This window comes from Trachurus trachurus, assembly GCF_905171665.1.
Source record: "Trachurus trachurus genome assembly, chromosome: 19".
NCBI classification, from domain to species: Eukaryota; Metazoa; Chordata; class Actinopteri; order Carangiformes; family Carangidae; genus Trachurus; species Trachurus trachurus.
In genome coordinates, this window is record NC_139913.1 from 12,771,376 (window position 1) to 13,059,733 (window position 288,358).

The 288,358-nt window shown below is 42.0% G+C and overlaps 10 protein-coding genes across 11 annotated transcripts; 8 read left to right on the forward strand and 2 right to left on the reverse strand.

Annotated features, from left to right (window-relative positions):
- Positions 1-25,707: 25,707 nt before the first annotated feature.
- LOC311003192 (radial spoke head 1 homolog) lies at positions 25,708-30,908 on the forward strand (the record flags this gene model as incomplete). The annotated part of the gene is made up of 8 exons (XM_083994877.1): positions 25,708-25,821; positions 25,963-26,076; positions 26,499-26,604; positions 26,734-26,824; positions 27,559-27,694; positions 28,272-28,343; positions 29,322-29,430; positions 30,541-30,908. The coding sequence occupies exons 1-8, from the start codon at positions 25,771-25,773 to the stop codon at positions 30,906-30,908; spliced, it is 1,047 nt and encodes a 348-aa protein (XP_083851003.1). The 5' UTR covers positions 25,708-25,770.
- Positions 30,909-33,982: 3,074 nt separating this feature from the next.
- On the forward strand, positions 33,983-49,161 carry LOC311002385 (ras-related protein Rab-37-like; the record flags this gene model as incomplete). Its single annotated transcript, XM_083993737.1, has 9 exons — positions 33,983-34,138; positions 44,096-44,206; positions 45,688-45,729; positions 45,907-45,973; positions 46,070-46,122; positions 46,326-46,391; positions 47,132-47,188; positions 47,482-47,558; positions 49,056-49,161. The coding sequence occupies 9 exons, from the start codon at positions 33,983-33,985 to the stop codon at positions 49,159-49,161; spliced, it is 735 nt and encodes a 244-aa protein (XP_083849863.1).
- Positions 49,162-53,442: 4,281 nt separating this feature from the next.
- LOC311003030 (Na(+)/H(+) exchange regulatory cofactor NHE-RF1-like) lies at positions 53,443-81,777 on the forward strand. Its single transcript, XM_083994694.1, has 6 exons — positions 53,443-54,165; positions 73,627-73,797; positions 76,986-77,139; positions 77,315-77,361; positions 80,038-80,139; positions 80,943-81,777. Exons 1-6 carry the CDS (start codon positions 53,671-53,673, stop codon positions 81,081-81,083), a joined length of 1,110 nt encoding a protein of 369 aa, XP_083850820.1. The 5' UTR covers positions 53,443-53,670; the 3' UTR covers positions 81,084-81,777.
- A 3,174-nt stretch (positions 81,778-84,951) lies between these two features.
- Positions 84,952-141,415, reverse strand: LOC311003029 (caskin-2-like). Its single transcript, XM_083994693.1, has 21 exons — positions 141,366-141,415; positions 137,532-138,030; positions 115,974-116,025; positions 110,786-110,883; positions 109,187-109,332; positions 108,590-108,685; positions 106,260-106,393; positions 103,144-103,252; positions 102,480-102,588; positions 102,200-102,294; positions 99,002-99,119; positions 96,050-96,178; positions 94,459-94,586; positions 94,142-94,223; positions 91,706-91,779; positions 91,509-91,619; positions 90,674-90,775; positions 90,437-90,575; positions 87,708-89,981; positions 86,456-86,663; positions 84,952-85,291 (listed from the first exon to the last, which is right to left on the reverse strand). The coding sequence occupies exons 2-21, from the start codon at positions 137,623-137,625 to the stop codon at positions 85,195-85,197; spliced, it is 4,395 nt and encodes a 1,464-aa protein (XP_083850819.1). The 5' UTR covers positions 137,626-138,030; positions 141,366-141,415; the 3' UTR covers positions 84,952-85,194.
- A 4,903-nt stretch (positions 141,416-146,318) lies between these two features.
- mettl9 (methyltransferase 9, His-X-His N1-histidine) lies at positions 146,319-150,936 on the forward strand (the record flags this gene model as incomplete). 2 transcript variants are annotated; one of them, XM_083993698.1, is made up of 6 exons in its annotated part: positions 146,319-146,466; positions 146,675-146,836; positions 147,981-148,171; positions 148,258-148,467; positions 148,998-149,182; positions 149,287-150,936. In XM_083993698.1, the coding sequence occupies 5 exons, from the start codon at positions 146,741-146,743 to the stop codon at positions 149,514-149,516; spliced, it is 912 nt and encodes a 303-aa protein (XP_083849824.1). In that variant the 3' UTR covers positions 149,517-150,936. The 2 variants fall into 2 exon arrangements, with proteins under 2 accessions (XP_083849824.1, XP_083849823.1); XM_083993697.1 differs by lacking the exon at positions 146,319-146,466 and having other exon boundaries at positions 146,660-146,836.
- A 655-nt stretch (positions 150,937-151,591) lies between these two features.
- On the forward strand, positions 151,592-159,032 carry kdelr2b (KDEL endoplasmic reticulum protein retention receptor 2b). The gene is made up of 5 exons (XM_083994695.1): positions 151,592-151,860; positions 153,943-154,043; positions 154,305-154,463; positions 156,682-156,934; positions 157,743-159,032. Exons 1-5 carry the CDS (start codon positions 151,770-151,772, stop codon positions 157,775-157,777), a joined length of 639 nt encoding a protein of 212 aa, XP_083850821.1. The 5' UTR covers positions 151,592-151,769; the 3' UTR covers positions 157,778-159,032.
- Positions 159,033-159,660: 628 nt separating this feature from the next.
- On the forward strand, positions 159,661-164,744 carry LOC311003193 (uncharacterized protein; the record flags this gene model as incomplete). Its single annotated transcript, XM_083994878.1, has 7 exons — positions 159,661-159,793; positions 160,489-160,691; positions 160,783-160,884; positions 160,975-161,070; positions 161,209-161,319; positions 161,405-161,531; positions 162,841-164,744. Exons 1-7 carry the CDS (start codon positions 159,769-159,771, stop codon positions 164,742-164,744), a joined length of 2,568 nt encoding a protein of 855 aa, XP_083851004.1. The 5' UTR covers positions 159,661-159,768.
- A 1,824-nt stretch (positions 164,745-166,568) lies between these two features.
- On the forward strand, positions 166,569-172,678 carry LOC311003068 (uncharacterized protein). Its single transcript, XM_083994751.1, has 7 exons — positions 166,569-166,757; positions 167,605-167,807; positions 168,598-168,699; positions 168,860-168,961; positions 169,091-169,201; positions 169,498-169,621; positions 170,135-172,678. Exons 1-7 carry the CDS (start codon positions 166,730-166,732, stop codon positions 172,189-172,191), a joined length of 2,727 nt encoding a protein of 908 aa, XP_083850877.1. The 5' UTR covers positions 166,569-166,729; the 3' UTR covers positions 172,192-172,678.
- Positions 172,679-173,951: 1,273 nt separating this feature from the next.
- On the forward strand, positions 173,952-183,064 carry wdr45b (WD repeat domain 45B). The gene is made up of 10 exons (XM_083994626.1): positions 173,952-174,159; positions 175,338-175,412; positions 176,364-176,465; positions 177,141-177,228; positions 177,582-177,676; positions 177,785-177,975; positions 178,082-178,167; positions 179,619-179,720; positions 179,834-179,955; positions 180,902-183,064. The coding sequence occupies exons 1-10, from the start codon at positions 174,093-174,095 to the stop codon at positions 181,006-181,008; spliced, it is 1,035 nt and encodes a 344-aa protein (XP_083850752.1). The 5' UTR covers positions 173,952-174,092; the 3' UTR covers positions 181,009-183,064.
- A 2,444-nt stretch (positions 183,065-185,508) lies between these two features.
- foxk2a (forkhead box K2a) lies at positions 185,509-197,582 on the reverse strand. The gene is made up of 9 exons (XM_083994252.1): positions 196,599-197,582; positions 194,592-194,786; positions 194,352-194,493; positions 193,899-194,045; positions 191,526-191,719; positions 190,032-190,234; positions 188,265-188,522; positions 187,985-188,179; positions 185,509-187,132 (listed from the first exon to the last, which is right to left on the reverse strand). Exons 1-9 carry the CDS (start codon positions 196,892-196,894, stop codon positions 186,909-186,911), a joined length of 1,854 nt encoding a protein of 617 aa, XP_083850378.1. The 5' UTR covers positions 196,895-197,582; the 3' UTR covers positions 185,509-186,908.
- Positions 197,583-288,358: the final 90,776 nt, after the last annotated feature.

Genomic DNA, 288,358 nt, shown 5'->3' on the forward strand with positions numbered 1-288,358 from the left:
ACAGCAAACACCTATATTTAGGTCAAAGCCTCTAACGAATGTGGGAGGAGAGAAGTAATTAGCCTGGCATGTGATGTGACCACAGAGATGCTGCTGAGCTTTTGTTATAAATCCGCAGCGGAGAGCAACTGCAGCTCAAGACAAGAATGAAAGCAAAGGGGTGAGGGTGACCTCTGCCAGACACACACACACACAGCACTCACATGAATGTTCCAACGCTCCAGGCACACGGAGAACAACGGCATGCTTATTTAGCATCTTGACCACAAAGTATATCAGAACAGACTGGGTCTAAAATGTCCAAGACTTTGTGATTCATGTAATTCAAAGAACTCGTTTTCTCTCTGAAAATGAGATGGGAGGTGTGCTGTGCAGTGTTGGGCATGTTACTTTCAAAAAGTAATTAGTCATAGTTACCTGTTACTTTCCCCCAAAACAAACTGATTTAGTAACTGAGTTATTATATTAGAAAATTAACCAATTACAAGGAAAAGTATACCATTGCGTTGCGCCTTCTTGTATAAAATGCTCAAATATGTCAAATGACTTGGACTCGCCCCACTCACCCCCCTTTATCTGGAGCTGACTGACCAACTCACTCAGTAAGTTGGTTAGTTCCAGATAAACGTCTTTTTTTGTAGTGCCGTTAGTGACGGCGTTTAAAATAAACGTTATTCCCATCACTGTAGGTGTGAGATCCAGCTCATGACTGGGCGCTATCAGCAGAGCAGCTGGGGTCAGGTTGTGTTAACTTATGGAGGCAAAGAGAAACAATTCTAAAAATATTCCTGTAATGACCTTGTTTTAACAAGTAATTCCCCCTTGAATGACTGTTTTCCTATGGATTAAACTAATGGAGGACAATGTCTTAATTATTTTTGATAAATTTAGAGCTTTAGAGCAGAAGTCGATTGTTTTTTCACACTCGATGAGGTTAGCTTACAGACTTTATGCTAAGCTAAGCTATAGGCTATCCACATCCATTCCCTCACTTAACATGAGAGTCGTGCTAATCTCTTCACCTACTTCTCAGAAACAATGCAACTAGATGCACAGTGCATGTTATAGACATGATTCTATGTGTATTTCATGGTGATTAAGTATACTGACTATTGAAGTATACTGTATAGTTGGATATTGGTTTATCCTTCCACTAAACATGTAGGTCTATTTAGATTGTTTCTAACGTCGTCTAATGTCTGTGCTGCTTCTTTTTTTTTTTCTTTTTTTTTAACTCAGACTGCTATATAAATAAAGTTACTATTAGTGTTATTATTACAAATCACTTTGAGAAACACTAGTCTTCAGAAACTGCTGTTAATGTGTTGCAGCAATGTTATTGATGTCATAAAATCTTATAAAGGTGGTTAAATTAAACTCACCTCATCTATTATTTTCATATGTGGTGCTTAAATGCATTCATTTCAATAGTGAAGTAAAGCATGCAAAGATATGAGGCTGACTAAATGTTTTGAAACATTCTACACAACACACACAACTGCTTCGACAGGCTTATGAAATAAAAAACACACACAGCTGATGAATCCCTCCACAGGAATTCCCTCTGAGATTACAGAGAGCTGACAGTTGTGTCAGAGACTCGGGGCTCTCTCTTACCAGGGGCCAGTGGTGGTGTGGTCTAATTTGTTGTAGTGTGGGTACACCCGGTTTATACCTGCATCACATAGCCTATAGATTTGGTTTTGTCGTTGTGGTATATCCTGAAATATAATGCATTTACAGTGGGTATACCTGAGTAACTCACCCACTGGAAAGGCATATTTCAGTATACCCACACCTCAGGTTGAGTATCACATAGACTACAACACTACAATATAATGAAGATGAATGTCTGGAAGAATGCAAAAATAGATAAGGAGACACTATGAAATTAGATGGCATTAATTGAAAGACATAGGTAATTCAAGGCTCTAGGAAACACTTCTGTGCTTCCCAAGAGCTGTGAAGACCAATATTAATCTCATGTATGTGCATTGAGTATAGAGCTGGGCCAGGAGGTGGTTAGCCTAGCTTAGCATAAAGTATGGAGTATTAAAAAAAAAACATAAAATACAAAAAATCTGATCAACTAATTGTAAAAATCCATTTGGGGGAAATTAAAAGAATAATACACAGCAGGTCATCAGTCTGTGAGTTGTCAGAACAGGGGGTGCATTCACAAACACAGACTTTAACTACTGTATGGCTTAGACATAACTAGACTATGAAGTCTGAATAAAATCTACATGAATCTGCTGCACAAAGCAGTTCAGTTCTTGACTATCTTATACTGGTACAATAAATCCTGGGTAAAATAATTCATTTCCTGGTAATAAAAAAGACAGCTTCCTTTTAGCCAGGTAGAAAATACTTGTCTTTGGTTCAGTTAGGATGTTTTACTTCACTGTACTGTATACTTACTGTATTAAATACAAAGTAAAAATGCTAATGCTACATGACTCCCACTGATATCTCCCATTAGATTCTCTCTAACTTGATCTATGATGCCTTTCTCTTGAGTTAGAGTTCTGCTTGGGCAATATCTAAGTTTTAACATCCAGATGTTAGATCTACAAGGATACAACATAATTAATAATTTTATGAAAGAGGTATATGATCAACTATTGGCTCTGGCCGACTTTGAGTGTCCAGTGGCATTGTCAGAACTGTCTGCTGGCCTGATGTTTCAAGCCATAAAGTGTAAATAAGGTGACAGGACGTTAAAACGAGTCAATATCTCCTCCAGCTTTGAGAGGACTGAGGTCGTCAAACTGTCAGTCATGTTTAAATCTTCCGTCAGTGTCATGAGAGGAAGATTAGACGGCCGTAAACTGACAAGAGGGGTGCTAAATCATGAACAAGCAACCAATGAACCTGTGACTGACACTGACTCCACCTCAGACATGAGCTGCTCTGGGGAGTTAATCAGGAGTGAGATATTCTTAGAGACTGTCCTCAAAAGGACAATGAGAGTCAGTTCGTGGATAGTGATGCAATGCAGATTATCACCGCGGCCTTTCACTTGCCTTTTTTTTATACCAGCCATGTGTTTGTATATTGATTGAATAACTGCTTCAGACATTTTGACAATCACCTCCTCATGAGTCTCAGAAAGCCCGAGTGAATGCAGCGGATTGCAGCTACAGTTGGCTCTAATCTTTAATGCAACAGATGGTAAAATCTCAGGGCTTATGAGTTAATGTCAAGTCAAGTTCAAGTTGTCTAAATTAAGGGCTGCTAAGTAGAGGTCACTCAGTCTATTATCTGTCATGGATGCACTCTGATATCATTTGATGGACAGCTGTTAACAATTGTTGCTGCCTGAGCTCATAATCGCCCTTAATAATATATTCAAGCATTATATTTTTGATGAACTGAATATATTTCATATCTAAACATATTGTTTAAAAAGGCTGTTTTAGTTTTTTTTAAATTGTCATTTCAAGTTGGATACTGGACTTCAGTGGTTTATCTTAAACAACTTAAAGGAGAAAAACGGAGCTTCAATTTTACAAAGACATACAACAACACACTGCAAAGAGGCTGTGATAATCCTAAATTAGTTTTATAAAAACTTAATGTTTCCTGGCCAATGAAACGCTGACCACAGCACCCTCAAGTGTCCCTGCTGAGACACAACAAGGCTCATGTGGAAACTTAGAACATTAATCAAACAGTTAAATCAGTCTTTCATCTTATTTGCTTCTATTCATTTATAACAATACATTCCTGTAAGGGAATTCCCCCACTCTCATTCATCCCACTCATCTCCACTTCTTCTGTATTTAGTTTTACACATTGCTGTAAATACATTTTAAATTCACTTAGACTTACTCTGAGATTAAATAAATAGCAATCATAGCTAAATCTTGTTTGTCAGCTGGACCTGGCGGCCGACAACACAAGATTTATGAAACTCAGACACAGCATCTCAGTTCTTGTGTTCACACCAGCTACCTAGGTACAACATGCTGTGTTCATGTTAAACAACGGAAACAGCAAATATGAGCTCTCTGCTAAAAGACTAACATTTGTATTATTTTAACCATGAATGGTATTTCATTTTGCTTTGGGTTGGTACATACTTCTTGAAAATGTAGGTTTATGATTCAATGTTCAACCTCAAACTGAAACGAGTTTAAGTGATCTCAGATTAACAAAACAGTCCTTTACACAGTGACCACGTCTTCCATCCATCGTCCCCAACCTTTTTTCCTTGAAGCCCCCCCCCTGCTTTTGTCGAAGACAGGCCAGGCCCCCCCTTCATCCACAACCCCTGCCTGCACAGACGCATCAAAAGAATAATGTGATGCAAACTTTTATTTACTAAGATCAACAGAGTTGATAAAAAAGTGGAGCCCTGCCATGGGTATGTTCTTACAATGAGGAGTGCCATATACATTTTGAATCCATTCTTCTGATCCTTTTTATTCTATTTTGTTTTATTTTATTTCGTTTCATTTTTATTTTATCTTTCTGTCCATTTTCCTTTGTTGTTATAATTTCCCTATAAGCAGGTAGGATGTAGGTTTTTGGTCTGTGTTTATACATGATTTTGATTATCCAGCTGGGTGTGTTATTGGGATTTTAACATTTCAATATGCACAAATAGCCTATAATTTTGATAACCTCACAACCTCAGAACAGACAAAGCTCTGTGGACCCCCTGAAATCTCTGACGGACCCCAGGTTGGGAACCAATGGTCTATAGCCTACTACTTATCCATGCAGGGTCAACAGTCATTGTTGCCCAGCAGAGAGCGGTGTTGATCAGCTAATGGTCAATGTAAAGCACCTGCGTTCAATTCACAGAGAAGAAGCTTGTTTCAATAGATTGTGATAATTCCAATGCTAAAAATTTAGAACAAACAACTTTCCAGTCATCGTTTTGAGGTAGGAACCTGTGGAGCTGATCAGTTAGTAACTAACAGAGATGGACATATAACGTTCTGTCATTAGATCTTCTTGGTCAAATATGATTCCAGTGGAAGTGACAGTAACGTTGTTCAAAGTTTTAACTTGAGTCAAAATACTGTAGCCTACTCCATTTCAAAGGTCATCTTTCAATGTGTTAAGGTGTAACAACCTCAATTAGACAGCTAGCCAAACTCCAATTCACTGAAGAGTCAGGATGCTAATTTCCAAGCTCCATTATTGTATGCAAGCATGGAGTGAAACTAGACAAAGACAAAATATGTATAAATCTGCATAAGTAACATAAATCGTTCAAAATTATACATGAACTGCACAAAAACAATTTTACTTACGGACAATGCTCAGGCACAACCTACAGTCTATGGGCACAACAGGATAGCATTAGCTTAGTGTCCTAGCTTGGCTAAACCATGTGCTTTGTTTATTAGAAAAAACTATGCAATTACACTGCTACCCAGTAGAGGGCGCCAGACCAATAACAAAAATACTGTTGAACAAAATATAACTGCCTAGAGGGCAGAATATCGGTGAATTGCTGTCAGGCTTGGGCAGTAACGGACTACATGTAACGGCGTTACGTAATCAGGATACAAAAAAGGGTAACTAGTCCGTTACAAGTACAGGAAAAAAACGTAATCAGATTACCGGTTCATTTGCTAAAAACGGAGATTACTCGGCTGATTACTTCACATTTTAAAAATCAACCACAGGCTATTGATAGCTTTCACTGACGTCACGTCCCAGGGACCTGGCGGTCAAAAAGCAACATTCCAAAGTGGCCCCGCAATGGACTTTCTATGGACAAACAACCGAGTAATGACTTAAATCATCTGTCAGCGGCCGAGAAAGAAAGATATAAAAACAACTTTGAAGTTTTGGGCACTTGTGACCCATATTCAACACCAGCTGCTGTATACGAGCTGTTTAATCCACCGGAGCTCCATCTCCCTGCACCAGCCGCCTGCATCGCCCCCCCCCATCCCACCCCTTCCCCTGCCGTTAGACCGGCCTCCCCTCCCTTCCCATGGACCAGTCTGCCACCCAGTCCTCCCATCGAGCTGACCGGCTCTCCCTGCCCCCCCCCCTCCCCTCACTAGAGACTGCCTTCATCAACCCCTGCTAACATTTCCATATTCCGCACATTCTGTGACAAACTGTAAACTGTTTTCTTGTCTGTAACAACATCTATTGCACGTCTGTCCGTCCTGGGTGAGGGATCCCTCCTCTGTTGCTCACCCTGAGGTTTCTCCTGTTTTTCCCTGTTAAAAGGGTTTCCATGGAGTTTTTCCTCAGTCGATGTGAGGGTCTAAGGACAGAGGATGTTGTTACGATGCCATGTAAAGCCCTTTGAGACAAACTGTTTGTAAAAACGGGCTATACAAATAAAATTGCCTTGCCTTGCCTTGCCCTTTAAAATGACCAGTTCCCTGCCGAAGCTCCAGTTGGGCGATGTTTACATTTACCTGGTGGAGAATCCATCATCCTCCACCGCTTGCAACCAATACCTCCGGTGTTATGGCTCAACTGGTTTCTGATTAAAAGCCCCATTTTGTAGTTTTTTTTAAATCTTAAAATAATGTTTCTGAACTCATTGAAGTGGTAGAAATGTACCTGTAACTTTCCTGTGTGGGAACACCGTCCTGGTACCGCAGCTCCGCTGAGCTCCACAGTCTGAGCTCCAGCCCACTGAGCCCAGGCTCCCTGCTCCTCTCACCCACAAACCAGAGCCCTTAGCTGGGCTGCACGGTGACCAGCTGCCCCCCTCCTTCCCCCCGGAGCTTTGCTACGCACCGCTACCGACGGCAACGATGACGGCGGTCCGATAGCAGCAGGACCGGCGGCGGCGGCGGCGATGGTAACCCGGCGGGACCGCCGCCACCGGACACCGGCAACAGCACCGCCCGCGGCGGCAGCGACACGGTAACGAGGGTCGGGACCGACCGCGGCGCGGCGAGGACGATGACCGGTGTTGTTTAGCGTATTTTCAGAGTGTTTTCCATTAGTTCGTAACTTTAACATGACAGGCTTTGTCATACTGTGCAGTGTTGTGCAGACTAGTGAGAGAAGTGTGGCGCTGATGTCTGTAGATTGGCGGAACAGGTTCACTCACAGAAGCATATTGGCTGCAGTAACATGTGAACTGCGGCTTTATTTGTGAATTTGTGACAAATCTGCGGACGGAAGTGCAGCACAGCTGTTGTTCGGTTCGGTAACCAGTTAAATCAGACACCAGTTGGGCCATAACACCGGTATTTTTGAAGCAGCAGGGAGCAGTGTGTGTTTTTCTGCCTTGTCCTAAGCCGCGGACATCGGGGAAGTGGATTGTTTTGACCGCCAGGGGGGCGTTCCATACGGGCCGTGACGTCACATGAGAGTGAGGAGTTGTCGTCACAGCTCAGAGCCCTAATACATCCATGTCAGAGCCCCGCCCCCCTTCTCCGCCATGATGGAAGGATTCCGGTGGCAAAAGCCATACTAGTCTATGGGCAAAACAAAATTGTCTACTCCGTAATTTACTGTTTTACAATGCCGGAAATCACTGCTGTGTTAAAAACTGCTCCAGTGATTTACTTTCTCCTTATTCTTTCTTGTAATTTGTTCATCTGTTGGCGCAAAAAAGAGCTAGAATTTAGTCCGTCTCTGTGCTGTTCTGATGTGTTGCCCCTGGCAACCGATAGCGTCTCCTTCCATCATGGCCGACTGGCTGCTCAAATCGGCACGTGACTCCTCACTCTCAATAGAGCGGCCGTAGAAGCCACTAGGAGAGGCACAGAGCTGCTCTGCCTCTTCTGCCCATACGGTGTGTGTATGGCTGAGGCCATGCTGCCTCATTGCGTGTGTGAGCGGCACGTACGTTCACGTTGCTTTCGTGAATTGTAAACACAGACGGCACCCTCGGTTTTAGCGTCCAGCAGTTTAGCGGCTAATTCAACAGCAGTGATGGATAACTCTACCGGAGAGGCTCAACAACTTCACGAGCTTCATATGAGGAATAAACGGCAGCTTTTACCTGACGGGAGACCAGCGCCTGAGCTACGGTAGCTAACAGCTAACAGCTAGCAGGTTACAGACTTTCTCTCCCTCTCTTCTTTACACACACACACACACACACACACACACACACACACACACACACACACACACACACACACACACACACACACACATTATTGGATTAATTGTTAACGGTTTGTTGTGTAGCTAATGTGAGCGGTGGTCCAGTATCACGATCCTGTTATGAGTTGGGTTTTAATAACAGCTGTTTGTGTGTTCTGTGTAGGCTAACTTACTGTAAGTTAGATGGCGTGGATTGTGATGAGAAGGTGTTGCAATACACACTTTAAGACTTATCTGTGCAAAGTGTAAACCATTGTTTCCCTGTTTGTTGTGACCCCCCCCCCCCCCCAAACTCGTGGGTTGTGCGGGCGGCGGCGGCTGTCACTAATGTTGATAAAGTGATGATTTACAATCGAGAGTTTATCCATTGTGTTTTATTTTGAAATTTAGCGGATGCTCGGTGCGTTTCATTTCCTGTTTCCTCTGCGTGGATTGATGCGTGATGGCTGCGTGACTGAATTTGCATGTTTGGTATTAAAGTAATCCAAAAGTAACTAAATGTAATCTGTTACATTTCTTGAATTTTGTGGTACTTAGAGTAAGTTACTAATTACATTTTCTAACAGGTAACTTGTAATTGTACTGGAATACATTTTTAAAGTAACCCTCCCAACCCTGATTGCTGTATCATGCTGTAATGTGTTCTCAAGTTTGATGGCTATTATTTTTTGTCATTTATGAATTCTAGTAGCCTACTGTAGTTGTAAACTCAGCAAACATTAAAAACTAAGTGAATCTCTCTTTATTTCTAACTTTTGTCTATCAGAACATAACCTCTACATTATTCAAAGTAAAATGAAACAAATTCCTCACCTTCAAAGTAAGAGCCCTTTGGAAGGGTGTAGTGGAGTAAAAAATTTGTTTGACCTGGAAACTAGTAATTGACATAATCTAATAGCTACTTGTTACATGAGTGGTGAGAGCAGAGGAGATTAAAGCAGGTGAAGGAGGACGATGACAGTGAAGTAGAGCTGCAGCTGCAGCACTACAACACCAGAGAGGTGTGGAGGCGGATGAGCATCACCACTGGCTGTGAAGAGAGCAGCCAGGCAGCACCAAGAACAAGGTCAATAACTTATATCTATCTACAAATGGTTTGACACGGGCACGGCCTCACCTCTGTTCTCTGTCCTCTACAGAGGAGGAGGTGAGAGTCATATAATGTCGAACCAGTTGACAGTTAACCCTAACCCTAACTCATAGAAAGCTTGTAGTCCTAATATTAGGTTCATAAATCAACGCCGTCCCCCGTCCATGTAAGCACCGAGACTGAACATCTACAATCCTCAAAAATAAAAAATATAAATAAATATAAATGCAAGATGAATTGTATTTTTGTGAGCTGTCTGGTTTTAGGGAATGTTCTTTTGGACTACTTTCTGTTGTGTGGTTTGACCGTAGTGTTTACCTTGGTTTGGACCGGGCGGAGTGATAAGGGACCCATCAGGTACTTGAATGATAGGCTGGTAGTTTAAAACGGGACAGTTAAGATTTTTTGTTATTTCCCTTTGTAGAAATGCAGACATCTTCCATACCTTATTGTTCTTTTATCACTGGAGCATTTTATTATTAATGACAGACACAGCAACACACAACCATATACAGTATTTCAAAATTTTCAAAATTCCATAAAATAACCAAATCAAATTATTAGCAGTAGTCGTTATCAGAAAATCCCAGCATATTCTTGTTGCCCAGCTGCTCCTCTTACAACTATACACAACACATTATTTATGGCACTGTAACACTGACAAATGAGATGGACTCACCATGCGTAAATTGCTGTGTTTTGAATTTAACTGCAGCAACGGTTTGGGCCACATTCTTACATACAGCTCCTTTAAACATTAAACCCAAAACTTCAGAAAAAAAATGGTATTCCAATTTAAAATAAATCTGTTTCTTTATTAAAAAAAACAAGTATAATTATACCAGAAAGTGATTTTTTTACATAATTTTCAACAATTTGATAAAAAACAATAACAGTGTTTATTGTGTTGGAATGAGCTGTTATACAGTAGTTCAGCTCAACCAACAACTCTGGAGCCTCACTTACTGCTCTCATTTATTTGTAGCATTAATTTCATGAACAATCCATTTCATACAATTTTAAAATCATGAACTTTAACAAAAATATTTTACATGTGAAATTCATTTTCACAATGTCTTGAGCCTGTTACAGTTCAATAACTGCAGCCTCACATATACTGCTGCTGCCTTCAGTAACAGTCCTGAGTTTACATACACTCCTAAATGGTTTCTTCCTGTGTGTGGAGTCTTAAGTGATTATTAAAACTCACTCGATGTCTAAAATGTTTCCCACAGGTAGCACATTCAAATGGTTTCTCTCCTGTATGGATCCTCATGTGTTTTTTAAGCTTCCCTCTTTGACTAAATTGTTTACCACAGGTAGCACAGTCAAATGGTTTCTCTCCTGTATGGATCCTCATGTGCTTGTTAAGATTCCCTCTTACACTAAATAGTTTACCACAGGTAGCACAGTCAAATGGTTTCTCTCCTGTATGGATCCTCATGTGCACGTTAAGATATCCTCTTTGACTAAATAGTTTACCACAGGTAGCACAGTCAAATGGTTTCTCTCCCGTATGGATCCTCATGTGTTGTTTAAGAGTATGTCTTTCACTAAATTGTTTACCACAGGTAGCACAGTCAAATGGTTTCTCTCCTGTATGGATCCTCATGTGTTGTTTAAGAGTATGTCTTTGACTAAATTGTTTACCACAGGTAGCACAGTCAAATGGTTTATCTCCTGTATGGACTTTCATGTGCTTTGTAAGAATCCCTCTTAGACTAAATTGTTTACCACAGGTAGCACAGTCAAATGGTTTCTCTCCTGTATGGATCCTCATGTGCTTGTTAAGATTCCCTCTTACACTAAATAGTTTACCACAGGTAGCACAGTCAAATGGTTTCTCTCCTGTATGGATCCTCATGTGCACGTTAAGATATCCTCTTTGACTAAATAGTTTACCACAGGTAGCACAGTCAAATGGTTTCTCTCCCGTATGGATCCTCATGTGTTGTTTAAGAGTATGTCTTTCACTAAATTGTTTACCACAGGTAGCACAGTCAAATGGTTTCTCTCCTGTATGGATCCTCATGTGTTGTTTAAGAGTATGTCTTTGACTAAATTGTTTACCACAGGTAGCACAGTCAAATGGTTTATCTCCTGTATGGACTTTCATGTGCTTTGTAAGAATCCCTCTTAGACTAAATTGTTTACCACAGGTAGCACAGTCAAATGGTTTCTCTCCTGTATGGATCCTCATGTGCACGTTAAGATTCCCTCTTTGACTAAATAGTTTACCACAGGTAGGACAGTCAAATGGTTTCTCTCTTGTATGGATCCTCATGTGTTTTTTAAGCTTCCCTCTTTGACTAAATAGTTTACCACAGGTAGGACAGTCAAATGGTTTCTCTCCTGTATGGATCATCATGTGTTGTTTAAGACTCTGTCTGTAACTAAATTCTTTACCACAGGTAGCACAGTCAAATGGTTTCTCTCCTGTATGGATCCTCATGTGTTCTTTAAGATATCCTCTTTGACTAAATTGTTTACCACAGGTAGCACAGTCAAATGGTTTCTCTCCTGTATGGATCCTCATGTGTTCTTTAAGATATCCTCTTTGACTAAATTGTTTACCACAGGTAGCACAGTTAAATGGTTTCTCTCCTGTATGGATCCTCATGTGTTGTTTCAAAGCAGTGGTTGTGCTAAATGTTTTCCCACACTCTGAGCAGGGGCGAGACTCCTTACCAGTGTTACATTCTTCATCACTTACATGAACAGCTTCACTGTTCAAACTGGACTCTGGTGCTCTGGTTTCTCTCCAGTAATCATCATCACTGTCTTCAGTCTCAGCGGAGGACTCTGAGACCTCATCATCTGTATCTGGTTGAAGATCTTCATGTTGATCTGAGTTCCTGGCTGGTTCAGATCCTCCACAGTCGTCTCCATCGGCCTCTCTCTGTTCAGCTGAGCTGCTGGATGGAGGCCCTGCCTCAGTTTGTCTTTGATGAGGTTGTAGGGACTGAGGTTTCTCATCCTCAGTCTGTGCATGAACAGAAGTGAGGGGGAACTCTGGAGTGGTCGATAGTTCCTCCTTTTCTTGTAGACTCTCTGGGTTCTCCTGATCGCGACTAGAGGTGAACTCAGGAGGATCCTCTGCTTCAATCTTCAACAGGTGCTGATCACCTGCAGAAACAATGAAACACATCATCAACAGTATCTTCATACTGTCACTCATAACTGGTGTCTCTAGGAAATTATCGGTTATCGGTATTGGTTGAAATTTTTCATATCGTGCATCATTAATATAATGGTACTTATTTTACTTAGTATTTAGATTTGATTATTCTGATTTATCAATCAATTTTTTTGATTTCATTGTGATTAGATCTCTGTTAGTATTCTGTTTAGTTTATTATTTGTTTAGTATAGGTGTTTATTATTTGTGTTTTTGTTTTGGCACGTTAGGGGCACCTGAGATTATATAGGTAGACTGACGGTGATGGACCAGCCTGCACCTGGGTGGGCAAATGGGTTTTTACCAGAGCATGAGAGGCACAGAGGAATTTCCTTATTTGCTCACTTTTCTGGTCAAATAAACCACGTTTTTGCTGAAATGTGAAATTTGTTTGGACATCATGTTTTCCACGTACACCACAACCCATGGTGCAGCAGTGGCCCTTTAAATTTTATGATCTGAAATTGGATTTGGAACTTTTCTTTGTTTTTTTGACAAATGGCTACTACAATACCATTGTTACTCTTGTGTAGAACTTGTGGAGTGTGTCCAACATGTCTGGTTGTAAGGTTAGCAGTGGTTAAATCCTGAATTGCAATACTCCAATCATAAAATGTACAACTATTCCTAAACTTTAAGGAGACCCCAAGGAGCTTGCTTTTGGTTATAAAAGAGTCTCATATTAATGTGGGTGAATCTACGTTACCCACACTTGTTAGGGTCAATTTTCGACAGGACAGGACTATAAATTCAAATAAAAAAGATAAATTGTTAACTTGCTAGTCAATAATAGCTAAGTCAGAGGCGGTGCGTGGCGCAGTGGTTAAAGCGGCCGCCCCATGTAAAGGCTACAGTCCTCAACGCAGGCGTCCCCGGTTCAGGCCCCTTGCGGGCGGACCTTTCCTGAATGTCATTCCCTCTCTCTGCCTCCCCCTTTCCTGTCTATCTCACTGTGCTATCAAATAAAAGGCAAAAAAATATACTTCAAAAAAAAAAAAATAGCTAAGTCAATTTACAGAGTAAGTCGCTTTAAGTAAAAGACCTTCTTAGATTTTGTGAATTCCTGTAGTACAATTGTTGATAGCCACATAAAAGTTAAAAGATAAATGTGGTACAACATTTCCTCTAACTGCCTTTTCCCAATCAGCATTCTCTTACAAAACTATCGGTGAATAGGGCAGGCTCCCAGAGCATCTTAAAAACATCTCTGATTACCACTGTTTTACTCGTGTGGCTAGAAACTGGATTCTGAGTCAGCAGTCGTGCCAGCACTGAGTCTGGGACCCCTACATTAGTCTACCCTAGTGGGTACCCCCCAGGGATGGGGCTATCCTTGCTCTGTAAGATTCCCTCTTAGACTAAATTGTTTACCACAGGTAGGACAGTCAAATGGTTTCTCTCCTGTATGGATCCTCATGTGTTGTTTAAGAGTATGTCTTTGACTAAATTGTTTACCACAGGTAGCACAGTTAAATGGTTTCTCTCCTGTATGGATCCTCATGTGTAGCTTCAAAGCAGTGGTTGTGCTAAATGTTTCCCCACACTCTGAGCAGGGGCGAGACTTCTTACAGTGAGACTTCTTACCATTGTTACATTCTTCATCACTTACATGAACAGCTTCACTGTTCAAACTGGACTCTGGTGCTCTGGTTTCTCTCCAGTAATCATCACTGTCTTCAGTCTCAGTGGAGGACTCTGAGACCTCATCATCTGTATCTGGTTGAAGATCTTCATGTTGATCTGAGTTCCTGGCTGGTTCAGATCCTCCACAGTCGTCTCCATCGGCCTCTATCTGTTCAGCTGAGCTGCTGGATGGAGGCTCTGCCTCAGTTTGTCTTTGATGAGGTTGTAGGGACTGAGGTTTCTCATCCTCAGTCTGTGCATGAACAGAAGTGAGGGGGAACTCTGGAGTGGTCGATAGTTCCTCCTTTTCTTCTATAACATGTACACTCTCTGGGTTCTCCTGATCGCGACTAGAGGTGAACTCAGGAGGATCCTCTGCTTCAATCTTCAACAGGTGCTGATCACCTGCAGAAACAATGAAACACATCATCAACAGTATCTTCATACTGTCACTCATAACTGGTGTCTCTAGGAAATTATCGGTTATCGGTATTGGTTGAAATTTTTCATATCGTGCATCATTAATATAATGGTACTTATTTTACTTAGTATTTAGATTTGATTATTCTGATTTATCAATCAATTTTTTTGATTTCATTGTGATTAGATCTCTGTTAGTATTCTGTTTAGTTTATTATTTGTTTAGTATAGGTGTTTATTATTTGTGTTTTTGTTTTGGCACGTTAGGGGCACCTGAGATTATATAGGTAGACTGACGGTGACGGACCAGCCTGCACCTGGGTGGGCAAATGGGTTTTTACCAGAGCATGAGAGGCACAGAGGAATTTCCTTATTTGCTCACTTTTCTCACATTTTGCTCAAATAAACCACGTTTTTGCTGAAATGTGAAATTTGTTTGGACATCATGTTTTCCACGTACACCACAACCCATGGTGCAGCAGTGGCCCTTTAAATTTTATGATCTGAAATTGGATTTGGAACTTTTCTTTGTTTTTTTGACAAATGGATACCATTGTTACTCTTGTGTAGAACTTGTGGAGTGTGTCCAACATGTCTGGTTGTAAGGTTAGCAGTGGTTAAATCCTGAATTGCAATACTCCAATCATAAAATGTACAACTATTCCTAAACTTTAAGGAGACCCCAAGGAGCTTGCTTTTGGTTATAAAAGAGTCTCATATTAATGTGGGTGAATCTACGTTACCCACACTTGTTAGGGTCAATTTTCGACAGGACAGGACTATAAATTCAAATAAAAAAGATAAATTGTTAACTTGCTAGTCAATAATAGCTAAGTCAGAGGCGGTGCGTGGCGCAGTGGTTAAAGCGGCCGCCCCATGTAAAGGCTACAGTCCTCAACGCAGGCGTCCCCGGTTCAGGCCCCTTGCGGGCGGACCTTTCCTGAATGTCATTCCCTCTCTCTGCCTCCCCCTTTCCTGTCTATCTCACTGTGCTATCAAATAAAAGGCAAAAAAATATACTTCAAAAAAAAAAAAATAGCTAAGTCAATTTACAGAGTAAGTCGCTTTAAGTAAAAGACCTTCTTAGATTTTGTGAATTCCTGTAGTACAATTGTTGATAGCCACATAAAAGTTAAAAGATAAATGTGGTACAACATTTCCTCTAACTGCCTTTTCCCAATCAGCATTCTCTTACAAAACTATCGGTGAATAGGGCAGGCTCCCAGAGCATCTTAAAAACATCTCTGATTACCACTGTTTTACTCGTGTGGCTAGAAACTGGATTCTGAGTCAGCAGTCGTGCCAGCACTGAGTCTGGGACCCCTACATTAGTCTACCCTAGTGGGTACCCCCCAGGGATGGGGCTATCCTTGCTCTGTAAGATTCCCTCTTAGACTAAATTGTTTACCACAGGTAGGACAGTCAAATGGTTTCTCTCCTGTATGGATCCTCATGTGTTGTTTAAGAGTATGTCTTTGACTAAATTGTTTACCACAGGTAGCACAGTTAAATGGTTTCTCTCCTGTATGGATCCTCATGTGTAGCTTCAAAGCAGTGGTTGTGCTAAATGTTTCCCCACACTCTGAGCAGGGGCGAGACTTCTTACAGTGAGACTTCTTACCATTGTTACATTCTTCATCACTTACATGAACAGCTTCACTGTTCAAACTGGACTCTGGTGCTCTGGTTTCTCTCCAGTAATCATCACTGTCTTCAGTCTCAGTGGAGGACTCTGAGACCTCATCATCTGTATCTGGTTGAAGATCTTCATGTTGATCTGAGTTCCTGGCTGGTTCAGATCCTCCACAGTCGTCTCCATCGGCCTCTATCTGTTCAGCTGAGCTGCTGGATGGAGGCTCTGCCTCAGTTTGTCTTTGATGAGGTTGTAGGGACTGAGGTTTCTCATCCTCAGTCTGTGCATGAACAGAAGTGAGGGGGAACTCTGGAGTGGTCGATAGTTCCTCCTTTTCTTCTATAACATGTACACTCTCTGGGTTCTCCTGATCGCGACTAGAGGTGAACTCAGGAGGATCCTCTGCTTCAATCTTCAACAGGTGCTGATCACCTGCAGAAACAATGAAACACATCATCAACAGTATCTTCATACTGTCACTCATAACTGGTGTCTCTAGGAAATTATCGGTTATCGGTATTGGTTGAAATTTTTCATATCGTGCATCATTAATATAATGGTACTTATTTTACTTAGTATTTAGATTTGATTATTCTGATTTATCAATCAATTTTTTTGATTTCATTGTGATTAGATCTCTGTTAGTATTCTGTTTAGTTTATTATTTGTTTAGTATAGGTGTTTATTATTTGTGTTTTTGTTTTGGCACGTTAGGGGCACCTGAGATTATATAGGTAGACTGACGGTGACGGACCAGCCTGCACCTGGGTGGGCAAATGGGTTTTTACCAGAGCATGAGAGGCACAGAGGAATTTCCTTATTTGCTCACTTTTCTCACATTTTGCTCAAATAAACCACGTTTTTGCTGAAATGTGAAATTTGTTTGGACATCATGTTTTCCACGTACACCACAACCCATGGTGCAGCAGTGGCCCTTTAAATTTTATGATCTGAAATTGGATTTGGAACTTTTCTTTGTTTTTTTGACAAATGGATACCATTGTTACTCTTGTGTAGAACTTGTGGAGTGTGTCCAACATGTCTGGTTGTAAGGTTAGCAGTGGTTAAATCCTGAATTGCAATACTCCAATCATAAAATGTACAACTATTCCTAAACTTTAAGGAGACCCCAAGGAGCTTGCTTTTGGTTATAAAAGAGTCTCATATTAATGTGGGTGAATCTACGTTACCCACACTTGTTAGGGTCAATTTTCGACAGGACAGGACTATAAATTCAAATAAAAAAGATAAATTGTTAACTTGCTAGTCAATAATAGCTAAGTCAGGGGCGGTGCGTGGCGCAGTGGTTAAAGCGGCCGCCCCATGTAGAGGCTACAGTCCTCAACGCAGGCGTCCCCGGTTCAGGCCCCTTGCGGGCGGACCTTTCCTGAATGTCATTCCCTCTCTCTGCCTACCCCTTTCCTGTCTATCTCACTGTGCTATCAAATAAAAGGCAAAAAAAATATACTTAAAAAAAAAAAATAGCTAAGTCAATTTACAGAGTAAGTCGCTTTAAGTAAAAGACCTTCTTAGATTTTGTGAATTCCTGTAGTACAATTGTTGATAGCCACATAAAAGTTAAAAGATAAATGTAGTACAACATGTCCTCTAACTGCCTTTTCCCAATCAGCATTCTCTTACAAAACTATCGGTGAATAGGGCAGGCTCCCAGAGCATCTTAAAAACATCTCTGATTACCACTGTTTTACTCGTGTGGCTAGAAACTGGATTCTGAGTCAGCAGTCGTGCCAGCACTGAGTCTGGGACCCCTACATTAATCTACCCTAGTGGGTACCCCCCAGGGATGGGGCTATCCTTGCTCTGTAAGATTCCCTCTTAGACTAAATTGTTTACCACAGGTAGCACAGTCAAATGGTTTCTCTCCTGTATGGATCCTCATGTGTTGTTTAAGAGTATGTCTTTGACTAAATTGTTTACCACAGGTAGCACAGTTAAATGGTTTCTCTCCTGTATGGATCCTCATGTGTTGTTTCAAAGCAGTGGTTGTGCTAAATGTTTCCCCACACTCTGAGCAGGGGTGAGACTTCTTACAGTGAGACTTCTTACCATTGTTACATTCTTCATCACTTACATGAACAGCTTCACTGTTCAAACTGGACTCTGGTGCTCTGGTTTCTCTCCAGTCATCATCACTGTCTTCAGTCTCAGCGGAGACCTCATCATCTGTATCTGGTTGAAGATCTTCATGTTGATCTGAGTTCCTGGCTGGTTCAGATCCTCCACAGTCGTCTCCATCGGCCTCTATCTGTTCAGCTGAGCTGCTGGATGGAGGCCCTGCCTCAGTTTGTCTTTGATGAGGTTGTAGGGACTGAGGTTTCTCATGCTCACTCTTTACATGAACAGAAGTGAGGGGGAACTCTGGAGTGGTCGATAGTTCCTCCTTTTCTTCTTTAACATGTACACTCTCTGGGTTCTCCTGATCCAGACTAGAGGTGAACTCAGGAGGATCCTCTGCTTCAATCTTCAACAGGTGCTGATCACCTGCAGAAACAATGAAACACATAGGCTAATCAACAGTATCTTCATACTGTCACTCATAACTGGTGTCTCTAGGAAATTATCGGTTATTGGCATTGGTTGAAATTTTTCATATCGCGCATCATTAAAGCAGAAGTAAGCGGAATATTTGTGTTAATATAAGTCTTAAATAGTTATAACTTCCGACGGTAATCACGAGAGTGTTTGGTCTGAAACACGGGTCTGTCAGTCACTCTGCTCTGCTGCAAGCCGAGGAGAAAACGTCTTGTATACTTCCTTGTATCCTACAACCTTTATCCATTGAGGAGAGAGAACGGCATGAAGGGCTGTGTGTGCAGCCAAGGGATGCGCGTGCCGTGAATGTGGTGACGTAAGGACGAGGACCAATAGATCCATGATGAGGGCAGGGGCTGCTAACTAACGAAGTTAGCCAAAACGACCGGATCGCTTACTTCTGCTTTAATATAATGGTACTTGTTTTAGTTAGTATTTAGATTTGATTATTCTCAATCAATTTATTTGCTTTCATTGTGATTAGATCTCTGTTAGTATTCTGTTAGTTTATTATTTGTTTAGTATAGGTGTTTGTTTATTATTTGTGTTTTTGTTTCTTTTTGGCAACTAAACTGTAGCGAAACGTCTTAGACTTAATACATTAAACACTCTGAGTTTTGCCTCGGAAGAAAATGTGAAGGAGAACTCGGATGGCTGACCAGGAAAAGATGCGTGGTGCGTCCTGTTTACATGATCCAATTGAAACTCTGACAAGTAATGCTAAATTTTCGCAGTGGAGACACCAGACAGTTGGAGCGGACTGACGTCTGGCCACGTTATTACAACAAACGGACTGTGGTCACGGAGCAGCAGCAGAGCGACTGTTGTGTTCACACCGACACAAACGCACCGCACTCGGGCGTAAAGATCAACTGTGCCGACCTGAAAACTGCACAGACCAAGGCAAGCCACTATACTAACACCTGTTTTAGTATAATGTTCATCATTACATCTGTCATGTTCAATTTTTGACAGAAACATTTTTTAAATCACAAATAACCTTCTGATAACTTCAAATCTCACTTGTGACTATAAGGGAATATTTAAGCTTGACCAAAATAGTGATTTGGGTAAATCGTGATAGTATATTGATGTCGACTGATATGAAAAACAATATTGTGATAGGATTTTTTCTCATATCGCCCAGTGTAATAGTGAACAAATTTCAAAACATAGCTGCATAGGACTGGACCCTTGTGCAAAAAATTTAATGTATAAATTAATTTAAAGTTGAACATTTCTGGTTTGCTTGAGCCTGTTTTATATTCATTTCACAGATACCAGACAGGAGATATTAAATTAATTTAAGACGTGGATTTAAAATCATAATTGTTTTATTTTATGACCTTGCTGCCCTGGCTTTGGGCCTGTGTGCCCTCAAAAAATTGACAACACCAAAGGCCAAGTGGCCCTGCCCCTAAAAAAAACGAAATTACAGGCCTGTACGTATTTTAAATAGCCTACTCTGAACATTACTGTGCATCTCCTGTAGATTTTCTAAATGTGAGGTTTGTGTATTTAATGTACCTCCACAAGGAAACCGTAGTGCAAACTTGTTAGATTGAATGCATCATACAGTGTGGACCTCCCATTTCTTAGGTAATGGGCACCTGTATTTACCATACTTGAAATTGCACTTTGTAATTGAATCATGATGACTGTCCTTGTTTTTTTGTTTGTTTGTTTTTCCTTCCTTAAAAAAACCCCATAGTTTTATTATCGCTGTTTTTAATGTAGGGTAGACTGGGGACAGTTGCAACAAGCCTTATTTCTCCAATCAGAAACATGCTGACAACACTCACACTGCACATTCACAGTTAGACCCTCTACCCACCAAGAATAGAGAAGGCATATTCAGCATCTGCTCCTGCTTGTACTGAGACAAAGTTGTTTTAATGAAAGTAGCTTTTTTCTTGAGCTGTATTTCTGTCATACTGTCCTGACCTTTTGTATGAATTAATCTAAACCTACCTAGCTTGAATCACTGTTTTGTTGACTATCAAATGACATGGTCAGCATGTGTCAGTGTCTAGCTGGTACATGATCTTTTGTCATGGCTGATGGGGGGGGGGGGGGGGGGGGGGGGGGGGGCTGCCATTTGAACATGGAAACACATATGCAGATGCAAATGTATAAAATGGAACATTTTGTAGCTTAAAATAGGCACAAAATAGGCACGTTTATTCCTCATGATGATCAGAGCAGCCCCGCCCCCTCCACTCACTCGGACAAACAGTCAACATTCGGTGACCGGCGCTATGGCAGCTGTCACAGTAGGAGACATTTCACAGGAGGCAATTGATGGTTTTTGGAGACAGAAAGGTTAAATATCATCTCGAAGTCACCAAAACTTAACTTAACTTTACTGCTATGGCTGCCGTTTGCCGCGAAACGCCGATAGCGACGTCTATGGAGTTTTGCATTATACGTTAGCATTAAGCTAGCGGGCTTTATGCTTAGTTGTGATGCTGGCTAACATCCAAACATCTCTCACAATATGTTGCCTCAAATACGTTGTTGACTTAACTTAGAACAGATGTAGATGTATGTTGTGGTCTAGGCTACTGCATAACTTTATCCAGAGCAGACACTTCTCTCGGTTGAGATGTGGCTTGGGAAAGGGTTAAAAAAAATACACCCCGTCGCCCAGCCTCTCGGGATACCTAGTGTCTGAGCTGCATGTACCCCATGCACACCGTTTGACCATTTTAAACTTAAAATGTCAAGAAAAAACATATAAAAACGAATGAAAACTGACTAACTGCAATGCATTTCAATGGACGTGGAAGCAGAGAATGTCCGAGTGTATGGGCTAGCTATGCGCACTGTGATTGGCTCATCGTGTTTGGGGGCGTGGCTTAGCCATAGGTCATGAGAGACACTTAAGATAAACAAAATAATTACCCAGACAACTTCTGTTAGGGTGAAAACTGTCTTAACACTGAATATTTGCCTTAACTAACTGAGTTTGATATTGTGCCTTACTGATTAACAAATAAAACAGAACACCAATGTCTTACTGACTGATGAGATAAAGCTGAACCTGTGTCTCCACACTGGAGATTGCCAAGCTGCACACAGTTACCTCATCACCAGAACTAACACTGAACATATATTCTCCACTTTGACATTACTGATCAACACTGAATATATCTCACTAATTATTGTTTTAGTAGATTGAGCACTTACACATTTTACCCATTTAAACAAGTTAATCCTGAGTGGTGTGGAACTTTTGTCTTTATGTAAGATGTTCTGAACTGTATTTGAGCTGTTGTGTCCTGTTGAAGAATATGAGGGAGTCAAGCATTAGCCCCGTGGTACGAAGGGTTAACACATGGAGAGATAGGAGCCGGACAGAAAGATTTATGTACCTGTTTATGCTTTCACTTTAAGTAGAAGTAAAGTTTAGTCTCATGTTTTAACTAACCTATTGTGTCTTATATTTTTGACTAACCCACTGAGTTTAAAGACAACTGAAACTTGTAAGCAAACCATATAGATTTGTGTTGAGCTTAATTCATAATGCAAGGAATACCAGTAACCTGTTTGTTCATTCAGAGGCAAGTTGAGAGCACACAGAGCCACAGTGAAAGCAAAACATCTCCAAGGCCGAGGGGAGGAGAGGATGAGAGGCCTGTGAGCCCCACTGAATGAAGCATTGTGAGGAAGAGCTTTCATGATCTGTATTACGGCCTTGGACCCTCAGACAGCTGGGACAGAAAAGTTATGCCAGTGTAGGGAGGTTTTTGTTGTGTTTCAGGTCCAGATGTTCGTGTGCTGAAGATGGGACCAACCTGTGCCAGCCAGAGGGCACCAACGAAGCGAGGGCTAAGTTTAAACCACAGCCACTCCCCACCTGTTTTTGACCAATAAGAGTTAATTACACACACATAAAATAATTAAAAATGAATGTAACGCTTTTGTCTTGAGCAGATGACAGAGAATTCTCGCTCTCTTGGGATGGTGATTGCAGCTACAGTAACTGCTTGCAGACTGCGATTTCCTGAACAGTTGAGTTTTTTGTATCTGATTCCTTTGATGATCCAGTTTAATAGTTAACCGGAACGTCGTTGTTTGTCCTCTCTTGGAATAAACGAACACGCATGTCAGTTTTCCTGTTTTTTCACTTCCTAAAATTAAATATTTATTTATTTTATTTATTTATTCATTTCGGACATGTTAGTTAAAACAGACCTCATCATCTCAGTTTAAGTAATACAGCAACATGGCTGAAAGGGAAAGCGGGAGAAGCAGAAGCCTATCTAGTCCAGCCCCTGGTACCCTCATCAACATGTTCTCTTTTGACATGATACAACAGCAGACGTAGTACAGAGCTGCAGTCCAGTTCCAGACAGTCAAAACACATCACTCACAATACTATCTGTTTTTGCTACACATTTGTTGACCAGGTGTCTTATCTCTGTGTCCTTCACTGGTGTGAGAAACATTGAGTTTGGGTTGCTGTCTCCACCCTTATCAAAGTGGTCCCAGTGTAGGGATGAGTCAGGAATTTGTATCAATAGCCTAGTTGTATCCTGTTCTATGAGACAAAAGTAGCCACATATATTTTCCTATGAAAATTGGAGAAAAGTTAATTTATTTGATCATACAGTGAATAAATCATCCAAAAGTAGAGTACATGTTTATATTAGTTCCATTCTTCTTGACTCACACTGAGCTATTGAGTTTTATTACCACTGTTAACCTCTGCACATTGACTCAAGGCATATGTTCTACGCAAAACAAAACTCCAACTGTTCTCTGATAAATATTACTAAACAACTAAATAATACCATATAGTAGCCCATTATTATAAGACAATGCATATTTTTATGAATACTTTGCTAATTGAGACAAAAATCAAAAGTTAATTAGTGAAATTTAATGTATGTTTAATATGTTGCAACTGTCCCCACGTTACAGTCTATGGTTTAGGGTCAGTCTGGATTCTTCCATTCAAATGAATATTGTGATTGTGTTATATCTGACTCATATGTAACCCAAAAAAAGTGTTGTTGTAGTCTATTTAGACCTGGCTTTATGTCAAGTAGCTACTACAGATGGAAATGAGCGTTTTCACTAAATCTGATGCAGCCATCTTTTTATTTCTTTGAATAATGTCCTGCTATAAACTAAATAATGTAAACTAAAACCAAACTCTACAAACCACAACTTGATGTCCGTGGATTTAAAAGTGAATCACCAACCGGTTTTGTTGAGAACGACTCGAGGCTGCAGGAGAACATCCAGCAGGTTCCTCAGCCGCTCGATCTCTTGTCTGAAGCCCGAAGCCTCCGCCTCGTACCCGGCTACGACTCTGTCCACGGCCGCTAAGATTTCCTGGGAGGCGGCGGTGAGTCTCTCGGTAACGAATCCTCTCAGATACTCGACCTCAGACATTTTACTCCAACTCTTGTCGCTACTAATAGATCCATGTAGGAGACCCGAACCGTTTCTGCTTCTAAAAAATAAAACAAACAAAAGAAGCCCATAGGTTTTTTGCTGAAAATAGTGCAATAAAAGAACAATGTATTTAGACTTAGAAGTACTGACTTGAAACTGACCACAACATAACACTTCAGATAATGAAACTTAATATAATTTGCTGTAAAGCAGTCTCTAAGAGACTGTTCCACAAAGCAGATTAGAAAGTTAGCCAGATAAGTGTAAACATTTTGCATAATCACATCTAAAGTCCTGACCTAACCCCTGAGACAGTCAAAACATGTCAGCATGAAACATTCGAACAGTTGTATGTGTATGTTCAGAAAAAGGACACAAATAACTCAGCGAGAATAATTCAGACTTTCAACCCTGTAAGGGGGAGAGAAAGAGGGTGTGATTGAGAGGGAGAATTAAAGCAATGAAACAAGCTGGTGTCTTTATGTGTGTGTGTGATGGGATTGAATAATCTCACCATTTTAAATTAAGTCCCACTGAAAATCCATCTTCTTAGTCTTCTTAGCAGAGTGGATACATGCGGGTTGAATTCTTGCTTGTGGCTTTGCCAGTTTTTTTTTTTTTTTTAAAGACTTTGCCCCGTGCAGCTTTGGTGCCTCGCTCAGCGTTTATACAAATGAATCGCCTGTAAAATAATAGTGAAAGTGTAAAAATCAAGTTGTGTAACTCACTTACATTAACAACAAAATAAAAAGCAGCAAATGTTTAGTTCACATAGCATGCCATTGAAAAGATAAGAAAGCCTAACCTTTGGATGAATTCAAGAGTGACGCCTCTTCTTGGTATTGGAGATTGAAGATGTAGAAGATGGAAAATAAGGCAGCAAGCCCTGTCAAGAAGGTGGGTTGGATTCCCTCACATGTGACATGGCCCTCGAGGCTGACCACCCAGCGCTGAATAGGCTACAGCTTCCTGCTGTTTCACCTGACAAAGAATTCTCCTGTTACATTTTTTACAGATTTTCAGTCCATGTTTGAAATGATTTGTGTTTAGTTGCAAAATAGAATTTTATGTGTGGATGAAAATCATTTTAATCTTCTTTTCATAATTGACTTTACAGTTACTGCCTCTCATTTAAATTGCCCCCAATATCAATAGTAGCACAATTTTTATTGTTACAAAACAGTAATTGTGATATAAATGTGTGCATTTTGTCAAAAGGATAAGCTTTGTTTTTTATGCTCCTATCAGGCTCCTATTTACGTTACAGTCAGAGGTGCTTTTGATATCTCCAATTGTGCTAATTATTCTAAAGATGTCTCTAAATGCTTTTTTTTTTTTTTTTTTTTTAGCAAATGTGAAAATGTATTGACTATTACTCCAACCAAGAGAAAGTGTAATGTTTTTTTTTTTTTTTTGCTTGCCTATTCAGTGATATAAACATACCAAGCAGTATCAGACAAGTTGGCCACGTCGGTGCCCCCTGTTTTTCTGCGTGGAAGAGTTCAGCAGTTCACCGGAGCTCGCCTCGGTCTCCACGCTCCACCAAACAGCCTCTCGCAGACGACAGACAGACAGACAGGCAGACAGACAGACAGACAGACAGTCCCTCCTCCTCCTCCTCCTCCTCCTCCTCCTCCTCCTCCTTCTTCTGGCTCCATGGCGTTTCCGTTTCAACGCCTGCTCTTCGTCACGTGTGGTTTGCTGTTGTCATGGTTACCACAAACCACTAAACGTTCATAGAGCATCTTTCTAGTTTTCTTTCACCACTTGGAGATAAACTGTTGAATTTATCACAGTCCGGTTTGACTGAGAACAATGTCGGATGCCGGGTCTGAAGAGTTTGATGAAGAGCGCAGTAAAGTCGGGGTGAGAGGAAACAATGAGCCAGTGTAGCAACAGTTAACTTACATACTGTCTGTTTCAGAGAGTTAGCGGGCTGAAGCTAACGTTAGCCCGAGCTAGGCAGCAACAGGTAACGTTAGGGTTAACTGTGTGTGTGTCTCACAGGAATATGAAGGAGAAAGAAATGAAGCGGGGGAGAGACATGGATTCGGTAAAACAGTTTTGCCCAACGGAGACAAATACCACGGACAGTATGAGAACGGCAGAAGACACGGACAGGTGAGACACAAGAGCCGAGAGTGTCTTTGGCTCAAGTCTAACGTTAGTCTGGATTTAGAAAAAAAAACACATGGCATTATGTAATAGAAATAAATGTAACCTATTAGAAATGGTAACAGTTTTCTGTATACTAAACACATTATTCACATAATGTGTTGAAGTTACATGATAAGTAGATATATACCCATACCAAAGACCATCAACATGTTAGTATTATAATGTAAATATGTAGGCTATATAATACATGAAAGAGTAGCATCATGAAAACAAAAAAACATGTAAGTATTTATGAACAAAGTGTTAAAATATAATTCCAGCATGTAATGCCATATAAATAACTAAATAGAGCTCAATGTTATTATTGAATTATTGTAGCTTTAACTCATGTATCGTTTTCGTGTTTTCTTCTTTTGTCTAATAAGGGGACATATTACTTCAAGAATGGGGCAAGATATGTGGGAGACTATGATCAGAACATGAAACATGGGCAAGGCACCTTCTACTATCCAGATGGCTCTAAATACGAAGGTATAGCAAAGGCACCTTACATGTGTTGATGCATTTTGGGGGTTGATCAACATTTGGAGGCGAGTTCCTGACACAGAGCTGTAGAGACCACAGACCAGACTCTTCTTGTTGCCTCTCCTTCTCTGTCAGGGTCGTGGGTCGAGAACCTGAGAGAGGGTCACGGTGTCTACACTTACCCCAATGGAGACACCTATGATGGACAGTGGCTGCAGCATATGAGGTCCATCTGAACTTGTCTTCAGAAACCACTTTTTCCTCTGCTTTCTTAGTTTGAATCCTACTCAGTGTCATTAATCTGTACCAGTATGTAGGTGAACTGAATGTTTTTTGAAAAAAACAGTATTGCTCTAGGTTGACTTTTTTTGACTGCATCTCCTTCACGTTTTTATTTGTCTAAGGTACAACAGCATAAATGACTCAGGCACAGTCAGTGAAATGTTTTTAAATATCTGTAGCTTAGCTACTTGAAAACATTTAATCTTTCAATCCTGTTCCAACATACAGCAGATGTACTGTATGGGTCAGTGACAAATAAAAAGTGTTTTAAATTAATGAAAAAAAATAAAAATGAAAGCATGTATCAGATTCTTTAAAATGAACATTTATTCATGTTGGTTTCACGTCATTTGAAATGACATTTGAACCTTTTTTTTTTCTTTTTACAAAAGTAAGACTGATTGCCCTGAAAATGTCAAATGGTGCAACCACAAAAGAATTATATAAATATTTTATTCACTTACACTGGATTTACGTGTAGCTACTTATTCTTTTGATAACATTAAATTAAAATAGATTTTTTTCGTTCTGTTTTTTATGAATTTTAATGCATTTTGGGCATTGTGGTGCTTCAGGCACAATATGAATTTATGGAACATCATTCTACCCCACCAGGCTAACATTGAAACCTTTAAAACTACTGTTTAAGTTGTTCTTGTTGTTGATGATGATTTACAGGCACGGCCAGGGCATCTACCACTACAAAGACACTGGCTCAAAGTACAAGGGCTCGTGGGTGGATGGCAACATGGAGTCAGCTGGAGAGTACATCCACTCCAACCACAGATACCAGGGTAACTTTGCTAACAATAATGTAAGTTCTCTCATTCCACAGTTATTAGAGTATTTCAGTTGAACCATGGAGCCCATTCATTCACTGATCAGTACTGTTTTATTAATGAACGTGTCATGTGAGAGGACTTCCCCTCATATCTTTTAACATACGCAGCCACATATTTGTACTGATCATCTCAGTGTGCTAACTGTTCCACACCAGATTAAGACAGACACGGGGAAGTGCTAGTTGGAGGCAGCAGAACACAACATGTATCATGTAGTAGTTGATAGTAAATGTGGCAGCAACAGTTCCCTTTACTGACCTGGAGATGGCAGCAGACACAACACAGTTGAGGAAACAGCATCCACACTTTGACAGAGCTCTGTTTTTTGGTTTATTTAAAAACTTTTACTCTATATATTTGCATTTTATACAGGCAACCTTTTCTAATTGTACCAAAATGAACAGACTCCCTCACAATTCAATTCTTCCAATTTCTAACAGATTTCATATAGAATTCTTACTTGTATGTTTTTATATGTATATCCAGTTACTGCGTCATAGGCTATAATACCAAGAACTTTGATAATACTTGTTGGTTGCCTTTTTGCAGCCCTGCGGTCCAGGGAAGTATGTGTTTGACATCGGCTGTGAGCAGCATGGTGAATACCAGCAAACAGAGCAGGTACGTCAACATCAACACACTCCTGTTGTTTTAGTTCAGTATGTCAGCTGATTTAATTGCCAACATATTATATTATACTTCTCCAATACTAAACCCAGAAATGCATCATACCTAAGTTGTGGTGAAACACAGACACAAGCCACTACGACACAACGTAACCGTGACACTTCTCTTGACCAAACCTCCAGCCGGCCGACACTGAAGAGGATGATAAAAACATAAAAGCTCAGAAGCTGCCCTACCCGGGCTCCAGCGACGGCTACGTCACCTTAGGGTCCTCAGGAGGAGCAGAGAGGGTGCTGCCTCTTTAAGCAACACTGCTGATGTTCTGTCTCACTTACACAGATAACGCCAGCACAGAAAGTCTTGCATGACGACTTTGTGGTATTTTTACATCTGAGAATGTCTTTACTTTTTGTTTGTCTGTTTGTGTCAGACATGAATGTTGTCAGATGCATTCATGCCGCCTCTAAGAGTGGGGCCTATGTTTAACCTGAAATGCATGCTATGATCCTTAACTTGAGTGAAACTTCAGGATGCATGTAAATAACCTACTAGCATGATTGAGATGGAAGTTGCAGTGTTACTGTGGGGTTTGCAGTTGTTTTCATGTATGCCTTGGTTCTGCCTCGTAACGTTCCGTTATTATCTCATAGCGTGGTGAATGTGCAGGTCACAACTTGTCCACCAGAGCGTTTTGGAGTTGTTGGATTGTGTATTTGATTAGTTTGATGAGGGAAACCAAGAAATCCCATTAGCCTCCGTAGCATAGCTCTGAGCAGCTCGCGGCTCTGCTCCGCCGTTCTAAAAATAGCTTGCACCAACAATTAAAGGTAACGAACCTACTCCTAAAACTATAGGGATTATGGCAATAGGCCAATTTGCCAAAATGTTGAACTATCCCTTTAAGAAAAGTTTCACAGTGACACGTTGTAGCTGAGCATTTCTCTAAATCAACTTTTAAATCAACTTGTACAGGACCAAGCTGATGGTGAGTGGGGGGCACTGGCCTCCAACACACTGCTCAAGTGGATTCCCAGGTGCATCACCGGCCTGACGGAGTGGACTCCAGCTAAAAAGACTTCAGGTAACATTTGCCAACCTGAAACAGTCGGTCAAGGACAAGGCAGCAGAATCCCAATGACTCAACAAGACATTTGTCTAGCTTTAGATTCATAATTTACAAGGAACACATTTTGTTCATTCATGTAAGTGTTAAATGATATTCTCTAAATGTATCATACTGTCCTCATGGTCTACTCCCTTAAGGTTTAAATATTGTGTCAAAGCCTTGAGATCATTCCCATGTGTATATAATGAATATATACATATGTTAGTGTGGTTCTGTCTATTTCCTGCAAATGAACCACTAAAGCTGTAGAGCCCAAACATGTAGCTGACATGTTTCAGAAACAAAACTTTATGTTCTTTGTTTGGAAACGGTGACTAAAACAAAAACTAGTGTGCTCCACAGCTTCACTTAATGAACAACACATGCAACACATTATATAAGAAAAGTGCAGTAGTCATAAGTGTTACTGAGCGTGTCATATGCTTTATATGCTTCAGACAATGGTGTAAGTGCTGTGTCTGTTTGTATCTATTTTCCAGTGGGAGAAAAGGAAACAGCTTCAGCAGAAGAAGGTGGCGAGAAGTAATCTGTGTGATCAACCCACCAACCTGCATGATACTTTGTTTACAACACTGGAAAAAAAAACATAAATAAATAAATGTTTAATATGTAACACAAATGTGTCTCTCATTGTAAGAACTTCCCTGTTTAAATGAGTGTACTCGACGTAAACAGTGTATGCTTTTTCTGTGACAGAATAACACAGTAGTTCCTCAGTAACATTTCGGTAACACTTTATAATAAGTACACACTATTAAGCATTAGAAGAGAGTGAATGGTGTTCCCAAGATGAATAGTTTGACAGCTGCTGGTGTAAATGAGTGTTGTCTAGGAAACAGGCCTGTTCCTTGATCCAGTCCATTGATGCTGGTCTGTGATTGGTGCTCTCCTCCAGGTGGAGGCGCTGTAGCTCCAACAGGTTTGATGTTTGATGAGCAGCGACATTTGGAGTGATGGAGCTGTTGTGGTGGATGTGGACGTGGTGTGTGAGCGTGTGTGTTGTCCCACTGGTTGATGGTGAGTATCCAGAGCGTGTAAAAGACTGGGTCGGGCTGTATTACTCAGGCTGCACTACAGCGTCTATTCACGGGCGCGATCCCACTACTGAGCGGCACGGGGGCTTTGACCTGCTCCGTCTCCGACCTGGGCCGGTGCACCCCTCCTTAGGGGACCTGGTGGCCCCGGGCTCCCCCAGGACCACCATGTCGATACCGCTCTTAGTGCGGACACCCGATCGGCATAGTCCGCTGCAGCCCAGAGCTCCTGAGCTCAAACCATCCTCCAGCCTCAGCCTCCCGGTCACGTGGATTACAGGCGCGCGCCACCGCACCCGGCGGCAGCTCCTTCACTCGGACAGGTGTTGGGCTGTCACACAGATGACGTCATCAGGTGGCACCAAGCGGCGTCTGGTGACGGGAAAACAAAGTGTGTAAGAATGTTTAAGTATAGTGATATTTCCTTTATTTTAGACACAGATTAGATGAACAAAGCAATAAAACATTAAAAACAAATTATTAAATTAAACAATTTTAAAAGCTCCAGGTTTTTATGCCAATGTTTGTTAGGTTTAAATAATGAAAGCAGCTTTGCAGGGCTCGTTAAAGCCTCTATAATCACGTTCTTTACATTAATTTATACATCAGCTGTTAGAACGGCTCCACAGGTGGGAACACTAAGTTCATCATGGGACACCAGCAGAAGTCTCATGTCGTCACTGAAGGCCACAGTGAGCCTCCAGCAGCAGGTCAGCAGTAGGAGTGCAGCAGGCTCTGAACAAAGAGCATTTGACACTGTGAGAGAGCACATACTGATTTATACAGCAACAAGTTTGTTTGGCCATGTAACTCACTGAACACATGTCTCTGCATCATTCATGTCCTCAGACATGAAATGTCCAAAAGATTGTGTTTCTTTACAAACCTTGTGGAAATTGCCTCTCAAGTGCAAAACAGGGAAGATTGATCTCCTGTCCTCATTACTCCTGATGATCATGATATTGTTTGACTTGGCATTAAATGTAATATCAAAATCTGTTCTATACAAGAAACATAATTCTAATATTTCTAATCTAATAATTGCTGCAAACCTGCACTGTACAGGCTAAATATTATCAGGTCATCAACGGAAAGGTGCAGCCTACTCAGCAAGACTCACTCAAACACTTTAGAGAGAATACTTGTCAGGGCAACTGAGCGATAGTGAATGATATTTAACTTTGCAGCCTTGTCCTTTAGGACTGGGACTAATCGGGTATGGACACCAGGTCATCTCAGGTGGCAGGCTGCAGCAGCAGACAACAACAACCACAGCCTCATTTACGAAACCATAACATTATAATTTTCCATCCTGTCTGCTTATCCTGCAGGGTGGGGTCTACACACTGGACACCTACCACAGATATAGTGTAGAGAACAATCAGAATCGCAATCAGCACTTTATTATTCAAGAAGAAAATTGTTGTGCCAGAGATTACTTTATAGATGAAAAATAAGTAATGTGATGTCTATGTGATTAAAACTGTGATTGTTGTTGTGCATTTTTGATAGGCTATATAGGAGGATTCCTCGGGAAAATGCTGAGCAGCAGCCTGTCAATTCAAATCAACCTTTATCACTGGCTCAAACACTGAGGAGCCTTCACGCTGCACACCCCGTCACCAGACGCCGCTTGGTGCCACCTGATGACGTCACCTGTGTGACAGCCCAACACCTGTCCGAGTGAAGGAGCTGCCGCCGGGTGCGGTGGCGCGCGCCTGTAATCCACGTGACCGGGAGGCTGAGGCTGGAGGATGGTTTGAGCTCAGGAGCTCTGGGCTGCAGCGGACTATGCCGATCGGGTGTCCGCACTAAGAGCGGTATCGACATGGTGGTCCTGGGGGAGCCCGGGGCCACCAGGTCCCCTAAGGAGGGGTGCACCGGCCCAGGTCGGAGACGGAGCAGGTCAAAGCCCCTGTGCCGCTCAGTAGTGGGATCGCGCCCGTGAATAGACGCTGTAGTGCAGCCTGAGTAATACAGCCCGACCCAGTCTTTTACACGCTCTGGATACTCACCATCAACACACACGCTCACACACCACGTCCACATCCACCACAACAGCTCCATCACTCCAAATGTCGCTGCTCATCAAACATCAAACCAGTTGGAGCTACAGCGCCTCCACCTGGAGGAGAGCACCAATCACAGACCAGCATCAAGGAACAGGCTTGTTTCCTAGACAACACTCATTTACACCAGCAGCTGTCAATCAAACTATTCAGCTAGGAAACATCATTCACTCTCTTCTATAGGCCTCATTAACACACTGAAACCTCACACTTGTATTACTTTTATTGGAGAAACACATTAAGTGATACTTAGGAGAGAAACTACAAAACTAAGACAACACTATTGTTATCATTATTATATTATGACAATGATGATGATTGTTGTTGTTGCTCTACATTCAGTTACACGTTGTTGAAACATTGAATGAAATGTATACTGTAGACCTAGTTTCACAAACCTTACATCCACTTCTCCATCATATAGTCAAACAGGCCTAATAACCTATTTATCAGATAGCTGTGACTTTAAAGGGATAGTTCAACATTTTTACAAATTGACCCATTGCCATAATTCCTATAGTCTTAGCAGTAGGTTTGTTACCTTCAATTGTCGGTGCAAGCTGTTTTAAGAAGAGCCGCGAGCTGCTCAGAGCTGGGATTTCTTGGTTTCCCTCATCAAACTCATCAAATAGCCTACACAATCCAACAACTCCAAAATGCTCTGGTGGAAAAGTTGTGACCTGCACATTTACCACGCTGTGAGATAATAACGGAACGTTATGAAAGTCGTTTTCGAGGCAAATGCAGAGACTGCTTGCTGAGAAACTGCCCCCAGACGGGAACGTGCATCAGCGTTTTTGCCAGAATTGACCTCGAACAATCAAACCTTCTCCTAAAACTATAGAGATTATGACAATGGTCCAATTTGCCAAAATGTTGAACTATCCCTTTAACAAATAAACGTTTTCTTGGTGTCCTGCAGCCGCCTCCAGTTAAGTAACCTGCCAGTTCTCTCTCCTCACATCGTCTTCATCATCCGCCCATCCTCCACACATTGTATGAATGGACCCACGTTGTATGAATGGACGCTCAGCATCCTCCTCCTCCTGCTCCATCATCATCATCATCATCATCATCATCATCATCATCATCATCATCATCAGCTCCCCCACCGTCAGCCTGTTGTGTGTGTGTGGCGTGACGTGGTCGATCACGACGTGCCTTTTAAATGTTAAGTGAAGTAGGCAGAAGATCGTGATTCAGTCCAAAGGAGGAGCCTATTGAGGAGCGTGGAGCGCGAGGAGGAGGAGGCAGCGGGGAGGAGAGAGAGAGGGAGAGATACAGAGAGGAGGAGGAGAGACACAGAGAGAGAGAGAGAGAGAGAGAGAGAGAGTTGTTTGGTATCCTTGTCCTCCTCGTCAGCATCCTCAGTTGTAAAAGCGCTCAGGGAGAGAGGACTACAGCATGGAGCGTATGGAGTCCATGGAGCCGATCTCGACGTACTACACCACGGATTACCCGGAGATCCAGCCCGACAGCGCCTACGGATCCGGGGAGACCACGGAAAACCCGGCAAAGACCCCCCCGGTTCCGACATATGACGAGGATTTAGTGCACAAGGTAAGAAATACACCTTTCAACTTTGCAAAGCTGTTTTGTGGTCAGCTGTGATCCAAACCAAACCCCTGTCCTCCAGTCCGGGTATACGCCTCCGCGGTGGACCGGCACTGCGCTCTCCGTGGTGCTGATCCAACACTTGGATGCGGTTTTGCTTGGTCCGTTTCCAGCCTTGTTGCGCGTCACACTTGGCCAGAGCACACATTTCCCTCAGCGATAAGCTTCCTGTATCTAACTGAGAGATGAAGCTTCGAGCAAAGCACTGCATTCCGCTGTAGCCTGCCTTAGGCTATCCTACACATGTGCCTGCTATGCTATTGTCACTACGGAAGACCCCCCCCCCCTCTCAATTCAGTGGTGCACATACATCCACTTCCGCTCTTGAATGTGCAATTAGTCTAAGTAAAAGTGTTAAATGTGATAGACACATTGCAATTTGTTTTTCCCAGACAACATGTATCTGAAACTAAACACTGTCCAAAAATACAACATCTGATGACCATGGCAGCTGTTCTCTAGACATTGGTTGTGACAACTTAAATTACCGACATGAGAGAAATGTCATGCACTGGCTCTGGTTTTACTCAGTGAGTTACAGTGACATTTATGATATAATGTCACTGTGACATACTGTATGATTTTGCCTCTCAGGGAGAAGGTTCTGGGTTTGATTCACATGTTCTCCCTGTGGCGGTGTGGATATGGGTTCTCTTTCTCCCTCCCACAGTCCAATCACATTCACAGTTGGTCATCAAATGATACTGCCCACTGACTTCGCTCCAATACCGACCTTTGACCTGGCTATAGAAAGAGGAGAGACAAATGAGAGATTCCCTCCGGGCATCAGAGAAATGTCACATTATATTATGTTTTATTGCAGTAACAGCATCAAATACATAGAGAGGGAGCTCAGATACACACACACACATGGCCCTTATACTTTCCTTTCATATATCAGTCACTATAGGGAATTTGTGCTCACCCTGTTTCTGTTAAATGTTAATGCATTTTCAATTGTTAAAGGTCCAGTGTGTAATAATTGGCAGGGTTTATTGGCAAAATCTGAATAAACTACCCATGAATATATTTGTATCAGTGTATAATCGCTATAAAATAAAGTTAGTTTGGTTTCCGTAGCCTTATAATTATTTTAGGATTTTAGAGAGTGTTGCCATCTTGCGCCACCATGTTTGTACGGCAGCCCAAACGGAAAATAGAGAGCATGTTTCGCGTTCATAAATAAACCAACGAAGATCAGAAAGAGGAAGGAAAGAAGAAGGTAACAGCAGACGTATGGTAAAATGGTTTAGATCTTCACTTCATCGCTCCATGCTCCTGAAATAATACTCCCAGTCGTCCCAGTAAACAAGATTTCTGTCCTCAGAGGCCACCGTCACTTTGCTGATGGGAGGTCTGAGTACAAACAAGTGAGTGAGCGCTGGAGTCTAGAATCTGAACACTGGATATAACGGTTTCCCCCCCATTTTACACACTAGACCTTTACTGTAATATAAAGGCACTTCTTAAAATCTATACACACACACACAGTGATCATGATGCCATAGCATGAATTAGCTCCTGAGGCTGAAGCTGCTGAGTGACTATATGTCATTAGCGTGAGTTTAGTGAGAACTGAGTTCTCCCCAAGGCTAATTGGTCCGTTGAGACATGAACCTAATGTAACCACTACACTCTATTATCAGCTTGCTTTAACAGTCTCAGATGCTTTGTATGTGAGTGAGTGCGTGTGTGTGTGAGCCCTCTGTTGTGAGGGGAGCAGGTGTTTCGCAAAGGGGCAAATTATAACAAGGCAAGCTGTTCTTTTAAAACTCAGGAACAGCGGTTCTTTTCAGGTGAACCGCTCTCAGGTCGGTCCAGTTTCCTCCCTGTCTCACTTTTTTTTCCATATAGTCTTTTCCATTGTCTCTTTTGACTGAGGGGGTCGACTTTCAGTCATTACACAACAAAATGGAGCTCTCTCTTTGAGTGCTTCCTACTTATTCCAGTGGTTGCACATGGAGCTGAAATGACACTGTGGTTTTACAGTACAGCATCCTCCTACATCTCATCACCACAGTGACGTTACACTCCCTTCTATAGTTCTACTGAAATCAGTGCAACATAGATTTAACATCTTCTTAAATTTGGTGATCAAGAGGTTTTTATATAGAATAATATTTATCGTAATGTCAACAAATCCTTTTATAAGACAAAAACCTTCAGAAGTCAGTCCCTGTTTATGGCTGTCAACCCATTAAGAGCCTAAACTCATCAATATTGTTTATATGAGGAAGGACAATGTGTCATGAATAATGTGTGATGTGAAAATTATTATTCGGCCTCGGGCAGCATTGTTTTGCTTTTACAGCCTCTTGTCATTCTAATTTCCAGCAGCAGCTGTTGTCTTGTTCAGACACACTCAGCGTTTACAGGCTGAGTGTTTTCTCAGTCATCTGTCTCTCACGGCTCTGACAGAACAACTCCATCGTTTCATCTGTCTGCAGTCTGCCGCAGGAAGAGGTCAGAGCGCAATCAAAGTATTAGTTTAATTAAGTGAAGTCATGAGACTGTGCTATAGTTAATTTATTTCCTGACATTAGCTTGCTAAGAATCCTATTGGCTTCTTGTTAAGAGAACAAACCTGGAGTATCTACAACCGTGCCGGGCTCCATAGAGCTAAATGATTTTTAAAAATTGGAGTGAATCATTTTGGTTTGACACATGTCATATTGTTTGCAGTGATGCTGGCGATATTTAAAAAGAAAGAAAGAAAACATTGCCAATTTGAAATTGCATAACAGCCCTTTATTAGTCCCACAGTGGCAAAATGTGCAGCAGCAAAGTGGACAGCACTAAAACAAAAATTTACATATGATTAACAGGTGAATTAAAGGTCCAGTGTGTAATAATTGGCAAGGTTCATTGGCAAAATCTGAATATACTACCAATGAATATACGTATTTGTATAAGTGTGTAATCGCTATAAAATAAAATTTGTAGCCTTATAATCATTCTTTTATATATACTGTACATATAGCAAGGGTCTTGCTTTAGAGAGTGTGGCCATCTTGCGCCACCATGTTTGTACGGCAGCCTGAACAGAATATCCAGCCAATCAGAGAGCATGTTTCAAGAGTTTCGCGTTCATAAATAAACCAACGAAGAAGAAGGCAGAAGGAAAGAAGAAGGAGAAGGAAACAGCAGACATATGGTTAAATGGTTTAGATCTTCACCTCATTGCTCCGTGCTCCCAGTCGTCCCAGTCGTGGTAAACAAGTTATTTTGTCCTCGGAGGCCACCGTCACTTTGCCGACTCGAGGGGGGAGGGTGAGCAAGTGAGTGAGTGCTGCAATCTAGAATCTGAAGATATCACAGTTTTCCCCCCATTTTACACACTGGACCTTTAAAGAAAAAAAAAGATGAATAACAAACAATGATAATATAATCAGTGCAAGTCAGATGTATTGCAAAGATAAACTGTAATTGTGCTGTAATTTAATCATTCTGTTTTGGATAATGCACAGACATTTTCAACAAGCAAAATGAGCAGCACACTTAGGCGCACACACACACACACACACACACACACACACACACACACACACACACACACACACACAGTCACTATACTGTAGATCTGTGTCAGCCATCAGCCTGGGAATGTGAAACTACAGTAATCTGCTCCTGCTCTGTGGTTTCAGATCCCAGCTGTGCTGCGTATCCAGCAGCAAATTAGTGGCAATATGAGAAACGTCAAGCTGAGTTAGATCTCTGCCTCGTCACAGGCTTCATGTTCCCCAGGAGAATGAAAGTGACGTTTGTCTCCTCTCAGGCAGCAGAACATCACCACCGTGGAGATGTCACTGTGACATCAGGGACATCTGACGGCACGCACGTCTCTGTGACCACGGTGGTACAGTGCTACACTCCATGTAGCACTGGGCTCAAATAAGCTCAGTGGCACTTAAAAATCTGTTATCAGTTTATTTACACACACACACACATACTGTACACATCCCCAACATCATCCACGTCTAATTCCCAAACATCTGCAATGCTTTTGCTTATCCCCCTCCAGTGGGGTTTTATGAGATGAGACTAACCTGTTACCACGGAAACACCCCTGTCAAGCCACAAATACGGAGGCTAATGGGATTTCTTGGTTTCCCTCATCAAACTCATCGAATACACAATCCAACAACTCCAAAACGCTCCGGTGGACAAGTTGTGACCTGCACATTCACCACGCTATGAGATAATAACAGAACGTTACGAGACGGTTTTCGAGGTAACTTCATGCAAAACCGCTGATGCGCGTTGCCTTCAGGGACAGTTTTTCAGCAAGCAGTCTCTGCATTTACCTGTGAAACAACTGAGGGATGACGGAAATCAAGAAATCCCATTAGCCTCCGTAGCTCTGAGCAGCTCGCAGCTCTGCTCCAGTGTTCTAAAACTAGCTTGCACCGACAATTAAAGGTAACAACCAATATGACTATGGCAATGGGCCAATTTGCCAAAACGTTGAACTATCCCTTTAAGCCTATTACTTTTGTCCTTGCACAAACACACACACAAACGTTTGCAGGCATTGTGTTACTCACTGGCAGTAAACAGGAAACGGATTCCATTAGGATCAGATGGAGAGATGATAATGTAGTTGGTTTGTAATATGTGCAGAAACTGATCATTCATTCCACTTTCTGTTTATTGTTATAGTCACAAAAACAGAAGTGTTAGCATGAATAAAACATTGTGTTTATCTGCAATCTAGCGTTATCATGTCAATCTAACTAAATAAAGTTTAGGTACAAGGTCAATGAGAATCATTGTCACTGCATTATAATAATACTAATATAATAACCTTTCAGTAGAGGCCGGTATGAAACATACAAATGGTTCAATGTAAAATGTAAATAGACATCAGTCAAAGAGAACACAGCAGCTTTGTCTCCATCAACCTGCATAATGCTGACGAAGAGTAGGGATTCACAGCAGTGAGGGAGGGAGGGAACAAAAGCCTAAAAGTGTTTTCTTCAGATCTGTGGCTGAAATAAAACTAATAAAAATATTCTCTGCTCCTTCACTTGTCAACATGGAGCGACCAGGTGGTGGGCGGAGCATAAGGCCTGACCCAGAATTCTCAATCAGGAAGTAAGAGCTGAGCTTCAAGTCCCAGTTTCTATTGTTTTTGGTTTTATGTAGGAAAAACAACATTTTAGTTGTAATTTCAGTTTACCTTTTTTACTGAAAGCACAAGTTTTTTTGTAACATTACCGTAAATTGCGAGTATGTGCAGTGTTGTGTTAAACATTATTATTATTGTATTGTCAATTTGGAACTATTATAGTTTTTTTTTTTCTTAAAGTTCTAATAATTTGGTTTTATTAATGGTCCAAACCGCAGAAAAACCCCTGTGTTCTTCACACTGGTTCCAACACTTTTAGGGCCATCAACATTTTGATGCTTTTCCTTTTTCACCACTAAACAAACATTGTACTGCTTCAATGGCTGCTCCCTCAACAGTGTATTTCAAAAGCAGCCATTGAAGTTACACCTGGGTGAAGCTGATAGGAGAATTCAGAGGACGTCGTGTTGCTGAGGCAGGAACCTCAGTGTGTTTCCTCCACCGCAGAGATGTGAGTCTTTACTGAGTGTTTCTAAAATCCCCTCAGATCAAAGAGAAGCTATAAAACCTGTAGCTGTTGAGAAAAGCTGCTGCGGCATCTCAGCTGTAATCCTCTCCTCTTCATCCCCCTCTCTCCTCACCAGCCTTTAACATCCAGAGAGCAGTAAGACAAAACTGTAGTGCAGTTAGACACCATCTGGAGCACACTGAACAAAGAGCACCTCTGACTTTCTATGGATGTTCAGAAGTGGGTGAAAGTCTGGACAGACTTAAAGGGATATTCCAACATTTTGCCAAATTAACCAATTGCCTATAGTCATAGCAGTAGGTTTGTTACTTTAAATTGTCGGTGCATTTTGTTTTTCAATCAGCGGGACAGAGAAACAAGCTGCTCAGCGAACACTACGGAGGCATATGGTATTTCTGGGTTACCGTGGTGAATGTGCAGGTCACAGCTTGTCCACCAGAGCGTTTTGGAGTTGTTGGATTGTGTTTTTGATGAGTTTGATGAGAGAAACCAAGAAATCCCATGAGCCTCCATAGTTTAGCTCTGAGCAGCTCGCTGCTCTGGTCCGCTGTTCTAAAAAATAGCTTGCAAAATAGCTTGCAATTAAAGGTAACAAACCTACTGCTATATAGCGATTATGGCAATAGGCAAAATTTGCCAAAATGCTGAAATATTCCTTTAAAGGTGTACAGAAATGGCCGTTTGTCCTGTTTGTCGCGCCGAGTTGTCACGAGCTGCAACACAAGTTTACCCGAGTAAGGAAAACGAATTTGATTGGCCGTTATCGAGCGGGCGGGATATTCAAAGCTTGGGGCGAGACCAAGCTCCGTGTGTGTGTGCGTGTCTCAGACGTTTGAATGACGGATTACGGATCCAATATCAGTGGCTGGTGAATCGTGTACAGGCTGACGTATAATCCGTGCGCCTGCATTATCCAATGCGAAAAAAAAAATACACACTTTGATCGCGGATTTACTCAAAAATAGAATTTTGCACAAAGTTTGGCCTACATCGTCTGAAAGATGAGTTATCACATTAATTTTATGATCCAGAGTGGGCTCAAATTCAGTTTTCTTTTCTGTACACCTTTAAGAACCTCCCAATATACACACTACTGGTACAGATGTTCTCTAAACAGTATTGATAATACTCAATCACAAGATCACCTGGAGCCTTGTTGAGAATGAGATCAGGAGGTTGTGTGCATACTAGTAGCATACTAGTGTGCAACTAAAAGTCTTGTCTTCTAATTGTTATTGCTCGGGCTGTAATCAATGTTTGATTTTTTTTTTTTTTATTATTTTTACTTCCAACACAGCTTGTACTAGTGTAATGGCAGATTATTGTATCAGCTGCCTCCTACAAACTCTAAGTGGATCTGATGTGATTGCTGATACTGTTGTGCAGCACAGATCAGGTTAAACCTTTGTAAAACATGAATACATCAAGAAAGGGAGTGGACTCCACACTGGCACCAATATGAGGATCTAATCTGTGTGGCGCAGGGCAATCTCCCCTTGAATTTGAAATGTTGTTTTTTTTCTCCTTTTTCTTAGATTTTCCTGTGTAACATGATGTCAGGTTGCTGACATTTCGCTAACAGCCTTATTGAATTGTTTCCCAGAAATCAATTCTTCACTGCCCTCAAGCAGTAGCCTACACACGGCACGGTCTCTTGAGCAGTGAAGAACTGACTTTCATGAAAACTGTCATTTCATCTGAATGTGAAACTATAAAGTTGAGTTAGACTGTGATCAGACCAGTGCAGACTGATCCAGGACTTAGACTGTTACGATTCCAGTGTTGGTGTTGGAATAACTCTAGTTTACATCTTGCCAAAATGATAATGACATTGACTAGTATGTAGGCTATGTGTCTGTGGTTTTGTGTTACCTGTTGCACTTCCAGTACATTTGTATGTATCTCATGATTCCTAATTCTACCTCTGACTCTGCCCAGACTTAGTTTAACAATTTCTCAACACTAATGTCTGACTCATTCACCATTTCCAAAGTGTTCTTGAGCGATCCTTCAACATCAGCATTTTCATTTCACAGCAAGGTCAGGAATATTTAACTGAATGGAGAACAAAAACTCAACCTGTATTTGCTGCATCAATCTTTTCTTTAAGAAGTCAGTAAACGATTCTATTGTGTCTCACTCACATTTGGAAGGCACTATGTGTGTGTGTTTGTGGAGGTGTTTGGTGCCTCTGTGACTTTTCTAAGTGGGCTGCAAATGAAAGACCGGCCTGTATTAACTGCTGGCCCATGCACGGTGACTAACTCGGTTCTGAGTGTTGCTTTGGATTCATTTTGCTCCTCGAAGGTCGTCTGCTCCAGTTTGTGAGTCACGCTCTAATAATGGTCCTCTGCCTTGTTATTCTCTGTGTTGCTTCAAAAGCAGAGATCTCCGGTGTGACGCAAACGCTGACTCATAACTTGATATTATGAAATGACTGAGAGTTCAGCCAGAGACAGGTGTTCCAAGCCGATACTGAGCCCAATATAGTTTTATTGAAACTGACCTTAACCCATTTACTTGGTGGTATATCTATTGCTACAGTCAGATGCACTTTGTCAGGGTTGATCCATGAGAAGATACTGTACCAAGAGCCAAAAACCTCTCTCTCTAGAGATCAATGAACCAATCAGAAGGAAGGAGACTCTGGTCCTTCTCCTCTGATTGGCTGACTGTTTTGAGAGTTCAGGTTAAACACTCAAACACTAAATCCTGCACCGCTGGATGGTGGGTCCATGTGGGCTGAGAGGGTTCACTGCTTTGTTGTGACATCACAAAGTCACAGAGGTCCCGACGGTTGGTTTCAAGGCTCGGTTTCTGAAGTGAGTCTCGGTCTCAGTTTCTGAAGAGAGTCAGAAAAACATTCTCCGTTCTCCATTGCACCACCTTCACCAGCTTGGACTGTTGCTGCTGCTCACTGGATAATTTGTTTGTTTGTTTCTGACTGTGTGCCTGTCAAAATCTCAGTTTCAGAAACATCTCAATCAGCACTAAAGTTCCTCACCTCCATCTGCAGGATTTTACATACATGGCTGCCATTCACTGATTGGATGATTGCAAGAATAAGCAGATGTGCATGGTTCTGCTACCCTCCCTCAATGACATAGCCACTGTTCGCTACCTCAAAAGAGCCTCCAACATCGCAATAGACTCCACTCAACCTGGCCATAACTTGTTTCAGCTGCTGCCTTCAGGCATTAACATCCAGATTGAGAAACAGTTTCTTCCCCCAGGCCATCACAGCCAGGGCCGGCCCCTGGCATAAACACTCTATGCGGTTGTTTAGGGCCACAGCCGTTAGGTGGGGGGCCACATGATCAGAAAGGTACCGGGGTTCATTCAAGTCATTTAAACATCCTGAGGTCTGCACGCACGCTATGAGCTTTATATGTAATTTGACGTCAATATTCAGCTTCTTTTATCTCACATTTGAGACATTCGGTGAAAATAGAACGGCAGAATGACAACATTTGTGCTCAAAAAGCAGTCTTACAAAATTTCATTTTAGACTTGTTTTCTACACTTATCTATTACTGCATTCATATCCTATTTCAAGCACCAAAACAGTTCATTCTCATGACTGAAGGTATGTTTTCACAAAGGATTTGAATTTTTTTCAAAAAGCAGACCTCAAATTTCCAGCATTTGGCCTAAATTATTTCTTTATACAGTGTTCTAGGACAAACTGGCCTCAGTGTGCTTACAGCGGAGGTTCTAATATTTAGACATGAAACACTTGAGTATTGTTAGGCTACATCTGCAAGTATCTTAAAAAGATCAATTTAAGAAAATATGTAAAAGTTGAGAAAATGGCCTCAAACCTCAGAGGGCATAAACATGTCTGTATTCAGTTTTAACCAGTGATTTGGTGTTTGCGCTTAGAGTGCAGGGCCACAAACAAAAATCTTGTTTAGGGCCACCAAAATGCTAGGGCCGGCCCTGATCACAGCACTAAACTCTCAATAAACACAGTGTACATTGCACTACGAACTCACCAAACTGTGACTGTTCAGTACTGTCATGCACTGTAGTATGGCAGCTGATGCCAAATTGCACTATGGACTATTGCTTTTTATTATTGTATATGCAGTTTGTGTTTATGCACCATTAGGAGTAGCATCTCTGATACATGTCAATAAAGCTTCTATTCTATTCTATTCTATTCTATTCTATTCTATTCTATTCTATTCTATTCTATTCTATTCATCTAGGGTGCTCAGTGACAGTTTGTATAAATATAAAGGTAGATAAAGTTTGGGTCAGTGTTGCTGAGTGTGAATGTGTATGTGTGTGTGTCCTCCTGCAGACGATCCTGGTCGGGGACAGTGGAGTGGGGAAGACGTCTCTGCTGGTGCAGTTTGATCAGGGCAAGTTCATCCCAGGCTCCTTCTCTGCCACAGTGGGCATCGGATTCACGGTACGTGTGTGTGTATGTACTTGTACAGCTACTGTATACATGTGAGGACCAGTTTGAGTTTTGAACCAACAGTGAGAACGTTTTGGGAAAGTGAGGACATTTTGGCCTGTCTTCACTTTCTCAGACCCATTCCCAGGGCTTTTTGAGAGTTAAGTGTTTATAATAACTAGGTTATTATTAGGTATAAGTTACATTAAGAGTGAGAGAGGTTAGGCATTTGTTTTGGATGGTTAAGGTTAGGGTAAGGGGCTAGGGAAAACATTATGTAAATGGGTGTCCTCACAAAGATAGCCCTACAAACGTGTGTGTGTGTGTTCTGGATTTATTGGCCCAGTTTTGGGGATAGGATAAATGTGTGATATGTTAATCACCAATCTCAGTATAGCAGAACAGGATTAAAATGCATGAAAGCTGCTCCACAATACTCTGTAACTCCTCATCGTCACACATGTGGACCAAAGTGATTATGAAGAGAACTTGAGCTGATAAAGTCGAGTGTGGTCTGCAGGTTTGTTCTGTGCTCCAACCTCTTGACACTGAAGTAATAAGATCAAATTCATTTTCTAATGCACACCCACACTTTCCACACATCTGGGAATGTGTATAATAACACAACTTACACACGTAATAATGTCCAAACTGATGAGATAAGAGCAGTAGAAGCTGAGTTAGCGATGTGGCACGTCAAAAAACCCAGGATTACCCACAATGCACGTGCACAAACACCCCAAAAATGTTGCTCTCCTGTCTCCTCTGTTTGACATGAACGAGACCCTCCAATTTAACAGTGTCAACAGCTCCAGATACAACAGCTGGCCGTCATGCAAGCTTCCAAAGACAAAGCCTGCTGCAGCCACAAGAGGGCAGCACATTACATAATGAATGCAAATGGCCATCAGATCATTTATGGGATGTGTTGTGTTGGTTAACTGGGGGAGCATTGCTTCACTTTGGTCTGGACTACACACACACATACAGTACCACTGAGGGATGGTCAATGGAAGTTTGTTAGTCACTAATATTGGAAAATAACTGTATATAAAGAATCATCATCAACAGGTCAACTTCTTACACTGGATAACACACAACGCTCAAACATGTCCTTCCAACTCAACTACACAAACAAAGCATTGTTTGACTGTCACACATGTCACTGTCAAGCACAATAATTCTCTATTATATGTTTTGAATTGTCTGAGCTGCTCACTCTAAAGGGTGAGGGTGACCCTGCCCCATGTCGAACATGATGATGTTCCTGTGAGAGTGGTTGTGTTGTCTGAGGGGAACAGGTCTGATGAACCCAGACTCAATTTAAATAATGTTTTAAGTTACATACACGTTTTTATAGGTATTTTCAGTGTATTTGAACAAGGACATAAATCTCTAACCCTATGTAAATAAACAATCTGCATGGAAAGAAAGAATACTTTTACCTTTTCCTTCTTTGTCATTCCTTTAATATCTGTTTCTGCTCCTTTCAGAACAAAGTGGTGGATGTGGATGACGTAAAGGTCAAACTGCAGGTCAGTGACAGAATCAGTCCCGGTGGAAAAAGATGTGCTTTCATAACAACAGTCTATTTGTAGAACAGACTGGTTTCATTTTGGGCACCAGTGTTGGAACTAAAAATTATAGTTAGCCACATGAAACCAGGCCAAGGCTCCAAGTATAGCTTTTTTTTTATCCTGTTTCTCTTTCAGATTTGGGATACAGCAGGACAGGAAAGATTCAGGAGTGTGACACATGCATATTACAGAGACGCACACGGTGAGTTAAAATCCATGTTACTGAGCCACAGGCTGACTTTTTATATTATATATGTGGAGATTTCTTCATCATCATTTTCTTGTTTTGTTTCCAAAGCCTTGCTCCTCCTGTATGACATCACCAGCAGATCATCCTTTGACAACATCACGGTAAGTCTGGGATGCATCTACAGCCTGGACAGAGGTGGAGATGTGTGTGTGTGTGTGTGTCAGGGAGGGTCTGAAAAACTGTCATGTGCATGTGTGTGTTTATCATAATTAACCTCCGGTCTAAAGTTAATTCAGTCTCATGCAAAACAGACTGTCTCTCTGTTTTCTTTGACTATGCAATTATGTGTCCTTTTTTGTTTCAGGCCTGGTTAACAGAGATCCATGAGTATGCACAGAGCGATGTAGTCATCATGTTGCTGGGCAACAAGGTGAGCGCTAAGAGCTAAGAAGTGAAGGGAAAGAGTGCTGGGAAGACAGAGGAGGAAGTGATCTGTGGTTTCTAATGAGAGGAGATACAGTATGTTCCTGGAAGGCTGTGGTCTAATTCAAGTACAAATGAAGGGAAGTGTGACCAATTAGCAGGTCAAATACTGATCACAAATCAGCTTCTGGGTAACACATATTTGAAGTGTAAAGGTTTAGGTTTTGGTTTATTTATTTAGCACACATTTATATTCAGTGGTGCACGGAGGGAATAAAGCTTGTACATAAGTTCCACCCCTATAACATATTACAACAAGACAAATTTCTATGGCTAACAAATAAACATAGAAAAAAAGGAGATAAAGTGCATACATAATCAACGTTATATGAGCAAAATGAACAAAAATGAGAAAAAATGGAGAGATAAAGAGCAAAGTGATCAGTAACAAATAGAGACAATAGAAATAAGGTACAAAAAATTCATTAATTGAAATCATAAAAAGACAGAGTAAGGATGTGGGATATGGAGAGAGCGGGGAATTTAAGGAGGAGTTAACTGAAAATGAAAGAATAATAAATTAGCATATTTTGTACTGTCCATACAGTATAAACAGCCATGTGATTGTATTGGTTATATCCTGCAGTCAGACAGTAAGTAAACTACATCTGTTTGTACTGTATGTTGTATTTCCCTGTGCCTTCATTTGATTTGAATGCACACTAACACGGTGAATCTCTGTGTCAGGCCGACATGAGCGGAGAGAGAGCGATCAGGAGAGACGAAGGAGAGAGGCTGGCCAGAGTGAGTGCACCGTATAGTTATTACCTATTTGGTTCCTCACAAGCACAATGCACTATACAGTTACTTCTGCTGGCAGCAGTGGAATATTTGCATCTGTCCCACATTTCACATCAATAAATGCAAGCGCAGCTTTCTGTCTGTTAGCTGCCATTGTCTTTCAGTTTGAATTTTAAATATGTAAATATACAGGTTCTGTATTCTGATACCAAGTGGTCAAATGTCATGAGACAACAGACTTTTATAAAGAATAATCTAAGTTGTGTAATGTTGGTTGTTCCTGCCCGTGTCTGCAGGAGTATTCAGTTCCCTTCATGGAGACCAGTGCCAAGACTGGAGTGAACGTGGAGCTGGCCTTCATCGCTGTGGCCAAGTATGACACTATGTTTTTTACATTAACTCTTGTAGCGTCCCTTTATGTAACGCTGCATTATGTAATAATCTGCCACATTTTGCAATAAAATTCTTGAACGCAATATGTAATAAACGTTGCAACATTTTGTAATAAGTTTTTACATATTGCGTTCAAGAAGTTTATTAGAAAATGTTGCAGATTATTACAGAATGCGGTGTTATTACATCATGAGGTGAACATTTATTGCATTACCACATAATGCAGCGTTACAACACTCTACACATGACAACTTGCAAATCTCTATCTGAGCAGCCTGTCATTATAACTTTGACTTTGACTTCCCGGAATATTATCAATGATCAATGATCTTCATATCAATGATTATAATTTTCTATTTGTCTGGTGGTGTTTGAGCATTTTCTTCTGGAGAGAAAACGGTTGATGTCTATATTAAATAATGTAAGGTATTTAGGCTAGTTGTTTATCACAGCTTCAGCTCACTTTGACTGTCTATCCTGCCATGGACAATGATGTCATTAATGTATTTTTCTCAAGATTTGGAGTTTATTAAATGATAGATTAATACAACCAACAGATATAATAATACTATATAATGAATTGTCTTCATGCAGTGGTTTAGTAAGAACTAAAATCTGAAACTGATCATACAGTACAGCTGTCCTGTACAACAAAAATCTTAACCTTAAATTTCACCAGTGCTGCATTTTGCCCCTAAAACTTGAGACACTGCTAGTATATTTTTCATATACTTGCACATGTGCGACCACAAATTTGCAATTTTGCTGATTTAGAGGAGCATGAGGTTCATCATCATTTACCAGAAATACAATGAAAATGAGAGGAAATGTGAATATTTGCTTTGAGTCGAATTACGGTGTGCGCCCTTCATTTTCTGCTGCACTCTGCTCCTAGTGAAAGAATGTTAGTCTGGGCCCCTATAAATAAATAGATACAAGGGAGGGACAAAGCTGAGACAGGAAGCAGTGCAGCAGACACGTAAGGACAGTCATTTCAAAATAAAACAGGAAACAACACAGACTCCAGGAAGTCACACAGGGCCAGACCATGACAGGATATCTTTAAATACAAATTCTTAACTCATTCTATTATTTACTAACATTACTGGAGTTACACTGCTCCCAAAGCATTAGTCACTTCCCTGCTGCATCACTGGGCCGAGGCTGTTCTGCATTCTAGCTTTTTCCATGGCAAATATTTCCTCTGTGCTTGCCACTAAAGTTTTTCCTTACCACAGTGTGAATTCCTCTAAACAACAGTTTTAGGTCAGCGGCCTGCACAGCTGGCTTTACAGTTGGTTGGGCAGATTTGTCCCACACACACACACACCACATGATTGAGTTTAAAAATCCAAACTCTACTGAAAAAACATCAACAAGGGAGGAACCTCCATTCGATCAGAGGTGGATGACACACACTGACTGACGGCGTCACGCCTCGGCACTGTCCCCTAAACTGTCTGGTTGTGTCCCTCAGGGATCTGAAGCACCGGGCCATCGAACACCCGAGTCAACCCAAGTTCCAGATCCACGAATACATCGAAGCACAGAGGGAGAAGACGGGCTGCTGCAGCTACTTCTGAACCTCCTCCTCCTCCTCCTCCTCCTCCCACTGCTCAGGGCCAACAGACTGTCAGAGACACGCCGAGAGCTGTGGAGTGGGAGGAACGTCCCGTTAACTCACCGCTGCTCCCAAAATATGATGCTGCCGTTCATGAAAGCCAAACATAGATCAATGGAAACTGAACTGAGGGGAAGCTCCACAACTCTTCAATCATTGTGAACTATAAAAAGGGAATATAGCCTTATTACAGTATAATGTATATGCTTTTGCTTTCTTTATGAGAGTGAGATGAGAGAGTGTCGAGTACAGAGCTGGAGTCAGGATGTGGTACCAGCTTAGCATACAGAGTGAATACCCCATTATCATGATGTCAGTGGATGGACTCTCATGGAACAATGCACCCACTCCTCTGCTGGCCTCTGTTCCACGTCACGTCCCTCTCTCTGCATTAGTTTCCACCTCCAGATTCAGATGTTCAGAGTTAGAGCCCGTCCAAATGTAAAGTTATTTGAGATTATTTGTGTCCTAACAGCCACAGTGCTTTCATGCATGTTAAACCGGTATAACAGTCACCATGATTACCCTCTTAGTTTACAGTAGCATGGTATGGTTTGCTAACATTTGTTATTTTTCCCATATGCACACAGTAGCTGTTGAGGCTGTTGATGGTTACAGAGAACCATCCAGGATTGGATGACACATCTGTTTCTCGTATGAGGTAGCAGGTGCATCTCAATAAGTTTATTTATGTCAGTAATTCAATTCAAAAAGTGAAATTTATACAGTATATAGATCCATTACACACAGAATGAAACATTTGATGTCTTTAATTTTTTTGTTTCTTTTAATTGTAATGATTATGGCTTACATTTAACAAAGACCTAAAATTCACTATCTCAAAAATTGGAATATTACAAAAGACATTTATTATATGGAAATGTTGGCTTTCTGGAAAGTATGTCCATCTATATCCACTCAGTAGTTGGTTGGGGCTATTTCACTCGAACTACTGGGAATGGATTTTTACATTATATTCTAATTTATTGAGATGCACCTGTATGACAGTGCTAAAGAAGAAACACAACACAACAACAAGCCATAATCTGAAGGGCTCTGAAGCCTGGTTAGCATGTCATAGACACGCTGTAATATAGAATTCAAAGCAATGCCAATTTTATCTTCAGATAAGATTCAGATTGGGTGTTTTTTCTCTCCCAACATACAAATATGAACTGTTATGATCTCATGTAGGACTGAATCTTTTGAATCTTTTGAGGCAAATGTCATTTTACATCCACCCACACACCCCTGCTGCAGATTCCCTGCATAATGTACCCCGCCCCCAAGAATGGCATCATTCTATCTTGAAATGAAAAAAAAAGTGTTGATTTTTGTGCAGATACTAGATGTTGATCTGTGGGTTGTAGAGATATATTTAGTTGGATTTTTAACAGAGTTACCACAGTTGTTTCTCCCTGCTTCCAGTTCTTATGCTAAGCTATGCTAAACTACCTGTTGGCTCTATAAAGTTTGCATACACATATAAAGAGTATTCAATTTCTCACCTAACACTCAGTAAGAAAGCAAATGAGTCCAAAATGTCTAACTGCTCCTTTAACAGAAAATGTTATCATTTATTGATTTATATTTTTAGCCTATAGTATCTGACATTCGATTTAGCCGATGCAAGAACAATAAAGTTCCTCAAACACGTCATTTAGCCAAAGTGGAGGATGTCACCCCACTGACAGTCAACAACAACATTGCTGCAACCTTATGTATCATGCAATCTGCCAACAGATCCAGACAAAGGCCACACACTGTGTCATGGATACGTTTCAAAAAGCCAAGTACATGGACAAAAGCCCCGTCTGTGTGAGACCGAGTCAGACTGGTTCATTCTTGACAGACGGCTCCTGATGAGCGACAGCCGGCTGCTGTTGGACGTTCACTGAGGGATGTGTCTGAGTGACTGCTGAGGACGTCCGCTCCTCTGAACAGTGATGATGCAAAAGTGTTTTGGTCTCTGCTGCATGAGGTCAAACAGATTACGATCTCTGGTTTTGTGCTTCGTTTAGGGAAACACCTTTGTATTTGTGGGTGAGTGACACTCTGTGTTTTGATGTTGGCTGCATTATTTTCATACTGCTTCAACAGCCTGATGATCTTCAGTTTGATTGCATGTTTGCTGGATTGCATGGACTAAATCTACAATATGTGCAGTGCCTCCAGAGCGTATATGAAACTCTCTTTACTGTATATTTGCATCTAGATGAACAGAATTTGAATAACTAATTAGCATTTCTGATGAAATTTGAACTCAATTCTCAGGGTTAAATTTTGTTTTAAATAGTTTATGAGACCTAGTGGGCTTTATCAGTCCACATAGTCATACTAATGCTGCATTACTGGTGAACATGTTGCAAACAGTTGCCAATTTTAACATCCAACAGAAACAGATTCATTGGTATTTATTTAGAATTGAATATCTGTCTGCCACATAAATTTAATACGGATGTTCACTCTCCCTTTACTTCTGTTTCTCAACTCATATCTGGTTCTTTAGCTTCTAAACAGGCTTACTACATGGATAATTTGTTGTTGGGTGAATGATATAATATATTATTGAATCAGACTGTCTGATCCATTGATAAAACAGATATTATTACAGTAAGTGCAGCTTTAAAGCAGGAATGATGTCACAACAGAGGCCTCGTGTTCAGGTTTCAGTCACACAAGCAGGTTTATGAACATTTGTTTGACAACAGTATGCAATGCAAATATTTCGTATTGATCCGTTATTGTAAACTCTGAGTCAGCTCAGGTCTAGTACAGTTTATAATATGAGGTTATTCAGATTGTGGCCATGAGACTTTGTACACACTCAACAGTTGTTCGTGTTCTGACCAAGCTGGTTAAAGTTGTCTTTGGTGTGTCGTATGCTGCATAAAAATAAACTATTTTTAACTGAACGCTCTATCAGAAGTGTCCTCCACTATGGTTGTAGCGTAAAATCTGTGGTGTTTGTGTGTGTGTGTGTGTGTGTGTGTGTGTGTGTGTGTGTGTGTGTGTGTGTGAACCCTTACACATGAATGATGACAGGAGGAAGTCCTCTTAACTCACAGCAGCTGTTGCCATAAATATGACAGGTAGGGCAATGGAGTCTAAGGTAAATAATTAACTAAATCAATTAACTTCTGTGTATGTTCATGTCAAACTCTAATACCGTGAATGGATATGATATAAAATATAGGCTAGCTACATACTGTTTTATTTTTGTCTAATTTTTTCAATATTGAAACATGTCACTTCATTATCCATCACTGTAAAACTAGCGGAAACAAAAGGAAACTAAACGTCCTACTTGAAGGTCCAGCCTTCAAAATAAAGCAAACAACTCGTATTGTTCCATGTCAAGCCTAAAGGATGTGTTGCTTCTTAGTGCTTTTGTGTTACAGTTTATTCCATAGAGGCCATGGTTCTTTGGCCACATTCTGCTACAAGTTTTTACTGATTTCACAAAGAGAGTCTTTACAGCACAGTCTTCATATTTAAGAGGCCTGATATGCATGCATATCCATGACAATAACAATCTAGCAGGAATTATGTTTACCAATGTATTTTTCCTATACCATCACCATGCCCCTGGTTCCCTCTAAAGTAAGACAGTAGAGCGTCACCACACCTGTTTATGTCTCTGTGTTTTTTGGTGTATTGCAATGCCAATTCACGTGAGTCTAAAAGATAGCGTGATGAACTTCTGGGTCTCTGCCTGCAGCCTGGGTCCCTGCCATAGGCCTACAGTAGCCTATACTTTCACATCTAGGCAGATTCCAGGTGTTACCATCTGGTAGGCTATAGGCCGACTAATTTTCTGTGTGTGCCAGATTCAAGCCAAAAGCAAAAAAGCAAAAAAGACCAGAACACAGAGCAGAGTTAGAAGACACTTACAAGCAGATTCAGACAACAGCATACAATCATCATTAAAAGCAGATGCAAAAGATCATGCTTTCAAACTAGCCTAATATAAGGTAACACAAATGTATTGATTTTATCATTAACTTCTAAAATAGCCTACTATAATATCTATCTTTAAAATCTAATTCAGATAACAAACACAAAAGATAAAGAGGGTTATTAACGGTTGTTTTAGGCGTAGGCGGAACTAACTTTTATTTTGAAACTCCACGACACGTGTTGGTCCTGAGTGGGCCAGCAGCTTGACAGTGGTACCTCCGCTGAGAGCGGGACCGGAGGCGGAGAAGCAGATTGCAACAGCAGCTCAGGAGGGAGGGAGGATCTGACTGCCAGCAGCCCGGTAGGCGTGAAAACTTCAACTATTTACAGCGGAAAGTTGACGGCGGCTGAGTCGAGCGGAAGTTGAGCTCTGGGTTGGAAGAGTGCGAGTGCGTGCTGCGCGGCGTACAGGTGTCACTAACTTCTATGGTGTTTGTGTGACTCCTTTTTTTTTTTTTTGCTGAAAGGCTCGAAGTGGTTTAGGATTAAAGTTATAGAAGAGAGTATCAACATGTCCAGCAGCCTGCGACCCAGACTGTGCGCGCTGGAGAAAGGACCCAACGGCTACGGGTTCCACCTGCACGGGGAGAAGGGCAAAGTGGGGCAGTTCATCCGGCTCGTGGAGCCCGACACCCCCGCCTCGGAAGCCGGGCTCCTCGCGGGCGACCGGTTGGTGTTCGTGAACGGCGACAGCGTGGAGGGCGAGAGCCACCAGCAAGTGGTGACCAGGATACGGGCCACCGTCGGGGCTCTGGAGCTTATCGTGGTCGACGACGAGACGGCCGAGCTGCTGAAGAAACACAACCTGCAGTGCCGGAAAGAGTTCGCCACGGACGGGATTCCCCTGCCCGGCGGCGGCGGCAGCGGCGGCGGCGACAGCAGCGACTCGGACCGCGCGGACACGCAGAGCAACGGCACCCCGCGAGAGTCCACCCCGGCCCCGCGAGAGAACGGAGACAGCTCCTCGGAGAGGTCAGGGAGGCTGAGTGTCAGCTCCAGCACCAAGGTACAGTCAAGCACTCACCAAGGGTTATTTCAGGGTTCCTACATAAGTAGGATGGAAAGTATGGAAAAGTATGGAGTTTGATTTTATACATTTCCAGGTCTGGAAAAGTATGGAAAATGGAAATTATTGTATGGAAATATATTTATCTTAATACTTATCTGGTTTGGTCTTATCTGAAGTTATCTGGGTTAATTATTTTTGTATGTGCTATTGTACCTATATAGCTACAATCTCCTGGAAATTATTTGGTTACATAATGGCATACACATTCAATGAAAACAAATGATTAATTGCATGATCTTTTTATATAATGCACAACTATTTACTCAAATATCACAAATTATTTGAATTTTTTTTACCAAGAAGTCTGGAAAAAGTATGGAATTTGGACATTTCAAATGTGTAGGAACCCTGTATTACATTATATTATATTATATTATATTATATTATATGTTTTGCCTTTGATAGATGCCATCAAAGATACACCTTGAGAAGTGTCAGGTCAAAAGGTCAGCTGTAGACCTGTTGCTCTGTCAGTACCAGGGGAATTACCGTAATACACAATACGGCATCACAGTAGAGAGAAAAATCTGAGAAAGTCAGTTGAGAAACTTCTCTGGTCTTTAGATAAGCACTGGTTACAAAACACTCTCAACTCAAGTTCAGCTCACTATTGTGAGGGCTTGGCCACTGGCCAGCATTCAAAAATTGATATTGAATTACAGGTTCAAATACAACAGGCTAATTACACCATTATGTTTGACATCAATTTAATAACATAGTAAAAGTTTAAATTGTCACCTGTCAAGCACATTAAAGCAAAGTATTGTGTTTTACATCATTTGGTTACATCATATAGCCTAAACCAGAGTGTTTCTTAGTTGAGGAAAAGTTTGGTGACAAAATATACAGATGGAAAGTTTTATATACAGCTAATCCAGTACATTAGATACATGGTATTTTTTGACACACGTGCAGAAAACATAGTAAAAATGCCTTATATCCAGATAACAGCAAAATCCAACTCATTTTTGTCACCTTGCTTTTCATATATTGCCCAGCTTCCCCCATAACTATGGTTAGTGATAATTAAAGTAAATAATGATTAAAAAACAACAACAACCACACAGTATATTCCATCTTACTCCACTGTGAGAGGCAGACGCCTCAGCCAAAGCAGCAGAGGCCTCTGGCTTATGGTTCCCTATCTGATCTGAGGCCAGCGTTGCCTGTGAGCTTGTGAAAGGTTACATGTGAATAGATCCTCTACTAAGTAGCATCTTCCACCCGCCAGTGAAAGGTTATAAGCCGAAGGAGAGAGGTGACACAGCAAAGTGAAATGTCCCAGGCCTTTGTCATATCAGTGGTTTTGGTCTCTCTGCTCCCCGTCCTGAATTCCCAGTCAAGTTTGGCTTGTTGGATCAGATGCTTTGTCAGATTGCATGTGAATGAGACCTTCTTTTTCCCCCCACTCTAACCTTATCTAGTTTTAGGGTTTAAGGAGATAGTGAGAGATAGAATTTCACTTTGAACATGTCCACAGTGTTGAGACTGTACGAGAGTCGTCACAACATGTTTGCAATTCGGCTTGAGCTCTGAAGACGGTCGTCACAATAAGAGTTAGATAACAACACTAACAGTCTGACTCTGTCTGAAGCCACGCTCCATCTTCACAACTGAAATACTTTGGTACTTATCCCTTTCTTTGGGTCAGCCATAATCCTGCTTGTGTTGCTGGTTATAAAACAATTTTGTAACATTATTGTTTGGATGTTAAAAAATAGATTTCTGGGGCTATGTAACTGTTTTTAGCTGGAGCAAAGTCTGGGAGCTGATTTAAATGTTGTGTAACAGTGAAACAAAATAGTCTCATTGTGGAAGTGTTCAGCTGTGCCACAAGTAGCTTTTTTTTTATTTAGGTCCTATTATAAAAATACTGGGGTGCTTGGTTATTTTTAGGCATGGTAGGAACTATAGTGATTCTGTTTATTGCATCAATTAATACACTGTAAAATCTTCAATATCATATTATGGGTAGAGGTTATGATTATTGTTTTGATATGTGTTGACATGGCCCTGGTCCCAAATCCATGTCCTTTTAATATTGAGTATGGGCGGGACTCCAGACTAACATTTTTTACAAGGAGCACAGTGGTGCCTAACTTAAACTTTTGGGAGGGCAAGCAGAAAATGTAAGGGCGCACACTGTAAATCGACTAGCAATCAGATGTTTCTATTTGTTGACCATTAACTATAGCACATTTTATTCCTTAGTCTGTTCAGGACCTCTCAACATGTGGCGACCTTTGGCCCCTATTCTGTTATAAATGGGATTTTTCAGTCTCTTTACAGTTTTTTTTTCCAATTGCTAAAACACAATTTTGCAAACTAGGCTGGTTTTTATCAAAATACTTAACAATTCACAAATCCACACACCCAAACTGCAAAATACCTCATATATCCTTGAATCAAACTTTTGCACCAAACAGGACACACTTCATTCATATTACCAGATTTGTGTCTAACCAACTACACACTGTTGGGCTTAATGAAAAACACTCTCATCTTTAGTAGCTTTGCCATACAACTAAAATAGTTCAAATTGTAGAGAATTCTTCACATTGTTCACATGCACAGAAATGTTTGCAGATACACACACATACTGTACTGTTGAAACATTTATTTTAATTGTATACAACACCAAACAAGTCAGTGCAATGTGCACAGCAGATATATTTACATTGGAGTGAACAAATGAACTGAAAAAGAAAACGTGCAGAAAAAAAATGTGGTCACCTGTGGTCTTTTAGTGCTCACTTCCTGATTGAAGTGGTAACAATTAACCATGGAGGTGTTTGGCCAGGTGGCACAGTTTATTGCTCATGTAGTGTCATTATGATGTGCAGTGTTTTGAAAAGGCAAAGGAAAATGTGTTTAAAGTTTTGGAGACTTGAGAAGAGGATTTGCTCTCTGTGTGTTCGTTTAAATATCTGTGCTATGCATGTCACTTCAGTGCATTAGCAATTGGAAAACAGTGTAAATGTGGGTGGCTCGTGCCCGGTCGTACCCACCCTGACCTCCAGAGAGTGAGAAGCCCGGGCCGGGCCAGCTGGGATGCTGCAGCCTGCTGCTCCTCTCCTCCCTAATGTGAGCTCTGACCGAGCAGCGGCCAGCGGTCCGATAGCAGCCCGGGATATCAGCCTCTCTGTGGGATACACTTGAGTGGGCCGGTTAATGATGACATGCAGCATAATCGCACTCTAACAATTGTTTCTTTCATGTGTTTTGCCCCATGGCGACACTCGGTATTACAGCCACCACTAAACTTTCTCACACCGGCTCAACCCAAAAAAAAAAAAAAAAAAGAAAATCCTCACGGTGATTGGCTCCACAAAGAGCTGGATATCTGATTGTGCAGAGTTTGCTTTTTTTTCTGGGCAGATAAAAGCAGGAACTGAGCGAGCATGTCATCGTATTATGGTAACATCCTGGCCTCCAGCGACTCAGTCCTCCACCGCACCGAGGGTTAGGACTGTCTGCTGGTCACCATAGAGACTCCCAACAGCAGAGAGAGAGGAGGCTTTGTCCGCAGTGTTTGCATGAGGAGAAAGACGCCTGGGCCAGGGAGGAAAGGAGAGAGGACTCTCACGCCTCGAGAAGGAAGCCACACTGACCCTGAAATACCCACAGCCTCGCTTGACACACACTGTCAACAGGGCTGGTGGATAGCGAGAATCTGTGTGTGTGTGTGTGTGGGCAAAACGTTCTGGCCGCAACATTAAACAGCAATTAGTTTTGCAGTCGCAGAAGTGAAAATGTCAAACAAATAATGTGATAAGAGGATCCTGAGTGAGAGGGTTTGTAGAGAAGGTCTCAGATGGCTGTGTGGTCTCTCTCCTGGAAAATAGTAATTGCCACTTTTTTTTGTTGTTGTTTTTTTTTGGCTGGATAACAGCAGCAAGGACAGACATTTAAATGTGGATGTCACTGACTGACTGAGTGATGAAGTTACCCCATTGGGCAGCCGGTCAAGTGTTGGAATTTGCTCTTTCAGAATGAGTTACAGGGCAGCGTTGCCAACTTGGCCCCTTTTTCTCTAGATTGACCAACTTTTCAAATCTTTTAGAAACTATTCTTCCAGAAAGAACCACGTAAGTGCGGTGGCCGAGAGAGCTCAACACACTACAGCTAATGAAAAGCAGTCCTTGACTACTTTCAGGAGAAGGGAGTGTGGGTGTGAGAAAGTATCGATTCAAAAGCACTGTATCGATCTTTTATTGACAATTTCCATTCAGGCATTGACTCCTCTGCACCAACTAAACAATGACAATACAGGTCGGTCTCATCACATGCTCAAGTGCTAGCTTACTTAGCACAGTCAAAGAAAAAACATGATGGCTTATAGCATTAACATTAGGGCTGCAACTAATGATTATTTTCATTATTGATTAATCTGTTGTTTCCCAAACCACCAGATGACGTCCTCAAATGTCTTGTTTTGTCCACAAACCAAAGAGACTCAGTTTATTGTCATAAAGGAACAAAGAAACCAGAAATATTCACATTGAAGAAGCTGAAATAAGAGAATTTTGACTTTTCTTCTTAAAAAACTACTCAAATCGATTATTAGATTATCAGAATAGTTGACGATTAATTTAATAATCGATTATTATTCGATTAATCGATGCGGCTCTAATTAAAACATATTGTATTGTTGCCCCTGTATCATAATATGTATCGTATCGCCATATTATTGCCAGTACAGTATTTCTCTTCTTGCCAGTGCTGCCTTGTGTGCACCAGGTAAGGCTCTTGACTGATCATTTTACAGTTATATATCTATAATCACAGCTCTGTCTGGCTTTATGTGACATGTTTGGGGAATTCAGATGTTGTGATCATAAAATCTGGATTTTAGCAGCAACTCGGGATTGACTATTGGTTATATGGGAAAATATGTAGATGAGAACAACTTTATTGGAAGTTCAAATGCATTAAAGCACTATTAGCAGATGATACTTAAGACAACAAAGTCTTATTGTCACATTTGCAGAAAAAGAAGAAGAATTTACATCAGTTATTAATGAACAGCCCATCGGTTACTCATTTGGAGCAAACACTGACATATTACATTTCTCCTATTGTCTCACAACAACACCTTCACCCTGCGTGCACTCCTTCACAGGAGGACTTCAGACTTCGGCCCCCTGTACTCAGGGTGCAGACCTTGAGGCGGCTCTCATCTTTACTGAGGATCATTTCCTTTTTAGTGTTCACAACGTCTCTTATCACTCGGCTCGTATAAAGCCTGGGAAAGAACAATTAATCTGTCACTTTATTGGTTCAGGAGTAGCGAACGTGCTGTAAATCAAGATTACTGTGATGTTACTCAACGTGGCCGCAGTTGCTTAAGTTTATTCCGCTGTCAGGATGTTTCCAGCTGAGGTACGAAAGATCAGAGTCCTGGATCTGTGCAGTTACACCCAACGAGTTAATGAATGAGTTACTGAGCATACAGGCAGCTCATAGTTTTGACAAGTTGATTTATCGATTCTTCAGTGACATAGCTTGACCAATTTTATCTAGACCAATACTAAGTTTATATTATATGATATTTGTTAATCATTTTCTCAAAGTTTCAATTAGTGAAGCTTCTTCACTAATTGAATGTGAGTTATGATGTAATAAAACTAATCATTGTTCTGTGTAGGGAACAGACTGCAAATATTTTGTACTGCAGTTTAGTTATCTTATCTAGATCCTCATACCATCATACAAACATGATGTAATCAGTATTTTCTTTTTTATCATTTCTTCCTGAGAAAATGCTTAAAGGTCCAGTGTTTAATAATTGGCGATGTTTATTGGCAAAATCTGAATATACTACCCATGAGTATATGAGTATAATCGCTATAAAATAAAATAGGTTTGGTTTTCCTAGCCTTATAATTATTCTTTTATTTATAGCAAGGGTCTTGCTTTAGAGAGTGTCGCCATCTTGCGTCGCCATGTTTGTACGGCAGCCCGAATGGAAAATCCAGAGCGCGTGCATTCTTAAATAAACCAACAAAGAATCTAGAATCTGAACACTGGATATCACGGTTTTCACCCCATTTTACTCACTGGAGCTTTAACTCTACTGGGTTATATTTTGTCCATCCCATTTATGTTAATTCGTATTTAGAATATTAACAACACCCAAAGCAGTTCAACAGCAGAATGATGGTGAAATATTAAAATAGTTCAACCTCCTCTCCAACAGCCTCAGTATAAGCTCACCCTCACCATTATTACCCTTATAAAGGTTTATTGCAGGGGTCTTTTTATGGTATACTGTATACCTACTGTATCACTATTACCTCTTATTTCATCACTGGAGAAAAATAGAGCTATGGAAATAATGATAAACTAATATAATGATTAAATTAGTAACAGTTTGGTAATGATTTACAGTCTGTAAATGTAGTTGAAGCCTCTCTCTCACTCATGGATGGCTGTAGGTGACTTGACTCGACCCTCACATGGAGCAATGTGTCTTTTTAGTATCCGATGAACAAAAAGACAGAAAGGTTTGGTTTCCGAGCTCAGATCTCGATGACATCGTCCGGGGGAACCAGCTTTTCATCAGCTGGTTCTTTGTAATGGCCTCCATCCAAAACAAACTTCATGAACAGGCTGTTGGCGTCATCTGACTGAGATCCTCGCTGCCTTACTGTTTTTTTAGTGACATAGTCTAAATAAACCCTCGCCCGGATCCAGAGAGCCTGCTGGTCGCCCCAGCTTTCCTCACAGTCCTCTATTCTTAGCATCAAAAAAACACCGAGAAACTCTATTCATCTCTCAGCATTTGGTATTTGGGGTTAAAGGAGGACATGTTCTTCCTGTGATCAATTCATCCACTTCCAAAGTTGAACCTATGGAGATCTATTAGACCTTATGGGGGTCTTTGGAACCACAGGGACATGATTACATTTGGAGTAAGTAATCAGCTTTAGTGTGTAATCTGAATAAATTGATAGTATACGACATATTGAGCTCTGTCCTCAAGCTTGTGACTCCATGTACGTTCAACTCTGGTCAGTCTGCGGTTGCTAACTTTAGAATCCAGCATCGCCAAACACTGAGATGTTTGAATAGGTAGAGACCAGGAGGAGGCCTCAGTGTGGGAATATACAGTAAAAATGCTTGTGGAGATGCTTTTACTGATGGATAATAATACTCATCCCAGCTCCTCCTTCAGCATCCTGACTGAAGGTTCAGACCAAAAGTGACAGGAACGTCACAGTATTGGAAATCATTTATTTGCTATTTGAGCCGGTGCCTCTTGATGTCGAGCAGCAACGAGCCCGTTGGACTCGGGACGTGTGGGCCTGTGGAAGAGTTCAAGTCCAGGCAGCTTTATGGTAATGAGCTGTGGCTGTTTGGCAGCAGCCAGCAGGATCTTGTCAAGAGCTCCTCTCTAGGGAACACTAACACAACCGAAGCCAACAGTGAAGTACCAAAACCTGCATTTCTTTAAACGGTTGCTTCAGTCTGGTCCGTCCCCATGTTAAAACAGCCTGGTACAAAAACAGTAGATGTGGATGGTCTCTAACAGGACCCCTCCCCACGGCTGCTAGTACAGAGCCAAGGACCTGAACAAACTGTTAAAGGAGGCAAGTCTCCCCATATTTTATTTAGAATTAGAACAAGAGAACATGGAGCAGGAGAAAATACCTGGTTAAAAAGCCTTTATTTAAAGGGACAACGAGGAGTTTCTATTCGGTTATAAAAAAGTCTCACGTTAATGTGGATTAATCTCCGCTACCCACACTTGTTAATGGGCCAATTTTCGATAAATATATCGTTCTGTCTCTATCGTTATTTTGTTATTATTAGTGGTGGCGGAAATGCTGGTTGAGCCGACCAGCGTTTCCTTACTTTTGGTTTTGTGGCGAGTCATGAGAATAACGCAGCTGAATCGCCGTTTATGGTCGGAACTACGACTGTATGTGATCGTCTTTGAACCTCTGACTTTAATTATTGATGAATGAAAACATGAGTCCGTCTTGCGCCGGTCAAAGAACTTTACGGTGCGCGCGGAGGCTCATAAATGTAGTGTGAAAACGCTTTGCTTTTCCAAAACTCCTCGTTGTCCCTTTAACATGAACAAACCCAGTCTTAATGAAATGACCTGCAAGTATTTCACACATATTCTACCTTAAAGGTCCAGTGTGTAATATTTGTCCCGGTTTATTGGCAAAATCTGAATATACTACCCATGAATATATTTGTATAAGTGTATAATCGCTATAAAATAAAATTTCTTTGGTTTTCGTAGCCTTATAATTATTCTTCAAGGGTCTTGCTTTAGAGAGTGTTGCCATCTTGCGCCGCCATGTTTTTATGGCAGCCCGAACGGAAACCCAAAAGACATAAAGTTACAGATGACACATTCCCTTTACATTCTAAACAATATAATTGTGTTTTTTATTTTCATCTTTTACATTTTCATAATGGCAGAAAAGGAAAAGGTCCCACAACAGAGGTTTGGCCACCCTGCATAGCCCCCCCTTTGGAAACTATCAGTGTGTAAATAGTATTGTCTGATACCTTGGTCAAAGTTATCTGAGAGCTCAAGTCTCCTGGGTTTCCCATTCTTTTGCAGGCTGCTTCTTTTGTTTCCCTTTTTCACTCTAAAACTGTAGAAAACTAAAATAATACGCTGATGTTGCTGAAAATATTGCAAAAGAGTGTTTCATTAATAACTTTATGTCTTTTGGAGATCATTTAATCTTCCACTTGATGAACTGTTCACATTAACAGAAGTTTTGAGCAGGGGTGCCCAAACATTTGCATGCCATTCGGACAGCACATAGTCAGCACTACAAAAAGGGCGTGGTCACTATAGTGAGTAATGAGTGATTTTGGACACAGCCACAGTGTTTAATTTCACCTGATGTTGTTTCAGCAAACATCTGCTTGCTCACATTTAAAGTAGCTGTAAAGTAGTTTGCAAACTTAAATGATTTTGAATTGAATGTAACTGAATGTAAAACAAAACTCCCTTTGTTCTAAGCTAAATGGCTAAAACCTGTGAAAGCTGTTGTTGGGACTTGACTCATTTCAGGTGCAGAGTTGGCGAGCAGGGGCCATCTCTACAACCACACACACGCGCTGCAACACACTGGCTTCACACACACACACACACACACTGAGCACGTTCCTCTGTCAGCAGATGAGTTGCTGGCTGCTGGGTGGAACCTGTTGAGAAACCACTTCCTGTCCTCCTCGTAGCTGTCGTGTTGCTATAGCACTGAGGCTAGGTTGTTTGTTTTCGTCTCAGTCAGTTAATGATAACCACGGGCGCTACACGTAAGTGGTGGCAGCTCCGCGGAGTTTGTGTTTGATTATGTAAAAGCTAATAACTTCCTCAGGCCATAAACAGAAAGCTGCCCATTGCTCGTTGTGTTTATCAGTGGAGCACGGTTCGGATACACAGGACGCCGTGCCACCAAAATATTACTGACTCAGTGCGGGAATCATACTGTGTGTGTGTGTGTGTGTGTGTGTGTGTCACTGACAAACCTGTTAGGGTGGTTTGTACCAAAATAGCTCAGTTCAGAGAAGACAGGGAGCTTTTACAGTGCATTTGGGACACTTTAGTCATCCAAGTGTCTCAGTTCAAGGTCCTCCCTCACACTCAGCCTTCGCTCTGCTCACATCTGATGTTTAACTATTGCGAGCTGTAAAATCATTAACCTTGTAAAGGACAAAACTGTCATGTCAAGTGATCTTAAGACTTTTAAAATGAATAAACAGACATTAACAGAGACAGAGTTTGTTTGATCTCCCTCTGATTCAGACCAACACGTCCCAGATGAACTGATACACTGAGCTCTGTCATCACACTGACAGTCACTGCTTCCTAACATGAAGTCTGCACATGTGACGCTTCCTGTCTGCAAAGGGGAAAAAAATCCTTTTCTTAAAAGTCAGGGTTTAAAAATTAATATATCAGTCAAACATTACTTCTACAGCACTTTTCATACAATTAAAACTTTGCAACACAAAGTGCTTTACAGAATAAAACCACCCCATCCAACCCATAACCCTCACCCTGGCTGTTCCACACATGAGGACCATGATAACACAAACTCATCCAAGGCAGGGTTGGATATTATACGTATGTGCTTTCATTTACAGTCAATAAAAATCGTGTGTACTGTATATCTCATAAAGCAATGGCTTTCAGGGGACGATGCAGGCAGGTTTCCTAAAAACAATAATTAAGCGATTGGAGTGAGCAGCAGCAGATGTGACACAGCTCACAAGTTTTTGTTTTCATGAATTTTGCATAGAAATCTCAGATGCTGTAGAATAACCTGAGAATCATCACATATTTATATTCTCTTCAGCAGGGCCGTTACTAAGAATTCTGGGCTCCCTGAAATAATACTAAAGTGGGCCCCTCCCCCCTGACTTTTCATTGGCACTTTTTTCCCCCCCGAAGCCTATACTATTATCTTAGACTATTTTCTGGCATTATCATAATTTTTTATTTACTTTGTCTTGATGGTGATGCAGCATATCTCAGAACGCCCTCTCAGAATAAATAATTTATCCGTATTCTCAGTTATTGTGATATTGTTTGTTCTCATCTTTATGTAACAAAAATATCCTCATCCCTGATTAATTTTAAGTCCAGACTGAAAGCCTATCTGATATATCAAGACTCCTAATAGTTTATTTTCCTAATATAGTTATCAGTAGATCATCATCATCTATACATGCTCACCCACTCATACGCAATCATTTTACACTTATACAGACTCGTTTTGTTATAAATAGGCCCTTTTATTGCTTTCTTTTTGTTGTTGTTGTTGAATTGTTTTTGAATCTTGGCGTATTTTTTGGGGAGGTGTTTTGTATTAGCCCATATAAGGTTTTTAAACTCTACCGCACTTACTATTCTTGTTTCATTTCTGTTTTTGTAATTGTCCTTGATTTTTATGGTGCAAATAAGTAAAACCAAAACTAAACTAAGCATTAGCGTGAGTATTAGTCAGGGTCATTTGCAGTATAATTTAGTCACAGAACAATTAGGCTGCTGGGTTTTTTTGTGGGCCCTACTGGGCTGTGGGCCCCTGGAATCGTCATCACCTTTCTCCCCTATGCTACGGCCCTGCTCTTCAGTATCAACACGCTCTAATAGCTCGTTGTCATACTTTCTTACTACAGTTGTTTGTACACAGATGTTGTGTGTAGGTTTTTCCATCCTGTGTTATTAGGTCATGCACTGGTTTGGCAAGCAGTGACTGAAAGATAATGAAGTACTGGTGTGGAGGCAGCACTGGATCCAAACTGGCACACCAACAGTCAACATGGGCAGGATTCAGGATCAGCAGGGATCACACAGGTCAATGTGCTGAGGGTGTGGAGTGATCAGGGTTGGTAAACATTAGTCATTCTACCAGTGCAGGTTGTTGTAGAGGTTCTGCTGGACTTTACCCACACGTGTCATTGTCACACAGCGAGTGCTGTCACTGACTACACAGCTCAGCTCTGTGTGTGTGTGTGTGTGTGTGTGTCTTTGCTGATACTGTGGTTTTCCTGTGTGCCCTGGAAATCAGAAAGTGTCTCAGTTGTCACATAAACTGTGTTGTGCTCGACACAGCTGCTGTGGCGAACGCTCTTCAACACAAAACAAAAAACTCACATGTAGTTTTTGTCTGTACTTCTCTCAGGACTGAGTTAGTGAAGCCAAAATGTCTGTGTTTACTCAGTTATTAGCTTCAATAAAAAGCACCACAATCTTTTTTTATATAGGTCAAATGCAAAGGAAGCAGAGCCAGAGACACCTGCCGGCCTGGTTACCACAGCAGCTCAGGTCTGGTCGTGACTCCACCTGCTCCTCTCTGGTTGCTCAGACAGGTCAACCGTTTAGATCCTGATCAAAAGGAAACTCAGCCTGGCATCCTTCCTGAGCCTCTGTCGCTCCCCACATTATTCCTCCTCCAGCTCCCTGCTGGGTGCTGTCACTACGCCCAGGCCGGGGCCTCAGGCCTCACTGAGTTAATCCCCTGGGAGAGGAGGAGGTCTGACCAGCAGAATGTTCTCTTAAAGCCTGAGTACTGTAGGGCCCTATGGTTTCTGCAATCACAGAATTGCGGAAATCAAGAGCAGTTCCCAGGTGACTTGTGTCATCTATGTGTCAGTTGAACTGTTGTTTTGCAAATTCTGCCAACATTCTGTTGACTGGAAGCGTAAAAATCCACGCAATGACCACCTATTGTTGAAAAGCCATGTGAAATACAAGAAATTATTTTTTAAACTAATATATTTATTTTACTGGAAACAGTTTAAAGCTCCAGCATTACTATTTTGTTGGTACTTAAAGTGCAGTGTTGTGTTGCATCTTGCACTATTTATTCTTAAGGTATGGAGGAAAAGTGTTGTCAATAACTTTTAAAGTAATTTCTATATAATTTGTGTATATTTTAGTCTTTAATAGGGGTGGGCAAAAATATCGATATGGCAATATATCGCGGTACGATATCGATATTCAATATTTAAATATCGTTTAAAAAAAAAAAAAAAAAAAGAAAAATTAAATTTTTTTTTTTTTTCCAAATAATAAATCATGTTTCAGATGTAAATCCCGTACGACTTCCGCACCTCTGCTCCGCGAGGTGTCACTGTCCTGCTACCTCAGACAGTGTGTTGTACACGCAAATATGTTGTTGTAACTTGCACTTGTATAAAATGGCATGGATAATTTGAATTACATTGTTTTGACTCAGTTTGTCCCATAAATTATCACTATCATCTGATGTACATACAACTCGGATTTTAAGATGCATAATGCCTTTTACATTTTTCAGTGAACTATGTAGAATATCGTAGAATATCACAATATATCGCAAAATTTGGATATCGCAATATCGTATCGTATCGTGACTCAAGTATCGTGATGCGTATCGTATCGTGAGGTCCTTGGCAATACCCACCCCTAGTCTTTAACATTAAAAACACACTCTTTTGGTAGTAAAATAAAACAAAAAATAAAAAATGTAAATGGTAAAAACAGAATTTGGGAAAAAATAAAACAGACTTTATAGGCCCTACCTGAGTGTATCAGGAGGATGATGATGTGGCGAGGGACGCCTTCAGATCATATAAAGATGGAGATGAAGTATGAGTGAAAGACAGAGGAGACGGTCTACTTGTGCCCCGGGCTGACTCTCTGCTCCCTGTGGTGCAGTAAATGGATTAGAAGGTGCTGGTTCACCTGACATGCCGGTTCCTCTCAGCTCCACTGCAGCTTCACTCATCCACACATCCTGTGTTATGAAATGAAATGAAAGCCAGGGAGGAAACCTTTAATCCATCAGTTCATCCTTAAAGCTCTACACAGGCACGCCTTACGATTTTGTTGAAGTCTATCATTTAAAAAGGGAAGGATCGGATGTGCATTTTTCTTTATTGTTGAAAGGCAACATCTGAATCATCTGTCTTTAGACTAAATCATTCTGTTGTAAAGTTATTAAAAGGTGGAGGACACCTGTTCTGGCTCTGATTGAGGGTGAGAAATCCACATCGCCACTACCTGGTCCAGGAGCTCCACCTGGATGACTGAAGGAAGGAACCAGTGTGGGGAAAGTGCTGTCAATCACTACATGGTCCAGTCAAGTCCTGTAGCTTCTCTACACAGAAAACTGAACTTCTCACAAAAAGTGTACCAAATTAATGTTCCTTACAAATGTTTAAAAGGGAAATAAACAGGCTTCCTAACAGGATAAGATTTGTTGCCAAGAAGCATTGTTACAAAGAAATAAAGTCTGCTGGTTGAAGGTTCAGATGAAGATGGTCTGTATCTTGATGAAAGTGGTGAAGAGGTGGAGGTGGGCTGCTGCTGGATAACAGCAGAGAGAGAAAAAACTTTTCAATTTGACAGCTTAAAGCAGAAGTGAGTGGTCCGGTCGTTTTCGCTAATGCTGCGTTCCAGGCAGGCTTTTGAAATCATAAATTACAGCTTCAAGTCACAACTTACGACTTTGTAGCGTTCCAGGCAACCCACTCGTGTTTTTCCGACCTGTTTTACCGGTGAAAGTCACTATAACGGCCACTCGTAACTTCCGACCGGTGAACTCGTACCAGTACGTCTTTTTGTACAGTCTATGTACCAGATCGAACTGGTACGACTTCACAGGTCGGAAAAAACGAGTTTCCTTGAACGCACCATAACAGTCCTCGTCCCTACGTCGCCACATTCACGGCGTTCCTTGGCTGCACTCACAGCCCTGCATGCCGTTCTCTCTCCTCATTGGATAAAAACTGTAGGATACGATAAATGTTTTCTCCTCGACTCAGAGCAGAGCAGAGGGACTGAGAGACCAGTGTTTCAGACCAAACACTCTATGTAAGTGATTGCTGTCGGAAGATATAACTATTTAAGACTTATATTAACACAAAAATATATCACTCACTTCTGCTTTAACAACCGATTGGTGAATGAGAGAAGGTGGCACGTTGTGATTGGATGCAACAGATGATGGAGAGGTGGAGCGTAAAGATAGCGTGAAAACTGATTGGTGACTCAGTGGACATGTTTAAAGGGATAGTTCAACATTTTGGCAAATTGGCCCATTGCCATAATCCCTATAATTTCCTGTCGGGGGCAGTTTTTCAGCAAGCAGTCTCTGCATTTGAAACCAAGAAATCCCATTAGCCTCCGTAGCGTAGCTCTGAGCAGCTCGCGGCTCTGCTCCGCCGTTCTGAAAATAGCTTGCACCGACAATTAAAGGTAACGAACCTACTGCTAAAACTATAGGGATTATGGCAATGGGCCAATTTGCCAAAATGTTGAACTATCCCTTCTAAAGAGAGAGTCTTCCTGACTGAACTTTCACTAAGCTTCGTTGATGTAGTTTAACGTTATCGAATCTCCAAGTTCTGCACTAATTGACCTGCAGGTCAGATGTGTCTTGTTCAAAAAACCATGGTAACAGCCATCCTCCATGATTGTTGCAGGCCTTTCCGTTGAGTTGCATCCAGCAGACAGTGACCAGCCGTAGAATTCATGTAAAGATGTTTCAGGTCACGTAGTAAATGTAAATCTAATATCCACTCTGCTGTTTGGGAGGAAAACATGTGGAAAACATGTGTTTGAGGTGGATGGCAGGGCTGAGAGGAACAAAACTGCAAAGCAACGATGGGAAAGATGCTGAGGGTAACTGCAGAGTCAGCTGATCACTCATCACATTTCATCAACAGGTGGGAGGACTGTTCCATCTCCTTATCACGGAGCCTGAACACACCTGTGCTTGTGCCTGAGGTGACAGTACAGTGCAGCATTCCTGCACTTTGCTCCTCACCTGTTACTTCATCCTTATCATCTTCATTAACAGCCTCTGATCGCCTCGACTTTGCCATAAATGTGCGATTCCATCCAAAGGTTCAAACCTACAATCAGCTCATCTCAGAGTTTCACCTCGCCCAGGATCTTCCAGCAATCATCAACCACTCTGATTTCATATTAACTGCTGCACCAGTGTGTGTGTGTCGGTGTGTGTGTGTGTGTGGGGGGCAGAGAGTCGGTGTGAATGCTGAGGATGCAGTTGTGGGTGTTAAATGGACACTAGGCAGAGAATGATTGACAGGTGAGCTCCTGATAGCTGAGGATGGTGCACAGATAGCTGAGGGTTTATCAGCTGATGGGTGGAGGTCTGTCACTGCCTCATGCACTGGAGCTGTAAAACAGGTAGGAGGCTGCTGTCTCACATGGATGTGAAGGAGAGTTAGTGCAGGAATAAAAGAGAACAACTTCCAATCAGAGAGTTAGTTTGAAATTAGATTTTTTAGGTATATTGAGAATAATAGTGAATAAAAAGAAGGTAAATTGAAACATAACTTTGTCAGCCACATGCAGTGAAGTCAGTAACTGATGTGTTAAAGGGTCATTTGTAAAACACAGCTGTCAAACACATCCAGGGTCACACTCTCCCCTTTCAAATAGTCAACTGAAAAACACTGAAAGAAACTAAACTGGGAACTTGTCTTTTATATTTCATTTTTAATGACACAGAGAAATTCTTTGCTGTGAAAATTGCTGTGATGTTGGATGGTTGTCACTGTGATAAATGCAGAAATAAAGGCAGAAGTTTCTCTTCTGATTAAATATTTTGATATTTGATCCAGTTTTTCAACAGTTTTCCTGAAATTAGATTTTTAAAATGATGTCATAGTATATTAAATTGCAACTGATTTATTGTGACACACGTGGCCAGCAGTCAGAATTATTTTATTGATCCCTGAGGGGAAATTCTTCTGTCGCAGAGCTGCCAATAGGCAAGGCAAGGCAATTTTATTTGTATAACCTGTTTTTACAAACAGTTTGTCTCACATGGCATCATAACAACATCCTCTGCCCTTAGACCCTCACATCCACTGAGGAGAAACTCCATGGAAAACCCTTTTAACAGGGACAAATTGGAGAAACCTCAGGGTGAGGAACAGAGGAGGGATCCCTCACCCAGGATATACATAAGAGTATTGAAAAGATATAGGTCGATAAAAATACTTATAAATTAAATAAAATAATATAATCAAAATAAACATATTTGCATATTTGATATATTAATATTATGGAATTTGGAAGTATACACAGTGCAGGTGCAGGTGCAGAGTTAAAGAGTGTAATGTGATTCAGATGTTTGATACTTTAAAAAGGATTGTTCATTCCTATTTTATCATATGAATAAGAAAGTCGTCCAAAATGGAACTTTCCATTCCATCATTTGCAGTTAAAAATAGATAAATAGGAATAATTAGTAGATGACCTTACACTTTAGTTGTAGTAGTTAAGGGTTTTGTTTTCTTGGTGGAAATAATTTTCCAGTCCTGTGGCGTCACATCCTGAGGCTGCACCGTAGGTAAGGACAGGATTATCAGAGACACTTATTCATCACCACTGTTGATGTTTAACAGACAGCCGGCAGCTGCACCAACCTGGAAAACTGTCGCCAGTGACGGACTGGAAAATGACAACACTTTATAGAGCCGGGCTGATTTGTAATAGGAGCCCGTAATCATTTGTAGGAGTCCTGCAATTAAGACGGAGCTGCTGACGTCAGAGCAGCAGATCTGACCTGCACCTGCCATTATGTTTTTGAGCTCATAATGAATCCGTGTATACAGTATGTAAACAGGGAAGTGAGCTGACGTACAGTACATACCATGTAGCGATTGTATTGATGTGGGATCTCTGATTGACGTAAAGCAGCTGCAGTGGAGAAAGTTAAAGTGCACTGAGTAGTAAATGAGTGACCACGGCTCAGACTGCTGTTTAATCACAGTCACTGAGCTGCTGCTGTTTGTCCTCCTGTGATTCACTTTCAATACAGGAACCATTGAACCACCGGCAGAGAGGGAGAGATCAGCTGTTTGCTCTTTATCAAGCTGTTTTTATTATGAAATGTCCCATTCATTCAGTATTAGACTCATTAATCGGCCGATTATAGCTATTAGAGAATAATCGTAAGGTGGAAAATAGTTGGATGATATGATGATCACTAGTAAAGTTCAGGGAATACACTTTACTGCTGTTTTGCACATAATTTTGTACTTAAAAACTAAATATTAAAGGGGCTTGTGATGTAATGTCAGAATTGTTCATATGCTTCTCCCCCCACACAGTTTGTATGTAAAAATGTTCTGCTTTCAATTTATATCTTTGTACTATACATGTATGTAAAAGGATAAAAAACAGCTTCTTCTTTTTTTTTTTTAATTATGTAGAAAATTTGACAGGCCCATATATCGGTTATCAGAATTTTTTATTCCCTAATATTGATCCATTCTTTTATCTGCCATTGTGTCTTTTATATTATCAATTCGTGAAGCAGGCACAATACCACATTACACTGCGCATGTGTGTACGTATGTGACAAATAAAGCTTATCTTATCTTATCTAAAATAAAGTTATCAAAAGTAAAATAGTATGAGGTAGTTAAGTCCAAGTATTCTTTTTTCATTTTAATTATAATCAACACTTATGATGTGTTGTGTAATAGCTCATCATTTTTAAGTTGGTAATAGATTCAGTTTTTTTTTTGTCTTAAAGGCATAGTTCAGTTTTTTTAAGTGGGGTTGTGCTACACTAGATGCAGTAGAAAGGTCTCTGCTCTCCCCCACTGAGAAACACCAGTGCATGGCGCTGCAAGACACTGACACACTGTTGTCAATGAGGGACCATTAATCAGTGTATTTTCGCCGCCTACTGGAAGTCCTGTCTCAAAATAATACACCAGTTCAACAGTACGATAATTAAAAAGTAAAAATATACAACGCACCAGCTGGTCGGAAAAAAAGTTAGTTCATCTTGAACTAACCAACTCGTTACTGGATCAGTTTGCCCATTTGTACTTCATACAACCCTACTTCAAAAAAGCTGAACTATCCCTTTAAAATATGTCAGAAATGGCTTGAATCAAGTATCCAAATCACAAGAGATAATATTATGTACATTATGTTTTTTTGAGCTCGTTCTCCATAAAAAATGGACTAAGTGGATCATTAAAGCAGAAGTAAGCGATATTTTTGTGTTAATATAAGTCTTAAATAGTTATATCTTCCGACGGCAATCACTTACATAGAGTGTTTGGATTGGACTGAGATCTCTCAGTCACTCTGCTCTGCTCTGAGCCGAGGAGAAAACTTTTCTCGTATCCTACAATTTTTATCCAATGAGGAGAGAGAACGGCATGAAGGGCTGTGTGTGCAGCCAAGGGATGCGCGTGAATGTGGTGACGTAGGGACGAGGACCAATAGATCCATGACGAGGGCGGGGGCTGCCAACTCCATCGGCTGACAAGACGTTATGGTGCGTTCAAGGCACCCCGTAACTCGTGTTTTTTTCGACCTGTGAAGTCGTACCAGTTCGATCTGGTGCGAGTTCACGGCTCGGAAGTTACGAGTGGCCGTTATAATGACTTTCACAGGTAAAACAGGTCGGAAAAACATGAGTGGGTTGCCTGGAACGCTACAAAGTCGTAAGTCGTGACTTGAAGCTGTAATTTACGGTTTCAAAAGCCTGCCTCGAATGCAGCATTAGCCAAAACGACCGGATCGCTTACTTCTGCTTTAAAATTTACAAATTCTAAGGAAACACTGAGAAGGAGGAGATTGTCTTGCACAGCACAGAACAGAACCTCACAATGGTGCCGGTGGTGTCAGGAATAAAGTCCAAAAAAAGGATGGAGTTCCACCGCACACAAAGGGGTCATATAAACACTGATTTATTTTTCTTCAGGCTTCATCAGACAGCCTGCGGTGGAACTCCTTCCTTTTTTCTAAGGAAACACATTGAGGTCAAGCTGAAGCTGTGTTACGACTGCCAGGGAATTAAAACTGTTTACACCTTTTAAATGAGCTGTCACACTGACGTTCTCCTGTCTGTGTGTGTGTGTGTGTGTGTGTAGGATGAGAGCAGCGGGCTGCGGCCTCGTCTCTGCCACCTGAAGAAGGGAGCCAGCGGCTACGGCTTCAACCTGCACAGTGAGAAGACCAAACCGGGCCAGTTCATCAGAGCCGTGGACGAGGACTCTCCAGCACACAGAGCCGGTCTCAGACCACAGGACAAGATCGTCCAGGTACACACACACACACACACACTACACTTACACACACACTACACACTGCTGCTTGTGTGTGTGTTTGTGTGTGTTTTACTCAGTTTGTTGCTGTATCAGCTGTAATCCTATTACACCAGTGAGTAAGCAGGAAGTTTAAATCCCTGCTAGTTTTAGGAGGCGGAGTGAGTGTGTGTCTGTGTCTGTGTGTACAACTGTGACGTATGTGTGAGATTACTACATGTAGATGCAGATGTGTTCATACTAGGGATGTCACCATTATAGATTTTCTGGGTCCGATTATTATAATCGCGATATTACGATTATCACGATTATTTGTGCATTAATTAATTTCACAACACTATGATGAATGTGTAAAATCAAATATAGTCAAAATATAATTACATTACTAAGTATTTAAATTAGGTAAATGGACCAGTATCTGTGCATGTACCTTTATTTTGGCGCACATCTGTTATGGTTCCTATATAATCTTTTTTTGGAAAGTGACGGTATTTGGGAACCTTTACGATTAATTAATTAATACCGCGATTAATTGTGAAAACAAGTAATCACGACATCCCTAGTTCATTCATCGGCCCTTGTTTGTGTGATAGTGTGATATTCTGTGTGTGTGTGTGTTTGTGTGTGTTTTGGGGGGTTGAGGTCAGAGTTAATCTACTTACTGTGTCTGTGGCTGAATTACAGCGGGGGGGGGGGGTTGATAAAGTAATAGCATGAGCTCATGTAGAGTGTGTGCATCAGAACAGGGTGGAGGTGGAGTTCAGAATGCAGAGAATGTGATGGAGTCCTGCAGCACCAGGCCGTACCACCTGTCCACCGTCACCGCTCGTCCTCCCACTGGAATTCCTCACTCGCTTTATCTCAGGAGGCTGGATTAGCTCCAGCTCTGTGTGTGTGTGTGTGTGTGTGTGTGTTACCCAGCGTCTTCATCACCGACACCATCACTCCTCCCGCCATCGCTCTGTCCATTAGTCTGGTCTTATCTTCCACACATCACGAGAGCTCAGTCTCTGTGTCTCTGGATCTTCTCAGGGAGGCACACACAAAGCAGCTGTGCATTTTCAGGACTTAAGTTTCAGACTCAGGTTTTATATCGTTGCCAAAATTAAATTTTTAGTTCTGATAAAGACGATGTACTCGGTGCTTCGGCCGTGGAACATCGTTTTCCTGAGCACCACTTTACCCAAACTGTGTGTAGAATGAATGTACCGTGTCCAGATGTTCAGGTAGATGAAGCTTGTTGACAACATCTGCTGTATGCTCTGTTACATGAGAGGCATTTGTTGGAGCTTTGAGAAATCAAAGAAATAACAAAAATATGTAACAGTGTCATGCAAAAGGTTGGTCACCCCTGGTCAAAACCTCTGTTAATGTGAACAGTTCAGCAAGTGGAAGCTGAAATGATCTCCAAAAGACATAAAGTGACAGATGACACATTACCTTTATATTTTAAATAATATCTTTCTTTTTTTTTCATCTTTTACATTTTCAAACTGACAGAAAAGGAAAAGGGCCTGCAATAAAGGTTTGACCACCCTGCATAGTTAGTAGCTAGTAGCCCCCCCTTTGGAAACCATCACAGTGTAAATAGTAAATATCTTGTCTGATACCTTGGTCAAAGTTATCTGAGCGCTCAAGTCTCCTGGGTTTCATTCTTTTGCAGGCTGCTGCTTTGTTTCCCTTTTTCACTCTAAAACCGTAGAAAACTAAAATAATTCACTGATAATGATTAAAATATTGCAAAAGAGTGTTTCATTAATAACTTTATGTCTTTTGGAGATCATTTCATCTTCCACTTGATGAACTGTTCACATTAACAGAGGTTTTGACCAGGGGTGACCAAACTTTTGTATGCCACTGTATAAACAATAATGACGATGATGAGCTGAATTTGAACTCAACCTGCTGTACTCGATGCAGGTAAATGAAGATCCATCATCACCTGTCACTGTGATGACCTCATTATAGAAACAGAACAACACATCCATTATGTGGAATAACTGCTATCAAGTGTCGTATATAGATCACTATGCTGCCTCACAGCCTGACGTCACCTGTGTTAAGTCTTCACCTGCCGTACAGTCGTTCACACTGAGGGGAAACTGGGTTTGTTTGTTTGATCTCCAGACATGAATCAGTATTCAGGTCAGACTGGAGCTGCTGGCTTGTTGAAGCCCTGGTTCCCAGCAGCAGCGTCGGAGGCTCCGGTTAGACCAGGTCCATGCTGACGTGCTGCTGGGTGTGGTGATCCTGATGTGGGCGTGTTGCGTTGGAGGTATTCCACCTCCAGGCTGCAGCTGCTGCTGCAGCAGCAACTGTGGCCGGCAGCCGGCAGTCGGATGGCCACAGCTGAGTGTGCAGCATGTGTTGAGATGGTGTCTGATAGCGGCCGACGGCTGAGCTCCCTCCACCAAGTCCACAGTCCCCTACAGCAGCAGATCCACTATCAGTCCACCTCTAGTGTGACGCACAGGAGGCTCAGTGTAAATGTCTTTAGGCTTTTTATTTTTTTGCAACACCAAGAGAGTTCCACAGCTGCAGTCTGACTGTAACATGTTATATCAAAATGTCATAAGTAAAAGAATGTTATATCAAAATGTAAAAAAAAAGCAAAAAGAAGAAAATAAAATAAAATAAAAGATTATGATAAAGATTTTTATTCTGTGGGTAATGGGGGCGGGACTAGATAAACTTTTGCTTCTCCCGCTTTCCCTTTCGGCCATGTGTATTGTATTGTTTGAACTAAGATGAAGTGTGATGATGATGATTTAAATTGACATGCCCAAATAAACAAATTGATTGATTGATTGATTGATTGACTGACAGGACAGAGCTCTGAGGTAGAGCTGCACTGATGAAGGTGTCACACTGTGAGAAAACTATGCAGGTGGAGAAGGTTACAGACTTCCTCTCATCCTCTCCTCTCCTCTCCTTTCCTCTTCTCATCTTCTCCTCTTGTCTCCTCTCATCCTCTCGTCTTGTCTCCTCTCATCTCATCCTCTTGTCTCCTATCCTCTCATCATCTCATCTCATCTCATCTCCTCTCCTCCTCTTGTCTCCTATCCTCTCATCATCTCATCTCATCTTCTCCTCTCCTCTCCTCTCCTCTCCTCTCCTCTCCTCTCCTCTCCTCTCCTCTCCTCTCCTCTCCTCCTCCTCCTCTTCCTCCTCCTCCTCCTCCTCAGGTGAATGGAGTGTCAGTGGTTGGGCTGCAGCACTCGGATGTGGTTGCGAACATCAAGTCAGGAGGAGACCAGACCAGCCTGCTGGTGGTGGACGCTGAGACTGACGACTTCTTCAAGAGATGCAACGTTGTGCCCACCGAGGAGCACCTCACTGGTAACACACACACACACACACACACACACACACACACACACACACACACACACACACACACACACACACACACACACACACACACACACACTGACATATTTACACATCTTTAAAAAGTGAACTGAACCATCAGAAACCTGACTGTAACTAAGTGAAGCTTCTCTCCTCTCTGCAGGACCGCTTCCTGAGCCACTGTCACACAAACCAACAGAGGACGAAGAGGTGAGGACCACTACACACACACACACACACACACACACACACACACACACACACACACACACACACACACACACACACACACACACACACACTTACTTACTGATAGTGGCCTGGAAAAGCCCTGCTGATCCTCTCTGGACTTTCCTGGTAGCAGATTAGGATTGTGGACATAGTCTGACTGGTAACATGTTGGAGGCTGAGAGCAGCTGCAGCTGCAGCTTCACTCAAGTCACTTTAACATAAAATATATTAACTATGAAACCCACACATCATCAGAATCTCACTGTTGTTACCTGAGATGAGTTTATTTCACACATGAAGCTGAATCGACATTTTTGACATAATAAAAATAATAAAAAGATTTCAAACATTTCAAACTGTAATGTGTCATTAAAGACACCTAATATCCCCATATACAATATTACTGTTATCATATATTACACTATTACACTGGGCTGGGCTTCAAATACCCAGTTTCCACAGTTTGTAACACACACTCATTATGACATCATCTATATTTTCCAGTTGAGTGGAGGTCACGGTGTGTAAATCGGTGGAATGTCCCTTTAATGAACAGAGTTGCCGCGGCGCTCCACAGCTACAGTCACTTTATCAAATCATAAGTAAACAAGGAGAAGCAACTCCCCCTCTCCACACACACACACACACACTCACACAGGAGGTCAGAGGTGCTCAGAGTGTGTATGTGTGTGTATGTGTGTGTGTGTTACATAATATCAGCTGAATGAGTGATTGTTCCTGCAGCAGCAGAGTGTGTGAACCGCTCGTTAGTTTCTCATTTGCATAATCCCCGACTCGCCCTGAGAGTTAAAGCCACTTCAATCCCATGATCCTCCAGGAGAGAGAGAGGAAAACACACAGTGCTGAGCTCTGGTCGCCATGGTAAAGGGTCAACCACAATGTCACCAGAGGGGCCAATCTCCTTTTCCCATCTTGTCAGTGTGTGTGTGTGTGTGTGTGTGTGTGTGTGTGTGTGTGTGTGTGTGTGTGTAGTGTAGTGTGTAGTGCTGCTGCTGTTTGCCTCAAGTCACATGACCTGGATGTTTCAGTCACATGTGAAGGTGGAGTCTGTCTGAGCCACACACACACACACACATCAAACAGAAATAAAAGCTGCTAGAGGAGGAGTGTGTAGTGTGTGTTAAGTTTAGTTGTCATGCAGTTGCTGTTGTTGTGTTGTTGACGGCCTGTAGAAACGGCCACTGGGCTTTTTGGGGTTAGAGAGTGAGTCTGTGTTTAGAAGTAGCTGCTGGTGAAGTTTATTCACACAGACACACACACATCCTTGTAAATCTATCTTTGTGAGGACATGTCATTGACATAATGTATTCCCTAGCCCCCTACCCTAACCTTAACCACCCAAAACAAATGTCTAAACTTAACCATTATTCTAAACCTAATTTAAACCTAATTATAACCTAACATCTTAACCCAAGTCTTAACCCTCAAACAGCCCTTGGAAAAAGTGAGCACCGGCCAAAATGTCCTCACTTCCCAAAAATGTCCTCACTCTGTTGGTTAAAAACTCGTTCCGGTCCTCACAACGTAGCATGTACAAGAACACACACACACACACAGAGGGAGAACCAGAGAACTGGCTACATGTGTTTTTTTTTACACACACTCACACACACTGCTGAGGCTGAGTGGCAGTGTTAATAACAGAGCAGAGTGTGTGAGGCTCTGCTGCCTCCTGCTGGATCACAGCAACACGTTTCTCTTTGAGTTCAGCTTCTCCACTGTGGAGCTGTGTGAGAAGCTTTAGTGTGTCAGACTGTTCAGGTTCACTAAGCTTCATCTCTATGAGTCACATCTGCCGTGATGATGATGTGTTGTGACACAGTATAATGAATTTAAAAATGAGTAGTAAAGAAAGAAAGTGAATGGGATTTTTGCATTGCGTTTTGGATGATGTCAGAAAATCAGCTCTGTGTCTAACACAAGTGTATGATACTTACAAGTTTAGTTCAGTGAGATAATCTTCACATATGAATACATTTAATACTGTATCTGAAGCTTAACTACGATGGCTAGAAGTAAAAAAGCTAACGTTAGGCTTTAACGGACTACTACACGTCACCACCACTCAGCTTTCCACTGATTTCAGCTGCTTTATTTTAAAAACATTGTCTAATGGGGAAATGGGACTGTTTTTACTTGTTGAAGAGCCATAAATAACATAAAATAACATCCATAAGAACACTCTGGCCTGTTGGGGGTGATGACGTTTCATGTTTGTCGTCGTATTGAGCAACTTGTTAGCAATCGCCTTTTTTACCACACGTAAAAGCTTCAACATTCACAAGTAGGGTATTTACTGACGTGTTTTATGTCCTAGAACAAAACCTGAAATTCTTAAGCTTTTGTTAACCACATACTGTACCTAATTTGAGGTGTTTTACCAAAATCCCATTCAAAAAACATACTGACTTTTAGACGAGAGAACCAAAAATGCTAAAAGCGCTAACAGAGTTCCAGGTGTACTGGCAGACTCTATAACACATTTTTCAAATACTGAGTTATCTTATTACTAAATCAGTTCTTACCGTCTATATCTTACAGCTGCCATGAGGCTTTAAATGACAGTCAGTCAGTCAGTCAGTCAGTCAGTCTTATACTGTGTGTGTGTGTGTGTGTGTGTGTGTGTTTGAACAGACACCTGCAGTGATGAAGAGTAAAGGCTCCGTGAGCTCGTCTGCCTCCAGCGCCTCCGACTCCTCCCTGCCAACAGCCAACACCAGCTCCGGCCCTCCAGAGGTACAGCACACACCCACACACACACACACACACACACTCTAACTCTACCCTTGTTTTTGATTTTTGTTTCTATTTTGTTCCATATTCGGTCTTTAGTTTTTCTTTCTACTATAATATTAATTTCTTCCAAGTTCCACAAAAGCTCTGTTGTCTATAATGGAACAAAGAGCTACTGTGAGGAACATCATCTGTGGTTTCAGTTTTAAATATATTTGAGTAGACTTCAATTTCTTCATACTAATCTTCAACAGTTCAAGTAATTTCCAACCATTTAATACAGCCTCCCTCTTACATGTTTTACTTTTACTCAGATATTGTTTCAACAATTTATTCAGCTCGTTCAGCTTCCAGCTTTCAGCATCCACCCGTATTTCCTTCAGGAAATGCATTCTCTAGTTATAATTGTCTTATTATGTTAGAGATATTGTCGCTAAGATATAACTGATGAAATTATGACTTTAATTTCTAATATTCTGGATTGTTTCTCCAGCCTGCTTTAGTTTTAATGTAGAATATAAGATGGAAGAGTTCAGACATGATTCCCAGGCTGATTGTAGAGTCGTGTTTGTCGACTATGGATTATAAACCTATGAAATAAAAACATGAAGAGCAGTTTGAATGTTGTGGACAGTTTATTATAAGGTTTACTGAAACACTGTTCATGTCTAAATCCTGGAAGTTCCTGAGGTCAGATTTCCACCAGAGAAAATCAGGTGATAGATGTGTACAGACTGGTCCTGGGTCAGTGTCAGAATAACACACTAAACCATCTGTGTATTTTGTGTGTGTGTGTGTGTGTGCAGGCTGACAGGGCTCCAGAGGGGGGCCTGGGTCTGGGGCTGTCTCTGGCTCAGGCCAGAGAAAAAGCCCGTCAGAACCGAGCCGCCAAGAAAGCCCCGCCCATGGACTGGAGCAAGAGGAACGAACTGTTCAGCAACTTGTAAACACCACCACACCACCATCGTCGTCATCATCATCATCACCACTCAGCTCCGTCTGCCCCACCCTCTGGTGGAGAACCCAGAGACATAATCAGTCTCTGGTCTCTGGATTTGGTTTTTGACCATAAAAGACTCACTCTGTTCGTTCAGAACATTTTAAAGTCCCGTCTTCAACAGTATTATTTGATGATTTTATTGTTTTAATTTAGGGTTTTTGCCACTTTTGAAATGTCAGTGTCACACACAGGAATGAATGTTAATATATGAAGAATGTTTGAGAGAGACGGAGACGTGCAGCTCCTCGGGTGGAGAGACCGGGTCAGGGACACCGGGGCTGTAGGGAAAATAAATTATTGGCAGATTTGAGTCAAGATTGTGAATCTACAGTTTAAATGAAGGCCAGACTTCCAGGTCTGCAATCAGAAACTAGAATGAAAGTTTTCTTTACTCACTGTCTGAAGGGACAGAGCTGAACATCTGCTGAAGCCTCGCTGCCACAGTAACCACGACAACCTGCTCCAGCACCGTCGCGGCGTTCAAGTCTTACGATGGCTGAGGCCACTGTGTAGTTGTAGAGTCATGAAACCGTGGAAACAGCCAGCAGGGTTTCTGACATCATATATGATTCAGTGAAATTATTTTTTCATGTTTCTCTTGTTCGATTTGTACATACATGAATAAATGATTTAAGAGGAAATCTGATCTGGACTGATGCTTTGACCTTTCTGAATTCTGAGACTTTGATAAAGACCGAACTGTGAAACTGGAAGAGGGTCAGAGGACCGAAGTCCAGACCAGCAGGTCCACGTTCTCTGTCACTGCAGAACTGTTTCAGGTTGTGGTTTAAAGAAAACAAAGACAAGTTCAACATGTTGACTTGGCCTCTAACGTCCCCAGATCAGAGTCCAGTCCAGCATCTGTGGAATTTGCTGGACCCATGCAGGTCCCACCTGGGGAAAATAAGTATTGAACAATAATTCACACAAATCCAAACATATACAGTATGTCCATAAATGAAGTTCTGTGTAATAAAGTGACATGACACAGGGAATAGGTACTGACCACATGAAGAAAAGGAGGAGAAAGGAATGAAAGACAAGAAAGCAGCTGGAATCTGTCAGTTTAGAAAGTCCTTCTGTCTCCTATCAGAGCTCATTAACATCAGCTGCTTCAGTCCTGATTGATGATATAAAAAGGTTTGTCATCACCAAGGTCTCACACGGGAAGCATCTCATGATGGGACATATCACATACTGTACCGACACTGTTGGTTACATACATGTTTCTGAACCCCTGAATGCACCGTTGGGGCCAGAAGTGAAAAGAAAAGGACATATTTCCACCATGAAACGGCCACGACCGGCTGCTCCTGGTCCAAAGAAACCTCAGAAGAGTTGTCCAAGAGCCAAGTAGCACTCACAGAGAGCTTTAGACTGACCTGGAATCAGCAGGTAAACAATGAGTACTGTAATGCACTCAGCCACCACGGCCTCTGCTCACCATACAGGACTGCTGGCTTCTATATTATTTCCAACACTGTATACAACAGGAATATAATGATTTCTCTGGTTTGAGAGTAAATGGAAACATTATGAATAATATAAGAACTTCTATAGATCACAGGTCTGGTTGTTTTGAGACATGTTTATGCAGAAAAGATGGAAAAAAATGTAACTCGCTCACATTTTCACCTAAATTCTACAGAAAGCAAATGAGACCAAAAACCTTGCACTCACATTTCACCACTGAATGAACGACACTCCCTCAGTACAAATCCTCCTTTTAATGACTTCCAGGATGATACAGAATTCATTGGAAATGTTAATAAAAGTAACAGACATCCATTAAAACTGAACACAGGAACAAACTGTGCTAAAACTTCTTGAACAAAAAACCTTGAAGACACAATAACAACAACTCCTTGATTCAGTTACAGTACAAAAAGAAAAAAAAACAAATCAGGGAGTGCAAAGGAGTCAAGATGGCGCGTGTTGAAGACGGCTTCAGGTGATGGCTTTTCTTTACTGGCTTCACTGAAAGACGACGGCTCACAAACAAGCGTTCAACCACACAGGAAGTGGAGTTAGGAGTTCACAATAAAAGCATCTTGCCATCACTTTGTGTAGTAAATACTCTGGAAGGTGCTTGAAGAAGAGAGGGATACAGTCGATGGAATCTGTTTCAGAGACATCTGGTTTAAATGAAGCAAACTGTGGACGTCCTGAGTGTCTCATCCCACAGAGCCGCTCCTGTTCACTTCACGTTTACTGCCGCTCTGTGAGACAAGCCCCGCCCATTTTTGGAGTGTGTCAGAATTATTTATAAATGAAGCAATATAAAACTCTGAATGACAAAATTACATAACGATAATTACAAATAACAGTAACAAAAGGATAATTACATGTGCCGATTAGACATTAGACATTTCTATTTTCTCTCTATTGTTCCATCTGAAGATGATTTAGTAGTTAACATTTACAGTCACCATTCCACCACTCCTTACATTTAAAACATTTTATATTCAATAGAAACAACTCCAAAGTTTCACACTTTATAAACTACTAAACACATGTTGTGAAGAGTTTAATTGACTCCTCTAATTGGTCAGAACGATGAGGCCTCCTCAGAACTTATAGAAGGAAATAGTCTGCATGTAAAATCCATGTTGCTGAATATTTCAACTAAAAAAATGTTTGTACACTTTAAATGAAGGTAATCATTAAATAGAAACTGTAAATGTTAAAATAAAGTTTAAAAATATATTTTTGTAATTCCATTTTGATATTCAATTATCAAATTTAAAGTAGAACAGAGACATTTAAATATAAATTGAGAAATGAATACTTTTCTTTAATGCAGTTCATACAGTTTCTCTAATCTGCAACCTGCAACAAACACACAACTCTGCTCTACAGAAACACAACGTATCTTACAGCGTTCAGTCACCTGAACAGGTCCCACTGTACAAGCGTCTTTGGAAACAGCAGAGTTACAGTAACTTCACTTCATAGCACCCTGAGGTGAGCTGTGGGGGCCTGAGCTCCACACACTCACTGACCACCAAGGACCTGACAACTCAACACACTGCAGCTACACACTCACACACACAACCTCGGGTAATGGCTTTTTTTTTACTGGTTCAATTTGATAACACACATACACACACTGCAATTACTCACAATAATCACAACATGATGGAAGAGTTTCCAGGGCGACATGTAAACGTGATGGACCAGAAGGCTTTCGCTCATTTCCAACAGGAAGTAAACAAGCTGTCTGAGTGCGTCACTTTTTTGAGTCCCCTGGAAACACTTCCATTGTGTTTCACATATATTAGCAGCGCTTTGTGTATTGTTTTTGTTTGTGAGTATTTGCAGCACATGATGAGTTGTGTTGTGAAATTGAAGACTGAGTTTTCAGAAGTTGTTTGTGTTTTGTGTGTTTGCAGCGCACTGAGTCCTCAGGGCCACCGTAGCGTCGGTCAGAACTGACCAACGTGTTTCCACTGACAGTGACAGTGTTTTAAAAACCAGATGTTTCCTGATGTGGTCCTGACAGAACCCTGCTGGAGAAGAGCATAGACTTTGGTAAAAACATGTTTACATAAATATGGAATATGCTGCTTTTAATACAATAAACAATATTTCCCTGTGTAATAGACAAGAAGCAGCAGTAAGCAACATTTTATATATATATATCTTTTTATATATATGTGGGATGATTTAAAGTGTGGATCAGTCCTTTTGTTATAAAGCAAACATATATAGGTATAAATATACTCAGTACAAATATACTGGCTACACACACACACAATGTCACCATAGACATATCTATACATTTAGCAGTAATGTGAATTTAATGGACCCTCGTTCCCTTTAGTGATAATAAAGTAGTGAACACACACAGGCTTCTGGGAGCTGATCTCACAGCTGCTGTTTGTTTTCCCAGGTGTGTGTCCTAAGGCGAAGTGCTCGCGTTGAAAAAACTGGCCAATATCCTCAAATGTGATCCAGACTCAGATCTCAGAGTCGGTCCTGCTCTGGCTCCGCCCCAGCTCGCTAGACTCTGGCTTTTTCTGTCCGTCGCTCCCCTCGGGGAGGAAGAAGCCGAGGCATCAGTCCAACATGGCGTCCAGCTGGTCGGCGAGGTCATCGAACATGTTGCTGATGTCGTCCAGGATGTTCCCAGCGGCTTTCACTGTGCTGCTGCCGCTGAGGGGGAGGCGGGACAGAGGAGCGTCAGTGGGATGATTGACAGTTAACTGACAAGTGATGATCCTGAACAACAAGCAGCAAATGACTGAGTTTGATGCTGTATCTACAGATAAAACCTCAGTGGAAGTAAGAGCCCCCTGTTAATATCCACACTGTATTTCAAGATTTGATTTGCCTTTATTGTTGGAAACAGGTAACACATGAACATTAATGATCTTATTGTAATGACATCATAATTAGTTTTAATGTTTGGTGCAATTAATTTAGTTTTTGTCTTTTTGAATAACAAGACTGTATTCTTGTGCATATAAATTGCAGCTGCAAACTACTGACTTTATTTCTATAATTTACACTAGAACCTCTGTTTTATGTACAGTACCTCATGTATTTATGTGTAAAGGAACCACAGCTGTACAGATGCTGCATCTTTTGTTCCAGTCTCTGATTAAAGGGATAGTTCAACATTTTTGGCAAATTGGCCCATTGCCATAATCCCTATAGTTTTAGGAGTAGGTTTGTTACCTTTAATTGTCGGTGTAAGTTATTTTTAGAGCGGCAGAGCAGCGAGCTGCTCAGAGCTACGCTACGGAGCTCATGGGATTTCTTGGTTTCCCTCATCAAATAGACAATCCAACAACTCCAAAACGCTCTGGTGGACAAGTTGTGACCTGCACATTCACCACGTTATGAGATAATAACGGAACGTTACGAGACAGAGTTGATTTGGAGGTAAATGCAGAGACTGCTTGCCGAAAAACTTCCCAGACGGGAACGTGCATCAACAGTTTTGCATGAATTTACCTCTAAAACAACTCCGTCTCATAACGTTCTGTTCTAAAAATAGCTTGCACCGACAATTAAAGGTAACGAACCTACTGCTAAAACTATAGGGACTAAGGCAATGGGCCAATTTGCCAAAATGTTGAACTATCCCTTTAATGAACTTATAAATTAAAATAAGGACAGTTTTGGTTCGCTTCAACTCTGATTGTTTCTTAACCCTAATGTGTCTCTTTATCTCCATTCTGCCCCCACAACTGTTGAATTGCACCAGTGTCTCTATACAAACCTACTGTCAGAGTTATCTACTGTAAATTGTGGACGCCCTGGGAGGCTCAGTGTGTGAATGTGTGTGTGTGAGTGAGGACCGGTGGTCTTTACCCGTCCACGCTGCTCCCCTGAGCCAGCTTGTTCTCCACCACTTTGAGAGCAGCCTCCAGTGACGTGCTGGTTTGCTCCAGCCTCTTGTGAGCCAGCACCTCCAGACCCGCTACACCGGCCTGAGGGGCCCCTCCCCTCCCTGCCTGGCCCCCAGAGACAGGAGGCTGCACCGGAGACACGGCGCCTTGAGCCATGGAGAGGTTGGGTCCTGTGGGACAGGAAGAGACGTTTTAGAACAATGAAACCCCATAATACAAAGTACAAACTCTTCATGAAAATGTGTTAGATATACAATTTTCCCGATGAAGATCTTGCACCGAACATACATAACCCCATACAAATAAATAAAATGAACCCTCCGGTGTCAGATTTGTTGTAATGCTGTTGTGGAATTGGCTGGAAGTGAGGAGGTTTTGGGAGGGAGTCTGAGACAGTTTATGTTTGATTGTGGAGGATGGTGTAACAATATGCCCTGCATATTATTATAAATATTGCATTCCTCTCTGTGAAGAGGATTATATTGATGAATTGGAAGGTTTTTGTTTGAACAACTGGCTAAAGGACTTTATAGAATTAACAAAGATGGAACGTGCAGCCTCAGTACTACAGGACCTGTATAGAGACGGTTTATGGACCTTGGATGCTCATTAAAACATACTTATGTGAGAGGAATGCTCTTCAAGAATCATTGTAATGATACAATCAGTATATATGAATATAAATGTTAGTTTGAAGGCAGAAAGTCCACCCCCTTGGGGAAATGTTGACACAGTGACTGCCTAAGTAAATCAATATGTACGGTAATATTATAAAACAGAAAGGTGAAATCCAGCAATCTGTTGCTAACTGTGATATAATGAGCGTATACCACAGCTACGATTCTAAAGCCTTATCACAGCATATCACTCCGCGTCAGGGAAGTATGAATGGAAGTTTGTTGTCATGTATCCACGACAATCAAAGAGAAGAAAGGACTCGCCACACTGTAGGAGCTCCCAGGACAACGTTTCGAGCACTGCTCGAGACGTTGTCCTTTTTATAGTCCTCCAATAAATGTTTGTATATTTGGGAGCTCCTACAGTGTGGCGAGTCCTTTCTTCTCTTTGATATTCGTCTCCCTGGACTCAGCACCTGGCTGCACTTCTGGATGTGCGCGAGCCTTTTCTGTTCAAGTATCCACGACAACAAACAAATAAAACAATGTGAATCTAGAGAAGTGACGAGTCAGGATGTAGTGTTTGGTGAGTGTTACCTGCTGCTGGCGCTGTGGGGGGGCTGAGCTGAGCGAGTCTGGACACACACACAGAACCAGCAGCGGCTCTGTGTGGACTCTCGGGTTTGGCCGTCGGTGTGTGTCTCAGCGCTTTGGGGCTGGGGGAACAGGTGTGTGTGTGGACGCTGCCGCCCAGCGTCTGTGACACCGTGTGGATCTGGACGCTGGTCAGTTTGGGAATGGCGGTCTGTGGACCGGTCTGGACCGGGGGGGGGGCTGCTTTCTGAGGCGTCGGGGGTTGGCTGCTGGGAGGCGGTCTGAGAGGACTGGAGGGTTTGGAGGACACGGGGGGCTTCGGCCCTTTACCCACGGAGCCCACTCTCTGGAAAACGTTTCTCGGAGGTTCCTCTTCGCACGGCGTCCTCGCACCGTTGTGTGTGTTTGTGTTGTAATTCACGGCGTGCGGGTGGCTGTCGTGGCCGTTGGCCGCGGTGGTCTCCTCCGGCGTGGACGCGTCCCTGTCTTTGGGCTTGTGTCGTCTCTTCACCGTGTCCGACTCTTTCAGGTTGAACTCTGGCAGCTCCAGGCTGTTGGGGGTCTGGACCGGATCCTCTGAGGGGGTCCTGACCTCGGCGTCGGCCCGGCTGACCAGCGCCATCCGGGGCCGCTGTTTGATGGTGAGGTTCCCCTCCTCGGCGAAGGGCAGGCGGTCACAGCTGTTCTTGGGATGTCCCGCCCTCGCTGCTCTCTCGCTTTTTCTCGCTCTCTCTCTCTCCTCGGTCGCCCCCTCAGAGCCCCCCCCCCTCTGTCTGTCGGCGTCTCCGTCCGTCCTCTCGACTCCTGACCGTCTCAACCCCCCCAGGCCGAGGGCGGGGACGGGTTTAGAGTGCTGCAGGCCGATGTGAGGGGGAAGCAGGTGTGGGATGGGGGAGGAGGCGGGGCTAAAGACGGGGGAGGGGGGGATGTGTGTGGGTGGGGGGATGTCTATCCTCCTGGACGGGCTGCAGCCGCCGCCGCCCTCCAGCCGGGCGGCGATGCTCCTCACGCTGCCGGCGCTCTCCATCTCCACCCCCGCCTTCGCCTCCGGCTCTTCCGCCTCCCCGTTCCCCTGCTGGCGCACCGGGCTGCCGCTGGCCGAGCTCATCCTCTTGGGCGGCGGCGGGGGCGGGCCTTTGCGGCGGGAGCGCACGGCGAACGAGTGGCTGCGGTTGATGTGGCGCTGGGCCCCCGCGGCGGCGCCCCCGGCGGTGTGGCCGCGGCCCGGCCGGCGGGACAGGGTGGCGTAGGACGGCATGGCAGCGGGCGGAGCGGAGGCGCGGGGCGGCGTCTGGTCGTCGTCTTCGTCCGGCTCGCCGTCGGACAGCGCGTAGCGGGTCAGGCTCTGGGCGCGCTTCTTGTGAGCGGCCCTCTGGGGGGGGTTGTCGAGGGGGGTCTGGCCGGGCCACGGCCCCAGCAGGGCGACGGCGCCGGGCAGAGGCTTGGACAGGACGCGGGGGGCGCCGTTGGCCCCCGTCTGGGCCGTGATGTAGCTGAAGGCCTTCTGGGTGGGGGAGGGCTGCGGGGACGGGGAGGAGGGGGAGGAGGGGGGGTGCTGCGGCTGGTAGAGGCGGGTGGGAGACTGGAAGTGTTTGGCCTTGGGGGGGACGGCTGGGTAGGCGAAGCGGGGCATCTTGCTGGGGGTGAGTGGGGGCGTGAGGGGGGAGAAGGGCAGCTTGTTGGGGGTCAGCGAGCGGCTCTGCTCCCACATGTCGGTGGGTCTCTGTCGGCCTCGGCCCCCTGGACTGCTGCCTCCTCTCTTGGCCTCCTCGCCCCCCGCGCCCCCCGCGCTCTCCTCGGAGCGGCCGGAGGTTCTGGCGCCGGCTTGTTGCTCCTGAGAATATCCTGAATTCGAATGTCCGGAATTCCCGGAGTTCCCAGAACCGCGCGACCGCGTGCTGATGCTCTCCTGACTGAGCGACATGGCGGATACCACCGCCGCAGAGGTCACGCCCCGGATCCCAAACGCCTCCGCGGCCCCTCCCCCCGCCCTGCCCATCATGGCGTTCTGCAGCTCGGAGCTCAGCTCGCTGTCCTGGAAGGAGAGCAGGGCCCTGGGGGTGCGGGGGGAGGGGCAGCAGCTGTCCGCGGGAGCGCCGGAGTGGGCGTGGGAGTGAGCGTGTGCGCTGTGCGACGGCGTGTGTTCGATGGCCACCAGCTCCAGCGCCGCGGGGGGCTTTCGTCTCAGAGTCCCTCCTCCGGCTCTGTCGGCATGGTTACTGGAGCGCTGGAGATCGCAGAGTCTCTTCACTGCTAACATCAACTTCTTCTGATGTCCTGAAACACACACACACACACACACACACATTTAGGGCTGCAACTAACCATTATTTTCATTATGAATTAATATATCCATTATTTAAACAATTAATCGATTCATTGTTTGGTCAATAAAATGTTAAAAAATATTGAAAAATTTCAATCAGTGTTTCCCAAACCACAAGACGTCCTCTAATGTCTTGTTTTGTCCACAAACCAAAGAGAGACTCAGTTTATTGTCATGAAGGAACAAAGTAACCAGAAATATTCACATTTAAGAAGCTGAAATCAGAGAATTTGGACTAAGAAAACTACTCAAACCGATTATTCCATTATCAAAATAGTTGATGAATAATTTAATAATCGATTATTGTGCGATTAATCGTTTAATTGTTGCAGCTCTTAACATATTACAATGTTCCACAGTCTCATTATGGGATCACTTCAAACAGAGACTGTGTGTCTCCTCTCACCGAGCTTGGTGATGCCGATCTCCTGCAGGTCCTCCCACGTGATGTCTTTGACTATAGTGATGGAGTCGTAGCCGTTTTCACTCAATCTCTTCTGGTACTGAGGAAGTCCGATCACACTGAGCCACTCCCCCAGGTCGGCCTGCAGCAACAAACACAAACATGGACTGAGTCATTGTCGTCTCATGGACATTAGTGCTTCTACAGCTGATCCAACAGAAACACGTGTGTTGCTCTCACAGGGATGTAGTCAGGCAGCCACTCAGGGATACTCAGTTTGCCGATCTCCATTGAGATCTTCTTCCTGTGGCCTGGTTTGGTGACTCCGATGGCCGTCAGGTCCTGATCCACAGAACACACAGTCATCACAACGTGTAAACAGCAGAACAAAGGATGAAAGGTACAGTGGGAGAAGTGGTAAGGACTGAGGAGGAAGGTGAGTGACAGAGCTCAAACAGAAACAAGTTGAACAAAACCAACAGCCCATCTAACATCTGTGTTTCTAGGCAACGCCAAAAATTTGTAGCTTTATCAGCATTTGTTGCCAAAGCAGTGAAATCATTCATGTCTTCATGTGTCTGTGTTGTAGTGCTTTGTGTTGTTTGCAACAGTGATGTCACCTGAAGATACCAAATTTAGCAATTTTCATATACCAGTATATACAGTATATTAACAATTCTTAGCAATATTTAGGAATTTTACCACATCATGATCTATATACGTATATGTATACACATCTGATCTGATCTCAGCACTATTACTATATTGAATCATTTTTAACAGTCAGTTGGAAGAACAATATTTTTATTTTTTATGTATATTGGTACATAAGAAGTGACAAATTCAAATTGTAATCTTGTAATATTAAAGTAAAATAACTCTTCAGCCTCCAAAACTCAACATTAACATAGGAAGATTTGTGAGATATTGTGTGAAATACTTATAATAAATAATATAATAATTGGAAGTGATTTTGTGTTTTCCAAATCTGCTGAAAGCTTTGGCCCCGCCATCTTTTTCTGAAACAGTCTGTCACTGTCTGATGATGTGTTAAAGCTGTGACAGTGACACACACCTCGGGGGTCATCCTGCTGATGGTGGGCACGTCGTATCCTGCACTGATGAAGTTGGAGGTGTACTGCTCCAACTGGAACTCACACAGCCACTGGTAGATGGCCTCAGAGTCCTGACGGCAGAGAGGAGGCAGGTTTACAACACACACACACAAGCATGCATCCACACACACACACACACACAGGCTACTGAGCTCACCTTGCCCTCCAGAAGGTGCTCCGGTCTGACGAAGCCTTTCTGAGGAGTGCCGTTGACCTGCCGACGGGAGCCACCTGCAAAACATAACACACACGATTCCTCAAGGTGAGTGACAGCTGAGTCACTGATGAGACAAGATCTAACAGTGACCACCACAGTTTCCTCATACAGCTGCTGAGTGGTGCTTTCTCCATCCCTCCCTGTCTTCAGCACAAGTCAAACATTCTGATTACATTCTCTCTCCAGGCTGAACGCATCAGTCTACTTTTTAATTAGAACAGTTTACAATAACCTTTATCTAGAAAGCAGCTCAAAACACAGAGAGACTTTGCAGCGCTACAGCAGATGTCATGACACTTTTACACCAGTTTGACATGAGGACTGGTAACAGTTAACCCTAACCCTTTCAAGTTTACTATCACACTGTTTGCCGATGTCATATCCTCTCCACTACACCATGAAACCATCAAAAGAATTCCAGACTTGTCAAGTTATGACAGAGAGGAGTGGTAAGACAGGACTCTACTGTGCACCAATGCAGAAGACACATTAGATTAGAAAAGTCATCCTGTGATTGATTGTATTGTATTGTCAGCTCCTAGTTTACTAATTTATAGGATTATGTCTGCACAAGCTAGTCATTTTTCGTAAGTGAAGTAGCTTTTAGTTTTTATGCTCCAAGCCGATGGAACAGTTGAAACTGTTGTTGAGTTCATTTCTAAATATCAACTCAAGACACAGCTCTCCAGCCTGGAGTTCATCCAATATGATTTTTAGACATTAGTCACATTAGTTTATGTTATTATGCACAAATGTGTTGTAAATTGTATTTCTTTCTCTATGTACTTTTATTAGAAGTTTCCTTCTGTTTGTCTTTGTTTGCACCACTTGCTGCAGCTACTTTCTAGAGCTTTGCCAGGTTTAGTCAAACAACATCTAGTGAAGAGGTATTTGTCCTCAGGCTGAGACAAAGCTCCGTCTTCACAAAGAGAGAACTACAGCTTGAGCAGAACTAATTCATTTAAACAGCTGAGTGACAGGTCCTAATGCTCCCTAGAAGTTCAGATCAGTGTCGGTCCATCAGGAGGATCATCTTCACCGTCTTCATGTAAATGTGAATAAATTAAATACAGAAGATGACGTCTTACCCTTCAGGAAGAAGAGGAGCGACAGAGCTCCAGACGTCCGGCCCTTCATCCTTCCCTCTGCCTGTGCTGCATCACACTGATGTTACTTCAACTGTCTGTCTCTCTCTGTCTCTCCATCATTAACACATCTGTTTGGCTCTTCCCTGACTCCTTTGTGTCTCCTCCCTCTAACCCCTCCCTCCCTCCCTCGCTCCCACCCTGAGGTCAGCAGTGACCCTTGGCTTCATCTAGCATGTCCTTCCTTAATATGTAGCAGAGCCCCTTCTCAGCACAAACAGATTTACCTGCTATATGTGAATCCTTCACCTGCTGCTCAGATCCAACACATTTCCCTGCTCTGTGTTATTCCCTTTGAGAGGTGATCAAGTGTTTCTATGTGCTCAGTGACGGAGAGAACTGGTGCTTTTATTGGTTTCAGTGGTGAAGTTAGAAAAGTCCATTGTCTGCCGCTCCATCTCATTTCCTCTCAGACTGACGCCAGCAGCAGCTCAGTCTGCGGAGCCTGAGTCCTGCTGCTGCATTCCTCAGGTAGAGTGAAGTTACACAAACAGCATCACTCATCTTTGATGCTGTTCACCGTGAGGGTGACACTGGACCAAGGTCTTTAAACTGCTCTGAGTTTTATTTCTAACCTGTTTTTTCAAGACGGAACTTGATATTTTAACACTTCAACATTTAAAGTGAAAGGTACAGTGCATTGTTGAGACTACTGTTTGAGTCAAACAAGGATTTGGGGAAAATGTCCAAAAGAAATAAATGTTTCAAGTCAATGAAGTCAAACTATGTATTTTCAAGAGGTTTTGCTTATTTAGAAGAAACTAAAGCAATCACATGATGTAGTGTAGTTCAGGTTTTGAAGCATAGCAGAAAGTGTTGTCTAGAGAACACAAGTCATATAGAGGACAGAGGTTCAACTGTCATGAAGATAAAAGCCCAGGTTTAAGACTACTCTGGAAATACAGCCAAAATCAAAGTATCATTTTTGTGCTAATAAATTGCATTATTGTTTTACTTTGAAAATATTCCTTTTCTTTAATTATAATAATCATTATAATTAAAAGAAACAAAGACTTGAAATATCTCAGCTTGTGTGTAATGAATCTATACTGTATAATACTATATATGAGTTCCACTATGAATTGAACCACTAAAATAAATTATCTTATCCATTAGTTTCTTACAAATTGAGATGTGCCTGTATTTCATTCATTCTATTTAGTTTTCAAGACACACAGTGTTATTCCACAGAGAAAGGAACAGATGGCTGATGTTCTGTTTCCTCACTCACCTGTGGATCCATCAACCTGTTTGCTGCGGTCGGCTCCTCCAGAGTGGAGGTGGTCTCCTGATTCACCAGCAGAGGGAGCCATCTGCACACAGAGAGCACAGAGGGGGATGATGGACAATATCCACCTGAACACAAGTCGGTCCATCAAGTAACAAACGTCTCAATTCTTTCACTTTTAACCAGAGAGGAACCAGTTTCACTCTGACAAGTTTCAACCCATCATTGTTTGTAGAATTTATCCAATGAGCAGATCTGCCTTCCTGTCTCTTCCTCCTTCATAAGTTCCATCAGTGTCTCCTCTGGGAGCAGTGTCTCACCTTGCCAGTGTCGGTGTTGTGACGATTGTGATTCCCGTTCTGTTTGTGGCTGCTCTCAGAGCTCTGGCCGCTGCCGGCGCTACGACTGCTGCCCACACTGCCCGAACTGCCGACACTGTTCCTGTCACCTGAGAGGGAGAGAGAGCGACAAGAAAAAGAGAGATCAGAGGGTAAAATGAGACTTTAGTTGGGAAACGAGACAGAAACTGTAGAGTTTTTATTCACTGATAGAAGTCTGGTGAGAGTGCACTGCAGAAGAAAGCAAAAAACGGTTTAAACAAGTCACTGTCTTCAAGATGAACAGACTGAAAGAACTAGAATCACCACCTCACAGTTGTATCCATCATATGTAACGGCCAGAAACTTCACTGTGCTTTTGACCTTTCTTTGCCCTATCAGATGTTTTAAGTGAAACCGGGTTGTAACATGCGTATGAATTCATGAGTTGAAATGAAACTCGTCTTGTGAGCTCACAGTGACCTCCACCTTTGACCAGGAAAATGTAATCAGTTCATCCTTCAGGCGTGACATTTTGCCAAATTCGAAGAAGTTCCCTCAAGGCTTTACTGAGATATCTCCTTCACATGAATCAGATGGACAGCACTGAGAACACCGGCTCTGACTGCTGCTCTTGGAGAAAAATAATTATGATAATAATATGCCGTCTTTGTTATTTCAGGAGAGATTTGGGATTGGAAGCAGACGTTGCTTTATCTCTTGCTTATTAGAAGCAGAACTAAAAATACAAATTTCAAGACTCCACACACTCCAGGAAATAACTTGTTTCAGTTGTTCTTTCAGCTTTTTGCTGCTCAGGCTCCAGGGTGGAGGTGAGTGAGTCTGAGTCAACTGACAAACTGCAACAAACCTGACACCAGAACACACTGGAACCAAAGCACAGGCTCTGCTGTTGTTATTTACTGTTACAGCACGTCCTCCTGTGGGAAAACAACTGTAGTTATGGTTACTGAAGCGTTGGGGGTGTGAGTTGTGTGTTTGGGGTGCTGGAGGAGGAGGGGGAGGGGAGGGGAGGGGAGGGCTTTTCAGGGTGGCATTGCAAGGTCAAGACTTTGGGATATAAAGGGATAAAGATGAGAATAAGCTTCCTGACAGAGGCCCTGTTTATCAGAGCAGCAGGGACTGGAGCTGGTCTACAGGTTCACACAGGGGCTGGGGGGGTTGGGGTGCAAACAGGGTGCAGGGGGGTGGGGGGCGCAGGCGTTTGGGACCACACACTCTTACCAGTGGGAGACCTCCTGAGGACCCAAATGTCCTGAGTGGGGCTAGCAGGACTAGCTGGGGCTGAGAGCTGACTGCCAGGTGGAGCACCTAACAAATACACACACACACTTTAGATCCACACTCACTGGTAGCCCACACACTGACGAGCTGGGGGGGGGGGGGGTCTACCCAGCCCACCACCGGACTGGTCGAGAGGAGGCTGGGATCAGAGTGGTGTTTGGAGGGGGAGTGTGAAACCTGGAGGGGTCAGGGTGGTGGTGAGGGGGGGCGGGGTGAACGTTTCACAGGTGGAGAAAAGAAACCAAACAGATGGTTAGATGTGTGTGTGTGTGTGTGTGTGTGTGTGTACCTGAAGGATCATAACCGTGGGTGTATGAGTCATCAGTCTGAATGGTGGGGCCGTGGCTGGAGGGAGGAGCTCTGGATGGAAAGTGCTGCCGTTGGCAGGGCATGGAGGCCTGGCGGGAGAGAGTGCCCCCTAGGGTCAGGGAGACAGGGTGCATGCATGACTGAGGGCAGGTGGATGGCGCGCGTGCACGTGCTTGTCAGTTTGAAGTGCATGCACAGCAACGCAAACATGCTGAGGGACCGTGAGGTGACGTCTGGAGATGACATGATGAACCCTGTCACGTTTTCACCTTCAGTTTAGTTTATTTTGGTCTCGACATGGCAAATCATACGCAAATCAAAGTAATCAATAAGTAAATAAAGAAAGTGAACAATAGACATAAGGATGAAAAAGTACTACTAGTTCCTATTTACGGAAGAGGATTAGGGCCACTGGTGAAAAAAGGTGAGTTCTGACTTTTTTTAAAGTCAGAATTATGAGAAAAAAGTCATTAATCTGAGATTAAACTCAGAATTCTGACTTTGATCTCAGAATTCTAACTTTTATTCTCAGAATTCTGACTTTTATTCTCAGAATTCCGAGTTTAAAGTGAGAATTCTGACTTTGATCTGCATGTGTTTTTAAATCATTCTCCAGATTATTCCATAGATTGACAGCTGTTACCGTTTAGTTTATGGAACAACGACTAAAAAAACTAAAAAAAAAAAAAGGAGCAGATTCACAGTAAGTAACTCTTGTGTTGCATAAGACGCTGCTGATCACCAACGACGCAGGGAGGGGCTCACTTCTCCTTTGTCTGCTGCTGGTCCATGGTTGCTGACACCACTGACATTATCACAGAGTTCAGACACACACACACACTGCTGAGTTTGCCTCATAAGCAAAGAGCCCATCACCGACTTTAAGTCAAACTCTCTTTCTCTTGTCTCTTCTCCCTCAAACATGAACAAACACACACATAGACACACACACACCCACACACACACTAGAGCGCATAATATCCCAATGTAGACTGTGAGGGCTTTAGCACTGAGCTGACACTCGGCAATCTGGCCATAGTAATCCTATTAATGTGTGTCTGTGTGTGTGTTTGTGAGTGTGTGTGTGTGTGTGTGTGTATCTGGCTTGTTGAGGACCTAGAAGGGAAGTGTTTTATCTCGTGTGTGTGCATTGCTGTCACTGCTGGACCCCTTGCTCTTGCCTGCCCCACTGTCTGAATGTCAGTAGCTTTTACAGCTGCAAAACAAACACAGGGCTCGTATTGCTTTTATTCACAGGGATTAAATCAGATCATTTACAAGCGTCTGAACTCCCCAGTGACCGCGCATGCCAACATGACGGATCCTGCTTGTGTACAAGTGGCAAGATGTATTCTTAGCCCAGATATAACCATTGCCCCGGGTCAAGTTAGCCCTTTTAACACCACTCAGGCAGCTCAACCCCCCAGTGGAGCGAGTCTAATATGGCCCTGTGACCCTGACTTATCATAGTCAGAGGGTGACATCACAGCCGGCATTTATTCCTCAAGTTCACTTCTTTTTCTTCACATATCAAGTTGGTGTTATCTGGTGTTTCATTACAAATTCTTAATTAGCACATTTGCAGGATGAGCATGTAGAGCAGGGGTCTCCAACACGTCGCTTGTGAGCTACCGGTATAGCTCGCACCCCCTTTCCCAGTAGCTCGCCAGGATTAATGAATCATAGCCTACATAAACTTGAAAACTTGATTCGTCACTCAGGAAACCTGCACCTTATATCCAGGATTTTCCCTGCCTATGGTGCCGCCTTTGTTGCGAGTGCGTGTGTGCGTGCATAGGGCCGTTCAAATGTAACGTGCAGATGCGCGTCGTGTGTGCTCACAACCAAAGCGAAGCCGTAGTGGCGCGCAGAGGAAAAATCTACATTTTTTGGGAGGCAGCAAGCGCACCGCATGTCATGTGATAAGAATCGACCAATCAGCTCCATGGACCTGCTTCTCCTGCAGCAGCATGCTACCCGGTTGGTGTTGAGTCAAATCCCGGTTCCCTGCCCAGCTGTTTCTCCCCTAATGTTTCCCATGGAGCTCTGCCCCGAGATGTAGAATGTGTATTATAGAAGAGAAACACACATTTCAGGACCACTGACTTGTATCATCAGAACAGACATGTGATTTTCAATAATAATTTCAGTTATCAGTATGATAGAGGCTTAAAACATACTATTTTCACAGTTTTGTTTTACAAACGTAAAGAATTAATGTTACAAAACATGAGTAGCTCTCAGTGGAAAAAAGGTGGGAGACCCCTGATGTGGAGGGATGAATGCTTTCCTCAGAGCTGTAGTTTACAGCATGACGTCTAGTATGTGGCTGTGGGTGTGGCTGATCCAGGGCAAGAATCCTGACTAGCACGGTGGCACCTGTCTATATGTTTACATGGTGTTTGCACTCTACTGTACAGCACAGTGGGGCAGCTGGTAGCTTTGATTCCCTGCCACCCTGGGAGTCTGGGGTTAAACAGGGCCAGAGATCAGAGTCAGGGCTGAAATGGCAGGAAGACAAAGCTACTTGTCCGCAGAGGCCGTTAGGAGACCAGCAGTAGGTCTGAGTCCGTTCACCCCGATGGGAGAAGTGAACAAGATTACAGACTCATCCTTTTCCCCAGGAGTCACCAAAATAAATATTGGATCCATTTTTCACAAGCCACAGACCTTGTGTTCAAACAGGCACTAACAATTTCTGTGTTTTTCAGACAGATGAGAAGAAAATGTAATTTGCCTTGTCTCTGTCTCAGCAGCAGAGATAACGCTCCTCTCCGATGCTTTTCCTGACTGTCGCTGCCTCTTAGGAGACAGGAAGTGCATACTATGTCATACCAGTGGCACAGCTTGTGATGCATCATCTCCTCTCAGAGCATCCCTGTCGTCGCTACTGAGTGTGTTTGTAGTATCTGCAGATGTTGTGTTGGTCTACCTGCTCGTCTGCTGAGGACCTCCACCACTGAAGGGGGGAAGAAGCCCACCCGGTCCGTGCCCCGCTGGGTGTCATGGATGTGACCTTTCCACCGGCCATCCGAGTGCTGCTCCAGCACCTGATGCATACAAATCAGGAGGACACGGAGACTAAAGTGTGAGTGTGTGTCACTGCAACCAGCATTGGTCAGATCATAACTCAGAACCAGAACCAAGGAGACTGCTTTTTAGCATTTATAAACTGTTTATAAGTGGGTTATTAACTTGGCTGTTCACACTATAAATCATAACTTAATATATCTGTTTATATCATATAAGTTACAATTAGTTTTCATACATTGTTAAATGAATACAAGTTAATTGACTGATCTTATTAACAAGTTAACAACTTGTTAACAAATACCTCAAAAATAAATAATAGTAATACTACATATACAATAATGTAATAATAATTGAATGATAGTAATAATAGGTAACTCATTAAAGGGATAGTTCAACATTTTGGCAAATTGGCCCATTGCCATACTCCCTGTAGTCATAGCAGTAGGTTTGTTACCTTTAATTGTCGGTGCAAGCTGTTTTTAGAACGGCGGAGCAGAGCCGTGAGCTGCTCAAAGCTACTCTACAGAGGCTAATGGGATTTTTGGGTTTTCCTCATCAAACTCATCAAATACACAATCCAACAACTCCAAAACACTCTTGTGGACAAGTTGTGACCTGCACATTCACCACACTATGAAATAATAATGGAACGTTACAAGACAGAGTTGTAACCCAGTTATAAATAGTAATCATAGCAAAATTGTACAGATGAGTCGATAGTAACTTTGGTGACTTAAAGTAAATAAAATATAATAAATGTTGTCTTTGCAGGGAACAAAACAGCTTTTTAACCTCCCTTGTCAACTGCACGTTAAGTCTTAAATATGCACATCACGTGTGTGACTCCTCCAGGCATGTTTTTAACACCATAATGAGAGAGCCAATGAGCTGGAAATGCTCTGTCTATTCATTGTGAGTGTTAACAAAATGCCTGAAGAGGACAAAAACAAAAGAAGAAGAAAAAAAAACACCTCTGCCCTCCCAGAGACACGACACAACAACACATGAGTTCATACAGGAGGAGTGGGAGATGTCATAGCGACTTGTACAGAGATATCAAAATACACATCAGTGAGCACATGAAAAGGCACGCACGAATTAGTGCAAACATTGTGTGTGAGGGAATGAGCAAACAGGCTGGTAATGAGAGAGTGACAGCAACAAGTTAGCGCCTGTTCCTCTGCTCCTGCTCAGGGTACACTAAATTACCCCGCTGCATCCACCACCAATCCTAACAACACCGCCTCGCTCACTGAAGTCTGCAGCAGAGCATCCTGTGATTTCCCTCCCACTGAGTGAAGCAGCTGCAAGAAGGTGTTGAATGAATTTGTAGCAGCTGCCACAAAACAGAATACGATCAACATAACTACAGTACATATGGCTGGTGTTACACTAACTCCTGTACAGTAACAACTAACCTTCATTAAGGAATGATGCAGCCAGGTCAATGTGACATGTGAACATGAAGAGGAGTCCTAACCAGCAGTGTTCTCACATGAGCAGTTATCACTACGATGGAAGGACGCTGCCCCGAACCACCCATGCTCAATGGCTAAGGGACATTATGTCCTGTCTAGGCCTGGGGAAAATCCAGTAATCCATCCATACTCATACCATTTTTTTTGTATTAATGTGTGAGGACCTTTCCTTGGATACTCAAAATCTCTCCTCACAACGGGGTATCATTCTCTCCCTTCCATTTGCTCTTATATGTCCTATAAATGTCACTCACCTTGACATCTAATTCCAGATAAATTCCTTATTCTCAATTTATCCCCATTTTCAGCTCATCTCTCTCCTTCTCCTAAGTGTAAACATAACCCAGGACTCCCAGCAAATGTGTATTACACATCTCCAGAGTGTTTTCTTTTCCTTTGTGTATATAATATGTATATAATTGTGGCAATACTGTATATCTATATAAGGTCTCAGTGTATGGGGAATAGTGGCTTGAGAGGGTGGAAGGGTTCACAGTTGTGCTTCTAATATAGATACTGTACACATATGAACAGTTTTATTACGTAGATATGTTTAAAAAAAAACAATAAATAGATGAGAAAGGAAAAAGCCGACATGGTTTTTTCCATGTTTTTTGACGACAGTATTCGTCCACAATGACCTTCTGTGTTGTTTTCTCTATTTTCTGTCAAGATGCCAAGATCAGACAACGCTGTATTCTTTCCTTTTGAGATCAAAGAGCCACACACTGCACCCAGATTGGTCTTTCACGACTTGCATGGCATACATAGGTGACTGGAGGAAATGAGCTCCACACTAACACCAATAAAATCCCAGAGTTCACAGCTGAGGTCATAGAAGATACAGACAGATTGTAAAAGTTATCATCAACATAAAAGAACATTCAGAGGAGTTTTTGTCAGGATATCACACTGGTGTTGGCTGTTTGACACTATGACGCCCAACACAGTAAAAAATCATCCGTCATGCCTCACTCTTAGTTTTTTTTCCTTCCACTCAGCATCTGTTGTCTCAGGGCAAAATCAGATTGATAGTCTGACTGTGGCATGAATAAAGTAGAACTCAACACACAGCTGGTAAATCACAAAAACCTCCTACTGTTTTTTTTAAATGTTGCTATGAGTTAAAGTGTCACTGGGCCGCCTGGAGCTGGTTCTGAGGACAGCAACAGCAGCAGCAGAGCTCAGAGTGTGTGTGAACTGTGTGGTGGGTGTTTTGGGTAGCCTGTATAGGCGTGGTGCTAATGTGGGGTCTGGAACACAACGATGAGGCGCTGCTCGCCAGTAAAAATGCTGTGGAATTTGAACATTACTGACTTTGGCAGCAACTCAACAGTTGTAACAGTAAAACTGCACCACACTCCCTCATCCAATGTAGTGAGATAAAGAAGCAGAAAGGAAAAAAACATTCTGTGGCATCTGAGAATACAATGATGCAAAGACAAAACAGGGAAAATAAATACTTTTTGTCACAGCAGAAGACAGGGAGTGATAGTAAACAAGAGCTAGCACCACTCCAAACTCAACACAACAAATCAAAACTGCTACAAACTGTGAAGCTATGACTCCCATTAAACAGACCATATTCTTTCTACAAACACATAGACAAACACAAGTACCATGATGAGTTCTCCAGCTCGGAGGTTGAGAGCGGTGGGGTCGTGGAGATTCCAGTAATCCTTCACCGCTCTGACCTGGAGAGAACTGGATGCCTCTGCGGAGAGACAGACAGATACAGAGTTGACATGAAAAGGCACAGACGGCTGCTCTGCCTCTATCTGACACCTGTGCTGCTTGCTATTCATCAACCTCTATTGCTATTCATCAACCTCTCCTCCCCTCTTTAACCAAAAAATACAAATTGCCTGAAGGCTTTAACGAACAGAAGAGTGAACCGACCTCTGAGCAGCTGTTTGATTTCTCTGCTGGCGGAGGACGTGGTGAACTGGTTGACGATGTCCAGGGCTGTCTGGTTGTAGGTGTTGCGCATGTTCACGTTGATGCCCGCCTAAACACACACACACACACACACACACACACACACACACACACACACACACACACACACACACACACACACACACACACACACACACACACACACACACACACACACACACACACACACACACACACACACACACACACACACACACACACAGGGATTATTTAAACAAACCTCCTCCTGCTTCTCTCCTTTATTAAAGAACAACATACTGTAGGAGTTGCAGTGTGTTTCAACATTATCTTTCAAGCTGCACCTTCAAAACAGTGGAACAGTCTTTCAATCACACATCAGCTGAGGTTAAAGGCATAGTTCAGTTTTTTTTTAAGTGGGGTTGTATGAGCTACAAATGTCCATTAAGTACACTAGATGCAGTAGAAAGGTCACTGCCCCCCCCTCACTGAGAAACATTGGCCCATCGCACTGCACCGAGACACAGGCAGTACACTGTTGTCAATGAGGGACAGCATCTAGTGTACTTACTGTAATGGGCATTTGTAGCTCATACAACCCCACTTCAAAAAAACTTAACTATCCCTTTAAGTTGTGTTGGCTTACATCAAGCAGCAGCCGCACTACTTCGGTTTTGCCGTACAGGGCGGCTTCGTGCAGAGACGTTCCCGCCTTGGTGGCCCTGTTGATGTCGATGCCGGCTTTGAGGAGCAACCTAGGAAATCAAATCAGAAACATGCATGTAGAGCCACAGGCGACACTCAGGAACAGATTCACCCGTTCAACTGTTGCAGACATCTGCAACATCTCATTAAGCCATGTACCCCCCACTCTTCCACCCACACACACATACACACACACTCTCTGGTGCCGTTAGAAGCTCAGATGGAGGAATGCTGATGGCATTGTGTCAGAGAGTGGTGCAGAGGAGGAAGAGGAGGAGAAGGAGGTTCTGGTTTCACCATGTGAGGGTTGAGTCTAGATGGGAGGATGTAAACAACACTGAAGCACTGATATGGGATGTTAACTGGTTCGTTTGTGCAGGGAGTTTTTGAATGTTGACTGCAGGCACAACTGATTGATTATTATAATATTTATAATAATAATGATGTCTGAGAGGAGAGGTGACATGTCTCTCTTGTTTATTTCACCAGAGAATTTACATAATAACAAATTATGAAACATAGAAATTAAATTATGATACTGCAACTTTACTCAAAAGATATTACAACTTTTTCTCTTCAAATTGCAACTGATGATTAAAAATACCATGGTTGATTTTCTTGAAAGCTGTGGGATTACATTACAATGTAAAGTTTTACCTTTGTTAGAAAAAACTCATATTATAAATAAGATAATATTTAAAGGGCTTATATTGGAATAGTCATAAAGTCATAACATCATAAGCATGAAGCTCTGATTTGACAGAATATTAAATATTTTGAGATTAAGTTGTAATTTTGAGCGTATATTTCAAATGTATTCCCTGACCAGTCATACTGTCAGGCAGAATGTCCTGAAGTACTTGTATAATACTTGACTTGACAACATGACTGTAAGTGGGGCACCTCAGAGTGGTTGGACAGACAGGAGGAATATTAAGCCATGATGCAGTATGATGAAAAAAGGAGCCTGAAGCGAAACCTATTGTAACCTGCACCTTCTTCCTTCACTCAGCAGAAAACGTTTTAATCTTCTTGGAATGAAATGTTGAGACGACTGAATGTCTGAACACTGTCAAAGTTTAGACTTCCTCATCTCTGTCCTGCAGATAAGTACCTGGCTCAGTCATAATGTGTACGTACGCTACAGAAACTGTGCTCAATTGTACATGAAGTATAGAAGTACTGTAATACATAGACGACAGTGCACCAACAACAAACCTTTTCCTTGGGACAAAATCCTCTGTGTTCACATGTCTATAACTGCTGTCCCAACCAGACATTGAAAGCTTCTCCTGCTGCACAAAAAGTAAGTACTATAAGACATCTGCTGCATAAGTATGGCAGTCTTTGAAGAGACGTAAATCCCTTAGAGGGAGATCACAGGCAAATTCTCCTGAGTAAACTCTGAATAAACTTGTGTGCTAATGCAGTGAATTTTTTCATTTCTTTTTGTGTTGGAGCTTCAACTTCTCTCCTGCGTGTCTACTCAATATTCCACTTCAGGCAGCGCGGAGGATGGAGCAAGTGTTGCAAAATGAGATCTGATAATTCAGAGGATGGGAATCGTTAGCAGCATGCCTGAGAGGCAGGGTGGAGCTACTTGGCTAAGTACATACATATTTACACCGATATGCTGGTATAAAAAAAAACACACACACACACCGAGCTGCTCTCGGGTATCTGAGAAGAGTGAAGTCAAATACCACTACAGTTTAGCATGTGCTCTTTTTGAAAGTGGAGATTGTTACTGGGTACACTTGTGGCCTGACGCACATATATGGTTTTCAGTGTAGCGTTGGTAATAGTAGTGGTAAAAATAGTTACAAATGTGGTATCAATTAATAGCAGGAGCTTTCAGTAGCAGTGGAGGTGGTTGTAGCAACAGCAGTACTACTACCAGGCAGCAGCACAAGTGGCATTGGCAGTAGTAAAAACTGTTGCAGTCTTATACTGAAACAGTGGTGAGAAGAGTGGCAATATTGTTGTGGTTGCAGAAGCAGCAGTGGTATTGCTGGCAGCAGTGACACAGTGATAGCAATGGTAGCAACAATAGTAGTTAGAGTTATACAGTAGTTGCATCAACTTAGGGATCAAATAGAATATCCAACAGCACAAATCATGTTCAAAGCAAAAACTAATCAATAACCAGGCACCAGTCAGTGCATGTTTAGTCAGAGGGAAGGAAAATATAATTTAAGGGGATTGTTTTACTTCACAAAAGCAAAAGTGAGAGATACAAGGACAAGTTTTTGCGTGTCTGTACTGTATGTGGTGTGAAGCTACGGAACAGTCTAGACAATGACTAAAAGCAATGAAGCAGCACTTTTTTATTTTTAGTTACCTTCTATTTTTTTTCCTAACACAATGTAATGAAGGGCAATTACGGAAGTGGGAAAAGTGATCGATTTATTTATGATTTGTAGAAAAGGGGATAGGATTCGATAAGACCAGACCAATAAGATCCTTTTCAGATATGTACTGTATGATTATGCTTTTGTTTTTTTTTTGTTTCCAATTTTTGTTCTTCAGCTGTTTATGTTATTTACAGACGAAGGAACAAACTGAAATTGTGCCTTATTTTGTTTTACATGTTCAAAATAAATATTCAAAAAATAATAATAGAAGCAGAGGGTGGAGCAGCTACAACAGTTATAGCTGTTACAGTTGGGAAGACTAATGTGGCAGAAGTAGCGATAGATAGATAGATAGATAGATAGATAGATAGATAGATAGATAGATAGATAGATAGATAGATAGATAGATAGATAGATAGATAGATAGATAGATAGATAGATAGATAGATAGATAGATAGATAGATAGATAGATAGATAGATAGATAGATAGATAGATAGATTACAAAAAGGAAATATATGATAGCAGCAGTGGTAGTAGTAGTAGTTATATCTGAAGTGGGAGCTATAATGATAGTGGAAGTAGCAGCAGTGGCAGCAGAAGTGGAAGCAGAAGACAGCTGTGTTGGTGTAACTGTGGTTCAAGTAGAAAGATGAATGGCAGAAACCCAGGTGGTGACCTCCCGCTCCGTGCTGCGCTCTTACTTGATGATGTCTTTGTGTCCGTTCCTGGCTGCCAGGTGGAGCGGGGTGGTGGATGGAGAGTCCAGGCTGTCGTGGCCTCCCTCGCCTTCTAACAGCGCCGCAACCATGTTACTGCTCAGCAGCAGCTGAGCCACCTGAGGAGAAATCAAACGCGCCCAGATAAAGATGAAAAAAAAAAAAAGAGTGGCAGAATTAGGGCAAGAATTACAGCATTAGCAACACATGGATATATATGCAAAGCCACGCTGGCTGACGCTGCATGGTGGAAATGTGTGAACTCAAAAAATATATTGTATATGGCGTCTTTGGGTAAAGATAGCCCAGAGAAGCTTATCCACTGCTCAGCAGCTGTCTTAAGATACTGTAGCCTTAAATGACACAATCACTTCCACACACACACACAAACACAAGGTCTGTGTGTCACGGAAACAGCCCAAAGCTTTTATTCTTTCACAGCTAAAGTGCAAAGTCAGAGCAGACAAGAGAACATTTTAACAGACATATGAAGTGTACGTGTGTCTAATTCAGAATTACAAGGCCAGCTATATATCTCAGAGCCGGGCTTATCCGCTGATGTGACAGGCTAACAGTTAAACGCACTGCAATGGGCCGTGACTTTAATGTTGCAGCTTGCGTGTGTTCAAAAAGAGCCACTGAGGCTTATTTCCCTTTCACTCAAACAAGCTTAATTTATCTGGGTCACTTCATCTAAGCCAAGGCTCATGTTCATCAAAAAAAGGGCAAAATAAGATGTTTTCAGATGCAGATAATTGGATTAGAATAACTACATGAATGAAGAAGATCACTGCATAGGAGTTTGAGTCTCAATGAAAGACCAGCACAAGTTGAGAAATCTCACTGTGTCACTGTGAGGTCCAGTTCAGATCAGATCAGTAGCAGTATGGATCGTACAGCTTCATGAAGACGCTTCACCTCTCACCCAAAAGGCTCCTTCAGTCCAGTTCCAGCATGAGCAGCTTTCTGACTTCAAATGAAAGTCCCTAGTTCAACTGCTGATCTGGGCTTTCCTGTGCTGCTGTGTCATGTGCTTGTTAAGCAGTTGTTTTGTTTTCCTGAAGAACCGGTCAGTGCGTGCTTCCTGAATCTGTCAAACTGAAACAACCAGTAGGAAATCTATGAGGTAACTCCCCAGGAAACGTAACGCTCATCCTGACCAGAACCCAGGTGACATTACCAAGTCACATGAGGGCTGGGTGGGTCAATGACTCCCCTCAGTGAAATTCAAGAAGTTAAAGTCAGTCAGTTAGAACTGAAGAGGCTTTTCAGATGAGAGGTGAGACATGTTCCTCAGGTCCAAGAGACACCATGACTGGATGACTGAGAATCTTCTTACATGTTCATCCACGGCTCTGGACTAAATGGAGGCATTTTGAGACAGTGCAAGTAAGATCATCTACTTGCGCGTGTGCAACCAACCATTTACTGTATTTGGTGAAATGTGGACGGGGCGATTCAAAGAACCTGGTATCTGTCACTGCAGGCCAATCTGTGTGAGGATCATTGTTGAAAAGGAATTGTGAATATTGGCTTTGAAAGTCAATTTACAGTGTGCGCCCCTAAATTTTCTGCATGCATGCACTCCTAAAATTTTAAGTAAGGGGCCACTGTGCTCCAAGTAAAAAAAGGTAGTCTGGAGCCCTGACATCGATCAGTCACTACACAAGAAATTACCAAACAGAGAGGATAACAATACATTTGAAGTCATTTAGAAACAGTTTGTGATCAAACAGTCAAAATGTTAACCAATTGTGAAGCCTTTGAGGATCAGTTTTGGTGGTTTATGACTAAAAAGCTGCAAAATTCATGGCTATTTAGCTAAGATGGTCAAAGTGTACATTAAAATGTATTGTTTGTATGTTAGCATGCTGGTGTTATTTCACCACCATGGCTTTTATTAAAGTCTTATGTTATGTTTCTATATTAGCCCCCAAAAAAATTAGCAATCACACTACTGGCGACGGTGGCCCTGAGAGCCCAATACACTGCAATTCTGGGGGAAAAAAGGCCAATAGACAGAGCATAAAAAACTTTTTTTAAAACATCATTAACTTGACAAATTTGCAAATACAACTCAGGCAAATATCAAATCATGTTGGCAAGTAGCAGAGTTTCCAGGGGACACCAAAAGTGAGGAACTCAGCTGGGATGCATTTTCCCCATGTTTTGTGACTTTTCTGTGCTACTGTACCTGGTACTGACATTTTTGTATTCACGATGCTAACGATGGCAGTGATGATGACAGTGTATGAATCACGAATGACATCATGCTGAAGTTGGGCAACAATGACATCACATAAATGTTCTCTTACCTTCAGTCTCCCAAACTCACAGGTCAGATCTAGAGGGGTCTTCTTAGCCTTGTTTATCAGGCAGGGATTAGACTGGTGCTGCAGCAGCATCTCAGACTGAGGTTTGGAAAGAGGAAAGAAAGTGATGTCACCTCATGTATTATATTATAAACATGCACTCACACGCCCGTCATCCCGCTGCATCCTGTGTGTGTGTTGGTTTTGTCTTTGAGCAGAAGTTGAGGAACATTTGATAGCTTGTGTTTAGTATTGTGTCTTGTGGCCTGCTAAGAGGGTCAGAGCTTGGTATGGCTTATAGCTTATATGACAGGTTCAGGGGTGTGTGTGTTTGTGTGTGTGTTTGTCCGGTATGTGTGTATCTGTCGCTTAAGACATTCCAGAAACCAAACACATGAAGCTGAGGCAAAGGAATATGTGTGTTCTACGGCTTGTGAAAAACCAGTATAATGGCATTCATGGTATTACTGGTATTGTTGGTGGACAATACTGGCTGAGACACAAAGGGGGTAGATTTCAGTGAAATGCGAGGACGGGTAATGCCTTCAAACTTTGCCTTGAGCTCTGAGTGAGTATGTTTATGTGTGTGTGCGTACTCACCACCTCATAATGTCCATACTGAGCAGAGAGATGTAACGGTATCTGTCCATCATGGGAAGGGGAGTTGACTGAAGCTCCGGCTCTCAGCAACAGTAATACGGAGTCGGCTTTACCCTGCCACGCTGCGTAGTGGAGCGGACGCATACCTGCAGACAGCAATCACACAAGTTATTGAGATGGGGAATCAAAAGCATGGCATTAACAGATCTGGGGCCAGATTACAAAAACATCCTGTGGATCCTGTCTTAACTGTTTGGTAAGCATGGTAATTATGCGTAGGAAGAGCGATACCACTTGAAAACTTTCTAAGTCAATGTTTCTATTCTAACTTAAGACAGGAAAGGCGATCCTTAGGATGGTATCAGGTTATAACTGATGTTGGTTTCAGTATTTAGTGCCAACTGCCAACACTTCTTATCCCGAGTAAAGATGTGATTACATAGAATGCCTAGAGTTAGATGTAATTTGCCTTTGCAATACTATTGTAACATTAAACCTAAGACAGGAAGATGGAATGACACAGCTCCTAGAGAATAAACATGAGCTCACTGATTGGTCTGGCTTCCAGGCTAAAGTGAGAAGTAAGTAACTGAAGAAAGACTACTGATTTAACAAGCTCACATTCATTTTATATTAAAAGTTACACTAATTTAATTCAGCAGCTCAGCCAATGAGAATAGCTCACTGGCAACAGCTCCTCTGTGGTTCTGACAACTACATACTGTAAACCATAATGATGTCATGTGTCATTACCAAGGTCAGAGTTCTTACACATTTGACATTTCAAAATTCCATCCTTTTTCCAGAATTCTTGGTTAAAATCATCATATAAATTAATTATGCAATTAATCATTTGTTTTCATTATTTCTGAATTTGTATGCCATTATGTCACCAAATAATTTCCAGGACATTATAGGTAGGTACAATAGTGCATACAAAATATAATTACCCCAATACCTTCAGATAAGACCAAACCCAGATAAGTATTAAGATAAATAGTGCCCCATCCTATGTCATGTGCTTCCCTGAGGCTGATGACCCTGAACACATCTCAGCTTGTGATCAAGTAGTAAATAAAGTTATGGTTGCCTCACTCAAAGTGCCTCAGCTGTCTTTCCCCTGAGGGTCGACGCTACATTTCACAGAAGTAGAATAATTCCCTCTGACAGTGAAGCCGTGAGTCACTGGCTGCAGGAAATTCTACAGTCCAAAAAAATAAAAAAAAGTTGCCAGGAAGTGGTAAAAATGTAAACTCAACCTGTAAAATGTAACTTCAGGAACCTATAGCTGACACACGCACATTCTACGAGCGCTGCACGCCTCCGGTCCCGGCAGCCAGTCAGCTGCCACTCCCACAAATTCTACCAAATCTGTTCCACTTGGTCTCTGGAGATATTTGTCGTGGAGCCATGACAGACAAACTTCAAAGTGAATCATACTTATTCATATGGGTCAAACTTATTTTCAGATGAGTCTCAGAAAGTTGCAGACTCAATTTAACCCCAACTGAGTTTCCCAGCAATGAAAATATATATTTTTTTCTAAGTAATGGGTTTGTGTAGTGACACTAGTTGGAGCTGGTGAAGCTGTTGATATACCGTTGATGTCCTTGATATCCACTGTGGCCTGGGCCTCCAGCAGCAGGGACAGCAGCTCCGTGGTGCCTGTGAGAGCGGCATGGTGCAGCGCTGAGAAGCTGTGGGAGAGCAGAGGAGAGAGGGGGTGGGGGGTCAAGGGAGGGCGATAAGAGAGAGAGAGACGAGATGATGAGTGGGGTCATAAATCAAACTCTAACTTTATAGCAGGTGAGTCCTTTTCAAAACTGCACTGGGATGTGTATGTGTGTTTGTACTAGTGTGTAGGTGTGTTCTCATTAAATTTCACAGGATGTTTGAAGTGAAGATAAAAAATCTCGGTGTTTCTTCCAGATGGAGTGAACCTGTTGGTTTCTGCTCAACATTAAATATCCATCCATCCACCCACTGTCTGTGCGGCTTATCTGTGCAGGGTCTCTGGAGCCAAAGCTGACAAAGGCTGAGGGTGGGGTTTTACCCTGGACAGGTCACCAGGCTGTCACAGGGACACATATTATAGAGATGAACAATGCACACATACTCACATTCACACCTACAGGCAATTTAGAGTCACCAATTAACCTAGTGTGTTATCTGTGTTTGGACTGTGGGAGGAAGCTGGAGAACCTGCAGAGAACCTACATATAGACACAGGGAGAACATGCAAACACCGTCCCAAGATGCTTTATCTATTCCATATTCTGTGTCCATATTTCAAGTTGTGAACTGTTTTCTTGTCTGTTACAACAGCTTTGGTAGTTTTCCCTCAGTGGATGTGAGGGTCTGAGGTCAGAGGATGTTATGATGCTGTGTAAAGTCCTTTGAGACAAACTGTTTGTAAAAATGGGCTATACAAATAAACACGCCTTGTCTTTTGACACTGGCTGTGTTTCCATTGAAAATGCCATCAACAAGCAACTTTGGACTTAATCTAATCCTTATCTTTACCATTAGTTGGTGATCTGTGATGTTTTTCCGTGTACATTGATTGTTGGTAATTGTTGTGTAGGGTCACTCTAAAGTTTATGTCTTGTAATAACTGATTTTGTCATTGTTGATATTGTTTTTGTTGTTATTGGTATGTTATTGTTTGATTTTTTTAAATTATTATTTTTATAATCATTGTTGTTATGGGTACCATGCAGCTTTTCATATTATTTGGAAGTTTAGTTTCATTTCATGTGTGTTTGATTATTTTATGTGGCTTTTTAATGGACCCCAGGAAGAGTAGCAGCTACCAGGTATAGCAGCTAATAGAGATCTTAATAAAATAAAATAAAATAAAATCTCCTAATGTCTCCTGCTTGTTGTGTACTGGTGGCTTTCTGTCAAAATCAAACTCCATCTGCATTGCTGGTCGGGGCAGAATAATTCTATTTAAATCATCCTATGGTGACTGACAGTTGTGATTGACTGGTGATTGAGTCCTGCAGGTGTCCGGGCCGGACCTCAACCCCACCGCTCCACACCACCATCACCACTGAGCAGACTCCATCTTCAAACGTCATCACCTTCATCGTGTCAGCGCCTGCATCTGGAATATTTTAGCTTCATTGTAGTGCAGTGGGAGGAAATGGAGATGTGTCATCTCCCTTTATTTACAGTCACTGAAGTTCATCAAAGCTTCAGAGATGAAATGTGTGTGTTCATGTCTAAGCGTCTGTCAGGTCACAATATATTCTACAGAGAGAAATTAAAGGCATCAATTCTTGGCAGCGACTTTTTCTTTCGCTTTGGGGCGAGACAGACACGGGGAGTGTTCGAGGACAGGTGACCCCTCCGAGGCAAAACATGAGCAGAGCTGGCTCTGCATCCACTCCCCTCATGTGGGGAGTCAAATAAAAACCAGAGTACAGGGGGCTTTCAGGTGATTTCACAGCGCCTCAGGCAGGCACAGCAGGAGCCCTGAGCTTCCGGCACCTGTGGTAATAAACAGTTCGGCTTCAAGTGGGAAGAGAAGTGACTGGAGCTGTGTCAGGAGGAGTCAGGGTTTCACTGTAAAATATAACTGCTCCATTCTAAGTCAAGGTCAACTGTCATGGCTCACGCTGTAACCTGAGGTGTCATCAATCAGTTTGGTCCTCGTGTACATGTTGTCAACATCGTGCGGACAGCATCCATCCATTCTAGTTGTTAAATTCACCATTAGTTAAACAATAAGCAGGACCTATCATGTCCATTTCAGGGGCTTTTAATGTGATATTGGACCCCAGAGGAGCACTATTGAAAGTTTGAATTGATAAAAAAAACTCTGCGCCACCCAGATTTGCTTCCCTCTGTGCAATTTTCCCCAGACATATGTTCCTCTTCCACACGAAAACAGAATTTCAGTCAAATTATGTCAAATTTCGCGATATTCCTCGCTAAAAATAGATTCCGTTTCAATTGGCCAATTCCGCGATTCCATCCGTAATTCCGTTCCCTACACTGGGCACTGGTTGCCATATACTGTAAGGACTTCCGTCGAAGTTGTGATGTTACAAAAAAGACTTTGGATAAATTTTAGAGCTCCTGAAATGCCCCCTGGAGACTACTTCAACACACGTCTACCTTATGATATGGGACTTCCACATCCTCTAGAACAAGTATCCAACACTTTAAACATATTTATAAGTCTGAAAAGCTGGAAAAGCATAATAGGTCCCCTTTAAGGATTCAAGATCAGAAAAAGAAGGAGCCTGGTAGCCCAGCCCACAGGGAGCCACACCAGGATGGATTCACCAGGGCCTTTAGGACATGTCCACATGTCTGAAGGGTTGGAACTCCTCTGCATTAATCATGACTGTGTTTGGGGCCTGACGTGCAATAGACCAATCAGAGTGCTATCTTCCATTCCCATTAAAAGCCAGGCACGCCTGCACCCTGATGGATTATTATAGAGACGTTTATGTCAGGATTCAACCATGCAGGCCCATGTCCAAAATATTAAACTGAGACTGCAGTGCATGCTGGGTGTCCGAAGTAGGTATTTACGTCGAGTGCAAGGTGATAGTTGCACGAACACTGTGGGTGTCTCCATGTGGTTAATATTGAGTTATAACCAACTAGTTTAAAGTGTGTGTAGATGTGTGTGTGATTGTGAGCTCTGGTGTGGGATTCTCGAACAACCACACACTTTGCCCCTAAAATTTGAGACAGTGCAAGTACATTTTTCATCTACCTGCACATGTAACCAGTAAATTTAGCTGTTTGTTTTTTTTTAACACGAGTGAAATGTGGAAGTGGTGACTCAAATAATCCAGTATTACAGTTGGCAGACCAATGTGTGTGAGGATCATGAATGAAAAGGAAATGTGATTATTTGCTTTGCAAGTCGATATACGTCCCTAAATTTTCTGCTTGCGCTCATAAAATTTTAGGTTAGGGGGCCACTGTGCTCCGACGAGTAAAAAATGTTAGTCTGGAGTCCTGAAAGAGCTCAAATTATGACATATAGAATAAGAAATGATGGTGAACATTTTGATAAAAGAGTGGAATACTCCACTACTGAATTCCTTTGGCTCAAAATAGCAACAACATCAGCAATGTTATTTGACAAACACACCTATGAACGGTCAGACGGGTACTGGCTACTTAAAGAAGAACTATGCAAATCCAGTCGCTTTTCCTGTGTTGCTAACCCTCCTCTTGGCCATGTGCATTTGTTTTTAATTAAGCCGGTGAAAAATCAATCCATGGAGCGGTGGAACATTATATAACATATATGATGTTACAACGTGTGTATCTGTGTAGTCGTATCTGTCATAAACAAAAGATTGCGGGTTACGGAGCGCGTTTGTGTCGTGGTGCTGCAGACACGAGAGCTGGGACACCAGGGCGGCGTCCAGGTACTACACTGAGAAGGAAGAGAGGCCAGATGGACGGAAGAGAGCCTCCATTCTCACTCCTAACAAGTCACAAGTCATGCAGTTAACTATCACAATTACTCTGGAGCGTTTTAATTAGGGCAAAAATGTAGCACATCCACGAGAAAAATCCTGCTTAGTTCCTCTTTAAACAAGGTGAGTGCTGCACAGTCTGAAACAAGCAAATACACTTGTGCTGTGTTTGTTTCCACCAGCTGCATTTTGTTTTAGCCAAGTTTACAAATCTGTACAGTGATAAAAAAAAAAAAAATCTAAGCATCTCCAGACAGTGAAGAAACTCATCTTATCAGTCACATTGTTTAGGCCTGGATGCTCCTCAACCACACATACACACTCATCCAGTTAAGTACTCATCCAGCAGAGTATCCTGAGTCACCTGTTACAGCCACTCACTGTCTGAATGGTGTTGACTCAGCAGCTGTTTACTCACCTTCCTCTCTCCTCTTCATCCTCTCTGCACTGATCTCAAATATCACAGGTAACCTCCTCCTCTTCCTCTTTCTCTCTTTGTCACTCTCTCTGACACTATACACACACCATTGGACATGTTTCATTTCAACACCCCTATTGTGTATCACCTCCCACACACTGCCTTGACCCTGCATGTAGACACATGCATCCGGCCTAAGTCAACAAATACTCTAACATATAGAACACAGTGGCAAAGCGGGGAGTCCTCTGCGCATCTGATGGCCTAGTTTGATATAAAAAAAACAACATCTGATTCGATAAGAACAGAGACTAAACACCCTGAATCAAGTTTCTTTGAAACAAGAAAGAACCTATCTCAGTGTGGAAAGACAGTAATGGGAGCAAAAGCAAAAATATATATATAAAAAGCCACCTCAAGAATTTGAGAAGGAGATCTATAATCTCACAGAAACATAAATCTGAGTTTTTCCTCAAAGCTTGTCAGGTTTTGGATTTCTCCACATGCTGCTTGTCTGAACTCTACAGGAGGCTAAAAAGACTTTGGAGGGTGTTGTCTTTCAAAACCAAGAATACAAAGCCAAAGGCATTTTATTGTACAGTTTATACTAGTAGTATATCTTACGACTGACTTCCATCTATAATTTACAAATATAGTATAAAAGAAAAAAGGTATTTAGAAGTTACTTGAGGAGAAATTGTAATCTGTGATTGTGCACAACTGGAACCTCATTGATTATTTCCTGCAGAATGCAGCAGATCTGAACCGTCAGCTGAGCTCAAAACTGTTGCTTCTGACGAGACAAAATCTATTTCCTGTTTTTAGATTGGACAATAATGATTGTGTAGCACAGCACAGTGTGTCAGTGCGTGTGTGTGATGTGATTGCAGCGTGTCCACACATCCCCTCCTCTTACCCCTCTGAGTCCTGGTAGTTGATGTTGAGCCTCTTGGTGGAGCCCAGCAACTCTGGAGAGAGACAGATGAAGAAAGAGAGGGGGGTGACAGCTATTAGTATATGGTGACGCATTTGTGTTTTCATCTGAGTTCTCCAGAAATCTCTCCATCCCCACAGGACCCTGTATGTGTTTCCACAGCCCCCCCCCCTGCACCTCTTCCCATCATCGCTCCGTGCTTCAAACGCGCTGACAGCCTCGACAGGACGGAGCTTTCCTCACCTCCTCCTGCTCCACCCGTCTGACACCCTCACGGCAGACAAAATGATTCATAAACAAATGATTGTGCCTCACAGAAATGTACCACTCCACCTCATTTACACCGCTATCGCTACGGGTCCTTGCCCTCCAGAGTGACAGCCGTAAAGAGCACCAACGTGTCGGAACAAAACGAGTATACGTTTCCTTTTTCCACGGGAGCACCCGGTGCACAAACAGCATGAACGTGTTAACAAGACTCAACAGGTTCTGATTCACTCACCTTGGAGGAGACAGACCGCTGCTTGTCCCATGTCTTACTCATTCATTCTTCATCCAGAAGGTCACAGTCTACTCATCTACCCTCTTTCACATTGCTCCTGCCATAATACTATCTATTATTCTATATTTTTTTAGATTGTCAACAATGTCTCCTGATTAAAAGTGGCAAAATAGGTTGCTCTTTACATAATGGAAATCATTTCTCAATGAACTTCAAGAGACTGCTGCAAAGTATTCCAACGAATGTGTTGGTATTGTTATTTTAATCAAAGGTATCAAAGTCAAAACAGCACTGACTTCCTCTTCTACATGCGTCACCATCTTTTCTCTGAGCATCCGACTCCGGTCCAGCCTAGTAGCCGTCATCCCAAAGCTCTACTCAAACCTTCAATCCTTAATGTGTCCAACAAACTTCCAGACACCACATACAGTACGATGCATCTGCCTCCACCTCACACATTCATGTCCTGCCCCAGACGGGAAGACTGGAAGCTCTCCTCACACGGCTAAATATCCGCGGACGTCCTACAGCCCAGAGCGGCTGTGAAGGCCCCACAGTCCACCCAGACCCACACAGGAGCCAGACTGCCAAGCCCTGCAAATACAGAGCCATTCATTGCAGTCAATCTCCCTCACTGTTTTCTCCCACATAGATGTGGAAAATCACAGAAGTGTGTGTGTGTGTGTGGTGGCGGTATGAATAAATAGACTGTGTAGACTTATTGTTCCGTTAGCTAACAATCTGTCAGGTTTTAACTGACGGTTAGCTCATTAACTCTGGTTTTATACAGAATACGGCCATAAAGCGGAAGAGTGTAAAGAAAACAGGGATTTTTACAACCTGCTGGATAGACTGACTTCTTTTTAACCTCGTCTCTTCTAACCAGGTCTCTCAACAATGTTATTATTATAGGAATGAGAGCTCAAACTAAAAGCAGAGGTTCTACCCCATAATCGCATAAATCTGAACAATCTCTCTGTAGAAAATGAGTGAATTTCTATGAATAAATCGGAGGTGGCAGAAACATGGATTACATCATCAAAAGCAAAAGGTTCAACAGCAGCTGCAGCAAAAGACTCGCTGTTAAAAAGCTGCCAGATACTCAGAGTACATATTTCAGCTCCAAATTAAATAATGAACGATTACGAAGCCATTTGTGAATTCACAGCATACCATCTAGTTCCCATTGGAGCTCCGATTTAAATATTTCTCTCTCTTCTATGTGGTTTTTCTATGTCAAATTTCCAACTCACGAGGTTAAAAACATTCTGATTCCCACTGTTTTGGAGGAAACATCAATCTGCACAACCCGGGCACAGTCATGCTTTTTTTTTTTTTTTTTTTTTCTGTCTTTGCTGTAATAAATTTACAGCAGTCAAGTGAATTTACAGTTTACAGTCGGGGGCGGTGGTGGTGGAGCGGCTTCTGCTGAAGACTGGAGCACAGAAAAACAGGGGGCCTGGGGGCACAGAAAAGGCACATTGATAATGAGACAGATAGAAGGGTTGGGCTGCCTGCCAGGACGGGGTCTTAACTGTCCCAGTGGTATGGAAAGAACAGGGCCTTTCAGGAGTTCTAGTTACAACATGAGCCAACATTCCTCACATAGCACACCCACCACGCTACCCCACTCGCTCGCTGTCTCTCCGAGTGTGAATCTACAGAGCTGTCAGCCACCTTTTCTCTGCTCCCTCCTCCCTCCTTTGTGCAAAAGTAGAAGAGGATGGGGGGGGGGGCAGATTCTGACATCACAATCAATTACACTACCAGCACGCTGACTCCGCTACCCCCCTTCACTCCGAGGAGCTGGTGCAAACAGATGTGTAGTAAATTGTGTTTTCTTGCACAGACAGGGAAATTACAGGGTTCTCTTTTCGCCTGCACAAACTCGATGTCACTGCAAACAAAACTCTGAGCGCTACGAGCCCGGAGAGGTGTCACCGTGGAAGCCCTCCATTGTTTTCTATGGTTACGACAAACAAAGCGCGGAGCCCGTGTGTGACGCTGTGTTTTGATAGCCTCATCAGATACACGAGCAGCATCGCTCCCATCCGCTGCCGCTGAGCTTCTCTCTGCACCTTTCTAATGCGAACCGAGGCATCTGGACAGAAGAAAGGGATGTTGTTGCTTTGATGTGGAGAGAGTGGCTCAGACAGGAGCGAGGGGGAATAAAGAGAGAAGGAGGAGGAGGAGAAGTTAGGGCCTATTCCTCCTTTTAGGTGAGATAGGGGGGAATGTTTTTCACTGGGTGTCAGGTGCACAAACAAGAAAACACGCAGGACTTCTCTGCAACACATCAGCTTCAGAGGAAGAGGAGAGAGGGGAGGAGCAAGAGCTGGAGAATGTAAATAAATAAAAAATAAATAAATAAAAATAAATCAAAGATAACAAAAAATGATGGTTTGCTTTTGTTTGTCTCCACCAAAGCTGCAGCTGGCAGAAGCAATGGTTGCTTTGGTTCGCACGGCTGCAGAACTCATTTTAAAATGTCTTTGATCTGTTGTGTGTGAAAAACTGGAGGGAAAATGCATAAAAACAAGGAGAAACAAATTCAACCCAGCCAGAGCTTAAAGACCATAAAACAGAACACACCATTGATCACTCTGTGTGGGTTCTGTTGCTTTGGGAAACAGCCGCTGTTATTATAAATTCATGGATTAAAGCAACTTTTAGGCTGACATATTGGTGAGCTTCTCCTACACCAACACTTTGCCTCTTAGGCTGATAGAATGAGTGTAAATATCTATATTATACACCACTGACAGGTGAATAACACTGAGTAACACTTCATCATGGCACCTGTTACTGTTTTAGGCAGCAAGTGCAGCAAGTCCTCAAAGTTGATGTGTTAGAAGCAGGAAAAATGTTCAGCGCAAGGATTTGATCCAGTTGGACCAGGACGACTGGGTCTCTCATGTGAAAAGCTGCAGCTCTTTCCTGCAGTGGTCAGGATCTATCAAAGGTGTCCAAGGAAGGAACAGTGGTGAAGAAGTACACGCTCATTCTGATTAAAAGTTGTATTTGGAAGCAAAAGGGACCAACACAATATCAGGCAGGTGGTCAGGATGTTATGTCTGGTCGGTGTATATCATTCCTGTAATTCTGCATATTTATATGTCATGTGTTCTACTGATTACGCACTTCTGGTTAGATGCAATCTGCATTTTGTTGCCTTGCACCCATGACATGTGCAGTGACAATAAAGTTGAATCTAATCTTGTCTGATCTGCTTCAGGGTTTCTGCAAGTTTCACCAACTCAAATTTAAGACTTTTTGAGACCATTATGAATGAAATTTAAGACCTATATCATGACGAACAAAAAAACGTACAAAAGAAATGCATAGTCACAAAATTACTTGCGAAGTAAATTGGCTGCAATATATAAATTGCACGGTGGGCTCGTTTGTAGTTGAAAATACATTCAATAAAGCACAATGAAGTATCGCAGGAGCATTTTATTGAGCATTTGAGGTAGAGATACATGTGGGCATAAGAAAATTAAGACCTGTCTAAAATTATTCAAGACTTTTTGAGGCCTAAAATTTAGATTTTACAAATTTTAGACTTTTTAAGACCCTGTGGAAACCCTGTGTACAGAGGGTAAATCAAGTCTTTTGCTTTGTGACATTTGCCCTTTTCTTCTGCTATCTGAGTCCATCTGAGATGCCTCGTCTGGCCTTTATGAACTCTGCCACATGTCACCCAGGATAAGACAATGTTAGTGTCATGACCAAGCTCTAAAGAAAGACGAGCTCTTCCACACAGACTGAAAATAACACAAGTTGCATGCAGACTTTGTTCTTTGGAGTTTATAAAATGAGAATTGAAGTCCACTTCCCATCTCCATCCATAAAAGCTTTGCATTAACAAAAGCAGAGGACGCATTGATTCAGGAGATGCGGGTTGGGACGAACGCCCCCAAGCCACAAAGAGTGTAACAAAGAGGTAACCGGCAAACAAACAGCGAAGCCACAGCAGCCCAGAGCCAGACAAAAGTACAGGGGGAGAGAGAGAAGGGGGTAATTTAAGGTCATCATCTGTCTCTGTCGAAAAATGGTTTGTGGTCAGGTAAGGACCTCATCAAGGAGAACACTTATCTGAGGAACACATCCATCTAGCTGCGCTGATTACTGAGAGAGTAAACACAGCGCCTGAACCCAAACCACCAAGGCAGAGCGGGGACACTGCTCGACTCCAGCTGTCCCACACAAGTCCTAATAAGGCTCCAACAACATGATCAGGAATGCACATGTTTGTCCCTTGGACACGACCGTTTATCATCACCAGGACAACAGAGGTTTAATATTAACTATAAATTTTACATGAAGCAAAACAGAAACAAACAGGCTCATAACCCTCTGAGTTCCCGGCTGACAGGGTCTCAAGCCGCAGCGGTGCCAGTGTCGGCTGCAGTTTGTTTACATCATATTGAACCACTGCTTCCACAGGTTTCCTGAAGAAAACACAAGAGTCACTACAGCTTTGAAAATAAATCACTGAAGTGGTGACTGAGACTTTCAGAAAAAAGCCTGACATTGAAGTATCTATAGCTTTTCATGCCTAGTTCCAATTCAAAATGGTGAAAATGTGTGTTTTTTTTTTAGCCACAATACTTTAGCTTCAATTGACTTCTCCCTTCAATATTTCAAAAAGGTAAATCATGCCAGAGCATAATTATTATGTGAGAGCAAAGTTGCAGTGGTGCCCTCTGAAACATTCAGGGTGGTATACTGGTCCCATTCAGGGTGGGGGGGGTTGAGGGTTGTGAGTTGTGGGTGGAGGGTGTGTGTAATGCTAGTGAAACCGCTGGTGTATTTAAAACAAATACAGCATGGAGGCTCCACATTCATGGCAGCGTTAAGATCACTGCACAGCAGGACTCTCTACTTCTCTGACCTTGCCTGCTGTGGTGTCTCCCAGCATGCACTGCACCAGAACAGGTGGAGCGCCATGAACAGGTGGAAGTTTCATTGGGAAGAGGTGGGGCCGAGGTTTCTGGTATTTCAGACTAATTATAAAAGTGTTGCAATGATGGGATAAAAATGAATGGTCTATTTATTGTGTATGTCAGCAGGCTATTTCCATCAATCTAAATTGGAATCAAATCTGAAAGTGTCATAGTAGCAAATATGCAAAAGTTAAAGGGATAGTTCAACATTTTGGCAAATTCTCCTATAACTCCTATAACTATAGGGATTATGGCAATGGGCCCATTGCCATAATCCCTATAGTTATAGGAGTAGGTTTGTTACCTTTAATTGTCAGTGCAAGCTGTTTTTAGAGTTGTTTTCGAGCTAAATTCATGCAAAACCGCGTTCCCGTCAGAGGCAGTTTTTCAGCAAGCAATCTCTGTATTTGCCTCTAAAACAACGTTCCGTTATTATCTCATAGTGTGGTGAATGTGCAGATCACAATTTGTCCACCAGAGCGTTTTGGAGTTGTTGGATTGTGTATTTGATGAGTTTGATGAGGGAAACCAAGAAATCCCATTAGCCAATGTAGAGAGTAGCTCTGAGCAGCTCGGGCTCTGCAACAGCTTGCACTGACAATTAAAGGTAACAAACCTACTCCTAAAACTATAGGGATCATGGCAGCGGGCCAATTTGCCAAAATGTTGAACTATCCCTTTAAAGCTCAAAAATATGGAGCTGTTAAAGTTCAGGGGAAAAAAGTCCAGATCTATCTGACCTCTATGGAAAACAATTTAACTAACTAGTCTTGGTTGTAATTCAAAATTCAATGTCAATACAGTCCAACCCAAATAATGCAATCTAAGATTATTGAATATCAACTTGAGCCAACAACTGAACTGACTGAATCAGTTTTTGAACATACAGTATAAAATGCATATAGCTGTGGGCTGCTACCTGCATCACTCTATGAGAAGTAAAGATCTTTTTATCCAGACTTCTTTTGTAAAGTAAACGTTTACACAGCTGTAAAATAGGCTGAAGTTGAATTTGGGCGCTGTCTGTCAGAGATGCTCGGGGAAGGCATCTCACTGTCTAGTGTAATCAGCTGTAATCCTGCTAAGTCATAGACACACAGCCTGATTTGTAATGCATGCTAATGCAGCAGGCTGAATGGAGGTCCGTGCAACTGCCTGCAGACACAAACAAGAGCCTGAAGCAACATCAGCATCAGTCCTTAAATCAGTGGGTGAGCAGCAGCCAGATGAGAGAGTGCTACCTGCTAGACAGCACCTTTAGTTTTAGTTCTGCTAGTAAAACACTGCATGTGTTGTACATATTGCAGACTACAAATGGAAACAAAACTGGATTGCTTGCAATGTATAAGTGTGTGTTTCTGACAATGCGTTGAAGTTAACAGTCATAGATGTGATGCAGGCTGTGGATGCAGCTTTAGCTCACTGGCAGAGTTTCCTAAAACTACAGAGGAGAGGCAGGATAGTATAAACAGAGCACATCACACACCCAGGGGCATACACATACACCAAATTTGCAAAGTGACACACTTTAGCCTCATCAATTCTTCATCACTTGCTTCCCTGCCGCATCGTTTGCAATAAGAATAAACTCTGGAACTAGGTCTTGATAAAAAACCTTGACATCAAAAACAGCTCCGGGATGTATTATCCAATAAATTTGCTCCATTGTTAAAAATGTAGAGAATAATCTCCCGTTGTGCTGCTGGCAACTAGGTCAGAGGCATTCAATATTCGCTGACAATGAGCCAGTGTGGAAATGAAACAGATGATCTAAAGTGATGTGTTGCATACTGTGTATTAGTGTGTGCACGTGAGCCAGTGTCGCTACGTCTGTGTACTTCCTTTGGAACGACAGCAGATTAGAAGAACAAATGTAAACACACCTGCAGGTTTCATGTTACATAACATGCCTCAACCCTGCACCTCAGGGACAAAACACTTTACATACCATTCAAATAATCTGTTTACTCTACTTACCCAGCTCTGCAGAGCCCCTCCTTTATTTCCATACACTCTCTACTAAACCACAGGCTCTGGGTTAGCTCAAAATACTGCCCCTGGAGGTACACACTGCTGGTTATTCACATCTAACACACGCCTGGGGTTGGGAAATATATTGGTTAATAATCTAATATAAAGACATAATTTTCAACATATGGGATTTATATATAATCTTTGCAGATCACAATATTAACTTCCATTAACTGGTGGATGATTTTGCTGTACCACAATCACACAGTAGATGAATAGTTGATTGACATCTCCATTGGTGCTTAAAAAGCTTAATATTTAGAGATTTCAGACTGGATTTGAATCTATATTAAACCTAAAATGCACCAAAAAAAATGATTGTTTTTCATATTTTTATTTATATTTATCATATTTAGGCCTGTCACAGGTGTTACATAATCGCCTGATCACAATCATATGAGCTGAGGCAATCATTTTGACATTGACATTGGCATCATGGATTTAGTTACAAAGCCTAAAGGCAAACAGAAATGTAAATCTATTTATACTGTATGTCTCAATGTTTAATGCCAATAAATAACTACAATTTCATGACAGCCCTAACTGTAGCTGATCAACATCTCCATAGTTGTTGAATATTTCTGTGTTGAGATTTCAGGCTTGATTTGAATCTAAATTTAAAATGCACCAAAAGTGATTGTTTGTGAGGGCAGCCACTGCCAGCACTGAAAAACAACTTTCCTGCTCATATGCAAAGTTCTTTCAAAGAGGCTACACATGTCCTGCAAATGACCTTGACAGCTACACAAATCTGTGCCGACAGAGATTCACACTCAGCATCCTCACTCATTAAGGCAAAACAGGCATGTGATGGATCCTTAAAGGCACGAACTGTTAGTAATGGGTATTTCAATAACATAGTATTCAGTCTTCAAGATACCCAGCATATTTACGCAGTATTCATATTTCTGCTCGATAACTTACACCAAAATTGCTGTGGGCTGATTTTCTGTGCAGCATATCAAAGATTAACAATATACAGAGTAATTGTTTCAGCGCTATTAAAAAAACTATGGAATGACAGTCATCCATGAAGATCTGTCACAGTGTGATAGCAGGTTAAATATTACTGATGACTAATAACTGTTACCACTGGCAGCTGTGTTTCCAGCTTGGCCATATGCTCCATTTAACACAGCAGGCAGCGTTCAGCGGTGGGAGATAAGGCCGTTATTTGTATTTCACTGAGCCCAGATTGCAAAATCTAATTGATGCCAGGCGTCATCTCATGTACTACAGTGGCAGACTGAAACCTCTAGAGGACTCAGGTGGGCATTTTGACAAACCACCGATATACCTTAACAGACACACAAGTGATATAGACTGACAGTGATGCATGCCGTCCGCATTACAGGGAGAGTCACAACTCTACAAGAATCAATAAGTTCAACCAATGACAAACACAAAGAAATAAAACTCTGCCACCATCTGTTTTTCAGACTAATGAGATGTTCCCATCTCTTGTTGTCTGCTGTGAGTCTGGCAGCAAGGCGAGCAGCAAAAGACAGAAACCAATCTCCATCCCCGAACCACAGCATTTACTGAAGAGCACTGGGGTGTAATCAGAGGAAATATGACACAGGTTCATGAGGAGTTCACCTGCATGGAAAACTTTGGTGTATTTGTTGCACAACTCATCTGTTTGCTCATTGATGCTGCAGATCTGACTGTACTGTACAGTAACTATCTACTGAGCTCTGCCACTTCACAAACACCCCTAATACAAACGTTGTTCCCATTTAGAAACAGTGGGCAGCAGCTTAGCCTTGAGGCCATCTCTCATTATTGTGCTGAGGTCAAAAAAAACAAAACAAAACTATCGATTTCACGTGGGCTACGTTTCTCAATGACCCCCTCCAGCTGATTAGTTAACAGTCACGGGATTAATACACCAGCATAAGGTCACACACTCCAACATGGATGGAAAAGTCATTACATTTCTCATTTAGCCTGAGAGGCACGGATCAATACAATCTTGTATCTACATACTCTGATATGTAACTTAAATGTTTGATTAGGTTCCGAGCTGCTACTAGACTACTAGACTTGACAAACCACACCCAACATTTATCACTAATGCCGATTGATAATTATCCCAATTAGAACATATTGATATTGCAAAGGACAGAAATGCAATAAACTACAACTGAAACAGGAAAAAAGGACCATGTTTTGGTGTCAGTCTGCAGTAGGGCTGTCTGAACCAACTTCGCCATTCAAACAGAATTCAAATTATTTAAAAAATGAGAACATTCGAACAATAAGGAGGAGATATTAATGAAACTATGGGGTCCCTACTGTACATGAGGCTTGTACGAGATGGGTGATTAGAGAGGCATGGGGGATGAATTTTTATGTGAATGGGAGCTGTGTCTTAACTGTGACAGAAGTATGATGTGGTGGGGTGGTGACTGTGGGGGTGGGAGGTGATTTTTTTTATTGCCCATTTATTTGGCTGGGGCGGTGTGCCTACGTGTTCCCACACTACATGCACCTTTTTTTTCCCCCATCGATCGATCCGATTGGAGGGGATCACTTATCAGCTGTAATCCGTTGCACCACATCTTATAGCCTAATATTTTGATTTCTCTTCTTGAAGTTTTATAATGAAATTATATACATTTTACAAAACAGATTTGGTTGGAATGCCCTTTAGTGGACGCAGGCAAATAATAAGCTGGTAGGTGTAATGAGCTAAAAAAAATTAAATAAATAAATAAAAAAAGACACATTGGAATCTGAATATAATTTGAATATTTAGCATAAGAAGCATTAGAAATTTGAATCTGTTTTGGAGGGAAGATTGACAGCTTTAGTCTGCAGCCTATATGTTAGTCATCATAACTATATTTACCAATGTTATCACACATTGCAAAATTTCCTCATATAGTGCAGGCATAATTATAACAATGTTACCTAATATAAAAATGTCATGACAATTTTTATTACATCATCTCAACAGGCTTTCTCTAAACAGACTAATGATCTTGTTAAATAGCCCCAAAGCAAATTAAAGTGAAACAAATTAGGGAATTTAATTATTTGTAAAACCGTTAACTGATATTTATATCAAACTAACTAAAAGAGGTTCGGTGATAAAGGTTTGGCAGTTTGACAGTTTGAGAGTTACAGTGTTGCAACAGATATCAATATTACATAATTAAAAACCCACTCACACCCTGCTGGTCTGTGGGGAAACTAGATGATGGCAAACAACTGCAACACGGCTGCACTGGCAATCTGAATCAGTGAGGCGATGTGTGATTCCCGGCATGTGGTGCTGTAGGTTCGTCTCACACACACTGATCTGGTCTGCCAAACTACATGCAGGACTGTGCTATCATACTCATTGCAAAGGACCAGTATCTTATTCTGATGCACAGCGGCTTATCTAACGACTACAAAGCCGGCAGATATAGGCAGCCACCACAGGCCCTGATTCCTATTTCCTATGCACAATAGGTGAATGAAATGAAGGGATAAAAAAAGAAAAAAAGAGTGCGATAACGTAGAAGATCAAAGCCAGAACACAGACCTCTCCTGCTGATTCTCATTACAGCTAACAGATACTGACGCAGCCCAATTCCAAAGACAAAATTCCAGAGACAAACCCCCTCATAGACATATACACAAGTTCACATACGTACACAAACACACACGAGCGAAGCCTCCTTGTCAGACAGTCACATTATCCTTGTCTGTACAAGCACGAGAACAGTTCAACTCTAACTCGGAGCACTCCGCCTACAGATTCCTCTTTTTGTCGTTGTTTTATCACACAAGCCAAATCCAAACACATGAATACAAGTTGCAGGCGTGTAGAGGCAGGACGGAACCTGGCCACACCGGGCCTCAACGCTCTGAATGCTGCATTCAAGCGTCCGCCTGACTGATGGCTTGTTTTTTAGAAACTGGAGGAAAGAATGGAGCAAACTGAAGATGAGCGCCAAGAAAAAGTATGTGAACCCTTTGGAGTTTCCATAGTTTTCTGCATTCATGGCTTTGCTTTCCATTGCAGGCCTGATCGTACACTCCACAACACTTTATTTTTTTTGTACATAAGGTGTAAAAACGGCACTGCATACCAGCATGCAAACACCATACCAAAGCCCAGCCAGCAATGCTACGTGGGGTCCATATGGGTCCCAATGGGCTGCAGTTGTGGGCCCCATATGTGGCTTGCAGCCAGAATCCATATAGGTCCCTACTGTGGTAGCCCAGTGGCCCAGTCAGAGCCCAGACCTGAATACAACAGGGATGCTATGGAATGACCTCCAGAGAGCCATTCACACCAGACATCCTATAATAACATGGCTGAGCTGAAGCAGCTCTGTAAGGACCAATGGTCCAGAATTTGTCCAATCTGATCTGCAGCTACAGGAAACATTTGGTTGAGGTTGTTGCTGCCAAAGGAGCTTCAACCACTTCCAAGGGTTCACTTACTTTTTCCACTTGCACTGTGAATGTTTAATGGATATGTTCAATAAAGACATGAAATATTATAATTGTTAGTGTGGTATTAGGTTAAGCACATTGTGTTTGTTTATTCTTGTGACATAGATGTAGATCGGATCATATTAAATGGCCAATTAATGCAGAAAACTAAGAAATTCCAAATGGTTCACAGACTTTTTCTTGCCACTGTATGTGCAGCTTGTAGCAGGTAATAAAAGGCTATTGCAACCAGACACACACAAACACATGTATGCACACAGACACACACACGCACACACACAACTTAATTCTTTTGGTAACTTCCTCAGCAATCCTAGACAGGCTACCCCATCTGTCACAGGAAGGGGGACAGGATTAATGTGTGTGTGCGTGTGTGTGTGTGTGTGTGTGTGTGTGTGACTCTGTGTGTTCCTGTGATAGTACGTGAACTCAAAAGCCGTTCACACACACTACTTGGCTGCTGCCCAACTGTCTGGCTAATAAAGCAGAAGACTGATTAGCCCAGTTAGCTGGTTAGCTATTGGGCTAAATATAACACTGTGTCGGCTGTAGACGCAGAACGTTACAAGACAAAAAGACGAGAGAAAAAGGTCACAGAGCTGGAGGAGAAACAAACTGTTGTGTGTGTTTGGTCCTGTGCTGCACACACATCCATACACACACACAACACACATTTTCATACACGCACAGTGCAACACTTCTTAGCTACTCTTAAGTCTGACAGACTTCTAATCTGACACTAGGCCAGATGGGTTATCCCTAATTCAAGGTAGAGGAATGAAGGCAGGAGGAAGCTAAGATAAAGGATGGGGGCAGGGTGGATGGAGATCAGAAGGGATCTGTAAAAGGAACAACACAAACTTGATGTCTTCACAGAGCAGCAGCTCTTCATTTTGGGAGATTTTTCAGGGGGTGGGGGTTTAGAGGATCAATAGTCTCACGTCTTGTTGTGAGACGAGCAACAGATACATTGACACAGTAATTCTGTGCAGTATCTCCAAGTGGCTCCAAGCAAGCGAGTCTGCTCTTCTTTTCTACTAACGTCAAGCAGGTTATTAGAACAGAGCAGTGGAGCACAATGGTTTTGGTTTTGGTTTTTGGTTCGCGGAAACTCAGAGCTGCTGTCTGGGCTGCTGTTGTAACTTTACAAATGTTTGTGCCTTCGGTCAACAATCAGAAAGTTTTCCTCTTAGCAAACTGTACTCATTTAGAAACCAACCACATGTCACTGCTCATCGACTTCCACTGTCGACCCATGGCCGCCTAGATGAGACTCAGTCTCTAAAGGTGTAGTCTTCACAGTGCCTTGTTCCACCACCATCCATGCAAATAAGGCCCTATCCACACGAAAATGTTTTTTTGATAAACGCAGCTATTTTCATCCGTTTTCCACAGTGAATATTTTTTTAAATGCTGTATTTATTTTGACGTGTGGACAAGATGAACAGATATTCTATATTTGTCACGTCACGCGCCACAGCTATTTGTTAGGTTTCTAACAAAACCAATTTGCTATTTCCTCTCTCTCATCACTCTTGCTTTGGTCAGCGGGGATATGACACGTTCTACGACAGCATTTATGCGTATGCGTATTCATGTGTGGACATAGAGATTTTAATACCCAAACTTATATGTGGACAGGCCACAGGCCTTATCCACACGTTTTCGTCATTGTTAATTAATGGTAAAGATTCCTCAATACCGTCACTCTCCAAAAAAGGTTATTCCAGAAGCATATAGGCAAATGAGCGCAACTCTCACAAGTTAAACAGCATTCACTTATGTTACATTTCACAGATGCGAAAAACAAACATGTCTCAAACTTTATTGATGGATAGTTTTGCAGTTTGTGTGCAGACATGACAGACACAGCCTGAGGTCCATCACTTTTTTTTAATCGTCAGACAGTTTCAGTGTCAGTGTGTAATGGCCTGAAGATAGACGTAATGTAGTCATAAACTTCTTTTGTCATTTGGTATAGATGACAATTAATGACTTGAACATTTGAAACAGCTCCCCAGGGGGATTACCAATTTGTCATATTAATAGATACTTCAAATATTTTGTGTATAAGGGGAGTTGTTTAACTCAGTGGGTAGAGCAGGCGCCCCATGTGCAGAGGCTGTAGTCCTCGCTGCAGCCGGGCCCCGTATCGAATCCCGACTCGAGCAGCCCTTTGCTGCATGTCATTCCCCCTCTCTCTGCCTCCACATTTCCTGTCTCTCTCTACTACGGTATCAATTAAAGGCAAAAAGCCCCAAAAATATGCCATAGAAATATAAATTTGAATGTAATTATATTTTGACTATAATTGATTTTACACATTCTGTTAAATTATTGAATGCGTATTAATCGCAATACCGTGATTATTTCTCTGACAATTATTGTACCAAGGAAATCCATAATCATGACATCCCTACACTACACCTCAACATATCTAACTAGCTCTTTACATGCACTCCTTTCTCCTTGAACTTACACCATGGTCTTCCCTTCCAAGTTACTAAAAGCATCTGCACACTAATTAAATGTTATGTAAAAGAAAACGAAGGTGTGCAAAACCGTTCTATTTAATAGATTCACTGATTTTGAGTTCTGTTTTTGTCGGCAACAGGACAACCAACCTACAGTTGTTCAGTTTATTGTGTCTTCACTGTGAGCTAACAGGTGAGAAAAGCATCAAAGAAGAAATGAAATCTAAAAGCAGCGTTATTTAGTGATGAAGATCATTCCCAGCAGAGCTTCAAATGAGACTGAACACCACGGGGTTCCATCTGCACAACAAAGAGGTGAATATCGACATGCATTGCTTACAATGAACAGGCCTCAGTTTGTTACAGAACAGCAGAAAGTTTACTTTTTGTAGAAAGGTCATCAATGATTCATCAGTAAGAAACTAACTAATGTGCATTTCTGCTTCTGAGATCATGGGACAAGAATATCAACTGTGATGTAAACCAACAGCTCACTGCAGTGTGTTTCAATGTTGCTGAAGTTGATGTGACCATTGTTCTTTACAACGGAAACATAGTCTCAAAATATGATCATGGTGAATCTCACCAGACTTCCAATGCACGTGACGACTAACATCACATTTTTCTGGGCACAACCACAACAGCTAGTTACGCAGCTAAAAACGTCTGTCAGCTGGTTTACTGCTGAAGTTTTTGAATCGTGAAATAAAACCAGAGATGGCCGGTTGCTGCAGAATTAAATATCTCAGCAATTCTTTAGATTGCTGTGGGCATTTTGTGCAGACCCTCAGGGCCGACAGATGACTACCACCTGCCATAAATCTAGATTTTACTTTTTCCACTACTTTGCTCTTTGCTCAGATACCTGCAAAAACTAACAACACTCTGTCAGACTCCTTCTGACACTTTGATAAAAAATAGTTCTCTCCTCAACTCAGGGCAGGAAATAGGTCAAATTAAAGGGATAGTTCAACATTTTGGCAAATCCGCCTACTGCCATAATTCCTATATAGTCTTAGAGGTAGGTTTATTACCTTTAATTGTCGGTGCAAGCTGTTTTTTGATCAGTGGGGCAGAGACGTGAGCTGCTTAGCTAACGCAATGGAGGCGCACGATGCTTTCGCCTTTCCCTCAAAACTCATCAAATACACAATCCAACAACTCCAAAACACTTACGGACAAGTTATGCACATTTGCCACGCTATGAAATAATAACATATAATTATGTAACATTAGTCGGAACTACTTGCGTTTTTGAAATCACTCCACCCAGCAGCCGTATCTGGAATCTAGTTCCGGCTTTGCATTTGCCTCAAAACCAACTCTGTCTCGTAATGTCACATTATTATTTAGCGTATATAGCGTGGTGAATGTGCAGGTCACAACTTGTCCATCAGAGTGTTTTGCAGTTGTTGAATTGTGTATTTGATGAGTTTGATGAGGGAAAGGTGAAAGTACCGTTCACTTCCATTGCGTTCGCTGAGCAGCTTGCGTCTCTGCCCTGCCGATCTAAAAACTGCTTGCACTGACAATTACAGGTAATGAACCTACTGCTATGACTATAGGGATTACAGTAGGCAAATTTGCCAGAATGATGAACTATCCCTTTAACGTTCAGTACAGGAGGTGGTTCAAGTTTAATGGTGCATTGCTAATAACTGCAAAAGAAAAGTTGAAAAGAAAATTACTTATGTACATTCTGCCTTGGGTTTATGTGAGATTCTGTATCCCCATGGTGATTACAATGGACGGTCAATGCAAGTACAGAGATATTATATGTATATTGTTATATCATAGCAAATCGAATCCGCTCAGACTGCCATACTCTCTTTGAATGGCTAACTGTGGTTAGCTCAAAACATTCTGAAGGTGTGACTCATCAGTATAGTCCATATGGATCAAATGTCTGACACAACAGATGTTCAAATATGATCTTTTGCCTTTGTATGGTGGCTGTTTGTCCATCTGTCAGTGGAGAATTACCCACAGGCCTTCTCTTTTCTGTGACACGGGAGAGGTTGGGCCAAGGGTCGAGATGAAAGAAAGCATGTGCTGCAACAAAAGACATTGTAATAATGACGGCCTTTGAAGAACCTCTGCTCTCTAATGGTCTCCATTCCAGGAGAGGCCGACGACACCCACTTGAGTCAACTCCCAGGACTGTGTGAGAGAGAGAGAGAGAGAGAGAGAGAGAGAGAGAGGAACACTTGGGCCGGCGAGCTGAATGCAGCACAGTGCATCTGGACAGAAGCTGCAGCCCTCGCTGTCTAACCACTGTCCACCTGACTGGTCAGCTTGTAAAAGCTAAGCAAAAAAAGAGACTGTGGTAAGTCCACTTAAATTGACTGAACGCCGAGCCTGATGTCAGCAGATGGCTGATCGGAGAAGAAACCTCCCATCTCAGCTCCCTGTCCATCAGCCGGTCTCGCTGCCACTGCTAATCCCCTTGGGACCACCTCACCAGCTTTACAGTCAGGTTCCTGCACCTATAGAGCCACCTCTCTGACCACACATATAACAACTGAATGGTTGATGCTTTATTAGGCTGATATTTGTATGTTACCCCTTCAAACACCATGTCTCTCCATGGGAAAGTTAACTAAGCCTGTTTGCATTTCCACTCCAACAGTAACAGTTGATGATGATCATGTGTAAAGTGAAAACTGACCTGGTCATAGCGTCAGGGATTCACCAAAGTTGTTATGTATCATTTAGGACAGATGAATACCTCACATTTCATGGAAATCCATCCTGTAGTTGTCAAGGTAATTTTACTCTGAACCGCAAATGTCAACCTCATGATTGCACCAGAGAAAACTTTATGGGATTCATACCCTGGGGTCAAATAAGTCAGACAGACAGACTACAGACTACGAACAGACAAACACTGTCACTTCTGTATCCACATCACAGGTAGTGGTTTTGCATGAGACTACATGGAAGTACTGCATTGTGTGTTGTTATTTTTGTGATTAATCAATTATTCATTTGGTCCATTCAACAGCTACCACTTAAAATGCTAAAGATTACTGTGACAGAAACAACAACCAAAAAAAACATCATGCTAGAGAACCTGAAACCAGACTTTTGATTAGAATATGACTTGAACAAATCAAATGTTGTTGATTTACTATCTGTGCCCTTTGCCAAAACACTTGCTCTCTGTCATTTACTGCTGTGTGCCTATAATGGATGATGGAAAGGAAGATAGTGGTGATGAAACTTTTGATAAGCTGTGTGAAATAAACAAAAGGGAGGAGGAGGAAACACCAGCCCAAACCAGCTAAACACTGTGTGTTGTTGTTGTTTTCACTCAAGTGAATAAATACTCTGTCATCCTAAACCTAGTGTGCCAGGTTTGTACCATGTACCAGTCTAACCCTGGACAACCAATCACATGAGCACACACATCGTCAGTCTGCTCCCGCTAAGTCTCGTACATCCAGCTGAACAGACGCCCCCTCTAACAATACACTGTGTTTTTGTCTCTGCTCCACATGCTTGGTCCTCCCTGACCCCCAGGCCCCCCCTCAACCACCACTATCCTGAGGCCTTAGTTGGGAATGTCCAGCATGTTGGCCTCACACCACCATAGCAGCTTATAAAAGCACCTGACCCCTGCAGAGGATTTACACTTATAGATAAGTTTTGTTTGTTATAAGAAAGTCACTTAAACTCACTAAGGGGTCAGAAAAGGCTAATGAATAATGCCCATGTTTCATCATAAATCGCCAATAATGACTTGGCCCTAGGGATTTTTAAAAAAAAATCTATCGATCTCTTTTTGTCCATCCATCTACCTTATAGCTACTAGACAAACTATCAGTAAAGTAGTAAAATCCTTTGGTTGTGATAGCTGGTTCCAAAGCAGCAGGTCACCACCAACCAATCAATCAGCTCTTATTGACAGGTCAGTGGAGGTCATCTGCGGAGCTTCAGGCTCCGCTGGGCCTCTGTCCGACACTGCAGCTCTGACTCAAGTGACAAATGAGCGACCCATGAACACTTTGTCAGGGTCCTTGAGGATCAATGGTGTTAAGTGCTTTGGCTATCTTGAAAGGCGCTATATAAACTGACAGAGGGAAATTAGTTAGTTTGGTTCTGGTCTTGCAAACACTCAACATCATTTCTCACAGGTGCACATCAGGGGAGAACTGGTTTGTATCAATACACAATGTTGTTCTGATGACTTAAAGGAGACATATTCTGCCCCTTTTCCACAAATTAAAATAGTTCCCAGGTGTCTTAAAGACATGTCTGTGACATGCTTTGGTCAAAATCCCCCAAGGATCAAACATCACAGCTCTTTTCATCCTCTTCAAACGGCCCTATTCAGAACCACTTTCAGTGCCTGTCCCTTTATGAACCACTGCTTGCCCCGCCCCACCCCTTCTACTGGTACCAGGTAGGGGTGGGATTATGAAAATTCAAAAACTAACGACATCATTGTCAAGACAATTGAAGGAACAGCTCGTACAACCACATGGATTTCAACCTAGGGAGCCTAAAAATGACAGATTTTTCTGTCAATTCTAACATTCTGGGGGCCGTGAGGCAAGACAAACACCCAAAGAGCCTTCAAAAAGTGATATCTCTATAATATGTCCCCTTTAAACAGCAATAAATAGAGAACATTTGTCATTTATTTGTTTCGGTGTGTTTATGTAGTTGACCATGATGTCTGTCCTGCTCAGCTGGCCCATCCATCCATCCATTAGCTATACCGCTCATCCTTGCAGGAAAATCCCAGCCGACAGTGAGTGAGGTAGGGGTACACCCTGTACAGGCTGCCAGTCTATCACAGAGCTGACAACCACTCACATTCACACCCCAACTGCCCATTAATCTAACCTGCACAAGTTTGGATTGTGGAGGGAGGCTGGACTACAATGGCACAAAGAGAGCATGAGGCCCCCTCACAGTGAGGCCCCCCTCCCCACTGCAGCACCACGCTGTCTGTCTATTCCATTGTTTATTTATATGTTTTGAATGAAGACGTCATTTTCATCCTACATAATTCTCACTTGAAGGGCATCCAGTGCAACTACAATATTGAATCTGTGCTGTTCTTCTAAACCAGGTGAAGTGCCTTGCTCAAGGGCACCTCTATGATACTTTATTAAACAGTAGAGAACATTACTGATTCACTTTTCCCAGCCAGTGTGGCAGTCATTCATTGCTCACAACCCGCTGTGCTCATACTCTGCAGTGCAAAAAACAGACAATATCATTTTTAATATTTCCTGCCAAGCGGCACTCGCTGTGTGTGCAAGTGTGTGAAGTGTGTAACAGGCTTTTTCCTGACAGCCACAGCTTTGTTCTGGGAGCTTGTCATTGCGCAGCCAGCCATACTGATGAAAGCCCAGAACAGATAACGCCACAAAGAGAGGCTTCAACTTCACAGCCCGCTTGGCCTTAATTTTCCCCCCGGCTTGGATAAGGGAGCACCCTGTCTTTTGCAACAATGCTACTGTAAAGAGAGCTCGCTTGTCGCCCGACTTGGAATCTATGCAGATAAGGAACTCTGAGAGAGGAAGAAAGCCCCCTAAAACCCACACAGCAAGAGGCGTGAGCTGCGGGGGTCTGCGTTCAGGAGATTAGACCTTGTTGTGCCGCAGTTTGAATCCACTTAGTTTCAAATTGTCCCTGACCCGACTGCTGGAGGGGGCTGTGTTTTGTGGTCGGCAGCTGAACCTGATCCTGTGGTTATCTCAAAGAGACTGCGACTTGGTTTAGAAGTAACAACAACATTGCTGCTGGCGATGCCTCTGCTATCTAAGTTCTGTTTTACAGTGGAAACAATCACACTGGCAGGACCGGAGCACAGAACAAAACAACACTGGATAGAAATAATCAGTGTTGGGCGCCTTACTTGTAAAAATGAATTAGCTATAGTTACTTTCCCCTAAAAAGTAACTGTATTACTACATTATACAAGTAACTAATTACCAGGAAAAGTAACAATTGTGTTTCTTTATTTAGAACTCATGCTCAAATATGTCAAATTACTTGGACTCGCCCCCCTAACCATAAACCTAACCTCCTGTTTATCTGGAACTAACCAACTCACTCAGTATTCCTCCGCACAGGCAGGCTCATTCCACAGGCGGAGGAATACTGAGTGAGTTGGTTAGTTCCAGATAAACGGCTTGTTTCCGACTAGTTGATGGACTGAAAAAAAAAGTGTATACGAGTATAACATAAAATTAAAGGACGATTCAACCTGGGGCGCAGTAGTTCTGTCTGTCCCCACATCGCCACAGCAGCTTTTTATGGAAGCAGACTGATCTTAGGCTGTTTAGGCTGTTTACATCCCACAAAACCACAGACAGCATCAGATGGCTTCAAACATACACCGAGGGGTTTGTTTACTTCAAGAAAGCCAATATGTTTGTAAGCGGAGCTGTAATACAAAGTCTCGCGAAGTTTCGCGTGAGAGTCAAGTTGACGTCTCAGTATGTTTACAGGTAGAATAAACAATATCCAGACTTACTCTCACTGTTAGGAAGACTCTGAGTTGATATTCATTTGTTGATAAAACAAACAGGAGAGCTTCAGACAACCTGTAAACATAGTTAGCCGCCAACTTGACTCTCGCGTGAGACTTCGCGAGACTTGGTAGTACAGCTCCGTTTATAAGCATGTCCGCTTTCTTGAAGTAAATAAACCCCACGGTGTCTGTGGAAATAAATAGCGGTTTTGTGGGATGTAAACAGCCTAAACAGTGTAAGATATGTCCGCTCCCTTTATACGCTGCTGTGGCAATGCAGGGACAGACACAACTACTGCAAAATATGAGACATTTTTAATGTCTCATGTTTTGCAGTAGTTGTGTCTGCCAGATTCCTTCTTTTAAACCTAAATTATTGGGAAACTATAGCCCCAGGTTGAATTTGCTTGGAATTGTCCTTTAAATGGGTGTATTTTGAATTAAGCAATGGCAGATTTTATTGTCAGTAACGGTAACGGTGTTATAACGGTGGAAACAGTAACTTTTTTGATTACCGGTACTTGTTACTGAAAAAAGTAGCATCATTAGTAAGACCATCATTTTCTAGCGCTGTTATTCCCATCACTGGAAACAATACATAACCAACTGCCCCTCTTCCTCTGTGTGCTCAGGACTTACTGGTTTTGTTGCACTTGACTTTGGAGAGAAGCTTGTGAGCCAGCAGGAGATCCCCGCTCTTCACTGCCACCAGCAGATCTTGTTCTTTCCCCATGATTACGGGCCGGGCCGCAGACACACACACTGCTCACAGTTCACAGCCGAGGTCACTGTTTTTTCCGGTCTCTTCAACGTTCCTTCGGGCAGACGCTTTCAGCAAACATTTGCCAGAGAGTTAACAGGTAGCTGCTGAATCCCAGCCATGAGGGGACGTTTGTGAACGGAGCGCTAGAGCGAAGAAGCGCCAGGGAAACAGGTCCGGGACTTCTTCCTCCTCACATGGTGGAAGTTTGGATCCATTCTCTCCGATCACAATGTGATCTCTGGGGGTTTGTTTGGAGTTAGAGAGGATCTGGTGGAGATTTTAGTTGCCCGCGGGGCTGAGCATGTGTTGGTAGTCTGTCTCTGTCAACCAGGAGGCAGCAGCAGCCCAACCTGCCATCACACTGCAACAAGAACACTAGAGGGAAAGAGACAGAGGAAAATCACTGGAAGAAAAAACACAATAAATGACAAGAGTGTAGAGCCGGGTAACAAAACACAACTCTGTTACTGAACAAAGGTTTGGCTAACAATTTGTTTTGTTTTGTTTTACATAGTAGTACATGAAATCAGATTATTGTAAATTGGGTTAGGGGCTGCTCGGAGAAAACCACAGGTGTTACTAATAAACTCATTAAGGACTCTGCTCTATTCAAGTGTGGCAGTGAGGCATCATGGGAAACACACGGGCCCTCAAACTGAAGCAGCTTAATGGAATTCAGTTCATTTTATCATTTGCACCTGTGCTTTTCCTTCCTTCTCTTTAATGTAAAACACCTCCAGAGCCTGGCCAGTAAATCACCCTGCCTCATGTATCAGTAATAGGCAAATGTGCTGATCAATAGACAAATAGCTGTCGTGCAGATTTTCAAAAAAAAACCTATTTGAGGCAATAGTGAGCCAGAGCTGACGTGAAAACCCGAATGTTTATCACGGTGCTGGTTCCCAGAAAAGAAAGTGAATGGGATTTTTGCATTGCAAGGGTGAGGGTTGCATTGCATTGCATTGCATTGCATTGTTTTGGATGATGTCAGAAAACCAGCTCTGTGTCTAACACAAGTTTATGATACTTACAAGTTTTGTTCAGTGAGATAATCTTCACATATCAACACCTTTTATACCGTATTTGAAGCTTAAATGTGATCACCAAAAGTAAAAAAGCTAACATTAGGCTTTAACGATGTAAAAACAGCCTAAACAGTGTAAGATCGGTCTGCTCCCATTATGCGCTGCTGTGGTGATGCAGGGACAGACACAACTACAGCAAAACAGGAGACAATAAAAAGAAAACCTGCAGATTCATTTTTTAGACCTAAATATTGGGGAACTATAGCTCCAGGTTGAATTTGCACAGAATTGTCCTTTACTATGGCATTGAGGTGGTGCTGCAACGATTAGTTGAATATTTGCTGCTTTTCACTGTCTCTGTGTTATGGTAAATTGATAATAATAAATATTACATGGTTAGTAGATTTTTACCTGTATAGCAAAAGATGTGTTAAAGGAAATCTGCAGTTATTTCACTGATTAATCATTAAACAATCAGATTAATCAATAACATAGCCCAACTGAAACCTCAAAGCTGTCTCCTAAAAACCTTCTAGTTTATTGACTCTTCTACAAAAAGTTTTTTCTCTTACACTTCTAGGGACAGTGGAAGAGTGAATACACACACAAATGAGGGTGAAGTGCTGAGCCCTAAAACCAATCAACGGAACAGCTCTTGATAGATGAATGCTATCAAGACGAGGCACGCGACTTCAACTTGACCCAACTCTTGTTTGTTTTCTCTGGTCCAGGAAGCCCCATCCCTCAGGAGCGTGCAGCTAATCTGTTGGTCTTCCCGTGCAGGAATAAGGTCTCCGTCATCTACTGATAACATTTTGAGGAAGCATCTCTTCAGTCAAGTCATGTCTGGCCTTCTGCCCAACTAACTACGTTACTCGGGAAAAACATTGTGTATTTTTCTCTCCGAGGAGGAAAGTGAGATGGAGCCGATAGCTGCTTCACCACCATCTCAGCTGAAATCCTAATTGTGTGGGACAACCAGCGAGGAAACAACATTCAATGTGACAAAATTACCACGACGAATGTTCTCCAACAGAGGTAAAACTGTCCCCCTGGGTTAAGTCAGTCTGTTTCAAGCAGCGAGGCAGCATCACTCAGACACAGCCTCCAATTAAAACAGGAGTCCACTCTGTGTGTGTGAAACAGCTACAAGCACAAGTCCCAGTGAAGCTAAGCCCTGCTTTGCACTCTGTAAGCAGCACCGTCTATCTTGTCCGAGTAGTTGCATGTATGTGAGCTTCAAAAACGTCAGTTTAATTTCTTTTGCAACTCTCAAAAACATTTTTATTCTCTTTGTCATCCCGACAGACATGACAACCCCTTTGAAGTAAATATTCTTCTTCAGCAGCATGGCTTGTCTTCGGCTTTGTTTGAGATTACAGTCTGGGATACACTTTGCAAGTCAAAAAAACATGAGTAGGCTATCTTGTCTCTCTCCCCAGCCTCTTGAGGGCAGATGGTTCAGTTATTCCTCCGGACTACAGGGCGATGGTGCAGGAGCGCAGCCCAGCAGCAGATGCCAATGCATGTCTGTGCACTGACACATGATCTAAAACCAGCCAGGCACCTTGCCAGGCAGTAAACAACCGCATGGCCCCTTCAATAGCATGAGCCAGAATGTAAACAAGGGGAGTCCAAAATGTGGGGCTTGTTAGGCTAAATGTCAGTGGATGGAGCAGGAGTTAAATGAGGTTCCTGTGGAATCCTGAGTGACAGGAGTCACACATGTAAGAGAGCTTATAATAAACCCTTCACTCAAGACTAGACTGTAAAAAATAATCATTAGCAAATTCTTCGGCCTCATATTCACACAGCATGTCATGTAAACAAATGGAAATTGTTATGATAAGAAGCAAAGCAAAGTATCTCAATTTATTTTAATTGTTCTACTTCTTCACAAAATGCTTTTATGTGTGTTTTAGAGCACAAATATGACAGCACTCCTTCCATTTATAAGCAAATCAAACACAGTTCTCTGCTCTTCTAATTTAAGCCCCCCATGTTATCCAATGTTGCATGTCAGCATATCCGATAAAAAAAAAAAGACATTTAAGAAGTCATTATTGTAGTTATGCTTGGAAATCCAACATAAAAATCTGTACTAGCTAATACATTATGTAGCCTACGTCTAACTGGTTCACTTGTTATCCATGGGCTGTTGCCTTCATCTACCTCAGTTGAGATTTTGTGTTCAGTAAAGCGCTGCATGGTGAGTTTTTATCTGCGAAATTGATCAGTTCGTTAAAAAAAAAAGTTTATACATGTTCTACTGGTCGAAAGAAGAGGCAGCGTGTGTTTATAACAGCGCTAGGAGGGTTTCCCCTCAAGTAATGGGAATAACTAGCAGACAGATACAGCCGGCGGCACCTCCATGTGAGGACGGAGCGTTTTAAACTCCGGCGGACACCGCTGACTTTTTTATCACAATTTCTTTTTTGGACACATTAAAGTTCGTCCGCCGCCATGTTCACCGTCTACTTCGTCCGTACGTGAAGCGTCTCTCTCTCTCCTCGTTAGCTAACAACTTGTCAAGTCTCAACTGTCAAGGTGTTAGACAGCCCGTCCAAAACACACGTCCTTCTTTCTTTTTGTAACCAGTAAACATTTGTTTAACTCGAGCCTCGAGGTCATTTAAAATTACTTTTGTCTGGACAAAAAGGTAAATAAAGAGATGCGCGGGCTCACCTGTTGTAGTCGGTGCAGGACAGGTGGTGACCTGGTGGTGACAGGCAAATTTACTGCGGAGTTACTGAGGGAAGAGCGCCGGGCAGCGCGAGGCGACGAGGCGGCGTCAAGGCAACAGCACCACTACACGGTACTTCCGGTGAGAACTGTCAAAATAAAACTTCCTTCAGTTTCGTGCCGGGAGATAGTGCAACGTTGTTTGTCATTTTTCTGTCTTTTTACGTGTTCGGTAAATCATTTGCTACTGATTGTAAGCGAATTATTCATAAACAGAATATTTTCGCTGTGAATTTTTGTAACTACTCAGTGATTTCCTTTTTTTGGCTTTTGCCGCCATGTATTTACGTTTTTATTTTGACAGCAAAATTACATAACTTCTGCTAATATTGTGTCTGTGATAGTCCTTAAGCCCGACTAGCTTTACAGAGTCTTTGCTGCAGAGTAAATAGCATAGATCCAACAGATGAGTGCAACGCAAGTCCAGCTATCAAGAGGAGAAAGTCATTAATAAAATAAAATCAACTGATATAAAAAAAATGTTGTGTTATTGTCAGGATTCTTCACTTAGAACAGACACTCGATTAATCCTACTTACTGTCTCTCTTTGTCCAAATTACCCCTCAGGGATTCACATGAAGTTTTTTTTTCTCTTCTGCAATTGAATTTACCTGCCTGGGTGATCGCTGTGAGAATGAAACTTTTAATACCCCCATGCATTATTTAGGCAACGTCGATCCAACATAAGCGAAATGAAACTGTGGATCGTCTACCCGCACTGGACCCCCACGGAGCCCAATCAGGGACCCCAGGAGACATCAGGGAGGACAGACTGGTTGTGTTGTGGTGACATCTGCTGGTTAGAAATCAGCATTGTGTATCAACGTCAAATTAATTTCTTTCTTTGTAGACAATCAGAGACTTTGAGACAATGGATATGAAATAGACAGGAAAACAACTCAGGCTGCAGTTTTTTTTTTTTTGAAAACCTTTCATCTGGATTAGACTCGTGATCAGGGCTCAAAGGAAAATATTTTTTATTCTGCTTCATTTTAAAACTTCGTTTTTATTCCAATATTGCGTGTTTAATATGCTACAATATGACAATAAATAGAACTCTATCTCAACATGTTGTCAAGCTAAAAACAAAAATATAATGTTCCCACCAGTAGCCTGCAGCAGCTGAGTGGATTCTGAGTTTTCAGTTTCGACATCCTCAATAATAAAGATAAACAAATGAAAAACAAGGCTCTTAGAAAAACAAAGAAAACAGGCAGCAGTAGGCCTATTTGACAGTACCCTGCAGAAATAAACTTCTTTGACATGAAAGAGTCACTTTGAAAGGGTTATTTCAGGAAAAGTCCCCAGGAAACTTATGTTGTTAGTTTTTCATGGAGGAAGTTGAGAAAGCATGTGTTCTATTATTCATAGAATTCTTTTGTACACTCTTCTTGACATGTTATCACCCCGAGTTTCCTTCTGAAAACCTGCAACAGTAGAAAACATTTTATTCACAAGGTCACCAATGAAGAGTTATACCCACAAGCACATCCGAATCACAGCTGTCACAATTTAAGCAGTTCTCCATGGAGATAATCAAAAATAATAGTTTTCTAATCTCAACAGCTAATTTATACCCATACTCTTAATCCCTGCGTATAAAGAGATTACAAAACGATTAATAGCTCTTACCAGCTTTGTTAACAGTGCTTATATGAATATAAATAAATGGCCAGATTATAGTATTAAATAAATCTGTTTTGCAAAGTAGGCTACCTCTTCCATTACAGACACTGCAGTAAAAGGAAAACAGACAAAGATGTAAAAGCAAACATGTGTCCAAACTGATCAAACTAAATTTACATTTACAAACACTTGATAGCTATAAACCTGGTCTTAAACAATGTTTGAAGAATTTTCAATTAATCCTGTAACCCTGCGGACCCAGCCTGCTTGTTCTTCAGCCCCAGCCCGCTCCAACACAAACTTCCTCATGACCTCTTTCTCTGTTCAGCTGCATATTACTGTAAATGTGTATTTGTACCATCTCGTGGACAAATACTGGAACTACCTTATGTTTTTTTGGCACAGGCCGTTTCTACCAGAGATAAGTAAGTAAGGTTTGGCAGGTTCAGGCAACACACCCTGTTTATTTTATGCTTCGACTAGAGCTATGAGGATGTGTTGATCAGGTGAGAATCTTCAAATATCTCATGAACAGGATCAATTTGGTCACATTTTGTTGTCTCACTGTTTAATTGCGCGTTAGAGTTTTTTGATGCTGAACAGGTCAAATTTTGCTAAATGTTTATTCTCTTGAATCCTAAAACAAATGCAAATGGTTCTCAAATTATTGTCATTAACTTCAACAAATACAATACAATACGAATTACTTTATAAATTCCCAAAGGGAAATTAATTAGTATGAATAGTGGTCTGATTGAAACCTGAGATAAATATGATTCTGCTGTTGTTAGCCCAACTGTTTGCACTTTGGAAACTTGCGGCTCCTTGTCAATTTGATGAATTGTGGATTTGGTTTGGAAAGACCCTAGTAATGATGGAGACACACCTGTTGAGTCTGGATTTTGTTTTGTGTTTTTTCCCGTGGGTGGAAGTTGCTTCATCGTCAGGACATAAAGTACAGAAAATGACGGATGAGATTTTAAACAGAGGCAGAGTTCCAACTGTGATCAGCTTTTTGGTTTGAAAGGTATTTATCCTATCAAATTCTTCTTGTTTAACAGCAGCAGCCACTAACTTCATCTTGAGCAAAGCATTTAAAGATAAGGCAGTGGACAGCTGTGATTGTCTATGGTTTTTTAGATTTCTTTCTTCACTCAGCAAGAAATCAGAAATAACTCATTTTGCATTGTCCACTTTTTGTCTATAAATAGTTTTGTGCCTTGTTCTTACATCTCTGTCATTTATTTCCTCTGAGCTGACACTCCAGTAGATGTCTAGTTTGCACAACCTGGTGGACAGATGGGAGAACAACAGCACCTGATCTGGTATTCCCCTGGCAAACTGTATTAATACCACAAGTTAGACCAGTTTTGACAATTCTCTTTTTTCAGACTTATTAGTCTCTTAAGGGGATAGCTTCATCTCACACACAGACACTAGGACCCATGAGGTACAATGAGCATATACTTTTCTATAATGTTTCCTCAACACATGAAAGTGGAGAATGTCATAAAGTTTAACATGAAGTGTTTCGTAATGGTGATTGGATAATGCTTGCAAATATAATTATTCAGGTTGTTGATGACCTATATTATATAGTATAGCATTAGTATAGCATACTACTTTTTGTTATTTGAGGATGTAAAGACCAGGGCCACATGTCAACCATCGTTCCACTCAAGACAACGTGGGTGTCACTTTTGGCACAGCCCATTATTAATCGTGTTTATATGTTTGTGAAATAAATTCACATTATAGATGTCTCATTTTTACATGTAATCTGTGTTCCAGTCTGAGCAGTTGATTAAAGAGGAGTTGGGGACAGAGCAGGACAGCAGTGACAACGTGCCATGAGAACACAGCACTGTCCCAGGACCTTAACAGCAGGGCTTCACCTTCCCCCACTGAGAGCTCCTCTGTTTCACCTCCTCCCCCTCAGATCACCAAAAAACATCCCAAAAAACAAAACAGAGACAACACAGAGAGACAGAAACTGGTCTTGTTGCAGCGTATGAGCAATATTATCCAAGAGACGAGCAGAGAGCCAGACAGAGACTGTGAGGACTGGAACTGAAGAGGATACAAAACCTGTCTGAAAAGACAGATAAATGACCTGATGCTCTGGACTCTCAGCAGGTGACAGATCCAGTCTCATACCAGCCCTCACACAGTTTCCCAAGGGAGAGCTGCCTGCCACTCCATAACTGTAGTCATAACTTACCACCACTGATGCATTACCTGTATAATGTAACAACTGGAATAGGTGCTTTGATACTTTCATAGTATTAACAGCAAACAGCTACTTTTCAGATAAAACAGACATGGATACACTATCCCATATGGGACCCTTATATCTGAACAGAGTTAAGATATGAACATGGTTGAACCATTTTTTGTTATTTGTAGTATGATGTGATTAATTGTTCTGTGGGCTGTATGAAAATAAATTTTTCAATCCACAAACAGAAATGTTCTGCTGGAACTGAATTCTCTGCTCAAGTCACTAAACAACAAAAACAGTAGCCTAATGAGTTTTTGCAGGGGGGGGAATCCCTTCTACCCCAATCTTTCACTGAATACCGTATGTTAACATATGTATATGTTATTTTTTAAGAATTATAGTATTCTAATTATATTCTTACTTTGTCCTTATTTGATTTATTATCATTAATGTTATGTGCTGCTATAGCCCTGATATATTCCCCTTTGCTCAATGAAAAAAAAGGGCTGCCACCTTTTGTTTCTTTGAAAACAAAACACATGCTATACCAAAAATGTTATAGGATCAAGATAGGACCCCGTTCCAAAGGCTAAAGAAGTTTGTTTTAAAGTGTTGAATGAGATTTATCCGTGTCATGACTTTTTACATCAAAGGTTTAATTTAGATCTAAATATTTGTACTTTCTATAACTCAGACACTGAAAACCTTAGAACATGTTTGTTTTTTGTTTTTTGCTGGCAGCGGCTGGGACCCTCTGGAACTCCTTCCTACTGGTTATTTTACAATGGTCAAAGTATTCCACTGCTAACATATGAACATAAAGGTTTTTTATTTTTTATTTTGTTGTTATTTTTCACTCAGTCACTACTTTGCAAACTGTATTCTCTGGAAGTTATGACATGTGCCTTTTGACTGTAAAATAAAGAATTGGAAAAAAAAAAAAAAAAAAAAAAATCTTTTGCCTTTAAAAAAAAAAAAACACCCCGGATGTTCCGGGGCCGGGGGACATATTTAGCGGTAGCTCAGGAAGTGCTTTATATGCGGATATCATATGAGTTTGTTGTGACAATGGGCAGGTACCACAGCGGTGACAGACTACACTTGCATCTTTGAGACTGAATCCCCACACAGTGGACTCAGGGGGCTAAGATGAGGAGTAAATAGCAGCTTGTGGTCTTAGCTCCGCCGCACCCTCAGGTTTGTTTGTTTATTGTCTTGGAACTGGAGACATGTCCCGGCGGCGTGTTGCTTTACAATTGGCTGCTGATACCTTCTCTGTCATCTAATATTAACCACCACATCTCACTGTGTCCGCCGGCCGGTCAGTTTGGCTTCGTCCAGCGTGCAGCCGCTGTCTGTCAAGCTTCTCTGCTCAGGCTTCTTGTCCATTATGTGTCACCTACAGCTGAGGACACTGATTTTTGTAGCGTGGCTGCTGGGCTACGTCGCCTTCCTGCTCTCCATTAGAAGGATGTGGACGGGGAAATACGTCCGCAGTCCGCTCGTCCGCTCACTCTTTGTCAACATGGTGAGCGACAGCGAGGCGGTCGCCACCGAGACACAGGAGGTAGGAATTATTATTTATAACATGTTAAGCTAGCTCACACTTGGGACCCGCTTTAAAGCGATAGTTCAACATTTTGGCAAATTGTCATAATCCTTGTAGTCATAGCAGTAGGTTCATTACCTTTAATTATTGGTGCATGTTGTTTTGAGATCCGCGGGGCAGAGACGCGAGCGGCTCAGCGAACACAATGGAAGTGAATGGTACAGGTCCCCTGACTCCCCGGCCCCGCGGAGTGATTTCAAAGGCGCAAGTAGTTCTGAGTATTTGCTTCATGTGTCCTGATTATATACGAGTATCTCATAGCGTGGTGAATGTGTGGGTCACAACTTGTCCATGAGAGCGTTTTCGAGTTGTTGGATTGTGTATTTGATGAGTTTGATGAGGGACAGGGGACCTGTACTATTCACCTCCATTGTGTTCGCTTGTGTCTCTGCCCCGCGGCTCTCAAAACAACATGCACCGATAAAGGCTTTTGAACCTATGACTATAGGGATTATGGGAATAGGCGAATTTGCCAAAATGTTGAACTATCCCTTTTATTAACAGGGGTATTATTTTGTGATGGGGTTTCTTGAGTCAAGTAACAGCACATTTTATTCTCACTCAGTAACAGTAACTGTGTTATAACAGGGGTCACTTTTTTTGATTATTTGTTACTGAAAAAAGTAACGCTGTTAGTAATTCCGTTGCTTTATAACGCCATTATTACCATCACTGATTATTAATAACAATGTAAGCTAGATCACACTGTGTGCCCGCTTTAATAGACCAACTGCATGTATTGTATGTGTCTTAGTCATTTTCATAACCAAGATATACAGGTTCAGCCCGTTAATACTGGCAGTGGGCTTTGGTATGGGTGTGCACACTCTGATGCTTATCTATGTATTCATTGTGTGTTTCTGTACAGCAGCTGTACGGGTATGTTTTGACTCATTGAACAGGTTTCTGTAAAGCTGAGAGGAATGAGTGTATTTATGCAGGCAGGTGATTGGATCAGTCTGCAGGTGATGGCTGTTCTACTGAACTTGGCACATCCAGTTTTCTTATTGTGTCTCCAGTTTTAGAGAGTAGCTTCTATCCATGTGTTCCACTGTCAGATTTGAATGTTGTTGAGTTGTGAATCTTTCTTCCTTCTTGTCAGTGGTACAGGTGCACTCCTGACCTGCTTGGAGAGTCAATGCAGCCCCTGTTCATCCAGAGCCACCTGGACTCAGGCACCAAGGATTTCCTCAAGCAGAGTGTGGAGAAGTCCAGCTGGATGTTCACTCAGCTCTACCATTCCTTTGTATCAACACTCCTCAGCCCCATGGTCTCACGCACCTCCATCAATGGGTCAGTGGTCCACTCCAGATTCACCTCTGCTCCTATCTGATAAGTTGTGTATGTCTTTTATATAATGTTTTCTTTTTCGATCTCAGGTTTCTGGGGCGTGGATCCATGTTTGTGTTTTCCGTGGAGCAGTTCCAGCGGCTGCTCCGGGTCGGCCCAGAGTGGAGGGCTGAGAGACTGCTGGACCTTGGAGCTGGTGATGGAGGCGTCACTGGGGTGATGGGACACTATTTCAGAGAAGTCTATACAACCGAGGTGTCAGCACCCATGAAATGGCATCTTCAGAGGAGAAATTACAAGTCAGTAAGCCTCTCTGTGTTTTCTTTGTTTCTTTGTTTCAAATCTTAAGCCATGTGGACCAATTAGATCTTTGCTTATGGCACCAATTCAAAATCTTGTGAGAATTATGCACTATTTCCCAGAAGTCATGAGTAAATAGGCCTGGGAAATGAAACTGGGGATATTATATACAGACTCCTCATTTATGGCAATATGAAAATTATTCCATAGATAGTCTAACAGTTACTCACATGAACAAACAGCCGAACAAGAGTGTTGTACGGTTGTACAAACAACATGGAAAACAATGGAAGTGTGGGGTAAGAAAATGAGTGCATGAATAACCCCAACATTCTCAGTAAACCCTCAAATAGCCTTTTATTGTTTTTTTTTCTTAAAAAATGGACACTATGATTATGTTATACAACCTGCAAACAGATACCTAGATTTTAATTATCTCTTTTTAAAGAGTGACTTATCACCATGTGAAAATCCTTTATTTAACTCAAAAGTTGGACCTCTGACCAAATGCTCCTGTCTCTCCCAACAGAGTGCTGGATATAGACGAGTGGCAGCAGACCGGGTTCCAGTACGATGTGATCAGCTGCCTGAACCTGTTGGATCGCTGTGATGATCCTCTACATCTCCTGCTGGACATCAAGCGCTCGCTGGTTCCCAACACAGGGAGGCTCATCCTGGCCGCTGTGCTTCCCTTCCAGCCATACGTGGAAGTCGGTCAGTCGGGATTCATTGTGTCATATTAAATAGAAATATCCAGTTGAGTTTTTCCACATACCTGCTGTTGGATCGGGGTTTAAACTACTCTTGTTTTCTCGTAGGAGGACAATGGCAGCGTCCCAAAGAACACCTGAAAGTAAAAGGAAAGACTTGGGAGGAGCAAGTGACCAACATGTCCAATGAGGTTTTCCGAAGGGTGGGGTTTGAGGTGGAGGCTGTGACCCGCTTGCCATACCTCTGTGAGGGGGACATGTATAATGATTACTATGTTCTGGATGATGCAGTTTTTGTTCTCAAGGCTTCAGACAATAGTGTGGAGTCTGCTCAGTGAATACCAAACACAATGACTGAGACCCTTAACTTTACCTTGGATGGATTTTAGTGCAATTTTCATACGCTTCATCCATAAAACACAGTATTTCTGACTCGATTAGAAACGGTGAGTCAGGCATGAAGCTCAGGTACTGTAATTCCTACATTTACCAGCCATCTTGTGTGACAGTGATACCTCTCTCCTTTAAGCAAAAAAAAAAAAAAAAAGTGACGGCACTTTGCCTCTATTGAAATGCCACAGAAGATCAAACCTTCAAAGACATATCACCATGTTGTAGGTGTTTGTTGTATAAAGTCTGTTTTATGTGGGAAGTGTTTACTGTTAATCATGCACCCTTCTGGAAAAAAAAAAAAAACATAGCTGAAGCTTTGTTGAATTTGTACTTAATTATTTTTGTGTCTAATGCAAAGCAACAGATGTATGCACACACTTAATGTATCTGATTTGAACTGACCTCCTTGTGTTTTAAACGGTTAATTTTTACTTAATATTAGTGACGACAAAAGAAATATGAGGCCTTTTTTAAAGCAAGCTTGTGTAACTTAAACAGCAGTTACTGTAGCCACAGTTGTTACCATACACGATAATGTTCGAAACTGCGTTAATTAATTTTGGCCACTGGCAAGCAGAAGCAGCACAAGTGTTTTTTTTTTTTTTACGTATATATTATCATGCAATAATAAGGCAACTTGTGAGAAAACAATGGCATGTTTAGTTAGTTATTACATAAATAGAAAAAAAAAGCCATAAAGTCACCAAATGGACTCTATGAAAGCTAAAGTTTGCTAACATTAGCATTAGCTACCATGAGGTACTGTCGCAGTTAATCTGCTCAGTGCATTGAATTAACAAAGGTGTGTTGGTTGCTGCTGAATTTGACTGAGGTTGTTTTGCCTCTCAAAAGTTACACTGTCTGGCTTTGCATCAGTGTTGTGCAGCTAGAATGTTACTGCACGTTGAACCATTCAAAATGTGCCACAATCAATGCAACATTTGTATTGAAAGAGTATGATGTGGGCTCTAGAATAAAAACCATGTGTTGTTTTCTGTATTTCTCAGCTCTCATTTGTTTATGTCACTGAAGGAGTGTAAATCGTAGTTGGTCATCTTCAGTTTCATTCACAGGAAGAGAAACTTTCCCTGTCTTCAAGAGACATTATCATGTGAAGCAAAGCTCCGCCCCAACCAGGAACAGAACACAATGGTGTACTGATTCATCAGTTTAGAAACTTAATCCTTGGTTTATTGTACCTTTTATGGTACAATGAATGTTTTGAATATGTGTTAAACATTTAAGGTAAAACTTGGAATGCTTTCAAGAGCATAAAAAAATAAATATGTTTAACCTGTGCCCTGGTCAATCTATCTCACTGCTTCTGCCATTGTAATTTGCCTTACATCTTCCAAAGCCTTCAGTTTGGCCTGTGTCAAAATCACAATACAGCAATTAGTGTGTTGGTTCTTTATTTTATCCATCTATATTTGAAGCCATTTTTATGAAAATGTTTTCTTCAATAAACCATCAAAATGATCAACATTTGCCTGAGACATAATTGGATTTATCTTGTTTATCTGTTCACTAACATCTGCCATCCCTTACTATTTTTATCTTTACTTTTTGTGCCTACTACAGTGTGTTTTATTTGGACCTGACACAATGTGTGATAGATGCAGAAAAAACAGTAAGGTGTCCCTTTTTTTTCCTTTTTCTTTTTTGTAAATATCATAGGTGTCATTATTTATTTATTTTTTTTTGGGTGGGTGAGGATGTAGGGTGTGTAGGCGTACACTGACCCAGGAGAAATTTTGCATGTGGCCCAATATGGGCCGGACTTATTTTGCTACCTGCATGCGACGTCCGGTATTTACTCCACGTAGCTGGGATGAATTTACACGTCAAATAGCGACTGGGAGTTGAATACGAAACTGTGTTTTCGTATCCTCTCCACGGAGCGTGAAGGTAGCATCTGCGTATCATAATTTATACAAAGTAACCATCTCTCTCTTCTGATTGGCTGAGCGCCCCAGCGTTCCCCGTCGCTCATTGGACACCGCCGTCTTGGCCACATCCCCGAGCCACGTCGCGCTTTACTCGCCATTTTCCCATCTTCTGAAGCCAGAATCGGTCTATTCTAGTGTCACGGTGTCACTCGGCACTGTCGGGCCGTTTAATAAATCTCTACCGGAGACGAACTGAGCTCTTTTTAGAGTCCTGGACATCGGTTTGCTTCTGCTGGAGCCGCAACAAACATGAACATTTTCAGGCTAACCGGCGATCTCTCCCACCTAGCAGCCATCATCATCCTGCTGCTAAAAATATGGAAAACCAGGTCTTGTGCCGGTGAGTGTTCATATAACCTTTCTATACAGTTTGCATGACCTCAATCTTGCAGGTAATGTGTGCTGTCAAGTGAATATCCAATTGAACCACCGATAAACGCTCCGTGTTGTGTAGCTTCACTTGCCTCAGCTCATTAGCTATCCCTCTGCTAACGTTAGCTCCCAGGCTAGCAGCACCGGAATGCCCCGGCAACGTTATCAGGTGAAGAGAAGAAAGTCATTTCTGACGTTGTCACCGTTGCGTTGACGGTTTACGAGCGACATGCGACGTGAAAAGCTACATAAATGCCAAAAAGTAGCAGCGGTGAAGTCTTCGCTAAGCAGCAGCTGTCTTCCTACTAGCTAGCCCTGTCAGACAGCGCCGTTATGGGCCCCGCACCGACGTCAGGTGCCGACGTAGGGGCCAGACTGAGGGCTAACGCGGTGGTTAGTTCACTGCAGCAAAGCAAAGCAAAGCTGGGGGGCCCTTGTTTTCATTTTGTTGACCCCGGAAAGTTCCCCGTTCGCCTCCCCCCCCCCCCCCCCTCGGTGCTTCCTACACGGTGCGTTAGCCTGCGGTGACCCGTCTGACGTGGCAGCAGGAGACGCACTGACAGGGAATGAGTGCATGCTCCTGCTCCTGCTTATGCATTTGCAACGATGATAATGCTGCAGGGACTCTTGGCTTTTAGCCTTATGGAACTTCTGCTGTGTTTTCATACTGAGCTTTGCTACTCCTTCCTGTTGTGTCAGTGGTCAAAGGCCAGGCTCCTATCGCTGCAACACAGCGAGACACCTGACTTCTATCAGGTTATCTCTGTACACAGGTCAGTTTTGGTGCAACCGGTGCTGTTTTAAACTGTTAGAGAGTCCAAGTCAATACATTGAATACCACAGCATTGATCATCTGTATTTGCCTACAAATGGTAGTGATTACCGATCAGCTTGCTATAGTGTCACACAGTGGGTGTGAGTGTGGGAAACCTGCCAACTCACCAGATAAACAGAGCAGGTAAGAGTGAAGCAGAGTCAACCACACACCACCAGCTGCTTATTAGTGGGCTGTAGTGTCACTGTGCAACAATGCATGACCCTGAAAATAACTCAAGTGCAACTGAAACAGACTAAGCAGTAAACACTGCACAGAGTAGCTGGAGCTTCTTTTTTTTTTACTTCCCTATTGATCTTATTACTTAATTTTATGAATGTTTACTATCACCATAAGTCAAGATGTCACCTGCTTCTTGTCTTCTCTTACTTCTTACCACTCTAAATAGAATTGGTAATGCCGACTGTTATGGTTCTTACCCGTTTCACTGTCTGTTTTACTGATTATTTATCTTGAGTAAGTATGTTTTTAAACTGTAAAACAGGGATGGTGAAATATTATGACTTAGTTGGCAGTCTACAGCGTGAATGTAAGTGCAATGCTGGAGAGCTGCAACAGTTAATCGATTAATAAATCCATCGTCAACAATTTTGATAATCAAATAATCAGTTTAAGTAGTTTTTTTTAAAAGAAAAAAAGTCAAAATTCTTTGATTTCATCTTCTTAAATGTAAATATTTCTGGTTTCTTTGTTCCTTTATGACAATAAACTGAGTATCTCTGTGATTTGTGGACAAAACAAGAGATTTGAGGACATCATCTTGTGGTTTGGGAAACACTGATTGATATTTTTTAACATTTTACCGACCAAACAACTAATCGATTAATCGCTTAAATAATCAACAGATTAATTGATAATGAAAATAATCGTCATTTGCAGCCTTACAATGCTGTACATGTATTGTAATGTAATTGACAGGACGTGGCTGTCTGCGCTAGACAGATTCCCCTCCTTTGCACAGAGATAAAGCCAGCAGGTGTATGTAAGAGACTTGTGGATAAGTGGGTGAGGTCTGTGGTGTTCGACTCTGCTCATAGTACAGATGTGACGATTGCAATTCACAGGAAGTTAGAGTCAGAGTAGCATCAAAGCAGAGTAGATGGACGATAACAATGAACTCTGTGAGCAACCACCTTTTAAACACTTCAGTAATTAGACATCATCTTAACTGTGGCGTGTGTACATGTTTGAGTGCCCTCTGCTGTCTCCTCACAGGTATTTCTGGGAAGAGTCAGGTCCTGTTTGCCTTGGTGTTCACCACTCGTTACCTGGATCTGCTCACATCCTTCATCTCTCTCTACAACACCACCATGAAGGTAAACTACACACACTTTGCTGCTCCTTTTCATATCCTGATGTTTTTTTTGTTTTTCAAACACTCAACACTCAGTGTGAAGGTTTAACTCATGCACCCAGCCAACACACCCATGTTTGCTAAAGGATGAAGCAGCAAGATGCAGCAGATTGATGCGATGTGTGCCGTTGGTTAACGTTTGAACGTGTTGTTCATGTCAGACCTTTACATATCGCTAGACCCTCGTGGGTTGATTATTTCTGTGCTGGTTCTTCACTTTCAGGTCATCTACATTGGATGTGCGTACGCCACCGTGTACCTGATCTACGTTAAGTTTAAGGCAACTTACGATGGGAACCACGATACATTCAGAGTGGAGTTCCTGGTCGTCCCTGTCGGCGGCCTGGCCTTCTTGGTCAACCATGACTTCTCTCCCCTGGAGGTAAGAAACTAAACACAAACACACACACACACACACACACACACATCCTGTTCCTCTTTTTCTCTCTTCCAGAGATGCACACACTGAGTTATCATTATAAGAACAGACTCCAGTCACAGAGTTTCCTTTTTTACACCTTCCTTTTTCACTGTAAACAGTCAGCACATAAACACTATGGTTTTGAAAGTAGTAGTAGTACTAGTAGTCGTACATAACCAAACTATGCAATGCATTTGTGTAATGAGGTGTGGCTTTGTTTTGCTTACGTATGCATACATGAGATGTTCCTACACCTCGTATGGAATCCATTCAACCAATTGGACTCAAACCTGTTTATGTGAATTCTCCCAGCTGACGGTGCATATCAGAGGAAGTCTGCAACATAAGACATGAGACTGTTTATTAATCCCACACATGGGAAATTTGGTTGTTACAGTATCATTCGTAACATACAAAGTAAAAAGTAGAAGAATATGCAAATATAGAGATATAAAACACGATGTAAGACAAACATATAGTTATGTACCAAAATGTTTTCAGGAATATATGCAGTTATTTACAAGAATAGAATAAAATGATTTACACAGTGTTGGTAGTTGTAAGGCATAAGAAAGTATTGCACAGATGGGAGGTGTATGGTTGTACAGCAGCAAGGTGTGCAGTGCCAGTTTGTACACAAAATGAAAACTGTTGGACATGAATAATAAATAAATAACAACTGTAAATTGTGTGGATACAGGCTAAATAGTGGAATGAAAAGAACTAGAGAAGTGTGAATGGTGCAAAAAAAATGGTGCAGGATGGTCAGAGTCAGACTGGTGTTGTATTATAGAACTAGCATAGAAGCCCTCCAGCAAAGAACAAGAGTACAAATAAACCACCTGTATTTGTTTCTAAGTAATTATTCAGAGTGGATGCTGAGAACAGCTGTGGGGTGTGACATGATTCAAATGCAGAACACAACAGTTCCAGGTTATAAAAGGTCAAAGTTATTGGATCAGCGCTCAGGAGAGTCTATACACCTGCCAAGACAAAAAAAAACATCCTTCCGCCAGATCCAGATTATGATCTGGAGTGGACCATATGGACCCAGTCCTAACTCCAGTGTCCATAGGTCCAAGTCTGGCTCACAGACCCCTGCTGCATGTCCCCTCGTCTCTCTCTCTCCCTGCGTTCCTGTCTATCTCTTACTGCTCCAGCCAAATAAATGCAGAAATTCCCCAAATATCTTTATAAAGAGAAAAGCTGGAACCTCTATGGCTAATCATGTCCATGCTTGTTGGGTCTGTCAATCCAGTCATACTGAAGGGAGGTGGTTACCGAGATAAACAAAATAATGAGGGTAGAGTTAGATTACTCTTTTGTTACTTTATATCTTGGTGAAATACCTGAAACAGTCTTACACAAGGATTAATACTTATTGAAGATACTTTTGGCAGGAAAGCTATAACCCTAAAACGGTTGCAAGTTGATCCTCCAACACTGGACCAGTCGTGAAAGAAATCTGCTGCAGACTTGAGTTGGGGAAATGTGCTGAACACTGTGTTGTGTTTGCACTTTGAATAGTATGACATTATACCATGGTGTATGTGAAAAAAATATTGTGATGTTGACAGTAACACCCATAACCTCATGTTCTTTGCAAATTTAATGTAGAAAAAAAAACAAAAGTATTAAAAGAGAAAAGCTGCTTTATGCAGATGCACCTCCACAATATAATAGAGTCTGACCTCCAAGTTTGGTTCAGATCAGTTCAGTACATAATCCTGCTGACAAACACACAGGTGGAACCAGGACGTCCTTTGCAGAGCTTATTAATGAGTGGACAGCTTGCTAACTCTGTCTCTTAGTATTTTTTATTGTTATTTTATAGACATGTATTTATCGAGTTTAAACAGTTTACAAAAAATACATTTTAATACATTTAACAAAGCATATAACAGACCAACAAACTCTAAAAGAATCCACTCCCCCCACCCCAAAGGAAATAAATAGTTAGGAAAGATAGAACTCAAAACAAAACACAAAACTGCGTAACGACAATTAGGGACATGTCACCTTGAAGTTACCAGAGTTTCAACTTTACAGTTCTTCAAGAATGCAAGAAAGGGATTCAGTATTTGTTTTTCATGTCTGCTACTTGTTACACATGACAAAGTCAGATGGAGACGTGAGCTCATCTCTCAAACGCTCCGTCATGTTTTCCTCTCTGTCCCAGATCCTGTGGACCTTCTCCATCTACCTGGAGTCGGTGGCCATCCTGCCCCAGCTCTTCATGATCAGCAAGACGGGCGAGGCGGAGACCATCACCACCCACTACCTGTTCTTCTTGGGACTCTACAGAGCCCTCTACCTCATCAACTGGATATGGAGGTTCTACTTCGAGGGATTCTTCGACATGATCGCCATTGTCGCTGGAGTGGTACAGACCATCCTCTACTGCGACTTCTTCTATTTGTATGTAACAAAAGGTGAGTGCCGCTGCAGTTTCCTTATCTTCTGAGTGTTCCTCCAAGGTCCATCACACACTCACAACCTGTTTGTGTTCGATTTGTGCTGCTACTTTGTCCTTGAATCAGTTTAAGGAGTTTGAGGATTCCTTCGCTGGCTCGAGTATTTGTGTTTGGCTTATTACAGAAACTCAGAGAGTGTAAGAAATGTGCAAAAGTGTGTCCAATTGGACAGTTAGTGAAAACAATAGTTGCCCTTTTCTTCTTGAGTTCAGGAGGGAGACAGCAGAGGGGAGAAAGGAGTAAAAGGAAATCACAACAACAGAAATATTATTAGTTTATTATTATAGATCCCCATTAGTCAGTGCCTCAGCAGTGACTATTCTTCCTGGGGTCCTAGATCACAATACAAAATTTTAAAAAATTCATGCAAAACCGCTGATGCGCGTTCCTGTCGGGGGCAGTTTTTCGGCAAGCAGTCTCTTTTCGGCACAACACCGGCTTTGCATTTACCTTGAAAACAACTCTGTCTGGTAACGTTCCATTATTATCTCATAGCGTGGTGAAAACAAACATACTCCTAAAACTATAGGGATTATGGTAATGGGCCAATTTGCCAAAATGTTGAAATATCCATTTAATGTGTTTGTGAGAGAGTGGGAGAGGAGGATATGGAGGAGCAGAGTGAATCAGTGTTGGTGAATAAGTGAGTGTATGGGAAACACTACTGCAAATCCAGCAGTCTGTTTTCGTTTCTCTTATTGTGAATGTTGTGCATCTGTCATGAGATCTGCTGCACTAAACACCAACCTGTTACGTCTCGTTTCAGTGCTGAAAGGAAAGAAGCTGAGTCTGCCAGCCTAAGTGCCAAAGAGGAGCATCTTGGCAGACTGCGAGCGGGGGACCGGAGGGGAGGCAGAGTGTTAGTGGACACCGCTGACACCCCTGCCCCACTCTCCCACCATCACCACTTCCTCCTCTTCCCCTCCCGCCAGTGTAAGATGCCTGAGACAGAGAGCGAGTGGGAGCCGCTGACTGCACCTTCGTCTGACCCGCGATCAGCGGATCTGGAACACCTGCAGAGGCTGGTCCAAGGCCTTCGGATTTCTGTTTGACGCATCTTGCCTTAACTGTTTTTTATTACTCTGTATAAAGGAAGAAAAAAGCGAGAAAAGTTTTCTACATAAAATGTGTACTCTGAAGATTCGACACATTGGTGAATAAGACCTGAAGATATAAATTGCCTGTGATTTGGCATTGTACCATACTGAAGCGGACTTCTTGTGGTGGGATATTATTGACTTGAGCGTTTGTAATAGTATTTGCAAAGGAAATAAATGTGCATTGTTTTTTTTTCCTGAATTCATTTGGGGAGGAATTTGTTGAAGCCTCATAACTTTGGTGAGCAACTCATTCTTGTTTTGCTCATCTGTTTTTGACCAGTATGCATTCCCATGTATAAAGACTTTGTTTCAGATTCCCACACCCCCGGTAGAAGATAAATCAAAGATAGACGCCATCATTTAACAATCTCTTTAGAATAATAGTAAAAAAAAAAAAAAGGACATCAACCGTTGTAACTCTTGAGTTATATTTTTGTTCAGATGCCTTCGGAATTGAGCAGTATGCATTGTTTCTGTGGTATTTGACTCACTATATTGAGCAAAAATAGGAAAAAAACACATGAAAGCAAAGGGTTGACAGGATGCCAATAAACACTCATCACTGTAAATGGCTTTCTTCATTTGTATGCTCCATTCATTACCCAACATATATGTTTTGTCACCTGTAATTACACTTCATGGCCCAGCGCATTTATTTCAGCCGTAACAAGCTGTACACGTTTCTGTTTCACTACAGAAGTTGTTTTTTTTCTTTTCTTTTAGGTGCAGATGTATTTATTTTTTATCTTCCTGGTTTTCAATAAACAGAGTCCATTGAAGAATCCACCTGTTGTGCATAATTTTAACCTTAGGAATGAATGTGGAGCTGGGAAGAACAAACCTGAGGACACTTGTTACAGTAAATCCTCCACCGCTTTCAAGACGCATCCGCTTCCATTTTAGTTGTCATGCAAATCATTCCACGTATCTTTATTAATGTTTTACCAAAGCTTTTGCATGATCCTGCCACCATGAATAAAGTCTTTATGGGAAATACTTGTCTGCTGTGGTTACAATGAGGTCAAAGAGTTCTTTGAGTAGACCCTGCGTTGTTCGTTTTCAGATTTATGATCTTCAGCACCACACCATGCTGTCTCAACTCACTTTGTACAATTAAGTTTTCTTGAAGAAAATATTTGATATTACACTGTGGTACAAATGTAGGCTTGATCTGACAACAGCAACTTGCTTGAACTGGCAATGATAATAGCAGAGTTAGCAGCCAAAAACTGCAAAAAATAAACAAAATGCAAGCAATTTTTATTTATTTATTTAAAAACCCATCTTCACTGACATGATATCACATGTGCTGCAAATCCACACAATAAATCACTGTTATTTTTAACATAAACTCAGAACTCTGAAAAGGTAAAAGAATAAATTAAAAATTTGAAATTGAAATGGAAATGGTCATGACACTCAAATTAGTGCTTCAGTTGCTTATCATAATAATATTATGAGACACAGAAAAAAAAAAAAAAAAAAAAAAAAAGTAGAGATACTGGTGGAAACCGGAACGGTCGGGTCGAGCAGGTTGGACAACCCGGAAGATAAACACTGTCGGACGAGCAATTTAACTCTCAGCCCAAACATGCTTTAGCATCAGAGATGTAGACATATCTATGAGCATCAATGACCAGACTTTTTGGCCAGTAAAGGAGAAAGAGTTTCTTCTGCAGACCTCAGATAAACATGGAGGACATTTCTGAAGGAAACAGTGAGTGTGAAGTAGTTGTGTTAAAGCTGCTAGCTGAGCTAACTTAAGTTACCAGTCAGACACTTGACGTAGCTAACCTCAACTTTAACTACTACTCTACGTTGTTGTGAAACACAGATACGCACAGCTTCTGCTTAAGAACGAGGGTTTCTAGCTTCCAACGGGGTTAGCTGAATTTGCCTTCGTTACAGCATTAGTAAATGTAAATATTCTGTGAAACATAACCAGAGACTAACCGAAAACCATCCATTATATTGGTCTATATCGGTTTTCTAGACATGTTGAATCTTGAGGAGTCTTAGCATGGCAGTGGCATCTATTGCAGCTTCTTTATTATTTGCAGGACTGCATGAAATGGAATGGAGTATCAGTGTACTGGACTACTGGTGCATAAATGAGTATCATGGAAAAGTTCATTTATCTCAGTAGTTCAATTCAAATAGAGAAACTCATATTGATTAATTACACAGAGGAATATTTCACATCTTTATTTCTTTTAACTATAATTATCATGGCTTATATTTAATGGAAATCCAAAGTTCAGTAAACCAAAAAATCTGAACATAGCAAAAAAGTTCTCTGTTGTAACCTAATGATGTGTCACACTCTAATCAGCTCATTAACTTCAACTGAAGGAGCTGTTTGCATCTGGAGGACTGAGGACAGATGGAAGTTGATTGTAGAAATGTTTGCAGGTCCATCCCTCCCTCTCTCTGCTTTGCGCCTCCTGGTCTCACCGGTGAAGCTGGTCTCCGCGGCAGTCTGGCAGACCATCCAGCAGAAAGTTGTGGCTGATTATGGGATGCTTGAGGAGTTTGTTTCCATGGTTACAGACGTTGTCCCAGAACTGCTCACTACCAGCCAGAGGGCCCAACTCATCCTGGGCCTCAGAGCACGGGTAAGAATTGTTAATACTTGTCTTATAATAACACCTACTGTGATGCTGCTTTTGAGGTTTATTAATGCTTAGTAATGATTTGTATTTTCAGCTGATCCTGGACCTGTGTCAGCGTGAAGCTCCTGCTGACTCTGAGGTTGTTCAGCCACATCTGGACAGGATGCAAACCCTTATCCAGGACTGGCTGAAGGAGGTGAGGAATCAAACTAAAGCACCTCACTGGAAATGAGATTGATATCAATACTGTTGCAAATCCTTCTAATGTTCATGCGGTGCCCTGCAGACAGGTGCTACAGAGATGGAGGAACCCAACTCAAACTTTGTGGATCTTGTTAAAAACATGGTGATGAATCCTGAAACCAGGGAAGACTTCTTTCAGGTCAGTGTTGGAGCAAATGCATCAAAGATGTAGAAAGTGTCAGAAGTCACATTAGGTATTATGTTATGGCATCATATATTCTTTCTTTATGTTTGGTAAAAACATAAACCTAATGGACTTGCCGTTGCCACCTTTCAGAAAGTTTTCCCTGAAGAGTTTGGTCCCACGTTTGATGAAGAACTTCACTCCTTAATGTGGCTGCTCCTGTCCAGGCTTGAAAAGTGTCTCCGTCTCCAGACTTTCCAGCAGGTCCGTTACACAAACATCATTCTGATCTCACTTTAAATACTCGTGTTTTATAGAAGCACTCATCTTTCTTGTTTGTCTTCCCCAGGTTGCCTCTGTGTTGGGCGACGGCGTGTCCTGTGTTCTGGAGGAGTGTATGGAGTCCATGTCTCAGTGTGAGGAGCTCAGAACCACTCTGCAGTATCAAAAAGACCTCAGCCAGCTGGTTCTGAACGGCAAGTTTTATATTAGTCTTTATTCATGAGTTTATTGCGTTTAGCTCTTAAGCTGTTGGAGAGCTTTGCTTTGCTTCTAGGAAGTATCATTGGTCTGTTAGAGATGGAATAACAAGAAGCTACTGTGAAAAAGGTTCACAGTAGGGACTGGTTAAACTATACAATGTGTGAGGAGGACAGAACTGCAAGATGACTCCATTCAGGTCACAACTGATATTTTATATCTGTCATAATTGACCAGTAAAAAAAAGTTATCAAAAATGTCTGTCACAACTTTTGCAATATTTGAGAGATTTTCTCCATTTTAAAGGATGAATATGTATCAAATGGACCCAGATGACTTCAAATGAAAGCTAATGTTTCTCCATGTCTGATAGATGTGTGAAGAACTCAATCCCCAACACAACTTTATTGGGTGATAATTGTAGATTGTGAATAAAGCATGTAGCATGTCATGTTTTAACTCCCAGCTAACAATGAAGTTAAGGGAAGTTGAGGCTTTGGTGCATGTTGGTTTGTGGCAAATACACGCTCACCCACCTGTCACTCAACAAGCTCATGCCCTCAACTTTATATAACTTTAAGCCTTAATGGAATTTAAACAGGCAAGTTATATAATTAGCTGAAATGAACTGTAGGAACCAAAACTGTTTCTTCACCAGGCTCTAATATGTTCATTTCTGCTGTAAAGGTGTTTTTTTTTTAACATGGGAGTCTATTGGAGACTGACTCACTGTTGGAGACTCACTCTAGTGGCCAATAGAGGAACTGCAGTTTTGGCACATCAGTGTTGACTATGGAGGCTGCTGCTCGGTGATAATATATCAATGGCAGACTAATGATTTTTTTCTCTGACTGATGTTTACTTTCGCCTTCAGCCTTTAAAGGGATAGTTCAACATTTTGGCAAATTGGCCCATTGCCATAATCCCTATAGTTTTAGGAGTAGGTTCGTTACCTTTAATTGTCGGTGCAAGCTATTTTTAGAACGGCGGAGCAGAACCATGAGCTGCTCAGAACTACGCTACGGAGGCTAATGGGATTTCTTGGTTTCCTTCATCAAACTCATCAAATACAGAGTTGTTTTAGAGGTAAATTCATGCAAAACCGCTGATGCGCGTTCCCGTCGGGGGCAGTTTTTCGGCAAGCAGTCTCAAAAAAACAACTCCGTCTGACTATAAGACTACATGAATTATGGCAATGGGACAATTTGCCTAAATGTTGAACTATCCCTTTAAAGAACGCACTAGTTGATACCAGTGTTAATTTATAGTTTGCCTTATGTCACAGCATGTTTTTTCTCCCTTCAGATGATGCCTTGGATGGTTCCTGCATCATGTCAGCTCTCAATCTCCCCTCTGTCAAAACAAGTGGGACATTTAAAACACAAGCACAAGAAAACACGGATCAGGAGCTGTCGTGCACATCAGAGTTGGAGACGGAACCGTCAACGCCACCTCATACAGTGCAGACACGACCTGCCATGCGCAGAGATCATCAGACATGTGCGACGAAGATGAACAGAAGTAATTGTGTTCCCACAGACAGTACACCTGCCGTGTTGGATGAATCTCACCATTTGAAACATTGCAGCGTTCAGCTAGAAAAACTGGACGAGCCACCGTCTCTGCGGTCTCGACCTGTGAGACCAAACAGAGGCCTGAGGATGAAACAGTTTCTGCTCATGGAGAAGGAAGGAGGTCGCGAAGAGGCCGCCGCCGCCTGCAGGAAAACAAAACCCCTCCTCGGGGCTTCCACGGAGGTCCGCGACAATGAGGGTCCAAGCAGCTTCAGAAAGAACTCCTCCGAAGTGGCTCCTCTCAGCATGTGCAGCGAAGACGACTCCTGGTCTTACTACTCGGACGGAGACTCCTGCCGCAGGTCGACTAGAAGCAGTCCCAGTGCGGCTGATTCCTGGTCTCACTATTCAGGTGACACCTCTTCCTGGGCGAGTCCCGTCAGCAGTTCGGCTGAATGGGACTCGCTGTCCAACTGCTCGAGCGAGGACCTTCCGTTCATGTGTCCAGAAGAGCCGTCGGCTCCGCGCACCAGGCCGAACAAAGCCGAAAACAATTACTGCTTGGTCTGCAAAGGACACGTGACCACGAGCCTGAAGCATCACATGAAAACCCACTTCCCCACCGGCGACTACGCCTGCCCCCGATGCGACAGCAGGTTCAAGCTCTTCTCGTCCTTCAAGTTGCACATGCGCAGGACGTGCTTCGAGTACGTCAAGCAGAGCGTGGACCCGGAGAAGCCGGACGAGGCGAAGAATCTTTACAAATGCGACGACTGCCAGGAGGCGTTCAGGTACAAAGTCTCGCTGGACAGACACAAGGTGACCCACCACGACCTGTACTGCGCCGTGTGCACGAAGGTGCTGCGGGACGCGGCGACTTTGGCGCGACACAAGGTCTCGCACACCCCGTTTCAGTGCACCCGGTGCGAGGAGACCTTCGCTCTCTTCTTGCCCTTCCTCAGACACTGTGAGAACATCCATAAAATGAGCAGACCGTTCAAATGCAACTACTGCCCCAAGACCTTCCCCAGGCTCCGCTTCTTGATCCTCCACGAGTGGTCGCACACGGGTCACCTGCCGTTCCAGTGCGCCACGTGCAGCTGCAGGTTCCGGTGCGACGCGGATCTCATTTACCACGAGCGGGTGCACACCAGGGAGAAACCGTACCTGTGCTCGGAGTGCGGCAAGACCTTCGCCCAGAAGTCCAACCTGCTGCGGCACCTGAACCTCGTCCACGGCGAGTTCAGGAACGAGAAAAGGCACTCCTGCTCCGAGTGCGAGAAATCCTTCAAAGCGAAAGGAGCCCTGAAGAAACACCAGAGGACCAAACACTTGCACGAACTGTTCCGTCATCCGTGCCCCTACTGCGGGAAGATGGTGTCGTCGTCGACGCTCGCCAGACATAAGCTCATCCATACGGGGGAGAGGCCGTACAAATGCACCGCGCCTGAGTGCGAGAGGCACTTCAGGTCAATTTCTGAGATGAAGAGGCACGTTCTTCAACACCACACCACCGAGAGGCCGTTTAAATGTGACGTCTGTGGGAAGGGTTTTATAAAAAAGTGTATATTGAACGTTCATGCTAAAATACACTCAGGTAAAAAACCATTTGTTTGTCACATCTGTGGAAAGGCTTTCCTCAAGCACTACAGCATGCAGAGACACAAAAACCTTGTACATAAAGTTAAACAATAACATGGAGACAGACATGATCACTTAAATAGTGGCGTACAAAGAAAATGACATTTAAACCTATGGAAGTTTTGGCTGACCTAACCATGCTGGACCAGTGCAGAAGAGAACTTATTACTCCTTTAACTATGGTGGACGAAATCAATACAGCAGAACCAGAGTTATTGTCTGTATTATAATACACAGTGCCTACGTTACCCACAGTGCAAATGGAAAACTGAGCAGTTGGCAATGTGGATGAAACATGAACATTCAAATGTCATAGCCAAGTGTCTAAATACTTATGTCAATGTGATATTTCAGTTTTTCCTTTTCAATAAATTTGCACAATTGAAAAAAAAAAAATGTTCTCATTAGTTATGCTCTTACTTTTCGCATGGAAAAAACTGCAACATAACAATGGGGGGAAAAAAGCCAATAGGAACCTTAAAGCAGATATCAGCTTCACGGCCGTTTCGGCTAATGCTGCGTTCAAGGCAGGCTTTTGAAACCGTAAGTTACAGCTTCAAGTCACAACTACGACTTGGTAGCGTTCCAGGTAACCCGTAGCTCGTGTTTTTACCATCCTGTTGTCTGTGAAAGTTCCCTATAACGGCCACTCGTAACTTCCGACCCGTGAACTCGTACCAGATCGAACTGGTATGACTTCACAGGAAGGAAAAACACAAAGTACGAGTTTCTTTGAACGCACCATGAGTTAGCAGCCCCCGCCCTTGTCAGGCATCAATTGGTCCTCGTGCTATGTCACCACATTCACGCGCATCCCTTGGCTGCGCACACAGCCCTTCATGCCGTTCTCTCTCCTCATTGGATAACACTTGTATCCCACAAGGAAAATTTTCTCCTCGGGTTACAGCAGAGCAGAGTGACGGAGAGACTCGTGTTTAGGCTGAAATACTTCATGTAAGTGATTGCTGACGGAAAATAGGACTATTTAGGACTTATATTAACAAAAACATTCCACTGATATCTGCTTTAATACTATGTGAATGCACTTTAAGGTTTAATTGCTTAGCTGTATTACTTTATGTAATGTGTAGTACTAGTACCCATTCACCTCCTTTTTTTTTTTTTTTTTTTTGACAAAGTTCAGTCAATTTAATGAATTATCTTAAAAAATAGCCTTTTTCAAGGAGGTTATGGGTTCAGTTTAAAAGTAATGAACTTATTTGCACCAAATTCATTATAAAGAACTCAAGTTTTGATTCACATCCAGGATGTTTTTGATATTATCAGTTTCTCATGAAATAGTGCATGGACCTTAATGTATGCACATTTTGTTTGATAATAGTTCTTTTTGAAGACATAAAATGCATGTCTTTTTTCATTTCATGTTCATGTCTTATATGCTTGTTGAGGATTAGCAATGTTGAGATTTGAGCCCTACATCAAACACATGACTGTGTGATGTTCTCATGTTTTATTTGCTATGCACTCTTTGTAACTAACTGGTTAACATGGTGCATGTTTTTTTTTTTTTCTTAAATGTGTAACAGAAGTGAAATTTATCAAGATCTGGAGAGAGGACTTGGGGAGGAATCAACCTAGACCTTTATGCTTATTTTGTTGTAGGAACAAATAATTGTATGGAATGGTCAAGGTGTAATCATATTTAAAAAAAAAAAAAAAAAAAAAAAAAAAAAAAGAATAAGTACGTGGTGATATGATAAGATAAGGTGAAATAGCACTACTTTATTTAAATACAGCATGTCTACATCATGTGACAGAGGGATGGAAACCGGGGGGGGGGGGGGGACGGAAAAAACGTACAGACAGGCGGAACTATTGAAACCTCACTGCTGTGTCGTCGGATTGTTATTCCGGACGGAACCCGATGCACCGTTGACGCACAAAGATCGGCCGTGTAGCTTCAGTCGCAACTTGACGCAAGCCTGTGGCAAAATTATTTTAGTCTGTGTTGACCTCGGTCAGGCGGAAGGACATTAATTCCCCCCTCTGAGTGTGATGTGACTGCAGCGACGTTCAGGATGGACGAAGGTGTCACCGATTTAGCAGGTGAGAGTGGACAGTCACAGCCGCGGAGCGATTTGTTTGGTTAGGCCGCAGCACAGCCCGCGCGCGGGAATAGCGTTGCTAACTTTTTAACGGCAGACAAACGTTTACCGGTAATCGTCTCCCTGTTGTGTTTAACTCGAAATTGGGCTTCTCCAGAAATCCTTTTGTTCAACCGATAGTTATAACCGGACACACGGGTTCTGTCTCTGTTCACTAAGTAGGAGTTTGGGAATTCATGCTAATGCTATGTGTCGGCTCTGCCATCTTGGCTAACGCTAGCTTTATGCAGCTCAGTGCGGACCACAGCAGTTCAAGTGATTGTGATGCTTTCGGGACATTTGTGACAGCCTCCAAAACATCAGTGTGACCATGCCTTCGCGAGAACTTGTTTACATGTATATTTTACTGTGTTTACATAGTAATATTTAAGATTAGATCCATTTAGCGATGATGAAACTGACTGTAGATACATTTGATCATGCACAGTTCTCGGCTGTAATCCGAGATATTAGATTTGTTAACTCAAATCTTGTGTGGTTCCATTAGCCAAATAATTAACAGTTAATTACTCTGTGAACGTAAGAAATATGAGCATTACACGTGCAGTTTACTTTGCCCCGTGTTTGTGCCTCTGGTGTTATTAGATCTGAGTCACTGAGCTAACAGAAACCGCATATGAAAGGATCAAATCACCAAAGTGACCACGTCATGGTATCTAAATGTGCTGCGTTTGGCTTTTATTCGCCCAGGGTTTAAGAGAGTCTATCTGACATATGCATTCAGTAGACTCCAAATGTCATCATTTCAAACAGACCCGTATTTATATGTTATATTCCCCTGTTTCCAGGTCCCTCTCTTGCCCTTTCCACTCTGCGCCTCCTGGTCCCACCCATTCGACTGGTGTCTGCAGCAATCTGGCAGACAGTGGAGCAGAAAATTGTGTCAGACTATGGTCTCCTTGAAGAGTTTGTGTTTATGGTCACAGACATTGTTCCTCAACTCCTGTCCACGAGGCAACGTGCTGAGCTCATTTTGGGACTAAGAGCACGGGTAAGAAAAAAGTTGAGGTTCTTCTTAATTTTGTTTAAAGCAGAAGTAAGTGATATATTTGTGTTAATATAAGTCTTAAATAGTTATATCTTCCGACAGCAATCACTTACATAGAGTGTTTGGACCGAAACACGGGTCTCCCAGTCCCTCTGCTCTGCTCTGAGCCGAGGAGAAAACATTTATCGTATCCTACAGTTTTTATCCAATGAGGAGAGAGAACGGCATGCAGGGCTGTGTGTGCAGCCAAGGGACGCCGTGAATGTGGTGACGTAGGGACGAGGACTGTTATGGTGCGTTCAAGGAAACTCGTAACTCGTGTTTTTCCGACCTGTGAAGTCGTACCAGTTCGATCTGGTACGAGTTCACGGGTCGGAAGTTATGAGTGGCAGTTATAGTGCACTTTCACAGGTAAAACAGGTCGGAAAAACACGAGTGGGTTGCCTGGAACGCTACAAAATCGTAAATTGTGACTTGAAGCTGTAATTTACGGTTTCAAAAGCCTGCCTGGAACGCAGCATTAGCCAAAACAACCGGATCGCTTACTTCTGCTTTAAGCTCTGCATCCTCCAAAAATGTCTTTGATTGTCTTAAAATGTAAAGACTTGGTTCCTGGGGGCAGAATGAAACATGGACAAACAGCTGTTGCAGACTTTTAGCATAGCAGGTTGATTATTGTCTGACCGCTGCTACAAAGCAGGAGATTATTTTAGACTGTGTGACTGGATGCTGGCAGATAATCAGTTGTCCTAAGGATCACTTGTTCATTATTGCTGCTGTCATCTGATCGTAGCTGATCCTGGAGTTATGTCGCTCTGAAGACACTGCTGACCTCGAAATCATCCAGCCTCATCTCGACCGAATGCAGAACCTGAGATCTCTGTGGAATGTAGAGGTGAGTCTGAACCCGCACTCACCAAAATCCAACCTCTGGAGGCTTTTTCCTGGTTTGGTTTTTACCTTTCCATCATTGTTGTTTGATCCTCGTTTCTCCTTTCAGTGGGGTATCTTCAGATACCGGCTAGATTTTCATGTGCCTTTTTTTTCATCTTTAGTTGCAGCCTGACCACTCAGAACAAGAAGTATCTGACACACATTTTATGCGCCTTGTTCAAAGTCTGCTGAGAGACCCTCAAGAGAGAAGAAACTTTTTCCAGGTATTTTTTTTCTCTTTTGCACACAGTCAAATATTTTTTATGAACTTATCAGATGTGATTGTCAGTGTTGCTTTGATGAATAATTCATTATTTTATTTTGTGAGATTTATGGAATTCTTTGTTCTCCAGGATGTTTTCCCAGAGGACTTTGGTCCCACATATGACAAAGCCATCCAGACTCTGATGTGGCTGTTTCTGTCGAGACTTGAAAAGCTTCTTCCTACACAAACTCTCCAGCAGGTACGCGTCTATGTTATTCCGAACCTTGTATGAAAACCTGACCCAGGAACAGTTCCTCCAAAGCGTACTCGATTCCAATTTCAGGTGCTTTTCTGACTTTCCATCTGTTTTAAGTTGTAACACAGGCTTTCATGGTTTTTGTTTTTTCATTTTAAAATATCAGGTGTTTGGTTTTGCTTCATATGCATAAGAAAAAATGAATTGCCTCTAATGTAAAATAAAATATGTCCTTATGTCCAACAGTGGGGATGTACAGTGCGGTTGCCTCACCCTAGTTTTCATCTTGTCTTTGTCAGATTGCAGCTTTGCTCAGCAACACCTCATCTGTCCTGACTGAATGCATTGAGACTTTTACTCAACCTCAAGAGCTCAAGACACTGCTGGACACTCAGAAAGACCTCAGTCAGCTGGAGGACATTGGTGAGCTCAGAATTACAACAACTTGATCACAGAATATAACAGCTGTTGAGAACCAGAACCAAAAATAATTCATTTACATACCTCGGGCAATTTTGCAGCCATTCAGCGTGTGCAAGTGTTTCATTTTCAGTTTCACCATTTGTATATGTCATAATTAAAACTTTAACCCATCTACACCAAGAGCAATAACTGTCAGTCCAAGTATAATATATTGTTTTACTGTCTTACTGAAGTGGATGGGACAGCGATGCATCAAGATGCATCTGGATTTTCAGGGCATCCCATTCAAAACATGAAATGATTTATGCAGAGGAAACACCTGCTGCTTCCTCCTTTATGTGAACTGGGGCTCTAAAACCACTAAAACAGGTTCTTGCGAGCGTGTTATTGGGCGCCAGAGTGGAGGCTTACTATAGATTTTTGTACAGTTATCCTCTTGGGTGTAGGCCTAGGTGTCTTTTTTCTTTTGGTTTCATTCATCAGTTTAACGGTTCTTCTCTTGTTTCTTTTCAGAATCGTGTGTTGTTGAGAGTGGCATCCTGTCGGCTCTGTGTCTTCCTCCTGTGGAAAGAGTTGTGATTGTCAACGATCAGACAGAAACAGACACAGAGAGTGGACTCATCTACACAGTGTGCACAGAGATGGAGGTGGAGTCTGAAAACAAGGAGGTGTACGTGGAGGGAACCGACACCTCCGAAGGGTGTGTGCAGACGGGGTGGTTTGGCATCGGCAGCGAAGTGAAATCGGAGATGGACTCGGTTGTGGTCACGGATCCCGTCGAAGGTCCCGATGCCAGCGAGAATGAAATGGCCGATGACCACCACGATGAACAGTCCGGCACACTGATCATTGGCGAGGATGGCCAGGTCACCGTGCTGGATGGCGTGGTGGAGAAGAAACCGAACAGGCGCGGCAGGAAGAAGAAACGCCCCGTGGACGAAGACTTCGAAGTGCAGGGCAAAACGAGGAGCAGAAAAGACCCAGAGTTTGATGTTTTGTGGGAAAGACCGGTACGGAAGAACCGCGGACTCAAGATGAATCGGTACCTGTCACAGTGGCGAAAGTCCGGGAAGACACAAGGCAGCAACGCCACTAAAAGCAGCCCTAAAAAGTTTGGCAGAGCCGCAGCTTCGAGCAAAAGCAACGACTTGGACGAGAGAACGTGCAAAGTTTGCGGGAAGGTGGTGAGCAGAGCGAAGTTCTTAGAGAGACACATGAACAGACACTCTGAGGAGCTCCCTTTTTCCTGTGCGGTGTGTAAAAGGTTTTATAAGAGCTTGCGCTACTTGCAACAACACAGGTGTACAAGTACAGGACAGGCAAAGGCTGATGGGAAAACAAAAGATCAAGAGACTGCAGCAGACGAGGGCGAAACATCCAGCGGCATTCCTTGTGGGGCAACCAACGAAGAGCAGGGGTTGGACGACCCCGACTACGACCCCTCAGGAGAGGGGAATTCTTCCAAAGACATGGAAGACAGAAGCCCAGACGGAAGCAAATCAGTGCTCGAAGGTCCGTTCTACTGTCCTCACTGCAGCGTTGAGTTCAAATGCAAACAAACCTTCAGGTTCCATCTAAGAAACATCTGCTACAACGAGCAGCAGGTGGACCCCGAGAAGCCCGACGACGTTAAACACTGTTTCAGGTGCGACGAGTGCGACAAAGCCTTCAAATACAAGTCGACGTTGGATTCCCACAAACAGACTCACAACCCGCTCTACTGCGAGGTGTGTATGAAACTAGTACGAGACTCTGAGGCACTGGCCATGCACAAAGAATCCCACACGCCGTTTCAGTGCAACCAGTGCGAGGAGAACTTCCCCGTATTCAAGGCCCTCCACAAGCATTACATCGACGTGCACAATCCCACCGAGCCCTTCACCTGCACCCACTGTCAGACAACTTTTGCCAGTTTGAAGCGTTTCATCAGACATGAGTGGAAACACACCGGGTACCAACCGTTCCAGTGTCAGCACTGCAGCAAAAGATTCAGATCGTACTCTGATCTCGTGGAACACCAGAAAAAACATACTAAAGCATATCCGTTCCTCTGCTGGGAGTGCGGCAAGAAGTTCAGGCACGGCGTGACGCTGACGAGGCACGTGGAGCGCGTGCATCACTCGGGCGAACCCATAACCGAGAAACCCTTGCCGATCTTCACCTGCGCCCAGTGCGGCAAGACTTTCACCTCTAGGAGATGCCTTCTGAAACACGACAACTTCCATCACAAAGGGCTGCGTTTTCCGTGCGAGCACTGCGGGAAGGGATTCTTCGGCAAGGACGCGTTGGTGAGGCACACCCTGATCCACACGGGAGAGCGGCCATTCAAGTGCGACGACTGCGATAAGTCCTTCAGATCCGCGGCAGAGTTGAAGATACACAGGAGGTACCACACCGGAGAAAGGCCGTTCAAGTGCAACATTTGTGAAAAAGGTTTTGTCCAGTCCTGCTTTCTTACCTTACATATGCGAACCCACACAGGAGAGAGACCATATGTTTGTGCAGTGTGTAACAAAGGCTTCTCAAGCTTGCACGGTCTAAAAAGACACAGGAGGCTCGTTCATACTTAAATGATGTTAACATGATGCAAATTCCCGTACGGATGTTCTGTCTAATGTTCCCTCATTGAATGAGGTCAGCGGTCAGCATCGGCTGAAAATCAGAACTTGAGGAACTGTTGAGGTTTGGCCTCTTGCTCAAGGACACCTCAGCTGTGTGGATGCTGACTGATGGGGAATCTAAACCAGTCTCAGTTGAGAGACAGTTTCCTCAACCCGCCAGCCACATTGTTATCAGAGCTGCCTGGATTGTTAGGAGCCATGTTATTGTATAGTGCATTATAAAAATGTAACTTTGTATTTTTTACAGAAATATTTGCTGTAGTTCTACATAAAGTTTGTATGTATAAATGATATGAACCTTAATTCCTTGGGGGATTGATTTCTTCTTTAATAAATTGAACATTTGACGGCAGGTGTCTTGATTTACTTGATCATGCAAGTGATTTTCAACTGTGTAAACGCTTTTGTTGTAGACAGGATTGTGGGCTAATGGTAATGGAGGTGTTGAACATTCATTGAATTTGTAACAAGCCGTGAAACAGCCACTTTGTGACAAGCAAACGGATGGCTTTGTGACTCCAGACAGTTTGATGTGACTATAGGAAGAGCACAGACAATAGAATAATATAATTAATAGAAAAATACATGTTTGAGCATCATTCAGCTGCTTTAGTTTCAGGAGTCATCAATAATGTTATTACTAACATTCTTTTCCTCCTATAACAAAATATACAGCATTTATTAAAATGGTACTAATAACTTGTACTTGGAAATCTGGTTTTCTAAGAAAATGGAAATGTTTTAGGGCTATTCAATGGCAAAAATGAATGTATTTTATCTATATAATATGCAAAAATAAGCTTTTCAGGGTGTCTTTTACATTAAAACACAGTATAATATTAATTGAACATGGTTGGTGTTTTTGAAGCACACCTTTTCATGTAATTCAATTATTTGTAAATACATTTTGGTTTGTCCTTAAATTGTCATAGCATCCCAGAAAGAGTCTCTAACTAAATCATATAATTTTACTGCCAGCAATTCCGTCGACCACTACTCAACTCATAAAGTCACAGCACTAATATGATTCTAATGAATTGATGACTGCAGTCGATAGATGAGCGCTAAAATTCTTACAAGCAATATCTATTTGTTTCTGTCTTCAAAACAGTACCACCCCAGATGGGACTCGAACCCACAATCCCTGGCTTAGGAGGCCAGTGCCTTATCCATTAGGCCACTGGGGCTGCGTAACACTGTTCTTTGACAGTTATGTTTAAATAATTTCCCCCTTCGTATTCTAAACTGTACTTCAGGTAGTCAGATGTGTTAAGATAACTGTTGTGATACGTTACGTGATACGCTAAGCGAAAGTAATTTAAAACCTCCAGCTCTATGGGTGCTGTTTACATTAATATTGGTGACCACTTCAACTAAGTTAAGTCAGTAATAGTAACTTACCGCTGGTACACTTACCGATTGTTTTGATTGATGTTATTAAGTTTGTTAGCCTTGACGAAAAACAGTTATTTATTATTAATCACCGATTTGGCTGCTGAAGTCGCCGTTTTCTGATTAAAATGTGTCCTAGATCAGTACGTTACTTTTCTCTTGAGGATTTTAAATGTCGTCTCCCAGTTTGTAGAATTAACGTAATGATACATTAAAATTGAACTATTTCACTGTTGAATATGTGCTCAAAATACGTCAACGAAGTCCACTAAAAACTCCCATTGATCCTGACTGGTGACATCTCTCTCCAAGCAGGAACCAGCCTCAGTTGTTTTCCTTCTCGCTCTGCCCCGCAGCCTCCGGAGGAATGGTAGCCGGTTAGCTTACCACCAAGGCAGCAGCTGTTGGATTAACTTGTTAACGTTGTTCGGCATTTTCGGCTGTTCTGGTAAAAAATAATGAATTTACTACCGTCCAACCCTCACGGAAATGGGCTCCTCTATGCTGGATTCAACCAGGATCACGGTAGGAAGCAGCGCTGTCATGTTTTTTTCTCCCAGATGGAAATTAGCAGCGCCGTTGGTGCTAATGTCAGTGTTGCTAATGTTGCTATTTCGATTTGTTTCGTTTTAATAGGTCAACCACAACATAACGTGATAACACCATCTTACATTTATATTTTCAAGGCTCAATATTCTCCCATGCCTGTGCTGCTGTGCCATTGTTACGCTGTTAACTACTCAACATTAAGTTTATGTTAGCTTCGGCTAGCTCCTTGGACCCAAGCTAGCCAGCTAATGTAGCTTTTCCGTCTTAAACCAACACATAAGTCTGCTGCGGCGCTGACGTTAGCTCATAATAACAAGGCGTGTTAAGTTAAACACAAACACGAGGTTAACATTAAAGTGTATGACTATAGACCGTGTGTATGTAGCGGGTGAGGCGGGCGTACATGGCGTAAAAACAAATGTTAGCTTTATTTTTAATGGCTATCAAACGAGCCGATCCTTGGTTACCATGGGCTACCACAGCTAAGTAATGTTTAGCTGCGCTAAGTTTGACAGCATTACCGCGGTATTATGATGCTTTTCTGTCTATTTCCAAGTAAAGCACAGTCGTTTCATAAGCCTTACTCACAGATAACATTTGTATACTCGGTAACGTCACACACACACACAAGACTCAGACCGGTTTGAATGGTCTTCGCTCCCCACCCACACATTTCACACAGGCCGTAAAGTTAAAGTATTTTTCTTGATGTCCGACTGTCAGGCTGAGCAGGGATTTAATGGAAGCCGTGGGGCTAATTAGATCTGCGACAAGTGAAAGTAGTGTAACGTTGACGCTCAAGTGACCGGAGACCTTACATGACCCATCAAAGAGCCGACATCACTGTCACTCAACACTGACAAAAAACAGCGGTGTCCCAGTTTCATATGAATTCCACCGGAGGTTAATCATTTATTTCCAGACTCCCTGTCAGCTCTGTAATTGTTTAAGGCCGCTCCATTATCTCTTTGCCGGGTCAGTCGATCAAACCCAGCCTCCCAGCGTTCCCATTGCTGTAAAAACTGTGGCTTCTTGGGTTGAGTCCATTTGAGGGATGCATGTGAAGAACCCCTGATATGACATGAGCAGTTGATTAATGGTTATCTGTGGCTGGTGATTGATTTCCGGTTGCTGTCCTGTCTCCATCTCTCCAGGATGCTTCGCCTGTGGGATGGAAAATGGATTCCGTGTATACAACACAGATCCTCTCAAAGAGAAGGAGAAACAAGGTATATAGAGTTTCAATTAATGGTTGTAGTTTGTTGCAAATAATCAGTGACATTTTGTTTAGGGGGTGTACTGTCCACCCACAAACACTGTACAAGATCGGTGTCTGTAGCAGGCATAGGCAATATCCTAACAGCTCAATCATAGTTGACACTGTACTGTTATCAGTCGGTGATGTTCAAGACATTGTGACATTTAAGGACTTATATCTATTTCAAAATAAAGCTGCGTTAGGATGATGCAATTTTGTTTTATTGTGCAATTCAAATGCAGTAGTAATATAGTCCCATTCATTCATTGATGGAGAAACATGCATTGTATGTTTTAAAGTGTTTAAAGATGCAGTCACTCTAGATCATTAACCTGCCAATGATTGATTTAGGAAATGTTTTCAACTTTGCCTCCAGACTGTCTGATCACAGAGCAGCGCTCGCTGGTCCACAGATCATCTGAGCTCATTGTTCCAAGCTTTTTGGCTTTTATATAGTATATGCAGGGCGGGATTCACACCAGGCTGTAGTTCTGCTGCTTAGAGGAACACAGTGTTGTGACAGAAGTGCAACTCCTTAAATATGAAGGGATGTAAGAAGGAAGCTAAAAATATGACTCAGCACATGACCTGCCGCAGTGTCACTTCTCTAAATCGTTGCTTAACCCGGCTCTCATTCACAGGACCAAGTGAGATTTTTCTGTCTCTGCTGATCCTCGTGCAGGTCTTTGAAGATTTGAGAGTGAGACCGGGCCTCTCTGTGTGTGGCATTCACACAATGAATAAAGAGTGCTGCTAATTGGCATGCTGCAAATGTGATTTATTTTCATCACAGGCCAGGTGTTTGTTGCTTATTATCACAACTTGTTTTCACAGTTGTGATTATAAGCGCTGAATTTTGATTTTTGATTATTATTATTATTTTTTTATTCGTTGTTACCAGCCTGTGACTTATCCCTTTCAGAGTTCCTGGAGGGAGGGGTCGGCCACGTGGAGATGCTGTTTAGGTGTAACTATCTAGCTCTGGTGGGCGGAGGAAAGAAACCCAAGTATCCAACTAACAAAGGTAAAATAGTTGATCTGTTAACATAAACGCATGTGTGTATTTCTTTGTGCTGTTAGTATTTCTCTTTCAGTTAATCATGAATCACTTCTGTATGAAATCTCATTTTCACTCTGACTCACTGTGGGGTTGAAGTTAGTTTAGGCAGCAATTTAGTTATAACACCAGGAGGAGAAGTAAGTTTCATTTATGTCTTAAATGTGTCCCCTTACTGTCATAAGCACTAATGTTGGCTATCTAACAAGGGTGGGGGTAAAATCAATACAGCATAGTATTGGGATACATGGCAATATTGTCTCAATCGATTTGAACACACTAAGAATTTTATCTCATTAGAAAAAACAGATGATATGGTATGGCAGGGGCGCTAGTGCTTTTGTGTGCGACTGTAGGATGTCACACCTCTAACCTGTCACTGCTGCTACAGCAGCAAGGAAACTCTCTCCACTCAGAACGGGGAAATGTTCATTCTAGCAGGAATGTAAATGAACAAGTTGAAGTCACACAGATTTAATTATGTTATCAAGAATTATTGTGACGTACAGCTGCTAGTACAATGAGTGCTGCGAGTGAAAAGGCCATAAAAAGACTGGGAAGTTAACTTGATTAAAGGGGGAACGCCGCACAAGTGTTATTAAACCGCTGAATAATTCATCTCTCTTCTCCTTGGTATTCCAGTGATGATCTGGGACGACCTGAAGAAGAAGACAGTCATCGAAATCGAGTTCTCAACGGAAGTGAAGGCGGTGAAGCTTCGCCGTGACAGGTGAAGGGAAAAAAAAAAAGAAAAAGAAGAAGCTGTTTCATGAGTCAGAGCGTGTCTTCTGTCGGTCTGTGGCTGAAATGAATTCCATCATTCAACAGTTGTGGAACAAATGTTGTGTAATTCATTAACGAGTAAACAGGAGTTTTCCCTTCGGGGACATAGTATGTGACGTTGACATATGTTTCAGGGCTGCACTGCTGCTGGAATGAGGCCGGGGCTCTGTTGGTTTTACTCGGTATCTAAAAACCTCTTGAATTGATCCCGTGCTGTGAGACGACGCGTCTCCGTCTCTATCACTGCAGCCGTCGGGTTAACGTTCAATCCCATCAATGCCGCTTCTCCTTTGTTCTCAGGATCGTGGTGGTGCTGGACTCGATGATCAAAGTGTTCACCTTTACCCACAACCCCCATCAGCTGCATGTGTTTGAGACCTGCTACAACCCCAAAGGTCAGCGCGCCCCGCTTAAACCCTCGGCCTCCAGACGCCGACATTTAATATTACAGATTGTGGACGTGTCGTGTGTGTAAACCAGAACTTCTCCCTCTTCCTCCTCAGGTCTGTGTGTGCTGTGTCCCAACAGCAACAACTCTCTGCTGGCGTTTCCTGGGACTCATTCGGGCCACGTGCAGATCGTGGACCTGGCCAACACAGAGAAGCCTCCGGTGGACATACCTGCCCATGAGGGGGCGCTGTGCTGCATCGCTCTCAACCTGCAGGGCACGAGGATAGCTACGGCGTCAGAGAAAGTGTGTAATGCTAAGGAGGAGAGAAAAAAAAATGCATGTGGGGAGGTTTTTTTTCAGTGTTTGTGTTGTTGTCTTGTGCCAAATCGGTGTTTGTGTGTTTCCACAGGGGACTCTCATAAGAATCTTTGACACGTCTGCAGGGCAGCTCATACAGGAGTTGAGACGAGGCTCCCAGACAGCCAACATCTACTGGTGAGCACAGCTTTGTCGTTTTTTGTTCATCTTGATAACCGCGCACCAAAGACACAGCTAGGTGGACATAACAATTTGTCGTTTGTCGACCCAAAGAAAAGTTTCAAATCATAAAAATCAAAGCACCATGGGTTGTAGTGTGTACACAAATTGAAAAAAAAAACATAATGTCCAATGCAAAGTCCAGTTTCAACAAAAAAAGGTGCATGCTGTATATTCTTGGGTGCCCCTATGGCGCCCAAATGAAAGAAAAACACAAATAATAAAACAGGAAAACACCTAAAGTAATCAAATAATAAACTAGCAGAAAACTAATCATAATGAAATCAAATAAATTGTTTCAGAATACTTCTACTAACAATAAATAAATAGATCCAACACCTCATCCTCTGTACAACTCCCCAACTAACACATACAGTATATAGACAGGGTGTAGATGCAGTGTGAGTTAGGGTAATGGATAGTCTGACCGCAGTGTTTAGAGTGCTCCACCCAGGAAGTAACACAACCACAGGAATCATCTGCAGGTGAACTCATGAAAAGTTAATGCAGCACTGCGTTTTACAGTCATGTTCATGTACATCAGAGAGAGGAGCAGGATTTATAGATGCCAGGGTTCAAACCTCCTGCCAGGAGAGACTGGAGCCATCTTCTTATAGTCTCTGTTTTCCATTAGACTTCAAGTCACAGTTCAAACATCGATTAAATTAAGTTGTGTATTATTTCCTTTCATGTCTGTGAACTCAAACCTTCTTTCTTTGAGGAGAAACCAACACCTAACTACATTATATTGTTGAAGTTGGACTTCAGTCCAGGTCACTGCATCAAAGCAGCAACTTTAACACTATAAGTGTCATATTTGTGTGTTGCATGTTGTAAAGCAAGTGAGTGAGTGGTCACATGACGAGCAGAGTTAGTGTCAGTAGGGTTACTTGTACCATGTAACAGTTAAGAAGCTTTTCTAAAATAAAAGCAGTCATCCTCTGTTACTGCTCCACTAAACTTAAGGTCAGTATAAAGGTAGATGTTTGTATTAAAGCTCCATACAGTATAAAGGTAGATGTCCATGTGTAGTGTGATTATAAAGCAGCTCTAGGTTCTATATTAATACTGTGAAAGTATCAAAGCCTCAGTCCACAGAGAAATGCACACAGCCTGGTTTCAGAAACTGAGCCTAAAAACCAGCCGTCAGGATCAAAATCTCCTCTCTTCTGATTGGCTAACACTGTTGTTACTATATAGCTCCAGAGAGAATAAGATAGAGGATGTAAAATTACACCGACATGTGAAGTCATATAGACTAGAATCGACTCAGTAATATTCCGCATCATCCCAAACCAAGTCGGCTACACTGTCAAAACTCTGCACTTTCCAAACCAGGAAACAGCTGGTTCCTCCATGGTTTTACACTTTGCATTTGTCAGTTTCAATATGTGTTGTTTCTTCCACAGCATTAATTTCAACCAGGATGCGTCGCTCATCTGTGTCTCCAGCGACCACGGCACCGTGCACATCTTCGCTGCAGAGGATCCCAAAAGGAACAAACAGTCGAGGTCTGTTTCTGCTCTTCTGCTGCTCTCCGCTGAATAATCACTCAAACATATATATAATAAGTGCCTATGACCTGATTGTGTATGTCTGTGTATGTGTGTCTCTGTCTCTGCAGCTTGGCCTCAGCCAGTTTCCTTCCCAAATACTTCAGCTCTAAGTGGAGCTTCTCCAAGTTCCAGGTCCCCTCAGGCTCTCCCTGTGTGTGTGCCTTTGGAACAGAGCCCAATGCCGTCATAGGTGAGTCCACTCAGGACTGTGCTGCTCTCTCATCTCAATATAAATGTCTCCTAAGGAACTGTTATGATATTACAGTCAGTGATCCCACATCTTTCCCAGTTCTTTGGTGGGTTCAGTATGATCAGTAAAAACAATACCCACATAATGAGAAAACCAGAATTATTCTTCAGGCAATATTTGATTATGGTAAATATCATGTGTTGTGATATTTTGCCTCATAATAAACCACCCAGCATCAATCTTAACTACACTGCCACCTACCAGACTTCACTGTGGTACATTGGATCACTGGAGATTACTTTTTCACGTCATTACACATTGCACGTTGAACACTTTTTGTGCATGAAGAACGGTACGCCGGACTTGAACGTGACATTTAAAATGATTGGATGGTGTTTTTACAGGATTCTCCCACTAAAAAAACATAACATTACTTGGTCGCAATTGGGGTGTGAAGAGGATTTCAAGCATTTCAGTAAAAAAAATACTCCAGAAAGAGATCTCCAACCCTACCTTTAAATATGAAAAGAAAACATCAAATCAAGAGTATTCAAACTGCCATGAACCAAACCATGTCCAGGAACTGAAGTGTCTAGACCTCAAACTGGGGTGGGACAGGACAGTCTGAGGCAAACAGACCAGATGACACGGATGCTTCTTTTATGCAGAGATCCAGCCACAGTCCATTTATCTATTAACAAGTCTACGACAGAACTGTGTTCAAAAACTGAAGCAGTGTGAACACTTCATCTACACTGTAGAAGAGGAAGACCGGGGTGAGGCAGTGTGGGTGTTAAAGCTGCAGGATGTCCTCAAACCTCAACACTGTCTTAACTTGATGCTGTTAGATCGTTAGCAAACTGAAGCCCTGTCTCCTTCTGTATACGTGTGTGTGTGTGTTTGCTGACTTGTGTCCTGCTCTTGTGTGTCTCCCTCCACCGAGCAGCCATTTGTGCTGACGGCAGCTACTACAAGTTCCTGTTCAACCAGAAGGGGGAGTGTTCCAGAGACGTCTACGCCCAGTTCCTGGAGATGACTGATGAGAAAATATGACCTTTGACCCCATCTGCAGACTGACACAGCCAGTTTTTTTTGTTTTTCTTTTGGAGGAGACCGGAGAACTCCCATGTTGCACTTGTCCTGATCTGGACAGACTCTTCAGTAGAGCACCAGATGAAGGGAGGACAGAGACAGACGCACAGACTTTTTTGGGGGGGAAATCTGGAAGCAGAGCTGGACAGATGGACGCAGACTCCAGTCCCTCCGGACAGAGGGACGCAAGTTTACTGACTTTACTCCCAAATCAAACGTAACGACAGAAGAGGGAAAGTTATTTTTGTGAAAGGACAGCTCGCCGCTTTTTAAGACGTCTTCCGAGGAATTAACAGAGGACGGCTATTTTTAATCACACGGATGATTCTGATAGTTAGACGGATTGAAAATACTGAGATTTTTGTCAACTAACACCACCTAACCTAACAGTAGGGAGTGCCTCTGAGACTGGAGCGAGTCTGTATGCGTGGACATATTACTGTCGTCATATATACATATGTGTGTTTGTGTATATACCAACGTACCACCATCGCAAAGCAGGATCAGGACGAGGCCAACTCCGCTTTTTCAGGTTCACAGTAACGTCTGGAACATCAGGACGGACGCTGATCCTGCTCTGTGAAGCGTCACCTAGTATTACTAGATTTTCTTCTATTCACTGTATAAACACAAAGCGCCAGACTGAACTTCTAACTACGTAGAACTGTACAGAATAGTAGCAAAGAGAAAAAAATATGAACATGTATTTTTGTTTTGGTCTTCCTTTTTTTTTTTTTTTCATACATTGTGCAATATAGGTTTTCCCTCCTTGTTTTTGTTCCAGGTGAGCGTTTGTTGTTTGTGCCAGCGGAGGAGAGATGGTTCATGTTTTACTGGGAGGATGGTTACTGTGCTTCCACTCACTGGAGTTTTTTTCTCTCAACTGGTGACCGAGCGAAGTTCCTAAAACGTTGAACTGTTTCTTTAAAGGGATAGTTCAACATTTTGGCAAATTCTCCTATTGCCGTAATCCCTATAGTTTTAGGAGTAGGTTCATTACATTTAATTTTTGGTGCAAGCCTTTAGATTGGTGGGGCAGAGACGTGAGCTGCTCAGCTAACGCAACAGAGGCGAACGGTACTTTCACGTTTCCCCTCATCAAACTAAATACATATTCCCAACAACTCCAAAACGCTCTCGTGGACAAGTTGTGACCTGCACATTCACCACGCTATAAAATAACGTATGATTATGTAACATTACGACACATGAAGCAAATACTCGGAAATACTTGCGCTTTTGAAGACACTCTGCCGAGCAGGTGCTTGTGCAGGTCCTGACTTATCAACGAAAGTGTTTTGGAGTTGTTGGATTGTGTACTATTTGATGAGTTTGATGAGGGAAAGCCCAGAAATACTGGGCGCCGCGAAGAGCTCCTGTCTCTGCCCCGCCGATCTAAAAACAGCTTGCACCGACAATTAAAGGTAATGAACCTACTCCTAAAACTATGGGGATTATGGCTATAGGCCAATTTGCCAAAATGTTGAAATATCCCTTTAAGGTTGAGTTTGTTGTTCTACCTGAACTGGAGAAGCTGAATAACCAAACACACACACATACATAAAGATGAGATTTTCTACCAAACCTCTCAGAACAACTATAACACTATGACTATGTCAAACTTGGTTCAAGACAGCACTTCATTAAACCGAATACATGAACAGTCCCAGATGATCAATAGTTTGCTTCCTCGTTTGTGTAGAGCCCCGCCCACAACTAACGTCAATCAGGGAATCTTGAAAGTGCTTTGTTGAACCTGACTTCAGTTCAGTTCAGTGTTGATCCTCCCCAACAAAACACTTTCTGTAGAATTCATGTTGTATTTTCATTTTGTTGATTCAGAGCAAAAAAAAAAACACATTTCAATTTGTGTTACTTTCTACATGGGATTGTACATCTGCAGGTGTCACACAAACACTCACACACAGTGACCACAGTAGGACACTGCACACACTGAAAAGCCAACACACTCAGAATGATTGTAAAACCTGCATTTAAATTTGTGAATAAAATTTAACATCTGCTTTTACAGTTGGAATCTCTGGACTCTTTCAGGAGCATCACACAGGAAACACGAGCAGCCTCTTTCCCACTGGATTCAATCTACAGCTGTGGCCAAAAGTATTGGCTTTCACCAAGTTTGCTGCTTCACTGCTTTTAGATCTTTTTGTCAGATGTTACTATGGTTACTGAGGTATAATTACAAGAGTTTTATACGTATCAAAGGCTTTTATTGGCAGTTACATCAAGTTTATCAAGAGTCTGGAAGGTTGGGAGAAGTTGTTCTCTGAGGATGCTTCGGTACAGTTTTTTATTCATTGCTGTTACCTTAGGGCAGTGTTTTTCAAATGTCTAGTAGTTGATAAAAAAATTACTGATATATATATATATATACTTTGTGTATATATATATTTTTCTACTAATTAACTAATATTCTTTTTAAAATTATGATTAAAAACACCACATACAATCTTAATCAACTGTATTCTATACTTTCACTTTCTCTGATATAAATTGAGTATAAAAATATCTGAGCTGGCAGTCCATGTCTTGATTGACTAAGCAAGAAATTTGTGATGTCAAAATGGGGCCAGGAGCCAAAAAAGGTTGGGAACCACCGCCTTAGGCTGTGTGCAGATGCACTCACACCTGTCTGCTGCCATTCCAAGCCTTCTTCACAACTAAACAAGTTCAATTTTGTGAGAAAGAGGGACTTTGCAGTTAACTGCAGTTCATCTGATCCCTCTTCATAACATTCTGGAGCATTATTCGAGTTTGGAGAAATTTGAAGAAATTTTCATTTTTGGTCAAAAAAAAAAAATCCACAACCCCGCAGGTAAAACATTTTTCTAAATCACCTGTGTGGTTTTTGGTCATTTTCTCCAAAACCACCGGCCCGATTTCAACCAAACCTTCTGCGTTGGACTCCCCTCGGACCCCCAGATGATATGCAAATTGCCATTATAAAAACTGAAGCAGCAGACTTTGTGAAAATGAGTATTTGTGTCATTCTCACAACTTTTGGCCACCTGCTGTACATGCATGAAACTACAGTCAGATGTTTGACTCACTCGACCTCACACCCAGGGTTCTGATCTCCTGACTTTTCCTCCAGCGCCACCATGAGGTCGATACTGGATGGATTTGTCTTGAGGTTTTGTCCGGACATTCACATTTCCCTCAGGATGAAGCACCATTGTCAGATCACATTTTTTAATGTATCCATTATTTTGATCTGTGACTAAAAGCTTGCTAAACCAGTGGTTCTTAAACTAAAACTGACACAAATTAGACCACCGACGACTCCCCATTGGACAAATTTTTGAAACAAAAATAATACACAAATATTTGTTTTGAGACTGAATAACGTTACTTCTTTTTTAGGTCAATGTACGTCAAATTACTACTTTCTGGAAAAAAATTGAATACTTAAGGGGAAAAAATGTGGTAAAATTTTGAGAAAAAGTTGGGGACCCCCTTGAACACTCTCAAGGACCCATGGGGGTCCCCGGACCCCAATTTGAGAACCACTGTGCTAAACCACACCAGGCTCATCTGTATATTATTAGCAAATGTTAGCATGCTAATATGCTAAACAACTAGTGTGGTTGTAGATGAGTCCTGCTCCTGGATCAGTGTGTAGAACTCATTGCAGAGTTTCACAATAGAAGCCATGTCATCCATTCACATGTTTCCCTGCAGCTGTTGACGCCTCACTAACAGGGAGATCTGGGGTTTCAGTGTCTTCCTCAAGGACAGTTCTTATTGAGGACTGGAGGAGCCGGGAATCGAACCACAACCTTCCAATCAGTGGACGAACCGTGGCTCAGTTAATTACCTATTTATTTGTTTCATTTAATACTGAAGTGGCAACATTGTGAGCACTCACAAGGAGTGAAAAGTGTTCACTGTTAGACTATTTTCTTTGATTGATCAAATCTAATCAGCTTGGGCCGATATTCAATAATAACAAAAATACCAATAGTTTCTATTATGCCCCCCCCCCCCCCCTCAATAATATTTTACCTCTATCAAAAGCCTCACAGTTGATTCCGTTCAGATCAGCTGTTCACACTCTGGTTGTTGTACAACCACTGATATAATATAAAGTGAATCTGAGTGAAGCCTGCAGCTCTGACGTGCATGGAGCGGGTTCAGAGGAAGCGTGTCCACCCCTGTGGTACACACACTTCCCGGATCAGCCTGAGCAACACTGTGTGGAATGTTCGCCACACAACGTCGTTCCGTTTCCCCTCCGTTCCAGATGTTAACTCTTAATCAGCTGGATGACGTCATCATTTATTGTCTCCGGCTGACAGAAAGAAAACCATTCCTCACACAAACCGGTCCGAGTTTGCGTCTGCTCTCTCTCACAAAGAAATACAAACTAAAAGAGATTGTTTGTGTTTTAAATAAATTTATAAAAAAAAAAAAAAAAAAAAAAAAAAAAAAAAGCATTTACCCACTGAAGCAAGAACAAACACCTATCACTTGTTTTTTCATCGTGTAACATAGAATACAATCTGAATAGACTTTTTTTTAGTAGCCTGAACAGAATAAAATAATCAAGCAAAGAAGACGGCCAACGTCAACACAAAGATAACAAACAGCCAATGATGACGGGAACAAAATAATCATTTAAAAAAAACTAAAAAAACGAAGAGAACAAAAACTAAGAGGGTTAAGTGCAGCACTGGTCAGAATCATATAGCGTAGATTCAGTCTAAATTTTCTTCAGTTCCATATTCAGTTAAATCTGCTCAAGTACATTGTCTCTAGATCCGTAACATGCAAGCTCGATGAAGCATATGGTCAAATACGCATGGGAATATACTTTTTTTTTTATCTCATAGGATATTTGTAAAATATGAAAAATCTGTAGATGTACAGTGATAAAGAAATTTCATTTGCATGAATGAGCAGAGAAAAGAACATCCACTCCATATAGTGTTTTCTTTCAAATGAGAGAAGAAAAAAAAGGGAGACTACATTCATTTCACTGAACAAAGAGTCCACATACAAAAACAAAACAACGAAAAAAAGGATTCCCAAAATATCATGTTGTCATGTGTTGTTTAAATGTTCTTGAAGACCCCACTTATAGCTTTTTAGTTATCTTAATTATTACTAGATAGTATCTGTGCCTTGGGAAATGGAGAAACACTCAAAAAAGATCCACAGATACACTTGTACAACGGAATACTGCATATCTACTCACGACTGGGTTAGGTAGCTCGACATGGAGGCTAGCTGCCGAAGATGGGAATGTCCACACGTACGTACACACACTTCCCTTTGCGGAATACATTACTGGTGATTTCACTTGGTTGCTTGTTCTATCTGAAACACAGTTAAGCACTTGGCTGTAATGCTGTAATGCTACCAGGGTCAGGCTCCGTTTTCCGTTCTTTGGGGGAGGGGGGGGTCACAAGTCTCTCTTTTTTTTTGTTGTTTTTTATTTTTTTCTTTTCTTCTGGATTTTTTTTTTAATCTTGGGTTTTTCTTCCTGGGAATCTTGTTGCCATCTGGGTTTCACAGTCATCAGCGCCTCTTCTTCGCTTCCATTTTTCAATTTGGTCTCTAGTTTTTGCATCGTATTTCGTGGTCTTAAATATAATGGAAGAGGAAGAGTGAGGTGGGGGTCGGGTAGGGGCGGGGTTGAGGAAGAGGAGGAGGAGGAGGTTTTGCACATTCTGTAGTCCCGTTTGTGTTTCCACGTCTCTTCTCTTTTTGGCACCTTGAAGTAGATGATGACCAGGTAGGATGGATGGAGGGATGGAGGGGGAGTGGGGGTATGGAAGATGTGAGGAGGCTCAATGCATACAGGAGAGCAGGGGTCAGCACGCAGGTCAGGGGGGAGGCTACTTGTCGCCGACCTGTTCACTGACCCTGCCCTCTCCAGCTCTGTCCGTGGTACCGTTGTTGTTGTTGTTGTTGTTGTTGTTGGCAGCGTCGCCCTCCTCCTCCTCTGTTTTCACTCTCTTGGACTCGGGCTGCTCCTGCAGTTCTCCGTTCTGCCTCTTGGTGGGGAGGGAGGCGGAGGCGGAGGCGTGGGTCGCCAGGAGGTGCAGGGGGTTGGCGACGGCTGCAACAGAGAGGACAGTCGTTCAGAGTGAGGCAGCGTGACGATGTGTGTGCTGCTTCCATCACTGGGTCTCAAACTGATACCTGACATGACATGGGTCAGACAACAGTATGCTAACTTTTGGGGGAATTTAGGAGAAATCTACTGATGAAAGACAAAAGGAAGTAAAATAAAAACCTTAAAGCCCCTGTACAGACTTTTCCTTTAGTGTTGATTTTGGCGGCCCCTGTGGACAAAAGCGGTCTGGCCGGCGCGTGTAGATTTGTTTTGGAAACGTCGGAAAGAAGACGGGACTTGCTTTTTTTTAGCAGCGTAATGTGTCTATTGGTATGGTTTTGTCAGTGGTCCGACCCGACCATGCCTTCCAGAGGTATAGAATTAGACTACTTAGAAATAGCGTATCTTCACACTGATGAACTCATTTGCTGTTGTAGGTAACAGAGACACATCAGCAGAAACCAGAGACTTTTGCGTATCCAGTTAAAAGCTCCGTACAGGGGCTTTAATGTGGATTTTCTACCATTTCTTTCCACTATTCTGAAACAATACATGATAAGGAAGAAAAATAGCCCCAAATCTCTTAATTAATAAAAAAAAACAATGTCTTGCCTGAAGTGTCTCACCTTAAAACCATAAATGTATTTTCTTATTGATCAACAGTTCAAACACACAGATGGAGGGTCAAATATGTAGAAGTGAATTTTACTTTAAAAAAAAATAAAAATCATTCTTTGTTGGACAGAGTGTTGTAATGTGTTTTAGTCATGGAACCTTGAGCTCTACCAAAAGTGTTGAATGTGTTCCCATATGTGTTGTGGTGTTGGTGTGTGTGTGTGTGTGTGTGTGTGTCACCTGTAGCAGCAGAACTGATGGGGACCAGATGGGTTCCGTTTTGTGTGATGGCCTTTATAGGGAGTTGGTGCTGACCGAGCGGAGCTTGCTGCACGATGGTAACCGTCGTCAGGGGAGTGGCCTGAGAACTCTGGATGATGCGGCCGACTCCGCCTATAGACGAGGCCGTGATGGACGGAACCGGCTCCACTTTGACTGTGCGCGGGGAGAGAAACGGGTTTCAAACCAAACGTACCCAGACCTGGCCTGAATGATGTCACGGACGTGGACCGAGCCTCACCTTTGATCTCTTTGTGATCTCCGCCTCCGTTCTCCTGAGGTTCTGAGCTCACTGTAGCGGTGGACTGTCCGCCAACGGTCGCCATGGTGACGGCCGGGATCTGGTGGACGACGTGTACGGTCTGCATGACGGGGGCGGAGCTGACCGTGGTGTTTACGATGGCCGGCGTGGCCATGGTGTAGGTCACAGGCTTGATGGTCGTTTGAGGCATCTGGCGCTGCACGGCGATCAGGACTGGCTGGTTGTTGAGGGGGGAGCCTATCAGAGGGGAGGGGGAGGTCAGTCACTAATGTACCAGTTTCAATACTTTATTGCCATGTCAAAAACATTGTTGATTGGGATTTGTTTCGGTGGGCTTCACACACTGACATAAACACACAAACATACACCCAATAGACCATTTCTTTGTTTATAAACATTGATGACGTATGTTGTGGGCGGGGCTTCACTGGTGGCAGAACGTGACAGCTGATCTGGTGTCAACAGTGGAAAGCCAGCATCAAGAGCGATCAAATCAGAGGAAGATGGATCATACAGAGGCCTTCTCTGATTATTTTAATGTTTTGTCAACAGAAAACAGGTTGTCATACCTGCGTAGGCTAAGTTAACGATTAGCAACGGAGTGTGTTGTGTGTTACGGACCGACGTAGGCTACTGCCTAGGGACAAAACGCTGCGTGGGCGATCATCAACAAGTCCATCAACTACGGTATGACAGCAAACTGTAGCCTACTTGTATGGCTGTATATTACAGTTTATTTAACGGATCCATGTCTGTTATTTCTGTATTAGTCAGACCGTTGTTAGGCTATATATCACAGACCGTTGCTAGGGACACCGCTCATGACCCGATGTGTGTAAAAATGAATGAATGAATGTCAAAATAAATGAATAAGAGGGTGAACGTGTACACGTGTTAACGTTTACACTGAATTAAACAGTAAATGTTTAATAAAAATCCCTAAACGATGCACGCAATATCTATATTTTATACACTGACTGATAAGAGTATTTTTTCCGTCGAAAAAAGTTGTAAAGGACGGGTCGTCTTATATTCGGGGTCTAGATATTGTAGCCTACATGTGCAAATCAGCGGGTGACACCAAACAACGTCTGCCCAAGCAAGTCACAGCTTTTATTTCTCTCACACTCACACACCAGTGACCTAGAGATGCAGCCGCATCTGAGGGGACGCGCGTGTGTTGCAGCTTCTCCACTACACAGTTACAGCTCGGCTCTACTCGACTCGGTTTAGGTCCTAGTTTAAATCACAGCTGAGTTCTTTATAGTTCCTCCTCAGCAGTCGTTGTATCACCCCAATTTCCACCGGGTCCGTCAGCACGGCGGTCACCGCTGATCACTCCCTCTCTAATCAGCATTTCATCTGTCTCGCCGCGGCACGACTCTCTTTTTTCTCTCCTTTCGTCAGCTCCAAACTCACTGTTCTGCACCGCGATTACGAAAATTAAATAAAATTCACCCTCTAATGTGGGCTCATCATCACAGATTAGGGTCGTGCTGCAGCCAAGCAGCTGCGCTGCTTTTTAAAGTTGAGCTGTATGTCAGGACCTATGGTCAGGACGTGTATTTGTTGCTTACTTCCGGTATTTTTCTGCCACCAGTACGTCACTGTGATGTCGACGCCGAAGTGGTCTATACAATACATGATAAAATCAGAGTAAAGTGCACAATAAAGGTCGTAATAAATAGATAATCAACTACATATGAGGTAAAGAAAAATACAAAAATACAAAAACCAATGTTGTACCAGGGGAGTTCTGTGCGAAGCGGGCCTCCTGGATGACGGCGAGTTTGGGCTGGACTGTGGCGGCTTGGGGCGGGGCTGGTGGAGGGGTGGGCTCTGGCTCCATAGGGACTGGGGACCCCTCTCTGGAAAGGCTGTCTGGGGTCTGGACCCCGCTGGAGTGGGCAGACAGAGCTCCTGTGTGGTTGGGAGAGGCTGGAGCGCTCCTGGGGGGGGAGGAGAGGTCACACAGGGTTAGAGCCAGCACATGAGCACCGGTCACTGTAGGGTGATGGTAGTTAGTTACATTTATTTAAACTCGTGAGCACACTGATGCAAGCCTCATGTACAGTGTAGACGAGCAGGACGAATACACAAAACAAGACATTTATTGTACTCTTTTGCCACAATACCGGCACCTCGACTGTCGCTGTGCACGGGCATCTAGTGTTGTCACGATACCAACATTTTGGTACCGGTATCGGTACCAACATGTTTTTCGATACTTTTCGGTACTTTTCCACATAAAAAGAGAACACAAAAAATGTCATTATTGGCTTTATTTTAATAGAAAAATTTTGGACCATAAAACAGGAAATCAGTAAACAGTTACTGCTGCTGCAGGATTAACATTCCATCTATATTAATCTGAACTCTTCCTAAATTAAAAAAATGTCTGTTTAAAAATGAACATCAACTTGTTTTCTTTGCATTATTTGAGGTCTGAAAACACTGCATCTTTTTTTGTTATTTTGACCAGTTGTAATTTTTGGGAGAAATTGTTATCAGTAGTTTATAGAATGAAACACAAATGTTCATGTTACTCAAACATACACCTATTGTTTCCCATATGTAGACCAAATTGATTCTGTTCCCCCCACCCCCATCAACGCAATATCGTTCCGTTAATTCATCTCTGCGTAGCGCTGCTTCGCCGTGCTCACTCACTCACAGAGAGAGAGAGAGAGACAGAGAGAGAGAGAGAGACAGAGAGAGAGAGAGAGAGAGAGAGAGAGAGACAGAGAGACAGAGAGAGCATGCAGCCAGTGGTGATCCGCGGTAAAAACAAAACTTATCAACGAGGCTGTGGCGGCCGTCTCTCTCTCGCGCGCGGCGCACACGCACAGACACACACACAAACACAGGCACATGGACAGGTGGCGCTGTAACGGTAATGATAAAAAGCACCTTGCTTCGTTTGTGACTCGCTCTCTCGCTCCTCGCGGCTCAAATTACAATGCGGCGACTTCACGCGGCGACGTCACCGCTGCTGGCGGCGCAGAATGAAAGTACCGGTCCCATCTAAGCGCAGTATGGTACCGTTTTAAATGCGTTAGTACCCCGGTACCAATCTAGTACCGGTATACCGTGCAACCCTACGGGCATCCTTCCTATTTTTGACATTATTTACATATATTGTGAATAGGAAGGGGCCCAAAATTGAACCTTGGGGCACACCCTTAGTAAAAGGCAAGAGATGTGAAACTAACTGCTATGGATCAGGTAAGTGTTTGTTACCTGGAGGACAGAGGTCCCACGGGGGTCCTGAAGCAGGGCACTCCCCTGGGCCTGCGCTTCCTGAAGGCCTGTTCTATCAGCTTGCCCTCGGAGGCGGGGTCGATCCTCCAGAACGAGCCTTTGCCCGGCTCCTCCTGAGAGCGGGCCACCTTGATGAAGTACCGGTTCAGGGACAGGTTGTGGCGGATCGAGTTCTGCAAAAGCGATAAACACAAGACGCACATGAGCTGAGATTTACAGCATTTGTGTTCTGGAGTTAGTGTCAGAAGCATCCCCCTGAAGCAGAACTTCAAGCAGAGACACTGACGGACTAATCTGTGTAGAAAGGAACATTTGGTTCATTTGTTTCAGTTCTGTTGTAATGAGTCAATAACATGTTTGTGGAATGGGCTGCACCTCTATAGTAGTTCTGCTCTTACTAACCTGTTAACGCACTGAACAAGGTGTTAAACATATACTGCTTTACTCAATATACACTGACATGAGACTGACAGGTGACCCAGTCTGCCTCCTGAGCCACAGCCTTCTTTTACTATAAATTAGGCTTTGATTGATATTCAATAATATCAGATCTATTATCATATGTCCCATCATAGGTGATAAATGAAGTAATATCATTGCATATTGTACATTATCTGCTTACTGTTCAATGCACCTTAACATGACAAAACATTGCACTGATGTTTAGCAGCAGCATTGTTTATACCTGAAACACAACTTATAATAATACAGATAATTATTGGGTGGCACAATTTATCACAATGTATTGGAATTCAGAATATGGTCACATGAGGAGTGCCTTTCTTTTTTATGCAGGTAAAATGTGTCACAACATGAATGTGTTGTTACAGATAAGCCATGGACAACAAATCGTATTGTGAAGACACAAAGGGACACGTTTGTTTGGTACAAGACCCAACAAAAATCAAATTATCAATTTGATATTGTGACCGAAAATCAAGAAACACTGAAACAGCAGAATCTGCCGCTATGATTGTTTTTCTCATATTGTGCAGCCCCGCATAATTATATTATTATACTTTCAAGTGCTGATGGTGTTTGTGCTGACATTGATCCAATTAATGATACAACGCTAATGTAAAATGAGATTATATCTGAACTGTTGGATGTGGTTTTGTGTTTTCTGGGGTGTCTTTTTTTTAATCTGCAGGAAGTTCCTCTATTTTCTTTGTGCATCAAATTGTGAGAGAAACTGAAAAAACAAACAGGTAAGGCTTAAAAAACGCACAAAAAGTACACCTGACTGTTGCGAGTTTGATTTACATAATAATCCATAATCATAATTACGCTTTAAGCAGCAGCCGCATCTTAAGATGGGGGTTCAGGAGACACACAGTCATTACTTATCTTCTGATGAGAGTTTCATGAGGCAGGTTTGTGCAGTGCATGTTTGACTAAACCCCCACCCACATCTTCAAATTCATCCGAACACACAAAGTCCTCGCTTTGATAATATGAAAAAAACAACACAATGCAGAAAAAGCCTCAGTTAACAAACTGGGAGCAGCATTTTTTTTGGGGGGCATTTTTGGTTAAACAATTACTCAAATTTGAAATGATTTTAAGGATTTTTCATCTGAATAACTATTTGCCTTAAAGGGATAGTTCAACATTTTGGCAAATTGGCCCGTTGCCACAATCTCTACAGTATTAGAAGTAGATTAGTTACTTTTAATTGTCGGTGCAAGCTATTGTTAGAACGGCGGAGCAGAGCCGCGAGCTGCTCAGAGCTACGCTACAGAGACTAATGGGATTTCTTGGTTTCCATTATCAACTCATCAAATACACAATCCAACAACTCCAAAACGCTTTTGTGGACAAGTTGTGACATGCACATTCACCACGCTATGAGATAATAACGGAACGTTACGAGACAGCGTTGTTTTAGAGGTAAAATTCATGCAAGATGCGCGTTCCTGTTGGGGGCAATTTTTCGGCAAGCAGTCTCTGCATTTACCTCAAAAACAACTCTGTCTCGTAACGCTCCGTTATTATCTCATAGCGTGGTGAATGTGCAGGTCACAACTTGTCCACCAGAGCGTTTTGGAGTTGTTGGATTGTGTATTTGATGAGTTTGATGAGGGAAACCAAGAAATCCCATCAGCCTCTGTAGCATAGCTCTGAGCAGCTCACGGCTCTGCTCCGCCGTTCTAAAAATAGCTTGCACTGACAATTAAAAGGTAACGAACCTACTCTTAAAACTATAGGGATTATGCCAATGGGCCAATTTGCCAAAATGTTGAACTATCCCTTTAACATTTGGTATACGCCTGAACAAATGATGAGCTGTGTGTAACCATCCAACCACAGACATGAGCATAAACAGTAGAAGCACACAGGGCAGACACTGACCTGCCAGCCTTTGTCAGCTGTTCTGTAGTAGGGGTAGTTCTTGGTGATGTGGGTGTATATTCCATTCAGTGTTAGCTGTTTATCCGGGGCCATGGTGATCGCTTGGACTATTAGTTGTGCATATGAATATGGAGGTTTGGAGTCGTCCTGTGGAAGAACACACACAGTCAAATTAATGTTCTGCTAGGAGGATTTTTGTTTTTTTGTTAGTCACACACACACACACACACACATACACAGACTCACACTCGGTTCAACCAGGATCTGTATCCAAAGTCTATGTTGTGAAGCGTTATGCAATTTTTAGACTTCAATCAGTAACCAAAGGATGTTCACGGTGTTGGAATCCAGTGAGATTTCTCTGAAGTCTGCTGCCTTCATCATGCAACTCCTGCAACTTTCAACAACATCCATCCATATTTCAGCCCCGTTCTCATTCTGCCTCCCTCTCACCTTTGGACTGTCTTCACCTGAGGCCTCCTTGTCATTTTCTGAGTGGGAGTTGTCTCCTATAAGGTCAGAGGCTAGAACGCGGCCTGTCCTGTAGCTAGAGAGTCCTGCACCCCGTGGACTCGACGGACAGGAGTTTGCTGCACTGTAAAACCCATGAGGAAGCATTGCATCATACACTGACATCTTTAAAAAAACTGATGGGACAATCAGTGAAAACACAGTGTTGAGACCAGCTCTCACCTGATGGTGCCAGTGGGCGATGGCAGTGGGCTCATGAGGTGGGCGATGTTGTCAGGAATGTTTATGGTCAGTGGGGAAATTTGGGGCTGGACGGGCTTGACCGGTGATTCCGGCACGTTCCTTGGCTCCTTCTTATCACTGGACAGGGCTGTGAACGTGATCTTTATACTTGTGCTTGGGAACCGGAAACAACACCTGAGAATCAAACACAAACACAGACAAAACATTAGTGTATTTGCGTGTTTTCAAGTAACTATGCACTTGTCTACATTTGAGCGGGACATGATGCTTGTTACAATGTAACTGCGCAGACAGGACTCCTGCCTGGCAACAAGCAGGCCAAGGTCTAAGCGAAGCCCAGAGAGGAGCACTGAGATTCAGCCTGGCAGTTTAAAAATGGACTTCCACCACGACTATTATATAACAGATCATGTCTAACATGTCTCATTTATTATTAATGAAGTATATTTGGATCAGCTGCTGACACCTTATGATTAGAAACTACTATGGACTGGTGGCCACATCAACATATCCTACATAAACATGGATTCAGTTTCAAGGTAAAATGGGAGTTTCTACTAAAACTATGCAAGCTCTGTGACAAACAAGCCGAGCAGTGTAAACACATCAAGGGTAACGTGAGGCCAAGTTGACATTGCACCACATTTAAACTGACAACAGCACAAACCGTGGCTCCATACCTGTCATTATAATACTGCTATTCTATTGTGACGATTGTACAACAACAAAGGCATCACAAATCTGTAAGCTGCTAAATGACAGGTAGAGGAAACTAGTGTTGTACTCCTTGGTCTTGTCTTGGTCGAGCTGGACAGTCAAGACCACAGCTGCAGTGACATCTTTTTTTTTTTTTTTTTTTTTTACTGCAAATGTCTCTCTGTCACTCGCTTATTTTTGTTTATGTGATGTGGTTCAATAACTTTAAGATAATTAATATTGTACGACAAAAGTATCTGCTTGTGTAACCATCTGAGTCAGAAAAGAGAGGGGACTTAAGCAGGTTCTGAGCTGTGTTCTTCTGTTCAATCCAAACTTTGTTTACATTAAATATGGTTTAATTTGATATAAGATTATCTTTTCTTTTTAGCTGATGAGGAATAATGTAAATATCAAGCCACATGATTCTCATGAGTACTGCTACTGAATACAGTAATGGTCTTGAAAATGGCCTTGCATTGGTTTGGTCTCGGTCTTGGACTGGTTTGGTCTCAGACTTGGTCTCGCCCCGCTCAAAGTCTTATTCTTGGTCTTGGTATGCTCTGGTCTTGGTCCTGACTCAGTCTTGGGTTTGGTTATCTTGACCACAGCACTAGAGGAAACATCTCCTGTGTAACCACACAGCCCTTGTTGCTGCTTGCTGGCAGTTGGGTGTTAGGCCAAATAAAAGAAGATGTCTGGTTTAAAGAGCACTTCAAACCAAACTTCATTACAATTATGAGGGTTTTTACAATACTTCTTTGAGAATCCACAAATACAAACACAGCAATGGTAATATTAAGCTAGTTTTGAATCATTAGGGGTTTCTCTGTAATTCGGCATATAGCACATACATAACAACAACAAACTTAGCATTTACACGTAAGAAGCTAGGTCCCGCTGCATCACAGACAACAGTGAACCGGTTCCTCCCAGCCTCCAGCATGGCTGGCCGGTGTGTCACTGTTTGTGTGCCGAGTGAAGCAGGGCCCGAATAACTAACACGAGATAACGAACCTGGTTAAAAATACGTTTGTGTTTAGCAATTATCATCAACAACATGAAAAACAAATTAGCATGTTTGACGAGGAGGTTTTGACGCGACGTTATCGCCACACACTCACACATACACACACATACGAGCGGCACGTATCAGGCTTGACACAGCACGTGCGATACCGCTGCGGGATAACAAAACAATAACAACACGTTCACCCCACAAAAGCCGCAGATGTTTTCCCCTATTTATTTTTTTTTCTAGTTCATGTAAATGCTTCATAGGAGTCTTACATTCGTGGAAGCTGGAGAGGTGGAGCCCCTCTTCTCTGAAACACCCCATCCACAAACACCCCGTTTTTTCCCAGGCAGCGGAGATAGAATTCCCCGGTGCCGGTGCCGTCCTCTCCGGCGGTGAATATTTCAAGGTGCCGCCGAGAAATGAAGCTCGAGTGTCCCATGCTGACGTCCACCGAGCCCTGCGAGGAGTTCCGGCCGATGGTCACCGACCTTTTCTTCATGAGATACTCGAATTCTCGGCCCTCGAGCCGGGCTACCGCCGACCCCGACATCCCGCTTACCACCGCCATCTTCTGAGGTATCTGGTGGAAATTTGGAAAAATGTATTCAGCGCAAAAAACGTGTGAGCGCGGTTGCAGGAGAACCGAGGATGGGGGTATGTTTGGTTTTGTTGTGGGGGGAAAAAAAGAAGGGGGATCCAATTTTACACCGTGGAGAATTTGGCTAGGAACGTGCCAGACCGGGGACACAGCGGCTCCGACCCACCGCCGCGAAGCAGAGGAAAAAAAGAGGGGAGCTGGCCAATCAGAAGCGGCCAAACGGGCGGAAGTAGCGCGACAGACAACCGCTTCGACCAATAGGAGGCCGGCATGGGTAAGCAGATGTGTGGTGTTTACCAATGACAACAATAATAAAAATAGCCGTAGAAAATGGCGTTCGGTTGCACTGTAGGCTGACACGCAGATGGGTGGAGGGAGGTAAAATACGGTGCAGTGATTTTTTTTTTTTTTTTTACAGTGGATTTTGATGTGAGATTAGATGAAGAGCATCTTATTATATCAACAGCTGTAGAGACAGGTAAACAGATGGATAAATGATTAGAAAAATAATTCCAAGTCAATTTTAAGGCCTTTAAACACATTCAAGCATTTTGGTGACAGTAAAAATAAAACAGTCATATGAACCCTAACCATTTGAATGTCTGTGTAGGTTTTCCTTGTTACATCTTCAGCTTCTACCCAGGTAGTTAAAGGGGAACTATGCAAGTCCAGTCAATCCTCTGTTTTGCTAACCCACCTCTCAGCCATGTGCATTTGTTTGCAAGGAAACCGGTGAGAATGCAATCCATGGCTGTGGATAACGATACGATGTTATGACGTGTATATTTGTGTAGTCTTATCTGTTAAAAAGAAGAGATTACAGGTTACGGGGCGCATTTGTCTCGCGGTGCCGCAGAGGTTCTGATCTTACAAGATTGGTTTTCAGCCAAAAGACGCTTAAGGCAGAGAGCCTCCATTCTCCCTGGAACAAGTTACAAGTCATTGATTTAACCATCACTATTACTCTGAAGCTGTTTAAAGGTAAAAATTTAGCATATTTTAGATTAAAATCTTGCATAGTTCCTCTTTAAATATATGTAGTCCATACACCCTCTCTGACCCAGTTCACACAGTTTAAATCCGGCTCATATGAACAAACCAATTCTGGTTCACACAGAGAAAACCCTTCAACTGCCATTAATGAATAGAGGAAAATAGCTGAAATCTGTCCAGATGTGGAGGTGAGGCCATACGACAGCAAAGAACTCGGTTATATGTTGGGCCAGAAGTTGTTTGCTGCACTCTGAGCTCCATCTATAAGCTTTTGTTACTAACTGGCAGCTATAATGATTTCAGTCATTTTCAGTGAAAACAGCTGATGTGAACAGTGAGTGTGCATCAAAATAGTAAAGTTGCAAACTGTTTTATTCTCTGTATATAACATATATTGCACGTCTGCCCGTCCTGAGTGAGGGATCCCTCCTCTGTTGCTCACCCTGAGGTTTATCCTGTTTTTTCTAGGGAGTTTTCTCTCAGTCGATGTGAGGCTAAGGGCAGAGGATGTTGTTATGATGCTGTGTAAAGCCCTATGAGAAAAACTGTTTGTAAAATTGGACTATATCGTGCCTGTACTGCTGTAGTATCAAGTGATGGTTGTCGGGTGATGATTGTCTGTCTATTCAACATTCATTTGATGCAATAATTGAAGTAATGTAGCCTAATTGTTTTACTTAAATTTCATTCTTGTCCTTTCTGATAATAGAGCGCGACCCTTGACCTTTGCAGCAGCAGTTTGTCATTTGAAAATGCAACGCTTGTATTTTGTCAGGGCTTTCAAATTATTATTGCCCTGCTATCATATGACAACTGGGGCAAGCTATGTCCAATTAAAAACTGAGAAAACTTAATTTGGTTGATGAAGAACATCAAATGTAGCCGAAAGCACTGGCTGAGGTAAGGAAGTGATGCTTAAGACTTGTGTGACTAAGACTGTGCGTTAGTTAATGCAGTGGTTCTAAAACTTTTTTACATCAAGGACCCCTAAACTGACACAAATTAGACCACACCATTGAACAAAATTTTGAAACGAACATCAGAAATACACACTTTTGTTCTGAGACTGAATAACGCTACTTTTTTAGTCAATGTAGCCTACGTTCAAACCGGGGCCAATGGCGTGAATATTTGGAAGCATTTTGGAGAAATTTCTGGAAAAAAATTCAGTTCAAAATAAAAAAAATTCTAGAATAAAAGTGGTAAAATTTCAAGAAACATTTGAGGACCCCCTTGAACGCTCTCAAGGACCCTTGGGGGTCCCCGGACCCTACTTTGAGAACCACTGAGTTAATGCTTTACTTTAAATGATCTAATCAGAATAATTTCAGTATTTACTACATGAATCCGGTCCGCAGTGATCCACGCCAGGGTTTCCGGGCAGCGGGTTAGTTTACTAACTGTAGTACAGCAGCCACCACGCTGTGAGCGCAGTGTGAGTGTGTGTGAGTGTGGAGGTCGTGTTAAATAATGTATTTAAATCCACCTCAGGCTGTGTTGACATGGTCACGGCGGCGGGCTCCGGTCCCCTCAGAGCCCCGGCACCACGGGCTGCTGGTGCACTGATACACACACAGGACCGGATCGATACTCAGGGAAACGTGCTGCACACTGAAAACCCATGCGCCATGCCGCACATGTTCTCTGCTCATGACGTAATCATGTCCGGCTGAGCTACGTTCAGGAGAAACACGGTGCACACCAAGGTTCAGTTGTAGCTACATAACGTGGGTTTTACTGATACTGAAGGGCCGCCAGCTTCATAATATATGATCGGTAGCCTATAACACTGATTATACGACATGGGGTTTGAAATATACTGTAGCCTACTTAAAAACTAGGCTATAGACTAAAGTGGGCCCACATGAGGATACCGATTTTACGCAAACGTAACGTGCAGGCCTCGTATTCTGAATTTCCATATAGAAATATGCAACAATGACACAGACCTTGCTCATATGTTGATATAACTAAGTAGGCTTTATCAATCCAAAAGCGTGTCATTTTATTTTATATACAAATATTATATATATAATATATATATAGGCTACAGTGATTTAAGTCAATAAGAAAACATGACGATTTTTTAATCATGTGGTTTTAATAAGATATGTTACACTGTTACCTATAATTTACTTGGATCATGAGTTGATGGCTGGTCTGCAGCCATTATTTTAATTTATTTTATTATATTTCTTTGTTTTGATACTTACATTATCTATTTGTAAAAGGATTTCTTGAAAAAAGGGGTAGATTACACAAGATTTCTTCTTTCTTTGAAAAATAGCCTCTTGGCTAATTCTGGTGCATTTACAGTGATGTTATTAATGTGCACTGTCCCTGTTTTCAAATAAACTTATAAACTAAACTTCTGCAGCCTTTTATTCAGGAGTTGCGTTATTTTTTGTATTAAACGGTTTTTATTTTCTCTTCAGTGAATGAAACCAATAAATAAAATAAACTAAATACACTTATTCATACAGAAATGTGATTATTGTGCTGGTTTAAATAATTCTAATGTATTGTCACATTGATATTAATCAATTATCATAAATACACATTGTTTAGATTGTACAATACAAAAAGATGTCACTGTCATTAATATCTTGAATAGGGCACATACTCATTCCAGTTTAGTGTATCATTATCATTGTTAGTAGTAGTAGTAGTAGTAGCACTAGTAGTAGTAGTTGGTGTTGTTAGTACAACAGTCCAGTGCTGCCACCTGCTGGTTTTGTGTTGTCCTGCAGGTCTCCATCCTCCTGTGATCAGGGCTTGTGAAAAGCTTTTGCTCCCAGTTTGTGTTTCATCTTAATAAAAATAAATCTACTAAACAGTGGTAGGATGAACTCACAGTGATGCATGAGTACAGCTCACAGTGCAGAGGGTGACCTATTAGAAATTAGGAACAGTTTTAATTAATACCAGCATAGAGAGGGGAGGTGCAGTGTGACCACCAGGCGAAATCACTTAAGAAGCATTATGTTCTTCATATCACCGAGAGCAGTTTTCTATTTAATGTAGTATTTATACTCGCTATTTAAACATATCTTTTAATTTGGTTAGTTAACAGCTGGTACCAATTAATTTCAGTCTCTGCTGCTTCTCCGTTTTTCTTATCATGGATGAAAGTCTTAACAGCAGCAACTCTCCACTGAAACCTCATTAACAGTCTGAGAACTCCTCCTCACCCCATTCACTGAGAGGGAAATAGGATAAATTACATCCTTATGTCAGGAATTCATTTACAGGAAACATTTTCTGTAACCCAAACCCTCCCTCCCAGATCAGGTTTTACTGTGTGGATTCACAAATATTACTTTACTGCAGTTCTGTCCTCACTAATGGTTCTGAGGCACTTGTACTTTACTTGAGTTATTTCAATAAGACTTAATACTTGTACTCTAACATTCCATCCTGACACTCTTGTACAGCTTATTATGGAGTGGCCACAACTTTAAATGATAATTTCACATAGTTCCCAACTTTTTCTATTGTGCACATGAAATCACTTTTGTTTAATCACTACTTAAATGCTCTGTTAGTCTCTCCTGATTGAAATAAATGTGCTGAAGTGGAAGTGCAAAGCAGCAGAAAATGGAAAACTGTACTTAAGTTAATTCTAAATTTGAGTCAACAAATGGTTTTCAGAGGAAAATGTTGTTCATTTTCCTCCAATGCACATTTAGCTGACAGCTGCTGGCCCTGTTTCTTTTTCATAATAATCAGCAAATCAGTATGTACAGAGGGATGATGCACATGATGTTGTTTAAACGGATTAAAAATTCAGTTATATATTGAAAAAAATTAATTATCAAATTACCATAAAGTGTAATGGGAGCTGCTATTCTGCACAACAAATAATTTGACATCTCATCATCATCATCATCATCATCATCATCATCATCATCATCATCATCATCATCATCATCATCATCCTTTATTTACATCCTCAGAAAAGAGATAAACTTCATTTGCAATGATGCTGCTCTACAAACATGCAAAAAACAATAACATTAAAATACATTTATATATTATATTTTAAAAAACACGATCAATTTGACAATTTTCAAAGAAAAGGAGTCCTGATGTTTGCAATGAGACCAATAGAGAAATAATACCATAAGAATAACCAAGAATTTAAAGCTTTGACAGTTGCAGCCAATTAACTTTGCAATGAAACCTTTAAATTGTATGAAGGAAAAAGAGACCAACTTGAAGTCCTTTTGAAGTGTATTCCAGTAATGTGGGACATAGTAACAAAAAGCTGTTTTTGGAAGCTGAGTCATGACTGTGAGCAATAGTGGTAAGTGGCAAGAAGGCAAGACCAAGAGGGACTAAGCTTTTGTAAGATGCCTTTATAAATAAATAAAAACAAGTGCTGATCCTTTCTTAGTTTTATAGTGGTACTATAACAAACCACCTATATATATCATCCCCACAATCCACTGCTGAAAGTCAAACTGATTCAACCGGTTTTTCTTGTAAATAAAGGAAAACTGAATCTGTTTCTAAAAAGAAAACCAAGTTTCATTTTCAGCTTAGACAAGAGCATGTATGGAAAGGAAATCACTGGTATTTATAGTATTGCACTCTCCCTATAGCTAAGTTAATTTACACTACTCACAAAAAGTTAGGGATAATTGACAAGAATATCCCTATAAAAAGTTCATGCTACAGTGATATTCTATCATGAAAGCCTTTTAAGTAGAAGGATGCAATGGTAATTTCTTTATCTCAAACAAAAGCTAACAACAGTGGTGGCTATAGCACAACAACAATCTCAATGTCTCAATAACTTAATCAATTTGATCAAAGTGTTGTCTTGGTCTCATGATGAACATGGTGGAGAGGAGAGAGGGAGAGAGAAGAGGACTGTTACAACTTGTCATTGAACCAGAACAGGTAGTGGTTCAGTGACATTGAACCACTAAATCAGACGGTGCTCGTGATGTTTGTGGTTAATCACCTTGTTAGAGAACAGCATCATGTTATTCAATAAGGACTGAAACCCAAAGGCCAGTTTTTGTGAGTAGTATATGTCAGCACTGTCATAATATTTCCTGCATTTGAAAACATCCATTCTGCCCATCTTGTACAGTTTAGAACCAGTTTCAGGTCTTGAAACTGTTTCTGAAGATGGTTAAATGGAAGCAATATGTAAATCTGCAGTGCAATAAAGACAGTACCATCAGCATAAACATGGAAAATGCAATTATGTAACATTTATGCCAATGGTGAATAAGACCGGTCCGAGAACGGAGCCCTGTGGAACCTCCTGGGCTACTTTTAGTACAGTTTACTGATGATAACATCTGTACTTTTATTTGAGTAAAATATGCAGGGTATTTTCAGTCTTACACTGTCTGGTCCTGTGAAACAGCATCACAGTAAACGCTCTGCTGTTGCAGTGTGTGAAGCACTGGCAGGACTAACAACAACCAAACACCACACCGACAGGCCTCACAGAACCTAATCCCTGTCTCCCTTTGTCACCACAGTGCTCAGTCAAAGAGTGTCATGTTCAGTTGACCCAGGCCAAGCATAGGTGTGTGTGTGTGTAGGTGTGTGTGTGTGTGTGTGTCCTGGCTGTGAACTGTGTAACAGGCTGGCTGCAGGTAATGGAAAGACACATTATGTGTGAGGTGGAAACCGAAGCCTCCGTGACAGACAGACAGACAGAGGGAGGGAGGGATTGTGACACCTTAGATTCACATGTCCAGGTAATTCTCCTGACCATGTTTGAGTGACGGCGGTGGCGCAGTGATGAATTAGTAATGCACGGCTGACACCATTTCCAAATACTCCACGTTACTCAAAGTCCTAATGGCCGTGTGGGCCCTCGCCCCGAAAACACAGAGACTCTGAAGTGCAGAGTAAATATGGATTGTGCAAAGGCAACTGACATTTTAATCTCCACCGCCATCTTAAATCAAACATCACATGATCTTATCTAATCATGTGTTGTTGTAAATTCAAAGGATTTGAAATTGGAACATTTAATTCCTGTCTTGGTCTTGTGGTCAACATCTTTACACCCGAGGATTCTGGCGTTGAGATTAAATATCAGCCACACTGTAAACAGGGTGTGTCTCCTTCAGAAACACAGAAACAAGCTGTACCACATACCTGATGTGATGATTATACAAAAAAACACAACTTCATCTACACAGACAGACTGTCACGCTGTTTTCAAGCTGTTTAAATGTCTCATAGACGGGAGATTTGCTCTCTTTTCTCCTCGCACAAAACGCATTCTTGTAAAATGAGAGGACTCCCCCCTGCTCCAGTGGCTGAGAGACCCAGTTGGACTGGTTTGTGTTGAATGGGTCTGAGCGACCAACACTCAGATTTCACAACAGGGAAATCACCACAGAGACGTCGGATCAGGAGCAACGGCCTCGGAAGAAATCAATAAGAAAGAAAAGGAGCGAATGCAGGATGAGCAGGATCATCACAAAATGACTACAAAGAGATGCAAGACAGTAGAGTCTGTTCACTCTGAGAGATCAAGACGACTAACACAGGAGACACACAACAGGAACGCAATCAGATACAAACAACGTCAATCAGACACAAGAAGATTAGAAAAAATACAAAAGGTGTTGCAGCCATGTTGTCTCTTTGGTGTCATGCTCTTATTGTGAAGGTATTCTGGCTCCTGTTCATAGCAAAATATCTAACATCGTTGACTGATTTATCATTTCATATTACAACACAAGTTGGATCTCTAGCATTCAACCTGACACATAATGAATAAACAATGCAATTATCAAAAAGACTAGTCATGTCTTATTGAACGAAATAGTGAAGAATATGATGTGTGCATGTGTGAAAATAGAATACAATCAATTTAATTCAATTCAAAATTAAATAGTCCCGGGGCAAAACTGTACCCTGTTCTGCCCCCGCCATTCAAATCTATGAACCTGCCTGTCTGAGGGGTTCATCATACATTTGTCCTTTCAAAGTAAAGTTCCCTGTTTTTAAGATGGTGAAGTAGAAGCCGAGTATTTTCCACCTAAAGGTAAAAGAAGAGATCTTTACTAAAGGAACATTCTTCACTTAACAGCATGTCTCAACTGTGTGTTGTTTTAGACATGTATGATATATGATATATCCACCTGTTGCTGATTTCATCCCCATCAAGCCCCCGTTTCCAGAAAATGCCTTTGGGCTGCAAACCAAGAACAAGTTGTAAAGCTCATCTGGGGAGCAACTCCTCCGATGGCACCTCCAGGTTCCCCAGGTACCAGAAGATCCAGAACGGAAGGCTGATGAAAATTATAAGAGGCCCCGACAGGACCAGGAAATCCCAGAAGCTGAAGGGGGCGAAGATTCCTATGAGGAAGATGATGAGGCCCGCTGTGTCCAAGAGGATGGCGATGGAGAAGAACAGCTGGCAGCGTCCGACATAGGTGGTGAAATCCATGACCAAGGGGTGTCCAAGTTTAAGCAACTCTTGACTGCTCTAACACTTTATCAGCAGGACGGAAAAATAAAAATCAGAAATGCTTCCTCCCTCCTGACTGAGCCTCTGATGAGAAGGAAGAGTTTAAGCACTCGGGTCACATTCCTTCCTCTATCTACATCTCATGACTCTGAGTGACGGAGGAGAAATATGTTTCCTTAATGATGACAAGAGATTGTGCAGCTCTGTCGCTGGATGTGGCTTCGTTTCAGAAACGTATTACCTCCACAGATCCAGGTCTTATCTCTGCCACACAGGTGGGTTTGAGAAAAGCTGGAAATATCGGCCTCCCAGTTTGGTCATGAATATTTTCATCTCACATGATTTGGAGTATTAGACTAGCAGGAAACCCCCTGGACTGCTGTTTACAGCTTTCAAAAAAAAGTGATGATGAGAGAAATATCTGCTTTTTGTGTATGAGAGTTACTAAGCAAACTGAGGGTGAACACAGACAAGGAAGAGAAGATTAAAAAAAAAAAAAAACCTGTTCCTTGTGCAACTCTAAGCCGGGGCGTTGCTGTGTTGCTATCCGGCATCAAACAGATGTGTCGCCTGGATGCACAAACACACTCCACCAACAACAACAACAACATCCAATTATATGTAAACTTTATTGCCAAGAAAAATAATTTACACCTGTGACAAAAAACAACTGCACATAAAAAATAGAAATATGTTCTGTACAAGTTAAAGACAGCTTCTTCCTCTGTGCACAGCCCTTGTGTTTACTGCGGTGCAGGGCTTTTCCCTGATTAAGAAACTGTCTAGACTATCATTTAAAAAAAAAAAGTGACTTTAGTTCATAAGCTCAAGGTTTTCAGTCTTTTTTTTTGTTTTGAAAGCAGCACATGGAGGGAGTCTGTCCTTCAACAGCGGGAAAGCCAGACGCCACCTGTGAAAAAAGAGAGAGAGAGAGAGAAATCAAATAAAAAGACATTAAAGTAATGATGGAAATGAATGCGAAGGGAGGAGAGATGCTCAATTATCTGGGAGACGAGAGGGGAGATGTAATTGCATTTAGCCTCCCTGTGTCTGATTGAAAAGTGGCCTTTGCTTCAGAGATGTTTGGGGCGGATGGGGATATCTGTCTGGTAGAGTGACTCTGATAAGACATGAAACATGATAATAAGATAATAGGACATGAAACGATGTGGGAAAATAACCTGCGCCTTTGGAATTTCAATAATATTAATAGCAAACATTTAAGGACATGTCCTGTGATAATGGAGCACAGATATGCAGGGGTTTGCAAATTTAACAGTGGTTGGAGATGTGCCCAGTGATTTTAGGGACGTCACGATTACTGTCTGGTTATTATGATTATCACGATTTTTATGCACCGATTAATTTCACCACACTATGAATGTGTAAAATCAAACAGTCAAAATATAATTACATTGTTAATTATATTATACACTATACAGTACAATATTTTTAGACTACTATACGTTTGTTTGGAAGGAATAAGTCTTTGTCTGCCAAACTTAAACCACTCGGGCACATCTCTTTTCTGCAACTTGAAAACAAAGTTACACAAGTGATGTGTAATGTGTTTTCGTTCCGTACTGAGAAATCTTTATGATTAATTAACCGTGCCGTTTCATACTGCGGTAATTCATGAAATTAAGTAACCGTGACAACCCTACTCATGATGAAAAATAAAGTCACTTTACGATCTGTATTCTGACGAACTCCTGTCCGTCCATGGTCAAATCTGGAAGGCTGCAACTAATGACTATTTTCTCAGTTTTCTCATTTACTCTATTAGAAAAGTTGATATTAAATTTGGTGTTTTGTGCAGTTGTTGATTCATTTTCTTTCAACTGACTGAACAATTGCTCAGTCATTTCAGGTTTGATTTGATCGTCTGCATATATTAAAGAGGACAGTTGAACATTTGGGAACTTTGAATAAGAAATGACAAGGAACTGGCAAAGAGCATCATAACAAAACACTGTTGTAAATAGTTTTGCAATCATGTATTTATTAAAAAAAAATATTTCTGCTTTCTCCACAATAAGGTTTTGTGATTTACCGTAAAAGCTTTTGAACAGTAAAGGCTGGCAGGCTGAGAATGAAACCAACACTGAAGCACCAAAAACTGCAGTTCCTCTCCTGACCACTAGAGTGTGTCTCCAACGGTGAGTCAGTTTCCATCGACTCGTGTTAAAATGACCTTTAACTTTACAGCAGAAATAAACATGTTTACAGCCTGGAGCAGAAACAGTTGATTTCCTCCTTCGTGACAACTATGAGGCCACTTATTTACACTGGACTAAAGTACATACAACTATGTTGAAACAGACAGAAAGAAACTAACATTACTTCTGTCGCATCAGCTATTTAGGTTTATGTAGGTGCAGCAGTGCAAAGTGCAGAGTGGCTTGGTGGCAGAATACATCCTGGAGGGTGAGGTGGCCGACACAGTCTCTCAGCCTGTTACACCGCTGGTCTCATGGTCTGTAACACCTGATCCTGCTCAGTGAAAGAAAAGAGGCTCCTTCAGGAAATCATATGGGTGTCAGTGAGGACAGGGAGCCTAGCTTAGCACAAAGACTGACCACTGTGTTACAATGTCCATACATCCCTAACACCATGCTCAACACCTTTAACCTCTCTGGTTTGGCTACCACATGGTGTCTTGGTTATTTAAGTTTTAAATCTGTGCAGTGTCTCTTGTTAACAGTCAGTCGTGGAGTGAAAGAAATTATTTCTACATTAACATCGGAGCTCTTGATGTGCACATTGTTTCAAATGTCTTCCCTGAGGTTTGAGCTAAAATAGAACTGAAACACTAATGAATTCATGATTACCTGCTCCCAGCTGGGAGCAGTCACCACAGAACACGAAAACAAGCAGGCAAGGCAAACATCTCTTGGTCCGGATGCAAATCTAATGTTACACAACCGTTAACCACCATCTTTCTTGTTCTTTAAATCTGAGCGCTTCGCAGTTCAAACGCTTATCTGTGCCACCGTTGAATCTGATAAACATTTATGACTCATAATTGATACAGGCAGGCGCACGGCTGCTACAATGGCAGTGTTGTCTTTAGGTGGAGGCCTGTGTTGGCTGCAGGTAAGTCCAGCAGTAAAAACCCATAAAGCTGCTCTGCGTCACTGCTGTAGAAATACAGAGGCCCAGTTTCCTCTATATGACTACGCCCTCTTACATTATATTTAACGAGCAAAAACAGCCTGCGAAACATTAGTGTCCCAATTCTAACAGCATGGCCCCTCTTCAACTGGTCCTGTTCACACTAATTCATGAATTAGAAAAAACTATATGTAAAAACAAAAACTTCAAAGTCCTTATATTCTGCCATTATCTACTATAACGTAAGTATTGATTTCTTGGACAGAAACACTACAGTTTAACTACAGAATAACGTAGCCGAATCGCCGTTTATGGTCAGAACTACGACGGTATCTGATCGTCTTCAAACCTCTGACTTTCATTCTTGGCAAATGTTTTTGCTTTCGTCGGTCTTGCGCCCATCCAAGAATTTTACCATGCGCACGGAGGCTCACTTCACTTGTCATAACACTTCACTTTCCAAAATTCCTCGTTGTCCCTTTAACTCTACTGGGTTATATTTTGTCCATCCACTGGACCCTTAAGCAAAACGTCAAAACATTTGAACTATTTCTTACCTTTGGTGTATGTTATTGAATATGGTCTTGTTTGGAGCATTTGACAGTTTAATGGCCAAATGATTCATGAATTAGTCAACAATCAGCAGTTTAATCAATAATGGCAATAACTGTTAGCTGTGGCAATAATTAGGACACATCAAGTAGTGATGTATACTCTTACATTGTGCGAATGTATCAAAGTCCTTTCCAGCCAACCTCAATTCTGTCCGCCCTGGCTCCCGCCCTCCTCCCTGTGCCTCTTTGTCTCAGTTAAGTTACAGTAAAGAACCGGCCTCATTGTTCTCTACTGTGTTTGTTCTTTTGGCCACGCCATTTCACACAATTCCATATCTCAAGATCATTAGCCAGGTTAGATAATATAGGAATCAGGCTGGGCACCATTAAAGTTAACTATGTGGAACTAGTGGATGGAGGGAATGTGCATGAAGCAGACTTTATGATCCCTGCCTCTGATGGCAGAGTGATGGGCCTGGTCGTACCTGCACCTATACCCACCACACTCCATTCCACCGGATCAATAAGCACTGCTGAGTTCCATTAAAATGCAATTGCGCCTTTTGGCCCCAAAGGCTGTCTGGCTTGCCACCCAGTTACAAGCAAACTGACGGCTAAAATAATGCCGAGCTGTGAAGGTGAGCTGAAACGGTCAGGCTCATTAATTAACAGCTGCCACGGGCCACTGAAGATCTTTTCACAGCAGCCGGGGAAAGGGGAAAAAAATTAATTATTATTACAGATATTCATGAGAAGAGTGAACTGGCAGGGTCCTTGGGGGGGGATAGGGTGGGGGGGGGGGGGGGATCAGCCAGCACTCGTGTGAGGGCACCCATTCCTCAAGATCCGGCTCCACTGTGGGTGTCATCTGATCTTTGACAATAATGTGAGAAATTTCATAATTATGGTTGGGGTGAGAGCCTCGGGAGGGAGGAGGAGGAGGAGGAGGATGAGGGGCTGCCATGCCAACGTGCATTACAAATAAAAAAGGATGCCAATGGTAATGATGAAAGAGCTACAGCTGTGGCAGTGAGCAGCTAATGACATGCAAAACAGCAGCAGACTGGCAGGAAAGGTCCAAACAGGGGGGAATGCACTGAATATTTATGTCTTTCAATTATGACTGTTTGTGTTATCTGGGGGTGTAACAGGTGACAGTGTCAAGAGACTGGGTGTGTTTGGGGACATGGGCCCTCAAAGTCTCAGCAGCAGTGAGTAAATTACAGTAGTGTGATAGACTGAGGAGGATGGTGAGAGTGAGGATTAGGATTAGCGCACAGTTTTTTTTTTGTCTTTGTATGTTTTTGTTGTTTCCACTTGTCTTGTAGCCTATTGACATCACATAACCTTCGTCTTGTGTTAGCGTTCAGCTACCTTTTGTTCGGGTCGGGTTTGACCCGAGTCTTAAAGCAGAAGTAAGCGGAATGTTTGTGTTAATATAAGTCTTAAATAGTTATATTTTCCGACAGCAATCACTTATATAGAGTGTTTGGTCTGAAACACGGGTCTGTCAGTCACTCTGCTCTGCTGTAAACCGAGGAGAAAACTTTCCTTGTATCCTACAACCTTTATCCAATGAGGAGAGAGAACGGCATAAAGGGGCGGTCCTCTCTGTGTGTGCAGCCAAGGGATGCGCGTGAATGTGGTGACGTAGGGACGAGGGCGGGGACTGCTAACTCCATTGGCTGACAAGAAGTTAGACAAAACGACCGGATCGCTTACTTCTGCTTTAAAGGTCCAGTGTGTAAAATGAGGGGAAAACAGTGACATCTAGCATTCTGATTCTATTATTTATAATAATAATAATAATAATAAATTTTATTTGTAACGCGCTTTTCCAAGTGCTCAAAAACGCTTACATAAAAACACAATTTAAAATACAATGCAATAAATTATCACAGTTAAAATACAAGAACAAGATACACAAATTTAATTTATGGATTAAAAGCCAGTTTAAAAAGGTGGGTTTTTAAAAGTGATTTGAAGGTGTGGGGGTCTGTACAGTCTCTGATGGGTTGGGGGGGTGAATTCCAGAGGGTGGGGGCGGCAACTATCTATTAAATAATTCTGTCGTTTATTTATGCTCTCTGGTTGGCTGGATTTTCCATTCTGTACAAACATGGCAGCGCAAGATGGCGACACTCTCTAAGCAAGACCCTTGCTAAAAGAAGAATTATAAGGCTATGAAAACCAAATGGATTTTATTTTATAGCGACTATACACTCACACAAATATATCCATGGTAGTATATTCAGATTTTGCTAATAAACCTTGACAAATATTAGCCTACACACTGTCCCTTTAAATCAGATGTAAAACACTATTTGTTTCTCATCTCTTGGTTACGTTGTTAGGCTTCCTTATCCATGAAAAGGTAATTAGTTTTGCACTTATGATTTCAATTTTAACTCTAATTTTTGTTTTTATCGTTATAACCGGGTCAAACCCGACCCTAATAACACAGATGTCATAATTTTAACCAGAGCATTTTAGAATTTTATGGTGAAAAAAAGTTTTATTCTGTTTAAATAAAGGTTCCTGACAAAGTCAAAAAGCCTTGATGCAATAAACAAATGTATGTGTACTTTTATGCATTAAAAACATAAAAACAGGTCGCTGCTGACCTTAACACAAGAGGAAGGTTGATAAATAATAATAATTAAAAAAAAAAAAGGAATACGCACCATGTCCTGTCAGAGCAGCCTCTCCGCTTTCTCCTCCGCTGCCCGCAGAGCCACGTCCGAGCTCCTCAGCACACCGAGCTCCACGTTCTTATCGGCTGGAGACGGACACTCGCCTCCTCCATCAAACCCCCTGTTGACGTGACCCGACCCGTCTTCCCAGGTGACCCGAGAGGCTCCGCGCACAGTCCCGTTCCCCACCTCCTTCCCGTTCCCCATGCTCTCCTTCATCTTCTTCTCCTTCTCCTTCATCTTCTGCTGCTGCTGCTTCTCCTCCCCGGCTTCCAGGCGCTTCACTCCGCCCTTGGACAGCCTCTCGGACAGCTTCCTGGCCCAGTGCGTAAAGCTGATGTCCAGGGGCCCCGGCCGGTCCTCGCCGTACAGCTTCACGTTCCCGGTGTACCACAGGATCCACCACGCCAGGCTGAGGAAGATAATGAGCGAGCCCGTGTAGATGAGGAAATCCCCGTAGAAGCGACCGTCCAGGTTCAGGTTCCCGAAAATCCCGACCAACAGCACCACCAGGCCGGCGGCATCGAACAGCACCGCGATGAAGAACAACGGCGCACAGTTGCCCACGCAGCTGTGGGCCATGTCCTACCGGAGGAGAGCCCAGAGCCCGAGTAGCGGCACCGAGCGGCTTCTCTTGTTTTTCAGGACGGCACATTTCCCCCAAAGTCGCACCTGTGCGGCGTTCACCTGTGAACAGGCCCCGCCCCCCGTTCACGCGTCATCCCCCCTCTGTATCCAGTGGGCTCCCAGGGGCCGCACATGAATAGGCTATGCTGCCTTCAAATGCACAACGATAATGTCAGATTTCAACGGTCTAGCGTCTCTCTGTGGCAACGAAACCACCGGAGCTCCCTAATGGACTCCGGTTACTCTACTCTGGCTTGAGCTGAAAACCTACAGAGATCATGAAAATATATTTTAGGGAGAAGTTTTCTGTTTTAGGGTTTTCCCCAAAGGAAAAAAAAAACCTCTGTGTGAACAGGGCACAGTGATCCCTGTAGTGTAGGAGTTCCCTGGGTATATTTTGTTACCACCAACAAAACTTGAATCATGTGCAATGACAATAAAAATATATCTGTTCTATTCTATTCATGCTGAGTCAAACCCATAGCCTACTCTATAGCTGATTACATTTGACTGGTCAGTGAGTCTATAGTCTTGTCACAGATCGTAAAACTTAATGGACTTGTTTTTATTGTGGTGGCCAGTCTTGATGAATGAATCAGTGTAGTATCAGAATCAATGTGGGACATGACCTCGCTGTCCACAGTTGTAAGTACAGCCATGTATAGGTAGCTAGAAGGTTAGGATGTGCAGAGCGGTCCACACTGACACTCCTACATTACACTGCAGTGCAGGTGTGTTCATCATGAGGGAATAAAGTGGAGCTATCCTGAATGTTATGAAAATAAGAAAAACATCTAAATTGTTGTCTGTCTCTCTCACTAACTGATAGACTTAAAGGAATAGTTCACTCAAAATTGAAATTTTGAAATTGAACTCATTATCTACTCACCCTCATGTCGACTAAGGGCTGGGAGAAGTTTCAGAGTCCTCCGTGCCTTCTCTGAGTCACAGGGGGTCTTGGCGTAGCAGTGCATGTCCATATAACGGTTGCAAATGGATACCAACTGTAACAAAAATACACACCAAAAAACATCCAAATACCTCCATGCTGCTCGTATGTAATGTCCGTCTTGTATTGAAGCCCTGAAATGCGAAATTGTTCCGAAAAAAATTAAATAAGTCTATATTTCAAGCTTCAATACAAGACGGACATTACATACGAGCAGCATGGAGGTATTTGGATGTTTTTTGGTGTGTCTTTTTGTTACGAAGACAGTTGGTATCCATTTGCAACCGTTATATTGACATGCACTGCTACGCCGAGACCCCCTGTAACTCAGAGAAGCACGGATAACTCTGAAACTTCTCCCATCCCTTAGTCGACATGAGGGTGAGTAGATAATGAGTGCAATTTAAATTTTGAGTGAACTATTCTTTTAATGGCTCTTCACTACATAGTTTTAACCAAGACATTGATGATCCAGTTTACTCAGTGGTTACTACTTGCTACACCCACCTACAGTGTGACCTGCTGGTCACAAAGTGTCTCCACCGGAGACACTGGAATTCAAAGTAGACTCCACTGAGTGTGTATTATAACACTGATAGAGGTATCAAATCAAACCAGATGTTGTTGTTTTTATTACATACATTCTTCCTCCTTCCATCTCCAGTGTTTACAGCTGAGTTGGAGATGTGGGTGTGCTGTGCCAGTGGCAGCTAATATAACTGCCAGCTCCAGCCTTGATAAACCCTGATAGAGTCAGTGTAGTTCAGACCTCTCTGAAGCAGCTCCAGCTCATTCACTGTCCACAGATTTACTGCATTAGTCTGGAGATTGAACCCCTGACAATTTGTCCACACATGCAATGGGTTATGTAAGAGCTGACCTGAAACCTAAACCAACAAAATTAGCCATTTTGATTGGAATAAACTGCTGTTCTTCATTTTGGGACCTAAAGATTATCCAAATCAGGGGTCTTCAAAGTTTTTCAGGCCAGGGACCCCCAAACTGATGAAGAGATGGAGCAGAGACCCCCTATAAAATTGTGTTTTACATTAAACTGGGCCAAGTGCCATTTATAAAGCTATTCAAATAATACACAGGTTCTTATATTAAACATATAGGCTACAGGTACAGTGAGTAGAGGGGCGTGCCACTGCCATTTATAAACAGACCTTGTTGCCAGCATCATCAATCTCTGCCAACTGCATGGTAATCATGCAGACAAGCTAATGAAATTGGGTTTTTTATTTGTAATGTGAAAACCAAAAAATATTTTAAAAACTTGTCTAATCAACCAAAAATGTTGCGACTCCCCTGTAGTACCTCTGCGGACCCCCCAGGGGTCACGGACCTCCTGTTGAAGACCTCTCTAAATACACTAAAGATCCTAGACAGTATAAAGGTAGATGTCCATGTGTAGTGTGATTATAAAGCAGCTCTAGGTTCTATATTAATACTGTGAAAGTATCAAAGTCTCAGTCCACAGAGAAATGCACACAGCCTGTATTCAGAAACTGGACCTTAAAACCAACCATCAGGACTTCTGTTCTTTTTATAAGATCACTCAGAAACACTCAGCAGCCACTGACCTGTTGTTACTGCACAGAGCTGCAGAGCTGAGAGATATATAAAACTACAATGTTGGTTTTTAGTTCTTAAAAAACACAACAATATCAAATATGTAACACTCAAACAGGAGAAAAGGAAAAAAACAGAACTTTTAAAACTCATATGTTATACACGTAGCCTATTAAATCTCTCTCCCATTAACACATTAAACTCATGCCCACATTGTGTTTGCAAATACATCTGGGTGTGTTGTAAATATGTAGAATTGCTTTCCTTTCATCACTGGCGCTCTCTGAGGAGAGGATCCATGCAGCAGACACGTGTCATGAATTTATTAAAACTGACAAATGTGGGACACAAGGAGTTAAAAGTGAAATTACTGTGGGAGAATTTCCAGCTTCCTCAGCTGCCATGGCTGTAAGTAGGCTGTCTCTGGCTGCCGAGAGGATCTGTGTCTAATGTCATGTCAACACATGAAAATATTCATCCTCTGCTCACAGTGTGAAATGCACACAAGTCAGAAGGAAATAAAAAAACACCCTCCCTTAATTTGGTTGTATTTTTTACCCCTTCTGCTCGACTGTATGTGGTTGTCTCTGTGGTTTCCCATAGCACTTGAAGGCAGCAGTGTTTTGGCCTTTCATATGTCTGAATGACACAGAATTTCCCCTGCAGCCCTCCGCAGCCCGGCTCAGTGACCCCCACAACACCTCCATGATTCATGCGGGCAGCAGGCGTACTGACACTGAAACCTAGTTACAGTGTGAATGATTTCATGACTGATTAAGCTCCATGATTAACTGGAAGACACGGCAGATTACATGGATTTCCTTCACCGAAGTCCTTCATGGCTCAGAGTGATCGCTCTGCCATATGTAAGGCATCTGCTACAGAGAACCAAAGAGAAATGGGATGAAATGAAAGGGAATGGTGGTGTCTTTGTCTGAGCCAGCAGAGGGAGAGAGAGGATTACTACAGAACTACAGTAACTGTCCAAATCTGAAACTAACCAAACAGCTCTACTGTTTGGGTATGGCTACAGTGAGATTGAGTAATTTTGAACAGTGTGTGCAGGGATGCATCTGCCAACATTGTATCACTGTGTCTGTTCATATTAATTTGACTGCTAGAGGGCGCCAGTCATCTTTAGAAAGCAGCTCAACCTGCTCACAGCACTGCACTGTAAAAACACTGTACCGCTCAACCTGCAGCAATAAAGCTACAGAAAATGACAGAGATATCTCAGTAGCTTCATCCACCAGCCATTATCCCATCATTAATAAAGCATGTATGCATGCATGCACGCAAAGACATATGGACATGCACGAGAAACATCAAAAGACAATCAGCATTTAAAATCATCATTAGTCAAAATGACCTTAAAGACCCAAACGAATAATCTATTACAGTAGAATCTTTACACACACACACACACAACCCTTCTGGGACGATACTGTGTAATCTATAAAAAGAAAGGATGATAACAGAGAAAAGGCACCAGTCAACAAACTGCATGATTATAACAATCCGATTTCTAAAAATATTTATCCCCTTTCTCCTTTTTGAAGGTGAACAGTGAAACTCATTTTCTCCAGTGAGCGTTTCATTGCTTATGATAAACTAATCAGGGAAAGATATTAAAAGACAATGAGAAGCTCACAAAATAATCTGCCAAATAACTTGTTTGTATTTTCTCATGCATTAAAATGAGTAATTATAGATGCATCTGTTGTGTCAAGGGGCACATTTGTTCTTTTTTTTAACGAACACTTGTTTTAACCATCTCCACCCTCTCATGTGCTAGAACCACTGACAATTCAAAATCTATACGTTTTGTTCGAACCACCTCCAGTTTTCCTAACATCACATACAAACATATCCAAGTCCAGCTGCCGAGATATAGCTGATTAAAGCTGAACTGCAGGCTCATACTTAAAGGGATAGTTCACCCAAAATTCAAATTTCACTCATTATCTACTCACCCTCGTGTCGACTAAGGGCTGGGAGAATTTTCAGAGTCCTCCGTGCCTTCTCGGAGTTACGGGGGGGGGGGGGGGGGGTCTGCGCAGCAGTATTTGTCCATATAATGGTTGTGAATGGTGCTCACTTTTCTTCGTCCAAAAAGACACACCAAAAAACATCCAAATACCTCCATACTGCTTGTCTGTAATGTCCCTCTTGTATTGAAGCCCCGACATGAGAAATTGTTCCGCCGGTCAGTGCAAATCACTTATTTAATTTTTTCCAGAACAATTTCTCATGTCGGGGCTTCAATACAAGAGGGACATTACATTCTCCCAGCCCTTAGTCGACATGAAGGTGAGTAGATAATGAGTGAAATTTGAATTTTGGGTGAACTATCCCTTTAAAGAAAACATCTCCCTGAGGTTAAAGTTCTAAGGCTGAACTGGGACCTGCCTACTAATATAATATTATACAAAGTGTGACAGACATTCAAATGAGTATGAGCACAGTAGGTGAATTTTGTGAGAAATACGACGATGCTAGATTAGCAAGAATGTGTGAGTCTGTGCTGTGACATACTGAATGGAATTCTCTGAGGCTGATGCTCCTGTCTTTACTGTACACAGGCCGGCTGCTCCACGATATCTCTGAAATCATCACACCAGAATATCAAAAAGCCATTCTTTATATAATCGGACGAAAGACAGTGAGTCTACATGGTGAAATTCATGCCTGAAAAAAGGTTGAAATCTCAAAAAGTGACCTCTGCAACAGTGTTATGGTGAATACTGTAACAGCTCTCAGCTGCGATACTGGCTGTATACCTCAGTGTGAACATCAGCTTGGTAATGCATACTAATTTGTTCACCTAGTAGGCAGTATGCAGTGTATAATCACTGAGTATGTAGTAGGCAGGATGTTAGTAGGCGGTTCACAACACATTATGCATTAATACACTGCAACACAGGGATGCTGCTGTATTTCCCTGAGACATTTTGAGACACTGTGGTGGAACAAGCTGGGCCTTCTTTACTTGTAGTTGTCATAGTGATAAATATGACATATACATTTACCTTTAACTCTTTACTTTTCAGTTGAAAGAGAAATGTTTCGGTATTGACAATAGATCATATTACTAGGCTATGTGTAATTTAAATGGTTCTTACAGTGACAAAGCCACAGCAAATCACTGGAGAATGCTTCAGAAACCACAGCAGTGCTGTACAATAGATTTACACAAGTGGAGAGACGTAGTTGATAAGAGACTAATAGTTAAACAGTTTTAGGAAGTAAAATTAAAGCAATTATAAAGCAGCTAAAACAGAGTATAGACCTGCAGGCCATGTGATTTCTGTTATTTCAAAAACATTAATTAGTGGATCCTTGATGAGCAGTTGTCAAAAACTCTTCCAAGCTTTAAAACATTTTGCTGCAGATTATGATCATGTTTTTTTAATGACTCTATGGTTTTGCTTTTGAAGATTTTTTGATTTCACTCAGTCAGTGGCTCTACTTTCTCTTACATTTGCAGTTTATTTGAAGACGTGGATGAGGCAACGGGAAACAGCTGTGGACGTGAGTCAGCGCATATTAAACATACTGATGTTAAAGGGCAAGCACAAAAAAACCTACTCTGACTGGTTGTAGCTATATGATAAACTAAACCCTGGGGTGGTTTAAAGAGGTGGAAACAAACCAAATAAAATTCTCTTTAAAAATGATGCCTGAGAGACATTTGCTCTCAAAACAGCCCAAACTTGTTTTTCCTCTGCTCTCCCTGTGTAGAGCAGCTCACTCACCCTCCACCTTTTTCTTGAGATGCCGGAGCTTGAGGGTCACTGCTGAGCACGGCGAGTTCAGTTTAGCTTGCAAAGGGCTTCAATGTGGTGAAACTGATAGATCCTGGTTGATCCTGGTTCTATTTCATTATTCAGCTCTCATCACCGCTGCCCGCGATTTCATGGTAGTGTCACCATGTCATTATCTGAGCCTCTGTGATGTTGTCAGTGATGGGGGACCTGCTTTGCAGTAACCAGTGACTTCACACTGCAGCAAAGCTACCATGGGGAGATATAGTTTTGTAACTGAAGATACTCAAAAAAGGTTGTTAAAGTTGAACTTTTTCAATCATGATACAAAGTCATGACACAATATGTAAATGTAAATGTACTTTATTTATACAGCCCTTTACAACAATCCTTTCGGTGTACCAAAGTACTTTACAGCAGGTAATAAATAAAAAGAAGAATAAGTAAAAACAATTAAAACAATAAAAAACAAAACAAAACAATACAATACAATTTGGTCACGCACTGCCAAAAAAAGGCCACTCTGTCTTTATGAAACATGATGTGCAAATGAGTGGTGGTGAGGTGTTCTGAGGTGACACATGTATTTTAATACCTAGCCTACTTAATAAACCAAACAGATAAAAATCCTAAAACTGGGTGAAAATAGAGAAGGAGCCAACGCTTCACTAAACACTAAACCACCCAATGAAATAATAGAGGGTGCGCTTATGTCAAAACTCTCCAACAACTCATCCTCCATTGTCTCCCTGCATGGTTGAGCACCAGTACTTGCTAATATTAGCTCATCTATGACATTTATTTGAGCAATGCAATGACAAGCTAACACTGGAAATGAAAAGGAATGCTATTAGTTATATAAACTGAACCCTAAAATGTTTCAGTTAGAAACTAACTCACATTAATTGGCTAAACAGTAACAAAACACAAAAATGTGTAAGCTAGACAATCAGTAAGGGAAATTGTAAGCTATATGCTAACATTAACGTCCATGTAGAAACTTGACACGATCTCATTCAAATACTCTGAAGGTACAACTGTAAAGTTTAACCCTGGTCCATCAGCTGTTTTTGGGAGAGTGCTGGAGTTTCAGCTCTGCTTTTTTGCTGAAGTATGGCTATGATGATTCTTCCTCAGGCTGAGATTCAGAAGGATAACGTTGTTGCTGTGCGACTGCTCTGCCTTCATAAGAGTCAGGATGAAATAAAGGGGTAAAGCGGCTTGATTACAACAGAAAGGCAATATTCAAATGAAAGTGAGAATCATTGCTTTCCTTTTATGACTGGATGAGTTTACTACTTGAATCATTGTGCACATATGAATGTAGCTAAAAGGCCAGCAGGTACAGAATGGTGTTAAACTAAGTTATTAGTCCAACAGTGAACATCATCCTTCATAGTGTCTGTGGAGGACATGGCAGACAAACAGACAGATAGATGGACAGAGACAGACATTTATATTTACATACTAATTGTTCCACAGGCTAAAGAGTGAATTTGCCTGTGACGCCACAGTGAAGCTGCAGATACATTATGAAGTGCAAAGACCCCTTCACCTTGGCAGTGTTGGATAACTTAGGAAATGCTTGCTTTACAAACCAAGACCCTGGAGATTGCATTATAGTGTAGAATCAATCAGCGAAGACATGTAGCGCAGAAACACTTTATCTGTGCCAGGAAGAGGAACGGCTGGAGAGTTAAACCTTCATCTCTTCCCTTTGAACAACTTCTGGATCTGAAGGAGCTGGAACTGTATTAAATAATTGAGAGTTGGAAGGTAATTGAGGACATAGATCAATAATATCTAGGGGGTTGTTCTCATTACAGAGATACCCAGACACTTCCGAAAGTTATGGCACAATGATGATGAATCTGGAGAGAAAGGCAGAGAGAAAGAGAGAGGAAGGAGGAGGAGAAAGGGAGCAATGAGATCTAAAAATTTAACAAATGAGACCCATTTCCCATCCCTGTCTATCTCATCAGAGCCTCATATCAAACCTTTGGATGTGGCAGGTGGTTTGGCCGCTTCACATTTCAAAATGTCAGATCTCTGTGCTTAGAAATGGGGAGCTTTCCAGGGAGCCTGACGGCTTCCCGGGCCCTGATTTCCCAGAGGATTGGCAGTCTCGACACGCATGGGCGTCTGTGAGCATTTAAACAGTCAACCCCCCCTCTCCCCTCTCCCCGCCCCCACCCCACCCACCCATCCAGCCTCCCAAACGGCACCCAGATCCCTATTATAGCCTGCTCTATCCTCTCATCCACTATCTCCGCCCTGTTTCTCCTCCGCCATCAAGCACACTTCACTTCTGCTTCTATCACCTGTAAAAAGGGACTCGCTAAACTTTTAAGGAACTTGTGGGATTAAACAGAGTCATTTCATTAAATGTTTACTCTGCCTTCGTCGCCACAGTGAGCGATGTGGAGTCGATGGAGCCGGAGTTTCAAATCAGAGATGGTATCTTTTCTCCTACCTGGGGTGGAAATTGGAGAGCTGCATTAAAACTGATAGAGTGTGTTTCAGGGGATCAGTTACTTTTCTGCCTGTTTATCCCGAGGGGCTCAGTATGAGGGCTTCTGTTCATGCTCTCTCTCTCACACACACACACACGCACACACGCACACACGCACACACGTTTATTTTACTTGGTGGCTTGCATTAGATTCAGACCTTTGCTTAACCCTGCTTTAACCTGGTCCTGGTCTGATCCTAAACCCAGATCTTGAACTCTTACTGAAGTGAATTTTGGTCAAATCATCCTCACTGTGGAGCTAAACTCAAACTGGCTCTCAAATGACAAAAGAACAAAAAAGACCATGGGGGGGATTAACGTGCTATAGGCCTCAGGGGCAATAAAACGTTGGGCCTATTATTGATCCCACTTCTTCCCTTCTCATTTTGTTTAACCCATCACGCTCCCATTACGCACATTACTTCTCCCTGGGAACCGGTTAACAACCAACACAACCTGCCACAGATCTGCTGTGTGAACAGAAAACATACTGGAATTAGCAGTATTTACTCTTGATGGTGATGTTTCCAATGTTCAGCATCCATTAATCAGCCAGTATTCAGACAATGAGACTTAAGATGAGCTGGAAGGACTTCTTTTTTTGTTTTTGTGAACAACTCTTTTATTGTTTTGAAATGTAAACAAGCACAGCAGTCAGACACCATTACAGGTACACTGTGATCAGAAACGTTTTAACAGAAAATGAAAATAAAAAAAAGTGATTACAGCAATTCCTTAATCTTATCTGCCATCGTTTGCCATGCTAGAACAGTATCAGCTCCAGCACCGTGCATTCCTGCCACTGATATCTCCATATTATGTGAATGTATGTGTTAATCCATTGGGTCTTAGTAACTCTATGTGGAGTTTTCCAGCATAAAGCCAGCATCTTTTTTTTTTGCAGCAGTGATGCCTGTTAGGAGGATATGTCTTTTCCAACATGTGTGAGTGGTATCATTCAAGAGTAGCACAGTGGGAGAACATGGTACAGTGCAAGGTTATTATAGTTTTAAAAATGTCATTAGTTTTTATTTTTATTTAGTTTTTCAGTTTGCTTTTTTATTTCAGTTTAGTTTTAGTTAGTTCAATCAATGATGAAGCCGTTTTAGTTTAGTTTTTATTTTTGAGGAATTGACTAGTTTTTATTTAGTCTTAGTTTTAGTTTTTCAGGTTTTAGGAGAATGCCTCTGTCAGACCTCTGAAGATGAACTTCCAAATTTGTGGAATTTTTCCCTTTTAGTTGTATCCCATAATGTTTCTATCAGTCCTCATCATGTTACATTCTTATCTACCTGTGGGTCGTACTCAAAGTCATCGTGGTACAGTGGAACTGGAAGGACTATTGTCAGAACAAAGCAGAACCCTCGACACCATCCTTGCAGGTTTTGGTTGATTATCAGATTGGCTTTTTGAGATGCATAATTCCCAAATTTTGGGGAAAAAACATCACAACTGATACACTACTGAAACCATGTTGAATCAACATTCAACATGGGGAATCTGAGGCTTTCAAGGGTGTGGGCTCCTGAGTTGGATACCGTGTTTCAGCCCTAACTAATAATGTTTAACAGTGAAAACAGCTTTTCTGTTTTTCACCTAAACCAATCATTTCTCTTGTCTGTTGTCTTCTGTACTGACACACACCTACAGGCACGCACACACACCATTCAACCAGAGCAGCTCTTTGAGGTCGAAGGTCATCTCCCATCAGCTGTTGTTGGGAGAAATCTGCCCTCCAAGGACAGTTGTGGCTGTTTATAGCCGCCAGCCCTGGCGTCTCTTGTATCTCGTCCACTTTAACATAGCCCAGGAAACTGACTGGGAAAGTGGTGACGCCAATGAAATCTCTCCCCCTCGACTCCCATCCTCCACTCTGAGTGGCTATTGTCTTCACCCCGGTCATATAAATCAGACGGTGCGAGAGAGCGGAGGAGGATTAAAAGAGGAAGAGGGAGGGAGGGACAGAGGAAGATGGAGTGGAGGAGAAAAAAGAGAAACGGGTCTTATGGCCAAACTGTCCTCTTCAAGGTCGTCATGGTGATTGGGTTGGTGTGAGGAGGATGGGACTCAGGGAAATGAGAAAGCACAATGTCCAGTCTGCAGTCTGTGTCATTTGCTCAAAACAATTTTTTATTATTTATTTCTGGAGCCCTTCAGCCATTTCTGTTCCTTACAGCTGCTCTTAAAGGAACATATCATTGATTTCAGCACAGTCTTATGGTGAAATATACATGACCAAGTTTCACAGCATTGCATAATTTGGGGTGTGGATTGTCCTACATTGACGAACGGCCGACCCGTCTCCAAGAGTGTAATTACTGAGGCTCAGTCTTCCAGGGAATATTCCTCCTTGTAAATCAGGTTTTTCCTCTAAATCCATGTCACATGATGTATGTGATGTGTTTCATCACATCGCCTTCCTGTCTGACGTTGTTCTAATGCAGATCAGCTCCACCATGACAGAAAGCAGATAGCTGTAACTCCTACTCTAATCTCTCATTTGCCTGAGAGTAGGAGGGATACATACTGTATATGACCTTTCCAAGAAGGTCAGCAAAGGTGGATGTGGGAATTTAGATGTTATATTGTATATTCCATATTTTTAACATTTTCTATTGTGTTTAACCATGTAGAGTTTTAGATATCTATGTCTGAACATCTCAGTATTAAAGGGATAGTTCAACATTTTGGCAAATTGGCCGATTGCCATTTAATCCTTATAGTTTTAGGAGTAGGTTAGTTTCCTTTAATTGTCGGTGCAAGCTGTTTTTAGAACGGCGGAGCAGAGCCGCAAGCTGCTCAGAGCTACGCTATGGAGGCTAATGGGATTTCTTGTTTTCCCTCACCAAACTCATCAAATACACAATCCAACAACTCCAAAACGCTCTCGTGGACAAGTTGTAACCTGCACATTCACCACGCTTTGAGATAATAACAGAACATTACGGGACAGAGTTATTTTAGAGGCAAATGCAGAGACTGCTTGCTGAAAAACTGCCCCCAATGGGAGCGTGCATCAGCGGTTTTGCATGAAATTGCCTCGCAAACATCTCCGTCTCGTAACAATCTGTTATTATCTCATAGCGTGGTGAATGTGTAGGTCACAACTTGCTTGAGTTGTTGGATTGTGTATTTGATGAGTTCGATGAGGGAAACCAAGAAATCCCATTAGCCTCCGTAGCTCTGAGCAGCTCACGGCTCTGCTCCGCCGTTCTAGAAATAGCTTGCACCGACAATTAAAGGTAACAAACATACTCCTAAAACTATAGGGATTATGGCAATGGGCCAGTTTGCCAAAATGTTGAACTATCCCTTTAATATCGCTTGAAAGATGATGCTGTTAGATTTTTTTTTAAATGTCATTTTTCAGAGCTGTTAGAGTGTTAGCTGCTTTTCTCAGGTGCATGCAGAAACCTCTGAAACATCTTTAAACACTGACAGGTACTGAGTGAGTGAGAAAATATGCAGAATTATGTAAAACAAGTACGAGCTGCATAAAACCTGATAAAGCCCCAGACCAGGTTGTGGCACAGCAAAGATGATCCATCTGAATGGTGATGCAGTGACAACTAGTGAGCCAACACAATAGTTAAAAGGGAAGTTTGTGCTGTTTCTTTTTCTCAATGGCAACCCTAACCACATTAGTACTTTTATCCCAAACCACCTGAATTTCACCAAGTAGTTTTTGTGCCTACTTTTGTAACCATGTGATGAAGATACAATATGTTAAGATGTGATGCAATGCAATGAGATTCAATATGAACGTATTGTTACACATAAATGTATTATTATTATTTTCATATTTATATATTTTTATTAATTTATTATAGTGACAATGTCAACCAAGGTCTGGTGTGCTATAGGAGTACTATCAGAGGAGAAAGTGCTTTGCTCTTTAACCACTTGATGAAACCAGCACTGTTTTATATCAGAGAATAATGTTTTTCTCCTGTTTTGCCTCGTAATATATGATTATGGATTTTTTTTTGTTGTCACTTGGAGAGTGAACCTGAAAGATGAAGAGAGCGAAGTAGAGAGCAAGCAGAAGAAAAATGGATGCCGGTGGCCAGTTTGTGTGACAGTGAAGATGGGAAGGAGGAGAGATTTCCCTCCTTATCTTTCACGACAGTTACACTTTGCAGATTTTTATCTCATCTGGCAGAGAGGCATGTGAGGTTCGCTTCATCTAGCTTTTAACTGATTATCTATTTGTCAACATTTCTCACTATTTCCTCTTCCCAAAGCCTCGGGGAGGTCTGGCAATACTGACTTCACTCACAACAGGATCTAAAGTCAGACTCCAAATTGAGTGCAGAGGCTTCTTCTTCTCCTGCCAGGCCTCAAGTGTACACCTGCGCTCTAGACCTGAGTATTTAAAGATTGATCTTATGCACAACAATGGTGTGTCAATTACTGGACATTTCATGTATAACCTACAGGGAACAGACTAAACATACTGGCAGCAGTTGGCAAATGGAGGAGGTTAGGAGCTCACTGTTGATTTTCTATTCATGGCTTATTAGCGGGTGTCATTCCTCTGTCCTCCCCGAGCCCGTGTTTCTGGAGCAATTTGAAACAAACAATTGAACGATCTGAAAGGCTTAATATGATTAAAACATGATCAGCTACATCGGCGGCAGCAGCCAGTGTGCATAATTGGATTACTAATGGGGGGAACAGGGATGAAAAGTGGTGGGGAGAGGAGAGCTCCGGACAGCCCCGGAGCAAAGTGTGATTTCTATTCTGATGCAGGGAGCATATTGTGGTGAGAAAATAAGCACGATAAATCATGTCACTGTCCCAGATGTAAGGAGTCATTAAATTTTTCAAATGAGTGAATTTGAGATAACCTCAGTGCGTCTCCCTCTGGAAATGAATTCCTGGACAATAAGGCCATGTCTCATTAATTTGATGAAATGAATTATTTTCCAGTGGAGACTGTCTCTTTGCTGTGACTATTGTGAGAATGTTAAAGGGTCAATTCAGCCAAAATTACAGAAAGTATACATTGGCAGGCTGTGAATTATAAAGTGACAAAATGTGTGTTACTTTTTTTTTTTAAACTAAAGCTGTCAAATAAATGTACTGCAAATAGAAAAACACAATAATTCTCTCTGTAATATAGTTAGGTGGCATAAAGTGGCATTAAATGGAAATACTTCTTGTTTTGAAATGTGTGTTGAAGGCTATTTCATGGATTTTAATACTAAATAAAGATAAAACTCCTTAAGTCCACTAAGTGGCTGTCTAAATAAAGAAGCTAATACCAAACAACGGAACACTTAATACACACAGCCTGTAATAACTATTAAATCAATGACTGATGAGAAAATATACCTTTACATCGTCTCTCCCTCCATTCTCTCACTGCTCATGACTTAATAGAATTAGCTACATTTTGTATTTGTAACACTGAAATGAAAGGGCATGCTACCAGCTAACAAACATTTTCTAATAATGATAATACAAGGCTAGTTAGCCCAAGAAACATTAGTTACCTAAACTGTAACTTGAGGCCTATTAGCGTTCAGCTGCACTCCACACAGTCTCATTCTGAAACTCTGAAATTCTATTACAAGATGGCACAGTGCGACCATGGGCAACACAATGTGTTACAATTACAGGGAATAAGCACAGGTAAGTGTTTCAACCTCCTCAAACAGTTGTATTTTAATCTCCTAAAATGCAACAACTTGGGTCTGGAGTGAAGGTCTTCAGGCTTGACAGAACCTGGTACTGTGCAAACTTTAATACCAAAGACGAGCAGCGTGTCGAGTTTGGCTGCTTTGTTTTGTCTTTAAACCAGATGCTGTGCAGAGCCGAGCAGGTAGTTTCAGAGACAGACTCCCAGTGATCATGGATCACTGGTTGTATTTGAATATAAAAGTCAGTGCTCTTAAAAGCAGCCTAGCATGTAGCATGAACATAAAACAGTCAAAAGCCCAAACTGCCCATAGGAATGATTGATTTGATGATACACAAAAACACCTGATTGTAACAATACTAATTAATGTGAACAAATAATCATAGGCTGTGGCTATTTGCAGACACATGTGATGACAGCTCTTATGCCTTGCACCCTACACAGCTGCACATGTGGCTGTCTTTCACGGTTTGTATACACAAATAAAAAACCTCTCTGACAAATATTTTACGTAAAAAAGCCAAACCTGAAAACTGGTTCAGGCACTCAACTTCAGTCTGGTGTTACCTTGAAATACAATAAGCTGTCTGCTCACTTTTTTGCTGCATGCCTGCTGCCACAACATTCAGTTGGGAAACTACATCATGCTACATCTACTGCTCTTCTATGCCAAAATCTCTGGCATACACCTGTATGCACTAAGTTGCAGTTTCCCCAGGGACATTAATGCTGCACACTTGTGATGCAACAGGCTAATTCCACTGAGTTGGCTGACATACATACTATGATACAGTGTATGGAAAATGGCAGTAGTAAATAATAGTACAGTACTGTATATTGTGCTTTCTTTGTTCAGTGATGTGAATTGATGACCTCCTTTGAGAAAGATGAGATTAGTTGCAGCTCAGAGCTGAGAAAAAGTCACTTTACCCTGATTACAGATTTGCTCTAAACATTTTTTGTTAGTGCTACATTCTTACAGCAGAGAAAGAGTTCCTATAGGGAGATAGTTTGACAGCCTGATGAGTTCATTATTTAGATTAATGGGGGTGGGTTTGGGGGCACTGATTCTGGAGGGACACATTCTCTCTCCAGACATGTTGTAAACTCAGTAAATAAAAAAAATCTCTGCTGTGATTAATATTTTGTTTGACTTGCTTTCCCACATAAAAAGTCAGTAATTTAATCAAAAAAGTGAAGTGAAGCTCAGTCTGACCTTCTGAGTTAGAAACCTGGATCAGGCCTGATGCCCCACCCACCACCATCTGCTTCCTTCAGGAACTGCAGGTGAAAGAGCAGAGAGCATCAAGATGGTCAGAGGAGGGGACGTCAGAGACTCAGCCACATGTTGGAGCTTCAGTCAGACCCAGACCCAGACCTGCAGACCCAGAGACCAGAGACCAGAGACCAGCAGATGGAACAGAGCAGTTAGCACAGTTAGCATATTTTATTTGTTCATGTTTGTTAGCTTGTAACTGATGCTGGCTGATGAAGTTTTAGTGGTTGTCCTAGACCTAAATACTCTTTCTGCGCTTATGTGGTCTCAATCTGTTGTTGGGGTCTTGTATTGCCTGTGTTGTGGTCCATCTCCTATGGCTTGTGACATTTGTATGTGACTTTACTTGTCAAGCACTTTGTAAACTCATGTTTTTAAAGGTGCTATATAAATAAAGTTATTATTATTATTATTATTATTATTATTATTATTATTATTATTATTATTATTATTATTATTATTATTATTATTACATAGGGTTCAGGTTTATTTATCCCTCACAAGTTGTCAGGATTGGTTCCTTTGGTTTGTGATGTATGAAACCCTGGCTGTCAGAATTTGTGTTTATGTCACTGGTCATTGCAGTTCACGGTGAAAACACTTATATTATGCCCTGTATTATTATAAACCACCATATGTACTAAAAAAAAAAGGTTGAACACTTGGATTGAACTCTTTAAAGGTGACCGTTCGAAGCTACAAGCTCTGCAATCAAAATCTAAAATACCCTCTTGGAGTCAAGAGTGTGATATATTACTACCTCCCCTCTCTCCTGTTTACTGTTCTCTGCAGCTCCAGGTTTGGTATAGGACAACACCAGATATATTAGATGGTGGCTTATGTGTTTGGGGACTGGATAGATGTTATCCTCTCTTCAGATGTATTCTCATATCAGCTGGGCTATTTCTGCTGTTGTTCCCTCTTTTTTTTTTCTTGGCCCAGAATGTGGAGATCTGTCTCCGGTCCCTCAGATTCTGCTGTGCCTGCAGGCTGTAATAAACTACAGACATGTTTCTCCAGCTCTAACTCCACCTTCGCTGCCCCCTCTCTGCGACACAGGCCATATCATTATCCTCACAAGCAACAAAAAATACCTCTGCAATCTCGCCGTTGAAGGAATTTCTCCTGCCTTCTGTCAGACGCTCTCCGGTCGTGACTTACACTGAATGCACAAAATGACAAAAGAAAATCCACGAGCGTGCCGGTGTTATTGTGTGCCCCAAGAGGAGGAAGAGAGGAGAGGAACATGTGAGGATGTACTGGGAGCTGGCTGACACCTCAAAGCTGGTTGAAACCGTTCTCATGGTGAAAGATACTGATTGTCTAATAAGAAATCCACCTCGGCGCAGCACTCCTCATGTGTCACTTTCCTTATGAGGAGAGTGACACAAGAGGTGAGCGCTGACTAAAGTTTTTTCGAGCTGCAGCTAGCTATTGATCCTATATCTTTTGTGTGCTGTGAATGTGTCTGCTCCTGGGTTTGTGCATTGCTTGTGTGTGCATCTGTTTGTCTGGCTGTGGACTAGATAAGAAAACAAAGAGCAGAGCTCGAGCCAAGATGGTGCAGATGAACGTGCTGCGAAAACCAGTCTGAAGGCGCTCCCTCCTCAGATTCCTCTGATTCATCCTCTCTGGTCTGCCGGGTCTGCAGGCAGCGGCTGGAAACAACACTAGATGGCGCTGTTTATTTCTAGAAGGGAGCTCAACGCTCAATGCACATTAATACTAAGAGGGGGGAAAAAAAGTTTCTCCTATGCAATAGTATCACACCCACACACCATTAACTGATAAATGCTCTTGTTTGAAACGCCAGCTACTTCTGGTGTTTAAGCAGCACAGTGTTTCATGTATTGATTTTTTAATTAGTGTGTATTGGGGGTGAGGTTGCACCATTTGAGCACAGTTTCTCAGTTTTCTTCTTCTCCATCTGCCTCCCATGAGGATATGACCACTCGGGATACCGAATACAAAAGCGACACAGACTTTTGAATAGGATGTGACGAAGCTGTCAGACCTGCGGAGGAATGCAGGCAGAGCTGCTTGTGTCAGGTTTGAGTGAACCGTCGATTTGCCATTGCTTGGCAACAATGATTTTCCCGGCATAATGTCAAAACTGGATTGCAGGACTGTGCGTTCCTGCTATCGCTGAGGTGTTACTGTGTTTGTCCTCTCAGCAGCGACGCGCGCTCGTTGGAAAAATACACACTCTGCTAAGTGACAACATGGTATTTTCTGTGTGCGTGTGTGTATATTTCCTTGTCATGCGTGAGTTTGATTATTGGCCAGAGAGAGGTGAGCACAACAAAACAAATTGCAGTGCACGGGCCCTCTGTTCCAGCCACACTGGACCGGTCTCAGATCACTTTCAATGTATCGATCAAAGTAAATGAAACGACTGGAGTGGCCAGACTTAATGTGATTCTGATATATGTGTAAATGTGTGTGTGTGTGTGTGTGTGTGTATGACAGGCAGGTTGACATGGAGCCTGGGGAGACCTCATTACACCAGACCTCTGTCCATGTGTGAGACAGGGCCCTCGTCTCGTAGCTGTGTCCTTGACACTGCTGTCACATCCACGACACACACACCACTATGCAGTCACACACATGCACGCGCGTGCGTTCGCACACACAGTTTGACTGTTCACATTTGAGAGATTGGAGAATAAACTTGTCGATAGCGAACCTCTGTTATCTGTCATCCTGTTCTCTGAGTGTTGTCCCGGGTTTGGAAATTGGCAGCGGGCAGCTCGTGACTAAAAGGTGGATTTGTCTCCATCCTGTCCTCATCCTGAAGGACAATTCTTGTTTTACTGTAACTGCTGGTCTTATTATTTTCAGATAATACTGTACAAACCTAGAGGAACTCAGATGCAATGTAACAGTCTAATGGGCCAAGAAGCACCAGGATTGAGACAGATTTCCAACCAGCCGAGTGTGTAACTGCGCTATATGAATGGTATACTAAAGTACAGTAAAAACAATGAAACAGTAATTAACCATTAACCTGTGGTTTTTGCTGATCTAGAGATCTGCTTTTTGTATATTTTACTGCATTCAGCAGCTAACATGGTCAATATATATAATCACCAGTTAGAGCTCAGCAGCCAGACCTGGGATCAGTGTTTTTCTACCGAAGTCTGATCCGGATTCTCAGGAGAAATACCTGCAGCATCCTGATTACTACAGTGTGACACTATGGCATCCTAGGTGTCAGGGTGCACCAGCCTCATTAATGCTACAGTGACTGCCATAACCCAAATGTTAAAGGTCCCACATACTGAGAATATGTCCCATATGTCCATGTCTTCTTTGATTATACAGCAGCTCTTGGTTCCATATTAATACTGTGAAAGTATCAAAGCTTCAGTCCGCAGAGAAATGCACACAGCCTGTATTTAGAAAAAGCATTTAAACAAGCTGTCGGGACCTCCTTAACTTTGTGATGTCACAACGTAACAGTCACTGCTAACTGCTGACTACAAACCTGATTCAAAAACGTACTCCTGTTTATGTTAACAAAAACAACTACAAATTCATACTTGCTCAACATTATGAACTATACTTTCCTCCAACTCCATAAACAGAATATTATTGTACACTCCTTTAACAGACACGACTTCCTGTTAGGCCATCACAGGCTGAGCTACAAGTCTATGTCAAGACAAATATGCCAGAGTGTTTTGACAGCAGAGATTACAGCTGACAAGATGCTAAATTTATCTGGATAATATAGACAAAACTGATATAAATGCAAACACACTTTGTTGTTTACTCAGAGTTCTTTTACTTTAAAGGGACAACGAGGAGTTTCTATCTGGTTATAAAAAAGTTAATGTGGATGAATCTATGCTATTTGTTAATGGCTCCATTTTTGATAAATATATGGTTTTGTCTCTATCATTATTTTGTTATTTTAATTAATGGTGGAAATGCTGGGTGAGCTGCCCGGCGGGTCATGATAACAACACCGCCGAATCGCCATTTATAGTCGGAACTACGACGGTATCTGATCGTCTTCGAACTCTGACTTTAATTCTTGATGAATGAAAACATTCTTGGCAAGAAGTCTGCCGTGCGCCGGTCCAAGAATTTCACCGTGCGCGCGGAGGCTCATGGTAAATGTAGTATCAAAACACTTTGCTTTCCAAAACTCCTCGTTGTCCCTTTAACTTTGTTGGAATGATAAGGGTATCAATTTCTAATAGTCAGTCATGAAGCAGACAGCAGTGTGCCCAAGGACATGGACAGCTGATGCTGTATTTTCTTAAAACTGATGACAGAAATGTCACATGGGTTAATGTAAATTATCATGGAAGAGAGAGGGAAGATATAAAGCGTTCCAAATTGTGTATTAGGCAGAATGCAAAATCCATAAACATGAAATTCAGAGCTAACAGGTGCAGGAAGAGTGAAGGATGAAACAAAACTGTAAAATCAGTAAGAAACATTAAAGGTTAATACATGATGGTTAAATGATCACAGATCTGCAGAAGAGAATCATATCAGAATAAGACAAAAAATAAAATCATAGCCTCAGATCTGTTTTGGAAACCAGACCAAACCGTGTTAGCAGGGCTAGTAGCTGTGACACGATAAGAATAAGACCCCAGTTGTATGATCCTCTAACTGCATGTCAGAGATGGGAACCTAATATACGCCCCCCCCAACACACACACAAACACACAGGCGACTCACACGACCCCGAGGGGGAGGCTGGTTATTATGAAGACAGTGATGTGGCCACACATTTCACCTCTGCCACGTGTTATAGGCAGAGCGACGTGGACGCGGCATCTCATTCTACCGCGTCTGACCTCACGTCATCCCCGCCAAGGTGGGTGTCACCTCATTCAGAAACGAGGCGTTCGCTTTCTCAGGAGGATCACTGCGCCCCCTCCCCTCTGCTCACCGACAGACCCCCCACCCACCCCCCTGAAAAGCTCACCACAGGCTGAGAGGTGTGCGAGTGATAAATCTAAAGAGGCAGAGCGGGAGGGTGAGGACAGAGGGAGGGGAAACAGAGGGGAAGGAGGGGGGGGTAGAGTGCAGAGAGTGTGGGAAGAAGGGGTAGATTTGATGCGGAGGAATTACGGGTGTAGAGGTGAAGGAGCGCATCAACCCCCTCTGTTTCATCTCTGCGTGACTACAGCCTCGTTCAGCCTCAGACAGCAGAAAATAAAGCGAGCCATTTATCTGCGTACAGAAGTGTGGAGAGCAGATGCCTGAACCCGTAAAACCCCTGATCCAAGGTCAGTTTCTTTCTCTGAATGGCTGAGTTCAGAGGTGGCAGATTGGAATAAACTGATCCTCAATCCACAGTCCGAGGTGGAGCCGAGAGAACCTCGACCGACAACCGGGCCAATGCACCACCGTATAGTTTCTGAATTCCAACACTGGCCAATCAGATGATGGAGATCAGGCTTCGTCCTCATGGTACTTCCTCTTGCTTTTGTGGCCTCCCTCACTTTTTACCTGAGAACTGCTGGTTGTAAGTCTGTACACAAACTGATGAATATTTGATGAGCGCGCAAGGTGTGAAGTTAGCTTTTAGCTCCTCAGCCTTTTCTTTTTTATTGAAGATGTTTTCAGTCTCATGAGAGAAGCGGCCCTTTCATGTCTCCTGCTACGGGGATTGCTAATCGGCTTCTTCCTCTTGCTGCGGCGTTTCATCGAGCTACTGCAAATTTACCACCTCAAACATCTCTTACTGCGTCGCCCACCCTGCAAACATTTCATTGACCTGGGGGTTGACAGCAGGCTGCACCTTAACCACAAGCAGATGTACAAAAAGAAATCTCAATCTTACTGAGTTTAAATTCAAACCCTAACAGCGTTATATATTGACTTTTATATGCAGCCTGAATGTTATATTTGCTCTTGGAAAAAAATGATATATTATATTTGCAGTCCAGACTGCACTTAAAGTCTCTTCATATTTCATAATACATGTTATATTATCAAAAGTTGAGAACGGCTCATTTATAGGTTTGTTGTTTCAGCTTAACATCAGGTAGGTGTAGGTTTGCTCCTCTGAATTTGTAGACAAATAGAAGATAAGTAGATAAATCTAATTTAAGCAATTCAGTGTTTTCTACCAGATCTAAACTTATATTCCACATCAATACATTTTTTAATCAACAATCTCACTGTAATATTACTTTGCCTATTTCTGTATCTGCTCATCTTATTAAAACATAATCCACCTGCTGAAAATAACTCACACATAAAGGCTTACATTTTAATTCTAGATGCACTATAGGAAGACATACATTATCTTACATCAACTGGAAGAAAAACAAAGTCATATTCCATATGGACGACCAGCCTGAGGATTTGCAGACTCCCCCTTCATATCCATTCAATTTATGAATATACAAAAAAAAAAAAAAACACCATGGAGAAAATTGAATATCAACCAACCCAGATCACCTGAGCACTGCTAAATGTAATTAATTTTCTTTGGATTTTAGAGATAAGACTGCAGCCATCAGAACAAATGTTATTCAGTATAGAGGCTGGGAATTTATCACAAAGCATTGCTCCAAAATTCAAATGCACCACATAGTTCTTTACATCAGAGGAGCTGGTAAATTAAAATTGTCTACCTGTGCTTTTCATCCCATTCTGCCACCTTTTTGACTGGTTTTTGACTGTCTTTCACTTGCTTTTCATAAGCACCTGTTCTCTGGTCCTTCAGACTGCTTTAATTAAACCGTCTTCTTTAGATTGTTCTTTCATCTCCAAATCCAAACCAGTCTGGTCTGGTTTCACAGGCCACCACAGAACAGAAACAGGTCTAACTCAAGCTGTGTGACCTCAGAATGAACATGAATCCTGTTAGATCTCAGTGCTGCATATGTATGCATATATATGTTGCCACTTGTATGCCAAATGTTATTATCATAATTATGCAGATGACATTCATCTCTGCATCTCTGTCATTCCAGTTATGTCTGTGTGAACAGATCCTCCAAACGGTGCAGAAAGGAAAACCGCAACATATCTGTGGTTTCTGCTGCAGTCCATGTAAATGGCCTCAGGCAAATGACATTACATTACATCTACATCAGAATGAAACAGCAGCAGAAGCTGAGACAAAGACTCCTCACACTAATCATCAGGAAACAGGTCAAACACCATGGTACCACTGATGATCACTGACCTACATTTTGAGTGTCACGTTAGAAGTGATCATTTCAAGTCGAGTGTCTTTATGAGCCTCCTATGGGTTGAACAAGGGAAGATAACACACAATAAATAAACAGACAGTATATCGCTGACAATAGTGAAGACAGATGTGCAAATAACATTGGCTCAAGATGAAGTGTGCATGCTTCATACATACATACACACCCAAGTACACCAGACATTCACCTCTTAACTGAGAAAGGGACAAACAAGTGTTTGGACCTGTTGTGTTTGCATAAAGGAACCCTACACCTTCTCCCTGAGTTAATTAGTACATATTGTAACAGTTGTAAATGTTCCTTTAAGAACGTAAGCGTGAAGGCGCCGGGACGTCATTGAGCGTCGCGCCGCGTTGTTTTGTTTTCAGTTGAGAAGAAGGCTAGCCGATGAGTGGACGCCATTAGCTTACTGAGCTGGTTTCTCCCTATGGTTTCTCCTTTTTTTCTTCTTCTTAACTCAGCTAACAGTGAGTAAAGTGAGACCGCTTCTTTGTCATGTATGATAGTATGAAGTGTTCGGCTCAATAAAAGGGCAAGAGTGAAGTCCCAAGTGAACTCTTTTTGTGGACATTACTGTTTTTCCTGCTCACAAGACCGACTCTCACTCACGAACTGTTACAATATTCAGGGTATAGGAACTGTGTGATATGATGCTCTTTGCCTGTCTGATTGTTGTATTTTCAGAAAGCTCTTGCGGGTTGAGAGGAGCGGGTGTTCCCATGATTTTGCTGCTGTCTAACCAGACTGAGGATCTGAACTTTAGAATTTACTGTTCAATTCTGAAACCAGCTGGTGATGCCATACTGAAGGATTGAGTCTACTGTTGCTCTATATACAACTAACATCAGACACCCTTAGTCTGCGCAGAAAGTGAAGACGCTGATGATGATCTGGGGTTTAGCAACATTTCAACACTTTTACTTGTGTTATAGAGGGACTATGCAGGATTTTTTAGCTTAGCTATGCTACATTTTTACCTTAATTAAACAGCTTCGGAGTAATTGAGCCTCCGACCCGGTGTACCAGCTCTTGTTTCTGCGGCTGCGCAACACAAACACACCCATGAAATCTTATTTATGACAGATAAGACAACACAAACTATGATATATAACGTTATCCACCATTCTGTCGATTGTTTTCTAGCCAGCTTCGTTGAAAACAAATGCACATGGCCGAGAGGAGGGTTAGCAAAACAGAGAAAAAGAGACCAGACTTCCCCTTTAATATGTGTTTGTGTGCATCACACTGCAAACCTATCCACAGCAGCTCAACTGATGCATATGTTTAAATGTTTTGTGAGCAGACGAATGAATGAATGGATGAATTAAAGTGTCCTTCTACATCTCCAGCAGGCTGGACCCCTGTGTCACTTGTCTGTTTGTTTGGCCACTGGTCAATTAGAGCTCATGGAGAACACAAAGAACCCACTTTCATCCAATCTTAAAACCTGGTCACTTGTTTGCCTCAGAGTTACTTTGTCCTGTCTAATCTGTCTGGGATGGTTTAGACATTTATATGCCTGCCAGGTCCCTGAAGATCATCTGACTCAGTGTTCTTGTTGGGAGCAGCAGCCTTTGTTATTTACACCCTGAAGGTCTTTGAGACTTTAAAATCTCTTGACACAAACAAACCTGAAGACACATATTTTGCTTCCCCCTGAAGTGTGTTTTCTTTTACCTGATTGTTGTTTCTCATCCTGCTGTTTTAATTCACTTTTATTTATCTTGTATTGCTTTTATATCACTCCTCAGGTTTTTTGTTTCAAGTGAGGTTGTTTTATCTTATCTTATCTTGTTTTATCTGTCTTATCCCGTTGTTTTAATTTTACTTTATTCTTCTTGATTCTACTGCTTTATCAAAAATGTTATGTTATGTTATGTTGTGCTATGATAATCGGCACTTTGTGGCACAAGTGGTGCATTGATGCATGAACTGAGGTATATATAAATAAAGTTTATTTTTGTTATCATTATAATGAATATGGTGTGTGGAGTTACTATTTTTACATTCATGTCAGGTGGGAGTGAACATCCAAATTATAATAAACGATGTGACCCTGAGTAATACAGAAATGCTGACGTGATGCAGGCTTCGTGTTCACAGCAGTTGTTCAGTTAATTAAATGTTAATTTGCCAGGCATGTGTATTATGTCATTTCACTACTCCACAATTATACAACTGCAGCTTATTTGTGAAAACTGAAAACTTTGGTAGTATTACTAAGAACTGTTGCAATTATGATGTCATTATGTGATAAATGCTAATTTTGAATGAAATGAAGGCTTATAAGTCTGTATATGTGGAAAAATGTCCTAGTATCTGTTATACATGTTGTGTAAAAGTGTGTACAAAAACCTCCTAGCTTTCCCCATCATGTGAGAAGAAGATGGACTGCAAACTCCTTTGATTTCTTTCTGACATCACATGACCTTGATATTTGGTCACGGTCCTGCCCTAAGACGCCTGCTCAGAGTGAATCACACAGCAGAAAATGCTCATCATGGGTCACGTCATTAAAGTTGTTCTACATCATATGGTAGGTTTGAAGATTTGCTGCCGTCCATTTACAGAAAATGATCATAACCTATGCACATTGTAGGTTAATGTGACCTGAATTCTCTCTACATCACCTGTGCAAACATCTGGATCATGTGAAGCAGGAAATTAACACATGGACATGTTAAAAAACAACAGGTTATTGGGATGGCCCTTTGTAAATACTAGTAGTAGTAGTAGTAGTAGTAGTCAGGGCTCTAAATTAACACCTGCCGACCCACCAAATGCAGGTAAAATTCACTTTGGCGGGTATAAATAAAAACTTACCGGCCAGTTTGGCCGTTAATGAATGAAGTAACTATAGCCGATCGTTCTCCCTGGAGCTCTGTTCCTGGTCAGTCTCTGTGTTTCCGATGATGCTTCTATGCTCATTGGCTGCAGACTTTCTTCACGCTGTGGCACGTGGTGTTTGTCTGGGTAGACGAGGAGTACTGTAATGAAGAGACGAGCCGAGTGGAACAAGAAAAAAAAGAAAATAACTTAAAACATATGGCGATGGTTGTGATGGACACTCATAATCTGTCTCCCCCCCCCCCAAAAAAAAGTGGCTTGTGGACATTCTGAATGGCTGGTAAAGGTGCGGTCACACTGGGCCTTTTATTTTTTTCGCTGTTGCTTGTATCGCCCCTTTGTTATCGTCATAATTGCTCAGCTGCAATCACTCATCAGTTTGGCACAATTCAACAGACTTGAGTTTGTCGGTGTCCACTGCCATGTCTCTCTGTATACACCGGCACCGCGATTATGTCCAATCAGCGTTGAGCATCAAGCGACTGACGACCAACGGAATGACATCGACTTGTGATTTCTCATCTCAAGGGATGAGCAAATTTTCACTCTATCATGCTGTCGCTCAAAGCCCCAGCGATTTTTTGCCTGAAAGAATATTCGCTCAATCGCCCATTTGCTTTGACTAAATATATAAACTCATCGCCAGCGACAAAAATAAAAGGTCCGGTGTGAACGCACCTTAATTTACCAGCCACATTGGCTGGTGATCAAAAAGGTTAATTTGGATCCCTGGTAGTACTATGTACTATGTTTTGAATGGCAACAAAATCTTTTTCACATTACTTCTTTTTGCACATTCCCACTATGATTGAACAGTAGTGAAAATGTGTTCAACTGAAACATGGACAAAAATTGCATGTCAGACAGAAAAAGGTGTTCACCTGGTACACTTGCAATAAATTTTAACTACCTGAATTTTCCCTTTGAGCTTTGGATACAAGTTCTTCAAAATGTACACGTGCAAGTTCAACTGCAAGTGGAACAATATCTTTCCCTGATTGCATCCTCAGACATTAGTACAACAAAGACAGATGATGAAAACAACACATATACAAATTTGAAATGTGTTTCCTAAATCTCTGTCTCCCGCTCTCCATTCTGACAAAACACACTTATTATTATTTTCCATCATTTCCTAAGCAGCAATAAAGAAAACAAATTGGGGACTGTGTCAACTACGTTCATGAGAAGTTAGCCAGGGCGGGAGATAGAGAGAGGGAGGGGACACAAACCAATTACAGGCATTGATTTACTTCCAGGCTGCCTTATGGGCGGCTTAGCTTGCCGGTCAGGTTCCAGGTAATTCAGGGGATTGCATCCATCGCCATGTACTTCAGTTATCGCTGCAATCCCATCTCAGCCTCCGTGAAAGCACGTGGTGAGACAGGAATATTAATAAGCAGCCGCGGCGTTCAAAGTCTGGGCCCGTAAGATATTGCATGATCTGCAGTGACACCTCCACCCCCCCCCCCCCCCCCCCCCCACCCCTTCCTTCCCACTCTGTCTCCACTCCGAGGGGGCCACCGGTTCATGTTTCGTATTCTCCTGGTGTGTGTGGCGAGCTGAATGCAGAGATATCTCCAAGCATGTTCCTTTTATGCGCCAGAGTCTCAGATGTTTCAAAAACGTGCCACGAAGCCTCTCCGCATTTGATTAATGTGGCACACGCTCTAATCAATCATGAGAAGGACTTTTTCCTGTTGGTCGTCTTTAATTGTCAAGAGCTCAAAAGACCTCACTGTCTGACGGTTGAACACACACCCCCGGTAGGAAATCACTATTATACAGTTGTTTCGGTTTCAGAGGCTCAAGGACGAGATGTGAAGGACAAGAGACAAAAGAGAGGCTTGGACGTCCATTGTGACCCCCCCCACCCCCTCCGCCCCACCTCTAACGCATTCAAACAGCCCGTCCTCCAATTCCGCCTTCCACTTTTTTCTCATTCCGTCTCCATCCTTCAAACTCGTCCTCTCACCTCTTGACTTTCTCCTCTCTTTCCGTCCGCCGCCCCCTCTTTCTGACTCTTCAATCACAAGCCGTTTGGCTGCCAGTGGGATCAAGCCACTGTGAGATGTATGAGCGTGGAGAAAAATGGATGGCTAATTCAATCAAGTCTATTATTCCTGAGGCACCGCAGTGTTATCAGCAGCACTGCAAAGGCGTTTTGATGCATTGCCTTCATGCTCAGCCTCGCCCCCTCCCCACTCCCACAGAAATCAAAGTTGTTGTGGTGCGTGCGTGCGTGCGTGCGCGTATGTATGTATGTGTGTGTGTGTGGGGAGAAGGGGGCGGGGGCGGGGGGGCTTCACAGAGTCATCAGAGACCAGAAAGGGCTTGTTTCAGCAGCAGGGCGACACACAGCAGTGGGCCGTTTACCTTCACCGCAAGGAAGCTGCTGTCACTGCGGCGAGGAGTCGAGTGTCAGGTGTCAACATCATGCGCAAACAAGGAGTGAATCATATCAGTCTGTGTTTAAGTCGAGAAACTGTTCAGAAGGAAGTATCGCTCTGATGATACTGCAGCAAATACAGACTTTTAATGACAGTGTTCGCTCAGATGTTTAAATATGAGCTCCAATCCTGATTTCATTTTGAATCTGACCTTTTTAAGCTGCACTAAGCAATATTCTTCACAGGACAATAAAACATTATAAACAAGTGACTGGTTTTAATATTGTGACTTATCCATGTGTTTTTTGATCAAACTTTCAAAGGTTTAAATGAAATGACTAATAATTCAAACTACATCCATAGAACAATTACCTGTTTTAATGATATGGCTGATCACTGTATATCCTAATGCAGAGGTCTTCACTGTTTTTTTAGGTCAAAGACCCCCAAACTGATGGAGAGATGGAGCAAGGGCCCCCTACTGTACAGGTATATATTGTATAAAATGTGTTTTATATTGAACTCGGCCCAGTGCTATGTATAGTCATACCCTGTTATTGTGCATTCAATACTAAGCTATTCAAATAATACACTGGTTCCTAAAATTTTTATTTTAAACACGTGCAAGGTGCAGTGAGTTTATAAACCTTGTTAACTGATACCAATGCCAATATCGACATTACTGTCAATTGCATGATAATCATGCATGTTATTTTAAACATAAATGTGGAAACGGAAAAATAACGAAAATCAGTCTGTCAACTCGTCATGTTTCGCTGCTGCATGTTTGAACAGCTCAGTTTGAAACATTACATACTTTTTTTTTCTCTTTTTGTTAATGTTGGCGGTGTTCAGTGTGGCCATTGTTCATTACTACCTACAGAAATTTGCTGTCCAACTTTGGATAACTTGTATTAAGGCATTAAATGTAAGATGTAACAGTTTGCAGTTGGCAAACAAATGACAACAGCTGCTGATTGATGTCACTTGGTTCGGTCAGTCATATTACTCATGCCTTATTCTGTACAATGAACTCTTTAATGTTAACATCTCTGCTGGCTGTCTGGTGAGATTCTCACATTCAAACCCATACAGTGACACCAAATCAATACATTAATTCCTCAAAAGGTTCACTTCCCACAGCGAGCTAAGCTACCAAGCCAGGTATGATGATTGCAGATTGCAGATACCTGCTAACGGGTGCAAACAGCTTCCTCACATTCTGTTAGTCAACCAACAAGTCAAATGATCTGCGTGATACTGGCATGAAAAGTCCCCAGAAGAAGCAACACCACAAACACAGGGGCTGAGTCAGATGACTGCGACAGCGCCCACCTGTTACTCAAAGAGGCCACGCCCCTTTATTAGTCATAACTTTAAGCATCAATAATATTTAAATGAGTCATGAAGGAGTAAAATTGTTTTTGTACCAGGCTGTGAACAAATGACATTTTAGCATGGGAGTCTATGGGATTGAGTCAATGATGAAGCCTGGCTGAAGAGGGCAACCTCACCTAATATAGTTCCTCAAATTTTGTCCTTGAGGGGTTTCATCAAGGTTTTTAACATCAGTTGATTTTCTATCATGAATGTGTTAACTCTGATTCTGTCTTCTCAACAACCCTGTTAGCACTCCTAGATATTTTTAAAGAGGTCTTTTTTCCTCCACTGTGCAAAAAAGAAAATGTAGGCAGGCAGCCACCACACAGGTGGAAAAACATTAAGCTTTAGGTTCACTACTAAATCTAAAGATTAAAGAGGCACAGAGCACCAGCTTTAATGACCTCATTACTGGCAATAAAGGTAACCCTAGATTTCTTTTAAAACTATCAATCACCTTTTAAACAGTAAAGCTCCTCACAATTAGAGCTTCAATTACTCCAGCTAACTCCCTGGTTACCCTGGACTGTTTCTCTGCTATTTAGCTAAACAACTTAGATGAATCTGTATCCCACTTATCCCTCCATCCTTAAGTATTAAACGCCATTATCAATAATTCCCTTTATCCAGCTGTATCCAGATCTTGATCTTGTGAAACCCCCGCACTAGAGACCCATTTCAAAATGACCCTTTATTTTTAGAATCGTTAAAAAGTCTACTCAGGCTTTGATTAAAGGTATGGTATAGAGGCACCTCATGTGATCATGGTATAATCCATCCATTATTTATATAGTATGTGAGCTGGGCAGTCATCATAGTGATGGGGATATTAGTTGTATGCTAAGTGTCTCTTGATGTTACTATGCTGATGATGTCCAGCTGTGAAACCTGGTTAACTTTCACATCTGTCTTTGAATCATTAGTCCATACATAGGATTCTCTGCTGTTGAATAAATTCTGATCTTTGTACCAAATCAACCCTTTGACAGTTTTTATCAGCACATGGATCTTCAAACTCAGCAGAAGTCAGTGGGACTTTGTAACCCTGGTTAGCAATGTAATAAAGCATTTAATTTTTCTGTTTTAAGAAGAGTTTTGATGACACATCCTCTAATATTAAAACATATAATTACAAAACTTGTTCAATTAATTTATACAATGGATATTTACACAACTGTGTTTTTTGGCTGAACCAGCTGCTGGATCCAATAGGTCTTGTATTTGAGTTTTGTGTGCTGATGAATAATGAAGTTATTTATGAAGTCCATGATGCCTCACCAGCATATTGACGAGCTTATTAAGTCAGCCTTGGGTCAGTTTACCGACAGTAATGTGTTTCATTGTATGTGCAGTCATTGCTTTGATAAATTACTGTGAGTATAGTTTGACTAAGAAACAGTCTGTACAACTCAAAGTGTATTTCACACAGCTGCTGCTGACCTGACGTGACCTCATGGCACATCAAGTTCAAAAGAGATGAATGCAACAGGTCAATGTGAATATGTGCACTTTACTGTTTCTTTCAGGTGTTGAGACAAGAAAGTTGATATGCCTTACATTGAGTTGAGAGGCAATTAGTCTGCAGTTCCTCTACTGACCACTAGAGGGTCTCTCCCATATTACAACTTTACAGCAGAAATTAACATAGTTACGGCCTGGTAATCTCTTTGGATAAGCCTGGAGTTGGGGGCGGAGTCAGGCGTTGCCAAGATGGCAATGATGAAGCAGCTCGCTCTGTGCTTTAAAACTGTTCTCCAGAAGCCTGTGTGTGACTTCACAGAGGGTCCATCCATCTATATTTACAGTCAAAGGGAACAGCCATTTGCAGATGGTCCTGATGGTACCATCGACCTGTGACCCTCCGATGGGTTCGCAGCTGAGTGTTAAGCAGCTGGGATGAGGATCAGCACCTCTATATCTGAGGCCATGGTTCTCAGCAGGAAACCAGGATACTGCCTATCCAGATAGGGAATGAGTCTCTGCCCCAAGTCAAGGAGATAAAGTATCTCAGGCTTTGTCCATGAATGAGGGATGAGATTGGCAGGAGCATCGGTATTGTAATGCCGCACTGTTGTGACGAAAAGAGGGCTGAGCCAAAAGGTCAAGTTCTCGATCTACTGGTCAGTCTTCGTTCCTACCCTCAATGGTCATGAGTGATGGGTCATGACCGATAGAAGGAGGTTGTTGATACAAGAGGCCAAAATGGGTTTTCTCAGCAGGGTGGCTGGGGTTTCCCTTAGAGATAGGGTGAGAAGTTCACTCATCTGTGAGAGACTTGAAGTAAACCCGCTGCTGGTAAGGATGCCTGCCTCCCTAGGGATGGATGGATGAAACAGTTTAACTCTGATCAAAATGAAACTGTGTTTTTGAGTGTAATATATCATTCAAAGCCAGACCCACTTGTTTCACTATTTCAAGTTACATAAATGCTAAGCTAGGCTGATCATATCTTGACTGTCCGAAGCGCACAGACACCAGAGTGATACGATACGATGCGATACGATACGATACGATACGATACGATACGATACGATACGATACGATACGATACGATACGATACGATACAATACAATACGATACAATACGATACGATACGATACGATACGATACAATACGATACAAATTACTTTATTAATCCCCAAAGGGAAATTCATTTGTCTGGCAGCTCATCTATGACATTTGACGTCAGATTTCATATAATACTCAGTAAGATAGTAAATTAATATAATTGCCATCATTCCTTTCAATTAAATTATTACATTTAGGAGCTGAATTTCATAGGCACCAACTGAAAATGAGCTTGAATGCATTTGATTACGGCACGTAACAACAGCAGCAGGAAAGCAGTGGGTGAATAATTTGTCAGGGGTGAGCAACGTGAATGAAAAGACATTAGAAGTGAGAGAAAATAGATTTGGACAGGGCGAGAGCTGAGACTAGACAGAAAAATAGTGGGCAGTGAGTGGAATATAGACTGATACAAAACGAACAACAGGCCGAGATGGGTTGAGCCTCAGTGGATGACGACATGTGAGTTCATAAATGTCATGGGGAAAAAAAGGACGATGATGGAGTGAGAGAGACAGATAGGGAAGACAGGAAAAGAGACAGCGTGAGCGAGGAAACGAACAGTAAATAGAATCTCTCTATTGAAGACGGGCTGTGTGAGAAATCATTTACCCTCACGTCCAACTGTGTTTCGTTTAGGCCATTAATCACAGCTGTAATGGAAAGCTGAGCCCTGTGCTACACATTCATATCACTGCACACACACACACGCACACAAACACAAAAAGCTACATGCTGCATGGTGAAGAGGCAGCCATAATAGCCGCATGGGAGCGAGCTGAACTGTTGGGAAGCAAAGCTGATTTCACAAAACTAACTGGTTTCCAGAAGCACAGACATGTGCGTGTGACCCCAGGCAGGAGATTGGGGAAATTGTACAGATGGATTTTGGGTCGGTTTTCAGTGTAAGAAATACCTGCTGCAGGGCTACTTCATTTTGTTTGGAGAGTGTATCTGAGACACAGCTGTTGATTTTGTGGTTGGCATTGAAAGCTGAATGCTTTGTTCCTCTGTGTTATCTGCAGAAACAGCTTCAAGGATTTTCTACAGTATTTCCACATTTACAGGGAGAAACTTTGAGTTGATCTCAAGTTTGAATTCTACTTCCTGTTTTGCGGTGCTGCAGCTATTGTGGAGTGGTTTTTCTATATTTCCACAAAGGACAAAGCTATTTTTGGGACATATTTCTGAAAACTGTGTCTGAGCCTCGAGTGTCTGAGTGGGCGTCTCCTATGACAGCATCAGCTGAGAGCTGCAGATGCTCTGTCAACTTCAGTGCTGCACTATATAGTCTACATAGCAGTCAGTCCATTCACAGCATGATGCTACTAGGTTTGTACTACAAAGTCTGTAAGAGGCGGGAATCACTGCTTAAAGGGGAAATATCATGTAAATATCACTTTTTGAAGGCTCTTTAACATATATCTGGGTGTTTGTCTTGCCTTCTGCCCCCCAAAATGTGAGAATTGACCAAAAAAAAATCTGTAATTTTCAGGCTCCCTAGGTTGAAATCCATTGTTTTATGAGCCTAGGTGCCTCTTTGGAATTAATAGATCGGGATTGGGATTAATACCTCCTACCAAATCCTAATACAGTGTGTAGTAATTGACCTCTCTGTGGTACTGCAACTGGCCACTGTGGAAAATAAGGAGGAGGGCATACACCGATTGTGGCTATAGCTTGCCAGCTTGTATTTTAATTTCTACAATTAAGTCTCAATTATTATCAATGCTGTTGAATGGATGCTAAACACATTAGCATAGGCAAGTGAAACACAAGGGCAGCTCTTTGTACTTGTTTTTTTTTTGGCGAGGAGGTTGTATTTTTTCATGCCTGCCAGCCTTGACCTCAGGACTGCAGTGAAAACCAGTTATGTGACTGCATTCATATTCTTATGTCCGGTGGCCCTGAGAGCTCAGTGGACTGCATCTTAAGGCCACGACAACACACAAATGCCAAATTCAGAAAACATAATAGAGTTTGTTACTCTGTGAGTCAAATAATGACACACGATGAGTATGAAGTTCACAGATGGAGCTAATCAGCTCTAAAATTGGTTGAATTTCTGCTCTGATCTGTCTGAATTAAAAACGCACATTTGTATATTTGCCTTGTAGACAGATTTATGACTGTAATTAATGTTAATTGTTGCCTCCGCTAAGGAGGTTATGTTTGTTATTTGTCATCATGATTAGGCAAAAATGTCTGATCTGATTTATGGGATGGAGGATCAAGTGAGGGGTCTGAAGTAAAGGGCGGATCAAGGAAACTGTTGACACGTTCATGAAGATTTCTCGGGGAATCATTTTTGGTTCTGGATTAGAAAAAAAAACTGACATATTTATGATAATTGCATCTGAGTGTATGTGTGTTGATCCAGTTAATAATCAGATAATTAAAATCCACATTGTACCACATTCACAGCAGTACGAGTCAGTGGCAGTAGCAGTAAGGAAGACTCATTCATTCATGATGCAACAAATACCACTAATGCATAATTCAAAAAATATATAAACAACACATTATACTTGTTTGGTCTGATTTGGTCTGCTTGTTTGGTCTATTCTAATTGTTTCTAATCTGCTTTAATCAGTTTTGATGAATATAAACTCTATCATCTGCCTGACTTTTAAACACCAATGTCCACAGTGTTCAGACTTGATGTGAAATGAATCTGTTAAAATATCTGTGTATTCTTCCACTGATAAAGCTCCATACTGATTTAGTTTATTTTAATGAGCTCGCTGACCTTCGTCTGTGTGCAGGGAGATCTGCAGACACAGTTAATAAGTAGTTAGGAGTTTTTAATCAGCGCAGTTTACACAAGTACTTAGCTGTGGAGGCTGCTATACTGGCACACATTACTGGGACCAGTCATTATTAGCAACACCTGTGCTTAACCCGCTTTATCATAACGTCTGCCACAAAGAAGGCCGATTGAACAGATACTGAACTACAGAAATTAATGACATCCTTCACTCCATTTGAACTGTGTCACAACAAGGCTGTCTCATTTCAAAATGTGTCCTTCTTTTCCCAGGCAATGACGGGTCCAACAGGTAGATCCTTCACCACAGAGAACCCATACAGAAGTTGCCTCTCTTAACTTTCTGCCTTTGTGATGCCACCTACAGTATCAACAAAATCCATGATGGACCACTGATTATTCACTTTTCAAACACAGACAATAAGCCCTCTGAAGACCAGCCCACTCTGATGGTTTTTATTCTATGCATTTTTCTGGCCGCATTTTCTCACCAAAAATGAATGCAAGTGTTTAAGTTTGACTTTGTGTGAGGATAATTAATCTCCTCCAACCAAAGTGAATCAGTTGGACGAGGATCTGTTGTCCTCACGAACGAGGACCAGAATTATTTTAGAGGACAAAATGAAGGAAGGAGGCAGGGTACGAACATTTTGCCTTTAGTAGAAAAAAACAAAACAAAAACAAACAGAAATACTTTTCAAAGTTGTGTGTGACTTTTCAGTTTTCAGTGCAACCTCAAAGCGCTGCCCCGAAGAAAAGCCTGGAGTCTGTCCTCGTCTGATGATGTCACCTCCTCTTCCCCAGAACTCCTTCATCAGCAAGGTCAGGAGGCTCTCAGCGTGGAGCTCAGTGTGGCAGCGCTAATGCAGTCAGCTGGAGATAATGGGGAGTTTTTGGGGAAGTGGACCTTCAGCGTGACCCTGGAGGCGAGGTAGAAAAGCTGACTAAATTATTCATCGGCCGTCACTGATCCCAATATAAAAATAAATAAATATGCGATGAGTCCCATGCAAATGAAGATGAGTGTTTTTGCCTGTACGGGGCCCCTGGATTCTGCAAAAAAAAAAGGGGAATGGAGTGAAAATGCCTGAACAAATCAAAGAAAGCGTGCACACCCACCACCTCAGGAGCTCCTTTAAACAGAAATCAAAGCAGAAAATCTGTCATTTTGGTTCTTTCATCGCTCCATTTCACCATATGTTATCCCGCATTGTGTACAAGAGCTGCAAAGAGACAACCTCTCTGTGATGAGACATTATCTCTGAGCCAGAACGTGTGGGTGTTCGTCACATCCTCGTATGCAGTGCAGTCACAGGCATCGTCAAGAAGCCATTAGGAGCACATATACACACAGAGCAGGGAACAATCATTGGGACACACAGTAAACGTCACATCATACGCTCAAGAGCACATCTGCATGATACGGACAGCTGTAACAAGCATTGTGTTTATTGGCTTGATCCTGTGAAGCTGCCTTCCTCTTGTCCAGCGTAGGTTGGATTAATAATTCATCCGTTTTCTGCATTTGGAGTGCCCTTTATATATTTATACTGTGTGTGTGCCAGCATGATGTTTGGGAATCTAAAGTTTGTGGCCCATTTCTGTACAGCAAAAAGGCCACCAAGTGCTTTTTCCATCCTCGGATGATATTGTTTGACGGTCTGCTCTGAAAGGGGGGTTTTGTTGGGATCCATTAGTGTGTTTTGTGCGGCGAAAGCCCCTCGGTGCCCCCGCTGCGGCGCACATAACCCACATGCATGCACAGAAGTAGGCATACATACACTCCCCTCATGCCCAGCCCCATTCTCTCCTCACGCCATACAGACACACTCAGTGGGGGGAAAACGGGTGGGAGGTCAGGCTTGAAAAAAAAAGAAAAAAAAGATGCATGTCGGTGTTAGTTACTATGGCAGCCGGTCAGACCCCGCTTCCCTGACAGCGCGGCGTAGAGGGTGGCATTACTGTCAGTAAATAGATATTGGAACACCACTTCACCGGAGTGTGTTGGCGGCTTATCAGATCCACATGAACCAGCACTGAATGATCAAATGTGTTGCACAAAAATCAAATGGTTTGCAGCCTACACAGTGTCAGTGGTGTGCAGGGCTGTTTTTCCTATCTTGGTGAGGCCACCTGGTAAAGTGGTGAAATATGGGACAGGTCATTCAGTGAGCCAGCTCTTGCCTCGGGGCCTGTGGGTAATGCACGGTACACTCTTGATGGCTTTATCCAAACTGACAGTCCGTCTGCTCGTCTGATCACTTCACTGGGCGCCTTGGTCACAACTGTTTCCTTTTTTCTTTTCTTTTTTTTTTTTTAACTTAAAAAGGCTCAAATTGTTGGGATTATCAAAAAAACATATGTGCTTCCTCTTCTTGTTATCCTGTTTATCCATGCACAAAGTTTTATTTCTATCTTTATTTCAGAAACTAGTTCTATGATTGAAATGAAATTCAATGCAAACTGTACCCTATACACTTATGGGCCGTTCTTCCAAATGGAACTGCCAATGAATTTAACTTAAACTCCGCTCAGTCTGTATTTTCATGTCTCTAATGTATATTATATATATTCATATCTGCGCGAAGACCTGACAAAGGAATAACCGTCAGTAATATTAGACTGCATATCTAACACTGGAGATAATCATTATTCATGTTATGAATGATGACAGGCAGATAGGGCCTGCAGGATGAAAAAGACATAAAATAGAGAGTGCTGCTGAGGGATCTCTGTGGCTTTTTAATGGAGTAGCTCAGGATGCAAGTGTCTCACTGATCAGGGTAAAACAAATCCCTATGCAGGCACATATACATCTTACCATGGTTACCAGATGATTTAATGTAGGTCACTTCAGTCAATATTGATGATAAGATCACTTTCTGTACAGATAGAATAATTAGTTTAAATCCATACTCAATCCACATACCTGCTCTTACCAGCTTCTAATACATTTGCTTTCAGACAACAAACACACAACACTACAGTCTACTTAATGTGACTCTTGCAGTCTCAGTCCAGTTTTTTGATCTGCACCAGGTTTGGATTGGAAGTGTGGGAGGTATTAGGCCACTGACTTTAAGATTTACAACAGAATGGCTGCAGTTACCTGTTTGAAAAATGTGGGCATTTCCCAGGCAGATCTATGACGGCTGATGCATTATGGAAAAGATCCAGGTTTTTACTCATCCTGGGGACAGCAGGGTTTCTCTGCCTCTCCGGCTCCAAGTGTTTGTAGCCACTGGGGCCTCAGGGGAGATGGTGTTGGTCAGTCCACCACTTTAATCCAGACTGAAATACTTTAACAGCTACAAAGTGGATTCCCAAGAACTGAATGTGACAAGCTCTTCACATAACCTTATTCTACGAAATGGGTGGGCATTACATTTTCTACGAATGTAACACTCTGTTATGACTGTGCTGATCTTCTTGCTTTCATGTTAGTGCCACCACAAGGTTGACATTTGTGGTCTTGGGCAAAATGCCTCAAGAGACATTGGTTGGATTTGCATGAAATTTGGCTTGAATGAAATGTATTTCATATAATTGTACGTGAGAAATTAGTTTTTAGCTTCTTTTCAAACTAAACCCCCTCTAAAGCCTGGCCACAGCACAGGTTATCAGTGAGGCTGTGGTAGACTGTAGGCTGTAGACACCCATGGGCTGACTGAACTGACTAACTGAATTACTACATTATAAAAGTAACTAATTAGCAGGAAAAGTTGCGATACTTTTTAATTAATAAAATGCTCAAATATGTCAAATTACTTGGACTCACCGCCCTAACCCCCTAACCATCACAATAACCTCCCATCTATCTAACCAACTCACTCAGGAATAGCTACTCCATATGAAGCCCCTAGGGATACGCAATCAATTTCATGTAGGCCTAGTTTTATTTAACCAGAAATACTAAAATAGCCTCACTGTGAAAAAAAATAGTAGGCTACTGTATGGAGGAATACTGTTGTCCGACTAGTTGATGGACTGAAAAAACATGTGTAGCCTAGCCTATATATCGTAGGCCTACGCTTCGTACACAGTAACGATGTTATAACAGGGGAAACAGAAACTTAATTGATTACTCGTTAGTGAAAAAAAGTAGCACCGTTAGTAACACCGTTATTCTCATCACTGGGTAACGGGGAGACAGAATTAAAACAAATACCAAGAGTACGCTAACATTAGCTAAGACGTGCTAAACTTAAAGGAAGAATACATGAGAATTTGTTATTGTGGCCATGTTAGCATCTAGCTACAATGCTGTGTCTGTGCACAACCTAACAGGGTTGCTAGCTTAGCTGAAATCTGTTGTAACCATTGCAATGTCATGGTCTGCACCCTTGTGTCCTGTGTTGGTGTCACTTTCTCTGTGTTTGAGTTATTTCCTGTTTTACCTTGAAGTTCCTGTCTTGTCTTCCTGTGTTCTCCCGCCTGTTTGATTACCTCATGTGTCTCACCTGTGTCTGATTGCACCACCTGTGTCTCGTTTCCTCGTGTAGCCTATATAACCTCTGTGTTTCCTTGTCTCTTGTTGGTTCATTTGTCATTGTCGTCGTTCCATGTGGTGTTCCCTACCTGGTGTGTTTCCCCTGTCATCCCTGAGTCTGTTTTTTGTGATTAATAAAGACCTTTTTTTGTCACCTACCTGCTCCTAAGAGTCTGCATTTTGGGTCCGTACTTCCTGCAAAACCTGACAGACATAAGGGTAGCAAACAGTCTGAAGGAATGCAGCAGTGGCGGCCTTCATAAATACATGAACTTGTGGTTCAAAGCAAATTGTAAGTCATATAAGAATTTTAAGGAGCATCTGTTGTGAACTGGGGCACTGATGCAGTGAACCAAACACTAATGAATGAGGCAAAAGTCATGGAACACAGCTTGTAAGAGGAATCGAGTGTGGCATATAGGAATAACATAGGCAGCACAGTTAAAGTCTAAGACGGCATGTCTCATTCAGAGGGGTGTGAAGGTCAGAGGGCAAAAAGAACATTACTATCTTCAGTCCTCGTGGGGGGAGTCGGTGCTTATGGAAAATCCAACACAGAACTCCTGACTCTGCCCTCAGGTCGACGGTTCAGGAGGTTAGGTTGTAGGTTGAACCAATACATAAACTCATTCATTGAGATACTGACAATAAAAGACTGGGTAAAAAAACCTGATGTATCTGAGTTTATATCAAAATTTAATGTTTATAATTGTTTTTATTAGAACAATTATCTTCTATCACAGTTTACTATTTACACCTATAGTTTTATGAATATAAACACTTTTTTTTGTCACTGTCTCACATAGAACATGTGCTCCTGGGCTCCTGTGTGTGATACAATAGGTTGGAGCCTGTGACAGCTTTTCCCATGAGCCTCTGCGGGCACTGTGAAATTCTTGGACCAGCGCAAGATGGACAAAAGCAAAAACATTTGCCAATAAGTCGGAAGTTCGAAGACGATCAGATACCGTCGTAGTTCCAACCATGAACGGCGATTCGGTGGCGTTATTCCCATGACCCGCCGAGCAGCGTCCGGGAAACCGAAAGTAGGAAATGCTGACCACTAATAATAACAAAATAACGATAAATACAAAACGATATATTTATCGAAAATGGACCCATTAAGAAGTGTTGGTAGATTCATCCACATTAATATGAGACTTTTTTATAACCAAAAATCCTCATTGTCCCTTTAACTCTTACCTTCTATACACAACCATACTTTACCTTTCCTCACCTTACTTAATCTCCCACATATTTTTGGAGCAGTTTACTCAGCCTCTGTTGTGAGAGTTCATTCTTTTAGTTTGGTTCAGCTTAGACTGGGTGAGAACAGTTTGAACAACATTGAATGTTTTCTGGGCAAAAAGCCCAGAGGAGCCCATCATGGTCTGCTAAAATACCAGTGACTGGAATTAGATTTGTTTTGCTTTGTTTTGCTTTCTCTATCTGAAAATCTCAACCCGTAGCCTACAGGATCACAGGTTAGCAGAACTCTTTCCAAAGAGCCAACACTTCCGCCCGAGTTCATATTGTTAGGATCGGCTCCTCTTGGAATTAGCAGTGATCCTCACAGACCCAATTCAGAGAGAAATAGAGTTAAAGGGCAGAGAAAACCAACTTCATCAGATTCAACGCAGCATGAAGCGCTCACAGACTGTTCTGCTTCTGTCACTTGTTCGCACAGGAAGTGTAAATACCAGCCAAAGCTTTTACTTAAGACACTGTTTGCCACTGTCTAAGAATAAAAGTATATTTCGTGGAAGCCCGCACTTTAACTGAAGCACTTATGTGAGCTTTGTTCTAGGTTGGAATGACTCAGAAATGACCACAAAGGCCCTTGAGACACACTGCAAATTCAGACCAACAACAAAAAAAAAGGTTCTTTAAAGTGGCTGTGCTGCACTTCCACCCTGCTATAAGCTGTTTGAGGCTTCCCTATGAGTCACCTGAACACTTCTATTTATCACTGTCTCCTTGTTGCGGCAAAGTCATTCCTCAGCCGGGACAGGAGGATGTGTGAGAAATGTTTTTTGAGACTTGGGAAAGCACCAGGTTGCTGTCTAATCTCACATTGTCTGTGTGATGCTTCTGAGTGGACCCTCAGCAGCAGCCTGAGCCGTGCCTCTTGTTTCTCTTCAGTATCAACATGCCACTCATCCTCGTGCAATGTGGACTGGAGGCATGAAGGAGGAGATACAGCCGCTCCCTTCTGCTGGTTGTGATAACTCAACAACTGCTTGATGAATTTATATGAAATTTTATATATGCACTCTGTATATACCCAGGCAAATCCTCCAGATATGTCTTTATCATCATGTCTTCATATAATGAATATTAATAGTATGTTTTTTTTTTCAAGGTCCAGAGCTACATGAACATGTTACATGTCTTCTTTGATCGTGCATTCTAAGTTCTGTAACTTTGTGACTTCGCAACAAAGACTGAGAGTCTTTCTTTCCTGAAGCAGTCAGATTTTTTAACAAACATTGTTAGGGTCAGACTTGGCACTGCTGCTGCATAGTCTTTAGCAGTATTTATTTAGTATTTATTCAATTTTTATCATGCTTTTGTGGTTTTTAATCATGTCTTTCTCTTTTTTAATTATGTCCTTATTGTGTTTGTCGTACATTATGTGTTGTGTTTATGTTGTCTGTTGTTGACCGTGCTGTTTATCGGCTGTATGATTTTTTTATTTTTTTTTGACCCGGTGGTAAATCAGTTTCCCCATGCAGGATTAATAAAGCTAACTTAGGCCCCGTCCAGACGAAGCCGTTTTTTTCGAATCCGGATAAATACTTTATCGGATTGGCCTCGCGTCCACACGGATCCGGCGTTTTCAGGGGGTGAAAACGGTATTTTTTGAAAACGGGTCCCAGAGTGGGAAAATTTGAAAACGCCGCCCCAGCGTATCCGTCTGGACGGCCGATACGGACTTTTTCTGAAACAATGATGTCATGCCCCCCGCCGCTCTACCTGTAACCTGAGACACACACACACACCGCTGCTGCAGCTGCTGCACAGTCTATGCACGTAACAACAACAACGGCCGACTAACGTCGCATCGCTCAGACGCTGCGGCTGAATCGCGCCTGTTTAATCATCACTGATCGTCATATTTACTCTGACACGACTCCCTGTCAACATTTAATCCCATGTTTGAGTTTGAATACAGCGGGGGACTTCTTCTATTGAATTACAGCGGGGACTTCCCGTCTTCTTCAGCTGTCTTAAGTGTGGCAGGCAGCGCTACAGCGACACACACACTCCACACACACGCCTGCAGTATGTAGGTACTACAGCGTTTTGGGTCGTTTTCAGGTGATCGTGTGGACGCAGATATTTTTGAAAACGATGCCGTGTTTACGGAGATTTTTTTCAAAACGATTAAGAAAAATATCGGATTCAGTGAAGCCGCGTTTTCGTGTGGATGGGGCCTTAACCTAACCTGACCTAACCTAAAAAGCTGTCAGCCAGGCCTCAAGCCCCGCCCATTTCGTCCTACCTTGTAGAATTTAATGATTTGGGTTTTTGCTTGTAATCTGCAATATCTTTGATCAATCTCTCAGAAAGTAGTCAGCCAATCCAGGAGAAAGGCTGATTCAGAGGAGAGCCAATCAGAGGAAATGGTGCAATTTCACAGTTTCAACATTTCAGAAAGTGGCCAAACACCAACACCAAATTTTTTTTTTTTTTTTTTAAATACAGTCATTCTTGGCACCAATGTTGGAGTGCACTGCTGGATTGATCTGGCTGCAGCCGCTAACATGCCCTCTCCTCCCAATGGGATGCGCCATGATTCACTGAGACACTGAACCAGTGAGAGAAGTGACCTCGGAGTTCTGCAGGACCATTAACAGTTCACCAGTTCACTCCAGCCCCGACAGAGAGAAGAGGAAACTGACAAGTACCGAGCTGGGGCCAGGACACTGTTAGCCTACTGTAGCTGAGCCAGCTGCTCTGTCCAACGTTTACATTCCTGATACATTTGTTTGGCATGAACTAGTTAAAGATTGTACAGTATTTCTGTGTTCATTAGTGAGATAAGGCAAAGAAACTGTAAGTTAAAGTGACACTCTGGTCTTTATCTTCAAATACAGGATCAAGGAGGACGTATGCAGTAAAGGGAATTTATCACTTCACTCTTTCAAAGGCTTCACCCCTGGACACCAACAATACAGCCCCAGAATTACACCAGCCCTGTCAGTTACCGGTGAATGAAACTTGTGTGTTTGTGTGTATGTGTGTGTGTGTGTGTGGTTGGCCACAAACTGGAAACAGCAGTGAGAGGATCAGGGCTACATGAAAATAGATTAAAGGGATTCATCCAGTTATCAAGCCACTGCAGACAATCTCTGCTAAGTGATAGCAAGGCCATTCAAAGAGGGATACAGTCACCCGCCCCAACCCCAATCTGCTGTCCACTGCCTCCGTGTCTGAGAGCTGTATTTGGACTCTACAACCGTTACTATATATTTAATTAACAAACACAAAAATATAAAATAAAAAAATAAGTAAAATATAACCTATTTAGAAATAATATGTTGTGAGAAATATGATATATACGTATATATATTTACAAATTCCACCAGTCTGGGTGGTCATTAAAGAATCAATTAATAAAAAAAATATATAAAAAAACAGACCAAGAACCAAATATAATAATCTAAGAAGAATATTAAAAGTTTTTTTAATAGGGCGGGAGAGGGTTGATTAAAATTCCAATCTCTGACCCATTCCTCCCACTGCAATATGGCCTGCAAAGCTGCAAGAAAAGAAATGCACATGTCAGGATCAGGTAGTTGTGATGTCAAAGGTCAGCACTGAAACTGACAATGTTTACCGTTGGTCTTTGAACACCTCTGTGGGCTGGGACGTACCATAGCCGGAGGATTCAGTCCCGCTTCCTCACTGCTGTGTTGAAGAGGTGAAGAGGAAAAGAAAAAAGAGAGAGAGAAAAGGAGGTTTTAAGTCAGAGCTGTTGATGTTTAATGGGTGCAATATGCCTTGTCCGACAGAAAGAACAAGCTGATTAATAATACTAGGACTATAAAAAAAATCCCATCCCAGCCATAATAATACATTTTATTTGTACTGCCTTTACATTCTTAAGGTAGGGAAAGGATTAGTGATGACATTCTGGAGTTTCAAAGGGTCCATGTGTGCAGACAAAAAAAACCTGATGCTTTCAGTATGGACTCATACTCTTAGACTGATCTGTACAGCAAATGCTATAATCCTTCTGTTTCATGGAATTTGAACATTCATGATCCTCTGTTAGAAAGAGACGCCCTTCATTCTGGTTTCATTGTTCTAAAACATCTTTCCTGATCGATTGATTAAAACACTAAAGTGGCTGCAGTCAAAGGCAGTTTCCACTCTTGAAAACGGGCCTTGATTTAAAACTTCAAAAATCAAAAATGACCCCTCATGGTCAGTCTGGATGTCACAGACTGACCTTGACAGACTTCACAGGACACTAAAATCCCGAGGCCTTTGTCTGTGTCAGCGGTTTTATAGCAATCAAACTAAACTGATTTGATGATATTCACACCTTAATTCAAATACAGTTAAGGCAGATGTAGACCACAGAATACCACATCAGCGGCTCCACTTTGAGGGATTCTGGGGCAAGGGCAGTTTACTGTGTAGTGCATGAGAGGTAATAGTTGTCATTGCAAAATGCAATAACAGTTTGCGCTCTGTTCTCCTCAGGGGTTTCGAGTATTTGCCTGGTTTGCCTCTCCTGACCTTGTGCTGCTGGGCACTGATACACTGAGTGTGCAGAAATAATCTCTAACACACCTGAGCATGTGTGTACGCAGTGTTAACAGGAAAGATCATAATAATAATCAAATAATAATTCTAATTTTATTCATAAAGCACTTTTCAAGCTGCTGTCATCAACTCTTGTTAACCATGTCTATGTTTTCCATAATGTGTTATAAACTGTTTTCTTTTCTGGATACAACGTCTATTGCACGTCTGTCCGTCCTGGGTAAGGAATCCCTCCTCTGTTGCTCACCCTGAGCTTTCTCCAATTTTTCCCTGTTAAAAGGGTTTTCCATGGAGTTTTTCCTCAGTGGATGTGAGGGTCTAAGGACAGAGGATGTTGTTATGATGCCATGTAAAGCCCTTTGAGACAAACTGTTTGTAAAAATGGGCTATACAAATAAAACTGCCTTGCCTTGCTTTCCAGATAAAAACAAGCAAACAAGCAGCGTACAATTACAAGGAGAAAGAATCCCATGTACGCCCTCCCTCCCCATAAGACAGGAACAAATGTTACAGAATGCAGTTACATATAAAAACACAGATAAGAGCAAGCCATACAAGATATATCTTAAAACCATAGAAACATAAAAACATAAAACATAGTTAACTGTAGCCTGTAGGTCATGTAAGTGAGTTTTAAGAAGGCTCTGGAGTCTGTTTACCTTATACAGACGGGAAGGCTGCTCCATAATCGAGGGGCCATCACTGAGAAAGCAAGGCCACCTTTTGTTTTTAATCTGGAGTCTGGCTGTCTGATCTCAAGTGTCTAGCTGGAGAGTACCAAGTTAAAAGTTCCTCAATATACTCTGGGACCAGACCATGGATTGCCTTGTAGGTAATTAATACAATTCTAAAATGAGCGGGCGACCAGTGCAATGATGCTAAGATTGATGTGACATGACAGGACCTTCTTGACTTCTGCTGAATTTTAGATAGTTGTGAAATGGAGAATGAGAGTTTAAGCAGGTAAAGAGGGAATTACAGTAGTTCAAGCGTGATGATATTTCACTTTTATTTAAACCTTTATTTAACTCGTTGGTCACTCAGGTTTCCCACATTTACAGGGACGACGAGTTTACAAGCAGCAACAGACCATAAATACAGTTACACTGAAAAACATTGCAGGACGATTTACAAAAGTCAGACACCATACGTTTAAAATCAGCAGGAGAGGGAATATTCTCCAGCCCCAAAGCATGTTGGAGCATCAAAAGAAAAGGCAGATTTACCAAGCTCTGAATGTACAAAAGGGACCTTAAAAAAAACATCAAACCACTAGAACGAGTTGAATAAGATCCAGAGCGCCATTCTAATAGAGATGAAATGTATGGGGGCTGCTTACCAGTAAGGGCCTTGAAAATAAACATATACCAGTGATTCATGCATCTGTCAGATATAAAAGTGTGAATAACTTTTTCTGTGTTATTATAACTGAGCATGTGTCTGATCTTTAAGACACATGGTAATGAGGTTGTAGGGATGCCCTGATTGATCAGCCATTAATGCCAATCTGACCCTGTCACACCATTTAAAATAAAATCAGCCATTCACCTTAAATTCTGTGTAGTGTAGTTTTGCCTGCAGCATGTTAACTGGGCCAGTGCAACAGGGCACCTAAACAAAACATGTTGATCATCTGTGATGCATGGATCTCACTCAGATTATCAGTATTAGTATCAGAAACAAAGGAGAACTTGATTGCTGTAGCTGCAAGCAAAGACAACAAGGTCAGACACACTCATAATTCATTATCTGTGTTGTTTTCACCACTGGTAGTCGAGGCTGTTAAGACTCAATCAGGAGGCGACCATGGGTGACCACATCATCAGTTCCAAAGGTCTCATTTTCCTGTCTGTGCAGAATCAAAACACAATCCTGGAGCATTCGCACTCAGCAGCTCCAGCAGCATTTCCTAAAATCTCTCTTTTAGAGACTCTCGTGTTGACGGCAAGAGTGAATATGGGAAAAAATGATGTGTTGTTAAAACAAAGATGCATGAGTGCAGATGGAGCCGGTTTCAACTGAAACTGCCAATAAATCCAGCAGTATATGCAGCAGTTTTAAGAGCTTCATTACTGTGAGCACAGCATGTAACTCAATGGCAGACCTCGAGCCAGGCAGCATTAGGAACACTAGTTGTGATGTGAGCATCCAGCCAAAATGTAATGAAGCTGCCATGTATAGTCTGCTGCAGGCTGGCTGGCTGGCTGAGTGTGTGTGTGTGTGTGTGTCATGGGCTCTGTGTATGATGGGCTCTTGAAGGGGATTTGATGCCTTACATAAAGCCCAGAGAGCAGGACGACGACAGGGTCAGCGCACGCCCTCTGCTCATTTTTGCCCCTTGCCACCGCGGTTGGTTAATTCAGCCGTAATTGAATCCAGAAATGATTTTTTTTTTTTTTTTTTTCCCCAAAATATGTCACAGAAGCTAAACAGCAAATTATTTGGCAGTGTGGGTCAGAGCAGAGCACAGGCAGAGTAAACAGCCTGGAGTGCTTCCTATACCACAGCTTTCATCACAGCCCTTCACACAGAGAGGAGACATCAGAGCCAGATGTGTCACACTGACATGTACACGAGGGCTTGGCCCCTCACTGTCTACAATTATGAAGCTTGGATCACACTTCTCAATGCTCCCCTACCTCCATGTAAAACCTCTTTTCCCTTCTGCACGCCGGCTTTTCTCTCGGCACCGACACGTCACTGGGACTCCTTGGCAACGGAATCGGCTCTCGCTCTGTGTTTCATTCACATTTTTTTTTTTTGCCTGTGACCCAATTTTCTCTGGTTTAGGCTGCATAAAAAGATGAGGCACAAAGGCAATTTTTCACAGGGCTTAAAGCCTTTTTTCATACGAGACAAATTGTGCAAATGGAAAAAGGGTCACAAAATTGTTGTAATGTAATCAGCAGTGCCATGTGAATTAAGCCCTGTTGTATCACACAGTCATGTAGTACTGTAAGAGGTGATTATACTAATCCACAGTAGCTTACTGTACATACAGTCACAGCATTCAAAATTGCAAACACCTGCAAACTGCGCAGAGAATAAAATAAAGTTTACAAAGTCAGAAAAATATTTCCATGTCAAAACAGAAATATGGATTTTACACCTGTGCATTGACTGTAGATGATCCATGATGCAAAATAATAAATATATGATGAGAACAGGATGTAGTTTCATGCTGATCCAAATGCAGTTTTTTTTTAGAGGAAACTTTGCTAAACAGATGGGCAGACAGCAGTGTGTTTTTCAAGCATTTATCAGACTGATTGTAGATTCATTTGAACTCACTCCTGAGACCTCGCTTAATGATCTGTGTATCTATTGAAATCAGCCCCGGAGGATATTGATGCCTGTCTCTGATAAACTAAGGAGAGCTTGACTTGCAAGAGCAGCCCCTGGACGTGTTCCAGGTGAGCTTTACTTCACTTTGTGGCTCAGTTGGCCGGAGAATTAATAGGAGGCCTCTCTCTCTCTCCTTCTCTATCTCTTACTTTGGCCTATGGCCCTCAAACAAAATGATTATTCCTCACATTTCAGCTAATGACTTTGGCACATCAGCATATCCCCACTCTCTAACACATATCAATTAGACCGGGACTGCATGAACGCCTGAAACACTCGTGTGAGCAGAGTGCTGACACCAGCAGAGTGACCATCATCCTCATTTGACTCTCAAGTAGTTACGATAACTTCGGTTTCAATCCAAAGTCAAAAGGTCCCAATTTAGAACAGTAATGACTTCAGTTCATAAGCATTTATTCCAAAAATAATTACCATCTGTACATTGGGACAGGCATGCTGTAAAAGTACACATATAGAAGGAGAGTAAAGTTTAGTTCTGCCACAAACATAGTCACTTCCTGACTAACGAAGTGAGCAAAGTGGGAAAGAAAGAAAAGGAAGACATCAAGAAAAAGTAAAGATTTCATGTATTAACATTATGATTTCACAGTGTAGTTGACCTTTGACCTTGTGGATGTAAAATATCTTCACCTAATTTGATCCCAATTGACTTAAATTGTGTCATATAAGTGAATGAATTCTGGGGTTTTAGCCTAAAATGTGTTCTGAGGTTCTGAGGTGGACCACGGAAATCTAATCAGTTCAACCTTAAGTCCTTGTGAATGTTTGAAGAAGTTCCTGTTAAGGTTAATGAGATGTCGTCCCAACGACAACAAGACAGTTTCTGAGGAGTGGATTTTGAACTCAGTGTTATTTCGTTCATCTCCATCATGTAGGCAAAGAAGAGTGGTGGGTGTGGAGGTCAGGCTTCGGTACCTGCCGGGTAGTAACAGGTGTAAATTAATTCACTCAACTGCCACTTAAAGAGGAACTAAGCAGGATTTTTCCCGTGGTTATGCTACATTTTTACCTTAATTAAAAAGCTCCGGAGCAATTGTGATAGTTAACTACATGACTTGTGACTTGTTAGGAGTGAGAACGGAGGCTCTCTGTCTTCCACCTGGCGTCTCATGGCTGAAAACCGACCTCGCACCATCAGTGTAGTACCTGGCCGCCGCCCCGGTGTCCCAGCTCTCATCTCTGCACACCGCAACCCGTTACGTTAACAGTTAAGACTACACAAACACACATGTTGTAACATCGTATAACATTATCCACAACTCCATGTGTTGATTTTTCGCCGGCTTCGTTGTAAACAAATGCACATGGACCAGAGTAGGGTCAGCAAAACATCGGAAAAGTGACCAGGCTTGCATAGTCTTTATGAAATGTAAAAAGGGTTAGTTAGAGAAACTGTTTGAAAAAAACAAAATTATTTTATGTAGTTTGACATTTTAACATGAGTCTATGGGGACTGACTCACTTGGACTGAATGTCACTTGGTTGCTTTGCTTCTGCCTGTAGTTTGTGAGTCATAACTCTTGATTAGTACTGGTTTACTCTTCTGTGTGAGTCTCAGTTTGATCATGTTGGCTAATAGACAAGTGTTGTACGAGCAGGGATCCTGTGCAGTCTGATTAACTGTCAGTCCACAGAATCCAGCAGCTTTCATTCCCTTCAAACATGAAGTGAAAAAATGATTTCTCTCAAGTGTCAGGTTTCATCACTGATTAATAAAATCTCACTGCGTACAGCAGACTCAGACCTTCTGGAAAATATGTTGTGGATTTTTAGTTATTGCCATTTGTTGTGATGCTGTTGAATGACTTATGTTTAGAAAAATGTTTTAAGTCGAGAAGAGCAGATGTGTATATTTTCTCCTGCAGCTGTAAATAACTGTTAGATTGGATATAGAATTCCTGTGACTTACTGAAAGTGACACTTTCACATAAACTGGTGACAGTGCCATGTATGCATTAATGCGTGTCAAGGCTGATGCCTCCCTACATGTTCCCTATATGTTCATACATATGTTGCCCTGCCCTTAAATCCTAATGGCAAGAACAGGGAGGTTAAAAGCAACAGAGTGGAGACAAGTGACAAGAGTCAGACCTGAGAACAGCAACCAGACTTTAAAGAGGCCAGCCTTGCTCCAGTCTCTATCTATTAGAGGAAATGTGAGGAAAAAAGACTTTCCACTCAGGTCAGTGATGGATCAGGAAGCTGCAGCAACTGATGAGCTGGCTGCAGGATGGAAACATCTTACAGCTGGAACAAAGTCTATATGATACATCCATCGAGACAGTTTTCTACCATCATGCTGTTATTCAACAAGACAGTGGAATATGACAGGAAATGGAGGGACAGGGAGCAGGGGAGTGATGATATGCAGGAAGGAGTCCAACCAGCCCAGAGTCAAACTGGAGACTTGCTGGTCAGGGCATCTGTGCTCACATGCTAACACTTGGCCAATCAGAGCGCCCCTGGCTCCTCTCCTTTCACCAGCTTGAGGCCCATTTATGCTCAACTTTAAATACGCACACAGATATGGATGGAGGCTTTTGTCCGTACTCTGTGTTGATTTCATCTGTATTTCTGCACATTTCCACAAAGCTTACAGATACGGACCAAACGGAGCAGTACCACTGGAAACCATGGGGGCGGTGTTGCTGTCACTACCAGATACATAGCCTAGCTCCAGTGTGAGACAAAAGAAGATGTAACAATGGCTGAACTTTTTGAAGAGAAGTTGTGTGAGTTGGTGGGGAACTTTAAGCACATATATGATAGTACATGGATAAACAGATGCTACAGAACAGCTGGGAGGAGAATTGAACGTCAGTTGGTCGGTAGCGAAGGAGAAGTGCGCTGCCCCCTGGTGGATGTACTGGTTAACATCCATCCCAACGTAAAGGACACATGGAAGTATGTGTGTACTAGTGACGGTAACATCATTTGAAACGGACGTATACATTTTCGTATATACTTTGAGCATAAATGGGCCTTTAGGCGACCAGGACCTGCTGGGCCCGCCTTTTTTAGTGTTGTTATTTAACACAATGTAGTTTCCGAACACAGTCTAAATACCGGACCAGTGTTTTCCAACTCCCCACCAGAATCTCACTGCCCTAGTAGCATGATTCGACCTATCAACCGTTGTTTTTCTACCACTTGAATGGGTTTAGAATCATTATTTTTAAGGTTGAGAAACTACATTGTGTTGCTTTAAATAAGTTTAGCTGCTCAAACCGTCACTGATATACTGTTGTTAACCTCACCAACAAAATGTAACAATGGGTCATAATAACCTGCACTGCAGATCTGTGGTCTACAGGCTTGATTTTTACACAAGGTCAGGATTCATCCCAATTCTGTTGACAAACAAACAAACAAACAAACATGTAGGACAGATGAACCACTAAATGTGTTTTTTTTATATAATCATTTATATAATATTTACTCTCTATACATTAGTTATTTACATGTTGCTTTACATATTTCATTTTCTATACTTAACATTGTTACATTATGATCTGCTACGTGTCTTGATGAAAACTGAGGTGATTTAAATGTAAAAAAAAAAAAAAAAAGAGTAATCATGGAGAGAAAATTATTCAACAGCAGTTCAACTGACCTAAATAATAATAAAAAATCTATAAAATTACAGCAACATTCTGAATATTGTACCAACTTTTTAACCTTGTTTCAGACCTTGAATGAACCCGCCAATCATGACATTTCAAAAACCCCAAATATAAGACACTGTAGGAAATAAGGTAAGCATGAATGAACAGAGTTCAAGAGTTGGCCTTCAACTTTAATTGTAAGCTACAGTCCAGTAAGAACATGACATCCAGAGGTACTGTGCTGCTTGTTCACATTGATGCCTCGTCATTTTACTCTTGTTTGGCAACAGCCCACAGTTAACCAGCAGAAGGAGTCCTTCTGTCTTCTCCAAAACTAAAAATGTGTCTTGAAGTGACACCTGATGTTGGACTGGCAGGGTAGGAGTAGGAGGAGAAGGGAGGAAAGCAGAGCGGTGATGGAGAGTGAGAGTGACAGCAAGAAGAAGGAGGGGAGGTAATGAAAAAGAAGACAGCCCAACAAAAAGAGGTCAGAACCGAGTGGGTGGGCGGGAAGATGCGATGCTGATACATGGATGGTCTGACTGAAGCGAAATTGTCGGGGGTTGGTGTGGTTTCGTCACTGCACTCGGAGGCTGATGAAACTGGGAAACAAAACACAGGTATAGTCCCTTTGTGTTGGGACACCTACACGCGTTTGTTTGGCTCCCTACGCTGCTGTCGCTGACGCTGTCGTGAGCCCACGTTACAAATGTGAGAGTTAGGAGAGCCTGAAATTGGTCGGAAATCTCGCAGCCATCATTGTGCTGGCCATCAGAGTAATAGACTGTCTGGATGCATTATCTGGTTGCATTATCTCCCTCTGGCTGCAGCCTGGGTTTGGATAGGATCCCAGAGCAAAGTGATTGAGAAGCAAGAGGACTCATGAAAGTTGGGGGTGGGGGTGGGGGGGTGAGCCCAACTGGTAATATATGATGAAATACAGCACTTTCACTACACGTGGCGAACGGGGGGACGGGAGCAGGAAGGATGGTCTTTATAAATGATGAGCAGAAAGTGGAAAGGACTGAGAGATTTAGGATGATGGAAAGAGCTATTTGTAGGGCAACAGTTTATGTGGCAGGATGGCACAGTACCTATACTCCACACACACACGCGCACACACACTCACATCCCCCCGTACAGGCTTTAAAGGGGACATATTGTGGTAATATCACTTTTTGAAGGCTCTTCAACATATATTTAGGTGTTTGTCTTGCCTTTCGGCCTTCAAAATATGAGAATTGACAAAAGAAAATCAGTAATTTTCAGACTCCCTAGGTTGAAATCCATGTGGTTTTATGAGCTGTTTCCTCAGTTGTCTGGCAATGATGTAGATAGTTTTCGAATTTGCATAATACCACCCCTACCTGGTACCAGTAGAAGGGGTGGGGCAAGCAGTGGTTCATTTGCATTTAAAGGGACAGGCACTGAAACCAGCCGTTCTGAACAGGGCTGTTTTGAGAGGATGAAAAGAGCTGTGATGTTTGATCCTTGGGGTATTTTGACCAAAGCATGCCACAGACATGTCTGACACCTGGGAGCTATTTTAATTTGTGGAAAAGGGACATAATATGTCTCCTTTAACACTGTCGGGCAACCCACACCCACGTATACATACAGATGGACACACACCAAGAAACCTATGTCACACTCTTGCTTAAACTTTTCCCATCCTGAAACTAGAAGCCACCCCCAAACAACACCCCTGTTGTGAATGAGTTGCAGAGCTTTATAATAACCTGTGTCTGCAACAGTGGAAGTAATAGGACTGAGCCTATGGACTGAGACAAGCAGCCATTTTATAATGAGGGATGGAACCGCTCAGCCATACAGCACCACTCCTCCTGTTAGGATCCTTAAATTAAAGAAGCAAACGATGCGTGCAGCAAATTCTCGCCCCCTAAAATCTCCAGGGCTACCTTCCTCTGAGTGGAATCTAACTCCACTTTCTAGCAGCTCAACTCTCATCTGCTCCAGTGAATCAGCCCCGCTCTCACAAAGAGGAGAGAGACGACTCGCTGTCTTCAGTTTATCACTGAATTGGAACTGTATTTATCTACGGACCATTTTCATCAGTGCAGGAGAGCAGTTACTTGTGCATTTCATCACTCTGAAATTTATGGCACTTACAGCAGAGTTTTCTTGAAACTCTGGAGTGTTTACCTCCTTTTTCTTCAGATTGCCGGGCTTATTGAGAACGTGGCGTTTCACATTCTGATGCCACATAACACTTCACTCGGAGATGCTGCGGGAAAATTAAGGAAGATTGTGGCCACCTTTCAACTGAGCTGAAGTGCACGAATGAGAGTAAGGATGTAATGTGAATGAAATAGAAATCATGGCTGAGTGAAGGTTCAGTTGTTCTCAACGTCAGTGAGAGCAACAATACCACTAAGTTATCAAGATGTTCAACCACATGCATCTCGGTAAATGAGAATATATTATATAGATTCATTACAGACAGACTGAAATATTTCATGTCTTTATTTCTTTTCAGGCTTACATTAAGGTTGGAAATCTTTTGCTGGAGTATTTTTTTTTTTTTACTAAATTGCTTTAAATCCTCTTCACACCCTGATTGATTCATGAAAACCCAATATTCAGTATCTCAAAAAAAATTGGAATATAGTGAGAACATCCACTATTATAACCTAATGGTGTCACACTCTAATCAGCTGATTAACTCCAAAAACCTGCAAAGGTTTCCTGAGCCTTTAAATGTTCTCTTAGGCCCTGTCCACACATTGGTGCATCTTGCTGCATGCATGTTGCACCCTTGATGTGCCTCTAATTGGAAGTGATGGATTTGTGTAAAAGTATGATGGTAGTCATGGATACAGTACAAAGATCAGACCGGTATACTTTGGTACTTCCGTACTATGCTATGATTGGTCAGTGTGTTTTTAATTAAAAGTTTAAATATTATTGCCGCCTGCTGCTGTGGCATGCAGCGCACAGTGTTTTTATTGTGTTTACATATGGATGGATGTGAATTTTTTGGGAAATGGAGGGAAAAACAGTCAGCTTCAGTGGTAACACTTTATTTTAAGGGGTCCTTGTTCCTGTATATCTACCTAATTAATTACAGTGTAATTACCTATGTAACCGTATGTAATAACATGCACTTACATTGTAAATACATAGTGTATTTTCGTGTACTTACAGGTCCTTGTTACACTTGTAATAAGAAATGCCAAAGTGGCCTCTCTCTTTGCACAAGCATTTCTTATTACAAGTGTAACAAGGACCTGTAAGTACACGAAAATACACTATGTATTTACAATGTAAGTACATGTTATTACATACGGTTACATAGGTAATTACACTGTAATTAATTAGGTAGATACACAGGAACAAGGACCCCTTAAAATAAAGTGTTACCGCTTCAGTTTGCAAAAATACCTGGGTACATTTGGAGAAGGCCTAACATGAGAGTCTATCGGAATCAACCAAACACTGCAGCTAGCCTTTTGTAGACACTTTTGTACCTCCATCTTGGTTTTATTGGATGTAAGGCCATGAACACACTACATCCATCCAGACAGGCAGCTGATGTGAACATACATTCATGCAACAGCCCATAAAACCCACTTCGAGTCTGGACCAGCCCGACCAACCTGACCTGACGCACTGGTTTGGGCTGAAATTCTATACAAATGACTTGGGTTGGGGCTCACCTACCAGGGTAAGGGGTCGGGTCGGGCCACGTCGGGTCTGAGCTTCAATATCTGCAGGTCGGTCAGGTTTTAATTTTTAGGCCCGTTGAGAACTCTTAACCCAATAAAGGTTCCACATTACATGGCTTTACACTATTCAAAGCATTGGTGATCAGTGTTTCAGGTCAGTATTACAGGGGGTGGGGCCTGATTCCTCAAACAAAATTCTGGCTCTTTGTAGAGTAGAGTAGAGTAGATTGAACTTTATTGATCCCCAAAAGGAAATTCCAATGTCAGGTACAGTAGCTCATCATAAAAAACAGATCACAACCACACATCTATATTCATCCACAAGAGCGCAAACCAACATAGAGCATAGACAATATGAGGACAAGTGCAAATGTAGAGTTCTCTTCACTCTCTCACTCCCCCCATTTCCTGTCTCTCAGCTGTCCGGAGGAAAAAAAGATACTAAAACACACCTTGTCACAGGCCCAGGGCCAGGGGAGTACCGTCCTCCCAGTCCCCCCTGAAGCCCCGCCCCTGCACAGACGTTTCACTGCAGCGACGACAGCCATCACATAATGCAGGCAGTGTGTTCCCAGCGTAAAGAGAGAGTGAAGTTATGGTTGATAAAAAGCTGAGCTTTGATGGCAGGTTTATGATGGGGTGCGGACTAATTTACAACCAGTCCAATCATCTGAACACTCATGTCTCTTGTTTTGTCAAACTTCCATAGTGATGATGGTCTACTTGTATGAGAGCATGGGTGTATTGCCATTATAATGGCATAGTGTTTCACGCAGAATTAGATTCAGTATATGGCCAGTTGATCACATATTGTCACCGACCAGTGAGTCCGTGCACACACACGTACACGCAGACACACACAGCTCTGTGAGCAATGAGGGGCAAGAAGAGAGAGCAGAGAGAGTCAATACTCTGCACGCAGCTCTACAAAGAGGTTAGAGAACTGCAGTGAAGTTAGTTTGAAGTTGGATATTTGACAGACATTCGTTCACTCACTCGCTTCTCAATATATTAAAAATCCATATAAAATATTAGATGTGTTCAAATGCAATAAAAACAGGTGTGTCTCATAGAGGAGGCTTAGCTCTACCATCCTGTGTCGATTTTGAGCCAACAGGTCACATGACCTAGGAGTTATTGAGCTATAATGCTCATATTTACAGTATAAAATACATTAAAAATTCATATAAAATATTAAATGTGTTTAAATACAATAAAAACAGGTGTGTCTCATAGAGGAGGCTTAGCTCTACCATCCTGTGTTGATTCTGAGTCAACAGGTCACATGACCTAGGAGTTATTGAGCTATAATGCTCATATTTACTGTATAAAATATATAAAATATTCATATAAAATATTAAATGTGTTTAAATACAATAAAAACAGGTGTGTCTCATGGAGGAGGCTTAGCCCTACCATCCTGTGTTGATTTTGAGCCAACAGGTCACATGACCTAGGAGTTATTGAGCTATAATGCTCATATTTACAGTATAAAATACATTAAAAATTCATATAAAATATTAAATGTGTTTAAATACAATAAAAACAGGTGTGTGTCATAGAGGAGGCTTAGCTCTACCATCCTGTGTTGATTTTGAGCCAACAGGTCACATGACCTGGGAGTTATTGAGCTATTAATGCTCATATTTACAGTATAAAATATATAAAATATTCATTAAAAAATAGTAAATGTGTTTAAATGCAATAAAAACAGGTGTGTGTCATAGAGAAGGCTTAGCTCTACCATCCTGTGTTGATTTTGAGCCAACAGGTCACATGACCTGAGAGTTATTGAGCTATAATGCTCATATTTACAGTATAAAATACATTAAAAATTCATATAAAATATTACATTCGTTTAAATGCAATAAAAAACAGGTGCGTCTCATAGAGGAGGCTTAGCTCTACCATCCTGTGTTGATTTTGAGCCAACAGGTCACATGACCTGAGAGTTATTGAGCTATAATGCTCATATTTACAGTATAAAATACATTAAAAATTCATATAAAATATTAAATGTGTTTAAATACAATAAAAACAGGTGTGTGTCATAGAGGAGGCTTAGCTCTACCATCCTGTGTTGATTTTGAGCCAACAGGTCACATGACCTAGGAGTTATTGAGCTATAATGCTCATATTTACAGTATAAAATAAATCAAAAATCCATATAAAATAGTAAATGTGTTTAAATGCAATAAAAACAGGTGTGTCTCATAGAGGAGGCTTAGCCCTACCATCCTATGTTGATTTTGAGCCAACAGGTCCCATGACCTAGGAGTTATTGAGCTATAATGCTCATATTTACAGTATAAAATAAATCAAAAATCCATATAAAATATTACATTCGTTTAAATGCAATAAAAACAGGTGTGTGTCATAGAGGAGGCTCACATCTGCCATTCTGTGTTGATTTTGAGCCAACAGGTCACATTAATTTTTTATATATTTTATACAGTAAATATGGGTGTTAGAGCTCAATAACTCTCAGGTCATGTGACCTGTTGGCTCAAAATCAACACAGAACAGAAGATCTAAGTCTCCTCTATGACACACACCCGTTTTTATTGCATTTAAACACATTTACTATTTTATATGAATTTTTAATATATTTTATACAGTAGGCTAAATATGAGCATTAGAGCTCAATAACTCCCAGGTCATGTGACCTGTTGGCTCAAAATCAACACAGGGTGCAGAGCTAAGCCTCCTCTATTACACACACCTGTTTTTATTGCATTTAAACGAATGTAATATTTTATATGGATTTTTGATTTATTTTATACTGTAAATATGAGCATTATAGCTCAATAACTCCTAGGTCATGGGACCTGTTGGCTAAAAATCAACATAGGATGGTAGGGCTAAGCCTCCTCTATGAGACACACCTGTTTTTATTGCATTTAAACGAATGTAATATTTTATATGGATTTTTGATTTATTTTATACTGTTAATATGAGCATTAGAGCTCAATAACTCTCAGGTCATGTGACCTGTTGGCTCAAAATCAACACAGGATGGTAGGGCTAAGCCTCCTCTATGAGACACACCTGTTTTTATTGTATTTAAACACATTTAATATTTTATATGAATATTTTATATATTTTATACAGTAAATATGAGCATTATAGCTCAATAACTCCTAGGTCATGTGGCCTGTTGACTCAGAATCAACACAGGATGGTAGGGCTAAGCCTCCTCTATGAGACACACCTGTTTTTATTGTATTTAAACACATTTAATATTTTATATGAATTTTTAATGTATTTTATACTGTAAATATGAGCATTATAGCTCAATAACTCCTAGGTCATGTGACCTGTTGGCTCAAAATCGACACAGGATGGTAGAGCTAAGCCTCCTCTATGAGACACACCTGTTTTTATTGCATTATTTGAACACATCTAATATTTTATATGGATTTTTAATATATTGAGAAGCGAGTGAGTGAGCGAATGTCTGTCAAATATCCAACTTCAAACTAACTTCACTGCAGTGGTAAGAGACACAACACACCATCAGAGATCATTCATGTTATAGTCTGAGCAGTGTAAATATATTTTTGCTTCATTATGAAACTGGTAAGAAAAATTTGTCTTGGTCAATGGTTCCAAACCAGTGGGCTGACAAGTCTGTAAAAACTATAAATGAAGGGGAAATCTCTTTAAATACAGTAGAACATTTCAATACTCCTAAAAAAAAAGGTGCTGTGAGAAGACATTATCTGTCCTCCATCTTGTTATTGGGTCTTATGCGGAACAACAACATTTTTTTAGATTCTTGGACAGGCTGTGAGTTTTTTTTACAAAGGTTGGGAGCAGCTGGTCTAAACCCAGGGCGTATTCACAAGGTAGTAAGGAAGACGGCTTCACTGCAGAGCCTCATTCATGTCCCACAGACGTCCATGACACATGACAGCACATTGTGCCACAAAGCATACTCCCTTCGACCTTGTGCTGCTGCATTGTGCATGTTCCACTTGACTTATCCAAACATGTGAAGCTCTTTTTCAGCCCACTCTGTTTGTGTTGTAGTTGGATAGAGAGTGGATGCATGTGGTTTAGGGTCCAATATCTTCAGAATCTGTCCTTATAATAACTTGTGTTGTGCTTTGTACAAGATAAGAAACAAAACCAGGATTATCCTTTAAAAACACAGGTACACAAACCTAGCAAAGTCTGTTTAATAATATATAGGTAATCAGCCAGCACACTGTTGGTGATGTATAGCAGGCAGCCCTCTCCCCTTCTGGTTCTGGCCTCCAGGTCCTCATGCTTGGCAAGCCTTCAACAACTCTGGCACGTTTACAGTACAGCACGGCCCTGAAAGCTGGAGTGTAGTTGTTCTAGTCGACCTTCATTAGGACAAACAGTTTTATGTTCTCCTCGGTGGGCCCTCGTGAGGAGGTTTGATTCCTTTGTTCTGGTCTCCAGATGCCCCAGAAAAGATATGAATGGAAACATAGTGAATTTATCCAACGTTAAAGAACCAGCTCAGGACTGTGATCCACTCCTTGAGAGGTCAGTTACTTAAAGTCACAATGAACAGCTATGAATGAGATCTGGACTATGATGGACCTGCATTTTTTTTTTTTTTTTAGCATTTTTCCAGCCTTCACAGCATTTTGAAGCAACTTAACACTAATCACATTCACCCATCCCGTAAAATGAGTGAAAGATTGATGTTGTGCTGCAGTGTTGGTACTTCACATCTGATCATCATTTGTTTTGCATTAATATTAATATTTCCTCACTTTGACCTAGTTCTTCATGGATCCAACAGATGTTGGAAACACTCCTCTGAGATTCTGCTCCATGTTGACACGACTGCATCGTCATCTATGTAGATTTATGCTGTTGATCTCTTGTCCTACCACATCCCAAAAGGAGTCCCAAACTGGATTCAGGTCTGGAGACTGGGGAGGTCACTGGAGGCCACTGAACTCACTGACATTTCATTATTCTGTTGGAAGTAACCATTAGAAGAAGGCGAACTATAGCCATAAAGGGATCAACATGGTCTGAAACAATACTGTGGCATTTACACATGATTAATTGGTGTTAATGTCCCATACTTTCTTATTTCCTTTGTTTTATTTGAAGCATTGATCCATGAGACGTTATATTTGTGGTTTTAGTTTTTCAGGCTTCTGTCTGGAGGTCAGTGAACCAATCAGAGGAGAGGAGGCTCTGGTGCTCTCCTCAGATTAGCCTTCAGATTTAGACCATGTCCACATGCCAACACAAGTGGCTGAAACTGATCATCCACACTTAAGTATTTGCAAAGGTACCCAGGACAAGGCCTTAGGTAAAACACTCTGTTACGGCCTTCCTAATCAACAAGGGCTCAGGTGGAGGTTGCAACGTGAAAGGGACGACACACAGGGGCTGCAAAAACAAATGAATGTTTTTTATTGATACATTAAAAATGCACCAAAAACTAAACTAAAAATAAACAAACAAAAGAGGGAACGGAGGTCCCAGCTGTAAGTAACAAAAAGTGGGAGCTCCTGGGCCAGTAGCACCAAGGAGTTCATGCTGGGGAAACACTAGGCGATTTTCTGCCCGATTTTACCCATGATTCACAGTCGGGTCTGAACCAGTCGGCACTAGTTGGCGACAGTCGGCATGGCGAGTCGGTGCAGAAATCTGTTAGTGTGTGACGGGGAACAGACTCAAATCGGCAAGTGTGTGAGGAGAACAGATGCCGCTCGACTTTGGTCGCAGCAATTCAAACATGTTTGATTTTTTGAGCCGATTCTGGACGCAGTCGGGTAGTGTGTACTGGTCACCGACCCAACCGCAAACACGTCGCCCACACATGAAAAAGAGGAGGTGGAACAAATGAAACAGCATCTGAACTCAACGTCGACTCCTCCACAACTTGATCCAGACACGTTTTTTTCTTTTTAATGGATTTCTCACAGCAGATCGCTGCGCAAACAACAACTGCAGCAGTGAGCCGTATGTCGTCCATGTTTGTTTACACTTTGTAAAATGTCTTGATATGGTTGCCTAGCAGCCGCGTTCACTCGGGGAATCACTTCCACTAAAAAAGCGAGTCACAAGTTAATTCAGCTAACAGCATCTGTGGAAATTACACTACTACACTACATAAATTATCGCTCCCGCCAGAGTTTTTTGCGAGAGTTTGGTGCATTCAGGTGGCTTCAGTTGGTTTGACAAATGTGCTCCCTCATCTGGTCGTTAAGTGTGTGATCCCCAGTCGTCATAAAAATCTGCTGAAGCCAGTCGGTTAATGTGTACTCATAAATCGGCAACAACTGTGAAAATCGCGTAGTGTGTCCCCAGTTTAAACCAACAAAGGCTGGGAAGATGGCTGCTTTGTGTGTGAGAGAGGACTTCCTCCCTCTCCAAAACCCTTTTAAAGACCTCCCCCAATAACCTGTCTCATCAGTCTCAGGTGCTGCATCTGCCGAAGGAGGGAAAACAGATGGAGCGCCTGAAAGAAAGAGAGAGAGAGAGAGAGAGAGAGAGGGTGAAGTAATGTAGATCACATATTCTCACCACACACCACTGTTGTGTGAGTATTTGTTAAACTAAACCTAACCTACAAATGTGGTTTCACTTGGTTTCTATTGGGTAGAGGTAACCTAAAGCAACAACAAAACTGTATCAAAGTCGATGTTTTCCACTTCAGGACAGAGAGAACAAATTGCAGGTGTGAATGCATTCCAGGCTTCTGCACCCTGACCTGCACTAAATCCACTCTCCTTGCGCCCTGTAATAACAGGGAAAAGCTTCTCTCTTCCAGCACTTTCACAAACACAAGCCGCCTCCGCTCCAACCCGAGCGGGATAAATCTACAAGCGAGCCGACTAATAGAAAATCTCTCAGCCATGCATCATAAACTTTGAAGGCTCAAAGTGAGGAGAAAGGGGGGAGAATGAAAATAAATGAGGTGTAAACACGCACTGGATGAATGTGCGCTGTCGAATCAGCGTAAACACTGGTTATTCATTATCAAATGGGCAGTTTAATTGGTGGCAAAATATGTCCTAGCAACCCGGCCGCTATGAAAAATCATGTGACGGATTTGACTTGAGGTCGACTCCTCCGCGATTTTCCTCTGAGAAATTAGTTCCCCAGTTCTGATGAGAATCAGGAGTCAAAGTGCCTGCAGGAATCCTCAGACCGCCTGGCATGTGTACATATGGATTATGGGGAATTTGCATCTGTTAATCAAGCTTGTTGGAAATTACATAAATAACAATTGGCAATTGCCACGGATGAAACTAATTATCCACGTTCTTTATTAAGCAGTGTTTGGTAATCCCTCTGAAGATGCTCGGCGGTGGCATCTCTCCAGCGCTCGCCCCTGCAGTCAGCCTGTCATGAGAGAGAAGCTATTGTTTTGCATGTATACTTCATCAAATCCTGATCGTCCCAGTTGGCTCGGCCACCGACTGTATGTGTGTGGTGTTGAGTCCAAGACGGGCCTTGGAGAGATTTGTGGCAGCCACAGAGCTAACTCCTCTTGGATGTTTTCATGCTTCTTTGTTTTACAACAGAGTCGATGTACTGTAGATCTGACGTGGCTTTGATACGATCAACATATGATTTGATTTGATGGTTTCAGAGGCCAGATATGAATTAAATGGAGTTTGATCATGGGGTTTCAACAGATTGTAATATGAATACAGCTTTATCTAAAGGGTCTGAGCTCAGAGGACTCTACTACAAAACAAATTTAACATGGCCAGGATAACTTGTAGTTATCTAGATTAATTAAACCTGACATTAGTTGTATTGGATAACCTGAAGCTGATGGCTCAGTTAACCCTGTGTTTTCCTATGGCTATGAGCTAAATTGTTAAGCAATGATAAGAGAATGATGTAAACAATATGAACTAAAAAAAAAAAAGAACAAAAAAAGAAACACACACACACACAAGCTCATGAAGTCATTCATACAAAGTCAGACCAGTGATGTATTGTAAGAGCATGAAATATCAATGCGTATGTATTTTTGCTGTTTTGTCTGATGAACTGTTTTGAACATGTGTTTCAGAAGATAAAAGCTGAAGTTAACATCAGACTGTTTCTGCTGTACAGACACAGAAAACTAGTTCATGTTCATGTCTGAGATGTTCAAAAGTTTTCAAATCAGATTTAGAATCATGGAAATATTGATCAGAGTGAGCATCGTAGACATAGAAGATTTAGTTTTTATGACAAGTTTTCATCACAGAGTCCTCCTTGAGTTATTCTGAGCTGTGGTGATGATGAAGAATAAAATCATCATCTCTGCCAGCCGGGTAAAAGAATTAAGCCAAGGTTAAACCTGGAGTTACGCCATCTTATATCATGCTTTGTGTGTATAGAACTTCCACAATGAAAACAAAGGAACTCTCCAAACATCTCCATGAACATGTGATGGGAGGTTGGAATGATTTAAGAACATTTCCATGTCACTGGACATCTTCAAGTAAACATCAGTAGAAACTATGGAAGATGGAGAGCGAGACACAGGTGACACAGGTGTGTGTGTGTGTGTGTGTGTGTGTGTGTGTGTGTGTGTGTGTGTGTGTGTGTGTGTGTGTGTGTGTGTGTGTGTGGGGGGGCTGGGTGCTTCACCAGGTGCAGCTTTACATCCTCGTGCTTCAGCTACACAGGTGTTTTCACTAACCTGCCTGATGAGACCATGCTGTTTGTTCTGTTGCACCTGTTTCTCTGTTTGACCTCATATTAATCCAGTTTGGCTCCAGCAAAACTCTAACATGAGCAGGAGCCTGATTCAGCCAGATGAAACAACCTGGGTCTTTAAAACAAGACTGTACCGGTGCATCTCAATAAATGAGAATATCATGGCAAAGTTAATTTAGTTGAATTCAAATAGTGAAACTCATATATTATATACATTCATGACACACAGACGGAAACATTTGATGTCTTTATTTCTTTTAATTGTAATGATTACTGTATGGCTTACATTTAATGAAAACCTTAAATTCAGTACATCAAAAAATTTGAATAGTAAAAAAAGTTCACCTAAAGTAAAAGTAACCTAATGATGTCACTCTATCATGGAGAAGACTGCTGACCTCCATCATATTCTACTTTATTGAGATCATGCACCTGTAAATCTATAGCCATATTGTTGGCATGATAATGCTCATGACATTTTTTTTTTTTTAACAGTTCATAAGGGAACTTTATTTCTGCTGCAGGATTTCCATACACCTTACTCATAATTTGTTTTTAAAAGACTGTCTGCATGTAACACATCCCCACATTTAATGTATTCGGTAAAATAATTTATGACCTTTATATCTTGGTTTCATTATAAATCATCGTTTTCCTTCAAAAAAAAAAAAAAATCTAAAGGTCAGTGCTTAATATTTTGTCCAGTGCAGAGGTCAGTCACATAGGAACCACCAATCAATTATTTATTAGAAATCATTATATCATCCATCTTCAGGTTTCTGATGAATCTCATGTTGTGGGACTCTGTTCATTTCCAGTGTGTTGTCTGCCTCATTTCCTGCTGTCACTGAACATGAGTAGAAACATGACAAAGCAGCAGAGCCTGATTGGTCTTCCTGTGTGCATGCTACATGTTGATTGGCTCAGAACTAGAACCTTATAAAAACCAATTTAGAGTCCTTTGGAGACATTTTTATTTTTAAGAAAAGGAGTCCAGATATGTCACTTATAAAATGCAATACATACATAATTTAAACAAATATAATGTCACAGGCAAATTATATGCAATTAAGCCAATTCTGACACAAAAATAGATAGAAGCTTATAATGTGGCTCTGTGCCACCCTTAGACTGAGCCATTCTACCAGCGCATGATGGCTACATGTCATGTCCCAGTGTTCATCATTTATCAGCTATTGTGTTAATATTTAATTAATAGAATGGCAGTACAGTGGTGGTTAGTGCTGTCTCACAACAAGAAGTCTATATTTGAGCTATTCCCATTTCTTTGACCCTGTAACACACTGGTGAGCAGGGAGAACCCCACCCTCACCCAGAGTCAGCTGGGATCGGCTCCAGAACTCTGCATGGGTAAGTGTAGTAGCTAGTGGGTGGGTGAATTGATGTAAACATAAAAACACAAATAATGTTTGATGCGTCTGAATGAAATTCTGATTGAATGTGTGTCAATCACTGTGTTGTTGTGAAGGTAAGTGTCAAATGCTATGATGCTGGCTGCTGCCTCTTACAGAAGCTGTCAATGTGCAAACACGTAGCTGTCATTCTGAAGCCACAGTCGGTCTTTGCTTAAGAGCTCTGGGAGTGTAAATTCCCGTGTGAGGTTCCCAGCAATGAAAAACTCTGCACACATGGAATAAATATAAGAGCAGAAATGAATGTTCTCCATCCTGATGGAAGCAACTATTATGACAATAGTCCCAGATTGAAACTATATGGCACATTTGACTAACATGACATTTTGGGGTCATCCCTATGTTCCCTGGGTTCTATGTTCCCCGTTTATCCCCAAAAAAGGCAGGACACATAGCAGTAGCATTAATGTGTTGTTTTAACATCTTTCAACACACACAATGGAGAAAAAATTACTATCAGAAACGTACTGTTTGGACTCTGTGGTGGGCTCTGTGGCCCTCTGTGACAATAATATCCTTTCCAGAAGGTTTTCAATCCAGCCGTTAAGTGCAGCGTTTTTTCAGGAACTTTGTTCAGTAAATCCACCATGATTATTTATGAGTTTCTTTGGTTGTATGATCAACTATTATGGTCGGGTTAGGGTTGGATGAGTGGGGAACATAGAACCCTTTTACAGGTGAGCGGGGAACATAGAACCCAGGGAACATAGAATCTTTTTTGCAGGGTAGAGGGGAACATAAAAACCTGGGGAACGTAGATACGCTGCCCAGATTTCACTTAGTCAGGAGGTGTTCATCAGCTGGCAAAAAAAATCTTTTCTGGTCTGATGAGACCAGGATTGAGGTTTCTGACCATCAGACTAAAAACTGCATCTACTGCACTTTTTTCATAAACACAGTGTGAATCATGGCAGTGGTTGCATCCTTGCAGAAGCACAGCAGGAAAAACAAACTAATAATACACTCTGAAGACTGTCCTAGTTGGAAGATGATCTGTGTTTCAGCTTTGGCCACATTAGCTGCATTACTGTAAAATAACACATGAACCCTTCCATTGGGAGTTAGTGTTTTCTATAGGCACTGCGCTGGAGCTGCTGTTGTTGTGATGAAGGGAATGGGTGATGTCAGGGACCCTTTGCACTGGCCCAAAGAGGAGCCATGCATAATTTAGGTCAATTTATGGCGAAGCCACTTGGCGGCTGATGAGCTGTCGAGAAACACGAGAGCAGAGCCGGGCCTCTAAGGGCAATAAACAATCCCAACACACAAGCCTCTGCTGGCACAAATAAACACAACAGTGTTGGCAGATCAAATGAAAGCAGACAAACAGAAAAGTTTCATGCGAAAGGAGGCTGTTAGGGAGACACACATCACACACACACATTGCAGGAACGTAAATGTGCTTTTGACGATAGGAGTGCTGTGTGAAAGCTGGAGTCAATGAGACTTACTGGAGGAGGCATGCACACAATTATATAATCAACACCATATTCTCTTGCACTCGTGAGTCATTTTGGAGATTTTGGGGCCCTCTGCTACTGCCTGCCATGCGTGCGCTGTGTGTGTGTGCACTGCTTCTCTTGGTGGAGCCGAGCCTTTTTCGAAAGGCATTCATACTTTAATCAATTAAACACTGTCAAGTCGCTGGCTGGCTAACAAGCAGGAGGAGGAGTGGGGTTGGGGGTGGTGGTGGTGGTGCAGGCCTTTCCTCTTCAAAAGAGGCTTGATTTGCTGTGATTTAATCTCCAAACTTATTCAGTCAAAAGTTAGTGGGGCATTTTCGAAGATCTGTGGGAAATTCTAAGGTTTGTTGTGTTGCAAAAATCAGAGGGAAAACAACATTAAAAAAAAGCCCCGAGCCAGTAAATCAACACATCTCTCTGCTGAGCCGAGACCATCTTTGTGAAGATCGTCCCGTGCGTGAGTCATCGTGCCTTTACCCATGAGTGTCCAATTTGCATAACTACAGTTGCAACCACCGGGGGAAAGTCGTCTTCTCTAAGCTAAGTTCTGTCCCGTCTTGTTTCTCAGCGGCTCCGATCGTCGCCGAGGGAAAACGCTGCCGTCGCCTCAGCGCCTGATACTGTACAAGGTTCAGGATTAAATCTTTTATCTAAACACCAGATGTAGACATAATTAGATAGCGCAGAATCTCCCTCTCGCTTCCCGATTGATGGTGCGGGAGGGTCATACTTGACGCTTGCGTTTCACACTTACTCCATCTATCACACCTCCTGTATTCAATGACTTCTTTTCAACCATCTGTTACCTGAGCGTTGCCTTGATGTTTCATACGCACCAGTGTTCTGCTTCCCTGCAGACAGGATGCTATAATCTTACCCAAATCTCGTTTCCACTGTTCCCTGCTGCCTGCTGGGCTGGGATCACATTGAGGTTTCAAGGCCATGTGACTGATCAATCGGGCCGGAGCAACTTCTCCTGACATCAGCCGGGTGCTGGAACTACTTTAGTACACTGTTCTACTACCTCCGCCCCCAAGTAGGAACAGATGGTGATTTTTGGCAGCCGTTTGTTGGCTGGAAAACACCCTTTTGATTGAGATGCCCATTCTTTTACATGTCTGAAAAAATATGTGTAGAGAGCAAACAGTGAAAAAAAAAAAAAAAATCACGGTAGCAGAGCCAGATTTCATCTTGCTATGTATGCAGTGTCTTATAGACCATCTGGGCGGTTTATTTGGCCTTTCAGGTTTCATAGCACGTCCATGAAATCGCTGTAAAAGTCGGAGTCAGGTTTACCCCATCACACAAACAGGCCGGTTTAGACTGGATGCTGCTCCTGTTTATTGTACCTTCTTGGAGTAAATCTAAATAAAGGGTAAATGCCTTTATTTGCCTGCTGTTGTACATTAACTGCAGTAATCAGCTAATGGGCAACTTTGGTCACAAACCGCAGGGCTCTTCAAGGCTGTGTTACAGTCACCATTAGTCTTATATTGGTAGTGACAGCGCGTGTACGCCCGGGTTTCTAAGTGACTCCTGGTAGTGTCCCTTCTAATCCAGTAATTGGTAGAGAGAATGAGAGGGAGAGAGACAGAGAGAGAGAGTGTACGGAGAACACACAGAGAGGATTGACCCTTTTCTCTCTTTCTCTAATTAGCAGTATTAGACAAAGAGCCCTGGGAGAAGACAGATTGCATCCCATCTCGAGTGTGAGATCACTCATGTTGGAGTGGCCCTCTGAGCAAACCCAGCGCAATGTGCCAGCATCTGAAGTGAAGCTGGGAACAACACACCTCCCGTGGCTGTGGAAGGACGTGGGCAGAACCTCCGCAGACTTATCGACATCACTGGCAACAGAAGCAGGATGGATGGGAAATCAAATCTGTGAAACAACTATTTGTTATCTGCTGTTGTTGTTGTTTGCATGTGCATGTGCATGTGTATGTGTATGTATGTCTGTGTGTCTCTCTTGATTTCACTTTTTTTTCCTTTAGCTTATCTGCACTAGCCTTCATAGTTTAACATCTCTCTATCTACACCGATCAGGCATAACATCATGATAACACTTTAAAATAAGGGTCCCTTAATTAACATTAGTTAGTACATTATTAAGCATTAATATATAAACTAATGTGTTAATTAATGCTGAGTAATGCATACATAATGATAACTAATTACATTATTCAACTTTTATTATTACTTAACTAACTATGATCCCTTTGGGATAAACGTGTGGCTAAAAAAGCAAAAGCAATTATTAATCAGCATGACCATATCTTGTCATCTGAATTTGTGCTGATGCCCTCAGGGCGCCGTCTTAAAGCTCCACTACGGAAAACCAACCGTTACTCCAGATCATTCATCCCGTCTGCTATCAGACTCTTAAATCTAGACCCAAGCTTGTGGAAACAATAATTTTTATCTTTACTCTTGATTATTTATTTATTGATCTATTTTTGATTCTTGATTCTTAATTTTTGATTTATTTATTTTATTTGTTTACACGCTGGAAGGCCAAACGGGAGACAAAGGTCATGTTTTGCTTCCACTGACATTGTAAATACAAACTAGCACCTGTGCATATGTATGAATGTGGATGAGTCTGTATTGTCGAGTTTGTATTGATGTGCTGTTGTGGATGAGCTTGTATTATTATTATTATTGTTCTTGGTGGACTGCCGAACAGAATTGCCCTCTGGGATTAATAAAGTTGATCAAATCAAATCAAATCATGAGTAGTAAACATTAATTAACTGCTAACTAATAGGCTACATTCATTAATGTGTTTCCTAATCCTAAGTAATAGCCTACATAATAATGATTGTTAATATATCTGTAAACAGTTAATTAATGCTTAATAATACTAACTAACGTTAATTAAGGGACCCTTAAAGTGTTACCTAACACCTAATATTGTGTTGGTCCCCATTTCTGTCAAATACTCAACAAACTGCAGTGCACTGTGTATTCTGACAGCTCTCTATCAAAACCACTGTTCCTTCCTTGGACCACTTCGATAGATCCTGACCACTGCAGACAGGGAACAGCCCACAAGAGCTGCAGCTTTTCACATGAGAGACCCAGTCATCCTCATCAAACTGGATCCGATCTATCTTGAATCACACGCCCTTGTGTATTCAAAGCTGCTGCATCTCTGTTGCATTGCTGCTACTGTGGATCTCTCTACATAGAGTTAGTGAAATGTTAAATGTATTTACATTGAAAGTGATCTTTTAAATGTATTCACTAAAACTACATAAAAATAAATGTGAATGTATTCATATTTTTTCATGTCTGTGTAATTTTCAGTCAGCATCCTTATACAGTATAATGTGAATATATGAATATAATACATTAATTAGATGAGCTTCAACTTTATGTTAGTTCACATAAATATAGTATACAGGAACATCAGAATAAATGAGAATAGCATAGAAAAGTTAACTTATTTCAGTGGTTCAATTCAAATAGTGAAACTATAGATTAGATTCATTATACAAAGACTGACATGTTTCATGTCTTTATTTCTTTTAATTGTAATGAGGCTTAAACCCAAAATTCAGTAAATCAAACATAATACATAATATAGAATATAGTGAATGTTCTCTATTGTAACCTAATGATGTCCCACTTATCAGCTCATTAACTCAAAACACCTGCAGAGGTTTCCTGATCCTGGGTCAGTAGCTCCGCTATCATGGAGAAGACTGCTGACCTCCATATATTCTACTGTATTGAGATGCAGTTGTATTTGTGTAAATGAGATGTTCCTTTCAATTTCTGACTCTGATACTTGAACTCATGTATTAGTCGATAAAGAGTGTTGATCCAACTCTATTAGAAAAAAGTTCTGCACACTGTTTAATGATTTCCATTCATAAAAAAATCATACATCTACTGTAGAAAAAGAAAACTCTTACTACACTACAGTAGATGTCTTTACGCTATGTTCAAGACTTTCAAAGCCTGACACTGCAGGCCTTCACTCATGAAGATGAAATTAGTAAAAGGAGCCTCTTCACCCAAACTACTTGATCCCACAGACACTCAACAATTACGCCCATGATCTAACTTAAGATTGAAGCAAATACATAAGAGGTCTGTTCTGACTCTGGAAAAAACACTGACATGTCCCCAAACTACTGAATCTACAAACTTAGGCCAACTTCTGTGATCTCCTTTTGATAACTAATATAATACCTTGAACTATATTTTACCTTCATGGAACCTCCCCTGAAACAGTTTGGACCCCCCCTGGTGAGGCCAACCTCCCACTTTGAAAGCCTGTGCCGTACATGCTGCTTTTTTTCCGTTCCTTTTACTGGTGGTGGAACACGGTGTCAAAATGCTGACAATTTGCAACAATTAGCGCTCATCAGTTCTTCTTCGCTGCTCTAAAACAGTAGCTGCCACGGCTGCAGAGTGCGTAGACCACTGTTGTTCATTAACAGTGGGAACACTGCAGTTTCACCCAAGTGTGAAACTATAAAGTTTATTAATAAATGATGTGGCACAGATCAGTGGGGCTTCTGATACCTGAAACCATATACAGAGTAAATACATATAAAGTATATATAAAAGTATAAAGTATAGATCTTTAAATTGTTGTACATAACATAGATCTTTAAATTGTTGTACATAACATGCTCCGCCCATCACCACAGATAATGTGGCTTTCCTGGGATGAATGTAGCTGTTCTCCTGAACCTAGACCCTGGAGCTTTACATTTAGATTTAATGACATCAAACCCTTCAGATCTTTTTCCCCAGTAAAAAAAAAAGTGAGGGAGGAAACGCAGAGACACATCCCTCTCTGCAAAGAATTTGTTTTCCACTTTACTTTATTCACCCTGCGTACGTGTAGCCAAGAGACCCAGGGCAATTTTCCGAGTTGCACCGAGGCAATTGCACTAAAAAAACATCCTCCTTCAAGTCCTGCGTCAGAGCTTTTAGCAGGATAATTTTGGAAGGAAGATACAGTTTATCTGAGGACAAAAACTCTGCTGAAGGTGTCCTCGGCTGTGTAAAGGCTAACAGCCTTATCCATCACATGAATACATCCAAACCAAACCCGCTGATTATCTCGACAAACAACATTAATCTGAGCCGAGGCTGCTGGATGAAATAATGATGAGGTGAGATAAAACCACTGATGGACTGAGGATGGAATATGTCTTTATCATTATCCCCATCTCTCATGCAGAAATCCAATGATTAGAAAAAAAAAAACACAGAGATGTTCTTTTCTTTCCGTTGATCCCTTATTGAAAAGTGCTGAAGATGATGCCTGGAGGCTTATAGAGAAGGGAGGGGTGTGTGTGTGGCGGGGGGTGGGGGGTCAGAGCAGCCCATACATACCAATGACATTTATCCCTGAGCAGGTACTGGAAGAATGCTGAGACGGCCGTATGCACATTTTTTATTGGTTGTGAGAGAAGTGGGCTCCGTCCCACCGTCGGGTCGGCTCGGGGCGGTTTTGATGAGCTGGGCGGTATTTGGGATGAATGTGCCATTTCTGTGTCCTTCAGTTTTAAAACGACGGCAGAGCAGAGAAAAGGCCCTTTACTGTGTTAAGTAGCAGTGATCCAAAAAAAAAGGACCCTTCACTCCAGAACCCCCACCAACCCCACCCCACCCGCTCAAGGACCCCTGGGTGCAGCTACCACTCTTCCTGGGCCTTGAATTGCAATGCACCGTGGCTCTGGCTCCAGGGACTCGAACACTCTTAGCTTTATTCTTATATCTGCTCACACTTTCATGTACGGCCTTACATGTGTGTGAGCAGCTGTTAATATTTCATCACTTTGTATCATCCACACTCTCCACCTGATGCAATATTTAACACTTGGCCACTACTGTGTTCTTCTACTAATTATCATTTTTTTAACATGGAGGAGGAAGCGGCTGCAGCTCTGTTCAGCTACTGTGATACCTCAGGACTGACAGTGAGCTTGTGCTCTCTGACATATTTAAAGAGTGTTTTCTTCCACATTATAATTCTCCCTCTATTCAAATAAAACACACTCACTTCTCTATATATTTGACAGCATTAAAAACAGTGGATGAGCTGGTGTCAGGCTCCTGGTGGTGTTGATGCTGCCTGCTGCTGGGACACGTCAGCAGAGCAGAGCCATCATTAATGATATTAGTAACACCTGTGCTGTTACTACGGTGACACCTCAAAGTGTCTGTTGTGGAAAAGGCCCAGCCGATGACAGTTCAGCTCGTCCCATCAAACGCTCTACTTTGACTGTGATGACACTTTCACTACAGCAATTATTAATCCAGATGAACTGGAAGCTCCACTTAATGTGCTCTGCAGCTGTATTCACTGAAATAACTAAAACATTCAATGTAACACCTGGTATGGAACTGTAGATATTGTATTTTCCATGGTTTGTACATAAGCTAGTTTTTTTGTTTACCACACTAAATACATTTTTAACACAAACCATGATCTTTCTTATGCTATCCGTACATCAGAAGACTTTGAAAATATTTGGAAAAGACTCCTGGAAAACTATCGTCTCACACCTGCTCACATCTAAAGACAAGTTGTAGAGTTTTTAGTCTCAGACTGAGATTTTACAAAGACTGTGAATCTTGCAGGGTCATTATTTACAAGACTACAACTTGATTATTTTAGCAATTTTCTCCCACCATGTAATTTTTTCCCATCATGCTCTTAGTAGAAATTCACGTCGAACAGGCTGGGCTGTTCTGCCCACAGCTCTACCATCCGGTACTCTTTCTGGACGGTTCATACTGATCGCGAACTTCGACCTTTTGCAGGAGTTTCTCATTTGTCCATGTCACTCTTGTGATTGTTTGTCTGCCAGGTTTCCTGTTTTGTTAGAGCTCATCTATTGGTTGTTGATTGTGTTTCGCCGAAGTGTCTATAAGGTTGGAGTCCCATTCATTTGTCTCAAGTCAAAATCTATTAATGTTGATAAAACAAGTTCTTAAAATTATGATAGTGACTTAAGTTGGACTAAGTCGTCACAACTGAAACTTAAATAGCCTACTGTTTGATACAAAAACATCTTTATTCACAGGATCTCATAGTTTGAGGAGTTATATGTAATTATTGTCGATAATACAATTTGTAAACCAAGTCTGTCAAGCTGGAGTAATGACAACACTGACTCCATCTGCACTGTAGTGGCTGATGAAATAAAGTTTCAGTGAGAGAAACTTTATTCTGTGCAAAGCCCTCCTGCAGTTCACTGTTTCCAATAACTGACAATGAGTTCACAAAGAGTCCACAGCAATGACGTGCAGATTTTTGACTAAATATTTATATGTCAATATTAAGAAGAGATCAGATGTACTGTACCATGACAACCACTGTGCATCCTGACCCTGCTGTTCCATTGTTTCCCCGTCGGAGGCAGTGTCAGCGAGCAGACACTTCTTTACATGGACTCATGATGAAGGTCAATCTGAGGCTGCTGTTCTCTGAGGTCTCAGCAGGGAGCCTGCTGCTTGTTCTCAACACTTCTCTGTATCTCTCTCATACACACACACAGAGGAAAACACACACACACCTTCCGTGCATACCACACACAAAAATATGAATATAAAGACTCATGCATGCGTGCAGACATACAAAGCCAGCTCAGCACAGCTGTGGCCCAGTCTGATCTGAGCATGGCCATCCAGGCAGAAGAGGTCGTTTCCCAGCATCACTCATGGGTACAACCTTTTGATCTCTCTGTCTCTGTCTCCCTTTCTCTGTCTCTGTTTAGCTCTCTTTCTGCCTTTCCCTCAGTTTCTCTCAGTTTCTTCACTGAGCTCCCTGAAGGCTGAATGTAGAGATCACCATGTTAAATCTAAACTATATGGTGTATATATATAGTCAAGTTGTGGTATCTTAGGACATCACCCCCACTGCTTAGCCTTATGCACCACCAGACACATCTCTGTTTTTAATGGCGTTACATATTTGGAAGTAAAAGCAAACGCATGCTTGGGTTTGTATTAGTTATACAGTAGTAATCCAATGACAAACTAATAGAACTTATAGAGTTGACAACTGTCTTCATGGTAGCCGACCTGGTAACATGTAACAAGCAGCAGCTCATTAGGACCAATCACATTTTGAGGAACTGCTTTTCAAGGATGAACCACCGAGTTTAACACAGTTACACACATAGTGTCTCACACAGTGAATAAGAGAGTAAATAAATGATCAACTCTGATGCTTTATGCTGTTTTGTTTTTACAGCTCCGTTTTAAATGAGCTGAACAGACTGTAAATATGTTAATATTGGATTGAACATCCAGCAGTTGTGGCACTGTGGTCAGTCTGCAACGTTTTGTCTACGTAGGAATTCTCTAATTTTTCAGATTCTGGATCAGAGCTGAGGGCCTGACAGAGGGTGACCACATTTCCAAACCCCTAAAAGCACTTATACATTCTTGTATCAGTCTTTTCATCAGGGTAGGGGACAGTTATTCCAGCACTAAGCATATCCTTGTGCATCATGGACGTCCTGAACATAGCCAGGTAGCTTTTAATGGAAGACACCCTGGAGCTCTTCAGAAAAGACTAATTGTCTCCTCTCTTCTGTGTATGACAGCTAACTGTTTGAAAACTGACAGGTTCTGTCAGAAAGCGCCTTCAGTGTTGTACATACTCTACTATGACTCA

What these genes read in the sequence shown, in the direction of transcription:
- LOC311003030 (XM_083994694.1), top strand. Translation starts at nt 53,671, where the DNA reads ATGTCCAGCAGCCTGCGACCCAGACTGTGCGCGCTGGAGAAAGGACCC. An exon ending in GTGTCAGCTCCAGCACCAAG is followed by an intron (nt 54,166 to 73,626) that starts GTACAGTCAAGC and finishes GTGTGTGTGTAG; the next exon opens with GATGAGAGCAGCGGGCTGCG. An exon ending in CACAGGACAAGATCGTCCAG is followed by an intron (nt 73,798 to 76,985) that starts GTACACACACAC and finishes CCTCCTCCTCAG; the next exon opens with GTGAATGGAGTGTCAGTGGT.
- LOC311003029 (XM_083994693.1), bottom strand. Translation starts at nt 137,625, where the DNA reads ATGGGGAAAGAACAAGATCTGCTGGTGGCAGTGAAGAGCGGGGATCTC. An exon ending in AGCACCTTCTGGAGGGCAAG is followed by an intron (nt 91,620 to 91,705) that starts GTGAGCTCAGTA and finishes CTCTGCCGTCAG; the next exon opens with GACTCTGAGGCCATCTACCA. An exon ending in GATCGGCATCACCAAGCTCG is followed by an intron (nt 89,982 to 90,436) that starts GTGAGAGGAGAC and finishes TGTGTGTTTCAG; the next exon opens with GACATCAGAAGAAGTTGATG.
- kdelr2b (XM_083994695.1), top strand. Translation starts at nt 151,770, where the DNA reads ATGAACATTTTCAGGCTAACCGGCGATCTCTCCCACCTAGCAGCCATC. An exon ending in GAAAACCAGGTCTTGTGCCG is followed by an intron (nt 151,861 to 153,942) that starts GTGAGTGTTCAT and finishes GTCTCCTCACAG; the next exon opens with GTATTTCTGGGAAGAGTCAG. An exon ending in CTATTTGTATGTAACAAAAG is followed by an intron (nt 156,935 to 157,742) that starts GTGAGTGCCGCT and finishes GTCTCGTTTCAG; the next exon opens with TGCTGAAAGGAAAGAAGCTG.
- LOC311003068 (XM_083994751.1), top strand. Translation starts at nt 166,730, where the DNA reads ATGGACGAAGGTGTCACCGATTTAGCAG. An exon ending in TTTTGGGACTAAGAGCACGG is followed by an intron (nt 167,808 to 168,597) that starts GTAAGAAAAAAG and finishes ATCTGATCGTAG; the next exon opens with CTGATCCTGGAGTTATGTCG. An exon ending in CAGTCAGCTGGAGGACATTG is followed by an intron (nt 169,622 to 170,134) that starts GTGAGCTCAGAA and finishes GTTTCTTTTCAG; the next exon opens with AATCGTGTGTTGTTGAGAGT.
- wdr45b (XM_083994626.1), top strand. Translation starts at nt 174,093, where the DNA reads ATGAATTTACTACCGTCCAACCCTCACGGAAATGGGCTCCTCTATGCT. An exon ending in TGGATTCAACCAGGATCACG is followed by an intron (nt 174,160 to 175,337) that starts GTAGGAAGCAGC and finishes CCATCTCTCCAG; the next exon opens with GATGCTTCGCCTGTGGGATG. An exon ending in CAAGTATCCAACTAACAAAG is followed by an intron (nt 176,466 to 177,140) that starts GTAAAATAGTTG and finishes TTGGTATTCCAG; the next exon opens with TGATGATCTGGGACGACCTG.
- foxk2a (XM_083994252.1), bottom strand. Translation starts at nt 196,894, where the DNA reads ATGGCGGTGGTAAGCGGGATGTCGGGGTCGGCGGTAGCCCGGCTCGAG. An exon ending in TCGCCCACTGGCACCATCAG is followed by an intron (nt 194,494 to 194,591) that starts GTGAGAGCTGGT and finishes TGGGTTTTACAG; the next exon opens with TGCAGCAAACTCCTGTCCGT. An exon ending in GTGGGACCTCTGTCCTCCAG is followed by an intron (nt 190,235 to 191,525) that starts GTAACAAACACT and finishes CTCCCCCCCCAG; the next exon opens with GAGCGCTCCAGCCTCTCCCA.